Source organism: Quercus robur, chromosome 9 (genome assembly GCF_932294415.1).
Source record: "Quercus robur chromosome 9, dhQueRobu3.1, whole genome shotgun sequence".
Lineage (NCBI taxonomy): Eukaryota > Viridiplantae > Streptophyta > Magnoliopsida > Fagales > Fagaceae > Quercus > Quercus robur.
The window spans coordinates 2,135,750-2,376,079 of NC_065542.1; the positions used below are offsets into that span (position 1 = coordinate 2,135,750).

Here is a 240,330-nt window from a genome sequence, read left to right on the forward strand (position 1 = left end):
CCGACCTGAGAAAACGATACTTAGGGTCGAAACCCTTACTAAGAAAAAAGATGTTATTATGAACTTATTGAAGCTATCTTGCACAATAAGACCGACCTGAAAGAGGGTTGTATACCCCAAGTTGAACGAGATGATGGCTGAATGCTCGATGCTATGTAGGAAGTAATCATCCGAGGATATGTAACCCAAAATGAACAGCCCCTGCAGGTCGCTGAGTAATAAGGCGTTTCGCCATCTTCCTAATGACTTTCATAGCCTTAGTCTTTTCTGGTATTTGGTCCGAGGACTGAGCGACTTAGAATTCTCCTTAAGTAGCTAATTTTTCCATAGGTTTGAGTCGGAGGACCATGCAATACATTGGTTCTGTCCAAAACTTAGCTTTTAAGTAGTTGGTTTCCCCATAGGTTTGAGTCGGAGGACCATGCAATACCTTGGTTCTGTCTAAAACTTAGCTTTTTAAGTAGTTGGTTTCCCCATAGTTTTGAGTCCGAGGACCATGCAATACCTTGGTTCTGTCAAAAACTTAGCTTTTTAAGTAGTTGGTTTCCCCATAGTTTTGAGTCCAAGGACCATGCAATACCTTGGTTCTGTCCAAAACTTAGCTTTTAAGTAGTTGGTTTCCCCATAGGTTTGAGTCCGAGGACCATGCAATACCTTGGTTCTGTCCAAAACTTAGCTTTTTAAGTAGTTGGTTTCCCCATAGGTTTGAGTCCAAGGACCATGCAATACCTTGATTCTGTCAAAAATTTAGCTTTTTAAGTAGTTGATTTCCCTATAGGTTTGAGTCTGAGGACCATGCAATACCTTGGTTCTGTCCAAAACTTAGCTTTTTAAGTAGTTGGTTTCCCCATAGGTTTGAGTCCGAGGACCATGCAATACCTTGGTTCTGTCCAAAACTTGATTTTTAAGTAGTTGGGGGAATTAACCCCTCGGCTATGGCGTGGGACATTGGTTTAGGGGGACTAGCTCCTCGGCCAAGCCTTTAGAACCATCCGCACTACTGACGCTTCGAAGCGTAACCCCTAGTGAAGAAACGTAGCCCCTAGTGGAGAAACGTAGCCCTTAGTGGAATTTTATGCTAGAACACTACAACCAGCTGTTGGAAATGACGGGGGGACTGTCTCAACCCACCGCCTGTGCCAACACACAAGCCTTTCCCACAGACGGCGCCAATTGTAAGGACTCAATTTGTAACGACCCAAAATGATATTGGGTTCGCATGTAAAAAGACCCAAACAATATCACTGGTAGAGCGTGGGTTTGAAATGCTAGGCCTTGGTCACCGGACGGTGGTTAGTCGTGGTGTTCATATAGAATTAAACTGTGTTCGCTTGAGGAGTCTTTCTCCTTAAAGCGGTCTGGGAGGCTCTGGTTCTTGGCCTTTTTTCCCAGCCCCTTCTCCGGATTGCTTGCTTCTCCTTTAATATTAGCCTATATCCCTTATCCTACGTCCACGTGTAGGATTGACTTTTCAGGACTGATACTTGTCCTATCAGCCCATACCCAAAGTGGTTGGGGGTGGTTGTAAAAATTGAAGAGCATGGATCTGTCAGGTGCAGAGTATTCAATGGCAGTAATGACAGCTTTTCCTTTGTCCTTGGTCGTTATACTATCCAGTGTCCCCTTCTCTATTGACATAGATATTTTAGATTTTTTCCAAAACTGTTCCTATACCGTTTTTGCCCTTTCTTTCAGGGGGACCTCAGATATGCCGATGACAGAATTATCCTCAACTATGTTTCAAGACTACTTGGACTTTTATTACACGTCCTCGGCTATACCTCTCCTCGGCTCGGGCCTTGGACCCCAATGTAAAAATGAGCCAGGACCACAAATTCTTGGGCCCCACATTTATAAATTTAAAAAAAATTAAAAAAAAAAACTGAGTAGGATTATTAGTATTTTTTTTTTTTTTTTGAGAAGAAGGATTATAGTGCTATGGGCCGAGCATGAAAGACAAGGCCTCTATTTTGGGCTTACGGCCCATTAATCAATGACAAAAACAAAGATGGGCCGTTTCTATTGAATATTTAAATTATTTTATATCAGAAATTAGATATATATGTTATAAAAAAAAAAAAAAAAAAAAAATTTAAAGAACCAAATGAATTAAATAAAGAGAACTGATAGCTGAAAAGCACTTTGATCGATCGCTAGGAAAAGCAAATTCCTTCGGATTTCGAAATTCCAATTCCAATTCCAATTCCTTAGTTCTCAGGAAAATGGATTCCTCAAACCTCACCACGCTTTCCGAAGAAGAAACCTCAGGCTCAGAAGATCAACATCAACAACAACAACCTATCTCTGCCTTTGCCTCCGCCTCCGTTCCAATTCGCCCCCCAACTCAGTGAGTTCCCCTAACTCGCTCTCTCCCCATTCACTGCTTTCGTTTCTTTTTTCTCTAAATTTCAATGGTTTTTTTTGTTGTTGTAGGAGTTCGTTGCAGAAATACGCACCGTTGGATTGGTCCGCTTATTTTGATCGTGAGGATGACATTCGTATCAAAGATACAGAAAACGTTAGTCTCAGTCTCAGCAATTGGTGCACTGTTTATTCTAATACAAAAAGCTTATTTTTTTTGTGTGTGTTTGTAATTTTAGGTATTTCATGTATATATGGCGGGAACAGAAGGCCCTGTGGTTTTTTGTTTACATGGAGGTGGCTATTCTGGGTATGTCATTGCTTTCATTTTTAATGTTAAAATTGGAGCTTTGATTGATTTAATTCATTTCTGAGTTGTGTAATATGTGTGCTTTAGAATGATTGTTTGTTTTGCCATTCATAGGGAAAAAAAAGTTTGAATATGTGTTTTTGTGTAATAAAAAAATTTGGGTTTTGATTTTTTATGAAAAAAAATTTGATCTTGAGGATTTTATGAATTTGTGTTTTTTTTTTCTGGGTGCTTAAAATGCATTTGTTTAATACACACACGCGCGCATGTGTGCTTGTGTAAATACAGTGGGTTTTGAATCCATGATCTTGTCGTCTACCTTACTGTTATAAGGGAAGGAGGTGTCATTTGTGTTGGAGCTCATTGGCTATACGTAGTGTTGGCTAAACTATGGCAATGTGATTTGATTATATTTCATGTTGTACCTTCGCCAGGCTTTCATTTGCGTTGGCAGCAAGTATAATCAAGGAGAAAGCTCGGGTAGTGGCAATGGATATGAGAGGACATGGGAAGTCATCAGCAGAAAATGAACTCGACCTTTCTATTGAGGTGTAAATATAAACAGCATAAAATTTATTCCGCTGGTCATGTAATTTAGGCCTTTTTTGCCCCCTTTTAATTTTTAATTTTTTTTTTTTGTCATAGTCTCATGAAAATTGGTACTTTCATATTTGCAGACTATGTGCGATGATGTTGTCGCTGTGGTGAAAGAAATGTATGGAGATTCACCCCCTGCAATTGTACTTGTTGGCCACAGGTTGAGCTCCTTCCATCTAATGTTCTTGTATTTTATAGTTCTCTTGGTTAGTGGAAATCCTTTAAGAACGGAGGTTGGGGTGGGGGGGTGGGGGGCAATGTTTACATACATGGTTACATTGATGAAGTGACAATTTAGTTACAAGTCAAAAGTGTTTAATGCCTTAGGTCTGATTGCTGTTTCTTCAGTAAGATGTTTTAGTATTTTCTTACAAAGTTAAAATTGTAGTTTTGTATAAGCAATTAATCCATATAAAGTATATGGACACATACAAGAAGAGATAGGGAGATGGTGTTATGTACAATTTCATGTTTTAGTGATATTTTGCTGACGTCATTTCATGTCCTTAAGAATAAAGTGGAGTCATGTTTTAGTGATAGTTTTGTGTAGAGGGTTAGTTCAGGGAAGGGGGTAATTAGTCCTTTTAGAGAGGGGGAAAAGAGGGAAATTTTAAAATTTTCAGGGGTTGTGTAAGGAGGTGTTAAATAAATGTTTATCAAATACTAAAATTTGGTGGAATGAAGAGTAATTGAACTATGTAAACTGGTAAAGAGATATTATTACAGGATGGATGTTTTGGTGTTGATAGAAGGTTTTCCAACAAGTTTTATTGAATAAAGCATCAGGGAGGGTTTGTGAGGTTTTGTTGGAGATAGGAGATTTATGGAACAATTCAATTGATGGGTTACAATTTTTATTTTTGGATCAGTAGGATTACAATTTTTATTGGTTGCTTGCAGAATATGAATTTGCACAATTTGCTTAGCTTTTATGTGCTGTCATTTTAATATTGAATGTAGACTTTTACATTTCTCTTAAGATTTCCCTTCGCAGAGTGGAGAGTATTTGTGACGCATTTGTACTCTTATTTTGCTTTGTTCTCATTAACGAAACTTAAAATCTTACTTAATTCTTCTGTTTTTGATTAGACTTTACTTCCTTTACTACATTAACTAATTATTATCATTGATCTGACTAACTTAACCATCATACAGCATGGGAGGCTCAGTTGCCGTGCATGTTGCTGCAAAGAAATCATTGCCTAGCTTGGCTGGACTTATTGTTGTGGATGTTGTGGAGGTTGCTTTCTACAATATGACCTTGTCGCCGCTGCCTGTGATTATTTTCTTATCAGTGGCACATTGAAGCTATGTTGACAATCACAAAATTTTCAGGGAACAGCTATGGCTTCATTGATTCATATGCAGAAAATCTTATCAACCCGGATGCAGCATTTTTCAAGCATTGAAAAAGCGGTACTTCTTGTCTAGTTTTTTATTTTATTTTTCTTTTCTTTTTCTTTTTGGGTAAGTGAGTTTTGATCCCAAGGGGAGGGGAAAGGGAAATTCAAACTAGCGATCTCCGCTTCATGATGCCTGGTCCCTGGTCAATTGTGGTACCCCTTGGGGTTAGTATTTTATGTTACTTGGTTTATGATGGAGACTGTGTGTAGCTGTAGAAGTTTTATCCACAAGCCATAATTTTTTCTTTATGGGTTTATCCCTTGAAAGTCAAACAATAATTTTTGACATCTTTTTAAGCTGCGGTCTAAACATTAGAAAATTTTGCACCAAAATTCATAGTCTGTTATGCACTTATATCTCAGACTGTACGAGCATGGTGCAACAGAAATCATATCTTTGCTTGTTCATTGTTGCTTTGCTTGTCTTTGACAAATGACATGTGGAGCAAAACAGGGGAGAGGACATCTTAGCTTTGTAAATTTTACTTATTAATTTTTTAAAAAAAAACTAATAAAAAAATTTTATCTGGAGGATGAAAAAATTAAGTCTTGAGCTACTTTTTTCTATAAATTGTACGTAGAAATCTCAGATTGGTGATGCACTAATCTGCTGCCTCATGGGCCAACATAATTTTTCACACGATGTTGGAGTAGCAGTTCTAAGTTTAAGTGATATTTTTTTTGTGTAAGCCTATTTTCACTGCTGAAGTTTGTCAGTCATAATGGATTGAAATATTTGTTTGTAGATTGAATGGAGCATAAAAGGAGGCTCTTTAAGAAATGTGGATTCAGCCCGTGTGTCCATCCCTGCTACATTGAAGTATGATGATTCAAAGAAATGGTAAATGCTTCTGTAATGTAACTATACATTTTATGTTGTGAATATTTCCAAGTGTCCTGGATTCCCCAATTTTATCCATTTACATGACCAGTTGGGGCCTATTATGGTTTAGTCAGTGTAGACCGTGGTGCAGCACCTAACAGGCATTGTTCTAATTCTTTGCTGCAGTTATACTCACCGAGCTCGTCTTGTAGAGACAGAACAATATTGGAGGGGCTGGTATGATTATTATTAGTATTTACATTTATAACATACCTAGCGATGATGCTTAATTTGGTGCTTGTGGGTATTAGATTTGATACCTAACTCTTCAGTGTATATATGAGATGGATTGTCTCATTTTGTATTCTTGGATACTGTGGTTTAACTGTCCTAATGCTACATCCATGCATGTAACAATGGTAGCTTTTGTTATGTAAGGAATTTTCACATCAATTCAACTACTGAAATTATTTACGCACAGGTATGAAGGCCTTTCAGAAAAATATCTGTCATGTACTGCCCCAAAGTTATTGCTGTTAGCCGGAACAGACAGACTGGACAGGTTCTTTCCACTAAACTTGCCTTATATAATCCATTGAAGTTTAACAAGATCACCAGTATTTTATCCCAGTTATTGGACCTTTTTAACAACTGGCTGGCTGGTCTTATAAAATTGAAATTGGTCTGGTTGATTTTCTAAGGAATTCTTTGTATTGTTTTGTGACAGAGCTCTCACAATTGGTCAAATGCAAGGCAAGTTTCAAATGGTGGTTGTTAGACATACTGGGCACGCAATACAGGTCCATATTAGTTATTTTTTCATGGTGAATTTCTTTTTGTTTTTCTGTCTTTTTTCTTAAAAGTTGTTTAACTTTTATTTTGCACATTGTTGCAGGAAGATGTACCTGAAGAATTTGCTACTCTGGTACTGAATTTTATCTCTCGCAACCGTATAGGACCTCATGGAGTTGAGGTTGGTATCCATATTCTCGTCCTTAACATGATATCTAGGAAAGGGATTCTGGACCTCTGGTATTCTGTAGGAATTAGTTTTTTGTTTAATTTCTTCAAAACCTGAGTTGTGCATTCCACCTTAGAGATCATTGACTTCAAGGTTTCATGTGTAGAAGCGCCAATGAGCCTACCTCCTCCACCTAAAAGTTCTAGGTGGAGGGTGAGGTTGTGGATTCAAGACGCATTGGGTGTGTGTGCAACTTACCAATAAAAAAAAGTTTCACATGTAGAAGCAATGCTTGGTGAAATGCCACGGGACTTGGCATATCTATTTAAGGCTTCCAACTCCAAAGTTTTTGGTTCTTGTGAGCCCCCACCTGGAATGCCTCAGCGGAGAGTGCCTAGACTAATTTTAATCCCAAAAGTCTCTAGTTTGACTCTTGGCCAAGGCATTTCGCGATTTACCCGATGCCTGCTCAGTAGAGGTGTGTAGGCATTCGGGGTTTTACTCTTAGGGGTGTCCCAATGGCCCATACCTTGAGGGGTTTCCTCATCATTGTGAGACACTTGCCTTATTTGTTGAGGGGCTTAATTTAGGCCTATTGTTACACTCCTGATTGTCATCTATAATCTATTCCGTGCCTTGCTAGGAAATGTTTTCAACTTCTCATCATGTGCTTTGTATTTTTTCCATGCAAGTCCCTTTTTTTGCACAAACTTGGCAAGAAATTACATAGTGTGCTGGTGCAGCATTGTGCATGATTTGAAGATAGTATTCTACAATTCTATTTTGTCATCTAGGTTGTCTTTCGAATTAGATGTCTAACCTGGCACGGGAAATTAGGACAATGAACAATGATCTGTCAGTTTTAACTTTTAAGTTATAAGTTATTCTTCAGTTTAGCACTCAAATCTTCTTTTTAAATGTTCTGCAGATACCAGGACTCCGCCGGCCATTCCAGCCTCAACCTTGAATCTGATGTTGGAAAATCAAATGATGACAACCTCCTCCACGATGAGCAACCTTTTCCATGACTTCGGCCTTTTCTCGGTTATTGCTTCTTTTTCTTTGTCGGTGTTTGAGGGGGAGGGGGTGTTTTCTTGGGGTGGAGGTAGTTAATGGAGAGTCAGAAATAATGATAAGCAGACAATGTTTGGTTGTTTATTTTCTGAGATTTGCCAAAGCTTTAGTAAATATTTCCAGCTGCTTTCTTTACTAGAGGTTCTAGCTTAATTTGCAATCATAGCCTACAGCAAATCATTTCACAAAGGTCTGCTAACATCATAATCTCCTTAAAAACTGAGAGGATCAAAGTTACAAATAGAATGATATTGCCCTAATCAAAGCATTAGATCCTACTCAACTCTCAAGTAACGACCCAGTATTACCTCGTTTGTGTAAATTTGTAATTTGCAATAACCTTTTAGCAAGATTATACTCTCTTTTAAAAGGGTCTTTATAACTAGTGAATTAAGGATACATAAAAAAAATATTATACATGTTGATTATTCGATTACCATGTGTGTGTTTTGCGTGGTTGTGTATACTCTTTTTATTTAAAAAACGATAAATTATATATAAAAATCCAGATTAGTTTGCAATTTTTTAATTAGATCATCTAAAGTTCTAAACTTATGTAATCATTTCAATTTCAAGTTTTTGTTTCCTCCTACCATCTTTGTTATCATGGACAGTAAGAAAGCATAGAAAAACTGTTGATAAAATTTGTCTAAGGTTATCCATAAATTAATTTGACAACCATTGAACAGAGAGCACAAAGAGAGAATTTTGTCTAAACCTATCCAAATAGAGATAAAAAAAAAAAATTCCTCAAGAACGAGTTTTGCTCGCTCCAACCATATCACCCACTTTGCCGAATATATGTGCAAGGCAAAGTTTCATCATCTAGATCGTAGGGCCTCTTGGAAAAAGGGCATGATACCAAGAAGCACCCAACCACATGTTCATTCTTTTCATCACTTTCAGTTCCAACATTTTCAGTTCAAGGGAAATGACATCAGAAACTAATCCTCAAACACAGACGAACATTATCAAGAATCAAAATAAAATTATCATTAGCCCAGTATATTCGGGAAATATTCGTAAAAAACTAACTGAAATGAATGTTCCGCTTGCCAATTACAGCAATCTCTTCCTTGGGACGCAATGACCAAGCAAAGCTCAACAAACAAAAGAGCATTGCAGACCTAAATGGTCTAATTTATTGGTAAAAAATAGTGCTTTTATCCGCACTGTGTGAATCTCCAACAACTGCAAAATGGAATTGGGGAACTAAAATAAAAGTCTGGGAGTAATTAAGATGCAGTAGATTGCTTCAAATATGAAATGAGGTCAGCCCGATCCTGTGGCTTCTTCAGCCCGGGGAATACCATCTTAGTCCCAGGAATGTACTGCACAAACAAAAACAAAAATCAGAAGATTTAGTAATGAAAGCTACAACAAAACACTCACACCAAAAGAATTTATTGCACACACAAATGCATACTCGCACCAATGAAAAACCGCTCTCTAAAACATTGCAAGGCGATATTCCCAAAGTAAGATAAACTATCTTCAGTTTACTCTCTCTATTGCATACACACATGTGCAAGGTGATCATTGCATTTTCTAACATTATGGCAAGTGTCTTTTATATTGAGTTGATTCATACCTTTTTGGGGTTCAGCAAGTAATCATACAATGTCTTTTCCTCCCAATTCACAGCCATGTTCTTGTTAGCAGTTGAATAGGAGTACCCAGGAGTTGTACCAGACTGCCTTCCGAACAAGCCATTCAGATTGGGACCTGAAAATTTAGAACAGTTTTATACACAACTCCAAAACTTTCAAGAGAGTAGCGATCACAACAGCTTTCAAAAAGAAGTAAGCACAAAAAATTCTAAAGCATATTTACAAAACTTATTAATAATAAACTAACGAGTGCATCTGCATGAAGTTATATCCATAAGACACGTTACTTTTCTCAGAGCATTCATCTAAAGAAAGAAAAAGCCAAAGGTAGTTTGTTTTTTGTACAATTTAAATCATTGCCCAACCTAGTAATGAAATCCTTGAAATAGCAAAATATTGTGAATTTTAGCAACCTTGAAACATGTTCTCCGCAACACCCATCACAACGTCCAATAATGCAGTGTCCAACAATCTTAGCTCGGACAAGAAATTTCTCATTAAACAACAAATCAGAGAACAATTTAAAAATCCAAATAACATACAAAATAGTGTCATAATTCATTTCTACTTATAAATAAAAACAAATATGGAAAACAGTCCATATCTTTTAAAATCAGCATCTAAAGCCTTACACACCCGCCAAGGAGTAAGTTTTGCGGGTAAGAATCACTCCAAATCTAAAGTCTTACACACCCATAAAGTGACATATCCTTAAGTTATAACATAAAATATGTATAACAACAAAACATAATGAGTTTAATCATTAATCTCGTGTCCAAAGATCGATAAACATTCTTCATCAACAAGCGAAAGTCGCCACCCTTAAGCTACCTATTTTTGTTGGGTCTTCATAATTTACACAATAAACCTTTCTCATGTTACAAAAAAGCAATCTTACTTTTTTTTTTTCAAAATTATATTTTTATTTCTCCAACTCTTTCAAAATTATATTTTTAAGACTACTTGACAATTCTCATATCACTAAACAGCTTCAAAAATGAATTCCAGCTCAAAAAACTGTTTCTATTCAGAGAATAACATTACAGAAATAAAAAAAAAATTTCTTCTTTTTTATTTTTGTCTTCAACTTTCTAAGTAGCCAAACAGATCACTCGAATCAAAACCAGTCAGATCTATTCAAATTTCATTTCAACTACATCCTCATAATTAACCAAAAAAAAACAGTTCATTCAACCCAAACAGATCTCAACAGATCAAAACCACACAACAAAAATCCAATATACATGAGCTAAAGTCACAAACTTTGAATTTCAATTTATCACTCAGATCCAAACACGCCGCAACCAAACCAAATATATATAAAAATAAAAAAATAAAAAATCAGAAGAAAAAAAAAAGTGAATACCTTGCTTGTGACCAGCGCCTTTGTCAACGGTGTGGCACTGAGCGCACTTGGTTTTGAAGATCTTCTCTCCGACCTTTGGATCGCCAGGTGGAGCTTCAGAAAACGACGCCATTTCTCTCTCTCTTTTTTCGGTTCTTCTACTAGAGGCTGAGAAAGTTGGAAGTGAAAAGGAGAGGTTTTTAAGAGCAAAGCTTAAAAAAAGAGAGAGAGAGAGAGAAAAAGAGAGTTTGCTGAAATTTCTAGGAAGAGAAGAATATTCGAGAAGAGGTGGCTGAGAAAAGGAGCGTGGTGTGCCACAGACCACGCGGTTATTGCCTCTTTTATACGCATTAAATTTGACAACAAGTATTACAAAGCCCTAGCTTTTTTGTCACACACGTGGCGGGTTTATATTACTCCGACTCGAGCCACTTTGTCGTAATTGTTCTACGTGATCGACTGTGATTAATAATCTAATACAATTGTATAGACTAGTTTTTTTTTTTTAAAAAAATTGTTTATTGTAGATTTTGTAGGATAATTATGACAAAATGTGCACTTACTAATATTATTAGTCAAAATATCTATGCGTTTAGTGGTATTATTGGTCAAAATTTCCTTTCAATTTTGTTATGCATGACTTTTCTGAACGTGCCATTCCTGTTTTTTTGTTATTTTTTATAGTCTCGAGTCAATGAATGGTTTCTTTGTTTGGGTTCTAGCTTTTTTTAGTGATTGATATACCAAAAAATGGCTTCACCTGTTCGGAGCTTTGCTAAACTCATGGCACTCATGGCAATTAAATGTTCATTGAAAAAAAAAGAATAATAAATTGTTTTATATGATTGAATGAAAAATTTGGTGTGTTTTGAGCATTATAACAAAAGGGTGTTTTAAGAATTTTAAGTTCTTTTAACATAATTTTTCAACAGATTCGTAATTTTTCTAAATTCCTTGAGGAGGTTTTTAAAAAGGGAAAAATAACTTCAAAGTTATAGTTAAAGTTTGGAATTTTTAGGAGTTTAAAAAATAAAAATAAATAAACGTATTTTAATGTCCATATATTTTAAAACTACCATAAAAAACGTTAAGAGTTTTTTTCAATTAAAATTTTGCCTTTTACATTCAAGCCTTTTTTTGTTGTTTTTTTTTTTATACAATAATGCTGAACAAGCACATGGTCATTTCTATTATAAAACAAACACAATCAATAAAATGCAAATATTTATGTTATCATATTAAGAAAGAAAATATTTTATTAAAAATTTTATAATATAAACCGTTAAATTATTGGTTGTCCCAAAAATTTAAATTATTAAAGTATGATAAATTTAATTATTTAATCACACAATTCTAACACAAATGACAAATAAAGACGAGTTCAAATCTCTCCTCCTATAGTATAACTATCAAAAAAAAAAAAAAATTCAGAGTATAACTATCAAAATTATTTATAAAAACTTGCGTTGAACCTCCACCAAACCATAATCCATAATTAGAAATTTTCCAAATGGCACCATGGCTTCACTTTGCCCACACCATTTGATTGTGAAGAAGCCCATGATATGTACTACAATTCCTACCCCATTTGTCCATACAGCCCATATAGAAAGCTCCACCAGCCCAACCCAAAAAAAAAAAAAAATGTCAAAAAACTTTTCTCTCTCAGCAAAATCAGCTTGAACTCTCGCCGCTCAGCTAGCCTTTGTTCTGTGTGTGAGCTCAGTCAGTAATGTGTGCTCTGACTCTGAAACCATAGAATCCACCATGGAAATCCCAAGCCTTTACAAGAAGCTCAGGTACTTCTCAAACTCTTGCTCTGTTTACTCTCTCTTCTCTCACTCCCCACACCCATTTCTCTCTCCCAAAACCCTCGTCTCACCCAGTTCCTCTCCAGAAATTTTCTTCCTTTCCAATCATTTTCATTTTCACACAAAACCCACTTTCAGTTCTCTGTATACACTCATTTCCTCATCTGGGTCATCCTTATTTTCCGCCATAACCTGCCCAATTCCTCAATCTTCACAAAATTTACATTTCTATAGCTGTAACAATAATGAGTATAGACATCAATTTTGGAATCTAGGTTTGGTTAAACCTTGTGTTAATAGATGCATTCGTTGGTTTTCAGTGTCTTCTAAGGATGTGTCATCGGGTTCAGCTGGGTTGAGTGAGATGAATTCTATTAAAAATGTTAAATTTCGAAAAATGGGTGTTGATGGGATTAGGCCAAAACCTACTCGAAAGCAAGTTTCGGAAATTATTGGCTTGGTTATGAGGGATGAAAATGATTTGGAGTCTAAGTTGGATTCTATGAATGTAATCTTATCTATTGATTCAATTACTGAGGTTTTTCGGGTTTTAAATTTTGAAAGAGTGTCCGCATTGCGTTTCTTTAATTGGATTAGAGGTTCGCGGCCGGATCTTTACTGCAATTCTGATATTTGTAGTTTGGTTATTGATAATTGTGGTTGGTTAGATGACCACAAGGCCATGCTTTGTATTCTGAATGAGTTAAGGAAAAGAAAAATTTGTCTGAACAAGAAGGCATTTGGGTTCTTACCTGTTTTGGTTTCAAACAAGGAATCCATTATGCACTCTGTAAGAAGAGTGGTAGAGGTGTTGAAGGAAGTTGGGGGGTCATGCCGGAACTCTGGGATTTACTCATTGATTGAGATGTTTGTCTCTTTGGGTTCCTTTGAAATGGCAGAATTTGTGATGGAAATAACAGAGAGGAAGGCAGTTTATTACAATGTTTTGGTTAGGGAGAAGTGTCGAAGATGCGATTTTGAAGGAGCTAGAGAAGTGCTTGATGAGATGAGGCTAAGGGGTTGTTGTGATCGAATTGTCATTGGTTATAATTATTTACTTAGTAGTTTATGCAAGAATGATAAAACTGTTGAAGCTAGTCAGGTACTGGAAGAAATACATGGAAGGGATTGGCTTCCTGATGCATTAACCTTTGAGATATTTATTTGTTACTCGTTTAGACTTGGAAAGCCCGATCTTGCTTCCCAGTTTCTTGACAGGATGGTGTCAAATGGCGTTGAACCTCGTCATAGCACACATGCTGCTTTTATCAAGGGTTATTTCAGTTTACTGAAATATGAGGAAGCATATAAGTACGTGGTTGATTCAAGTGTTAAGCTTAGGTTCTCAAGCAATCTAAATTACAGCTTGCTTGCAAGCCTTCATCAGAAGAAAGGAAATGTGGTCATTGCACGAAATATTCTTTTGGAAATGATTAAAAAGGGTCTCAGACCAAACTTTGCAGTGTATATGAGGGTTTTGCGTCATCTAAATAATGCAGGCAGGGAAGACTTGGCCAGAGACTTAAAGAGCAGCTTCTCTAGTTTGAGTTTACAGCCAAGTTTAGAAACTGGATGAGTTCTGTAGGCTAACACATTAGAGCATTTCCAGTGGATTTTATTTCTCACTTTAATTGAACAAGTAATGAAGTTCTTCTCCTCTAAGTTTGTTTCATGTAAGCTTCAATTTTTTTAATTGAGTTATATTGAGCTTGAGGTTTCATTTTTGGTGATAACTATATACCGTTCTTTTGAGTTAAATGATTTTATTTTCAGGACACCTACACAAACTGAAAAAAAAGACAAATTATCAATTTGTTTCCGCATATATATTGTAGTGGCAAGTTCTACCTTCAGAACATTATGTTGTTCAACCATACTGTTAATTGACTTCTCAATTACTATTACAAGTGATTGATATTATGAGACCTGGAGCTTGCTTATTTATTGTTGCTATTTATTTCAAATTTGATGCCTTTTGTTAAATTTTAAATATCATTGATTCTACTACCAATCTTTAGAAATACCACAACTGAGTGGGATATTCTTAGTGAAATTATTATGTCACACCTTCACAATCAACTAGAAAAAACAAGGGGCAGAACTTCATGATTAAATTTATGCAATTTGCTCACTGAATTTGTCATTTTAAGAAGATATTTACTTCTTATGTCATAAGATTATGAATTATGCTGCATTTCTTTCAGAATTAGAGACATAAACAAGCTGCTTATAGTGTTCATGTCCTTGCACTTATGTATGTGTTTGTCTAATGGATTTCTCTTAGTTACTTGGACTCTGGGCTCCTGCTCATGGTGTATCCCTGAAATCCTGGGTAGAGCATTATAAAACTAGTTCAATTGATGAAACTATCATCTGACTGTAAAAAGAAAAATATTCACAGGTATTTGTTTCTGATTCTTGTCAAGGTTTCTGCATGACAAGGCAGCAACTAATGAAGAGAGCAAGGTAGGCTTCTGAGAGTAGGCTGAAGCATGAAACTCAGAATTTCTTTTCTTTGTTTTTTTGGGGATACACAAAGTTTTTTTTTTTTAATACCACTATAGGAAAAGAATTCAAACACTGGGCTCTTAAGTGATTTACAAAAAAAGCTGAGGCTTGGGCAGCCCAGCTGGAAACCACTGCCAGTATGCCATCATTTATAATCCTACAGCCAAAAGCAAAACCCTAATTCCTCTATGTGTCCATGTCTTCCAGTAGAACTGAGCAGAAGCAAGGTGCTGTTCTCATCTCTTCTGGTGCAGCCAATGTGTGGCTGCATTGAGTCAGCACTGTCTTATTTGGATTCCTCTGGTCCATGCTTAGTGAATGGCTTCTCTTGCAGCGATCTATCTTATATGCTGGTGGATTTGCACCCATTTAGTGTGGCATCCTTCGAACATTAGGCTTCCATCTCTATCTTTTTCCATATATGCTATTCCACCTCTATTGTTTTTGTGATTTTTGCTCCCAGCAATCGGTAGAAGGGTTTGCCAGTCTGCTGGGACGTCTCCTGCAGCGACATTTTTTGGTACTGGCCCTACTGGGACCTTCTGTTCTTGTACATTGGTTTCCAGGCTGCATGGAATTCAGCTTGACTTGTTTGTATAAGCCTGAATGTTTGTCCAAGCCTTTTGCATGGTGGAGTAGACACTAGACAGCATCATCCACTTAAATATACTAGACACCTTTTGTAACCAATGTAGTATGGAAAAGGGTATTGTTTCTCAGAACTAGTATTACATCTGTGAGAATCTAAATTTGAGTATAACAGGGGTAACAGTTTAAGAGTGGGAGAGGACAGACATTGTATTATCATTATCTTATCATTGTCAAATAATTTTTTCCATCTTTGACTCATGAGTGTAGCCCAAAAGTTGAACCACATGGTTCATGTGTTTCTTATGCAATGCTCTTTTTTCCCTTAAGATCATTATATTGCTTCAAAAGTAGCATTACAAGCAATTTGGAGATCCTATGGCTAATGGAAACCCGGGAATTAACCCTCTTTCAAATTAAAAGTCACTTCCAGGTTTTAATATTCATTTTACAGCTATGGGTGTTTCTTGAGTATTAGTTCTCATTTTCCAAGGTTTTTGAATCAAAGTTCTTCCTTATACCAGAAATATCCTACTTCCATGTGTATTCTAGAAGCTGCAGAAGGTAAGTTCTTTCCACAAATCTGCTATATGGTTTATAACTAAGTATTTTGTTATTAAACAAAACTGTAAAAGCCCTGCTACTAAAGAGTACTTGGTTGTTGTTTTGTGCTCAGTTCATGTCCTTAGCCTAATCAATTAGGCAAAGGGGAGAATGGTGATGGAGGCTAAGGGAATTGTTGAAGCATAAGCAATGGTAAAGTTGCATTAAACCTTGCCAATAAAGGTAATAATAGAAGTGGACTTAGGTTTTCGTATGTTTTGGATAGATAATGTGTAAAATTCCGTTGGTGCTTAGGCCTAGCAAGTTAATCTATTTTCAATAACTAAATTCTGATGCTTTACACCAAGCTGCAACTTTGTACAAGTAAATTCTCTTTGTCAATCAATTTTTTACAATCGTTATTAAAGCAATGATTGACTCATTGCATTGTGAATTTGTAGATACAATCAAGTCCATCCCTCTTATTGAATACTTAGTGTTGCTTGCTAGTCTCAGCTCTATGTTAATTTGTTTATGCGTCTGTATGTTGCATAAGTTTAAATTGTTGTTGTTGAAGGACTTTTTAACATATATAGAATATAGTCACTTTTTAAATTTCCTGATACACAATTCTTGCGGTGTGGGCGGGGTGGTGTATCTGGGGTTTACTCAACAGGATTGGGTACACGAAGTGGGCCGGCCTTGAAGAGGCTCCTTGTCATAAAAAAAAGTCACTTTTTTAATTAGTTGAGCTATTTTGGATTCTGATTCATATGTTGTTTCTTTCTTTTTTTCCCCATCTTCTCTTCTAATACTCTGTTTCATATATATCTGACAGGCACAAAAAGGCAGGCATTTATTTAATTTTATTTTTATTTTTAAATTCTGGCTATCCTGCTCCCTGTAATGCTTAATTGCAATTTCCTGTGATATCTCCCATACTAAGTTGTGCTCTTTATCATTTCTCTTTAAGATAAATTTGTTAAAACCAGATTGTTTGAAATGCCTCAATCAGGATTTTTTCTTACAGGAAGAATGGGATCCTGATCATGAAACTCTGTTGGCATTGTCTACTGATGATGGAAGGTTGATAGTTTGGGATCTCAATGGGAATTTTACATTAGATATAGGTGCTACGAATGTGCTCACTTTTCTTTTGTTTTGTTTCGTAAAACTTAATATTAGCACCCTAATTTCTCTTCACATTAATTTGTATATATCTTTATGCAAAATTTGGCTACCAAGAAGATTAAGGAAAATAGGAAAAGCATTGAAAATATTGTTGATTTTTACCAATTGTAAGAATCTGCTCCTAATTTTTGGTAGAACTTTCTATTGAACATGTGATTGATGTGTGTATTAATCTCAGTTGTTCTTTATCATGGGAATTTAATTGAATCTTGTGTTCGGCTTATTGATGATTTAGACTTGCTTTTCTATGTTTGAATCATGATTAGTGAACATGGAACCATGCATTGGGAAGATTCACAAACAAGTTTTGCATTTCAATATGAGATTTTTCTTGCTATTTTTAATCTGTTCTTTCAACAATGAGATGGTTCATATTATACCAAGACATTGAAGTTATGGTCTTCTTGTCTTATATATCAAATTACAATACTATACTTAAGACTCTCTGATATATTTGTGAGAGTTCTGCGCACAAGGAATGCTTTACCTTCTTTAATTGATAACTAATGCCATTAGAATTAGAAATGAGTTGTCAGAGAGACCTGTGGAAGATGGTCCTCTGGAGCTTCTATTTTCTCACAGGTCAAAAGGCAAAGATATCAGATTTTTGTTTGAACAAGTATCAGCAATGGGTCATTAGCATCCTTAGCCTCAAGAGAGTGTTTTTTAGTTGTAATTTCAGTGGGGTTAGGAGAGATTGTAATTCAGCAGCGTGAGCTGCTGCAAGGCTCTCCCTTTTATCTTCTAAGTCATTTTCTTTTAAATAAACTCAGTCTTCTAGATGTCTTAAGAACAATTTATGAGGTTGACTGTAGTGCCCCTATTTCCGTTTGATTTATATATATTGAAGTTTATAAAAAAAGAAGAAGTAAATGGCTAAAAGTATATATTGTGGGAGCATATTAGACATCTTGGAATGCTTTACAGGGTTGGAATGCTTGAACTGCCCAAACATGTTCTCAATTAAATATAGCATATCTTATAGTCGAATTTTATACAATTTTTGACAACTCTTATTGTGTATATCATATGAGATACCTAATTTATTAAATTTAATCAAAATAAAGAGTAAATTTCAATTAGCTGAACTGGTAATATCTTTTACCAATACCAAAACTATTGATATTTTGGCTTGATGATAATGAACAATTATCATAAAGTGGACGTCATAGGTTTAAAATACTATAGTATTTACTAAAAATAAATAAATCATAGCAAATAAAATTCTTATAGAATGAACCAAAAGTTACAAAGTGTCATGAGTTTATATATTTATTTTTCATTAAAAGAAAAGGCTGCAGATGTACTCATATGGTAACTATATTTTACTAAACTACTACCATTAATTTCAAATCATTGTCTTCCACTTATAAACAATATATACTATCAACAATGAGCCATGAAGATAATGTAAAGTGTAGGCAAAACTGCATAGCAAATCTTAGGTTACTGCCAATCTATGGGTGTTTTAAACAAACACCAAACAACTTCACTTGTTTTGGCTCGTCACGAAGATCTAGCTTGGCTAAATTGGCCTCTGTTGATATCATCCTGTCAACGACAATCTGTTTGTCACAGCACTCAATGCTACAAAATGTTTGATTATCAAAACTGCATTTACATAATCAAGTTTCAGTGTCAAGTACACATATATGATATATTTTTGCTAATCTAAAAGTTTCAGAAAGAATTATATGATTATCATTGACTTTCACTCAAGGAGGAATAAGATGATGTATATATACACATACACCTGACTTCATTTATCAACTAATGCATGAAAAATTATTGATAGAATTGTATATAATAAATCTTAATTGGACATAAAATTATGACCTGTACAATTCTCAAGCAAAAAAACAAGAAAATTATAGATAAAATCGAAGTTAGACGAAGCTACCCTGAATAAAGTTAACCTAAGTTCACCTTAAAGACGTGGTAAATAAGTTTATCTTGTGTTGTAGATTAATTAATCAATCCAAGTGTCAAAGTCAATATTATCAGCTCTAGCTAATGGAAGTTCCAAGGTATTTTTTAGAACATAATTACCAGTATATTTCCAATTTTCTTTTTCTTAGGGATCGAGTCTTTTTTGATGTCTTCTATATTTTTTTGACAAGAATTATTGTGTAGACTGTGAATAGTTATGGTCAAATATTAATGAAACAACATCAAATCCCATCACACAGATATAGATATATAGTTATTAATATAATGGAAAAAAAAAAAAAAAAAACAAAATGAGGAATAACATCTTTAACATAGCAAATTACTGGCGTTCAAGAGAGAAAGAATGAGGAAAAATTAAATGCTGGAAATATTTATGAAAACATAACAATAAAGTTATTCTACTTGATCAGTCATAATAACTACTTGAATACATATAATGCCTAATAGAAATTTAAGAATGGATAGACTGACTAAAATATTAGACGAATTGAACAAGAGAAGATCAAATAATCAAACAATTAATTATAGCATTATATTAAAATATCTCTGAATCCATCAGTCTTGACAAGAAGTTCCTTTTTTTTTTTTTTTTTTTTTTTTTTTTTTCAACTCAACCTCGATAATCAATAATATGTTTCATTTACAGGGGAAAATCGCACGAATCTTCTTTATGTTTTCGAGATGTCGACACAAAGTGAAGGGTAAAATAAAAAATTCAAAATTTTTAAAGCTATTTTAGTCCTCCAAAAGAGGAAAGTCAATATAAATAGTTTGAATTTTGACTAATGTGAGTGTCTCATTCTAAATTAGAGAGAAAACAGCAATTTTCTCTTTGATTGAGTCCTTACCCATAATTACAGTATCCTTTCTCAGGCAGCCTATTCAAGCACATGTCACAAACACCACTCATGTTGGGATTTTGAGGCACTATGATATCATCGTTTTTGGGGGCATAATAACATTCCAAGTCAGACATTGAATCCCCATAAAAGTACTTGCCAGACTCTGAATCCATGGCAGCCAACAACTCAAACTCTGGTTCCACAGGTACCTCCAAAGCTTCCGTGGCTTCCAAGATTTCTGTATCTTCAGGGAGGGTTAAAGGGTCTGGGTTTTTTGCGGCTTTGTTTTTCGGCACATGAAGCGTAGGCACATTTAACTGATTTAAGTGGCAATAAGGCTTGTTTTCATCAAAGGGATTCATGGTTATGGTTAGGGCCGGAGAGAATATTAGCGTTCAGGACAAATTAGGGTTTTCATGGAAAGTTGGATTATATACACAAGAATTTTTGGATAAACATATACACAAGCTTATATAACCAAAATCTACAAGACCAAAGATCAGTGGCGTGACTCACGATGAACTCTTTTTAATTTTTAATTGTTTTTGCAAAAAGGTCTTCCTAATAAATCCATCTTACGAGTAAAATTAGCATAAATCTATAATCTATAATCTATAATATTACTTTTTTATAAAAAAATCTAAAAAATATTATTATAAAATTAAAGGCGTTTGACAATTTATATTTTTTAGTCAATTTAAAACTTCGATTAATTAGAATTTTTAGTACATGTACTTTCTTTATATGGTTGAATGTATATTGTTTGATTGTGTTTGCTTGATACACATCATTCCATATATAAATAAAATCATAATAAATTTCTATTAATAATTATTAAATTTTATATTTAGATTTTAAAAAGTAAAAGTGAGAAATCGTTTTATGGTGCATTCCACGAGTTACCTTATAGTTATATTTTAAATCTGAGTAGTGTTAGGAATTTAGGGGTGTTTGCGGTGCAGTGTGGTTTTGGGTCATTTTTAACACCGTACTTTGCGGTGGAGTTTAGTTAAAATCATAATTGCACCGTACCTTATTTTTACGGTCACATGTGCGGTGCAGTACGATATGGTGCGGTTTAGAGTTTAGCCAAATCATAACCGCCCCACAGCTCATTTTTGCAGTCATATGTGCAATACTACGTATAAGATGCGGTTTGAAATCGATATATTTTTCAAATTTTGGGCTTTTCTTACTTAGCCCAAAACTTGTTTTTCCCTTTTTTTGGGCCCAGTTTTAAATTATTGAGTTAGTTTTTCTTTATTTTGGGTTGGCTTTTCTAGTCAACACTTGCTATGGTTATTAAACTTTTTTTTTTTTTTTGAAAACTAGGATTATTAAACTATTAATAATATATTTAATATTAAAAATAAATAAATATATTAATATATAGAGAGGGTGCGGTGAGGTTTGTACAGTTTTCTTATTATAAAACCGCAAACCGCACTGCACCATGCAGTGCGGTGCGGTACACTATTACTTACGGTGCGATGCAGTTATGCCACTTTGCGGGCGGTTTTAGTGCAGTTTGGTGAACACCCCTAGTTAGGATATTACCATTTGAATTATTATTATATTATTGACATGACACTAATCATATTTATTGTCACCTTAATTGATAAGGTTTTTTAAACAAAAAATTATTAGTAACTTTATCATATATATTTTTTTAGTAAAGTTTTCAATTAAACTCAATAGATTTTAAAAAGTTTCATATTAGATTTTAAATTTCAAGAATGTCACGAATTAAATCCTAAAAACTCCCAAATCAAACCCGAAAAATCTAGGGTTTAATTTATATGGTTTTAAAATAACTGAGACTAATCTAGGGTTAATAATTGAAAGTTACCCTTATAGTTTTAAGGTGGGCAGCTACAATTAATCTTGATATTAAATTCATAAAGACCTATGATAATTTGTTTTGGAAGATAAAAAAAAAATTGAGGTTATCAATGATTTTGCATTGTTGTACAATAACAAACAACAAACGTCAAAACCTTAGTCCCAAATTTTTGAGGTTGATTATGAATTCTTGACAAATAAGTTAAAATTAGTTACAAGATTTTGCATTATTATATTTAAAAATATAAGATAATTGAGAACTAAATTGAGCATGCGTCCTCTCAACAATTTGAATGTTAGCTTCAAATGTGTGGATAAAAACTATACAAAATTGCAAATTATTCTATTAGCTAAGAATTTTATCTAGTTGTTGGTCTTAATGGATTTATACGATAAATGATAGGAACACTCCTTGAACTTTCATCGAGACCAATTTTACACTTATATTGCAGGTTGTTCAATGCTGTAAACCATGTTCTTTTGGTGTGGAAAAATAGTCTCTTTTCATCAAAAAGAGACAAAAAATACCGCCTCTCATTCACCGATCTTGGGGTATACATAGGATTCAATTATCTAATCCACGATGTTACCTAAGCAAAAAATGCAATAAAAGTATAAAACTAAAATTTATAGATGCCTTATTGGTCAAATTCTATCCAATTCTTTTGGGTCACAAGAGTGATCAAATATGAAATGGACACACTACATTTCTAGTAATTGGAAGGACAACTCAACAATCCAAGTTATACATCTAAAGAAAATCAATTGCTCCTATCCATTTATATTTATTGGAACCAAGAAAATCATTAGTACAGTAATGAGATTAATAATAAATAAATAAATAAATAAAAGGAGAGAGAAGAAAAATCAAACTTTATTGAGCATTACTACGTAAGAGTTAAGAGCAGAAATTCTCAAAAAGGAGTGACAAAAATACAATTGACCACTAAAAATACAATCAACTAAATGAAAACAAATATTTCTTTGCACTTCTCACATTAGTAACATTATCCAAAATAAACACCTTTAGCTTATTGTCATTATCCATAATATTGGCAAATTCAATTAGTTGGCATATTCTGATGTGTCTATCACATCCCCGATTCAAATCCCTCTCCTATATTGTCACTATTGAATTATCAAGATAGATATGTTACTACTAGGTAATGCGGCGCTCTTCTATATTCTTTTAACATGTTCTCAATTAAATATTGCATGTCTATTGCTCATTCAGATTTTGATACAATTTTTCACAAAATTTTCATTGTGCATGTCATATGACACACCTAATCTACTTTATTTAAATCATAACAAGGAGTGGGTGTTAGTTATCTCAATTGATAAAGTTTTTGTTATCTAATAAGAAATTTGGGTTCAATTCTAATCAACACTAAAAATTAATTAGTGTCTTAGTCTGATGATAAAAACAATCAACGTGAAGCAAATAACATATATTTGATAAATTTTGAAGTACTATGCTATCTATAACCAAAAAAAATCATAACAAAGGAAATTCTTATAAGCCGAAGCAAAAAATACAAAGTCTCATAACTTTATATATTTATTTTCATTAAAATAAACAAGCATATGTACCACATATGGTAACAATATTCTAAAAAAACAGTTACCATTGTTTCAAACTTCAAATTATCGACTCCCACTTATCGATATAATATATAACATATACCATCAACGATGAGCCTTGAAGATAATGCGGCCTAATGTAGGCAAAACTGCATTGCAAATCCTAGGTTTTTTTGAAGTTTGAAAACAAGATATATCATTTGAAGTTTGAAATATGGAGAATATATGAAGATAATGTAATTCAATGGTGGATTTGTCAAAATTGTCATCCTATTAAAAAATATTGAGTAATGTTATATTACTTAGAGTTATATCAGGTGTAACTTGAACCCAATTCATATATATATATATATATATATATATATATATATGTTCAAGCTGATAATTATCCTACATACCTAGTGGAAGTCTTCGTTCAAACTCATTCAAGCAAATATTGATAATTTGTTAAAACTGTCTTGTATGGCTGGATGTAATTTTTTTTTTAGAGAAGACAATATGTGTAGTATATTAGTGGATTAACTATTTTATGTCCTTTATATTTCAGCCCTGTTTGTAAAACTTGGAAATTATTTTCTTATTGATGCCCTTTTGTCATTTAGTTTCCTAATTTGAACTCATTGGCGGTCCAAAAGGCTCTCCAAGACATAGAGAAATAGTTAGAAGATCCGGTGGCAAAGAGCAATAAGTAATTCTCTACCGGATTTCATAATTCAACTTGTTTTATAACAATCAGTTATGCGTATTAGGTCATCATGTCATTTTTGGACATTTAAGGATAAGGTTTCTTCCTTCTTTCGCTTCTTCACATTCACAGAATTTTGCCTATTTACAGAGCTTCTTATTATCCATGCAGGTTTCCTTTCCTCATTGATCCAAATACTGGTATTTCATTGAATGAAAGTGGTAAGCATGAAGCTTAGTCTTATTTTCAGGTCTCGTATAAGCAAATTTGTTGATAATGGATGCCTCAACTATGTATTCTCATTCATTGAGTGTGATTATTGTTGTAAATGTGATTCTTTCTTTAAAATTATTTATGTTATCCCTTAATGAGTCAGTCCCAATTAGTACGTATGGTTAATATGGTCACAACAATTAGCCATAAGCAATAAGATTCGTAAAGTGCCAGTAGATTTGGGGAAATTATTGTATACTCCCGGAATACCATAAATACGTACTCCCTCCTCTCACATAAATGGTGGGTCCCACGTGAGACCCACCATTTATGTGAGAGGAGGGAGTACGCATTTATGGTACTCCGGGAGTATCTAATAATTTTACATAGATTTGTATAGTAGCATTCTTGTTTGGAACTCATTATAAAATGCCTGCAGGAGCAGGGCTGAGAGCGAGAAAATATTTATTTATGTTTTGTTCTGTTTGGCAACTGGCTTGCCATTTAGGGAAAAAAAAAAATATATATATATATATATATATATATATATGGTGGTGCCTAAATTTAAGGATATGGATGAGAAGTTATAGTAGTGATTTTATAGTTTTTTTTTTTTTTTTCAAAATAAGGAAGAGATTTGGAAAAAAGAAAAATAACTGTAAGATTAGAGTAAGAAAACTGAAAATTTTATTGAAAATAAAAAGGGACAAAAGAAACAGATAAATCTCTCTTTTTTAAGGTAGAAACAAATAAGTCTTGATAAAGGAAAAATAAATAAATAAATAAAAACGTGGGGTGAGTGGAATATGGGAGAGATAAGAGAGTTGAGGATATAGAATAGTAGCTGTTTTTTTATAGTAGGAGTTTTTAGGAGTTGTTTGGTAGAGTAGTTTGAGTAATATTGTTTGTAGTTTTTTGAAATACATGTGGGTGAAAATGTGTGTAATGTTGTTTAAAATGTGAAAATGTGAGTTTGAGATGGCTTGCCAAACAGGATTTTTCAAAATAAAAAAGAGGAGATTTGGGGGGGGGGGGGGGGGGGGGGAACCATGAGACTAAGGTAAGGATAAAGGGGAAAAAAAATTTTAAAAAACTTGGGGTGAATGAAATATAGGAGAAATGTGAGAGTTGAGTTTGAAAAATTAACTGGAAGAGTGATCTTATTTTTTAAGAAATTTGAGATGATTTTTTTACTGAAAGAGTGATCTTATTTTGTAAGGAATTAGCGATGATTTCCTAAATTACTCTTCTCATCTTAATTCCTAACACTAACCCTAAAGTAAACCTGCCCCCTTATTCCCAATTTCGCAATGTCGATGTCATCAGTTGGGTCAAGTTCAGGTTCAGGGTCTGGGTCAAGGCAATGGAGTTTTGAGATCGTTTTCTGTGGGTATCATTTGACGCACCAAGAATGCATAGATTGGCATAGCTTTAAGATCCCTGACCTAAAGGCAGAGTTAAATGGGTATGATCAGCAGCGGAAGAAGAAGCAGCCGCTGTGGGCGCGGAAGTAGCAGTGGAAGCAGATGTTAGATGAAAGGAACGGGTTCCAATCGTTTTCGAGGATCAGGCTCCACTCTGTATAATATTGGATTTATATGATGTAGGTGTAGGTTTTAATGTATTTATATGATGTATGATAGAAAGTACTCTTTGAACTTGCGTCAAGACTAATTTTTCACTTATATTGCAAGTTGCTCAATGCTGTAAACCATGCTCTTTTGGTGTGGAAAAATGCAGTCTCATTCATCAAAAAATAGTCTCTCATTCACCAATCCTGTGGTATTTATAGCATTCAATTATCCAATCCTTGATGTTACCCAAGTAAAAATGCAATAAAAATAAAATTATAGATGCCTTATTGGTCAATTCGATCCAATGCTTTTGGGTCACAAGAGTGATTAAATATGAAATCGACACAACATTTCTAGTAAATGGTAGGACAACTCAACAATCCAAGTTAAACATCCATAGAAAATCAATTGTTCCTATCCATTTATATTTATTGAACCAAGAAAATCATTAGCACAGTAATGATTTTAAAAATAAATAATTAAAAAAAAAGGAGGGGGAAGAAAATCAAACTTTATTGAGCAATACTACGTAAGAGTTAAGAGCACAAATTTTCAAAAAGGAGTGACATCCACCATAACCTACTAAGAAAAAGTGTTAAAACCGATCCTACAAATTATCAAATATCAGATGACATTCACATAAAATTTATTGGTACTTTCATAATATTCAACAATTCAAGAAACTATCAATCTGTGACCCGGTTGAATGAATAGAAATAACTAGTCGTATCCGAGGCGACAACCCTCCAAGAAAAAAGAGAAAATGAAAGGAATTCTGTAAATATTATCAGCTTGCCTCTTATTCCATAACTCTTAGTTGAAATACATCAACCACGACCAACTCAAATAAAGGGATAACCACAATTAAAAAGATAACAACCAACCTAATAGCTAAGTCTATCCAAGATAATAAGATGAGTCCTATCTCCAGGAAGTTTATTGATAACAACAACTAATGACAACATCCTAATTCAAATACGAAACTATCAATTAATTCAAATACGACACTTGAGGCATTTGTCTTCAGCTGCTCTGCTTTATCTTCGACCACTTCTAGAGTCCAACTTTAGTTGCATCTCTTGTTCCCTCTTCCACGTGTGCTGCAGACATAGCACATCGCCTATGCTCTTCCTTTATAGCCCTCATTTTGGCCACCACATCTTCGTAGTTGGGAAGCTTTGGATGGACATGACTCAAGCGAGCTGGGCTGTCCTTTAGCTCTTCATGATTAGAAGTATGAAATGAATGGTGATGATTTTTGACCACGCTAGGAGTCTTCTTTCTCTCACTATCCCAAGAGAAAGGGCATGATTGAATGTCACTTTTGTTAGCTAAAGGAGTAGTAGTGCTTGGATGAAATGTGTGTTCTTCAGCTATTTCACTCATCAATGTGACAATTTGATCAATAGGTACCACATATTTGCATAGATTCTGCCTCATTTGGAATGACACAAAATGTCCATGTCCTAATTGGACATTGGCAGTCTCAAATTTACGACCATAGCGCCCTGTGAAATAATGACTGAACAAACGCAGCTCTGGCAATTCACCAAGCCTGGACGCAGCAAATATCAAATTTGCCAAAGCTTGGCGAACATCAATGGGCAAGGATCGTATGTCACTGCAAATATCAACTAGGACTTAGAGTAACATTTTACTATTGTTTATGAAACTATGAATACTCAACTAACTAATCAATGTCGTTCACATGTAATCAAACCTTTTGAAATTTAATAAAGTTTGAGTCCAAGATATGTACCTCTGTTGGCAAATATGGGAGAAATTGGTGAGGACGCATTCACAGCAATTATTTATTTCATCATATGCTGCCAATATTTTTTGATCCTTGAAGACTTTCTTGACCTAAATATAATTTTAAAAGGTCAAAAAAGGCATTCATGAGCCCGACCCTCCTAAGAAAATAGTCTTGACCTACGTACAAATATTTTAGAGTATACTTAAATGGTAATTTTGTCCCTGATTAGCTTTTGAAATTCATAATTATTAATAAACTATAAATTGAAGAAATTTTAGAGGTGTGCATGGGTCGAGTTGAAGGATTTTTTCAACCCAATCTAATTAACCTTGTAGGGTTGAAAATTTTCCAACTCATTATATGAGTAGAAACCAAACCATCCCAACCCACATTGGTCAGGTTGAGTAGGGGGATTATATTTATATGTTTAATGACTTATAAAAATTTGGATTTTCATAAAATAGTTAAGCTTTAAAAAAAAAAATTAACATGTCTAAATTATATTCTAAAATTTTAAATAAACAATTCTCAAAATATCAAAATAAGTCATACTAAAAATTATAATAAGAACAATAATATAAACAAATATACATATTGTGGAACGAATGGGTTAGAAAAACTAATAGCCTAAACCCTGACCCAACCTGATGTTCAAAATAAAATCACAACCCAACCCAACCCATGAAAACCAACAAAGGTGTCAAGTTACTTTGGATTGGATTAGATCAGTCTCATAATTTTGGTAGGTTGAATGAACATCTCTTATAGATCTTGAGTTTGTGCAAGGACCATAATTTTAATAAAGAAATTAATTTTGAAAAGAATTTCAACCATATAATTCCAATAACAAAAACTTGGTGATTAATGTCACTGTACGTAAATGAGAAGAAATCATACCCTAGATAAGGCATTTTCTTGCTGGCCAAGCTGTAGGAGCTGAGCAATATCAGCACGAGACTGTCGTATAATTGAATTCATCCTTTTCTTCAAAATAGCAAGACGAAGTTGAGCCTCCTCTATCGCACGCTTGCTACAACAAAAGCATAATTAGTGTGTTATTTTTAAGACAAGTAAGAGAAGGAAATGAATGGACAAAAAGATTATAAAAAAAATAAAAATGTAATGCTATATAAAAAAAAGGCACAAATAGTAGGCCAAAAAATATTGATGGGGCTTATAAAATTAAAATTTGGGAAACCTTTGTGAACTCATTAAGGCTCTACTTTCTATATTGGATCCTCAATACAATGGGTACGAGGGTTACTACAACTAGTCTCTTCCCTACCCTTTTCATAGAAGTAGAAAGAATATATAAGAGTAGCATATTCCATTCATGTTTAAGATTGAATTTTTTTTTTTTTTAATGGATAAAAGGTTATAAAATATTAAAATGCATGTTTAAGATTTTGAATCATAGTAGTGAAGTTTTATGAATGAAAAAACAAGTAGGAAGATTAAGTAGAATTATTTACCACTTAGAGGCTTTTCTCCACCTTGACACTTCTGTCAATAGGAATAGAAGGGCTGCATAATACACTCGGAGAAGCATTGATTTCCCCATTTCTCCTCACTCACTCAAACAAAGGAATGAAGAAGATTTTTGGTCTCTCTTGGTTGAAGAAGAAGAATAAGAAGGAAAGACCAACAATGAAATGGATTTTGGCTTTGGAATTGTACGTGATTAGGAATGGATTCATGAGAATTATATTTATAATCTTATTCTCACATTTGTAATGCGGTAATGTGATAATGTCCATGGTAAAATATCTTCACCGTATCATTATTCCTACGTTTTGACAAATAATATGATCATGCAAATATTTTGAAAAAATATTTGTAATATTTGACCTAGTAAGGTCGATTCTTATATTGTGTGAAAAATTGGCATAAATCACCATGTGATCTTACAAGTTTATTGTAATTTGGATTCTAACATATCAAGCAAAATGTTTGCTTAATTAAGTTTTATTTTGAATTATAAAGCACAATCTTCAAGAAAATATTAGTTTATTATTTTCTGGGATTGTTTCCTCTCATGAAGAAAAGATTTTGATTTTAATCCCCTTTCCAAAAAAAAATTTGAAAAAATGTTTAGGAAAATCGTGAGTATACTGTACAGTGTATACAATACAGTAACAAATACATACAAGTCAATAAAATATTCGGAATATATATATATATATATATATATATATATAAAGTCAACTTCTCTTTGTTGAAGAAGAAGAAACTGAAGAAGACCACTGACTTTGGAATTTTGATTTAGAATTGATTCAATAGAATTATACTTATAATCTTTTTGATACATGAATTATACTTATAATCTAATTCTAACATTGAAATGCGGTACAATGTGCACGGTAAAGTATCTTCGTTGTGTCATTCACCATACTGCCCAAAAAAAGACACACCATTTGTTTTCATGTAGATCGAGATTCCTAAGTTTTAACAAGGTGAAAAAAAAAAATATATATATATATATATATATATATATTTATATATTTATATATATTTGCAATATTTGATCTACGTAAGGTCAAGTCCTATATATTGCGTGGAAAAGTGGCATAAAAATTACCTATTATAAAGATCATTGTGATTTGGATGCTAACGTAATAAGATCATATATATATATATATATATATATATATATATATATATATATATATATATCTAGATATAGATATATTCTTTTGTCTGAGAAAAATTAAATAGGTATATAATTAAGGATTATGTAGGGTTTTGGGTCCTTATATTCTTTGGCAAGACAAAACAAAATCAAGGTCTATGAGCACTCTACCAACTCTTAGCTCATGTAATTTTCATTCTCATACAGGTTGAGTAATTACTAGATAAAATCTAGAGAAGAGTTCATTAGCAGTGGGACTCGATGATTAAGTTTTAAATTCTACTGCTAAAAAACATTCAAACTTCTCTTAAACATGCTAATTAAAAGACTTTAACTGTTCATTTCGTCTTGCTGATTGTACAATTGGATTTTTCATTCTATTAAATGTTTTTGCTAAGAGATGGAAGTTTTATTTTGTATTATAAAGCAAATTGTTCAAGTAAACATACTTTTATTCCTCTAAATATATATGTATATATATATATATATATATACTTTTATATATTTTTTAGGATTGTTTCCTCTCGCAATGGAAAAAAAAGATTTGATTTTGATACCTTTTTCCCAAAAGTGAAATATCATAAAAGAGTTTATATGACAATCATGAGTATACTATTATATATATATATATATATCGCATAATTATATCATATCAAACTATCAAATCAAAACCAATTATTCACATGTTTTTTAACATCACCATTACATGAAAAGATAATTTAAAATATTTCGTTACATAACAAGATAACAAGGAGTCCATTAATTTAGGATGAATCAATAGTTGAGTCTAATAGGACTAAATTTCAAAGATCAAATCAAGAAAAATTAAGAAGAATCAAATTAATTTCTCAAAATTTTCATGACAATATACAATATCAAATCAAATTTCAAATTTCAAATTTAATAAAAAGTACCCATAAAATGTCAATATTTTGTTCACATATTGGCCCATATCAACATTTATCGAAAATTGAGTGAAATGGACCTAAACGGGTGGAATAGACTAAAATGGGGTAGGAATTTAGGTTGAGATGGAATTTGGTTGATTCTTACCGATTGATTAATTAGCACATAATTTTTTCACCGGAATGGAATGGAATTGATAACTTTAATTTTATTCCATGTTCTCCACATGAAAATGACTAAACAATGCCATTAAATTACATGACTCTTGGTTAAGTTATATCTTTTACTATATTCCAATTTAGTAGCATGCATGCATACTTACGTTACCTTAATATTATTTTGTAAGATATTATACAAAATCAACTAATAAGCATTAATATATTTTGTGTATATATATTTCTCAAATATATTTTGAGTATATATACAAAATCAACTAATAAGCATCATAAGATCTCATGTTTTTATTCAATTTGAAATGTTAGAAGATTTGAAATACTTTCGGTCTATCTTCTGAAGTTGATGACAGCCTTATGATCCATACAAGCATGAACTTTATATACAATCATTAATTTCTGTCACATATTTTAAGCCCTAAATGTTACATTTTTTTGTAGCTGCTTCTACAAAATATGTATCTCATATGCTTGAATTACCCCTTCTAAGGTTCTCCTTTTGGTTTCTTGCAATTTCTTGAGACCATAATTCGTGCCAGCTTGAAACCTTTCCCTGAATTCATAAAATCCGGTGCAGATACCTTCGATTGCAAATGTGATGAGTATGACAAGTGACAGCCTCAGATTCCTGGGCTATGATAATTCACGAATCCCCTTGAGTTTCAATTTCACCGCCAACTTGGCATCTTCGGTCTGCATTGCAATCAAGTCACAATCACAATAAGGTAACATAAAAGCCTAGATGAATTTGGGCATGTTAATCCAAGGTAAATCTTACTCATGATCAATTGTTCATAAAATGCTCAAATTTAAACAAGTGTATACTTCATGTTTAAGAATTAGTAGGGGGATAGTAATTGAAGAGTAACATGGAGCATATGGTACCTTGGTTCTCTTCTTGCATGGGTCATATCTGCAGATTCTGGTAATGCAATCTGGAAATGTTGATCAAATTGTTATATGATGGCACAATTTCATGATTTTTTTATTCCAATTAATAAAAGAGAATAACATAAGATAGAATGGATAAGGAATAAAATCATGTCCTAATTTTCTGCAGTAATTTCCAAACCCTTAGAAGAAAGAATAGAAATATGACCTTAGGAACTGGTTTTGGATTTGGAGCCTTGTGAATGGTGAACAAGGTAGATGATGCATATTTTGAATCTTTTCCAAGCCCAGCATTACTTTTCTCGTCTCCCTGCACACAAACAAAATGCAAGCATGATCTGTGCATCCAACACTGAAAATTCCTCTATATATAACAAACAGAAGAATGTTCATTACCAGAATGCATGCCTTTTCAAACTAAACATAACAAAAACATAGTTTCATAAATCAGTCATGTCTTAGGCATTAAGATTATAGAATTACAATTAAACTCAAGTATTATTGAACAATATGATTGAACCTTGTCAATCATAAAACTACATTTCATCGTCCGCGCCATAAATCTCTTCAAGTAACAAGCCTAAAATTCTAGCAAGAACCAGCACAACTTTTCATTGTCATTGTATTGATGTCTTGGTAGGCCACATTTGTGATCCAGGTGATGGAGGTGTAACATACCGTCAGTAATACCAAATCTCTAACAAAATCAGTAAAGATGGATAAGAAAATCACTTGCCCATCTTCTCCAAATTGGAGATCCTATAATAGGTAGTAGCCTAGAAACCATTAGAGATGTCATGAACCTATAATAAATACTTTAAAATGATGCTTCACGAATTAATTTTGTAAATGCAATCCTTACAACCAAAGTTCTCTACGATCCTGAGATTCCTAGTGTATGCAAGATCTTTTGACCATTTCAATGTGTTCAAGCTAATGGAAGCTGAGATTAGGATAATTCTAAGTCCAATGGTCCAAGCTCCCTAGAGGAACCTAGTTAAAACGATCACATCTTTAAAATGCAGAAACCGACATACGCAAATGTATGCATGCTTAACTAAATCATATCCAGTAGGAATTACCTTTTTCTGCAGTCCTTTGACATTACTCTTTCGCTCAGCTTCAACTCCATAATTTTGATTAACATTATTCTGAGCACGAAGGTTCATAGACCTTTTGTATTTCCAAACCATTAGAATATCACACAAGCAAAGAAAAATCAGAAAAAAAAAAAAAATGGTAGTGACAGTATCTGAGGACAACAAATGTAAATGGATATAGCACATTACATTATTTTCGGTCTTTGGTTCTCGGATACTCCGCCATTGGCTCTAATTTGGCAGCCACTAGGCTCTAAAGGCTTTCTACCAACTCCATCACAGCTCCTAAAAATGAACAAACAATTCAGATTAGTGAGGGAGTGAGGGGAGGGAGAGGGGTTTGGGGGGAAAGGGGGTTGTTAAGAGAGAGAGAGAGAGAGAAGCATTCTAATTGGTGAAACCAGACCTCCTGTTATCCAGAGCTTTCTTTCTCAAACCACCAGTAACAGAAGCCTCCTTTGTAGTGCTCTGCATATATAGTTGCACGCAACCAGCAAGAAAAGCCATCAGCAGAGGAACTAAAATTCAATATGAATACAACCATGATAGTCTACCTGGGTGGATCGTTCATGGAGTGGCAACTTTGTTGGGAACTTGTCTACTGACCCTTTGGAAGTTGAAATTGCCTTCACCTGACTAACTATACCAATGGGTGAAGATGTCACTGAGCTAGCCCTCACTAATGAAGTGCACAGAACAGCGGCATTGGGGCGTATTTCCGTATTTTGTCTATTTGAGTAAACATTGTTGGAACTAATGTCTTTTGAAATCTTAGGTTTACTTCTTTTGCTTGAAACAAGACCGTTATCTTTCTTGCCAGCAATTTTATCATTGATAGACACTTTCGGCTTCTCAGATAGCTTAACGGCACCTTTGGTAATTCTGTAGTCCAAATGTGTTCTGTTTTCAGCAGACACAACTGTCACCTGGTAGAACAACTTAAAACTGAGTAACAGAAAATCACCTATCTATTGCACATTAGCAAACTTTAGCAACTAACCACAAGTTCAATCAAAATATAAACGGGACCACAACTTGATACAGCAAGAGAGTTCCAATTAACAAGACAATGCATACAGCAGTATAACAGCTATTTAGTAATCAGGTCTAAACACATTAAGAATTTTGTTTTTGGCAGAGTTTCACCATGACTATGAGGCTGTCAAAATCTTCTTCTTACAGTATTTTAATATTTTTTCTTACTTTTCAATCTCCTATATAATTAATGGAACCGAAAAAAAGGAGACCCTCATTTTATGGATCAGCAAACATGAGAACCACCTTGCAATACATAAAAAAAAATTTGTTGGCCTCTAAAGTCAGTGTTAATAAGTAAATAGTCCTCAAGCAAAGTGAGAATCTTTTCACAGATTTTGATATCATCGGTTAAGGGGAAATGAGACACAAATTAGAAATCCAACATTTTACCTTAGCATTTAGACTCGATGATTGTTTCTTTTGCTTGTTGGCATCATGCTTGGCTCTGTCAGAGACAGAGCAGTCATGCTGGGCAGTTTCTGAGCTCTTACTGACTGATGAAGTGGAGGAAGCCTCTTTTACAAAATGTTGGAGTTCAATGGCAGATAAGGACACACTGGTTTCATTTGTCAGGCTAGCTTTGTCATTGTCATTACCACAGCAACCTAATTCCTCTTTGGTAGCATCTTTTGAACTATCCAGAATGCCTCTAGTTGCATCATTCTCTAAGACCTGTCTCTCACTGACATTGATAGGCTTCTTTTCCTCTTTCATGAAGTCAGCATTGACAGCATTTTCCACTTGTGTGATGGTGCTCATTGCCACCAGGCAAGAATCAGGCTGTGTTGTCTGTTGCTGTTCTGCTTGTAATGCCTTCATAGCTCTAACTTTTTTGTAATATTCTTCAAAGTATGCCTTCTTTTGAGCAACAAATCCAGGGGCCTTAAACTTCTCCAGCTCCTCCTGACGTCTGTTGTGGGAGAACACTGACCGCTTTTCCCATGCAAGTGATTCGACAGCAAATCTTCCAAAAGATATTGAACCATGATCCAGAATGTCAGAGATGGAAACAACCTGCACGCCAAAGTAAAATTTAGATAAAATAACAAAACCATACAGCAGAAATGTTAACATAGAACCCAGTAAAGCATAAGAAAAACATCTTATCACATTTAATTTCAAGATTTAGGGCCATCCAAATTTCCCAACTTGAGCCTTTGGACTCAAAAAGGCTAGAGAACAAGAAAAGTGGGAAAAAGAAGAAGAATCAGTGTATGTTTAAATGTCAAATACAAAAGTCAATTGAACTATATCTAGATTACAACAAATATAATGCTCCAATTTTTTTTTTTTTTCTCATATAATTTGGAAACCAAGTAGACTCTTGAAGAGAAGAAATTTGCTATAGTTCTTACAAATTTTCCTTACCAATAAGTCTAAGCCCACAACCAATTTCTCAACTGCTAAGGTGGCAGTTCATGATTGGTATGCAGTAAAAGTGATGTTAGCGGGGTCCCGTGTGAAAATGATATATTAGAAATCATAATCTGCCACCTCAACAAGAAAGTGAAATTTGTTATGCTTGTAGCATCTTTATATACTTACAGATTATTAAGTTACTAACAGACATGGCTGCTACATTGACTTGCCACGTGCATCACACGATCCTACATTCCACAAATTAATTTGTACCACCACATAAAAGCCACTGCAGTTTGCAACAAAATTGTAATAAACTTTGTTTCAACCTTACCATTACTCTAAAGAATATTTAGATGTCCATGTAAAATACAATCAATCTATTTTCACAAAACATTTATTAAAACTCATTTCTCAAGCTTTAAAATTTCTCCAAAAACAGAATAGCCTCGCATCAGAACAATATACTTGCTAATAACATTCCGAAATATTAGATAACTTAACCAAGCCAACCAATGCTTCAAAAAAAAATTGTGAAAGTTTTAGTTTTTGTTCTTCAAATATTAAAAAGGTAATAATTTCATCCTTCTATTTTTTGTTAAAGCTACTCCAAGTCACATCTGCCTTTTAGGAAAAGGATCCTTTCCATTTGAAAAAAATCTAGTTCATGTTTCAATTATACATCACAAATCTAAAGGTGTACAACTTCATTTAAAATCAGAACCTTGAAATGGTCTCCATTTCTAGAAACAGAGAAGAGATCATGTTATAGCCTTTTAATGTACAATGTCAACACTTTGTCTATCACATAAAGAATTTCTTTATAGGTAGTCATATGGGTATATTACATGAACCTTTCTCAAGGTTTCACAAAATGACACTCCCCAAAATAATGGACGAAATCACACTCATGAGAAATTATTTGGTACACCGTGTGTATTACACCTCCTTCTCACATGTGGGATCCGCCATTTTGTGAGAGGAAGGTGCAGGACACTAATGTTCATTGCTTCTCAGTCAAATTAAATTGCAGCTGTTTAACTTTATAGTATGAAATCCAAATTTGACCAAATTTTAAGCCTTTCCAAAACTACTTCAAATAGTACAGACAGCTTAATTGAATACTTCAACAATCATTCATATATTTATATCACCATCACAAAAAGCAACTCTATCTTTGACCTTAATCACTTTACCTTTTATTCAATCAATAATTCACCCAAAAAAAAAAAAAAAAAAAAAAAGAAAAAGAAAAAAAAAGACAGCTATTGAAAGAGTAATTTTAGAGTGTACCTGAGATTGTTGGCCCTCTAATGGTACCTCAGTTTGTGACCATTCATTGCCACAATAGCTATGATGATAATGATGATCCATATCAGTTGCCATTTCCCAATTACTCTCTACACTCAAACTACTCTAACAAAACCCCCTGTCCAATAATAACCACCAAAAGAAAATTTAGGCCCAAAAAAAAAAAAAAAAAAAAACATGGGACCAAAATATTTTCTAGATTGTACCTTACTACAATAAACTTCAACTGTTTCATGAATTTTACAGAGGAAAAAAAAAATGCAGAGTACTCACAGTAACAGATAGAGATTCCAAGGTCTTTTAACAGTTGAAAAGTTAGTTACTTCAAACTTATTGTGTATTAAGGATGTGTTTGGCTGTTTATTTTGGGGGCTTTTGTTTTGAAGGTTACAGTTACCAGATTGTGGTGTTTTGGTTTGTGAGAACTGAAAAGTGAGCAAAATGGAGAGACAAAGAAAGAGTGAGCAACCAAACTTGTTCTTAAGGGAGTGAAGTGACGTGGCTATGGTGCGGTTACTCACAACCGCTTTTTTTTGCATCTGGGTCCTACTGCCGCCACGTTGCACAGTTGATTTTCTGTGAAAGATTTGGGTCCACGATGAAGGGTCGGGTCCAGTGGTTGTTTGTAATATCTGGGGTTTTAATGAATGTGGTGACACGTGTGTGGATACTATCGGTTGGTGGGTCCCGGCTGCAATATGAGTATATGGGTGTGGTTCTGCCGAATAAGAAAGTTTTGTTTATTTGGTTGCTTTTTTTTCTCTTTAGATGAGAATCTTTATTTGTTTATTTATTTATGGTTTTTGTGTCCAGTGGTGGGTGCGTACCCACGTGGATGGACTATGTTAACAAGATGGGTCTTGCATAAGGCTACATGTGATGGAATCATTATGGTAGCCACTTAACAACAATATCACGAGCACATTCATTTTTTCTAATTAATTCTATAATCTTGATTTGTGTGATTGCAAGTGATTAATTAAAAAAATGTAGATCCATGTAAATAAGAATTGGGAAAAAGTGTCACTACTCATAATTGTATACATCAACAAATTATAACATTGGACGTGATAGTGTGTGTTTTTTTAAAATTAAAAGATTGTAAATGAACCAATTTGTTTATGAATAATTTGAGCTTAGTTTGGAAAAAAAAATATTTGTTTTTGTTTGTTTGTTTTGCAAACAAGCTATACTCAAGCCTAAGTTTATACTTGACTATTAAATGACACAAGCTCAAACATAGTAATGTGTTTGTGAATAAACTTGCGAATATAAGTATAAGGTTCAATTTAACCATATGCAATTATATTTTTTATATGTACAATTTTCTAAATTTTCTAAAAAAATAGTTATATATATATTTGAAATTGTCTTGTATATGTTTTGTAAATAGAATTATACAAGATATCAAATTATTATTGATAATATAAACAATCTATTCATAATAAAAATTCATAGATTTATGAAGGGGTAAAAAATTTAGTCATAGTTTTACAATATATGAAAAAGAAATAAGTTAATCAAATAATCGGTGGACAAGTTTAAGCTTGTTCAACAAGAAAATGATTGGGGGATAACAAAGACTCGAAGATCCCAAGCTCAATTCATCATACTATTAGTTCATGGAGTAGTTTTTGAAGTATCTCCTAGTGAAAGAGTAGAATAACTTAATCAAAGGTTGGTACATTATTAGGTCCTAAGCACATGCAAAGATTTGTCTCTTTGACAAGCTTTTCTGATAGATCATGGCTACACAAACTTCCAACCATCTCTTCTTTTTCTTTTCTTTTAATTTTCTTCCATTTAAAATGTGATTAATTCTTTTTGGAGTTATGGGTTTCGATATATTTTTTCTTTGTATTTTACAAAAAAAACACGATGCATTTTTTTATTTAATGTACAAGTGTTATACATTAAAAAAAAAAAATGAACTTGATTAATACACAATTTGTTTAACTGTGTTTAGTGACTGAGATTTATATTTGACATGACGATTCCACCATGCGTTTTGTTAATAGCACAAGCCTTAAATTCTTTATTTTTATTTTTATATATTTCCATTCATTTTAACATAGTAAAAGCAAAAAGAAGAATTTCTAAAATAGTTAAAATATTACATATATTTAGTGATCAAACGGGTATGCGGAAAATAAAATATGACTTGGTCTATTAATTGTATTGTTTATTTAGATTTAACTGCAGTCACATGACACCCATGGAGTATATATTGTTCGTGGATAGTAAAATTGAGCTACACATTTCAATCACATGACACCCATGAAGTATTGTTCGTGGATAGATTATTAAAAGAGGGATTAAGCTCTCGCAGAGTTCCAATTGAATTTAGACATACTTTTTAGACATTAAAGTAGCAAACACTTTCTTCAATTTCTACTTTCTACTGTTTGAAAAGTAAAAAGTAAAAGTAGCCTCAGAGGCCATACGTTTTCGATCCCTGAATTACTATTGTAATTATTATATGAAAGTATTAATATTTGGTACATGAGTTGACCAAGAAGTTCTATAACTTGTAATAATTTGCTTCCATTTATGTGGACTCTAAACTAACCACAAAATTAGAGTAGTAATTTTCATCAAGATTAGAACCTGGTCTCCCTCATTAGAGGTTTGTTAGGGTTTTTGGATGACAGCTCTTGCTACACCAGTCAAAATGTTCATAGTCTTATAAATAAAATATTTCAATTCACATTGGTGAATATCGGTGGAGGAAAGGTCCATGTTTACCCTTTTTGAGAACCTTTGTTTAATTAATACTCTTTTTGCGTAAGGGAGGTGGTGACAAGACCAATGACTTTACATTTTCATCTCAAACCCATGTTCGGTAGGCCCAAGTAAAATTTGGGCGGCGAGTCTAAGTCCAAATGAAGTTGGAGTAACGAATTTTTTACTCTTAAAAAAAAAAAGAAAAAGAGTAAATTTCATAAAGGTCAACCCTACTTTTATTATTTTCAAAATTTAAATAATTTTATCGAAACTTTCTACTGAAGAATTTGCTTCAATCTAGAAAAATTACCATTGAAAATCTCTTAACTCAAAGGTTTAAAGTCTTAAGTATTGACCCAATTATGTTATACTAATTCCTCAAGTTCCTTGTTTTTTCACTATGTGAGATTTTTAACTACTTACATGCGCAAAAGCATGCCCAACAAATGAATAATATCATTTATTTTTTTTTATCATTTTGAACTTTTTAATATGCAAAGTTGCGAACAATGCCAGGTTCAATCACGACTAAGAGTCTGTTTGGATACCGTTTATTGCTGAAAACTGAAAATTGAAAACATTGTAGCAAAATAATTTTTAAATGTGTGAATAGTACTGTGGGACCCAGTTTTAAAATTGATTTTGCTGAAATCTGTACTTGCGGGTCTCGTGAACAGTGCATGAAATCCACACAAAAAACGCAGACGTGCCGTGGGATGCTATCCAAACCCAGCCTAAAATGACTTTTACAATGAAATCTTCACGGGATTCACACAAAAAAACGCAGACGTGCCGTAGGACGCTCTCTAAACCCAGTCTAAAATGACTTTTACAATGAAATCTCATTAATCGGTTGTTCATAATACATAGTGGATGTGATTAATTTTTGGAATATGATGTCAAGAGCTTTGTAGCTTTGCTCAACTGATTGATATTTTTTTATATTTTCAAAATATTTAAGATCTAAATACTTATTGTAACTATCAAATTAAAAATCAAATTAAAAAAGATCGTGATTCGTGATTAGTTGGTGGGGAAATGAAAGTTAAATAATAATAAAAATCCCTTCAAATATCTTTTTTTTTTTGGCAGAGATTTTCTTGTTGGAAAAAGGTTGGACTTGTTCCACTCCCTAATTTAAGTTGGAAACAATTAACTATTCACCTTTTTAGCTGCTTGGCAATTCTATACATTCTAGGAAGCTGCTTGCTTTGAGAACCACACCAATTCTCCTTCAGTTCGAAAACATGCAGCCTTAAATTAATACTTTATATACGTTGTAATTAGACAACCAAATGGTTGACAGGCAGGAAAGCCAGACAATATGAAACCTGACTTTTTCTATTTTTTTGAGAAGAATATGAAACCTGACTTGATCATTCATTAGTGTTGAGTATTGGTTTTGGCATTTGGAATTTTCACATTCAATGTAGAAATAATTCCACTCTTCCTCTTTTTTCATTGGAGTTCCACTTTACAAGTTACAACCATAGTAATCTAATAAAGCACGCATAAATGAAATTCGAAAAAACACACGTGCTAAATAAACCCCATTTCAAAATTTAGTAGTGTTTTTCATTGTCTTTGACCACAATCGTTCAACCACTGTGGTTAAATAAATTGACTTCAAGATCATTATATAACTTGTTAATTCTAACTTTTTGGTACACCCAGAAATTGTTTTAGGTTTATTTAATTGTTTATTTTAAAATTAAGGTAGTTGTGTAGATTGTTGTTACTGTTTGAACTTGGATACGCAGATGAGAGCCAATTATGCAAATAAAGTACTAGAACTCTTCCGTTAGAGCTGATTAATATTAAAACTTGCTACAAGAAGCTAAAAATTGAAGTGAACAATATGTAATAGGCTTTATTAATTGGTATGAATAAACCACTTATTTTACATAAGTAAAACAAAATACATAACTGTTTTTAACAGTTGCTACATACAAGTAGCATAGGGCTGAAATGAAGAGAGAAAAAAAGCCCCCAGAAAAGATATATAGTAATAATGTAATAGTACAATAAAACCCAACAAAAATAGACTACTATGTGAGAGGGCCAGAGCTAGTAAAAAAACAAAACCCCAATTTGATGCTTCAATAAAGCTAGCCTCCATCCAAATTCTTAAAAGCTGCTCATTTAATGCAAAACTCGACCCACGTGTCTCTTCATGACTCAACCACAATGATACTTTGTACCAGAAAAAACTTGCTCATACTTGAACTTGAACCATTCTCCACTGAATGCCTCAAATGACCAGACTAAACTACAGAGGAGTGACCTCAAATGTATTGAAGTAAAACCTTTCTAAAAGGGGGGGAAAAAAGTTAAAAGAGTTACTATAGTTAAAGGCTTCTTTTTGTCTTAGGTAATTACTGATAAATTATGTGACATATATTGTTCAGTTCTCTGATAAAAAAGAACTTGTGTTTAATCTCCCTCTCTCATTTGTTGTAAGAGAGAAATGGAGATGAATATGATGCTTACGAGTCCCAAATGGACTCATATTGCAATTCTTCCCAGTCACTGAACTCAACATTGTTGTCATACAATACCATATTCTCCTCAAACAAAAGAGCTCCTGTCAACTCCATCCACATCTTTGGTGAGTCCAAAGGTGACTCATTAATGGCTTGAATTTGGCTAGGTGAAAGTCCCACCCTGACCGGCATCACATTAGCTCCAGAGCTTCCCATCTCAGGCCTTCTAAACCGCAATGCCGCCTCTTGAGCCGCCATTTGCACGTCCTCAGCTCTCGAGCTCTTTGGCCTCGGCAAGCTATCAACCAATTCAGGAAAATTCAGGCGTGCCCCACGTCCTCTAAGGTGCAATGCCGCCACATCATAGGCCGCGGCGGCCATTTCTGGCGCCTCATAGCTCCCCAACCATATCCTTGTTTTCTTCCCTGGCTCACGAATTTCAGACACCCATTTTCCCCATTTGCGCCTTCTCACACCCCTATATGTTGGTGCAACAACGTTAGGATTGGTTGGTTCTTCCATGTGTATGTGTTTGAGCTTTTGTGAGAGAACACTATTGTTGAGTGTTTTTCAATGAGCTAGCTAGAGAGATACTGATTTTGGTAGAGAAGAGTGTGAAGCAATCATGATATAAATATAGGAGATGGATGTGAAGTATTATTAGTGTGAATGAAATTTAAGAAACTCTTTTTTTTTTTTTTTTGGAGATTGAAAGGGAGTTTCCGAGTAGCTACGTAAGTGGGAAGATGCTGTCAATGGGCGCATGCGCACGTTTCCTTTGGTTTTGCATTATCGAGTCATACCATGCCACATGTCTATTCTTATTTTGTATTTATTTGGTTTTGTTTAATTTTTTTAAGCACATATAGGAAGTTTAGAAGGAAAAAAGGAAAAACTAAGTTTTCTCACAATTGATAACTTTATTTAGAGAAATATATTATTATATCTACACTTTGAATATATTCTTTCTTTCACCTTCCTTATTATATATATGGGTCTTACATCCATTCTCTCACATGATGAATCTCACATATAATATAAAAAGAATGTGAAATAAACTAATATTGGTGTGAAAAATTCATAGTTTTTAGAGTATTCAATTCATGCTAAAGTGTTTTTTTTTTAATAAAAAGCATATTAAAGTGTATTATATACAAACTATTTTAATTAATAAATGGTAATGCTTTCTTAATGCTAGAACCTCATATTGTCTACGAGAATTGATCCCAAATTACCTTAAAACAAACCAAAGAGTAATCAACAAACTAAAAATATATAAACTTATACAAATTATACATATTGATTCCATCTAACCAGGGCCAGCTCAAGGCCTAGGCAAGTTAGGCCTAGGCCTAAGGCCCCACCAAAAAAAAAAAATTCCTTAGAAAAAAAAGGCCCAATTTTTCATAGTTAAAGACCCAAATTTTTATACAATCATATATATTTTCTAAATGTTGTACATTTTTTTTATTAGTGATATACAAATTTTACTATTGGCTTACAAATTGTCATGTTATTAATCACAAAAAACATGATATAAACATTCATTAGTTAAATTGATGAAGTTTATCAATGAGAGACAATATCACATTATATTTTGAAAATTTTATAGTGCTTTTAATTAGCGCATTTTTCTTTTTCATTTCTATTAAGACTCTCAAAGTACGAGACTAATAGAACCTTAACTCAATTGAAACCCTAAAATATTTCAAAAAGATGTTGCAAATGTGTTAAATCATCAATTATAGATTAATCTCCCCTAAGAGTTTGAGACTTTGATTTTTGTAAATTAATATCCTACAAAACCATACACCAAATAATATCTATCTCTCTCTCTCTTAAAATCAAAAAATAAAATTAAAAATTAGATTACAACTTTATTTAACTATGCGTCGTCTTATATCAAAAAAAAATATATTTTTCAATCATAATATATTTTTATTTCTTTTTATAAATATTTATAATTCAACTATGATATTCAATTCTCTATATGAAATTAACATTAGTCTAGTTGGTATTATTTATGTATTTAATGTATCAAATTAACCTTGATTTGATTAGTGTTAAATAATTTTGTTTAATTAATATTTACATATTAAAGGCCCCGTATAAATTTTTCGCCTTAGGCCCCAAATTATATTGGGCCGCCCTGCATCTAACCACTTTATTTATTTATTTTTATGATGACTTTTAGGGAAAACTTTCACAAAACAATATAACCAAGTCCTTTGATTAGATGGTTTTCTATTACAAGACGCGTTACAGGTGTCTTTAAACTTTAAAGTGGTCCTAAATAACGTACGACGCGATCTAGTCCATTGATTAGATGGTTTCTTCTTCAAATTGTTTTTTTTTTTTTGGCCCATTCTCTCATTCTATGCATGTTTTCTACATGGCTTTGACAGCATAATATATATCGATGTATTGAAAACTTTAAGATACAGATTTATAAAATCATCGTACTTAATTGCTTTTAACAAAGTTTAATTCATACCAAAAAAAAAAAAACAAAGTTTAATTAATTTAAGTATAAAACGTGCACCATGCAACAGTTGAACATAGAGAAAGTTTCTAAACCAAGGTTTTCTGTCTCAAAAAATGTACTTCTTTTATAAAATATTTGGACATATGTTTATGTAGAATTTATAATTGATCCATATAAAAGTTTTTTAATTGTAAAATAAAAAGGTATAGACTATTTAATAGCTATGGTACTTGCTTTTAGAAAAGTTTAATCAGCTAACTTCATGGTCATAAAAACGTGTTATACCATGCACAAATTGAAAAATGTAAAGCTTGTACTCTTTTTTTTTATGTCCAACATCATAGTTTGGCCTTATTTTTTTTTTCTATGAAGAATGTAGAGTCCTCACGTCTGATCTCAGGAGAATAGACAAGAAATAGTTTAAAGGTTGATGCTTGTGACCCATATTGATCAAATTCATTCAAATATTTCAGGAAAATCACCGCCCAAATTGCTTAAAGAGGGGACATATGGTCAAAAGGAAAATGACCCCAAAAAATGTCACTTTCGCAAACCGAATGGGGGGAGATGGGATGTGGGGTATTATAAGCCACTAAAATTTTATCTCTTAATTTGTATATGTAGCTTTCTAATTTATATGTTCCCGAAGGGGGGGGGGGGGGGGGGAGAGAGAGATTTTATAAGAAGTTTCAAATTTTATATCATATTTTTCTAATTAGAATTTAGGTTTTTTATTTTGTTGATTAAAATCTTAAATTTGTGAAATCCTTTCAATTTAAGGTATTTGTCCATCACCATTATTTATTTCCGTTATTCTAAACAGTATTACAAAATCTTATTAACAATTTCTCAATTTTTTCTTTAGCCCATTACAATTCAAAATAATATAGTGTAATAATTTTTTTATTTTAATTATTGAATAAGGGATCTAACTCATCTAAGTTCAAATTTTAGTTACACAAAAGAAAAAATAATTAACATTTTAATTTGATGATAAATAATAATCTTAGTAGAAAGGCTGCTATAAGATTAATTAGATCTTAATACATATTTTTTAAATTTGTGTCCTCCATTTCTAATTTATCAATCTTATAGTAATTAATTGGTTTATCATAAAAATAGTATTAAAAATGGACTAATAGTCTAATTACAAAAAACTATATCAATTTATTCAACAATTATAAAAACATATAGTGATGCAAGCATTTCTATTTCTAATTTCTATTTGCCATATTCTAGCGCAGTTTATAGCCTTTGACACTCTTTGACACATTCTTATTTTCCTAAGGTTGATCTATCTCCACGAAGTACACATTCTCAATCTCCAAGGACATCCTCTCACATCCAAAAAACACGTGCATACACCTATATATAAGGTTGTTTAGGACGGCAACCAATTTGACGCTTATTTTTACCGATATTTATCTAGCTGTCTTTCACTTTCGTGTCACTTTTATATGAACTCGGAATTTCTTTTTTCCACAACTTAAATCATAACATATAGTTATGAAAGTGAGTGAAATTGGTTAGAGTATTTGTTTTAATGCTTGTATAATAGAAAACGTAACACATTTTAGCAAAGTAAGTTTAAAATTCACCTACATCAAGTTATGTGCAAAATTGGGTGAAAACATATGATTACTATACATAGACACTATTTATCTTACCTTTATTTATTTATTTATGTATTTTGAGAATAAAACAAAAGAGTGAAAGAAAGTTATTGTATGTAAAATAATAATAATAATAATAAAATATAATGTAAAATAAATAGTTTGATAAGAAATTTCTAATAATGTTATTAACAAACTGACCCAAAATTTGTATAAAAAAAAAAAAAAGGAAAAAAAAAAGGGTTTGTTATTATAAATTTTTAAACGTGCTGATAGGAACACTCTTGTCATCTTATTATTATTATAATATTTTTGTACATGCACTGTGAAGAAATCTTAGACTGTGTCGACAGTCGACACACACTTTGCTCAAAACTGCACATTGCAGATAGGTCAAGCCCCCGTGGAAGCGAAACAGCTGGATCAAGCTAAGACTAATAATTGAGCTTCGGTGTTCCATCAAGGTCAAGTCATTGATTTATCACCAACAACCTTGATAGAAGCAACTTTCAGGGTTCGACTGCAGCACTAGCTGGCACCGCCTCCCCCTCTCACCGTACACCAGTACGCTTTGCGCGTTTCTGGAGACCGTAGCAAAATAAAAATATCGTACCATGTACGGTCTTCCATATCTTTTTCTTTGTCAACATTTTGCTTTTTTCCCAGCTATATTATTTTTTTTCGATCCATGTACTTTCACAGTTCGCTAGTCAATGGTCAAAAACATGCTGAGCTTTAGCAGTTTAGCCCATCTTCTGTGTGGAGTTTCCTACTTTCCTGGGTATATATATAACTTAGTTTCGATCAATTTAATCAAAGTATACTTTTTTTTTTTTTCTTTTTGGGTAGATTAAAGTATACTTTAAGTAAAAGTATGCTTTAAGAGGGCGTTTGGATTCAGATGAATCCTGCGTCCACATTTCCAGAGTTGCATTTTGTTTTTTTTTTTTTTTTTGCCCGCATTTGTTGACTTGGAGGACAAATTTTACTGTTATGAACAGTAAATACACTGTTTATGTACTGTACTGACACTGTTCACGCATTAAAAAACATTAAAAATGGGTCTCATGGTACTATTTACACATTTAAAAATTATTTTGCTACAGTGTTTTCAGTTTTCAGTTTTCAGTTTCAGCAACAATAAGCTCAATCCAAACGGACCTTAAGTATGTTCTTTGACGCAGCTGATGGAGAGCTTTATGTTCATTATTATTCATCAAGTTTCATGTAAAGTGTGTCTTGATTGGATTAAAAAAACAATAATCATGAAACATATGCCATAAATTTTCTCTAAATAGACAAAATGTCGTAAATTTAACTTTTATGATATCTATAAAGATTAATAAAAAGAATTTCTCGCATGGACTATGATCTATGAAGGAGGAAAAAAAAAATAGATCGAAGAACACGCAAAAAACATTTATGCAACATGAAAAATATTTACATGGTTCACCATTTGGACTATGTTTGTAAAGTTGTATCAATTTTCACTATATCAGAGATAATAGTACAAAAACTGCTTGTAGTCATAAAACTCTAATTCTGTATTGACAAAAAACGAGTTAAAACCCTATTTAAAACGGTAACGCATACAATTCCAAGTCAGATCTGGTCTAAACCCTATCAAACATAAAATTAGGCTCTATACAATCTAGTCAATTTGAGACATATCAAATCCCATGATAAATGAAATTTTTATGAAAAATAAAACAGTCTTTGCAAATATTTTTCAATGAATATTTGCGCTTTAAAGTAGGCAAGATTTGAATCTGTTACAATGTTACTTGATTTTCGATAATTTTATGAAAGATATTGTATTTTTTTTAATAGTATAGAACGGAAGGAATATTGGAATAATATTATAAAGCTAAAAATATAAAGTTTCAAGATTATTATACTAAAATAATATCAAGCGTGTTTGGGACCTTGGGTTGGTATATCCCACCAAACCGACAGCCCCATTTCCGGTGTCTTTAGGCCTATTGCAAACTTTAATATGTATTTCCTGAACAGGGCTACAACCCATAACTTTTCCCAATGGGCCTTTATTTTTTATGTTCCCTACTTTGGATCTAATATGGGCCTTCCCCATGATTTTTTACTTTTTCGAAATGGTTAAAAATAATTATGCAGTTGAACTTACAGCTTGAACCCATGCACCTGATAAGTGGAGAGGTATCATTTCACCTAATACTGTTATAATGTTTTTAAAATTCTATCCATCTATCTTAAAATGAATTAGATGAATTTTCAATATATATATATATATATATATATATATCATCGTCATTGGCTAGATTATTTCATTTTCTATCCATGAGATATCTTGAAAACCTCGTGGATTGATAGTGTGGTAGATTGAACCTTAAACCTTCAAGTTACGTTATATTCTAGACCAATGAGCCCACTACCTGTGTATCTCCATGGAAGTCAATCAACTAAAATCTATAATATAGAAATCAAACAAAAGTCATATTAATTATCTACATATATTTCTAATATGAGAAAATCTATAAAGACAACAAAAATATCATAACACATATAATAAGTGTCATAATATTAGTTCACTTATGCTTCACAAGTGTTAAATTAATAACATTATGTATTTTTATTATTTTTTTTAGAATCACAATCATATGATTTTTAAACAGGTGGGTTTCCGAGTGGAAAATAAATGTATGAATTTGTTGCTTATATGAATTGACTCAACCCTCCTCAAATCTATGGCTTTTGGAACTAATGTAAAAAGTACAATAATTATGTTGACGACTTATCAAAGGAAACTCATAAACAAAAGGAATTACATATAAGAAAAAATAATTTGACCAGAGCCCTCTCAGAGATTGCCTCGTTAATGCATGCCACATATATTAAGCCACAAACTTAATTGAAGTTCAAAACAACTTATACAAAACCTCAACTTTAGGCCAATCTTGGACTTAGCATGGGGCTCAAGAACTTTCAACAAATAGAGCAAGGCAGTGCAAATAGAATGCAAGCAGTGGCAAGGGACAACACATATTTAAAGATAGCTAATTTCTAAGGACCATGTTGTCATAGCAGCTATACGATGCTAGTACAAAGTTATTATTATAATGCAGCTCAAATTAGTCAAAAACTCATCAAAGAAAACTCATAAACAAAAGGAATTACATATAAGCAAAAACACTTTGACTAAAACCTTCATATATTTTATTAAATTGCCCTGGATGTTATATTTTTATGTATTTGTTTTCAGATTATCCATATACATTAAATGGTTCCTGGTCATTCTGCGCAAATGAAGTTGCTCTAATGGTTTTATTAAATGGTGTGAAGCCTAGCATAGGCATTAGATAGCAACAACCATAATTCAATCTACAAACACAATGCTTATCATTGAAATTTTTAGCTGTCTATTGCAGCTAATTCTTTTGATCGAATTTTAATTGCTCACTAAGTAAATAAGGTGTCTGGTGGAGCAGGAATTAATTCTTAGAACTCAGAAAGGCTAAATATACCTGTTCCTATCTCAATAATTCTCACAATTTACCTTATAAATGCCACATTATAATAATCTTTTATAGGCATCTTATCAAAAAACATATCATGCATTATTGTTGCAACTTGCAACCACTCTCCCCCTACATATAATGTGATTAAAGAATTACCAACAAATACATCCAACTCAAAACCCCCATCAACAAAATCCTTAGGATCTATTTGAATACCGTTTATTACTAAAAACTGAAAACTGAAAACATTATAGTAAAATAATTTTTAAATGTGTGAATAGTGCCGTGAGACCCAATTTTAATAAAAATTTTGCTTAAAAAAATACTTGTGAGTCCTCTAAACAGTGCACGGGACCCACTTATTTTGACACAAATGCAGCTGAAAGTGAGTTTCAGCTCTATCTAAACTTACGCCAAGTTACTCAAACTCTTTATCAATACCCAACTTTGAAATTGAAGCCCAATCTACCTTTAAATTAGTTTTGTTAGCTACCACAAACCAGCAAGCATATATGGTAAGATTAACAACTTTGGTTCTTAAGAACCCTTACAATAACACAACCAAGAAAAAAAAGAAAAAAAGACTACACCACAACAAAATTACAAATAATCAACTCATTTAAATTGTGAATCGTTTATTCAATGACATCCAAATTGTGAGTAGCACAAAAACAATGAAAATTAACAGCAAATTGTGGTTAGTTTTCACACTAGCCATGAGTTATGACACAACAAAAATACTTTAAAAAAAAAAAAAAATTTACTATTTATAATACAAGGTTCCTAAGCCTATGCAAGTTTGGAGTCAGAATAAAACATACCAACGTCGGTGACCATGAAATACTATAAAAAACCATAATGTCGCAGTATTTGGGCCTACAACTAGAGCTTGGTTGGGTTGGGCTGAAATTGATAGCCTAATTTTTGGACATACTACCACCTATATGCAAATCAGTGAATTTTTAGGGCCTCTTAGACTGGGCTGGGATGTTAATGGTATATAATACCTCTCTAATTTTGTTGAGTGCTTCGGATACCCACAGAAAACGATCTCAAAACTCCTTTGCCCTAACCCTCCTGACATTGACAAACGTTGCTCCTCTATACAAAGCTTCTAGCCATGCTTAAGGTTTTGAATTGGGATGATGAGAGTGAGAGGTTTCCTTTGTCTGTTTAACAAACAATAACAGCCCATGTATACGTATGCTATTTGGGCCAACCCATATATGTGGTAAGAAAGTCACTATAGTTTCTTTTGGGTCAGTTGAGATATGGGCTTTTGGGTTTAGTAGAGATAGTATCTCCTTTGGGTTGTTGGTGGGATCAAGGTATTTGAGTGAGCTTTGTTGAAGATGGGCTTTGTGCACAAAAAAGAAAAGAAAAGAAAAGTATCTTATAAGTCAGTTTTACTAGAGTTCTCTCGTGTAACATGTTCTACGCAGGGGAGGTCTCATACTCTCATGGAACTTGTGCAATTAATAAGAAATTTTCACAAAATATTTTTTTATCAAAGCAAAAAATTTAATAATTATGGTAATTATTAATAAACATTTATTATGATTTTGTTCATATATGGAAGTATGAAACTATATATTATACTATATAAAGAAAATAATATTTTCTATCAAAAAAGAAAAGAAAAAGAAAATATGATTTGGTAAGATTTTAATGTAAGATTTAAATATAGAATAAAATTTATAATTATTTGAAAATATGTAATAGAATAATGACATGTAAAATTATTCTTACTAGCTTTTTAAGGCAAAATATTATGATTTTTTTTTAGAGAGTTTCAATTTATGGTGTCCGCTTAATCAAAAGTTAAATGTTATTATTATTATTATTATTATTATTATTATAAATCTCTAATAATATATATGCTCACAATACATTTTTTTTATTTATTTGAGAAACACACACACACATATATGGGCTCACAATACATGAAATGAGATTCTAAAAAAAAAAAAAAAAAACAGTAATTATATAAGCCTTTAAAAGTTAACATAATTTTTTAGTAATGTTTGTGGTGTGCTTTTGTGTTAGAACCTCATCCTATCTCCCTTCTATGTATATTTGTTTTTACAAAAAGAAAAAAAAAAAAACTTTATCTTACATTGCTTAAGAAAGTGTGTTATGTGTAGAACAATTTGGCCATCTCTTTTAAAGCTTACCATTTCTTTAAAGTGAAGTTAATCGTATTTCTATGTTTGTGTGCGTTTTCAAAAATAATTATTGGTGCATTATTACGTTTTATTCTCAATTAATTAATTGGTAAACCATTCAAAATTTTCTTTTTCTTAAAAAAGAAAAAAGAAAAGTATAATGACTTATACTTGAAAGGCAATTTTAAGTTAATATGCATTTCCGGGTAGAACTCTTATGAAGATGAAGGTTGGTTGTGTGGGACTTCGCTGTACAGAAGCAGCAACCTTTGGCGTGCTGCCAACAACAGCAAAATCATTATACAATGCAACTGCATCATCCTAGAATGCTAGAAATTCATACAAAACTTGTAGCAACCAAGAGCACTTGAGGTCAAGTGCTTCTTAAGAGGGAGAGTCCTGATGTAGGGCATTTCAAGTGCTTGCATCCTAATCATCTTGTAACTAGTTAGTTAATTAGTTAGATGATTGCTTAAGCATTAGCCAATAGGATTTAGACACTTGTCAAGTATCTAGAAGGCTGCCAATGCCAAATATGTACCAGATTGTAGTTACTTTGTGATTAGTTTTGAATGCAATTACATAGATTGGCCTAGTACTATTTTCAAGAGATGGATTTCTCTTAAGAATGTTTTGTCACACCTTGTTCCTTGTTCTAAGCAACTCGAATTTCTCCCTTAATCAATTCTATGCCTAAACAGCAGTCCCCTTAGAATCCCTGCCACTACTGCTTGGTCACTTTGGAACCAAAAAAACAAATGCCGTTTCAATGAACCAACTATTCCTCTGAATTTTGTGGCCGAAAATGCAGGGAATTATCTCTCAGACTTCAAACGTTTTAATGGGACACCAGCCAAATTACCTCCGCTTGTAATCAGAAACTCCGTTGGCGAAGTAATGGCTTCTCTCTCTGAAAAAATCCCTAAGCCCTCATCAATGATTACCCTGAAGCCTTGGCAGCTAGGCGTGCAGTTCTGTTTACAAAAGAGCTTGGTTTCACAGAGTCCACATTAGAAGACGACTCAGACATTGTCATCAATGCTATCTGTAAAGGTAATATGTATCACTCGGCTTTTGGTAATTTCATCAAAGACATTCTGTCTTCAATAAGCTCGCTTTAGAGTTTTTCATTTTCTCGTACTTATAGACAAGGTAGTGTTGTAACTCATGCTTTGGCAATGAGAGCTTTAGTTTCTTTTTATTTATTAGTCTGGATGGAGTCTATTCCACCAGACATTGAAAACATTGTATTGGCTGATTTTCCAGCGGGTTGATTTGAATTCAATATGTTTCTATTTCTCTAAAACAAAATTTAATATTCGGGAGGGGCAAGTATGGTTGTTCTTGACTTCTTGTAGTTCCCATATTTGTTCTGTGAATCATGACATCTGGGGGGTGCGTTTCAGGTGCAAACATGACAGTTACATGCGTAAGATGACAAGAACTTATGGAGCATGTGAGTGGGAATATGCTGCTGAGGCCAAATTTATGGTCACAGTTGGACCAAACTACGAGATAGCCTAAAATTTGGGCATATAAATCTAAGCCATATCATGTTGAACACAACAGGTCAAAAAGAGTTTAAGAGCTAATAGCAATAGTAGTGGTTGAAACTGTTTGAATCAGACTAGGAAATCTGAATAGGCACTGTTTGTTTCGGAAGGAATTAAGGTAGGAAATGGAAGGGAAGTGGGAGGTGTTTGTGAAAGAGATAAAGATGGTGAGCTTTTTATCAGAACCAATGGTAGCTGTCTCGGTCTTGCAGTATAGCCTGCCGTTTGTTACCCTGATGATGGTGGGACACCTTGATGAACTCTCTCTTTCCGGGGTCTCTGTCGCCTTTTCTTTCACCATTGTAACTGGCTACAGTCTCATTGTAAAGTTCTTTTGTCCCCTTTGTCCTCCTCTAGATAAATTTCATGCATGCATTATAGCTGAAAAAATTGAAAACCCTGCTTTTTAATCAGTGTAGAATAGAAGACACACCTATAGATTTACCAATCACTAATGAAATATATATCCATAGTAAAGCTGCAAAAAAAAAAAATCAGCTTAATTGATAATGTGGCTATCTGAATAACTTTGGCCTGGTTTAAACTCGACCACCTTTGTGCTTGAAGTCGTTTGGCAAGCCCAAAAAAATCCAGTTTTTTGGGATTATTTTGAGAGGTTATACACACACCAAAAAAATATAATAAAATAATCCCCAATTTTTATTCTTGTATTACTTTCAACAAATAAGCAATCAGATCCTAATGCACTAGTCTTTTTCTTTTTTTTTCTTTTTTTTCTTTTGTGTGTGTGTGTGTGTGTGTTGGTAGTGTTGAAATGGGCTGTATGTGTGACTTGAATTGTCAAGCCCAAGTCCACATAAGTTGATAGAATCCTAGTTGAAAAGGGAATCCCACTCCAGCCGACTTTTGACATATATATATATATATATATATATATATATATATATATTAGGTTTTGTGTAGTATAGTGTAGCCGTGAGAACATAGAGATTAAAAAAAGAGTAATTCCAATTAACCTAGTGAGCAAGCCACATGAGAGAAAATAGAGAAAAGAGAGGCAGTCAGCTTCTATTCTTATTTTTTCTGTGAGAGAGTACTAGGGTGTAATTGGGATTTGGGTTTCTTGAGAGTGTTCTTGTGCACTATTGTATTTTCCCTGATAATAGTGAAATCCCTGCAACTCCGTGGACGTAGGCAAATTGCCGAACCACGTAAAATATTGTCTTGTGCGTGTGATTATTTTTCTTTGACGTGTGTTTTCTCTATTTGTTTTGTTTCTCACAGGTTGGAATTTTTGGTTAAATTCCCTACAACTGGTATCAGAGCCTAGGGTTAGGTTTGAGTGGGAGCAATGACAGAGGAAGCAGGAAAGGCGTCTGGAATAGAAAAGTTTGATGGCACAGACTTCGCGTATTGGAGGATGCAGATTGAGGATTACCTTTATGGGAGGAAATTGCATCAACCGCTTCTAGGGGAAAAACCTGAGGCTATGAAGGCTGAGGAATGGGCTCTTCTTGACAGACAGGTACTAGGAGTTATCAGGTTAACTCTGTCTAGGTCTGTTGCACACAATGTTGTAAAGGAGAAGACCACAGCAGATCTGATGAAGGCTTTGTCTGGTATGTATGAAAAGCCGTCAGCAAACAATAAGGTGCACTTGATGAAGAAACTGTTTAATCTGAAGATGGCAGAGAATGCATCAGTAGCACAACATCTGAATGAATTTAATACTATCACAAATCAATTGTCGTCTGTAGAAATTGATTTTGATGATGAGATTCGTGCTCTGATCGTCTTGGCTTCTTTGCCAAACAGTTGGGAGGCAATGAGGATGGCAGTAAGCAATTCTACAGGAAAGGAAAAACTCAAGTACAATGATATACGAGATTTAATTCTGGTTGAGGAGATTCGCAGAAGAGATGCAGGTGAATCCTCAGGATCTGGTTCTGCCCTAAACCTTGAGACAAGAGGCAGAGGTAATAACAGAAATTCAAATCGGGGCAGATCAAAATCCAGAAATTCTAATAGGAACAGAAGTAAATCTAGATCAGGCCAACAAGTACAATGCTGGAATTGTGGGAAAACAGGTCACTTTAGGAATCAATGCAAAAGTCCTAAGAAGAAGAATGAAGATGATTCTGCTAATGCTGTAACAGAAGAGGTACAGGATGCATTACTTCTTGCAGTAGACAGTCCACTTGATGATTGGGTTTTGGATTCAGGAGCTTCGTTTCATACCACTCCACACCGAGAAATCATACAGAATTATGTTGCAGGTGATTTTGGTAAGGTGTATTTGGCTGATGGTTCAGCCTTGGATGTTGTGGGTATGGGAGATGTTCGAATATTGTTGCCCAATGGGTCTGTTTGGTTACTGGAGAAGATTCGACATATTCCTGACCTGAGGAGGAATCTGATTTCTGTTGGACAACTTGATGATGAAGGACATGCAATACTATTTGTTGGTGGTACTTGGAAGGTTACAAAGGGAGCTAGGGTATTGGCTCGTGGAAAGAAAACTGGTACTCTGTACATGACCTCAAGTCCAAGAGACACAATTGCAGTTGCTGATGCAAGTACTGATACAAGCCTATGGCACCGAAGACTTGGTCACATGAGTGAGAAAGGGATGAAGATGCTGCTGTCAAAAGGAAAATTACCAGAATTGAAGTCCATTGATTTTGACATGTGTGAAAGTTGCATCTTAGGAAAGCAGAAAAAGGTGAGCTTCTTGAAAACTGGCAGAACACCGAAGGCTGAAAAATTGGAGTTAGTACACACTGATTTGTGGGGGCCTTCTCCGGTTGCATCCCTTGGAGGTTCAAGGTACTATATCACTTTTATTGATGACTCAAGCAGAAAGGTATGGGTTTATTTTCTGAAAAATAAATCTGATGTATTTGAAACCTTTAAGAAGTGGAAGGCCATGGTTGAGACAGAAACAGGTTTGAAAGTAAAATGTTTGAGGTCAGATAATGGAGGAGAGTACATAGATGGAGGGTTCAGTGAGTATTGTGCTACACAGGGAATTAGGATGGAGAAGACCATTCCTGGGACACCACAGCAGAATGGTGTGGCTGAGCGCATGAATAGAACTCTCAATGAGCGTGCTAGGAGTATGAGGTTGCATGCTGGACTACCAAAAACTTTTTGGGCTGATGCTGTTAGCACTGCAGCTTACCTGATAAACCGAGGACCTTCAGTTCCCATGGAGTTCAGACTTCCTGAGGAGGTTTGGAGCAGTAAAGAGGTAAAGTTTTCACACTTAAAAGTTTTTGGTTGTGTTTCCTATATTCATATTGATTCTGATGCTCGTAGTAAACTTGATGCAAAGTCTAAAATATGTTTTTTCATTGGCTATGGTGATGAGAAATTTGGCTATAGGTTTTGGGATGAACAAAACAGGAAAATCATCAGAAGTAGAAATGTGATATTTAATGAACAGGTTATGTACAAGGACAGGTCAACTGTAGTGTCAGATGTTACAGAGATAGATCAAAAGAAATCTGAGTTTGTCAACTTAGATGAATTGACTGAAGGTACTGTCCAGAAAAGGGGTGAAGAAGATAAAGAGAATGTAAATTCACAAGTAGATCTGAGTACACCTGTAGCTGAAGTCCGTAGATCTTCCAGAAACATTAGACCTCCACAGCGTTATTCACCCACTCTAAATTATCTCCTGTTGACTGATGGTGGTGAGCCAGAGTGTTATAATGAAGCCTTGCAAGATGAGAATTCAAGCAAGTGGGAGTTAGCCATGAAGGATGAGATGGATTCCTTGTTGGGGAATCAAACATGGGAACTGACTGAATTGCCAGTAGGAAAGAAGGCTTTGCACAACAAGTGGGTATACAGAATAAAGAATGAGCATGATGGTAGCAAACGTTACAAGGCCAGATTAGTTGTTAAAGGGTTCCAGCAGAAGGAAGGCATTGACTACACAGAGATATTTTCTCCAGTTGTGAAGATGTCAACAATCAGACTAGTACTAGGAATGGTGGCTGCAGAAAACTTACATCTTGAGCAATTAGATGTGAAGACAGCATTCCTTCATGGTGACTTGGAGGAAGACCTTTACATGATTCAGCCAGAAGGGTTCATTGCTCAAGGACAAGAGAATTTAGTTTGCAAACTGAGAAAGAGCTTGTATGGCCTAAAACAAGCTCCTAGACAGTGGTACAAGAAATTTGACAGTTTTATGCATAGAATTGGGTTCAAGAGATGTGAAGCTGATCACTGTTGCTATGTTAAGTCTTTTGACAATTCTTACATCATATTACTGTTGTATGTGGATGATATGCTTATTGCAGGGTCTAGCATTGAGGAGATTAATAATCTGAAGAAGCAATTGTCCAAACAGTTTGCAATGAAGGATTTGGGAGGTGCAAAACAAATCCTTGGTATGAGAATCATTAGAGACAAGACTAATGGTACATTGAAGCTTTCACAATCAGAGTATGTGAAGAAAGTTCTCAGCAGGTTCAACATGAATGAAGCTAAACCAGTGAGCACACCCTTGGGTAGTCATTTCAAACTAAGCAAAGAACAATCACCGAAGACAGAAGAAGAAAGGGACCACATGAGCAAGGTGCCCTATGCCTCAGCTATTGGCAGCTTGATGTATGCTATGGTGTGTACAAGGCCAGACATTGCACATGCAGTGGGAGTTGTGAGCAGATTCATGAGTAGGCCTGGAAAGTAGCATTGGGTGGCAGTCAAGTGGATTCTGAGATATCTGAAGGGTTCATCAGATACATGTCTTTGCTTCACAAATGCAAGTTTGAAACTGCAGGGTTATGTAGATGCTGATTTTGTTGGTGATATTGATAGTAGAAAAAGTACTACTGGGTTTGTTTTTACTCTGGGTGGTACAGCTATATCATGGGCTTCAAATTTACAGAAGATTGTTACTTTGTCTAGTACAGAAGCTGAGTATGTTGCAGCAACTGAAGCTGGAAAGGAGATGATTTGGCTACATGGTTTCTTAGATGAATTGGGTAAGAAGCAAGAGATGGGCATTCTACACAGTGACAGTCAGAGTGCAATCTTTCTTGCCAAGAATTCAGCTTTTCATTCAAAGTCGAAGCACATACAGACAAAATACCACTTTATCCGTTACCTTGTTGAAGATAAGCTGGTAATGCTTGAGAAGATTTGTGGATCTAAGAACCCGGCAGACATGTTGACTAAGGGTGTCACTATTGAGAAGTTGAAGCTGTGCGCAGCTTCAATTGGTCTTCTAGCTTGAGGACAGGAGGATGAGTTGCAGGGATGAGGGACTGTGTTATGGAGGATTGTGGCTAATGCTTGCAGCTTGTGAGCCCTTAAGGGCTAAGGTGGAGCTGATGGAGGAGTTTGCTCGTGTAGCTTGATCAATTCAAGCCAAGGTGGAGATTTGTTGAAATGGGCTGTATGTGTGACTTGAATTGTCAAGCCCAAGTCCACATAAGTTGATAGAATCCTAGTTGAAAAGGGAATCCCACTCCAGCCGACTTTTGACATATATATATATATATATATATATATATATTAGGTTTTGTGTAGTATAGTGTAGCCGTGAGAACATAGAGATTAAAAAAAGAGTAATTCCAATTAACCTAGTGAGCAAGCCACATGAGAGAAAATAGAGAAAAGAGAGGTAGTCAGCTTCTATTCTTATTTTTTCTGTGAGAGAGTACTAGGGTGTAATTGGGATTTGGGTTTCTTGAGAGTGTTCTTGTGCACTATTGTATTTTCCCTGATAATAGTGAAATCCCTGCAACTCCGTGGACGTAGGCAAATTGCCAAACCACGTAAAATATTGTCTTGTGCGTGTGATTATTTTTCTTTGACGTGTGTTTTCTCTATTTGTTTTGTTTCTCACAGGTTGGAATTTTTGGTTAAATTCCCTACAGGTAGAGCTCAAGATTCTTCACAATCCTAAATGAACTTGATTGACTTGCCTAAAACTAACAGCCTAGTAGCTGTTTATTTAAATATGTAAATTAGTAAATCAAAAGCATAATTCTTTGTCAAATGTATATCCAAACCATATTTATTGTTGTTCTTTTTGTCTGCTAGTTTGAGAATCTGATATGTCTGATTAAGGAATATAATTCAATCGTCATGATAAGTGAATTTTTGACTGCTAAGCAGTGTGGGATGGCTGGTGCATTAGAGACTTTATGCGGACAAGCCTATGGGGCAGAGCAATATAAAAAACTTGGAATTTATACTTATGTCGCCATCATGTCTCTTATTCTGGCTTGTATTCCAATATCTATCCTATGGATGTTCACAGACAAATTACTAATACTCATAGGCCAAGATCCAACAATCTCACATATAGCTCACAAATACTGCGTATGCCTCATCCCTAACCTGTTTGCATACGCTATACTTCAACCACTAGTTCGCTATTACCAGACTCAGCAGTGGCGACTCCAGGAATATTTTTCAGGGTGTTCCTAGGTGGACTTACTCTGTTACAATTTTTTTTTTCTTTAGATTCTCTATTACAATTTTTTCTTTTTTAGATTTTAGTTCAATTTTTTTTTTAGCTTTTTCTTTTTGCTTGAAAGCAATGTTATGAATACTGTTTTGGACATTGTTTCGATTTGTTTAGTGGAACGGAATATTTCGGTACTGATCTATTTCGACGTACCATTTCAGGGTATTTCGGGGTTTCTAAAAAAAATTAAAAATAATATATGTTTATATTTATATTTTCTTATACAACATAAAATTATTGATCCAAATAAGTAAACCTCAAGTAAAACAAATCGTTTAGTTTTTCTTTTTTGACACTCAGATCATTTAGTTATTACATAACAATTACTGTTTTATAATATTAAAACATAAATATGTAATTAAATAATAAAAAACAACAACCAAAAATAGTACAATAAGAAGAAGAAGAAGTAGGGGTGACCTTTACGATGGCTGGATTTGTTTTTTAGGCATTCGACGCAGGTAATGACATGCTGTGCTGACCAGTTTGTCCGTTTAGGGATTTTTCTTTTTTTCTTCTAAAAACTGGTACTGGCCGAAATGTAACAAATAATCCACCAAAATTTAATTTTGAGAAATGTAACAAATAATCCATCAAAATTTAATTTTGAGAAATGATATGTCCATAACATTTTCACAACATTTTTATAACAAATCCTAAGTGGTAGGTTGTTATTGGTTATTATTGTTGTCATAAAAAAATAATCTTAGTGCTAGGTTCAAATTTGAACTAATAACAACTAACCATCTGTGATTTGTTATGAAAATATTATAAAAATGTTGTGGACATAGCATCTCTCTTTAATTTTATTGACATAAAAAAATTTTGAGGGTGTTCCTAATTTTTTTGAGGGTGTTCCTATTTTTTTTTTTTTTTAAGGGTAGATAAATAAAAAATGTTTAATTATTATATATAATTTTTTTTTTTTCAAGTCAGGGTGGTCCCAGGACCACCCTGACCTCTATGTGGCGCCGCCACTGAGACTCAGAGCCTGATCCTTCCATTGCTCTTTAGTTCATTTGCAGCTCTATGTTTCCATATACCTTTTTGTTGGACTCTAGTTTTTAAATTAAAGTTAGGAAGTAGTGCGGCTGCATTAGCCTCTGCTTCATCATATTTGTTGGATGTGCTCATGCTTGATGCTTTGGGTATACATGAAGTACTCTTCTGCTTGTGAGAAAACTCGTGCCGTATTCTCAAAGGATGTCTTCTTCAGCATGAGGGAGTTCTTTCGTTTTGCTGTTCCTTCAGCTGGAATGGTTTGGTAATTTTCTGCTCTGTTCTTTCTTTCAAGAAATTTGTAGTCTTCACTTTTGGCTACAAGTCTCTTAGCATTTTATTGCTTGTCAATCATAGTAGTCTTGAATGGTGGTCGTTTGAGGAACATATTTTGCTTTCTGGGCTTTTACCAAATCCAGAATTGGAGACTTCAGTGCTTTCGCTATGGTATGCTTCTTTTCCATATTTACTGTATGAGATTTACAATAGAATGCTTCTAATTTTCCACTGCATGCAGCCTTAAAATTACTAATTTGCAGTACTGCATACCATATGGATTTGCGTCAACAGCAAGGTTTGCTCTTAAATTTGTTTCCTTACGCCTAAACTTGTCTAAGCATGTTATACAATTGTTTTGAAAAAGAATGCATAAAACACTTTGTAGCACTCGGGTTTCAAATGAGTTGGGAGCTGGGGATGCACAAGCAGCTAAAATGACTGTAAAGGCCATAATGGTTCTTGTAGTGGCAGAGATGGTTATTGTAGCTGTGATTCTCTTCTTCTGCCATTGTGTTTTGGGCTATGCCTTTAGCAGTAAGAAGGAAATTGTAGATCGTATTGCAGATATGGGTCCTTTGCTTTGTCTCTCAATAATCATGGATGGCTTACAAGCAGTACTTCCAGGTAACTTTCTCACATTTCTCTCATGTAATGGGCTTTGATTTGGAGCTAAATTTTTGAAAGTTATAACTTCTTAATTCTTATCAATTCAAGTGAATACTATAGCTATACTATCAAATACACGTTAGTTCATTATTCATTTAGAATATTTTCTTTGCAATTAAAAGTTAACTAATGGGGTGGAAATATTTAAACAAGTTCACTCTTGGAAGTAAATTTCTTTCTGGATTAAAAAATAGCATTACATCCTTAACAAAAAATATCTAGTTAGTAGTTATGCTATAGTCATAACCATCATAATCATATTGTGTATATTTCATCAAAATAGATCAGCATAAGATGCCAATGTAGAACTGATTCTTTCTTGTTATATTGCTTGCCATTAAATCACAAAGTTATTTTGTGCTATATATGCATCAGGGGTTGCTAGAGGAAGTGGCTGGCAGGATATAGATATAGGAGCCAATGTAAATCTTGGAGCATATTATCTGGTTGGGGTTCCAGTAGGTGTTGTTTTGGCCTTTGTTGTACACTTGAAAGGAAAGGGTCTTTGGATCGGAATGGTGACAGGGTCTACTGTACAAGCATTTCTACTAGCTCTTAAAACAAGTTTCACAAATTGGGAAAAACAGGTTATTCGTACAAAAAAAATATATATATATTCCTTTCTATATATTTGTTTTTATTATTACACCTTTCTACAACTAAAGTAGTTCATGTTCAAATTGATCATATAGTATGAAAATTGAGAACCTTATAATAATTTGTGACTGAAATAATTGGTGTCCAATTGAGTTGGATGGACAAAATATTAGACTAAACCATTTTCAATGCTTAGTCATATTTATGTTGATGTTTCAGGCATCAAAAACAAGAGAGAGGATATTTGATGGAGATATTTAGTCCAGACTTCAGAGTTTATTGAGTTGAATGCACAAGATTTTTTATTTGTAAGATGTCCCCAAGGAGTCTAGTTTGGCTACTACTAATTTTTATCCAAAGTATGAAAGGAAAACACAATAATACATCATTCCATTTCTCACAACTTGAAAGAAGAAAAACGGGAACTCTTTCCAATGATTTGGTTGTGGAAGATTTTACAGTTTTAAGATTTAAACCTCTTTTTGTAAGAGTGAAGATTGAATTACTACAACTTTTTGTTACATATATGTATCCATAATTGTGTGTGCGTACAGTGCGTGTGTATATCTATAAAATCAAATGGATACAAAAATGCAAGTCATAAGTAATGACAATATATTCAACCGAAGGAATTGTTCACTCTTATGTGTCCTCCCATAAGAATAACTAATATCTTATACTCAACTTGAAACATTAGAGGAGCGCTGTGTTTGGCTAAACAAGCCTATTGCATTAAGTCCTCAACTATGGCAAGGGGAAGCACCATACTGTGATTTGATGTAATTTTTCTTTATTCTATTCAATAAAATTTCTACCTCTATTTGGGGGGAAAAAAAATCATGCTTGTTAGAATTATGGTGAGATCCCTTATGAATGCGAGAAAATTGAGCACTATGTTAGAGGTACCTAATAATTTTCTCAATAAGGAAGGTAAAAATAAAATAAACCATATAGGGTACATCTTTCTAGAAGAAGGGAAAAAAAAAAAAAAAAATTCCCAAGTTCAAACAAGGAGACTAAGAATGAAACTTCTAAGTAAAGGAATTTGCTTTAGATCCAATGCTGGATTTTTTGGGATTTGGATACTAGTCAAATAATTGTCACGTATTCACATCTAAATGAAATTTCAATTATAAGTTCCATTGTTGGTCACCACAAAAATTAGCCAATCTCTTTTAGTTATTTATTTATTTATAATTTTAGAGAAAGTAAAAAAGATAAAGGAAAGAATTAAGAAAGTGAGGGAATCATTATCAATGAATTAACTTTCATGTAGCAGTAGCCACCAATTTCGACCCTTCTGCCACACTAAACAAAAAACAAAGGAAAATAGGCATTCAAGAGTTAAGACTAAGCAAAATAGTTGTTGATTTGACTTGAAGCAGAAGATATTGAGAAGTTGTGAAAACAAGCACACGGAGAAAGAAAACACAGAGTCCATTCCTTTATTAAACAGGCAATTAACAATTATCTGATAATATTACATGCACGAAATATTTTTTGAATATCAAATGACAAATAAATATCAACAAGAGATGAAGAAGGAAGCAGAAGCAGAGACATTTTTGAACGGTTTTTTTATGTGACTTTTAAAAGTTTTGAAAGTATCAAGTATTGGACAAAATTTAAAGATAATTTTTATATTTTACCCTAAATTTTAGCCTAATAAAAATGTTTTTTTTTCTTCTTCTTCAATTCTCTGAACTAAGAAACTAGGGAGAAAACTTCATTATTAATGGAAATATCTCATACGTTAAACTCCACTGCATCTGAAAATGTCTGTTTTACTTTTACACACTTATTCACACACTCACCATTTTTGCATAGAAAGTCACAATTTTCAACTATTTCAAGTTACAATTTTGGTTCAAAAAATTAAATGTGTATAATTTGTATAGCGGAGCTTCGTAGTCATAGGCTCATAGCCGATAGCCGGTTACCACAAAACTACCCTGTCCACCATCATCGATTTAAAAAAGAAAAAGCAATAAAGGAAAGAGGAAAAGTGGGGGATTGGTAATCAATAACTGGTGCCACGCAAAAGCTGTGAAAAAAGTAATGGGGAAAGGAATAAATTTCCTTGAGGGTGGCCCAGGAAAAGTTGTTGACTTGACCGAGAAAGTGGGGAATCATTAGAGCATTTGTATCAAAGAGGGTATAAATGCTATAATCCTATTTTAGCATCTAAAGCACTAAAATGCAAGCAACAGCAAACATGTCATTTAAAAAAAAAAATAGCGACTGAGCTTCGGTTAGCTTTCATCTTTAAAAAAATATATTATTATTTTAATACCTGTGGTGGAAGAGGTAGTTTTTGTGGTTGTTTTTTATTATTTTAATGAGTAGTTTATATTATTTTAAATAAAATGGTAAAAAAAAAGTTTTAATGTTTGATGTATTTTAAAATGAGATGATATAATAGATAAAACAAATTTTTAAGATATTAAATGTTAAAATTTTTAAAATATTGATGTAAATGCTCTCAACGAATTGACTTTCTTGTAGCAATAGCCAGCAAGTTCGAACAGCTTTTCTACTAACTATATTAAAAGAGGCAATGCCCCTACAGTGCCCCTTTTGGTTTATTGAGTCTTTTTTTTTTTTTTTTTTTTTTTTTTTTTTCAAGTTTTGAACAATTGCAATAGTGCTACTTTAGTTTGTTCAAGTGGCACAGTAGCTACAGTGTTTTTTTTTTTTTTTTTTTAATTTTTTTTAGTCTTTTGTTTATACTTTTTTCTTTTAAATATTTATAAGAACCCGTATATATATTGTTATACTGACATAGTAAATTTCATAATATTTTCACAATCATCAAGGTGTCAATTTCTTATAAGTCAAAATAAAATAATAAAATATGAAATTGTAATCAATCACAACTGAAAATAAATGTTTTGTGAAAATATTGTGACACTTGTAGGGTGAATGGGTATAAGCTACGGTGCTTTTGGTTTGTTCAATATGTACTGTTCATTTTTTTTTCCAGTCATCGATTTGTGCTCTTTTTTCTATATATAAAAAGAGTGAATAGGCTCATAAATAGTATTTTTGGTTTAGTGACTTGCCTTTTTTTAAGGATCTTTATATGTTTGCTTTGTACTTATAATGGAAGCTTACATTATATATACACAAAAAGTAGCAAATATTATATACATTTAATAAGCTCATAAACAGTGTTATGAATAGTATTTTTGGTTTAGTGAGTTGCCTCTTTCCTTTTCTTTTTAAAATTTTTTTTTTTTTCCTTCAAGTTCACCAACTTGGTTTAAGCTTGTTTTTTTTCTTTTAAAGGATCATTATATGTTTACTTTCTACTTGTAATGTAAGCTTACATTGCATACACATAAAAAGTAGTCAATATTATATACATTTGCAAAAAAAAAAAAAAAAAAAAAAAAATTGTACAAATTTTTCAAATGTGTACAACATTTGCCAATTTTTATGTGTTTTTACAATATAAATTTACATTGTAAGTGCAATGTATATTTCTATATATATATATATATATATATATATAAAGTGAATGAGAAAAGTTACAGTAATTTAGCTACAATAGTTTTTGGTTTGTTCAACTTTCACTGTTTTGATGGCTACTTTTTTTTTTTCTTTTTTCTTTTTTTGTGAATGCATAAAGTTGTAATATATTTGCTATATTATTTTTAGTTTTTCCAATTTACGGTATTTCACATTATAATAAAATATTAACATCACAAATTGGCACAATATTTTCACAATTGTTAAGGTGTTAATTCAATATAGGTTAAAATAAAATAATAAAATATCATATTAGAACCAGTTACAACTAAAAATAAAAGTATTGTGAAAAAAAAGTGCTATATCCACAATTTTATTGTGTAATGTATAAATTACTCCTGCTAAATTTTAACATCCTAAAAATTTTCTTTACGTATTTTGAGTTTTAAATGATAAAAATTCTTAGAAAGTTAGAATGATGATATTAGGTGTTTTATTTGTTATCTAAAGAATGTTGATTTTTTAGGATTAAATTTTCAAAACTTATAATTTATGTAATGAAAAATTCAATCACACATGCCTTTTGTTATCTTTTTTTTATTTTAAATTTTATAGCAAAACTCAATTGTTTATTGTTGGAAGATGATGATATTCATTATTGTGGGGCCAAATAGTTTATGGGCCCGGCCCGCTCGCTTATGAGGAGCCCACAGGCCCAAACTGAAGGAGACTAGGGCCCAAGCTCGAATTATGGAGCCCAAAGAGGCCCACAAATACAGCCGAGGACTGCATAGTCCTCGGCAGGTCCAAGATCCCGTAGATAAGGATGGAATACCAGCACAATAAAAGGGTCAGAAAATATCTCAAGGAAATTGTCCTCAGTACCCTTCATTAATATGACACCGCACCTGACAAAACCGGATTCTTAGGCTTTACTGACAATCTCCAGCAATTTCGGGATTAGATTGATGGGACCAGTATCAGTCTTGGAAAGGTCGACTCTACACGTGGACGAAGGAAATTGAACGCATGCCGATATAAAAGGAAAATATGTAACCTGATGGGGGAGGTCCCTCCGGAGAAAAAGGAAAAAAGGGTGAATACCTCTGGGTCATGCATGAAGAACTTAACAAAACAACCGCCGAGTATTCTCGACCTAGCCTTTCAAACCCACTCTCTACAAATGATATTGTGAGGGCCCATTCACATGCGGACCCAACTACTGTTGCAGTTCGCATCGGAACGTGACCCTACAATTGGCGCCGTCTGTGGGGAGGCTTACGCGTGAGCTCGAGCAGTGGTGGAGTTAAGTTTCTGGTGAACCAGGGTCTACGAGGACGCCTGCATGACCGGCAACACCTTGTCGTTGTTCCGGTACAGGTTCCCACCAGGGGCTACGCCTCATGATGCCAGTGGCGTGGCAGTTCTAGGGGCTCCAAGCATCAAGATCGCTTCCCCCGCTTTATTCGATGAACTAATACCTCTAAGAAACGAATAAACGAACAACGAGACACAAGTTTTGGACAGAACCAAGGCCTTGCATGGTCCTCGGACCCAAGCCTCTGGGGAAACCAACTACTTACAAAGAATACAAGTTTTGGACAGAACCAAGGCCTTGCATGGTCCTTCGACCCAAGCCTCTGGGGAAACCAACAACTTACACAGAAAATACAAGTTTTGGACAGAACCAAGGCCTTGCATGGTCCTCGGACCCAAGCCTCTGGGGAAACCAACTACTTACAGAAAAACATATAAGTTTTGGACAGAACCAAGGCCTTGCATGGTCCTCGGACCCAAGCCTCTGGGGAAACCAACTACTTACAAAGAATACAAGTTTTGGACAGAACCAAGGCCTTGCATGGTCCTTCGACCCAAGCCTCTGGGGAAACCAACAACTTACACAGAAAATACAAGTTTTGGACAGAACCAAGGCCTTGCATGGTCCTTCGACCCAAGCCTCTGGGGAAACCAACAACTTACACAGAAAATACCAGTTTTGGACAGAACCAAGGCCTTGCATGATCCTCGGACCCAAGCCTCTGGGGAAACCAACTACTTACAGAAAAACATACAAGTTTTGGACAGAACCAAGGCCTTGCATGGTCCTTCGACCCAAGCCTCTGGGGAAACCAACTACTTATAAAAGAATACAAGTTTTGGACAGAACCAAGGCCTTGCATGATCCTCGGACCCAAGCCTCTGGGGAAACCAACTACTTACAAAGAATACAAGTTTTGGACAGAACCAAGGCCTTGCATGATCCTCGGACCCAAGCCTCTGGGGAAACCAACTGCTTAAAAGGAAAAACTGGGTTACATGGATTCTCTAGTTTGCCCTCGGATCATCAACACTAAAGGGACCAGTATGGAATGGAGTGACATGTTTCCAAAAACATATTCGAAGTCGCTCGATGCTCAGTCACCCCCTTCAGTGAATTATTTGGAGTTCATCGTTTCTCGGACAGCATTCTCGCACATATCACAGGACGTTCAACCGTTACCTAGGTTAGTTTCCTAAATTTAACTTACTATCAATTATTATTATGCCTGGTAGTATAGGTAAATTAGAACGAGTTGAATCGTGTTTCAAGGGGCTCCTGCCCTAAGTATCGCTGAGAGAAAGCACATACAGGGAGTACACTCATTCACAAGGTGGTGTGCCAAAAGAACAATACCCAAAACAAGTATATAAACTTCTATTTTTATTACAACGAAAAAATAGTACAGTGTACAATGAAAAGCTGGAATCAGCCTGCGTCAAAGCTTAATACATGAGTACTACATAAGCAAGAAAAAGACAAATACAAGAAAGCTGGAGAAAGCCGAGGAGGTATGTCAGAGGATAGGTTGGCTACAGCTCTGAGACCTTATCCTTCCCCCGCGCTCCTTCATGCCCATAACTCAGGCAGCCAAAGAAACCCAACTTGAGCCTGACACCATTGAAGGAAAGATGCAGGGAGTGGGAGACTGAGGGGCTTTCTCTAAATATTCGCCTGCTACATAGTAGAGGCGATGATGGCGGAGAACCTTCCTTCTGACACACCAAAATTCTGGCGTGAGCAGAACCTGCTTCGGATTTTAGCTAAAAGGAGGGGAGACACTCTTTCCCCTTGGTTGAAATAGGGTGTTCGCCTGAATCTATGCTTCCTGTGCCCATGCCTTACTATTATAAACCTCATGAGGACATGGCGCTCCTGCGGCGGAGAGATTTCTTTCTTCCCAACTCTCGCCTTCAACATGTTATGCCAGGAAAGGGGAGCTCTGGATATGGGAGTATGGTGTGAGTGAAAACCAAAAGGATGGGTGTATATATATAAAGCAACCCTTTCCCCCTCCTATTTATTTGAAAAGATAGGATAGTGGCAGTCAACTCACGCGGCGTCCCAAGGAGCACTACAGACAAAGCGGTCTTGGCTCAACTTCCAACGTCAACTGCAGCCACGAGACTCAAGGAGCCTTGTAAAGGCGCGCCTCGATCCTTGGGGCGTCAGAGAAGTACTGCATGCCCAGAGGTTGCAAAAATATCTCCTAATCCACGGATTAAGTGAATTCGCGGCCCAGGCCCGCTTCGCGTGAAGGCCCAGGGACATCTTGTTTAGCGCCGCGGGAAATTCTTGATGAAAGTTAAAATCTGAACTCAAAGTCTTGGACAGAACCTAAGGCTTGCATGGTCCTCGGACTCAAGCTAAAAGGGAAAGCCAAGCACTGATGCAGACACAAGTCTTGGACAGAACCTAAGGCTTGCATGGTCCTCGGACTCAAGCTAAAAGGGAAAACCAAGTACTGATAAAGACAAGTCTTGGACAGAACCTAAGGCTTGCATGGTCCTCGGACTCAAGCTAAAGGGGAAACCAAGAACTCTTGCACTAAGCCTAAGGCTTGCAGGGTCCTCGGATTCGAGTTAAGGAAAAAACCAAGTACATAGGATAAAAAGCATAAGCCCTAAAACAAAACCCAGGTTTTGCAAAGTCTTTGGACTCAGGCTCCTCGGGAAATCAGCCGCTCGAATGAAGAACTTTCTCGGCTTGAGTACTGGAAAAAGGTCAAGGTTCGCATATCGTGGAAGAGGACATAATGACCTGATGATCGTCAACCTAAGGAGGCCGTTCATCCGATGGGTAATATGTCCTCGGATAACTGCTTCTTACATCTTGTCGAGCATTTGGCACCCATCACGGCTAATTTTAAGATAAGTCTTATCCCTTACTGGTCGGATTGTTATGTTAAATAATAATTCTGTTAAAGTTATCGCGGCATCTTTTTATCAACGATTACTTTGGCCTTAGTTATTATTGATTCAAATGCTATACTATTATGCCGAGCAGCGCTTTCACATTTATTAGAATATGTAAATAAGACATACGAAATAGAGAAACAATAATTTTTATTAGTATGAAAAGTGGTTACAACGTACAAGGAAGGGCTTAAACAAGCCTATACAAAAAATGAATTGCTAAAGCAATAACAGTGTCCGTAATACAAATAAGTAAATCATCAGGTGTCTTCTGAACTCGCCTTCAAAGTCTCTCTGAAATCTCTACCTCAGTGCTGTTCGTATCAAGAGAAGATCCTTATACAAAAATAATGAAGGAGAAGGAAGAAGAATTGGAACACATGGAAGCACTGCAGCAAACTCTTGTCGCTGAAAAGTGCAAGGGAAAAAGAAGATGGAGGACATGAGCGGGAAGGAGGAGAAGAAGAGAGAAGCAATGAAAAGAAAGTAAAAGGAGCAAAAGAGAGAAAAGGGGAGCCATATTAGGTATGCTCATGAGAGAGCGGATGGAGATGACAAGGGAGGTTTGCGACTCAGTCACACCAGGAACGGGGTGTGATGAGCTCCTGCTTCGGATTTTGGCTAAAAGAATGGGGAGGCAAATCTTGAGCCTCCACCATCCTTGCCCCGACCGGGCCATCTCAAGCTTTGTTAGGACATGTCGTTTCTGGGAAAGGAAGGATTTGTTCATAACGGATTACTATGAGAGAGATATTATTGAATAGGGAATAACTGGATGGAGGAAACGAACTCTGAGAAGAGCCTTAGGGTTTCAGATACAAGAGAATCACTTTTTGTCCTCTCTCTTTATATAGGGGAAAGGGACAGGGGTACGTAACATATTCTGATATCCTAGGAAATCATCGAGTAAATGTGCGTCCGTTTCGTCTTCCCACGTTATCAGTAACCGCTTGACTTGGGAGGCCTCGTAAAAGGAAAATATTAAAGGCTCACTACGAATAACCAAACGGTATAAACGCATCCCGCTTAAATCGAGGGAAGCATCTCGTAGACCGGCGCATTCCTTGGGGAGGTGAAAAGTCGCCGACGTAGATCAAGGGCCGAATTAAATGAGCCGCCATAGAGGTTCGGTATCATCAAAACCCACCTTTCCAACCGAGGAGTTGGACAGCAGGGTTTTGAGGGGCTATTGTGGGGCCAAATAGTTTATGGGCCCGGCCCGCTCGCTTATGAGGAGCCCACAGGCCCAAACTGAAGGAGACTAGGGCCCAAGCTCGAATTATGGAGCCCAAAGAGGCCCACAAATACAGCCGAGGACTGCATAGTCCTCGGCAGGTCCAAGATCCCGTAGATAAGGATGGAATACCAGCACAATAAAAGGGTCAGAAAATATCTCAGGGAAATTGTCCTCAGTACCCTTCATTAATATGACACCGCACCTGACAAAACCGGATTCTTAGGCTTTACTGACAATCTCCAGCAATTTCGGGATTAGATTGATGGGACCAGTATCAGTCTTGGAAAGGTTGACCCTACACGTGGACGAAGGAAATTGAACGCGTGCCGATATAAAAGGAAAATATGTAACCTGATGGGGGAGGTCCCTCCGGAGAAAAAGGAAAAAACGGTGAATACCTCTGGGTCATGCATGAAGAACTTAACAAAACAACCGCCGAGTATTCTCGATCTAGCCTTTCAAACCCACTCTCTACAAATGATATTGTGAGGGCCCATTCACATGCGGACCCAACTACTGTTGCAGTTCGCATCGGAACGTGACCTTACAATTATCATTCTTAGAAGTTTTTAGAGAGTAGATATATTATCTTTAGCAAGTAGGTACTAAAAAACTATTATAATTAAATAAATATTTATATGTTAAATAGTTACTCTAACTTTGTGGTTGATCAGAATTCTTAAGTGAATGAGATTAACTTTTTACGACATAATTATCAAAATTCTTAAAATTAATGTCTCTTTTGATTAATGTAAATTTCTATATATTTTAAAAATTAAATGATTCATATTTTTATTGTGTGATGTGAATAAAATCTAAATTGACCTTAATTATCAATTATTTTTTTTCACGCAAGCACGTGCTTTTTACGCTGTTTAAAGAAATTTATTAAGCAGAGCTTCGTTAGACTTAGCTGAAAGCTGGTTACCACTAAAGTACCATGTCCTCCACCATCGATTTAAAAAAGAAAAAGAAAATGCAACAAAAGGAAAAGAGTAAAAGTAGGGGAAATCAATAACTCGTGACACGCAAAAGCTCTGAAAAAAGTAATGGAAAAGGAATAAATTTCCTTGAGGGTGGCCCAGGAAAAGTTGTTGAGTGTTGACTTGACTGAGAACAGTTGCAGGGGATTTGAAATGGTGAACACACACATAAAAAGAAAGAACAAACTACAATCAATTATTTAACAGGCGAGTTTTAGAAAAAGTACATTAGTATATAATTAAAATTTTTAAGGATAAATGATAATTTTTTATTTAGTAAAAAAAATTAAAATGAAAATTAATCCAGTCTACTTCTAATATTGGAGTTAATGTCTCTTTTAATTAATATAAATCTCTATATATTTTAAAAATTAAATGACTCATATCTTTATTTTATGATACGAATAAAATCTAAAATTGACCGTAATTATTATTATTTTTTTTTATATTACGCAAGCACGTGTTTTTTACGTTGTTTAAAGAAATTTATTAAGCAGAGCCTCGTTTGTCATAGCTGAAAGCTGGTTACAGCTAAAGTACCATGTCCTCCACCATCGATTTAAAAAAGAAAAAGAAAATGCAACAAAAGGAAAGGAGTAAAAGTAGGGGTAATCAATAACTCGTGACACGCAAAAGCTCTGAAAAAAGTAATGGGAAAATGAATGAATTTCCTTGGGGGTGGCCCAGGAAAAATTGTTGAGTGTTGACTTGACTGAGAACAGTTGCAGGGGATATGAAATTGTGAACACAAACAGAAAAAGAAAGAACAAACTACAATCAATTATTTAACAGGCGAGTTTTAGAAAAGTATTTTAGTATATAATTAAAATTTTTAAGGCTAAATGATAATTTTTTATTTAGTAAAAAAATTAAAATGAAAATTAATCCAATCTGCTTCGGATATTGGGGTTATCTAAGCTATTAAATTTTTTTTTTTAAAAAATGTTCAATTTGCTCCCGATGCTCATAGGACAATTTACACCGCTAAAAAAAAAAAAAAAATGCTCTTCTAAGTCCTTGCTTCTTATCAATATCTTGCTTTAACCTCATATATTTCACATTGTGGCAATTATGTACGCAAAAGAGTTTCTAGTAGCCAATATAGATAAATAATTGTTAGAAATGGAGAAGGAAACAAATTAGGTTATTTCAATTATATGCACGAAAGAGTAAATAAAAGTTTAACATGGAGAAGGAAGAGCTATAGAATTTTCAAATTGTATTAAATGATGTTTGTTAATGCTTATAGAGTAAATTGAATATTTAAAAAAAAAAATTGATAATGTTTGACAATTAACCCAAATCTCAAGACGGTTCAAGCAGTGACACTTCAATGAATGTGTTGTGCTCTCTATGATAACTCCATCAAGACTCCAATGGTTCTTGTGGTGTTGTTCTTATCATCACATGTTGTGAGGTCGATGACGATGAGTCAACAGTCCACACTAGAAACCTCCTTTTCTTACTAAAAAAGAAAAATGAGGTATACTTTGTCACCTCTAATAATAATAATAAAGCATCAGTACCCGGGTGTGTAATATAAACCCCCAAAAATTGTATTTTACAATCTGAACACTAAAATGCAAGTTTAATCCAGGCGGGTTCCTAATTTTTTTTACAATCCTGCTGCAATACTCCTTTAAATTTAGAAACTACCGTAGCAAGGTTCTATACACCAAAAATATTTATTCACTCCCTCTTCTGAATCTCTTTTTCAATGTATTATATATTATATATTATTTTAAGGTGTAAATATATTATTTTATTAAATTAAGATATTAAGTGTGTTACAAAATAGTATGATATGATAAATAAAATAATGAGATATTTTATAGAAACCGGATCTAATACTCAAAAAGAAGCAAAGGGTATAAGCGTGGTAGATTGACTGAAAGACAGATGGCCAAAACTTCGTGGTTCCTCCGTTTTTTCTTTAATCGAATACTATCTTCATCTCCTTAATCGTTTTATACAATTTATTCTTCGTTTTCCCTGGAATATGCTTGTATATATTGTTTCATTTTGTTTGTTTTCTATTTTATTTTGAGATATCTCAAAATATTGTCCTGTTTTTAAAAATAAAAGTCATTAATTTACTAATATTTCTATTATATCCTTATTTTATTAATAATTTAATTTTTTAATAAATTTATTCAAAGATAATTTTAAAATATTTATATATTTTTAAAAGATAGACAAGACAATAAATAATATTCCTTCAAAAAACTTTACTTTTCAAATCGAACGAACACAAAGAGGACGTTTGGATAGCAATTAACCCGGCGTCTGCGTTTTCAAAACGCGTTTTCTCCTTTTTTTTTTTTTTTTTTTTTGCCCGCATTTGTTGACTTTGGGAGATAACATGAACAGTGTATGTATTGTTTATGCACTGTATATATACTGTTTATGTATTAAAAAAATACTAAAAATGAGTTCCACGGTACTATTTACACATTTAAAAATTATTTTGCTATAGTATTTTTAATTTTCAGTTTTTAATTTTAGCAACATTAAATTCAATCCAAACGGACCCAAAAGTGAATCGGATGTAACAATAAAATGAATTTGTCTGACTTGACTTAAAGCAGAGGATGTGAATGCTGATTAATTTCTTTGACCAAGAAATCATACATGGTAGGAACTGTCGAACTGACTTTTCATGCACACATAAATACTCCTATCATTTATTTCTTCTCCTTGTCACTCCCTTCTTGAAATAAAATATCTCCAACAAATCAATTTCTTCTGCCCTCATTAGTTTTCCTTTTATTTTGTTAGGGAGATAATGCTTTGGATAGCCTCTCATTAGTGGTAGCTTTAAGAATAATTTTTAGGGGATCATTCAAGTTCAAATTGAAGAAATTGACAAGAACCTCTTTATAAATAATCTTAATAGTTTTATTTATTATTTTTTATTTCATCTTGATCACTAAAATGATAAGATGAAATCTGTTCTCGTAACCTATAATTTAAAGAAAGATTTTTCAAGTTAACACGAGTTCTTTTAGAAGATAAATCTTAACTAGGAGATGAATCTTGCGGTACTCGTGATTTACTTTTTAGAACAAATTTATGCATAATACCAGTCAGAAAATAAATGATAAACTATATGTTCATTATTCATATTATTTCTTGATGTAATGAATATATTAATTATTGTTGCTAAGATTAAATTTTAGAAATCATCTATTGTCTCTTACTATAATAAAATTATAAATTATTACTGTAAAGTGAATTTTAATTATTACTACTTAGAATACTTTAATTTATTATTTATTAATTTTTGTCTTTACTCTTTTTAATTCTTATATTTAACAATTTAACTCAACTTTGATAACTTATTGGTTTTTATAATTTATTAAAAATAATTTTTGTTGTGTCTTTTGCATTACTCTATTAAGAATTCAATAAGAAAATACAATCATTAAAAAAAAAAAATTGTCTTCATTTAGAATATTTTCTTTGCAATTAAAAAATTAACTATTGCTTCGGAAAGATTAAAACAAGTTTACTCTTGGAAGTAAATTTCTTTCTGGATTAAAAAATAGCCTTACATCCTTAACACGAAATGTCTAGTTAGTAGTTATGCCATAGTCATAACCATCATAATCATATTGTGCATATTAATTTCATCAAAATAGATCAGCAAAAGATGCCAATGTAGAAGTTGTGATTCTTTCTTGATATTGCTTGCCATTAACTCACAAAGTTATTTCGTGCTATGTATGCATCAGGGGTTGCTAGAGGAAGTGGGTGGCAGGATATAGGAGCCTATGTAAATCTTGGGGCATATTATCTGTTTGTGGTTCCAGTCGTTGTTGTTTTGGCCTTCGTTGTACACTTGAAAGGAAGGGGTCTTTGGACTACTGCTCAAGCATTTCTACTTGCTCTTAAAACAAGTTTCACAAATTGGGAAAAACAGGTTATTAGTACAAAAAAAATTATTCCTTTCTATATATTTGTTTTTATTATTACACCTTTCTACAACTAAAGTTCATGTTCAACTTGATCATATAAGGTCTGTTTGGATTGAGTTTATTTTTGTTGAAATTGAAAACTGAAACTAAAAACACTGTAGCAAAATAATTTTTTAATGTGTGAATAGTACCGTGGGACCTATTTTTAATGAAAAAATTGCTAAAAAGTAGAATTTATAGGTCTGTAAATAGTACATGGTGCACTATTTACCGTAAAAAAGTCAACTATTGTGAGCTAAAAAAAAAAAAAAAGAAGAAAAAGAAGAGAAAAACGCAGAACAAAAACGCAAACGCAAACGCCAAAATCATTTGAATCCAAATGGGTACATTTTATGAAAATTGAGAACCTTAAAACTGTTTGTGACTGAAATAATTGGAGTCCAATTGAGTTGAATGGACAAAATATTGGACTAAACCATTTTGAATGCTTAGTTGTATTTATCTCAATGTTTCAGGCACAAAAGCAAGTGAGAGGATATTTGATGGAGATATTTAGGGTCTGTTTAGATTGAGTTTATTTTTGCTGAAAATGAAAATTGAAACTGAAAACACTGTAGTAAAATAATTTTTAAATGTGTGAATAGTATCATGAGACTCATTTTTAATGAAAAAATTGTTAAAAAATAAAATTTATGGATATGTGAACAGACAAATAGACAAGATTTTTTATTCGTAGGATGCTCCAAAGAAATCTAGTTTGACTAATACTAATTTTGATCCAACGCATGAAAGGAAAATACAATGACATCACAATTTCATTTCTCACACCCTAAAAGTGGAAAATAATAAAGTGCAATAAAGGAAAGGAGTAAAAGTGGGGGAGTGGTAGTCAATTACTCGTGCCCCGCAAAAGCTGTCAAAAAAGTAATGGGAAAAGGAATATATTTCCTTGAGGGTGGCCCAGGAAAAGTTGTTGACTTGACTGATAACAGGGGATTTGAAATTGTGAACACACAGAAAAAGAAAGAACAGAGTACAATCAATGATTAAACGGGCAGAGTTTAGAAAAAGTATATTAGTATATAATTAAAATTTTTAAGGCTAAATGATATTTTTTTTAGTAAAAAAATTAAAAATGAAAATTAATCCAATCTGCCTAGTTATCATAAGCTATCAGGATTTTTTTAAAAAAATATTCAATTTGCTCCCTATCCTCATAGGACAATTTACACCGTTAAAAAGAAAATTGTAACCAATGTAGATAAATAATTGTTAGAGACAGAAAAGGAAACAAATTAGGTTATGCCAATTATACGTGCGAAAGAGTAACTAGTGGCTAGTGATAGATAAATAAAAGTTTTAAGACGAAGAAGGAAGAGCAATAGAATTTTCAAAAATTGTATTAAATGATGTTTGTTTATGCTTATGGAGTAAATTGAATATTCTAATTTTTTTTTGACAACATCTCATAATTAACTTAAAGCTCAAGACTGTTCAAGCAATGACACTTTAATAAATGTGTTGTGTTCTCTTCTATAGCTCCATCAAGGCTCCAATGATACTTGTGGTGTTACTCTTAGAGTATTAGCATTGAAAAATACTACTCTATCCTATTTTACCATCCCCAAAAACTATTTTATCAATTATGCCATACCATTTTACAATACACCATACATCCAAAAACTCTATTATTTTACTTTTTCATTAAAATATTATTTTTTAATATTTCTTTATTATTTCTTTCACATCATCACTTTTTTTCAACTAAGGGGTGGAATAAAAAATATATATATATATATATATATATATTTTTTTTAGCATAGTGCTACAGTACAATTCTAACAAATTTTTTGCAATAGTGAGGTATAGCATTTTTTGATGCAAATGTTTTTTAGCTATGAAATGCCAAAAAGACCTTAGATATGGCATTAGCATTCTTCAATGCTAAATGCTAATGCTCTTACCATCACATGTTACTCTTACCACAACTTAAGATTAAGGATCATATAGCACAAGAGACAGCATAAGAAATAGATGTGCTTCATCTCACTCCAGTTTGGAGGTAATGGGTTTGAAAAAAAAAAAAAAAAGACCAACTTTTCCAAGTTTGAGGAGACTTAGAATGAAACTTCAAAGTAAATGAATCAACTTAAATCTAGTGTGTTGGATCCATTGGGATTTGGACACATATCAAATAATTGTCATGTATTCTTTATAATGAAATTTCAAGTATAAGCTCCATCGTTGATTACCATGAAATTACTTTGCCCCTTTTAGTTATTTATTTATTTATAATTCTAAAGAAAGAAAAAAAAATATAAAGTGGGGGAATCATTATCAATGAATTGACTTTCATGTAGCAGTAGCCGGTAATCTCGATCCTTCAGCCACGCCAAAAAAGAAATGAAGGAAAATAGGCATTTAAGAGTTAAGATTAAGCAGAAGAGTTGTTGATTTGAGTTGAAACAGATGATATTGAAGTTGTGAACTAAGCAGAAGAGTTGTTGATTTGAGTTGAAACAGATGATATTGAAGTTGTGAAAACAAACACACGGAGAAAGAAAGAACATGGTCCATTCCTTTATTAAACAGGCAATTATCTAATAATATTACTGCGTGGTGGCTGTGAATCTGTGATATTAGATTGAGGGAATTAGTGTTATCTTTTAGTTAAGCATTAGTATATATATATATTTTTTTTTCATAAAAACACTCTCATTTTATTTTAATTTTAAATTCTGGAAAAAAAAAAAAAAAACTCTGTAAAGGCATTGGATGGAATGATGTCATGCACAACTATTGCAAATGTAAAGGACTAATTGGACAAAATTAAAATTTTTAAACCTAAATGATAATTTTTTAAATTAAAAACTTAATGAAAATGAATCCAATCTGCCTCTGAGATTGGAGTTAATATCATAAGCTATCAAGATTTTTTTAAAATATTCAATTTGCTCAAGCACATGAGACAATTTACACTTTGTTTTTAAAAGGGTAAAAGTGTGGTTGACTCGACTGAAAGGATGGTATGAAATTGTGAACACACACGAATAGGAGAAATAACAAATTTCAATTTGAGTATAACATATAATATAAAGTACACGGTTTTGTAGGGTCACGTTCCGAAAACAGACTGCAACCGTAGTTGGGTCCGCACGTGAATGGGCTCTCACAATATCATTTGTAGAGAGTGGGTTCGCAAGGCTAGGTCGAGAGTACTCGGCGGTTGCTTTTGTTAAGTTGTTCATGCATGGCTTAGAGGTCTTTCACCCTTTGGGCCATTTTTTCCCCGGAGAGAGGCCCCTTGATCAGGTTACATATTTTCCTTTTATATCGGCATGCGTTCAATTTCCTTCGTCCACGTGTAGGGTCGACCTTTCCAAGACTAATACTGGTCCCATCAATCTAATCCCGAAATTGCTGGAGATTGTCAGTAAAGCCTAAGAATCCGGTTTTGCCAGGTGCGGTGTCATATTAATGAAGGGTACTGAGGACAATTTCCCTGAGATATTTTCTGACCCTTTTATTGTGTTGGTATTCCATCCTTATCTACGGGATCTTGGACCTGCCGAGGACTATGCAGTCCTCGGCTGTATTTGTGGGCCTCTTTGGGCTCCATAATTCGAGCTTGGGCCCTAGTCTCCTTCAGTTTGGGCCTGTGGGCTCCTCATAAGCGAGCGGACCGGGCCCATAAACTATTTGGCCCCACAATAGCCCCTCAAAACCCTGCTGTCCAACTCCTCGGTTGGAAAGGTGGGTTTTGATGATACCGAGCCTCTATGGCGGCTCATTTAATTCGGCCCTTGATCTACGTCGGCGACTTTTCACCTCCCCAAGGAATGCGCCGGTCTACGAGATGCTTCCCTCGATTTACGCGGGATGCGTTTATACCGTTTGGTTATTCGTAGTGAGCCTTTAATATTTTCCCTTTACGAGGCCTCCCAAGTCAAGCGGTTACTGATAACGTGGGAAGACGAAACGGACGCACATTTACTCGATGATTTCCTAGGATATCAGAATATGTTACGTACCCCTGTCCCTTTCCCCTATATAAAGAGAGAGGACAAAAAGTGATTCTCTTGTATCTGAAACCCTAAGGCTCTTCTCAGAGTTCGTTTCCTCCATCCAGTTATTCCCTATTCAATAATATCTCTCTCATAGTAATCCGTTATGAACAAATCCTTCCTTTCCCAGAAACGACATGTCCTAACAAAGCTTGAGATGGCCCGGTCGGGGCAAGGATGGTGGAGGCTCAAGATTTGCCTCCCCATTCTTTTAGCCAAAATCCGAAGCAGGGGCTCATCACACCCCGTTCCTGGTGTGACTGAGTCGCAAACCTCCCTTGTCATCTCCATCCGCTCTCTCATGAGCATACCTAATATGGCTCCCCTTTTCTCTCTTTTGCTCCTTTTACTTTCTTTTCATTGCTTCTCTCTTCTTCTCCTCCTTCCCGCTCATGTCCTCCATCTTCTTTTTCCCTTGCACTTTTCAGCGACAAGAGTTTGCTGCAGTGCTTCCATGTGTTCCAATTCTTCTTCCTTCTCCTTCATTATTTTTGTATAAGGATCTTCTCTTGATACGAACAGCACTGAGGTAGAGATTTCAGAGAGACTTTGAAGGCGAGTTCAGAAGACACCTGATGATTTACTTATTTGTATTACGGACACTGTTATTGCTTTAGCAATTCATTTTTTGTATAGGCTTGTTTAAGCCCTTCCTTGTACGTTGTAACCACTTTTCATACTAATAAAAATTATTGTTTCTCTATTTCGTATGTCTTATTTACATATTCTAATAAATGTGAAAGCGCTGCTCGGCATAATAGTATAGCATTTGAATCAATAATAACTAAGACCAAAGTAATCGTTGATAAAAAGATGCCGCGATAACTTTAACAGAATTATTATTTAACATAACAATCCGACCAGTAAGGGATAAGACTTATCTTAAAATTAGCCGTGATGGGTGCCAAATGCTCGACAAGATGTAAGAAGCAGTTATCCGAGGACATATTACCCATCGGATGAACGGCCTCCTTAGGTTGACGATCATCAGGTCATTATGTCCTCTTCCACGATATGCGAACCTTGACCTTTTTCCAGTACTCAAGCCGAGAAAGTTCTTCATTCGAGCGGCTGATTTCCCGAGGAGCCTGAGTCCAAAGACTTTGCAAAACCTGGGTTTTGTTTTAGGGCTTATGCTTTTTATCCTATGTACTTGGTTTTCCCTTAACTTGAATCCGAGGACCCTGCAAGCCTTAGGCTTCTGTAGAAGAATACTGGGTTTTTCCTTCTTAGCTTGAGTCCGAGGACCATGCAAGCCTTAGGTTCTGTAGAAGAATATGGAGTTTCTCCTTTTTAGCTTGAGTCCAAGGACCATGCAAGCCTCAGGTTCTGTCCAAGACCAATGTCTGCATTAGCACTTGGTTTTCCCTATTAGCTCGAATCCGAGGACCATGCAAGCCTTAGGCTTCTGTAGAAGAATACGGGTTTTTCCTTTTTAGCTTAAGTCCGAGGACCTTTCAAGCCTTAGGTTTCTGAACAAGACTTGAGTTCATCTTTTCCCTTTCACCAAGCATTTCCCGAAGCGCTTAAACAGGGTGTCCCTGGGCCTTCACTCAAAGCGGGCCTGGGCCACGAATTCAATTAATCCGCGGATTAGGAGATATTTCTGCAACCTTTGGTCAGGCAGTACCTCTCTGACGGCCCCAAGAATCGAGGCGCGCCTTTACGAGGCTCCTTGAGTCTCGTGATTGCAGTTGACATTGGAAGTTGAGCCAAGACCACTTTGTCTGTAGTGCTCCTTGGGATGCCGCATGAGTTGACTGCCATTATCTTATCTTTTCAAATAAATAGGAGGGGGAAAGGGTTGCTTTATATATATACACCCATCCTTTTGGTTTTCACTCACACCATACTTCCCATATCCAGAGCTCCCCTTTCCTGGCATAACATGTTGAAGGCGAGAGTTGGGAAGAAAGAAATCTCTCCGCCGCAGAAGCGCCATGTCCTCATGAGGCTTATAATAGTAAGGCATGGGCACAGGAAGCATAGATTCAGGCGAACACCCTATTTCAACCAAGGGGAAAGAGTGTCTCCCCTCCTTTTAGCCAAAATCCGAAGCAGGTTCTGCTCACGCCAGAATTTTGGTGTGTCAGAAGGAAGGTTCTCCGCCATCATCGCCTCTACTATGTAGCAGGCGAATATTTAGAGAAAGCCCCTCAGTTTCCCACTCCCTGCACCTTTCCTTCAACGGTGTCAGGTCCAAGTTGGGTTTCTTTGGCTGCCTGAGTTATGGGCATGTAAGAGCGCGGGGGAAGGGTAAGGTCTCAGAGCTGTAGCCAACCTATCCTCTGACATACCTCCTCGGCTTTCTACAGCTTTCTTGTATTTTTCTTTTTCTTGCTTATGTAGTACTCATGTAGTAAGCTTTGACGCAGGCTGATCCCAGCTTTTCATTGTACACTGTACTATTTCTTCGTTGTAATAAAAATAGAAGTTTATATTCTTGTTTTGGGTATTGTTCTTTTGGCAAAACCACTTGGTGGATTGGTGTGCTCTATGTGTGAGTTTTTCCTCGGCAGTACTTAAAGCAAGAACTCTTGAAGCACAATCCAACTAATTCTAATCTATCAATACCATCAGGCAGAATAATAATAACTCATAGTAAGTTAAAGTTAAAGTTAGGAGACTAACCGAAATAACGGTTGAACGCTCCGTAGTAAGCACTAGAATATTGTATGAGGAAGACAAATTCTAAATAATTCATCCGAGGGAGTGATCGAGCGTTGCATGACTTCAGTTATGCTTTTGGAAACACGCCATTCCATTCCATACTAGTCCCTTTAGTGTTGAAGATCCGAGGGCAAACTAGAGAATACATGTAGCCCAGTTTTTCCTTTTAAGCAGTTGGTTTCCCCAAAGGCTTGGGTCCGAGGACCATGCAAGGCCTTGGTTCTGTCCAACACTTGTATTCTGTTTGTAAGTAGTTGGTTTCCCCAGAGGCTTGGGTCAAAGGACCATACAAGGCCTTGGTTCTGTCCAAAACCTGTATTCTTTCTGTATAAGTTGTTGGTTTCCCCAGAGGCTTGGGTCCGAGGACCATGCAAGGCCTTGGTTCTGTCCAAAGCTTGTACTTTCTGTGTAAGTTGTTGGTTTCCCCAGAGGTTTGGGTCCGAGGACCATGCAAGGCCTTGGTTCTGTCCAAAACCTGTATTCTTTTGTATAAGTTGTTGGTTTCCCCAGAGGCTTGGGTCGAAGGACCATGCAAGGCCTTGGTTCTGTCCAAAACTTGTATTCTTTGTAAGTAGTTGGTTTCCCCAGAGGCTTGGGTCCGAGGACCATGCAGGGCCTTGGTTCTGTCCAAAACTTGTATGTTTTTCTGTAAGTAGTTGGTTTCCCCAGAGGCTTGGGTCCGAGGACCATGCAAGGCCTTGGTTCTGTCCAAAACTGGTATTTTCTGTGTAAGTTGTTGGTTTCCCCAGAGGCTTGGGTCGAAGGACCATGCAAGGCCTTGGTTCTGTCCAAAACTGGTATTTTCTGTGTAAGTTGTTGGTTTCTCCAGAGGCTTGGGTCGAAGGACCATACAAGGCCTTGGTTCTGTCCAAAACTTGTATTCTTTTATAAGTAGTTGGTTTCCCCAGAGGCTTGGGTCCGAGGACCATGCAAGGCCTTGGTTCTGTCCAAAACTTGTATTTTCTGTGTAAGTTGTTGGTTTCCCCAGAGGCTTGGGTCGAAGGACCATGCAAGGTCTTGGTTCTGTCCAAAACTTGTATTCTTTGTAAGTAGTTGGTTTCCCCAGAGGCTTGGGTCCGAGGACCATGCAAGGCCTTGGTTCTGTCCAAAACTTGTGTCTTCTGTGTAAGTTGTTGGTTTCCCCAGAGGCTTGGGTCGAAGGACCATGCAAGGCCTTGGTTCTGTCCAAAACTTGTATTCTTTGTAAGTCGTTGGTTTCCCCAGAGGCTTGGGTCCGAGGACCATGCAAGGCCTTGGTTCTGTCCAAAACTTGTATGTTTTTTTGTAAGTAGTTGGTTTCCCCAGAGGCTTGGGTCCGAGAACCATGCAAGGCCTTGGTTCTGTCCAAAACTTGTATTTTCTGTGTAAGTTGTTGGTTTCCCCAGAGGCTTGGGTCCGAGGACCATGCAAGGCCTTGGTTCTGTCCAAAACTTGTATGTTTTTCTGTAAGTAGTTGGTTTCCCCAGAGGCTTGGGTCCGAGGACCATGCAAGGCCTTGGTTCTGTCCAAAACTTGTATTTTCTGTGTAAGTTGTTGGTTTCCCCAGAGGCTTGGGTCGAAGGACCATGCAAGGCCTTGGTTCTGTCCAAAACTTGTATTCTTTGTAAGTAGTTGGTTTCCCCAGAGGCTTGGGTCCGAGGACCATGCAAGGCCTTGGTTCTGTCCAAAACTTGTGTCTCGTTGTTCGTTTATTCGTTTCTTAGAGGTATTAGTTCATCGAATAAAGCGGGGGAAGCGATCTTGATGCTTGGAGCCCCTAGAACTGCCACGCCACTGGCATCATGAGGCGTAGCTCCTGGTGGGAACCTGTACCGGAACAACGACGAGGTGTCGCCGGTCATGCAGGCGTCCTCATAGACCCTGGTTCACCAGAAACTTAACTCCACCACTGCTCGAGCTCACGCGTAAGCCTCCCCACAGACGGCGCCAATTGTAGGGTCACGTTCCGAAAACAGACCGCAACCGTAGTTGGGTCCGCACGTGAATGGGCCCTCACAATATCATTTGTAGAGAGTGGGTTCGCAAGGCTAGGTCGAGAGTACTCGGCGGTTGCTTTTGTTAAGTTGTTCATGCATGGCTTAGAGGTCTTTCACCCTTTGGGCCATTTTTTCCCCGGAGAGAGGCCCCTTGATCAGGTTACATATTTTCCTTTTATATCGGCATGCGTTCAATTTCCTTCGTCCACGTGTAGGGTCGACCTTTCCAAGACTGATACTGGTCCCATCAATCTAATCCCGAAATTGCTGGAGATTGTCAGTAAAGCCTAAGAATCCGGTTTTGTCAGGTGCGGTGTCATATTAATGAAGGGTACTGAGGACAATTTCCCTGAGATATTTTCTGATCCTTTTATTGTGTTGGTATTCCATCCTTATCTACGGGATCTTGGACCTGCCGAGGACTATGCAGTCCTCGGCTGTATTTGTGGGCCTCTTTGGGCTCCATAATTCGAGCTTGGGCCCTAGTCTCCTTCAGTTTGGGCCTGTGGGCTCCTCATAAGCGAGCGGGCCGGGCCCATAAACTATTTGGCCCCACTGGTTTAATTTAAAAAAATTAATTTTATAAATTTGGATCAAATTATATTATAATAATAATTCACTATTTTCATTGTCATTTAATGAGAAATTTTATTTATTCATATCTACTTCTATTCAACATATTATATACATAAAAAAGTGTCTGAATAATCTATAATAGAAAAATAACAATTAATTTTCTAAAAATAAATAATAATTAAAAATGAAGAAGGAAGTTTATTGAAAATTTAAAAAAGAGATGGAGATGAGGATGAAAGCAAGAGCAATAAATTTTTATAATGATAATTTTTATATTTTACCATAAATTTTGGCTAAATAAAAAAGTACTACTTTTTTCTTCTTTAAGGCTATGTTTGTTTGGAGTGATTTTAGGGAGGATGGAAAATGAAGGAGAGAAAAGTGGAGAGAAAATGATGTTTTTGGTTGTTTGGTTGAGGGTGGAAAAGAGGAGAGATTTTGGTGGTACCCACCAGTTTTCTCTCCTCCCCTCCAAAACACAATCTCTCCAAATTGGAGAGAAAATGAGAGTGAAAGTTGGACAAAAATATTTGGACAAAATTGCCCACATTTTCTTTTTATTATTACTATTTTTTTTTTTTTTTGGGCAACCTCAACCTGGCGTAATAAATGTGGCTTGCCTACTATTTTTTTTTCCTTTTTTTCTTTTGGGTTTCACTAGACATGGCAAAACGGGTCAGAATTTTCTGACCCGACCCGAAAAATACCTGACCCGAACCCGATTTTTTTGACCCGAAGCAAAAACGGGTTGACCCGTGACCCGACCCGTGTTTTGTGCGGGTCAACCTGACCCGACCCGCGACCCGACCCGAACCCGAACCATTTTTTTAAAACTTTTTTTTTTTGGTAAAAAAAATAGTGAAATTAAGACAATATTGGTTTAATTGTTTATTGTGAGCTTTAAGGAAACAATTGATACATTTACATAACTGCATGCAAATTAATTGAAAAATAAATGGTTGAGCATTCTGTAATGAGTAAAGATTTTTAGATATCAAATAGCAAAGTACATGCCAAGATAATCTAGTTACAGTAAAGTTAAAAACAGATTTAAAATTGTAGATATGTGTGAGACACATTCATGAGTGTGAAAGTAGTAAAGTCAAAGTATCAAATTAGCATAAATTATGAATGTTTAGATCTATTTTTTAACAATTTATGTTCAAAATAAACGGCTTTTCAAAATAAATTATGATATTTCCTAGAGTGTGTGCTGCTTAACAATGATATGATCTTCATAAAAGAGACTAGGTATAAATAAGTAAGCAATCAAACTTTAATGTATATCTCAAATTGAAATAGAGTGTCAACCACAATTGATAATAGATTATAAAATTAATTTTTAAAATTGTAACTTTCTTATATGTTTTTATTCTTTATCAAATGAGTTATCCAATAAGTCATTTGTAATTTTTTTTTTTGGAATGTTGATATTGTGTAAAAATAAAACTTGTATATTTGTTTTACTTATCTTTGTGTTGTTTTGTTTTAGATAGTAATATTAGGATTTGTATAATTTTAAAATTATTGAATAAATATTAATAAGTTTAACTGAGTTTATTCTTGATATAAGTAGTGAATGCAAAATAATGCATTTTACATCAAGTAATATGTTGCATAACTATCCAAATGGCAAATACATATTGTTTTCTTTATAAAAAAAATAAAAAATATAAAAAAGAAAAAATAAAAAATTTCATGTGAAAAATACGGGTCAACCCGACCCAACCCGACCCGACCCGCAACCCGATTGACCCGAACCCGATTTCAACCCGCTTAAAATGACCCGTTTTTGACCCGTGACCCGTTTGACCCGTGACCCGATTAACCCGACCCGAACCCGACCCGACCCGCCCGTTTTGCCATGTCTAGGTTTCACAGTTTCACTGGACGTTGATTTTTTTTTTTTTTTTTTTTAAAAATATGATGATGTGCATCAATGCATGAACCCGTGATTCATTTTTTTTTTTTTTTTTTTTTTTTTTTTATAAATATGATGATGTGCATCAGTGCATGAACCCGTGATTCACCATAGTACCAGTGCCTTTTTTTTTTTTGAACGTTTTTTCTTTTTAATTTTGTAAATTTATTTCTTATATTTTATTGGACATGAATTTTCATTTTTAATAAACTTTGGATGATTGCATTTTTTTTGTGGTTGTTTGCCTTATTTTTCTTAATTGAACATTATTTTTAATAAGGACATATGAGTAAATTTATACAAACTCCATTTTCTATCCTCCCATTTCTCTTTCCAACCAAATAAAAAAGTTTTTCATCCCTTCACTTTTCCACCCTTCCAACCAAACACAAATGAGAACCAAACACAAATGAGGAAAACTAAAATCTTTTCTATCCTCCCACTTTTCCATCCTCTCTCCATTTTCTATCCTCCCACTTTTAATAAAGGTATGAACGAGGAGACTAGTAGGAGGAAATTTCCTTGTAGATGGAAATCTCTCATACGTGGTAGGTACGCCATACGCCCACCACGAAGCTACTCTGTCTCCTTCCTCTATAGATTTAAAAAAAAAAAAGAAAAAAAGAAAAAGAAAAAGCAATATAAAAAGGAGGAGTAGTGGAGACAAACTCACGAAGAAATAAAGAACCGAGTCCATACCTTTATTAAACAGCCAATAGATATCTAATACCAATTGGATCCGCCTTTGTTTCAACTGGGTTTCGATCATTACAATCAATCACTACTAGTCTACTGTTATTTCAATTTCCAATTCTGTAAGTAGTCATTTTTCACACTTATTCATCCCTTATATTTCTTTCCTTTCATTTTTTTTTTTCTTGAAAAATGAAAAAATCCATATCAAATTGTTTTCTTCTTTCTAATTGCCGTGAAGCAAGAGTTTCAACTTTCAGGGTTTAAACCTCGAGTTGGTTTTCTCATTACCAAGAGTGCTTAAATTCCGTAGTATTGTTTTCAAAAATCTATTAAATTATCTTTGTCTCATTTCCTATAGTTAAATAATTTTCAGTAGTCCTTTATTTGCACAAAAAAAAAAAAAAAAGAAAAAAAAAAGCAAAAACAGGAGTGTTTTCAGGAGGTTTTGGAGGCCATCGCTGCTGTAATTCCTTCTCACAAATGGGTAAGTTCTCACTTTTAAGTTTTAACGCACAATCCTCTCTTTTTATTATTATTCTTTCACTCCCTGCCTGAAATTAAAATCCCACTTAACATTGTTTTCTTCTTCCCTAATTTAATTATATATTTTTCTTTATTTTTAATTGGTTGTACTTCTTTTATCTAAATTTCCAACAGCTTTAGTGGAGCTTAAAAGGGAGTCATCACCGTCACCATCTTCTTCTTCAACACGTCAGCCAAAATACGATGTATTTCTTAGTTTTAGGGGTGAGGACACCCGTACTAATTTTACTGACCATCTGTATGTTGCTTTGAAAGGAAAGGGGATTATTACTTTTAGGGATGAAGAAGAACTCAAGAAAGGAGAACGTATTTCTGAGCTCTTCAAAGCAATTGAAGAATCACAGTTTGCTATTATCATTCTCTCAAGAAACTATGCATCTTCTACGTGGTGCTTGGATGAGCTTGCCAAGATTATCAAATGCGAGGATGAAATAGGACTGGAAGTTTTGCCAGTTTTTTACAATGTGAGCCCATCTATTGTACGAAAACAAACAGAAACTTTTGAACAAGCCTTTATTGATTACCAGAAACGCTTTGAGGATAACATAGAAAAGGTGGAAACATGGAGAGATACTTTAAAAAAAGTGGCTGATATCAAAGGTTGGGATCTGCATCTACAAAATAGGTATTTCCATGAATTTCAAATGATAAGCTTCTCTTTTTTTTGGTAGAAATGATAAGCTTCTTTTATTAACCATGAAGCGTATAATTAACCAAGGGAATATTTCATAATATACATGGATTGAACTACATCATGGTATGCTAGTTAAAATTCTGTTTAATTTTTAGGAACAGTAGAAGTGGTTGTTAATTTGGGCTTAGGGAAGCTCTATGAAAAGATCAAAATGGAATTACTTGATTCATATATATATATATATATCTCACTTTTGCTGACATATTTTTTTTTTGAGAATCAAATCTGCTGACATTAATTTTTATTTTTAATTTTTATATTATATTCTTTTTTGAATATAATATAATCCTTGATATGGAGATGGGCTATGGCTAGATCTTTTGTTTCCTCTTATTTAAGTGGATAAAGTTTTCTTATTGTTTGAAAAGTCGTCCAACAGAACATAAAAGGGTTTCCAAAAACATTTTAGTTAACAAATCATTACAAATAAACTTTGCAACGTTAAAAACTCTCCAAACTCCAAAGACAATCCTCTCACATCACGGTTCGACTATTGACCGTCATTAATTGGCAGTTGACTAGGATTGACTATCTGTGGATTTTTTCCCAAATGTCTTTTTTTTTTTTTTAATTATTATTATAAATTTTTCGAATAAATTCAGACTTTAGGGTAAATATTAACATTTGAGGCTCCCAAATGACCCAAAACATACAAAATGTTTAATTAGCTCATTTTCAATATTGCAACCAAATACATGACAAATTGACAATGAGTCAATTTTTTGACAAATATTTTCAGTCAAAACAAATGGACCATTCATTTCATAGGAAAACTTTTATAAATTCTTCTTTGTCCCCTTAAGAATTAAAGTCATTCAAAGTGAAATTTTGGAGAATTATGACACTTTTATAACTCAATATGATGCAACCATCCAAAATTAACTTTTGGCAAGTTATATTTTGGATTCAAGGTAGGCATGCCAATTTCATAAAGATTTAATTTTGGCTCATTCATTATTTCGGTTGAAAAAATTATCAAACCAATTTATCCATTTTATTCCCATTCCCAAACCAGTTGTTTACATAATTTAATTTGAAGAAGTATAGCTTTGAGGAGTTTATCATTGATATTAGGGTGCTTTTGAATGATTTTATTCAAAGAGAAACATAACATACCTTTGGGCCTCAACTAAAGAAGTAAAAGCTTGGGTTTGTGTTGTCACAAAGGTATAAATCATTAAATTTTATTTTTAATTAATAGAAACCAATACCTCCTCTTCACTCATTTACCTGGTATACAAAGCTTTTTCAATTGTCTACTTTGAAAATTTTGAGTATTGCCATTGTTATTATTATTTTGTACTCAAGCAACCTCAAAGGGTCTGAAAATTTTATATTTAGCATGTTCAACTTAAAATATTCCAATGAAGTTTCTCTTAGCAATCAAGTGTGAAATGAGATGCTTAATTTTTTGCTCAATCAATGTATCTCTTAACGAAATAGATTTTGGATTTAGTGGATCCAATATCATTGCTAACCTAAGAAAATTAATGGACTAATTCATGAAAATATATCTCCCAAGGAGTATCTTTGCCTAATATTTTTATTTCTCCCTTGAAGTTTAACCATTGGTTTGGACCATCATGTAATTATTTTCTATGTTCTTTGCAGGCTTGAGTCCGAAATTATCCAAGACATTGTGAAACTAATTATGGAGAAATTGAGTTCTAAATCCTCAAGCATTGATAAAAATTTGATAGGAATAAAATCTATGGTGGCAGAATTGGTCCCACCGTATTTAGGTTTTGGGAATGATATTTACATGATGGGGATTTGTGGTATGGGGGGTCTAGGAAAAACAACTCTTGCTAATGCTATATATTACAAGTATTCTGATCACTTTGAAGGTTCTAGTTTTATTGCCAATGTTAGGGAAAGATCAGAAAAAGGTGAACTGCATGAATTACAACAACAATTGCTTGATGAAATTTTGGAGGGAAGTAATACAAAGATCTACAATGTTCAAGTAGGAGTTGAAAAAATCAAGAAGAGCAGGTTACGTCATAAAAAAGTTCTACTTGTCCTAGATGATGTTAATCACAAGGACCAATTAGAAAAATTGGCTGGAGAGCATGATTGGTTTGGATTGGGTAGTTGGATCATCATTACAACTAGAGATAAACATGTGTTGATTGATCATGGAGTGCTTAAAATATATAAGCCTAATGGATTAGATAATGATGATGCTTCAAAACTTTTTTGTTTGAAAGCCTTCAAAAAGGAGCAACCCAAAGAAGGTTATATGCAGCTCTCCCAGAAAGTTGTAGAATATGCTAGTGGCCTTCCATTAGCTCTTGTTACTTTGGGTTCCTTTTTGGTTGGAAGAACAGTAAAAGAGTGGCAATGTGCATTGGGCAGTTTTAAAAATATTAAAGGAGATATACATGATATACTTAAAATAAGTTACAATGGACTAGAGGAAATGTGGAAGGAGATCTTCTTAGATATTGCATGTTTCTTTAGAGAAAGGTATAAAGATGAAGTAATACAGATATTAGAGAATTGTGGTTTTGATGCAAGAATTGGTATAAGTGTTCTTGTGGAAAAATCTCTCCTAACTGTGGATGGCAATGAATATTTGGGGATGCATGATCTACTAGCAGAAATGGGTCAAAAAATTATTCGTTTTGAATCAGGTGGAAAGCTTGGAAAGCAAAGTCGGTTGTGGCTTGTTGAGGACTTGCTTCATATATTGGAGAACGATATGGTAAGAAAAATGTCAATGTTATAATTTTATTTCAATGAATAATATTGAGTTGGTATGGTAAAATAATTTTGTTCAATATGTATTTATGTAACAAAATCAAGAATAAAACATTCATTTACCAATTACCATGCTAATATATTGTCAATGATGATCTCTTATATTTTGAAAACATATATTATCTCTTTGTAATTGTTTATGAAATTGAATTTATTTTTCTTGATGTAATGAACTAATTATTCATCTTACTACCTAGAACAAAAGGCTATCTTAACGTTTTTTTTAATATATAAAAAAAATCATTCTATAGGCTTTATTTTCTTTTTCCATCACTTTAAAAGTAATCTTGAATTTCTAAAAGGTAGAAGTGCACCTTTCAAGTTTTAATGTATGAATTTTAAACAGATTAATAAGAAAAAAGACTTAAAAATAAGATGTGATACAATCTATTAATAGGCCTTTATATGTAGTACATTTTATTATCAGCATATGATGTTGTACTATGATCTATTAGTTACTAATGGGACTCTTTAGAATCCGTTTGGGTTAGTTTTATGAAAATTCATGTTTTGAAAACTTTAGAAGTTGTGTTTAGAAAATGTCTTTTTTCAAAATGAAATCAAGTGTTTGGTAAATTATGTAGAAATTATTATTGATATGAAAAATTGTAGCGTGAAAATGCAATTTTATAGTGATTTTCATGAGTTGCTACTTGAAAATGCAACTTTTTTTCTATAATAAAAATGTAATTTCCTTAAAAACGCAAAGCCAAACACCAATCTTATTGCATTTTCATTTAAATTTCTCCTTTTCTCCACTAAATTGCATTGGCAAATGGTATATAATTTGAAGTACATTTTACTATTTTTAAGTATTACATTTGGGGTTGGATCCACCATATAAGAGGAGGAATAAAAGAAATATATATTTTAGAGAGTTTTATATATGAAAACTTAGGGAGTAGATTTTTTTTTTTTATAATCTCCTTTACAGCTTTAAAAACGGTATAAAACTTAAATAATTCTATTATTCTTATCATTTGATTAGGCAAATCACCAAGCCTTTGCTTTTGAAATCTTAGGCAACAGATTCAATTCAAGCCATAGTTGTCAAAGGCCGGAAAGAGGATTTCAACCTTGAAGAATTTTCTGAAGGGTTTTCAAAGATGTCTAATCTTAGATTGCTGATAAGTGATAGAATGAATGCTCTTAATGACCGAAGACATCTTGCTCTTCCTAATAACCTAAGATATCTTCGGTGGAAGTACTGTCCTTTTAAATGTTTGGCATCCAGTCACAAACGAATGGCGTTTGTTCAACTTGACTTGCAGTACGGCAAATTTGATTATCTTTGGGAAGGAGTAATGGTAATTTTGTTCTTTTTAATTGCCTTTCTATTATTTTTTTATTGTCTCTCTCTATTTTTTTAAAGTGTAGCTACAAACACACGGAAAATTATTGTGTACTCATGCAGTATTTCAGCTTCCTCCTTTCATTTATAAAGCTGCTTTAATTTAAATGAATTCTTTATTTATTAAATTAATTTCCACTTTTAATGAAAACTCTTTTTTTGGTAACAGCTTTCAGCCAAGTTAAAGTTCATTGATCTTAGTCATTCCGAAAACCTTATTAAGACACCTGACTTTTCAGGTGTTCCGATACTAGAGGAACTAAACCTTTCTTACTGCTCTCGGTTGGTTGAGATCCACCCATCAATTTTACACCTCAGCAGGCTTAGGTATTTAAATCTGCAACACTGCAAATCTCTTAGGGATCTTCCCAGCATGTCTGTTGAAATGCAGTCCCTTAAGCTTCTTAATCTTTCTTATTGCTCAAAAATCGGTTCGTTTCCGAAATTTACTGGAATTATGAAAAGCCTATCGGAACTCATTTTGCGTGGGACTGATATTAAGAAAGTAGCACCCTCATCAATCGAGTGTTTGACTGCCCTTACTTTATTAGATCTAAGTTTCTGCTTCAATCTCGAATGCCTTCCAAGCAACATGGATAATTTGAGGTCTCTGGAAACACTCAATCTTTCTTGGTGCGGTCAATTGGTTGAGATCCACCCATCTATTGGACAACTCAGCAAGCTTAGGTGTTTAGATCTGCGATACTGCGAGTCTCTTACCGATCTTCCCAGCATGTTTGCCGAAATGCAGTCCCTTATGGTTCTTGATCTTGATGGTTGCTCAAAATTAAATTCGTTTCCAAAATTTACTGAAGTTATGAAAAGCCTATCGGAACTCTATTTGGGTGGGACTGCCATTAAGAAAGTAGCACCCTCATCATTCGACTGTTTGACTGCCCTTACTTTATTAGATCTAAGTGAGTGTGGAAATCTCGAATGTCTTCCAAGAATGGATAATCTAAAGTCTCTTGAAGCACTAGATCTTTCTGGAAGCTCAAAACTAAAATCTTTGCAAAGGCTTCCATCAACTGTAAGATATAAAAATATTGAAGGTTGTTCTTCCCTAAAACCATCACCAGCACTGGTCAAATTGAGTATCTGGCCACAACCACTCTCCCAGTGGCTTCCGTATGATCATGAGAGCGGGAGTCAAATGGCATCTACAATATTGTTATATTTCCTACAGGTAATCTATTCTCTCTCTCTCTCTTGAATTGTTAAACAATAACAGTTAACAATAGTTGTGTTTTGGGTACAGGTACAGGGACTCCTTTGTTGTAAAACCGTTTATGGAACTTCTTCCAAAGGGGAAGAGGATGGATCTATAACTGAGTTTCTAATAATTATGCCGTCATGTTCAACTAAAATAGTGGGGAATTCAATAAGCATAGAGCTGCCTTCAAATTGGTATAATAGTAAATGGATAGGATTAGCTCTCTATGCATCACTATCAGTACCAGATGTAGGGTGGAAAGATGGTATTAGAGCTCATGTGATAGCTCATAGTGATATGCCTCAAAATCAATGTGCCTCTGAACTTGTTACTACCACGATGTGTTGTGGGGACAGTATTTGCCTATTGTATTTGTCTCGTGATGATTGGTGTGCTAAAGTTGGGAATGGTGAATGCAGTCAGATTAAGGTTATAATTGAGACCGATAAAGGAACCATTGATGTGTGGGAATGTGGGTTCAGTTTGATATACAAGCAAGATGTGGACGAGTTCAACCAAAAAAATGCACAATGTTTGATTGAGAGCTTTGGGAAAGGATTCATCTATAAATTAACTGGTAATGACCATCTCAAACATCCCTCCCATTAATGTCCAATCCTATTTTATCTTATTTTCTACCAAGATACATGGTTTTGTCGTTGGTAAGTAACTCATGTCATTTTTTTTCTTATTTTGGCTCACCATGCATAAGTAATCCCAATCACCCTATACTTTCTGAGTTCCTGAAAATTAAACTTCAATTTTGCCACATGAGTTTATTTCCAGTTGTCTAAGCCTCTACATCATCATCACTTACAAGAAGCTTAATAATTAGTAAAACATTAGGCAAGTAGTTGAGAATATGATCTAGATAGGAAATACATTCTCAAGCTTCACCTGTTGCATTTCTCTGAGAATTTTGCTAATGTAGATCTTTAAATCCTAATTTGGCATCCAATTTGTAACTATCAGTTGGAGTATTATTCTATTTTGCATATTCATTTTATGCTGGCAAATGCAATATGACTTTTCCTGACAAATTTTTGAAATATATAAGTTAGAGATTGTATAGTATTTCCTTCCTTACCATGTATATTCTTCGTAATCATTGGTATCATGCTTTCAAAACGGGTAGGAAGTAAACTCCAATTAAAGTCATTAGTAATGAGTGAATGGTTATTATTATACTAACTCAGGTTTTCACATATATGTAGTCAGTGATGATGATGATGTAAATATTGGTGGTATATACAACAGCATAGAGACGGTGGAAACATGGAGACCTACTTTAAGAGAGGTGGTTAGTACCTCCGGTTGGCATCTGCATCAACGAAATAGGTGATTTCCATGAATTTCAAATGATAAGCTTCTTTCATATACCGTGAAGCATATAAATAGCTATTAGAATATATCATAATATGCATGAACTGAACTACATCATGGTATACTAGTTAAAATTCTGTTAAATTTTTGGGAACAATAGAAGTGGTTGTATTTATATATATATATATATATATATAAGAGAATTCCTCTCTTTGATTTGTATTTTTATATAGTTCAAAAATACCTTCACTTCTCTTAGAAATAGAGTCATAAATGTCAAATAACAAATTTCATTTTGAATTCAAAAGGAGAACTCCTAAAATATAAGGTTTTTTTCTTCATGTTCTTATTTTTATTCCCTAAAATTTAGCATTTTTTGTTCATTTTTCATAAAAATAAAAGTAAAACACCCCAATTTAAAAAATAAAAAATAAAAACTAAGGGAACTCCCAAAATTTATTCTTCTTTCCCTTCATGTTCATCTTATTTTTCCTGCCTAAACTTTTCTTTATATCATTACACCACTTTCAAGCACACGTTAAAAAAAGAAATTATAGTTATTACTTATCTCTAAAATTTATCATTTTTATATATAGTGTTTTAGAAATATATATTTTTATTTTTCAAAAAAATAAAAATAATAAACTTTAGAGATAAGCAATAACTGTAATTTTTTTTTTTTTTTAACGTGTGTTTGAAAGTGGTGTAATGATATAAAGAAAGTTTAGGTAGGAAAAATAAGATGAATGTGAGGGAAAAGAATGCTAAATTTTGGGAGTTCCTTTAGTTTTTTATTTTTTATTTTTTAAATTGGGGTGTTTTACTTTTATTTTGATGAAAAATGAATAAAAAATGCTAAATTTTAGGGAATAAAAATAAGAATGTGAAGAAAATAATGCTAAATTTTAGGAGTACTATTTTTTAATTCAAAATAAAATTTGTTATTTAACATTTATGACCTTATTTCTAAGAGAAGTTACCCTTCATTAATTAAGATATTTTTGAACCACATAAAAATATAGTTCAAAGAGGGGAATTCTCTTGACAAAGGCCTTGTAGCTGAATTGGCATCTCCCCATGTACAAAGTGCTTAGGGGTTTAGGGAGAAGAGGGTTCGAGTTGTGGGGTTAGCAACATATTGTAAATTTGTAATTATCTCTCTCAAAAAAAAAAAAAAAAAAGAGGAAAAAAAAAAAAAAGAGGGGAATTCTTTTATAATGAGTAATGTTACATTCACCACAATTTCTTAACAAAACTTAGGCTGCAAGCTATTATTGGTTCTAATTTGGACTCACCACTGACATCATTTTTTTACCCACCAATTAACAATTTGCCACCTAGAATTTGCTGTTAAATTGTTGTGAATATGTTATGGGCGAACTATCATTACTCTTTTATAATTGGTTTGGACCATTACTTAATTATTTTCTATTTTGTTCACAGACATAAGTCAGAATTTACCCAACAAATTGTGGAAAATATTATGGAGAAATTGAGTCCAGAATTCTCGGGCATTACCAAAAACATTTTAGGAATAGAATCTATCATGGCAGAATTGATCCCTTCGTATTTAGATGTAGGGAATAATGTTTACATGATAGGGATTTTTGGTATGGGGGGGCTGGGAAAGACAACTCTTGCTAGAGCTATTTATCATAGGTATTCTAAATTCTTTGAAGGTTCTAGTTTTATTCACAGCGTTAGGGAAAGATCAGAACCCTCTTTGCTTGAATTACAACAACAACTACTTGAAAACATTTTGGGGGAAAGTCATAAAAAGATATGGGATGTTAATGAAGGAGCTGACATAATCAAGAGAAGATTAAGTCAGAAAAAAGTTCTAATTGTCCTAGATGATGTTAGTCACATGGACCAATTAGAAAAATTGGCTGGAGAGCATGACTGGTTTGGATTGGGTAGTTGGATCATCATAACAACTAGAGATGAACATTTGTTGGTCTATCATGGAGTGCTTAAAATATATAAGCCTAATGGATTAAATAATGATGATGCCTTAAAACTTTTTTGTTTGAAAGCTTTCAAAAAGGAGCAACCCAAAGAAAGTTATATGGAGCTCGCCAAGAAATTTGTAAAATATGCTTGTGGCCTTCCATTAATTCTTGTTACTTTGGGTTCATTTTTCAATAGAAGAACAATAGTTGAGTGGATAAGTGTACTGAACAGTCTTCAAAAAGTTAGAGGAAAATATTTTGATATACTTAAAATAAGTTATGATGGACTGGAGGAAATGTGGAAGGAGATATTCTTAGATATTGCATGTTTCTTTAGACAATGGAAGAAAAATCAAGTAATACATATATTAGAGAATTGTGGTTTTAATGCAAGAATTGGTATAAGTGTTCTCGTGAAAAAATCTCTCCTTACCGTGGATGACAATGGATATTTGGGGATGCATGATCTACTAGCAGAAATGGGTCAAGAAATTGTTCGTTTTGAATCAGGTGGAGAGCTTGGAAAGCAAAGTCGGTTGTGGCATTTTGAGGACTTGCTTTATGTATTGGAGAACGATATGGTAAGAAAAATGAAAAAGCTGTAATTTTATTTCAGTGAATAAGATTGAGTAGGTATGGTAAAATAATTTTGTTCAAAAAAATTATTTCTTTAAAAAAATATCCAATAGGTAATTGGTTACCTAAGTATTTATGTAACGAAATGAAGAATTACCATGCTAATATATTGTCAATGAAAATTTCTTATATTTTGCCAAAAAAAAAAAAAAACTCTTTGTAATTGTTTTTAAAATTGCTTTCATTTTTGTTGATGTAATGAACTAATCATTCATCCCTTGGTTACTGCCTAGAACAAAAGGCTATCTTAACATTTTTTTAATATAAAAAATCATTTTTTAGGCTTTATTTTCTTTTTCCATCACTTTTAAAGTAATGTTGTGATTTCCTTCTGCAGTACATTTGACTATTTTTAACTATTAAATTTGCGGTTGGGCCCACCATATGGGAGGGTTTTTTAGGGGGAGGAGGAACAAGAAAACTTTTTTACAGAGTTCTATATATGGAAAACTTATGGAGTAGATATATATATATTTATCTCCTTTATGGCTTTAATGCTGTATAAAACTTGAATAATTCTAGTACTCTTATCATTTGATTGTGCAAATCACCAATCCTTTGCTTTCAAAATCTTAGGCAACAGAAGCAATTCAAGCCATAGTCGTTCATTACAGGAAAGAGGATTCCAACTTTGAAGAATTTCCTGAAGTGTTATCAAAGATGTCTAATCTTAGATTGATGATAATTGATAAGACAGACTACTTGTATGACCAAGGACATCTTGTTGTTCCTAATGACCAAAGACAACTTTTTGTTCCCAATCAACTAAGGCATCTTTCATGGAATTGCTGTCCTTTAAAATGTTTGTCATCCAGTTCCCAACCAAAGAAGCTTGTTCAACTTGACTTGCAATGTAGCAGAATTGAATATCTTTGGGAAGGAGTAATGGTAATTTTGTTCTTTTTAACTACCTTTCAATTATTTTTTATTATTTCTCTTTTTTTAAGGGTAACTACAAATACAAATACACTCTTTTAGTGATTCCTCCTTTCATATATAAAGCTCTTTTAATTTAAAATAATTCTTTACTTATTATTAAATTAATTTCTACGTTTAATGAAAACTCTTTGTTTTTTTGGTAACAGCTTTCAGCCAAGTTAAAGTTTATTGATCTTAGTGATTCCCGAAACCTTATTAGGACACCTGACTTTTCTGGTGTTCCGATACTTGAGGAAATAAATCTTTCTGGATGTGTTAGTTTGGTTAAGATCCACCCATCTATTGGACAACTCAACAGGCTTAGGTATTTAGATCTGCGGTACTGTGAATCTCTTACCGATCTTCCCAGCATGTCTGCTGAAATGCAGTCCCTTGCGGTTCTTAATCTTGATGGTTGCTCAAAATTAAATTCGTTTCCGAAATTTACTGGAACTATGAAAAGCCTATCGGAACTCTATTTGGATGAGACTGCTATTAAGAAAGTAGCACCCTCATTAATTTGACTGTCTGACTGCCCTTACTGTATTAGATCTAAGTTTTTGCACAAATCTCGAATGTCTTCCAAGCAACATGGATAATTTGAGGTCTCTTCAAAAACTCACTCTTTGCGGATGCTCAAAACTAAAATCGTTGCCAAGGTTTCCACCAACTGTAAGATTTATAAATGCTGAATATTGTAATTCCCTAAAATGGACACTAGCACGGGTCAAATTGAGTAGCTGGTCACAACCTCTCTCCCAATGGTGTTCGTTTGATGAGGTCGGCAGTCGATTGGAATTTACAATATTGTTCCATTTCCTACAGGTAATCTCTCTCTCTCTCTCTCTCTCTCTCTCTCTCTCTTGAATTGTTTAATAATAACAGTTAACAATAGTTGTGTTCTGGGTACAGGAACTCCTTTGTCGTAAAACTGTTTATAAAATTCCATCATGTTTAATTCATCAAAGTGAAGGAAATTCAATAAGCATAGACTTGCCTTCAAATTGGTATAATAGTAAATGGATAGGATTCGCTCTCTGGGTATCAGTATCAGATATTATAGCGAGGGAATACGGTATTAGAGCTCGTGTGATAGCCCTTGGTGATATGCCTCTGAATCGCTGTGCTTCTGAACTTTTTACTACCTGGATACATTGTGAGGTCAGAATTTGCCTATTGTATTTGTCCCGTGATGAGTGGTTTGCTGCTGTTGGGAATGGTGAATGCAGTCAGATTAAGGTTATATTTGAAAACGATAAAAGAACTATTGATGTGTGGGAATGTGGGGTCAGTATGATATACGAGCAAGATGTGGACGAGTTCAACCAAACAAATGCACAATGTTTGATTGAGAGCTTTGGGGAAGACGTATCCATCTATAAATTAACTGGTAATGACCATTTCAACCATCCTTCCCATAATGTCCAATCCTATTCTATCTTAGTTTCTTTCTAACTATACATTTGGTTTTGTCACTGGCAAGTATGTCAAGTCATTTTTATTTGTCTTCTTTTGGCTCACCATGCGCAAGCAATCCCAATCACCCTATACTTTTTGAGTTCCTTAAAATTAAACTTAAATTTTGCCATGAGTTTATTGCCAGTTGTCTAAGCCTCTATATCATCATCACTTACAAGAAGCTTAATAATTAGTAAAACATAAGTCAAGTAGTTGAAAATACGTTCGTAAGAGGAAATACATTCTCAAGCTTTACCCATTACATTTCTATAAGGATTTTGCTAATGTAGATCTTTCCATCCTAATTTTGCATCCTATTTGTAACTATCAGATACCATGCTATTTTGCATATTCATTTTGTGATGGCAAATGCAATGCAACTTTTCCTGATAAATTTTTGAAATGTAAAAGCTAGAGACTGTATAGTATTTCCTTCCTTACCATGTATATTCTTCATAATCATTGGTGTCATGCTTTCCAAAATAGGTAGGAAGCAAACTCAAATTACACTCATTAGTAATGAGTGAATTATAAATTTTATTATTATTATTATCATCATACTAACTCAGATTTTCACATATATGCAGTTGGTGATGATGATGATGTATATACAGTTGGTGATGATGATGATGTATATACTGGTGATGATGATGATGATTATTATTATTATTATGATGCATACACAGTTAGTGATGGTGATGATGATGATGATTATTATGATGCATATGCAGTTAGTGATGATAATGATTGACATGATGGCGAAAGATGACACCTAGGTGCTGTTTATACTTTGACTATATTTTCTTCATTGGATGAATTTCAATTAAGGCTTAGGCAATTAGATGTGCACATGCATTTCAATCAGCCTGACCATGTTTTAATGAATTTGTATTTGCTTTAGTTACAATGATTTGGAAACTTGTTCAAGTGACATATCTGTGCATCTTGTTTCAAAATGAAAATGGAGTTGAAGATCTACTTTTACAAGGGATCTAGGTATATACAGATAATGAGTTATATGGCTTTACTAATAATATTTCTTGTTGGATGAATTTCAAGTGAGTTTAGTGCTATTGGAATTACTTCAGGTAACTTTGTCACATTTCTCTCTTCTATGTGGATTTGAATTAATGTCTATGAGACAGTGATTTGTGAATTTTGAAGCAGAACTTTAAAAATTATATGTTTTTATCAATCTAGCTATGGTATGAAATAAGCATTAATTTTAGTATTCAGTCTTGAATAGTTTCCTTGCAGTTCAAAAGTCGCAAGTTTCAAACAAGTTCGCTTGTAAAGTAATATTCTTTTTAGATTATAATGGAGCCCTATATATTCAAGAGGAAATGTCCTGTTAGTAGTTTATACTTGCCTTTAAACTGTGTTATTTTCTACCATGCATCAAGGTTTGTTAGAGGGCGTGTTTGGCAATATTTAGGAGCCTAGTTTGCAGTCTGGTATGTACCTTTTTGGCATTCTTTGTACACTTGGGTGGGAAAGGCCTTTGGATCAGATTCTTGACAGGGTCTATTGAACAAGCATTTCTGTTTGCTCTTGGAACCAATTTAATTAATAGGCAAAAACAGATTAATGGGCAATCTCTGAAGTTGTTCCTTTCTTTACAGTTGCTTCCCTAACCCATCATTTCCCTCTTATTGTGCAATTTATGTTCAATTTACTTAATGGGCACTCAAAATCCAAGTGTGCTCTACATTCCATTCTTTTCTTGTAGAATACATAATTTAGATCATTACTAGCCAACAATAGAATGCAAGTTTTGTAATAGCTTGAGAGAATCAGATGATATTCCCCAGTTGATTTTTATTTTTGCTTTCTTGTTTCTAGTTTTGCTGCTTCTACTTTCTTAAGTTTATTGTTAATGAAATTTCTTATCCATAAAAGGGACTCTCACCAGAGTTACTCCTCCTATAGGTTCTTTACAATTAGAACAACCACTTCTTGATTGTGGCTTGCCACTTATTGGAATTGATTGTTCAGACCAACCATATGTGCTGTCAAATTGGTGTCTTCAGCTTTCTTTACATTCCAATCACTTCTGCATTTGTGCCAATGCCCTGCTTTATCAGTGTAGATTAGAAGGCACACCTTTAGATTTACCAATTGCTAATGAAATATATGTATCCATAGTAAAGCTGCAAAATTTCTCAGCCCAATCCAGTATTGGGCTATCCAAACTTTGGTCATGTTGAAACTAGACTACCTTTGTCCTTGACTGAACCTCAGCTAGCCTGCTTAGTCTATGTTTGATGTTTGATGTTGATTTGAGCTCACAAGCCTAAGTAAACTTTATTAACTTGCTAAAATCAACAACATAAAATCTGTTAATTTATTAATACAAATTGGCAATCCGAAAGCATAATTCTTTGACACTGATGTTTGTTTAATCCGTTGTTGCTGTTATTATCATCATCACATCATAATTATAATTTTACCATAGATGTCTTCTGGTTTGAGAATCTGAAATGTCAGACTAAGATATATAATTCAGTCATCATGATAAGTGAATTTTTGTGGCTGCTAAGCAGTGTGTGGGATGATTGGTGCATGAAGGGCTTTATACGGACAAGCCAATGGGGCAGAGCTATTCCTTCTGCATATGGGAGCTATTCTTTCGCTTCATCGTTCCTTCTGCTGGAATGCTTTGGTAAACGTTTTTTGTTCTCTGTCAAGAAAATGGCAGACTTCATTTTTTGGCTAGACATATTAAGTCTCCTAACATTTTGTTGCATGCCAATCATTATACTAGGCTTCTAATTTCTCACTGCATGCAGCTTGGAAATTACTTATTTGTGCTACTAGCCTACTACATGCCACATGCATTTGGAGCCACAGAAAAGTTTTCACTAAACGTGTTTCCTTACGCCTGAACTTATCTAAACACTTGGGCTTCAAATGAGTTGGGAGGTGGGAATCCACAAGCAGCTAAAATGACTTTCAAGATTGTAATGGTTCTTGTAGATGGTTATCATAGGTATGATTCTCTTCTTTTGCCGCAATGTTTTGGGCTATATGACTTCAGCAGAGAGAAGGAAGTTTTGGATCATGATTTGTCTCTCTATAATCATGGATGGCTTACTAGCAGTACTTTCAGGGTAACTTTCTCACATTTCTCTCATGTAATGGGCTTTAACCTGGAGCAAAACTTTTGAATTTCTGACTTATTTATTCAAGGTATACCATCAACTGAGCATTCATTCATTATTCAGTTTAGAATATCTGCTTTAGAATTTAGAAGTTAACTAATATTAAATAAAATATAAATAAATATAAATAAAGGTATCAAACAAGTTTGCTCTTGAATAATTCTGTTTTTGGGTTATAAATTGTAATAGTAGTGGCCTAATCATTCAGTATCTTTCTTCAAAACAGACCAGCATATCAAGACAAAGTAGAAGTTGTAATCTTCCTTGATACAATGCCATTAACCCTACAAATCTATTTTCTGCTTTGCTTCAGGGGTTGCTAGAGGAAGTGGCAGGTAGCATATAGGAGCCTATGTCAATTTTGGGGCATGTTATCTGGTTGGGGTTCGATTAGTCATTGTTTTGGCCTTTATTGTACACTGAAGAGAGAAAGGCCTGTAGAGGGGACTATTGACATTGTGCACTGTACAAGTATTTCTATTTCTACTTGCTCTTACAACAAGTTTCACAAATTGGCAAAAAAAATTTATTATTGCCAAGAAAAAAAAATCTCCCTTTCTTTATAATTGCTTTTTCTCACACCAAAAACTACAATTCATGTTCAACTTGATCATATAATACGAAAATTTAATATCTTATATATATTTATATATATATATATATATATATATATATTTTTTTTTTTGTGTGGAATAACTCATGTCTAATCTATATGTTTTAAATTTGGTGGTTAGTGAAACATTTTAGGCTAATCAGAATAAACCAATTTTGAAATCTTAGTTGGATTTATGTTGATGTTTCAAGCATCAAAAGCAAGAGAGAAGATATTTGATGGTAATTTTTAGTCTGGACTCAAGAGTGGTTCAAGTTTAATGGCCAAAATATGTTATTTGTGATTCCAAAGACTATTATTTGGCTTATCCAGTTTTCAAAAAAAAAAAAAAAATGCTAATCCTTATTTTCATCCAATCGTATAGAAATGCACATTTTTGCATTATGAAGAAATCATGTATATAACATAATATCATTATTCTACCATCTGACACAGTTTGAAGGCCGAAATCATTTTTATTTTTATTTTAATTTTTTGACTTTCCAAAGTTCTTTTTGTGGAGATTTTGGGCTTTTTGGGGAATTAGGTCAGGAGCTTCTTTGGTAAGATGATAATACAATTTGTTGGTGGGTTTTAATTAACTCAGTTGATTAAGTCTCTTATCGTCAAATAAGAGTTATCTAGGCTTTGATACCTGCCTATAACAAAACAAAAAAAAAAAAAAAAAACAAAAAATGCAATTTGTCAAGCTTTCCTTTGCAAATTATTTGTAAATTACTTTCCCTTTCTTTTGCTTAAATTTCAGTTGATTCTAAGCAGATCTACAATGAATATGATTAACACTAAAAAAACATTGGAAACATTTTAGTCCAAAATAATTTATCTTGGGCATTATCGAATAGTTGCGAATCTTTCATACTTTTCTTGTCCATTTGGTAGGTGGATGTTTGACTTTTAATGTTGCGTAACTAAAGTATTGAGTAAATATTATTTTTTAAACCAAATATTTTTGTGGAGTTTCAAATCAAACCCTACAATTTTGTTAGTTTCAAATCAAATTCTAGATCGTTACAATGTCTAGAAGTTAGAAATGCATCAATGCTTTAAAAAGAGTTGAGTCCTCTTTTGATTTGTAATAATGCTTCATTCAAGATAGATGAAAGAACACAATGAAGTAGTGTGCTAAGTTGAGTCCTCTATTGATGGCAAGAAATGCCATATGGAGAAAGCAAATAAGGAAAACCAACTCCAGAATTTTGTAGGGAAAGTTCCACTAATGTGGTGCTAAGAGGCTAAGATGAAAGAGTTTTAAAAGTTTGGGTATCATTGATTCCTGAAGTCAATCAAACAGTGATAGAGGCTTTAGCATATTTAGACAAGCTATCCTTCTTGACCTTGTCAAAAATGAAAATTTCAATAATGTTATTGTAGAGAGAGAAATGCTTTACAGGTAGTTCAAGCTATTCAAAGAAAATCCTAGTTGGTCAAAGTTGTTGTAAATGGACTTTTAGAGCATGATTTTGAAGGTCCCTTGCTCCCTAGCAGCTTTCATTGTGATACGATTTAAGCCCTGTTGTATGATTCCTCTGGGTATAGTTAGCTTTTTATAAAGCTCCATTTTGTGATGGAAAAAAAAAAAAAAGAATTTAAAATTCAGAATCCAACTAAAAAAAAAGAGTTTAGGGTTTATATTGACACAATTTTAAAAGTTTAGGGCTTAATTTTAAATTAGCGGAATTATCAAGTTTAATTTGTAATATAGTCTTATTATATACCTATCTCCTATGGTTTAATTTAAAAATTATAAGATTTAATTTGAAATTACACTTAAAATATAATTTTTTTCTTTCTACAGAAAAATATAACGTTCTAATTCTAAATGTACTATACTCTAAAAAATTTTGACGGGTGAAAAAAAAAAAAAAAAAAAAAAAACCTTCAATTGTCCAAACAAGGTGATCAGATGAAACTCTTCAAAAAAGAAAAAAGAAAAAAAAAGGTGAGATGAAACTCTTCTTAAAAAATTGAGATTAAATGCTTTTTTTTTTTTTAAAGAAAAAGGTGAGAGATTTTTTTTAGAGAAATAATTTTACTAACGGTTGCCCTGCCCTTAAGACATCTATTAATAAATTATCTTAAGAAACTATTTTAACTTAAGGAGAAGTTAATAAATGCCCTAAATATATTGGTTTATGAATTATTTTTAAATTTTTTTCTTTTTGAAAATGAACTATTTTTAAAAGTTTATTATGGGAAGAGAAAAAAGTAACTAACATTTACATTTTTTTACAATTTTTTTTTATATTTTTCATAAATGTGGCATTAAAATTTTTAAAACGATTCATTAAAGTAATGTCCTATAGGCACCCATTAAAGCTAAATTGAATGATTAATACAATAATAGATAGCTAATGGGCCCTTCTATAAATTCTCTCTCACTGTCACGCTGTTAACAGTCAACCTCATAGGAACTGAATCCAGCCCAGCGTTGATTTCCACTCCCTTTTGCTCTTTCACAATTCACTGCTCCTATTTTTTATTTCCCAAATCTGTAACTTTCACTTTTCACACACAATATACACATCAAATTGTTTTCTATACATATTGTGCTTCTAATTTTATTCCCTTTGGCTTCCATGAGCACTCAAGGAGTGTCTACTACGTCATCTTCTTCAACACCTCAAGGAGTGTTTCTGAGTTTTTTAGAAAAAAGTTTTTGTTGAACCCAAAAAAATAAAATGCTTTAAAGAGAACACAAAGAAGGTGGAAATGGAGAGCTGCTTTGAGAGAAGTGGCCAATCTCTCTGGTTGGTATTTACTAGTTACAAAGATAGCTGATTTCCATTACTATTTTGTTTTTGCTGATATTTAAATGACAAGTCTTTTTTTCATAAACGATGGAAGTATATAAATTGCTATTAGAATGTAGCATAACATGCATGGATTGAAACATTACAACATATATAATAGTTAAATTTCTGTTGCAATCAGGGCTTATACTATTACAAATAGTTTGTGAACCCTGCCCTTTTGTTATTAAAGTGTTGGTGGTGCATTTAACAAAAAGAACATAACTTTCTTTGAATTTTAAGTATATTGTTATTTTTTATTATCTTCATTATATATATATATATATATATATATATATATTTCTTTGATAAATTACTATTTGACTTTTTCAATTTGGCCATTTTACAATTTAATCCATAAAAATTGAATTTAAATCCCTAAAATGAGACTGTTATGATTTTGTCCAATTTAGGGGGTGGGTCCAGAAGATCCCAACTTAATAGATATTATACAGCTTTCAAGTAGTTGAATAAATGATTTAGACTAGATAGGAAATATATTCTCAAGCTTTACTCTTATACTGCTCTATGGATTTTGCTAAGGTAGATTGTTCAATCCTATTTCGGAATCCTATTTGTAATTGTCCAAGCATTATGCTAATTTTCATTTTCACCTTGTGCTGCAAATTCTAGAGAATTCTGCCAAATAAATTTTTGACATGTGAAAACTATAGACTGCATACTTCTTTTGGCGCGTCTAACGTGATTATACTTTAGAATCATTGGAGCCATGCCTTCAAAAACGGTCAAGAAGCAACTTTAATTACACTCACTAGGAATGAGTCAATAATTATGGTACCATACTGACTCAAGGTTTTTACATATATACAGATTATAATTGACATGTTTGCAGATGATGATGCCAATGTTCTTTTCATACCTTGATTGACTGTAAAATAGGGAGGAGGATATTCATAGGATGAATTTCAATTGAGGCTACTGTTATTGAATGTGCACAAGCATTTCTGTCAATCTAACTGTGTTTTTTCTATTTCTTTTTTTTGGATAAAGATCCTAATATGTTGTAATGAATTTATATATTATGATGATTTGGAAATGTATTCGTGTGACATATCCTTCTTTCATAGTGAGAATATAGTTAGGATCTTTTCTTTTCCTTTCCTTTTTTCCCCCTTTTTTGATAGGTTCTAGTCAATATCAGATATGATATATATGGTTTCAATTATTAGGTTTTCATAGGATGAAGTATGGTTAAATTGAGCCTACTGCTATCAGATTGCCTACAAGTTATACTTTTAGGTACCTTTCTCACATTTATCTCATGTAGTGTATTTGAGTTAATCTATATGAGAGCATGAGTTGTTATTCTATACGTGCTGTCATATTGGTGGCTTCAGCTTTCTTTACTTTCCAATCGCTTCTGCATTTGTGCTAATGCCATGCTTTTATCAGTGTAGATTAGAAGGCACACCTTTAGATTACGAATTGCTAATGAAATATATGTATCCATAGTAAAGCTGCAAAATTGCTTAGGTAAGGTAGGTGGCTCAATCCTATTATTGCATCCGATTTGTAAGTGTCCAAGTATTATTCTAATTTTCATATTCACTTTGTGTAGTGCTGGCAAAAGCAAGAGAAATTATCCTCATAAATTTTTTAAACGTGAAAACTAGAGACTGTGTAGTCTCTACCATGTCTATACTTCGTAATCATTGGTGACATGCCTTCTAGAAAATGCAAGAAGGGACTCTAATTATACTGGTTATTAATGAGTAAATTGCTATTATTTTTTGTTTTGATTATAGTACCATAATAACTCAAGTTTTCACATATATGCAGATGATAACGATTAACATGTTAGCAGAAGATGACACTCGTGTTCTGTTTATACTTTGTCTAGCTGTGAAATGGGGAGGAATTTCACTGGAGGATTTCAATTGAGGTTATGGCTACTGGATGTGCATAAGCATTTCTGTCAGTCTGATTGGTATGTTGTATCGAATTTATATATGGTTTTGGTTATAGTGATTTGGAAATGTATTCAAGTGACATATCCTTGTATCTTGTTTCATAAAGACAGTAGAGCCAGGATCTTTTCTTTCATCTTCTTCTTTTTATTTTTTATTTTTATATGGTTTCAGTTATAATGATTTTCATAGGATGAACCGATGATGTTCATAACTGTTATTGGATAGCCTACAAGGCACAAGCTATACTTTCAAGTGACTTTCCCACAAGCCATACCTTTTTTTTCCCCATACACTGTAGCGTATTTAAGTTTTTTTTTTGTTTTGTTTTGTTTTTTTATTTTTTTGTGATAAGTAAGAAAGGTGTATATTCAAAAAACTGTTTTATGTAAAAAAGCACAAAACAAATCAAAGATTACAAAAAAGGAAAGAAAAGCAGAAACATAAAGGAAAAACTAATTACAAAGAAAAAGAGAGCTAAGGAACGAAGAGAGTGTAGCGTATTTAAGTTGATGTCTATGAGAGCATTAGTTGTGAATTTTGGACAAGTTTAGAAGCTATTTTGTTTTATCAATCATGCCATATAATCAGCTAATTAAGCATTAATTCAGTCTCCATTCTAGAATATTTCCTTGCAATTAAAAGTCAACAAACACTGTTGAAAGCGTCAAACAAGTTCCGCTAGCTTGCTTAGTATATGAGCTTTATCAGCTTCCCTAAAATCAACTATCTAATATTTGTTAATTTACTTATACATATTCGCAATCCGAAACCATAATTTGTTGTCATAGATGTTTTTCATATCCATTGTTGTTGTTGTTATCATTATCACATCATTATTATTATTATTTTACCTTATGATGTCTGCTAGTTTGAGAAACTGATATGCTAGAGTAAGGAATATAATTCAAGCATAGCGATAATTGAATTTTTGTGATTGAAAATCAGGGTGGGAAAGGCTGAGGCTTTAGAGACTTTATGCAGAAAAGCCTATGGGGCAGAGCAATATCAAAAGCAAGGAATTTATACTTACACTGACATCTTCTCTTATTCTAGTTTGTATCCCGATATCTATCCTATGAATTTTCATAAATAAGCTACTAATACTCATAGGCCAAAATCCTTCAATCACACTATATATAGCACACATGTACTCCATATGCCACATCCCTAACCTGTTTTCATGGCTATACTTCAATCACTAACTCACTACTTCTAGACTCAAGAGTCTGGTCCTTCCAATGCTCTTTAGTTCATGTGCAACTCTTTGTTTCCATATTCCCCTCTGTTGGGCTCTAGTTTCTCAATTATAGTTAGGAAGTATTGGAGCTACAGTATTCACTGGTTCATCATATTGGTTGAATGTGTTCTTGCTTGGGATACACAGTCCAAACAAGAGACAATATCTTATAACACGGATTTATGCAACCCTCCTCTCACAACAGGTGAGCCCTACACACTTGTGGTATCCACACATTACGAGGAGGCATTTTGTAGATTCACAAATAAGATATAGACACCTCTCATAAAGAAAGAGAGAGAACATTTTTATATGTAACATGTGTGTAATTGCATGAATAATAGAAAAAATATTAATTTTTTTAATTTACCCTAAAGCACAATGGATAAACTATAATATTGAAAAAAGCATTAAAGGTAAAACGGTTTAACCTAAAGGCAAGGAATAAAGTGTATTTTATAAAATAATAAAAGTAGGACTAAAACTCATTTTCATTCTTAAACTTTTAGCAAGAAAGCAATCAGCAAAGCGCATCCTAATGCACTATCAATTTTTTGTGTTGGTAGAGCTCAAGCTTCTTGACAAGCATTATGGAACTTGATTAACTTGACTAAAACTAACAGCCTAAAATCTGTTTATTTACTTATACAAATTAGTTAATCAAAAGAATAATTCTTTGTCAAATGCCTATCAAATCTATAGTTATTGTTGTTGTTTTCATCATTATATCATTGTTATTATGTCACCATAGATGTCGGCAGGTATGAGAATCCGATATGTCTGATTAAGGAATATAATTCAATCATGATGATAATTGAATTTTTGTAACTGCTAAGCAGTGCGGGAGGGCTGGTGCATTAGACTTTATGCGGAGAAGCCTATGGAGCAGAGCAATATCAAAAATAGGAATTTATACTTACACCACCATCATCTCTCTTATTCTGGTTTGTATCCCTATATATATCCTATGGATATTCACAAACAAATTACTAATACTCATAGGACAAGATCCAACAATCTCACATATAGCAGACATACTGTGTATGCCTCATCCCTAACCTGTTTGCATAAGGTATACTTCAACCACTAATTTGCTATTTCCAGATTTAGAGCTTGATCCTTCAAATGCTCTTTAGTTCATTTGCAGCTCTATGTTTCCATATACCTTTTTGTTGGATTCTCGTTTTTAAATTAAAATTAGCTAGCAGTGTAGCTGCATTAGCCTCTGCTTCATCATAGTTATTGGATGTGCTCATCAGGGCTGGCTCAAGGCCTAGGCAAGTTAGGCCTAGGCCTAAGGCCCCACCAAAAAATAAAATTTTCTTTGGGAAAAAAGGCTCCACTTTTCATAGTTAAAAGTCCAAATTTTTATAAAATTATATATATTTTCTAAAAGTTGTACATTTTTATTTATTAGTGATGTACAAATTTTACTATTGGCTTACTAATTTTCATGATATTAATCACAAAAAAACGTGATATAAACATTCATTAGTTAAATTGATGAAGTTTATCAATGAAAGACAATATCACATTATATTTTGAACATTTTGTAGTACTTTTAATTAGCGTATTTTTCTTTTTCATTTCTATTAAGACTCTCAAAGTACAAGACCAATAGAACCTTAACTCAATTGAAACCCTAAAATATTTCAAAAAGATGTTGCAAATGTGTTAAATCATCAATTATAGATTAATCTCCCCTTATAGTTTGAGACTTTGATTTTGGTAAACTAATATCCTACAAAACCATACACCAAATAATATCAATCTCTCTCTCTCTCTCTTAAAATCAAAATATAAAATTAAAAATTAGATTACAACTTTATTTAATTATGCATTGTCTTATATCCAAAATAAAGTATTTTTTTCAATCGCAATATATTTTTATTTCTTTTTATTAATATTTATAATTCAACTATGATATTCAATTCTCTATATGAAATTAGCATTAGTCTAGTTGGTATTATTTATGTATCAAATTAACCTTAATTTGATTAGTATTAAATAATTTTGTTTAATTAATATTTACATATTAAAGGCTCCGCATAAATTTTTCGCCTTAGACCCCAAATTATGTTGGGCTGCCTCTGGTGCTCATGCTTGGGGTGTACATGGAGTACACTTCTGCTTGTGAGAAAACTCGTGCCGTATTCTCAAAGGATGTTTTCTTTAGCATGAGGGAGTTCTTTCGCTTTGCTGTTGCTTCGGCTGCAATGGTTTGGTAATTTTTTGTTTTGTTCTGTCTTTCATGATTTTTGTAGTATTCATTTTTTGGCTACATGTATCAAGTCTCTTAGCATTTTTTTGGATGCCAATCATAATCCTCTTGATGGTGGTCGTTTGAGGGTCTTATCTTGCTTTCTAGGCTTTTACCTAATCCAGAATTGGAGACTTCAGTGCTTTCGCTATGGTATGCTTCTTTTCCATATTTACTATGTGAGATTACTATAGAATGCTTCTAATTTTTCACTGCATGCAGTCTCACAATTACCAATTTGTACTACTACATACCATATGGATTTGCGGCAACAGCAAGGTTTGCGGGTTTTGAATGAGTTGGGAGCTGGGAATGCACAAGCAGCTAAATGATTGTTATAATGGTTCTTGTAGTTGCAGAGATTTATTGTAGCCGTGATTCTCTTCTTCTGCCATCGTGTTTTGGTCTATGCCTTTCGCAGTAAGAAGGAAATTGCAGATATGGGTCCTTTGCTTTGTCTCTCAATAGTCATCTTTCAGGTAACTTTCTCACATTTGAGTTGGTGCTAAACTTTTGAAACGTATAACTTCTTAATTCTTATCAATTCATGCGATACTATTAGCTATACTATCAAATACACATTAGTTCATTATTCATTTAGAATATTTCTTTGCAATTAAAAAGTTAACTAATGGTGTATAAAGATTTAAAAAAGCTTACTCTTGGAAGTAATCTTCTTTCTGGGTTATAAAATAGCCTTATATCTTTATTAGGAACTGTTTATGTAGTAGTTATGCCATAGTCATAACCATCATAATCATATTGTGTATATTTCTTCAAAATAGATCAGCATATGACACCAACGTACAAGTGGTGATTCTTCCTTGATATTGCTTGCCATTAACTCACAAAGTTATTTTGTGCTATATATGCATCAGGGTCCCTAGAGGAAGTGGCTGGCAGGATATTGGCGCCTATGTAAATCTTGAGGCATATTATCTGGTTGGGGTTCCAGTAGGTGTTGTTTTGGCCTTCGGTGTACACTTGAAAGGAAAGGGTCTTTGTATCGAAAAACTGACAGGGTCTACTGTAGAAGCATTTCTGCTTGATCTTAAAACTATTTTCACAAATTGGGAAAAACATGTTACTAGTACACACACACACACAATTCTACCTTTCTATATATTTGGTTTTATTTTTACACCTTTCTACAACTAAATTTCATGTTCAACTTGATCATATTGTATGAAAATTGAGAACCTTATAACTAATTGTGACTGAAATAATTGGTGTCAAATTGAGTTGAATGGACAAAATATTAGACTAAACCATTTTGAATGCTTAGTTGTATTTATGTTGATGTTTCCAGCATCAAAAGCAAGAGAGAGGATATTTGATGGAGATATTTAGTCCAGAGTTCAAAGTTTATTGAGTTGAATAGAGAAGATTTTTTATTGGTAAGATGTTCCCAAGGAGTCTAGTTTGGCTAATACTAATTTTTATCCAATGTATGGAAGGAAAATACAATAATATCACCATTCCATTTCTCACAACCTAAAAGAGGAAAAAAATTTCAGTATTTTCTTTTTGGGAACTCTTTCCAATGTTTTGGTTGTGGAAGATTTTAGAGTTTTAAGATTTAAACCTCTTTATAAAGACATTAATGCCATTTTTGCTATTTTTGTAAGAGTGAAGATAGAATTGCCACAAATTTTTGTTATATGTATCTTTAAGTGTGTGCGTGTGTATATCTATAAAATCAAATACACACGAAATGGTCAGTCATAAATTATGATAACATATTCAACGAATTGTTCACTCCCATGTGTCATCCCATAGGAATGAATAATATATATCTTAAATTCAACCTAACTAAAAACATTAGAGGACCACTGTGTTTGGCTAAACATGCCTAGTACTATATTAAGTCCCTCAACTATGGCAAGGGGAAGCACCGTACTGTACTACTGTGATTTGATGTAATCTTTCATTATTCTATTCAATAAAATTTCTACCTCTATTTGGGAAAGAAAAACTCATGCTTGTAGGAATTATGCAGGATCCATCATAAATATGAGAAAATTGAGCACTATGTTATGGGGAGTACTTAAAAATTTTCTCAATAAGGAAGGTAAAAATAAAATAAACTATACAAGGTATATCTTTCTTAAAAAAACAAAAAAAAAAAAAACAGCGAACAATTTTCCCTAGTCCAAATGAGGAGACTAATAAGAATGACATATATCAGATTGCCACGTGTTCATATCTTAATAAAATTTCAATTATAAGCTCCATCATTGGTCACCATGAAATTAATCTGTCCATTTTAGTTATTTATTTATTTATAATTCTAAGAAAAGGTAAAAAAAAAAAAAAAAAAAAAAGAGGAAATGTTGAAGCTGAAGTTGTGACTAAACGACAAGCAAAAGACAAAAGAAAGAAGAAAATGACATCAACTAATTCAGCACAGTTAGCACGTATGAAGGAAAGAAAGAAGTCAGTTAGGAAGTCCAGCTGTCAAGCACTGATTAGTTGAATTGGACTGTTAGTTAAGTTGTTAGGAATTAGTTATTTTTGCTGTTTTGGCGCCTTTTTCTTGTTGCTCTGTTATTCTATATATTGATATAGTTAGCTAATTATCTTGTACTCTGATGTTGAAGTAATACAAGAACTTTCATTCCATCTGTGTGAGTCTCCTTCTTTACAGGAAATGATTAAGATAGTGGGGGGAATCATTATCTTAATCATTATCAATGATTAAGAGAGAACTTTCATTTGTTTGTATTGTTAAAAGTTTTAATGATAATTTTTGTATTTTACCATAAATTTTAGCTAAATAAAAATGAATTTCTTTTCTTCAATTCTCTAACGAGAAGACTAGGAAGGAAACTTTCTCTTTAATGGAAATATCTCATACGTGATCCGCCCCACCACATCTGAAAATGTCTATTTCACACACTTACACACATGGTTCACACAATTGCCACTTTTGCACAGAAAGTTACAATTTTCAATTATTTCAAGTCATAATTTTAGTTCAAAAAATTGAACGTCTGTACTTTGTATTTAAATGGGTGAATGTAATAGATATTTCTTAAAGTAATTTAAGCAGAGGTTCGTAGTCATAGGCTAGCTGATAGCTGGTTACCACGAAACTACCTTGTCCTCCTCCATCGACTCAAAAAAGAAAAAGAAAAAAGTAATAAAGGAAAGGAGTTAGTACCAAGCTAAAGCTCTAAAAAAAGCAGTGGGAAAAGGAATAAATTCCCTTGAGGGTGGCCCAGGAAAAGTTGTTGACTTGACTGAGAACAGGGGCTGTGAAACTAAAATGATAATTTTTGTTAATAAAAAAAAAAACTAAAATGAAAATTAATCCAATCTGCCTCTGAGATTGGGGTTATCATAAGCTTTTTTTTTTTTTTTTTAAATTCAATTTGCTCCCTAAGCTCATAGGACAATTTACTCTGTTTTGAAAAAATATCCATGCTCTTCTAAGTCCTTGCTTCTTTTCAATAGCTTGTCTTAACTGCATATGTCTTACATTGTGGCAATTATATACGCGGAAGAATTTCTGGTAGCCAATGTAAATAAATAACTGTTAGAGATGGAGAAGGGACCAAATTAGGTTATGCCAAATATATGCGCGAAAGAGTATCTAGTGGCTAGTGATAGATAAATAAAAGTTTAAGATGGAGAAGGAAGAGCAATAGAATATTCAAATTGTTTAAATGATGTTTGTTTAAGCTTATAGAGTAAACTGAATATCTAAAAAAAAAAAAAAAATTGATAGCATCTGACAATTAACCCAAATCTCAAGACGGTTCATGCAGTGATATTTCAACGAATGTATTATGCCCACAATAGTAGCCCCATCAAGGCTCCGATAGTACTCGTGGTATTATTCTTACCATCACATAGCATGAGATCGATGACAATGAGTTCACCCCAGAAGTCCCCTTTTCCATTAAATATATATATATATATATATATATATATATATATATATATATATATATATATATATATATATATATATATCAAGATGAATACTTAGAGCATTACCATCAGCTCTTCTATAAAAAAATGTCATTTTGACACACTAAAAGCTTGCTTTATTATTTTACCATATCATTTTACAATATCTCATTCATCACATGTTTTATTCTTCAATTCTATACATTAAAATAATATTTACAACACATTAAAATAAGAACAAAGTTTCTCTTCAAACTACTTTGGAGAGAAACCCTACAAACTCATCATATATATTTATATTGAGTGTGAATTTTGAAAATCTAACCGTTAGATTGCATATTCTTATTACATCCTTAATGCTTACAAAATTTCAAAAAAATCAAAAATCAATTGCTATGTCATCAAATAAATGTTATAATTTCAAGTTTTTGTAATCTAAAGTTGTAAATAAAAAATAAGTTAATTGATCAAATAGTAAATATATTCGTTTTGAGCGAAATTTGATATGCATGTTAAGAACATAAGAAACATGAAATTCAACGGTTAGATTTTCAAAATTCACACCCAAAAAAGAAATATATGAGAAGTTTGAAGAGTTTTTCTCCAAACTAGTTTGGAGAGAAACTTTGTTCTTAAAATAATATATTAACTCCTCCCCATCATCATCAACAACAACAACAACGACACAACCACCATTGCCGCAACAATGGCCACCAACAACCATTGCCGCAACAACACCGATAGCCACCACCGGCACAAACCCACATCCACCAACGCCACCTTAAAAAAAAAAAAAAAAAAAAATCCACAACAACCCACCACATTCACAAACCTCAAAACCCATCCCAAATCAAACAAACCCATAGCCACCACTGTTGCAACAACGACCACCAACAATCACTACCGCAACAACACTGATAGCCACCACCGATACAAACCCACATCCACCAACACCACCTTTAAAAAAAAAAGGGCCAAACTTACATGCGCTCCACCAGTCGACCTCATCAGTGAGGCCAAACTCTATGGCAACGGCCTATCTCAATGGCAACGGTTTAGGCGGAGAAAAAAGAAGAAATAGAGAGAGAATGACAAAAAAAACAAAGAGATAGAGAGGCGCAGAGAAAGTGATAGAAAAAAGAAAAAAGGAAAAAAAGAGAGAAAAAAAAAAGAAAAAGAAAGAAAGAGAGAGGTGAAGCTTCTAGAGAAAGAAGAAGAAAAGAGGAAAAGAGAGTGACAGAGATGAAGGAGTGCCGGAGAAAGAAAGAAGAAAAAGAAAAAGAAAGAGAGAGAAGAAGAAAGCCATAAAGGATGAGAAAGAAATGAATAAAAAACTTTTTTTCTTTTTTTTTAGTATTCTCAATCTGTACCATTCCAAAGATAGAATGATACTATTCACATGCGGTAAAAATTATGAGATTTGGAACATCTAATGAGAGGGGTTTTTTGGTCTTTGGTGTGTCAAATGTCAAATATTTGGAATTTGACACACCTGATGAGAATGCTCTTAGTCCACCTCTATTGATTTAAATAATAATAATTAAAAAAAAAAAACAATAAAGCAAAGGAGTAAGAAACGGGGGGATTGGGAAAACTGCACTCGACTAACCATCAAAGAAGTAAAGGAAAAAGTGTAAACTTGATTGAAAGACAGATGTAAAGTTGTGAACACACACATGAAAAAGAGATATAAGAGCATCCACAGCAGTGGATGCTAAAAATTTAGCTATTTGGCACCTCAAAAGTTACTCTATCTGTTTTACCTACTTACTTTACAAAACATGTTGTAGTAGTGGATTTATTTTAACTTTCAACACAATAAAATAATATATCTACTACAATAAAATAATATATTCACTACAATAAAATAATATATCAAACCCAATAAAAATTAATTTCCCAATAACCCACAACACAACGATGATCATCCACAATCCATAGCAACCATCAAAACCATCATGATCACCCACTAGTTCACATCACCCACAGCACCATCAAAACCCAGAACCATCATGATCCACCACCGACAACCAATCAAAAAAAAAAAAAAAACCCACTATGATCAACCCAACCAAAAGCCCACTAGATCATCCACAATTGACAAAGGCCACAGTGATTAACCCAACCAAAAACCCAGATCAAACTCAGATGGATCGGCAGCATGCCATGATCACCCACTAGTTCACATCACACACAGCACCATTAAAACCCAAAACCACCATGATCCACCACCAACAACCAATCAAAAAAAAAAAAACCATTATGATCAACCCAACCAAAAGCCCACTGATCGGCGGCTTGGGAGTTCAACAAAGTGGGTCAGTTGGTGGCTTGGTGACGTCGAGCTTCGATGGGCGGTGATGGTGAGTCAGGTCGGTGGACAGAGAGGTGAGAGTTTGAGAGAGTGAGCTTGAGAGAAGGTGAGACAGAGAGAGGTGAGAGCTTGAGAGTGAGTCTAAGAGGGAGAATAAAAGAATATAAAAAATAAAAAATAAGCAAATATTATTTTAATCCGGCTGAGAGTAATTTTTTATTTTTATTTTATTTTTATAGCTCTTAGCTACAGTGCACAGCCATATATAGATGTGCATTGTAGCAATGAAGGTAAAAAATTTACCTTTAACTCCACTACTGTAATATGGATTTTTGTGTTTTCGTGAAACTAAAATAGCTATATAGCTATTTAGCTTCACTGCTGTGAGTGCCCTAACAGATTTTGATTTAGCATTGAAATATAATATAAAGTTAAAGTACACCATTTTATTTAAAAACTTAAAGTTTACAAGTTTGCATCAAATTATATTACAATAATCACACACTATTTTCATTATCATTTAATGTAAATTTTTACTAACACATATTTACTCAACACATTATATACATAAAAAAGTTTCAGAATAACCCTAATAGAAAAATAACAATTAAAATTAAAAAAAATTAAATAAATAAATAACAATTAAAAATGAAGAAGGAAGTTTATATAAATAAAAAGATAAATTGCAAATTGCACCTCTAAAGTTTGGGAGTGTTTGGATTTTACACCTTGAAGTTTTAGAATTTGAATTTTACCCCCTGAAGTTTAGGGTGTTTGGATTTTATACCCTAACGTTTCAAAATTTGGATTTTACCCTCTAAAGTTTACTAGTGCTTGGATTTTACACTCCTAAATTATGAAACTTTAGGGTGTAAAATACAAACACCCCAAAACTTTAAGGAATAAAATCCAAACACCCCTAAAATATAAGGAGGTAAAATCCAAATTCTGAAATATCAGGGTATAAAATCTAAACACTCCCAAACGTTAGGGAGTAAAATCCAAATTCTGAAACTTCAAGGTGTAAAATCCAATCAACTCCAAACTTTAAGAGTGTAATTTGCAATTTAACCTAAAAAAAAAAAAATTGGAGATGAAAGCAAGAGCAAACAAATTTTCTAATGGCTTTATGTGAGCTTTGTACTCTTTAAAGAGTTTTGATAGTATCGCAAAATCTAATGATAATTTTTATTTTTTACCATAAATTTTAGCTAAATAAAAAAGTTTTTTTTTTTTTTTTCTTCTTCTTTCTTCAATTCTCATACGCAGTACGCCCACCACATCTGAAAGAAAAAGGAAATTTAAACAGCTTCATATTCATAGCTGGCTACCACGAAACTACTCTGTTTCTAAAAAAAGGAAGTAACGGGAAAAGGCAACTGAGACTGGGAAAAGGCATTTGACTGAAAACAGGGGATGTGAAATTGTGAACACAAACACAAGGAGAAAGAAAGAACAGAGTACAATCCTTTATTAAACAGCCTATAAATATCAATTGGATCCGGCTTTGTTTCAAGTGGGTTTCGAGCATTACAATCACAGTTAGTCTTCTCTAATTTCAATTTCCAAATATGTAAGTGTCATTTTTCACACTTATTCATCCCTTTTATTTCTTCCCTTTCATTTTTTTTTCTTGAAATGAAAAACCCATATCAACTTGTTTTCTTCTTCCTAATTGCCGTGAAGCAAGAGTTTCAACTTTTGTTTGTTTCAAGGTTTGAACCTCGAGTTAGTTTTCTCATTACCAATGAAATGAATGAATAAAGCTCCAAACAAAAGTTTGCTCTCTAAGATTTGAGTTTTTATAGGAGTGCTTAAATTCCGTAGTCCTTTTAAAAAAAAAGAAAATCTATTAAATTATCTTTGTCTTATTTCCTATAGTTAAATAAGTCGTCCCTTCTTTGGAAAAACAGAAACAAAAGAAAAAAAGAAAAAGAAAAACAGGAGTCGTTGGATTGTCTAAAACCGGAGTGTTTTCAGGAGGTTTTGGAGACCATCGCTGCTGTAATTCCTTCTCACAAATGGGTAAGTTCTCACTTTTAAGTTTTAACACACAAACACAATCATCTCTATTTATTATTACCGTTTCACTCCCTGTCTGAAACTAAAATCCCACTTCACATCGTTTTCTTCTTCCCTTATTTAATTATTTAATTTTCTTTATTTTTAATTGGTTGTACTTTTTTTAATCTAAATTTCCAACAGTGACAATGTAGTGTAAAAGAGAGTCTTCGTCGTCACCATCTTCTTCTTCAACACATCAATGGAAATATGATGTATTTCTTAGTTTTAGGGGTGAGGATACCCGTAATAATTTTACTGACCATCTATATGTTGCTTTGCAACGAAAGGACATTTTAACATTTAGGGATGAAAAACTTGAGAAAGGAAAATCTATTTCTGAGCTCTTCAAAACAATAGAAAAATCACATATTGCTATAATCATTCTCTCAAAAAACTATGCATCTTCTACGTGGTGCTTGGATGAGCTTTCCAAGATTGTCAAATGCAGGGAAGAAATGGGACTGATAGTTTTGCCAATTTTTTATGATGTTGACCCGATTGATGTACGGAAACAAACAGGAACCTTTAAACAAGCCTTTATTGATCACCAGGAACGCTTTAAAGATAACATAGAGAAGGTGGAAACATGGAGAGCTACTTTAAGAAAAGTGGCTGATATCTCTGGTTGGCATTTACAAAACAAGTAATTTCCATGAATTTCAAATGATAAGCTTCTTTCATATACCATGAATCATATAATTAGCTATTAGAATATAACATAACATGCATGTATTGAACTACATCATGGTATGCTAGTTAAAATGCCTAATTCATCTTCTCCATTTTTTATTTTTTATTTTCTTAACTTTACTTTTGTTATTGTTTTCTCTCTCTCTCTCTCTCTCTCTCTCTCTCTCTCTCTCTCTCTCTCTCTCTCTTTTCAAGAAAAAATTGGAGAATTGAATATAGTTGGAATTGTATGGGGTTATTTCGTCAAGCTAGTCCTTAAATTGCTCCCAAGTCCCACACGAGTGAAAAATCTCTAAGTTTATATGGAACACTTGGTGCTTTATGGATTTAAATGTAGTAATTGAGCCTCCATTTGAGAAGATCGTTTTGCGTTTCCCAGCAGTGTGTTTTTTTTAGTGGGTCCCGTGCACTATTTACGAGACCCGCAAACTACTTTTTTCAACAAAAACAACTTTAAAATTAGGTCCCACCGCACTATTCACATATTTAAAAATTATTTTGTTACATTATTTTCAATTTTAAGTAAATTGTACTTTTCCAGTTCCTTTGGTAGGATAAGTTTACCCATAGGCTTCTTTAGTCAAAGTCTACCTATAAAAATGGTTGAAAGACTATACATTATGATGACTAAAAAAAATTTAATTCTACTATGAAGAGGTAATCAATTATTAAGTCACTCTTTTCAAAAAAAGAAACAAAAAATTTATTAAGTCACATGATGCTTTAATAATATGGACAAACATTCACCAATTACTCTAGCCGTGCCCCTTAAGAATTTAAGTCAACTGAAGACTCTTTTTTTGAGAAAGAACACTATGAGTTTATTCAATTAACCAAACTTTTGTCAAACAATACAAGGTTGTGGGCCTTTCGATGAATGTCTTCCATCCATATCTGAGTGCCATAACAGTACTTTGCCAATTTGGCCAGTTTATCAGCTAAACAATTACCACTTCGCTTCACATGACTAAAGGAATGGCATCTAAGAGAGGAAGCTATGGAGCGTGAGTCTTCAATGATGTGTCCAAAGGGAGCCATGCATGGTGATTCCGAGTTGAGACTGTTAAATTACCGATTGTCCCAAAAGCTTAAGCTATTAGGAAATGGTGAATTTAATCTCTTAACCATAAATCTAACACTCCCCCTCACTTGTGGGCCTAAACTTCCCCTTAATAAGTAGGAGCCCAACAAGTGGGAATTTAACATTTTAAATAGGAGGTAGAGTAAGGCTAGGAATTGAACTCGGGATCTCCTGCTCTGATACCATCTGTAACGACCCCGCCCCAACTGTGTAGATATTGTCCGCTTTAGGGCCCATACCCCTCACGGTTTTGTTTTCCCCCAGGTTGCACTGGGGAAAAGGCCTCTGCACATTGAAGGGAGGTCATTCTTTATAAACACATTCTCATGTGCTTCCCTAGGCGATGTGGGATTCCATGGAATGCAAGACCCCCTTTTTGGGTCACTACAATCCACCCCCCTTACGAGCACACGCATCCTCGCATGTGGGACCCACACTTCCGGCTAGAGCATGACTTTGATACCATGTTAAATTACCGATTGTCCCAAAAGCTTAAGCTATTAGGAAATGGTGAATTTAATTACTTAACCATAAGTCTAACAGAGACTTCGTATGATGACAATGTCTGAATCTCCTTTAAACATTACTTCCTGGAGACCAATCTCAAGTGTGAAGGATATCGCTCTTCTACACGCTAGAGCTTCCACATCTTCAACCGTTGGTGGCAGCACCAGTCTTTCCATTAAAGAACTGATAATCTCGCCTGAGCAATCTCTGATTACAACCCCAATACCTGCTGAGTATATGTCTCGGAAAATAGCTCCGTCGAAATTGGCTTTGTAAAGAGATCATGGAGGCGGTGACCAGTGAACCGTTGGTGGTGATATTGATTCCACACCTTGAAATGACCCCTGTACTGACTGAAATTCTTGTAGACGCTCCATCGCATCAGAATAAATCTTAGAATATGGCTGGTAGTTTAGATCTAGTCGAGAAGCGTTCCTTTTGGCCCATATGCTCCAGGCAATATACGTAAATCTCTTAGCCAAGTTCCCATTCTTGACGTTGAGAATTCCCATAAAGAGGTCTTGGAAGTTTGCAAAGTGGACCGATAGTTGTTGTCGGCAATAATCATCCTCCCACCATGTTTCTTTGACTGCTTGGCACTCCCAAAGAGCATGAATGGTGTCTTCTACCCCGTCGTGGCTGTTAGGTTCTAAAGTTTAGGATTTTATGTATTTAGAACTTTAATTTATATTGTTGGCAAACCATGATCAAAACAATGTGTTTAGAAGTGTTTAAAACTAGCTCAAAGTTGTATGTCAATGTAAAGTTGGAATCGAGTGTAAAGCAGAAAGCAGTATGGCTTTCAGCCTAGCTCGATCGATCGAAGCTTAGGCTCAACCGATCGAACGTCGGGAAAATTGCTTTTCTGCAGATTCGTCCAACTCAGCCCTATGTGTTTTAAAACGTTTTTAGGGTTTCTTATTTGTCCTAAGTATAAAAGGAAAACCCTAGCCACGTTTTAGTGTTGCTCATATTGCGGTTTGTGTAAATCTCTTGTGAGATCTAGAGGAGTTTTCCTTTACACAAACTTAGGGTTTTCAAGGAGGAGATATTCTCTACACCTTGATGATCAAAATAGTTGCTGTCATTAAAGCTTAAAGAATACACAAGCGGGGGTGCTTGTAACTGGTGGGAATCCAAAGAAAGAAGGAGTCCGTGGATTCGGAGCTTGCACGTGGTCGTGTCAGTAAGTTCTACTGGTTGGTAGCATTAGGAAGTCGAGCGGGGGTGCTTGTAAGTCCTTTTGTATGAACTTCGATTCTTTCTGATAGTGGATTCAAGTTTACCTTGAGGATAGCTGGTCAAATCCTCCCCAGGTTTTTACCGGTTTGGTTTCCTGAGTGATCATATCATTGTCTTATTTATTTTCCGCTGCTATGCATGATATGATATATTTGTGTTAACCTAGACTTGTTAATTTGTCTAAGTAACAACTTGGCTAATTACCTAGGGTTAATTCAATTGTTTAAGGGGTCTAAAAACTGTCAAGTGGTATCAGAGCCGGTAGCTCTTTTGTTTTTGATCCTTTGATCTTTGAGCTGATCCTTGACCCCTGTTGTCATGGAACACGGACACTCTCTAGTTATTCCTCCTCACTTCGATGGGAATAATTATGCTTACTGGAAAGTAAGGATGAAAGCCTTCCTGAAATCCATTGATGAGAGGGTGTGGAGCTCCGTTGAATACGGATGGGAGAAGCCCACTACTCCTGTTAGTGAGTGGCAATCTTCTCAGAAAGAAGCAGCTTCGTTTAATAGCAAGGCTATGAATGCGATTTTTAATGCTGTTTCTATGGAGGAATTTAAGAGAATCTCGAATGTTGAGATCGCTCATACTGCTTGGAATATCCTCCAGACTGTGCATGAAGGCACAAAGGCTGTCAAAATAAATAAATTGCAGCAATTGACTTCTAAATTTGAAAGCATTAGGATGTCTGATGATGAATCTTTTGATGAATTCTATGTTAAACTGAATGATATTGTTAATTCTGCTTTTAACTTGGGTGAAATCTATGATCAACCTAAAATTGTTAGGAAGATTCTTAGATCTTTGACTGAAGATTTTAGACCCAAGGTGACTGCCATTACTGAAAGCAAGGATGTGGACTCCATCCCTGTTGATGAGCTTGTAGGATCTCTTCAATCTTATGAGTTAGATCTACCCAAAACTTCCAAATCCAAATCAATGGCTCTTAAGTCAGTTGATGAGGTTGAAAGTGGTGGATTTGATGATGAGCTCTCTGCTATAGAGATTGCCTATCTTGCCAAGAATTTTAGAAATTTTCTCAGAAATAACAATAGAAAGGCAAGAGGCACAAACACTGCTGAACCTAGAAATTTTAGGAAGTATGATCCCACTAAGGTTAATAACAATGATAAACCTAGAGAGAGAGTAGGACAATCTTCCAATAATTCTTTGGGCTTTCAATGTTTTGGATGTCAAGGGTATGGACACTTGAAATCTGAATGTCCAACCTATTTGAAGTCTATGGGTAAGGCTATGGCTGTAACCCTTAGTGATGGTGAAGTTTCTGATCATGATTCTGATTGTGATGAGGATGGAAACTTCATTGCTTTCACTGCTACTGCTGTAGTTGATGAGAGCATATCTGTTGAAGAGAACCCTTCTGATGGGGAGCTCTCTGAAGATGCAGATCTTCAAGAGGCCTATAACAAACTTTGCAAAGTTGCTGCAAAGGATGCTATGAATGTCGAACTTGGCCTAAAGAAAATTGAATCTCTTGAACTTGAAAAGAAAAATTTGTTTGTTAAATTATTTGATGCTAATGATCTTTTGAACAATGTGAAAACTAAAAACATGCTTTTGCTTGATAAAGTTAAATCTTTGGAACTTGATTTATCTGTTGCTAGATCTGCTGGTTCTAAACTTGATCAAATGCTGAGTGTTCAAAAGTCATCTTCTGACAAAACTGGTTTAGGTTATGTTGATAGCATCTGTGTGTTCGCTCCCCATTCCACTAAGTTTGTTCCTTCATCTTCTTCCTCTGAACCTTCTGCGAGTGAGATAGTGAGTGATACTGTCAAACCCCCTGTGAGTGAGGTTGCTAAACCCTTAGAAGGTTCATCATCTAGAAAGATTAAGGTTGATCTGAAAGAATCTAAGTCTAAGAAGCCTACCCTATCTAAGGACAAGACACATGATAAACCTGCATGGGTTTGTCATTTTTGTGGAAAGACTGGACACATATGTCCAAATTGCTACAAGTTGCAAGTTGCAAAGAGAGCAAACAAACCAAAAGTACCTGTGCCTCAAGCACTTGATCCTATGGTACTTATTGGTGATTTGGTAAAGGCGTTAAACATTTATTCTAATCCTGGAGTTGGAAATCACTCTCAAGTGAATAAGAACTCCAATGCTCGTGGTGCATCTAAAAAGTTTTGGATGCAAAAGACTCGACCTAACTGAGTCTTTCTGACATGGTCCTTGTGCTTCATTGCTATACCCTTTGTGACCATTGTTTTTTGGTTTTGTTTTTTTTTTTTTGTTGTTGTTGTCTCTAGGATTTGCATTGCATAACATTCATGCATTTCATTCTAGGTGTTTTTATTTTTATTAAAATAAAAATAAATAAAAAAAAATAAAAAAAAGGGAAAAGGAAGCACATTTTGTTTTTGCACTATTCTTCTTGGTTTTTGAGAACAAGGTTGGTCAATTTATTTTCACATAACATGTTATTTGTACCTTGTTTAGCTTTGATGAGCTTATTTATTGCACTCTACTAATTGAAGATTTGTAGTGCATGTTGTGTGGGAAAGATATGTATGGTTTTTGATTATTATGTCTTAATCTTGAAGTCACTTGTTTTTAAATGTCGGACTTGAACTTTTAGAGAAAGGCATAAATAACCATCTCACCACTGTTCACTAGCCAATCATGAACACCTTAGTGCATATCATAAGATTTTGTGCTCGAGAAAGTGTAGCACATGCACAAAAAGAACATAAGGTGAAGCCTCGGTAAAAGTGCTTAATTCTTAAAATCTAATTGGTGTGTACTATTAGGCTTGATGCCAAACTCACATAAACTTAAAATTGGAATATATATTATGAGGCATAAATACAAGAAACTTACATGATTGCAAACTTATGATCTAGGAGATGTGGGAGTTATATGATGTAACTCTTTAGGTGATAGTCTCTTTTAAATTCTTTGTGATGAATTTTGTAGACTTTGTGATTGATTGCTATTCACATATCACCTCACATGTATCTCATGTCTTTGCTAGTCGCATACACTACACGAGTTACTTGTTGCTAAACATTGTACATGTTATTGTGTGTGTTTATGGTCTGACCAACCAAGTTTTTGCAATCACTTTGAATTATGTGCAAACTAAATTTGTTGCTTGAAAATTTGTAGAGAATGCAAAATTTTGTTTTTGGGAATATTGGGCTTAAAATTCTTGTTTGGAAAATCATATCATCTCATACTCATGCATTTTTTGTCTTAAATTTTAATGCCTTGAGTCAAATCAATTTGTTTTTCAAAAATTGTGTTTTTCCAGAAAAATTTGGTGAGCCTCTGCCAGATTCGATTGGTCCATTCTGTTTTTCGACAGATCAAAATTTTTAAAATTTTAAATTTTTTTTTAGAGAGGGAGCTTCTGTCTGTTTCGACCGGTCGAGGCTGATTTTCGACCGATCGAAACTCGTGTTTCTGGTTTTTTAAAAAGGCAGAATAGGACTTTTTCAAAGTCACTATTCAAACTTTTTCAAGTTCCTCTCTCTCTCCGCGTTGGCTCTTGGCTCCACCATCTATTTTTGTCGTTTTCCTTCAAGATTCTTGCAAGGTTTTTGTCCCTAGAAGCCGGTAAGACCCTTTTGCCCTTCTTTTTCAAGTTTATTTCTTGTTTTCATGCATTTTTCATGCATTCTCATGGGTATTTTCGCCATCTTCAAAATTATTGGGGTTTTTGTTGATTCAAGCCAATTCTTGTGTAATTGATCAATGGGTTTTTGTGCCATGATGTTATATTGATGTTCCCTATGATTTAATTTGATCAATTTGGTGGTTTTTGAAAATTTGAAAATTCTAGGGTTTTGAATTTGATCCGAATTGGGGATTTTGTCAAATTGGTTTAAATTGATGAAATTGGCTTCTCCAATTGATGTAATTGGTCATTATTATTGTTATTCTATCATGTGCAATGATCAATTCGTCATTTTTTTAAAAACTTGATCAAGTGGTTTCTTTAATTTGGGGTTTTTGTGTAAAAAACCTTTATATGCAAGCCAATTTTGTAATTTGAATCTTTTTGACTCAATTCACTGCACTAGCACATGCATCATGACATTTAAATTTGGTCATGCATCATATAGATTTTGTGGTTTTGAGAGATAGAGACAAAGCCAAAGGTGGTGGGGTTAAGTTTAGAGTTAGGAATTAGGATTAGATTTTTTTTTTTTTTCAATAGGTTTCGAATCTTCCAATCTATGTATACTATCGTGGGTCGGATTCGGATATACAATTCTTTCTTTTTTCCATCTCTCTCGGGTCAGTTTCTTTGGATTTGGGCTATATTTCAATAATGGGCTCTGTTCCTTTATTTAGTTACAACTCTCTTTTTCTCTTTTTAAATTTGGGATTTAGGAGGTACAAAATTTTGGTATGGTGCAACAAAATATTAGCTTACTTCTTGGCCTGTCACATAGTGATTCTTCAATAATGGGCCTTAAGAAGTGTTTAGTTTATAGAATTTTTAGGGGGAGTTCAAAATTCTTTTTTTTTTTTTTTTTAAATTTCAAAGATTCTTGATCGAGAAATCGAGGTAACAATTTTGATTGCATCAAGGACAAAAATTGGGTAAAGAAAAGTGCAATCTTTTCATTAATAAATGTAATAAAAATTTAAGGAGACGTTTTCTTATTTATTAATTAATTAAAATTACTGTCATTTACAAATAATAAGTATATTTATTAGAGAAATGCCACGATTACAAGTCAGTATGGGAAATAGAGTGACAAGCTTGGTGTAGGAGTAGTGTATAGAGCAAGGTGGTCGATACCGTACCGACCGGTATGTATCGTACCGGTACATATACTGGTATCGAAATGCCAATGTTTCGTACTAGTTTAAATACCAGCCATGTATCGGCTGATTTCGGACAATATCAGCTAGTACTAAGTGTACCGGCCGATACAGAAAAAAAGCTTTTTTTATTTATTTATTTTAGTTTTGTAATTTTTTAATTTTTGTAAGAACAGAGTGGTAGCTTACTTACATAACTTATTAATATTATTTGTTTTTTTAGTATGCAATGAACAATTAAGCTTTCTATTTTTTATATTGTGTTTTTTTTTTTTCCTTTTAATTGATGCTAAAGTCTAAATTATGAATAATTTGTTCTGAATTGAGGTAATGTTTTTTGGTAAACTTTTATATTTATTATAATACATACACACACACACACACACACACACACACACATATATATATATATATATATATATATATATATATATATATTTTTAAATATAAAAAATAACGGTAAACCTGAAACGATACACCAGTATTGACCGATACTAAAATATATCGTTCCACTAGTCAAACCGGTACAATCTCTGGTACGAAATTAACTCCCTTGGTATAGAGTGTTTTTTTTTTTTTTTTTTTTTTCCTTTGATGGGTTCTAGTCCTTATCAGATATGATTTATATGGTTTCAATTATTATGATTTTCATAAAATATATTAAAGCTCAATTGAGCTTACTATTTTCACAAAATATAATAAAGTTCAATTGAGCTTACTGCTGTCATATCACCTACAAGCTGTACTATTAGGTACCTTTCTCACATTTCTCTCATGTAGTGTATTTGAGTTAATCTCAATGAGAGCATGAGTTGTGAATTTCGGAGAAGTTTATATGGTTTCCTTGCTCTTTAGAAGATTATTCTATTGTCGTAATTAGTAGGGTTTGAAGGAATTATGAATGGAAAGAAATTGTCAAGTGTAGAATTGGAAAATTGAGTTATTGGTAACCAATTTCCAAATTCTTGATATAGCAGATAATTACATGAGAAACAGAGTTTTCAACAGAAAAGGGGCCCTCATATTAATTTGTAGAATAGTTTTAGCTCCAATAGAACAAAATCATAGAAACTCAGACACAATGTGGAACTAGTTAGGTGGTTAAGGTGCTTCAATGCTTGTGAGATATAGATGGTCTTTTTTTTCTTTTTCTTTTTCTTTTTTTTTTTTTAAATTATTATTAGCGGGTGTTTTTAGAATAATTGTTAATAAAATATTTAAGTAAAGTTTTGACACCACTTTCGTGAGAAATATAAAAAACCATAAAAAAAAAACATTAATTTCTTTTTTCTCTTTCCAAAAAAGTTTTTAAAAATATTTCATAAACTAATGCCCTTAGGGCATACATTAACTTTTTCCCTTTTTTTTAATTACCACTATTATAATTAAATTGAAGTAAAAAGTTGTACAGGACCTATAGCAATTTTGTCTATCAGATAACATATTCTATTATTATTAATTTATTTGTAGCTATTAAAAAGGTTATGGTGACTATCACAAGATCAAACCAATTTGCAAAGTTTGGAGAGATGCAAAATTTATTTGGCCACATGAATGGAGGTACTTCTTGACCAAATTCATATCCCAGGATTTTTGGCCACATCAATGGATTTGAAATTGAGGCATTTCAAATCTATTGATTCAAAATCAAAATCAAAATCCATATCCAAATTCAAGTTTTCAAACACAACTTGCAATTAGATGACCTTTCTAAATTCTTGTTAGATAATGTAATTACAAGAGAAAAATATTCAAACAAGGATGGTTCGTCATTCTATAAGAGGACCTAGTTGTGAATCAATGAATGCCTTTCTAAATTCTTGTTAGATAATGTAATTACAAGAGATAAATATTCAAACAAAGATGGTTCCTCATTCTATAAGAGGACCTAGTTGTGAATCAATCAATGTTGTTGTATTTGCAATTAGACATTCGAGACAATGCAAAATTCGTTACCACATTGAAGGCCATTTTCTTTTGATAAATCAAAGTAATGACTGTTGACTCTCTCTCTCTCTTTGCAAAAGCGTATCTAAGCAAAAAGAGAAAGAAGAATGATGCCCAGGACTATCCAAGAGGCAAAAGCAAAGCATAAATGGAAAGAAAACAAAAAGAAAAAAGAAAAAAGCAGTGTAGGGCAGTTGAAATCAAACTTCTCGAATTTTTTTATAAAAATATGCTCTTGCAACTAAATTGAAGATTATAAAAATTCTCAAAAGCACTACAAGCTAAAACTATCTCTCTCTCTCTATCTCGACCTTCCTCTGTCTTTCTCAATGGGAAACTGCTTTAGGATATCCCGTGACATCCCAATCTCCTCAGGCTCCTCCCATGACACATCACCTCCACAACAATTTCCAAAGAGTACCCAAGGACGATTTAGCCCGAATCCATTAAAAAAAAAAAAAAAAAGGCCATTCTTTCTATCTCTTTTACTCTAGTTCTACACATGGTGTTGTACATATTTGAAAATCTAACCACCGAATTGCATATTCTTAATGTTTTTAATATACATGTTAAATTTCTTTCAAATCGGATGTTAATTACTATTCGATCCATAAATTTTTTTTTATGCATAATTTAAGACTACAAAAACTTAAAATTAACAAATTTATTGATGACATAGCTATTGATCTTTGAACTTATTGAAATTTTATATGTATGAAAGATATGATAAGAAAATGCAATCTAACTGTGGTTTTGTCAAAATTTACATTCAATAAAAAAATATAAGGAGAGTTTGAAGAATTTCTTTCCAAACTCGTTTGGAGATAAACTTTCTCCATAGTCATTTAACAAAGAGGAGAGATGAACACATGCACTGAAGGTTGTGAAGTTAGAAAAATAAATTAAGACAAAAGCAAGTAAAGATGCGGCATGAAGAAAATGTTGATGGTAGTCTTTGTCCGACGATGGTGGTACTAGTACGGCAACTGGCCAAAGAAGAAGATGATGGTGGTGGTGGTGTTGCACTAAAGGATTGTTTTGCTAAGGATTTGTCATTTGTAATTGTCCTTTTGGTATTTTTTTTAGACTGGATTTGTCATTTGTCTAAGGGATTTTCTTATTATCTAGGTTTATGAATTGTTTTATTGGTTAGTCTAAAAGATTTTCTTGATATTCTTGGGGCAATTGAGCAAAGGGATTGTTTGATAAAAAAAAAAAAAAAAAAAATTGAAGAATTTCTTGTGTCAATTTGTAAAAAAATATGGAGAGAGAGGGACAAAGTCAAAAATTTTGTGTAGCTATATACTAGTCGTTCTGGGGCAATGGCCCCCTAAGCCCACACGTTCCGTCCCTGCTGACCCAGCCACACGTGCAAAGTCTCACCACCTTACAATAAAGCCTCACCTACTCGATGTTAGGTGCACCACCATCGGTGCTTCTGAAGGATTGGGGCTTGAGTTGGGCCTAACTCATCTCATTGTCATTGAGTTTCTCTCAAAGTGAGACCAGCCCACTAACATGACTAGCCCATACTAATTTACACCCAGGTCCAAAAATACTTAGGCATAACCAACTCAAGCCCAACATAATTTTAGGTCCAAACCCTTTTAACTTGCAAACATTCAGCCAGATCTCTCTTAAAACATTAACACTCACACTTCAAAATTAAAACCCAATCAGCCCACACTCATATAAAGCCCAAATTATAAATCAAATGATGACATGACATTTTCATTAGTGAAATTACATCACATTTTTAATTCAAATGATGACATGACATTTTTATTAGTGAACTAATAAGTAAAAATCAAATTGATTGCTACCAAATTAATTGTGACTTTATGATATTTTTTATTACTAAAATTTTCTTATAGCATCAAACAACTCTTTAAATCTTTTTGGTTAGTGTATAATTTATTTTGGATTAATAATTATTAATTATCATGTTACGCAACATAAAAGAAGACTTTTGTTTTTTTGTTAAATTAAAGAAGACTTTTGTTTTTTTGTTAAACTAAAGAAGACTTTGTATGTGCCAACTAAATCACCAATTCATCAATGTCATACTCATACCATTTTTTTTTTCTTTTCCTTTTTGCCTTGAAGATGACGTAAATACGCTGAGTTTCTTCCCTTCTAGAGTGTTTCGCGTCGAGCGGTAGTGTGAAAAGCGGACTTTGTTTTGTGCGTGTGGGCTGTTGCTGACATGTTGTGGACAAAACTTGGCTTGGAGTTTCGGAGAATGACTAGAGTGTTCACCTGGTATTATTTTGATTAAACTTTTTCTTTCTTTGTGTTTAAGTTTTCTAGAGGATGATTGACACTTGACAGCTTCGTTGACTGGCTGGTAAAAGAAACATAATTTGCTAATAAATTTTTTTTGAAAAATGCAATCTGGTTAATAGTCTTTTGGAAAGATAAGGTTGTCTATGGTATCTTCGTAGCCATAATTCATTGAGTAGTGTAGCATTTATTACAATTTTTATTACTTTAAGCTTATTAAATGATGTATCACCAACCACAAAAAGACCTTCAAATATATCGAAATCTATCAATTATATTTATTGTCACATTAATTTGTAAACTTTATGTAATTAAACTTGTAAGACCTTTAGCATTTTCCTAATTTATTATGACTAATAACAGAATTGTGCCTAAAAAAGAAATTGATGAACACCTGAATTTGTACCATAACTTAAGATTGGGGATCATATAGCACAAGAGACAGCATAAGAAATAGATGTGCTTCATCTCACTTCAGTTTGGAGGAAATGGGATTGAAAAAAGAAAAGAAAAAAAGAAGACCAACTTTTCCAAGTTTGAGGAGACTAAGAATGAAACTTCAAAGTAAAGGAATCAGCTTAAATTTAGTGTGTTGGATCCATTGGGATTTGGACACATGTCAAATAATTGTCATGTGTTCATGTCTTAATGAAATTTCAATTATAAGCTCCATTGCTGGTTACCATGAAATTACTTTGCCCCTTTTAGTTATTTATAATTCTAAAGAAAGAAAAAATGATAAAGTGGGGAGTTAGAGTTGCATTTTTAGCGGATTATCTTTTAGTTTTGTCTCTACTTAAATATAGGGTGTAGGGGTATTTTTGAACTAAAAAAAATGAGGAATCCAAACAGGGAAAGCCCCTTAAATAGTAGTATAGATGATGACATGCACAACTATTGCAAATGTAAAGGAGTAATTGGACAAAATTAAAATTTTTAAACCTAAATGATATTTTTTTTAATTAAAAACTAAAATGAAAATGAATCCAATCTGCCTCTAAGATTGGAGTTAATATCATAAGCTATCATGATTTTTTTAAAATATTCAATTTGCTCAAGCACATAAGACAATTTACACTTGTTTTTAAAGGGTAAAAGTGTGGTTGATTGGATTGAAAGAATGGCATGAAATTGTGAACACACACGAATAGGAGAAATAACAAATTCCAATTGAGCATAAAATATAATATAAAGTACACAGTTTAATTTAAAAAAAAAAAGAGTCTATGAATTTGGATCAAATTATATTATAATAATAATTCACTATTTTCATTATCATTTAATGTGAAATTTTATTCATTCGTATCTACTCAACATATTATATACATAAAAAAGTGTGAATAATCCATAATAGAAAAATAACAATTAATTTTTTAAAAATAAATAATAATTAGAAATGAAGAAGGAAGTTTATTGAAAATATAAAAAAGAGATTGTCTAAAATCTCTTTTTTAGAAATTTTCTAATGGCAAATAAATTTTCTAATGGCTTTATGTAAGCTTTGTACTCTTTAAAGAGTTTTGATAGTATCGCAAAATCTAATGATAATTTTTATTTTTTACCATAAATTTTAGCTAAATAAAAAAGTTTTTTTTTTCCTTCTTCAATTCTTATATGCAGTACGCCCACCACATTTGAGTAATTTTTTGAAATATATGTGGGTGAAAAAGTGTGTAAAAATATGTGTAATGTTATTAAAAACTGAAAATGGATGTTTGAAATGTCCTACCAAACAGCCCTTAAACTGGTTACCATGAAACTACTCTGTCTCTAAAGAAAAAAAGTAATGGAAAAGGCAACTGAGACTGGGAAAAGGCATTTGACTGAAAACAGGGATGTGAAATTGTGAACACAAACACACGGAGAAAGAAAGAACAGAGTACAATCCTTTATTAATCAGCCTATAAATATCAATTGGATCCGGCCTTGTTTCAAGTGGGTTTCGAGCATTACGAACAATCACTACTACTCTACTCTAATTTCAATTTCCAAATCTGTAAGTTGTCGTTTTTCACACTTGTTCATCCCTTTTATTTCTTCCCTTTCATTTTTTTTTTTTCTTGAAATGAAAAATCCATATCAAATTGTTTTCTTCTTCCTAATTGCCGTGAACCAAGAGTTTCAACTTTTGTTTGTTTCAAGGTTTGAACCTCGAGTTGGTTTTCTCATTACCAATGAAATGAATGAATAAAGCTCCAAACAAAAGTTTGCTTTCTAAGATTAGAGTTTTTATAAGAGTGCTTAAATTCCGTAGTCTTTTTAAAAAAAAAAAAGAAAATCTATTAAATTATCTTTGTCTTATTTCCTATAGTTAAATAATTTTCAGTCGTCCCTTCTTTGGAAAAACAGAAACAAAACCAAAAAAAAAAAAAAAAAAAAAAGAAAAAGAAAAAAGAAGCGCGAAACAGGAGTCGTTGGAGATCATCACTGCTGTAATTCCTTCTCACAAATGGGTAAGTTCTCACTTTTAAGTTTTAACACACGAACACAATCATCTCTATTTATTATTACCGTTTCACTCCCTGCCTGAAACTAAAATCCCACTTCACATCGTTTTCTTCTTCCCTAATTTAATTATTTTATTTTCTTTATTTTTTATTGGTTGTACTTTTTTTATATCTAAATTTCCAACAGCTTCAATGAAGTGTAAAAGAGAGTCTTCGCCGTCACCATCTTCTTCTTCAACACGTCAATGGAAATATGATGTATTTCTTAGTTTCAGGGGTGAGGATACCCGTAATAATTTTACTGACCATCTATATGTTACTCTGCAATGAAAGGACATTTTTATATTTAGGGATGAAGAAGAACTTGAAAAAGGAAAATCTATTTCTGAGCTCTTCAAAACAATAGAAGAATCACAGTTTGTTATAATCATTCTCTCAAAAAATTATGCATCTTCTACATGGTGCTTGGATGAGCTTGCCAAGATTGTCAAATGCAGGGAAGAAATGGGACTGATAGTTTTGCCAATTTTTTATGATGTTGACCCGACTGATGTACGGAAACAAACAGGATCTTTTAAACAAGCCTTTACTGATCACCAGAAACGCTTTAAAGATAACATAGAGAAGGTGGAAACATGGAGAGCTACTTTAAGAGAAGTGGTTGATATCTCTGGTTGGCATCTACAAAATAGGTAATTTCCATGAATTCCGAATGATAAGCTTCTTTCATATACCATGAATCATATAATTATCTATGAGAATATAACATAAAATGCATGTATTGAACTACATCATGGTATGCTAGTTAAAATGCCTAATTCATCTTTTCCATTTTTTATTTTTTATTTTTTTAACTTTACTTTTGTTATTGTTTTCTCTCTCTCTTTTTTCAAGAAAAAATCAAGAATGTCAATACCGTACCGGACGCCGTACCGGTTTGGCCACTGGTACGATATATTTCGGATACCGGTCAATACCGGTATACCGTTTTGGGTTTACCGCTATTTTATATATTTAATATATATATACACACACACACACACACATACATACACAAAATCTCTATTTACCATAAAACAATACCTCAAAAATTCATGTTTACCATAAAACATTAATTCAATTAAGAACAAATAATTCATAGTTTTAAACGTTAACATCAACTAAAAAAAAAATACAATATAAAATTGTTCATTACACACAAAGAAAACAAATAATTAACACAAATTACATAGGATCTACTCCCATCCTTCAAAAGGATTTACATCAGGACCATAATATACATGAGTATTAGCATCTATCAACACAACATCATTTTCACCATCTTCCTCATCAAGAACAACAACATCATCATCATTATCATCTTCCAAAGTCATTGTTGCTAATGGTTCTTCAATGCTATCCCAATTCACATCTTCCTCAGTTAGTAACAGAAATTCAGATTCCTCAGCTATCCAATCCTCCATTAAATCAATATTATCAAGGCTTATAGGATCCAAGTAATCCTTTGTCCTTCTAATGTTCCTACCAAAATCAATATCATACATTGGTGACATTTTCTAATCATTCAAAATAAAAATTGAATATATTTAAAAACATACCTTTCTCGTAACAATAGATTATACCGAACATATACCAAGTCATTCAAACGTTTATGCTCAATCCTATTTCTCCTCTTGGAATGGACAAACTCAAATGTGCTCCAAGCTCTTTCACAACCAATTGCACTACAACACTGACTTAGCACTCGAATTGCAAACTTTTGTAATTCTGGAGTGTCATTTCCAAATTGCTCCCACCAAGCAACTTCCAAAAATAAAAGAAATTATTAATTTAGTACAAAGCAAATAACAAACTTTCAAATGAAATATATATATATATATATATATGTATGTATAGATACATATAGCATACCTGGACTTAGTTTTTCACGTTGGCGGATTGCCATAGCCATTCCAAAGTCACCTAAAGACTTTTTGTATGATTCAATTTGAGAACTAAGAATGTCTTGCTCATCAAGATCAGAAACCAGCCTTGTAATGGTACTAAGTAGGCCTTTTGTAACATCTTTTTGCTTCTTAAATGAAGGCCTAAAGAATATTCCAGGGTTGAGATAACAACCTGCTGCATGCAATGGACTATGGAGTTGTTTATCCCATCTAGCATCAATGACACTAGTAAATGGTATATATACAGAAATTTTATTCTTCAACCTCGCTTTTATATTCTCCTTTGCTTTATCCATTGCCTCATACAAGTATCCCATTGATGGTTTTTCATCCCCATCTACAAGACGTAGTACTCTAACCAAAGGCTCACTAATCTTCACTATTTGTTGACATTGTAACCAAAACTCTTTATCTTCCAAAACAATTGCAGCCACCTCCTTTCGTATGACATCTCTAGCATGTCGAGATTCGACCCATTGATCACAAGTAAACATTTGCCTAAGTTCTTTCTTGAACTTAGTCAAGCATTAAAGACTTAAAAACTCAGTTGCAAACCTTGTGATGACTGGATGAATCAAATCCCTACCATTAGTGAAGTCGCTTCTCATCAAAAATAAAATCTTGCCATGGTTGTATATGAATTTGGTAATCTTTTTAGCCTTTTGAATGGTTTCATCAATGATAGGAAAATATCTTTTATCAGAAAAATTTTCCAACATTAAATCAATGCAATGGGCTGCACAAGGAGACCAATAGAATGTCCCATATTTCTGCATTAGCTTCTTTCCTGCAGACTTGTAAGAAGAATCATTATCTGTAATGAACTGCACAACGTGCTCAGGCCCAACTTCTTGAACAACTTTATCAAACAACTTAAACAATGTATCTGCATCCTTTGTTAGGCCTGACACATCAAGGGATTTAAGAAACATGGTACCTCTAGGACAATACACTAAAAAATTAATGATTGGAGCTCTCTTTTGATTTGTCCACCCATCTGACATTATTGAACACCCATAAACTTTCCAATCATTTTTCACGTCTAAGAGATAATCATTCATTTCACCCACATGTTTTTGTAATAAAGGCCCCCTCAAGTCATGATAAGAAGGTCCCTTAAAACTAGGCCCAATAGCTGCTACACTATCTAAAGCTTCTTGATAATACACAGAGTGAGCGGCATGGAAAGGTATATTAGCATGGTACCACCATCTTGCAAAATTCATTCTTGCCTTCTCAACCATTTGCTTTGAGGCCAAAGAAGACCTTATGGATGGTTGAGAACCAGGTTTTGTTCTTGGAGCAAAAAGGATTTAATGTTTGACTTTTCTCCAACTTTTTCTTTCCCCTTGGTGTTATAATTACTAACTGATGAATGACTCTTTGAACCCCCTCTCTCATTATCATTATTACCTTCATCATGATGATGATCATCCTCCTCCTCCTCCTCTACATCATAGGGATTTGCAATTTCTTTATTCATTCTTCTTTTTTTTCTTTTTACTTTTCTTTAAATCTTCAATCAAATATTTCATTTGCCATTTTATATCTTCAGATACTTTTTTACATGCTTCAACATCACCCGAAATCCCAGCTAAATGATACTTGAGCCTAGTAATTCCTCCCCCCCCCCCTATCATTTTACAACAAAAAAATACACTGGGTGTTATTTCTTGCATCCGGCACAGCACGGCCATAAGCCCATGCTGGATCCTCGGATCTTATAGCCGGGCTAAATGCCACACTTGACTGATTTTCAGTCATAATTCACACTGCATATATACCATCAATTATTTGTTAATAACTCTAGTTACCTTTTTATTAATAGTCATACTAAGTTGTAAATTACTAACCCAATATTTAAAGCTAACCAAAATCAAGAATGAAACAACAATATATATCAATTCATGAACACAGTACCAACACAATAATCAATTTTGCTATCAATTGATTCAATTCATGAACACAGTAATCAAGTTGTTATTTATCATATTCCATATGAAATATAATTCCACACAGAAAAAATTAAGACAAAATTTTACCTGAGAGTGGCCGAGAGAGTGAGAGACAGAGCAGCGGAGAGTGAGAGACAGAGCAGCAAAGCAGCCTAGAGACAGAGTGGCCGAGAGAGTGAGAGACAGAGCAGTGGAGCTGCCGAGAGAGTGAGAGACAGATTGGCAGAGAGAGTGAGAGACACAGAGCAGCTGAGAGAGACGTGAGAGAGAAAGAAAGAAAGAGGGTTGTGCGGGTACTGGGTAGTGCTAGGGTTTTAGAATTAGGATTTAGCAAAATTACCATGTTTCCCTTGAAAAATGTCAAAATTAACAAAATAGGGCTTTTTCATGTTCCGGTCCGGTATTCAATTATCGGCCGGTATTCGCCGGTACGAGGCCGGTATGGCCGGTATTTTTCCCGGTACGAAATAGGGGGGTCGACCGTATCGGATTGTTGGCCGGTACGGTATATTCTGGCTGGTACAGTACGGAATTAACAACCTTGGAAAAAATTGGAGAATTGAATATAGTTGGAATTGTGTGGGGTTGTTTCGTCAAGCTAGTCCTTAAATTGCTCACAAGTCCCACGTGAGTGAAAAATCTCTAATATTTATATGGACCACTTGGTGTTTTACGGATTTAAATGTAGTAATTGAAACTTCGTATACTAAATTGTGAAAGGGCCAAACCCAAAGGTAAATTGTAATTTTTCAGTTCCTTTGGTAGGAGAAGTTTACTCACAGGCTTCTTTAGTCAAAGTCTACCTATAAAAATGGTTGAAAGACTACACATTATGATGACTAAAAAAATTAAATTCTACTATGAAGAGGTAATCAACTATTAAGTCACTCCTTTCAAAAAAAAAATTATTATTAAGTCACATGATGCTTTAATATTATGGACAAACATTCACCAATTACCATGGTTTTAAAAACTAGACCGGACTGGCCAGTCTGACCGATTCAATCGAGAACCGGCCACTAATTTGGTCCAGTTATAATTAAAAACTAAAAAATAGCTAAAAATCGAGAATACTAAAAAAGTGGCTGATTTAACCCTTTTTTACCTTTTTCCCAACCTAAAAACTCATATCCTCTCTTTTTCTTTCCCTCACAACCCATTCTCAACCTCCATTGAATTTTTTTTTCTCTCACTGTTTCTCGTCTTCTCTATTCGGCTTTGGAATTTGGTGGTCGGTGCCTCTGCCTTAGCCTCCTTTTTCTCTTGACCTTGTGGTATTTTGAGCAGATGAACGAGCTTTAAAGGACAAGAACTGAAGAACACTTAATCTTTTCTCATCTTCAGTTCTTGTAAAAGAAATGAAATTTGGGGAAGAAGCAACGCTGATCTGTTGTAAAAGAAATGATATTTTGGGAATATGCTAGTTGTGGAGTGAGGTTGAACTTTGCTTGGCAGAGAGAGAGGTAGAGGAAGATGTGTAAAATGAGGAGAAGAAATGAAGAGTGAAGAATTAGATTCGGATTTTGTGTAGAAACAAATTTTGAATTGAGGTGGTATTCCATATTCCAAAGAGCAAAAGGAGAAGAAAGTGGGGTTTGGTGGAGAAAATTTAATGAGCAAAAAGAGAAGAAAGTGGGGTAAGGTGGAGAAAATTTAATGTCAATGGTGGTAGGTGGGATAGTAGGGAAGTTATTTAGTTATTTATATTTTTCATTATAAGTTTGTTTTTAATGATTGTGATTAAACTTTTATGATATAAATTTTTTAAAGTAAATATTATCAGTTACTATAAGAATTATTATATAATTTATTTATTAATTTTCTAATTATAAATTATTAATTATTAATTATGACATCATTGGTTCGACCATCGATCTGACTTCGGTCGAACCAAAAAACCAGTAATCAATCCCTTTTACGATTCTTTGTCCACACCGGTTTTTAAAACCTTGCCAATTACTCTAGCCATGCCCCTTAAGAATTTAAGTCAATTGAAGACTTGAAAGTCCAATTTTAGAGACAATTATAACACTTTTAATAATTCAATGTGACTCTTTAACAACCCAAAATTACCTTTTGCCAAATTATAGATTGGATTAAGTTTACCGCATGCAAGTCCTTTTTAAAAGGAATTTGTTTGGTCCAATCATTGTTTTTGGTTAAATTGGTTAAATAAAATCCTTAATGCGCATTTTAACCCTTTTATTCATAAATCAACTGTTTTAAAAAATAAAAAAAATATGTAATTTTGAAGAAGTTGAGCATTAGTATTTTATAATGATATTAGTGCCTAAATACAAATTCAAAGAACACCTCTTCTTAAGCGAAGCGAAAAGAAAAAGAAAAAGAAAAAAAATACACCATTATTTGAGTCTCCGTTCAAGAGGTAAAAACTTATGCTTGTGCTGGCACTAAGGCTTAACCTTTTATTATTTGTAGTCTAGCAATCTTAAAATTTAATGCGTCCGTTTCAACAAAATATAACGATAACTAGAGCTCTTAATATATTATACAATTCTATATGAGTAATTCCATCCACGAGCTAATGAATTCATAAGTACATGCTTGTGCAAGGTGTATTCTTGCCTAGTATTTCTCTTCATCCTCTGCGGTTTTATAATTGGTTTGGACCATCATATGATTATTTTCTATCTTGTTAATAGGCATGAGTCAAAATTGATCCCATGGTTTTGAAATACGGACCGGACCGTACAGTCTGACCCGGTTAACCGGGAACTGTCCTTGAAACGGCTCTTTTAACCCAAAAACTTGCTATACACAAAAAGCACAGTGAACCGTTCGAACTGCGGTTAAACAACTCGGGTTGGAGAACTGTGGCCGGGTCTCACGGGTTAGGCCGAAACTGGAGAAAAGAAGAAAAAGAAGAAGCGTTGTGCCATTTTCTTTGTTGAACTTTGTCTTTTTATCTCTCATCCTCACCACAAATCCGAAAATGCATTCCCAAAACACACTAAGTCCACAAAATAAAAAAGAAATGAAAAGCACAAACCTTATTTTTACCCCTTCTGCGTTTTCCAATTTTTCCTTTCTTCTCCATTCTTCTGCGTTTATTCTTCTTTTGCTTCTTTGGCATTTCCTTTCTTCTTCTGTCGCTGGTGCCCAAAACCAAAAGAAATCAAAAGTCTTAAGATTTTTTCTTTTCCAATAAAGCTATCTACCAATATGGCAGACACTACCCCTTCCCCATGAAAAAGCTGGACATGTGGCCATGCTTCAACCATTCATTTGCTTTTAATTTTTTTAAAACTTTTATAGGACATTTAATCAAAACTTTAAATGCATTTTTTATAGGACATTTAAATATTTAATTGCATTATTTATTAGTACTACAAACCCACATATTCGTATTAAATTCATGTACTGCTCTTCTCAACATCCATTCATGTACTCTTATTGTAAATTAGGATTTATATTATAGATTAAATCTGTATAATATTACATAAATTTATAAAAAAATTGTACAATATTATACATATTTGCATAAAAATATATAAAGTTGTAGACATTCATTTTGTTTATAATATAAATTTATTCTATACTGATAGTATAATGTAAATTAATAAAGTTTTTTATCATTTTTAACAATTAATAATAATATTCCATTGATTCTTGAAACATCATAATGAAAGTTATGATATAAAAAATACATTTGAATGATGGTCTTTATATTTATTTGAATTATTTTAGTTAGTTTTTCTATTTATACTAATTTATTATATTTATCTATATTTTAAATAACTATTAAATTAATTATGACATCATCATGGTTTGACATCGAAAACCTTAAACCTCTTCCTTCTCCGATTCTTTGACTAGTCCAGGTTTCAAAATCATTGATCCAAGACATTGTGAAAAAGATGATTTTATAATTTGTTTGGACCATCATGTAAATGTCTTCTATCATCTTTGCAGGCATGAGGCAGAATTTATCCAAGAAATTGTGAAAGAGATGATGGAGATATTGAGTTCCAAATCCTCAAGCATTACCAAAAATTTCACAGGAATGGAATCTACTATTGCAAAAATGATCCCTTTGTATTTAGGTTTTGAGAATAATGTTTACATGATAGGGATTCATGGTATGGGGGGTTTGGGAAAGACAACTCTTGCTAGAATTGTTTATGATGAGTTTCATATTCATTTTGAAGGTTCTAGCTTTATTGCTAATATTAGGGAAGATTCACAAAAACACGGTTTGCCACGATTACAAAAGCAGCTTCTTGTCGACATTTTGAAGGACAAAGAAATAAATATACAGAATGTTTTTGAAGGAGTTGAAATGATTAAGAAAAGGCTATGCCATAAAAAAGTTCTACTTGTTATAGATGATGTCAACTATTTGGACCAATTAGAAAAATTGGTTGGAGAGAAAAACTGGTTTGGATTGGGGAGTTGGATCATCATAACAACTAGAGATGAACGTGTGTTGATCCAACATGGAGTGCTTAGAAGATATAAGCCTGAGGTATTAAATAATGATGATGCTTTAAAACTTTTTTGTTTGAAAGCCTTCAAAATGGAGCAACCCAAAGAAGGTTATATGCAGCTCTCCCAAAAAGTTGTAGAATATGCTAATGGCCTTCCACTAGCTCTTGTTACTTTGGGTTCCTTTTTGGTTGAAAGAACAATTGATGAATGGCAAAGTACATTGAATAATTTTAAGGAAACTAAAGGAGAGATCTATGATATACTTAAAATAAGTTACGATGGACTAGAGGAAATGTGGAAGGAGATAGTTTTAGATATTACATGTTTCTTTAGAGGGTATACGAAAGATGAAGTACTAGAGACATTAAAAAATCGAGGTTTTGATGCAAAAATTGGTTTAAGTGTTCTTGTGGAAAAATCTCTCATAACCATGGATGACAATGAACATTTAGGGATGCATGATCTACTACAAGAAATGGGTCAAAAAATTGTTCGTCTAAATTCAAGTGGAAATCTTGGAAAGCAGAGCAGGTTGTGGCTTAGTGAGGACTTGCTTTGTGTATTGAAGAACAATATGGTAAGAACAACGACAAAACTATAGTTTTATCTTAGCAAATTAGTGACATAATTTTGTTCAATAAATTAGTTTTTTTTTTGTAAATCCAATTGGTAAGCAATTACCTAAGTTTTAAGTAACAAAATAAAAAGTGAAACATTCATTTACCATGCTAATATTTTGTCAATGACGATTTTTTGAGATTTTGAAAAAATAAAAAATTTTCTTTGTAAATTTTTATAAATTTGAATTCATCTTTCTTGTTGTAATCAATTAATCATCCACCTCTTGGTTACTACCTAGAACATAAGGCTATCTTAACATTTTTTTTATATAAAAAATTCATTTTGTAGATTTTCTTTTCTTTTTTCTTTTTCCCTCACTTTAAAAGTAATGTTGTAATTTCCTATTTTTCACCCTCTTGGTTTTGAATATCTAAACGGTAGAAGTGCACCTTTCTAGTTTTAAACTTTTAATGAATGAGTTTTAAACAGATTAAAAAGAAAAAAAATACTTTAAAATATGATGTTGTACTTTGATCTATTAGTTATAAATAGGATTTAATATGTATTACAATTTACTATTAACATATGATTTTTAACTATGATCTATTAGTTACTAATTAGTTACTATTAGTATCTGTTTTGGTTAGGTTTTTGAAAATTTTAGAAGTTGTGTTTTGAAAATTGTGCTTTTTAGAATAAAATTAAGTGTTCGGTAAAATATGTGGAAAGTATTGTTGATATGAAATATTTGCAGTGTGAAAACGCAATCTTCTGGCAGATTTTATATCTGCAATTTGAAAACACACCTTTTCCCCTGTTATAAAAATGTAATTTTATTAAAAATGCAAAGCCGAACGGCAATCTTTTTGCATTTTCATTTAAATTGCTCTTGCCATTCCAAATGGTAATATGTAGTCAGTTTTACTATTTTCTATTATGTTGGGCCACCATTTGGGGAGGTGAGGGGAGGGGAATGCAAAAATTAAATTATTTTTTGTTCAGGTTAACCGAGGAAATTTCCCCATCCGTATCCTTCTTGAGTCTACTAATTGGTATTTTAAGACTTAAAAGGCGGTTATATATATGGAAAACTCAGGGAATCAATTTTTTTTTTTTTTAATCTCCTTTAAGGCTTTAACACTGTTAAACTTTATTCTATTATTCTTATCATTTGCCTGTGCAACTCACCAAGTCTTTGTTTTCAAAATATAAGGCAACAAACGCAATTCAAGCCATAGTCGTCAACTGCAAAGAAGAGGATTGCAGTTATGGAGAATTTTCTGAAGTTTTTTCAAAGATGTCTAATCTTAGATTGTTAAGTATTTGTCACTTGCACTCCAAGAATACTCTCAATCGTGATCCCAATGAGCTAAGATATCTTGAACGGGAGTGTTATTCTTTAAAATGTTTGCCATCCGGTTTCCCACCAAAGGAGCTTGTTCAACTTGACTTGAAGTATAGCAGAATCAAATATCTTTGGGAAGGAGTAAAGGTAATTTTGTTCTTTTAACTGCCTTACTATTTAGAGTATTTGTTATTTCTCTTTTCTTTAAGTGTAGCTACAATACACTCCTGGTTTATTTCAGTTTCCTCCTTCCATCAATAAACTTGTTTTATTTATTTATTTATTGAAGCAGAAAGTTGTTTATATTTAATATAATTTTTACTTATTAAACTAAATTATATGTTTAACGGGGGCTTTTTTTTTTTCCTATTTGTTTGTAACAGATTTTAGGCAAGTTAAAGTACATCAATATTTCCTCTTCCAACCTTATTAGGACACCTGACTTTTCAGGTATTCCGAGTCTTGAGAAAGTAAATCTTTCTGGGTGCCATAGTTTGGTTGAGATCCACCCATCAATTGGACAACTCAGCAGGCTTAGGCATTTAGAACTGTCGTTCTGCAGTTCTCTTGCCAATCTTCCCAGCATATCTGCTAAAATAGAGTCCCTTACAGTTCTTAATCTTGGTAGTTGCTCGAATTTGAGGATGATTCCCAAATTTAAGGGAATTATGAAAAGCCTATCAGAACTTCGTTTAAGTTGGACTGCTATTAAGGAACTACCACCCACATCAATGAAGTGTTTGTCCTCCTTAAAATATTTAACACTAAGTGGAATCAATTTTGTCACCCTGCCTGTAAGCATCAGTCAACTTTCCAACCTTGAAGCTCTTGATTTTTCTCACTGTGTGAAGCTTCGATCAGTACCAGAGCTTCCAGCAAGTGTGACATATATAAAAGCTGAAGGATGTACTTCTCTAGAACCATTACCAGCACTGCTTAGACAGAGCAGTTTGTCACGACCTCCTTCTCAGTCTTATGATGAGAGCAGCGGTGGAGTGGTATTTACAATACTGAACCGTTACCTACAGGTACTCTCTCTCACTCTCTCTCTCTCTTTGCTAAATGGAGTATCACAAATATAAATTTATTATTATTTTTAATACAGAGACTCCTTTGTCGTAAAACTGGATATGAAACTTCCCCCAAAAGGAAAGATGATCGATCTAAAACTGAATTTCAGATAAGTATTCCTGGATTTCGAACTCCGCGGTGGTTAAGTCATCAAAGGTTGGGGAACTCCATGAGCATAAAGCTGTCTCCAAATTGGCGTAATAGTAGGTGGATGGGATTCGCACTCTGTGCACTTATCGAAGCACGTAAGGATTGTTGTTTTGGTGAGCTTGATATTAAAGTTCGTGTCAGAGCCCTTGGTGATATGCATCACAGTCAATACGCCTCTAAAACTTTCTTTGCAAAATTACATCTTACGGACCACATTTGGATATTGTATTTGTCTCGTGATGATTGGTTTGCCATTGTTGGGACAAAATGGGCTTCTGCCCTTTTCGGACAAATTAATTAGCCTTTTGCCCTTCTTCCCAAATTAATCAGGAAAATGCCCATCTTTTGAAACTTGACTTTCTCAAAATCGAGTTAAGTCCTATAGTGACGTTTCAAGGACCTATAGTGACGTTTTTAATGACCTATAGTGGCATTTTCAAGTTTTATGCAATTTGATTTGATGATATTAAGTTATAAAACGTCACTATAGGTTCTTAAAATGTTACTATAGGTCCTTAAAAACGTCACTATAGGGCTCTAGGATTTTTTTATTTTTTATTTATTTTTTATAACTTGATTTTGAGAAAGTCGAGTTTCAAAAGAGGAACATTTCCCTAATTAGTTTGAGAAAAAGGGCAAAAGGCTAATTAATTTGTCCGAAAAGGGCTGAAGCCCATTTTGTCCGCCATTGTTGGGAATGATGAATGCAGTCAGATTATGGTTGTGTTTTTTGAGTACCATAGCTCATTTGAGAAAGTGCAGAAATGTGGGTTCAGTTTGGCATATGAGTAGGACAAGGAAGAGTCAAACCAAGCAATTGCACAATGCAGCAGTAGCCGTGTCATTACTTATGAAGGTTGGGATGGTGTCCATCATGGATTTGACAATTCAACAAGTAGTTGCGATGACTATAGCGATATTGAACCTGAGGAAAGTGATCTCGTTTCATACAATGGTAATGACTAGCTCCAATATCTTTCCTATTATAAGTCTAATCCTATTTTATTTTACTTCTTGTACAGCTCATTAGTATAGTCCAGCCCCCCCTTTTTTTTTATTTTCTTCTTTCAGCTGACCGCAAGCAATCCCAATCACCCTATATTTTCTAAGCCTCTACATCATCATCACTTTCAGGAAGCTTAATAACTAGCATAGAACCTTAGGCAAGTTAAGAATATGATCTAATAGGAAATACATTCTAAAGCTTTACTCGTTACACTGCTCCAAGACCAAGAATTTTGGTAATGTAAATGGTTCAATCCTAATTTGGCATGTAACTATCAGAGTATCATGCCATTTTGCATATTCATTTTCTGCTGGCAAATGCAAGACAATTTTTCCTGATAACTTCTTGAAACTTGAAAACTAAGGACTAAATAGTATTTCCTTCCCTACCATGTGTATACTTGATAATCAATGGTGTCATGCCCAATAAAATAGATAACAAGAAACTCCAATGACACTAGTTTGTAATGAGTGAATTATTATTATTATTATTATTATAGTACCCTACCAACTCAGATGTTGACAAATATGGAATTGGTGGTGATGATGTATATGTAGTTGGCGGTGATGATGATGATGATGGTGATGTATATGTAGATGATGATGATGATGATGATGGTGATGTATATGTAGATGATGGTGATGATGATGCTTCATATGCAGATGATGATGTATATGTAGATGATGATGATGATGATGGTGCATATGCAGATGATAATGATGGTGATGTATATGAAGATGGTGATGTATATGTAGATGATGATGATGATGCTTCATATGCAGATGATGATGTTTTTGTAGATGATGATGACGATGATCAAATGATGCACATGTTAATGGTGATGTATATGTAGATGATGATGCATATGCAGATGATGATGATGTTTGACATGACTACGGAAGATGACCCTCATGTCTTGTTTATACTTTGACTAGCTATTTTTCATAGGATGAATATCAATTGAGGCTTTGATAACTAGATGTGCACATGCAATTCAATGAGCCTGACCATGTTTTAAATTACAATGATTTGGGAAGTTGTTCAATTGGCATATCTAAATCATCTTGTTTCAAAATGAAAATGGAGTTTAAGATTTATTTATTTATTTATTTTTAAAGGGAATCTAGCTCTTGATAGATAAGGAGTTACATGGTTTTTGTAATACAATTTTTTTGTTGGATGAATTTCAAGTGGGCTAGTGCTATTGGATGGCCTACGAGCAATACTTCAGGTAACTTTATCACATTTCTGCCTTCTATGTGTTTTTAAGATAATGTTTATGAAACAATATATTCCTTGCAGTTCAAAAGGAGAAAGTTTCAAATAAGTTCAGTTGTAAAATAATATTCTTTTTAGATTGTAAAAGAGCCCTATATATTCAAGAGGAAATGTCCTGTTAGAGGGTGGAAGGGACACTCACCAAAGTTATTCCACAGAAAACGATCTCAAAACTCGGGTAATTCTTACATGCTCCGGGAGCAATGCTCTCTCCTCTCACATGAGGGGTGGGCCCCATGGTGGGACCCACATGTGGGGCCCACCCCTCATGTGAGAGGAGGGAGCATTGCTCCCGGAGCACCTAAGTTTTTTCGCTCAAAACTCTCCTTTGCCCCTGACTCTGACCCTGAACTTGACCCACCTGACATTTGACGAATCTTCTAGATTTGGAATGGGGATGAGAGCTAGAGACAAAGCCAAAGGTGGCGGGGTTAATTTTATAGTTAGGAATTAGGATTAGATTTTATTTTATTTTTATTTAAATAGGTTTCGGATCTCCCAATCTATGTATACTATCGTAGGTCGGATTCAGATCTGCAATTCTTTTTTTTTTTTTTTTTCCATCTCTCTCAAATCAGTTGCTGTGGATTTGGGCTAATTTCAATAATGGGCTCTGATCCTTTATTTAGTTACGACTCTCTTTCTCTTTTTCTTTTTCTTTTTTTAAATTTGGGATTTAGGAGTACAAAATTTTGGTAGGGTGCAACAAAATAATAGCTCACTTCTTGGCCTGTCACATAGTGATTCCTCATTAATGGGCCTTAAGAAGTGTTTGGTTTATAGAATTTTTAAAGGGGGTTCAAATTTTTTTTTTTTTTCCTTTTCTAGAATCAAATTTCAAAGATTCTTGATTGAGAAATCAAGGTAACAATTTTGATTGCATCATGGACAAAAATTGGGTAAAGAAAAGTGCAACCTTTTCATTAATCAATGTAATAAAAATTAAAGGAGACCGTTTTCTTATTTAGTTAATTAAAATCACTGTCATTTACAAATAATAAGTATATTTATTAGAGAAATGCCACGATTACAAGTCAGTATAGGAAATAGAGTGACAAGCTTGGTGTAGTAGTGTATACAGTGTTTTTTTTTTTTTTTTCTTTGATGGGTTCTAGTCCTTATCAGATATGATTTATATGATTTCTCAAAAAAAAAAAAAAAAAGATATGATTTATATGGTTTCAATTATTATGATTTTCATAAAATATTGTAAAGCTCAATTGAGCTTACTATTTTCATAAAATATAATAAAGTTCAATTGAACTTACTGCCGTCGTATCGCCTACAACCTGTACTATTATAGGTACCTTTCTCACATTTCTTTCATGTAGTGTATTTGAGTTAATCTCAATGAGAGCATGAGTTGTGAATTTCGGAGAAGTTTATATGGTTTCCTTGCTCTTTAGAAGATTCTTCCGTTGTTGTGATCAGTAGGGTTTGAAGGAATTATGAAAGGATAGAAATTAGTTAGGTGTAGAGTTGGAAAATTGAGCCATTGGTACCTAACATTGGTACCTAACAATTGGTACTCAATTTCCAAATTTTTGATATAGCAAATAATTACATGTGAAGCAGAGTTTTCAACAGAAAAGTGGTCGTCATATTAATTTGTAGTATAGTTTTAGTTTTGATGGTACAAAATCATAGAAACTCAGACACAATGTGGAACTTGATAGGAGGTTAAGGTGCTTCAATGCTTGTGAGATATAGAAGATCTTTTTTTAAGATATTGTTAACGGGTGTCTTTAAAGAATTGTTAATAAACCATTTAATGAAAGTTTTGACACCACTTTTGAGAGAAATATAAAAAATCATAAAAAAAAAACATTAATTTCTTTTTTCTTTTTCTATAAAAGTTTCTAAAATTATTTCCTAAACCAATACCTTTAGAACATCCATTAACATTTTCTCTCTTTTATTACCACTATTTAATTAAATTGTGGTACAAAGTTGTATAGGACCTATTGCAATTCTGTCTATCAGATAACGTATTCTATTATTATTCATTTATTTGTAGCTATTAAAAAAAGTTGTGGTGACTATCACAAGATCAAACCAATTTGCAAAGTTTGGAGAGATGCAAAATTTATTTGGCCACATGGATGGAGGCACTTCTTGACCAAATTCATATCCCAGGATTTTTGGCCACATCAATGGATTTGAAATTGAGGCATGTCAAATCTATTGATTCAAAATCAAAACCTATATCCAAATTCAAGTTTTCAAACACAACTTGCAATTAAATGACCTTTCTAAATTCTTGTTATTAGATAATAATTACAAGAGAAAAATATTCAAACGAAGATGGTTCCTCATTTTATAAGAGGACCTACACGTTTGAGTGGAAAAAAAATCTTAAAAAAAAAAAAAGAGAGAGAAAAGTTGAAAAAAAATCTTAATTAAAAAAAAAAACCAACAACATATGATTTTTGACTAGTTAGAATTTTCGGGTAGATATATACTAGTTATTTTTTCAAAATCTAGGGTCATGGCCCCCCAAGCCCACACGTTAGTTGCGTCCGTGCTGACCCAGCCACACACGCAAAGTCTCACCACCTTACAATACAGCCTTACCTAATATTTCCCTTTTTACCAAAAAAGAAGACTTTTGTCTTTTTGTTAAATTAAAGAAGACTTTGTATGTGCCAAGTAAATCACCAATTCCATCGATGTCATACTCATACCATTTTTTTTTTCTTTGCCCTTTTGCTTTGAAGATGACATGAATACGCTGAGTTTCTTCCCTTCTAGAGTGTTTCCCGTCGAGCGGTAGCGTGAAAGGCGGACTTTTGTTTCGTGCGTGTGGGCTGTTGTTGACATGTTGTGGACAAAACTTGGCTTGGAGTTTCGGAGAATGACTCTAGAGAGTGTTGACCTGGTATTATTTTGATCAAAATTTTTCTTTCTTTGTGTTTAAGTTTTCTAGAGGATGATTGACAGCTTTGTTGACAGGCTGGGTAAAAGAAACATAATTTGCTAAAAAATAAAAAAAAAAGCAATCTGGTTTATGGTCTTTTGGAAAGAAAAGGTTGTCTACGGTATCTACATAGCCATAATTCATTGAGTAGTGGTCCATGCATTACCAACTTTTATTACATTAAGCTTATCAAATGATGTGTCACCAACTACAAAGAGACCTTCAAATATTCATTTATACGGTGATCAAAACCTACTAATTACATTTATTGTCACATCAATTTGTAAACTTTATGTAATAAAACTTGTAATGTTTTTAGCATTTTCCTAATTCATTATGACTAATAACAGGATTGTGTCATAAAAAAAAAAAAAAAAATTGATGGATTCCTGAATTTGTACCATAACTTAAGATTGGGGATCATATAGCACAAGAGACAGCATAAGAAATAGATGTGCTTCATCTCACTTCAGTTTGGAGGTAATGGGTTTGAAAAAAATAAATAAATAAATAAAAGACCAACTTTTCCAAGTCTGAGGAGACTTAGAATGAAACTTCAAAGTAAAGGAATTAACTTAAATCTAGTGCGTTGAATCCATTGGGATTTGAACACATGTCAAATAATTTTCATGTATTCATGTCTTTATAATGAAATTTCAATTATAAGCTCTATCACTGGTTACCATGGAATTACTTTGCCCCATTTAGTTATTTATTTATTTATAATTCTAAAGAAAGAAAAAAAAATATAAAGTGGGGGAATCATTATCAATGAATTGACTTTCATGTAGTAGTAGCTGGTAATCTCGACCCTTCTGCCTCGCCAAAAAAGAAACGAAGGAAAATAGGCATTTAAGAGTTAAGACTAAGTCCCATCAAAAAAAAAAAAAAAAAAAGAGTTAAGACTAAGTAGAAGAGTTGTTGATTTGAGTTGAAACAGATGATATTGAAGTTGGGAGATGCTGGCATTTTATCCTTAATTTTTTAAAAAATTGGCAATATGCCCTTGTTTGCAAACTATATAGGGGCATGCCCCTGTTTTGATACTTGATTACCCTAAAATCGAGTTCAATTAAATACTCGATTCGTAGAAAATTGAGTTATGCCCGATCAAACTTAAAAAAAAAAAAAAAAAATTGCATGGAACTTGAATTTCAGGAAATCGAGTTCCATGCAAAAAATATTTTATGAGTGTGATCGCCCCATATTCAGGGAGCCTTATAGTGGTATTTTTAAGCCCTATAGTGACGTTTTAAATCCCTATAGCGGCGATTTCCTGCAAATTTTTTTATAAGTGTGATTGCCCATATTCAGGGAGCCCTATAGTGGCGGTTTGAAGCCCTATAGTGACATTTTAAAGCCATATACGGTTTGAAGCCCTATAGTGACATTTTAAAGCCATATAGCGGCGTTTTCCTACAAATTTTTTTATAAGTGTGATTGCTCATATTCAAGGTGTCCTATAGTGGCATTTTTAAGCCCTATAGTGACGTTTTAAAGTCCTATAGCGGAGTTTTCTTGTAAATTTTTTTAGAAGTGTGGTCGCCCCATTCAGGGAGCCCTATATTGACGTTTTAAAGCCTTATAGCGGCGTTTTTCTGTAAAAAAAAAAAAAATTTATAAGCTCCCATACCAGGTTCAAGGAGCCCTATAGTAGCGTTTTTAAGCCCTATAGTGACTTTTTAAAGCCCTATAGCGGCATTTTGGAACTTGACTTCCCTAAAATCGAGTTCCAAGCATTTTTTTTAATAGTTTTATTGGGCATAACTTGATTTTCTACTTATCGAGTATTTCATTAAAACTCGATTTTAAAGTAATTGAGTATCGAAACAGGGGCATATCCCTATATAGTTTCGAAATAGGAGCATATTGCTAAATTTTTTAAAAATTAAGGCAAAAGGCTAGAATCTCCATTGAAGTTGTGAAAACAAGCACATAGAGAAAGAAAGAATAGAGTCCATTCCTTTATTAAACAGGCAATTATCTAATAATATTACTGTGTGGTGACGATGTGCTGATACTATGTGGTGGCTGTGAATCTGTGATATTAGATTGAGGGAATTAGTGTTATCTTTTAGTTAAGCATTAGTATTTTTTTTTTAAACTTTCATTTTATCTTAATTTTAAATTCTAGAAAAAAATTAAATAAAAAAACTCTGTAAGGCCATTGGATGGAATGATGGCATGCACAACTATTGCAAATGTAAAGGAATAATTGGACAAAATTAAAATTTTTAAACCTAAATGATAATTTTTTAATTAAAACTAAAATGAAAATGAATCCAATCTGCCTCTGAGATTGGAGTTAATATCATAAGCTATCAAGATTTTCTTAAAATATTCAATTTGCTCAAGCACATAAAACATTTTACACTTTTTTTAAAAGGGTACAAGTGTAATTGGCTCTACTGAAAGAATGGCATGAAATTGTGAACACACACGAATAGGAGAAATAACAAATTCCAATTGAGCATAAAATATAATATAAAATACACGGTTTAATTTAAAAAAATTAAGTTTATGAATTTGGATAAAATTATATTATAATAATAATTCACTATTTTCATGATCATTTAATGTGAAATTTTATTCATTCCTATCTACTCAACATATTATGGGTCCGTTTGGATTGAGCTTATTGTTGCTGAAACTGAAAACTGAAAACTGAAAACACTGTAGCAGAATAATTTTTAAATGTGTGAAAAGTACCGTGGGACCCATTTTTAATATTTTTTAATACTTAAACAGTGACAAACAGTGTTGCTACAGTATTGCTATAGTGCGCTACAGTATTTATTGTCCCTGGAACACGTGAAGTGAGGAAAAAAAAAAAAAAAAAGGAAAAACACAGCTTGGATTCAGCGGAAAACGCTGAATCCAAACGGCCTCTATATACATAAAGAAGTATCTGAATAATCCATAATAGAAAAATAACAATTAATTTTTTAAAAATAAATAATAATTAGAAATGAAGAAGGAAGTTTATCGAAAATATAAAAAAGAGATGGAGACATGGAGATGGAGATGAAAGCCAGAGCAATGAATTTTTATAATGATAGTTTTTATATTTTACCATAAATTTTGGCTAAATAAAAAAGTATTACTTTTTTCTTCTTCAAGGATATGAACGAGGAAACTAGGGAGGAAATTTCCTTGTAGATGGAAATCTCTCATACTTGGTAGGTAAGCCATACGCCCACCACCACCACCACCACCACCACATCTCTCTAGCTGGTTAACACGAAACTACTCTGTCTCCTTCCTCCTTTATAGATTTAAAAAATAATAAATAAATTAAAAAAGTAATATAAAAAGGAAGAGTAGTGGACACAAGCACACGAAGAAATAAAGAAGAGAGTCCATACCTTTATTAAACAGCCAATAGATATCTAATACCAATTGGATCCGCCTTTGTTTCAACTGGGTTTCGATCATTACAATCAATCACTACTAGTCTACTGTTATTTCAATTTCCAATTCTGTAAGTTGTCATTTTGAACACTTATTTATCCCTTTTATTTCTTTCCTTTCATTTTTTTTTTCTTTCTTGAAATGAAAAATCTATATCAAATTGTTTTCTTCTTCCTAATTCACTAATTGCCGTGAAGCAAGAGTTTCAACTTTTGTTTGTTTAAAGGTTTAAACCTCGAGTTGGTTTTGGTTTTCTCATTACCGACGAAATGAATGAATTCCGTAGAATTTTTTTTTTTTCAAAAAATCTATTAAATTATATTTGTCTCATTTCCTATAGTTAAATAATTTTCAGTCGTCCTTTCTTTGCAAAAAAAAAAAAAAAAGCAAAAACAGGAGTGTTTTCAGGAGGTTTTGGAGGCGATCGCTGCTGTAATTCCTTCTCACAAATGGGTAAGTTCTCACTTTTAAGTTTTAACACACAATCCTCTCTTTTTATTACTATTCTTTCACTCCCTGCCTGAAATTAAAATCCTACTTCACATCGTTTTCTTCTTCCCTAATTTAATTATATATTTTTCTTTATTTTTAATTGGTTGTACTTCTTTTATCTAAATTTCCAACAGATTCAAGGAAGCGTAAAAGAGAGTCATTGCCGTCACCATCTTCTTCTTCAACACGTCAGCCAAAAATAAAATACGACGTATTTCTTAGTTTTAGGGGTGAGGACACCCGTACTAAATTTACTGACCATCTATATGTTGCTTTGAAAGGAAAGGGGATTATTACTTTTAGGGATGAAGAAGAACTCAAGAAAGGAGAACGTATTTCTGAGCTCTTCAAAGCAATTGAAGAATCACAGTTTGCTATCATCATTCTCTCAAGAAACTATGCATCTTCTACGTGGTGTTTGGATGAGCTTACCAAGATTATCCAATGCGAGGATGAAATGGGACTAAAAGTTTTGCCAGTTTTTTATGATGTGAGCCCATCTGTTGTACGGAAACAAATAGGAACTTTTAAAAAAGCCTTCATTGATCACCGGAAACGCTTTAAGGATAACATAGAGAAGGTGGAAACATGGAGAGATACTTTAAAAAAAGTGGCTGATATCAAAGGTTGTGATCTGCATCTTCAAAATAGGTAATTTCCATGAATTTCAAATGATAAGCTTCTTTTATTTACCATGAAGCATATAATTAGCTAAGAGAATATATAATAATATACATGGATTGAACTATATCATGGTATGCTAGTTAAAATTCTGTTAAATTTTTAGGAACAGTAGAAGTGGTTGTGAATTTGGGCTTAGGGAAGCTCTATGAAAAGATCAAAATGGAATTACTTGATTCATGAATTTATATATCTCACTTTTGCGGACCTTTTTTTTTTTTTTTTTTGAGAATCAAATCTGCTGACATTAATTTTTTATATTATATTCTTTTTTAATATAATATAATCCTTGATATGGAGATGGCCTATAGCTAGATCTTTTGCTTCCTCTTATATAAGTGGATAAAGTTTTCTTATTGTTTGAAAAGTCGTCCAACAAAAGATAAAAAGGATTCCAAAACATTTTACTTAACAAATCATTACAAATAAACTTTGCAACGTCAAAAACTCTCCAAACTCCAAAGACAATTCCTCTCTCATCACGGTTCGACTATTGACCGCTATTAATGCGCAGTTGACCGGTATTGACTATCTGTGAATTTTTTCCCCCAATGCTTTTTTTAAAAAATAAAATTTTCGAATAAATTCAGACTTTAGGGTCAATATTAACATTTGAGGCTCCCAAATGACCCAAAAAAATACAAAATGTTTTATTAGCTCATTTTCAATATTGCTACCAAATACATGACAATGAGTCAATTTTCTTACAAATATTTTTAGTCAAAACAAATGGAGCATTTATTTCATAGGAAAACTTTTATAAATTCTTCTTTGGCCCCTTAAGAATTAAAGTCATTCAAAGTGAAATTTTGGAGAATTATAACACTTTTATAACTCAACATGATGCGACCATCCCAAATTAACTTTTGCCAAGTTATGTTTTGGATTCAAGTTTGGCATGCCAATTTCATAAAGATTTAATTTTGGCTCATTCATTATTTCGGTTTAAAAAAAATATCAAACCAATCTATCTATTTTATTCCCATTCCCAAACCAATTGTTTACATAATTTAATTTGAAGAAGTATAACTTTGAGGAGTTTATCATTGATATTAGGGTGCTTTTGAATGATTTTATTCAAAGAGAAACATAGCATACCTTTGGGCCTCGACTATAGAAGTAAAAGCTTGGGATTGTGTTGGCACAAAGGTATAAATCATTAAATTTTATTTTTGATTAATAGAAACCAATACCTCATCTTCACTCTTTTACCTGGTATACAAAGCTTTTTCAATTGTCTAATTTGATAATTTTGAGTATTGCCATTGTTATTAAAATTTTGTACTCAAGCAACCTCAAAGGGTCTTAAACATTTATATTTAGCATGTTTAACTTAAAATATTCCAATGAGGTTTCTCTCAGCAATCAAGCATGAAATGAGATGCTTAATTTTTTGCTCGATCAATGTATCTCTTGACGAAATAGATTTTGGATTTAGTGGATCCAATACCATTGCTAACCTAAGAAAATTAGTGGACTAATTCATGAAAATATATCTCCCAAGGACTATCTTTGCGTAATATTTTTCTTTCTCCCCTGAAGTTTTATAATTGGTTTGGACCATCATTTTATTATTTTCTATCTTCTTTGCAGCTGAGTCTGAAATTATCCAAGACATTGTGAAAAGAATTATGAAGAAATTGAGTACTAAATCCTCAAGCATTAACAAAAATTGGATAGGAATAGATTCTATGGTGGCAGAATTGATCCCTTCGTATATAGATTTTGGGAATGATATTTACATGATGGGGATTTGTGGTATGGGGGGTCTGGGAAAAACAACTCTTGCTAGTGCCATATATCACAAGTTTTCTGATCATTTTGAAGGTTCTTGTTTTATTGCTAATGTTAGGGAAATATCAAAAAAAGGTAAACTGCATAAATTACAACGACAATTGCTTGATAAAATTTTGGGGGGAAGTAAGGTAAAGATCAACAATGTTCAAGAAGGAGTTGAAGAAATCAATAGGAGTGGGTTACGTCATAAAAAAGTTCTATTTGTCCTAGATGATGTTAATCACAAGGACCAATTAGAAAAATTGGCCGGAAAGGATTACTGGTTTGGGTCTGGGAGTTGGATCATCATAACCACTAGAGATAAACATGTGTTGGTCCAACATAGAGTGCATAAAATATATAAGCCTAATCATTTAGATGCTGATGATGCCTTAACACTTTTTTGTTGGAAAGCCTTCAAAAAGGTGCAACCCGAAGAAGGTTATATGCAGCTCTCCCAGAAAGTTGTAGAATATGCTAGTGGCCTTCCATTAGCTCTTGTTACTTTGGGTTCCTTTTTGGTTGGAAGAAAAATTGATGAATGGAAAAGTGCATTGAATAGTTTTAAAAAAAACTAAAGGAGATATATTTGATATACTTAAAATAAGTTATGATGGACTAGAGGAAATGTGGAAGGAGATATTTTTAGATATTGCATGTTTCTTTAGAGGGAGGAAGAAAGATCAAGTAATATGGATATTAGAGAATTGTGGTTTTGATGCAAGAATTGGTATAAGTGTTCTCATGGAAAAATCTCTCTTAACCATTGATGACAACCAACGTTTGAGGATGCATGATCTACTACAAGAAATGGGTGAAAAAATTGTTCGTACAAAATCAGGTGGAAATATTAGAAAGCAGAGTAGGTTATGGCTCGATAAGGACTTGCTTTCTGTATTGGAGAACAATAAGGTAAGAACAATGAAAAAACTATAATTTTATCTTAACAAATAAGATTGAGCAGGTATAGTGACATAATTTTGTTCAATAAATTAGTTCTTTTAAACAAAAATATTTCCAATAGGTAAGCAGATACCGAAGTTTTTAAGTAATGAAATAAAGAATAAAACATTCATTTACCATGCTAATATATTGTCAATGATGATATCTTACATTTTAAAAAATGTAATATCTCTTTGTAATTGTTTGCAAAATTGAATTTAATTTTCTTGATGCAATGATCTAATCATTCATCTCTTGGATACTAACTTTAACAAAAGGCTATCTTCACATTTTTTTAATATAAAAAAAATCATTTTGTAGGCTTTATTTTCTTTATTTTCCCTTTCCATCACTTAAAAAATAATGTTGTGATTTCCTATTTTTTTCCCTAGTTGGTCTTGAATTTCTAAAAGGTGGAAGTGCACCTTTCTCGTTTTAATGTATGAATTTTAAACAGATTAATAAGAAAAAAAGACTTTAAAAAAAGATGTAACACAATCTATTAATAGGCCTTAATATGTAGTACATTTTACTATCAACATATGATGTTGTGCTATGATCTATTGGTACTAATGGGACACTTCAGAATCCGTTTGGGTTAGTTTTATGAAAATTCATGTTTTGAAAAATTTAGAAGTTGTGTTTAGAAAATGTGTTTTTCAAATTGAAATTAAGTGTTTGGTAAAATATGTAGAAATTATTGTTGATATGAAAAATTACAACGTGAAAATGCAGTTTTATAGTGATTTCCATGAGTTGCTATTTGAAAACGCAACTTTTTTTCTATTATAAAAATGTAATTTTCTTAAAAACGCAAAGCCAAACACCAATCTTATTGCATTTTCATTTAAATTTCTCTTTTTCTCCACTAAATCGCATTGCCAAATGGTATAATTTGAAGTATATTTTACTATTTTTAAGTATTACATTTGGGGTTGGACCCACCATATGAGAGGAGGAATAAAAGAAATATATATTTTAGAGAGTTTTATATATGAAAACTGAGGGAGTAGATTTTTTTTTTTTTTTTTTTTTAGCTTTAAAAACGGTATAAAACTTAAATAATTCTATTATTATTATCATTTGATTAGGCAAATCACCAAGCCTTTGCTTTTGAAATCTTAGGCAACAAAAGCAATTCAAGCCATTGTTGTCTCAAGATGGGAAAAGGATTTCAACCATGAAGAATATTCTGAAGGGTTTTCAAAGATGTCTAATCTTAGATTGCTGATAATTGATGGAATGGATTATCTTAATGACCAAAGACATCTTGCTCTTCCTAATAACCTAAGATATCTTCGGTGGAGGGACTGTCCTTTCAAATGTTTGGCATCCAGTCACAAACAACGAGTGGAGTTTGTTCACCTTGACTTGCAGCACGGCGATTTTGAATATCTTTGGGAAGGAGTAATGGTAATTTTGTTTTTTTTAATTGCGTTTCTATTATTTTGTTATTTTATTTTTATTTTTTAATTTGTAGCTACAAATACAAATACACTCCCGATGTATTTGAGCTTCTTCCTTTCATTTATAAAGCTGTTTTATTAAATTAATTTCTACGTTTTAAGAATAATCTTTGATTTTTTTTTTTTTTTTTGGTAACAGCGTTCAGTCAACTTAAAGTTCATTGATCTTAGTTGTTCCCAAAACCTCATTAGAACACCTGACTTTTCAGGTGTTCCGATACTTGAGGAACTAAGACTTTCTTGCTGCTATAGTTTGGTTGAGATCCACCCATCTATTGGACATCTCAGCAGGCTTCAAATTGGTATAATAGTAAATGGATAGGATTTGCTCTCTGGGCATCACTACCTATAGTTGGGTATCATGTGATGGCCCTTGGTGATATGCCTCAGAATCACTGTGCCTCTGAAAATATCCGGATATATGTTGATGTCAATAATGAACTTGACGTCAATATTTGCCTATTGTATTTGTCTCGTGATGATTGGTTTGCTAAAGTTGGGAATGGTGAATGCAGTAAGATTAAGGTTATATTTAAGACCGATAAATCAACCATAGGTATAAAGGGGAAATGTGGGGTCAGTTTGATATACAAGCAAGATGTGGATGAGTTCAACGAAACAAATGCACAATGTTTGATCAAGAGCTTTGGGGAAGTATCCATCTATAAATTAATTGGTAAAAGTCCATCCTATTCTATAAACATTCTTCCCATTAATGGCCAATCCTATTCTATCTTATTTTCTTTCTGACTATACATCTGGTTTTGTCATTGGAAAGTAAGTCAAGTCATTTTTCTTTTTCTTCTATTGGCTCACCATGCGCAAGCATGTATATTCTTCCAAAATAGATAGTAATGAGTGAATTATTATAATAATTATCATCATACTAACTTAGGTTTTCACATATATGCAGCCAGTGATGATGATGTACATATAGTCGATGATGATGATGATGATGTACATATAGTCCGTGATGATGTGCTTATAGTTGGTGATGATGATTTTGATGATGATGATATATAGAGTTGGTGATGATAATGATTGACAAAGATGACACCTAAGTGCTGTTTGTACTTTGACTATCTTTTTTTCATTGGATGAATTTCAATCAAGGCTTAGGCAATTAGATGTGTACATGCATTTCAATCAGCCTAACCATGTTTTAATCAATTTATATTTGGTTCATTTACAATGATTTGGAAACTTGTTCAAGTGGCATATCTGTGCATCTTGTTTCAAAATGAAAATGGAGTGGAAGATCTACTTTTACAGGGGATCTAGGTATAGACAGATACTGAGGTATAAGGTTTTACTAACAATATTTCTTGTTGGATGAATTTCAAGTGAGTTTGGTGCTATTGGATTGCATACAAGGATTACTTCAGGTAACCTTGTCACATTTCTCTCTTCTATGTGGATTTGAGTTAATGTCTATGAGACAGTGATTTGTGAATTTTGAAGCAAAACTTCAAGGTTATAAGTTTTTATCAATCTAGCTATGGTATGAAATAAGCATTAATTTTAGTATTTGGTGTTGAATATTTTCCTTGTAGTTCAAAAGTTGCAAGTTTCAAACAAGTTGACTTGTAAAGTAATATTGTTTTCAGATTATAATGGAACCCTATATATTCAAGAGGAAATGTCTGTTAGTAGTTATGCTTGCCTTTAAACTGTGTTATTTTCTACTATGCATCAAGGGTTGTTAGAGGGCGTGTTTGGCAACATTTAGGAGCCTAGTTTGCAGTCTAGTATGTACCTTTTTGGCATTCGCTGTACATTTGAGAGGGAAAGGCCTTTGGATCAGATTCTTGACAGGGTCTATTGAACAAGCATTTCTGTTTGCTCATGGAACAAATTTAATTAATAGGCAAAAACAGATTAATTGGCAATCTTTGAAGTCGTTCCTTTCTTTAAATTTGCTTCCCTAACCCATCATTTCCCTCTTATTGTGCAATTTATGTTCAATTTACTTAATGGGCACTCAAAATACAAGTGTGCTCTACATTCCAATACTTTTCTTGTAGAATACATAATTTAGATCACCTGTGTAACCCCAATGCAGCATTCTAATCTACTCCTCATTACTAGCCAACAATAGAATGCAAGTCTTGTAATAGCTTGAGAGAATCAGATGATTTTCCCCAGTTGATTTTTATTTTTATTTTCTTGTTTTTAGTTTTGCTGCTTCTACTTTCTTAAGTTTATTGTGAATGAAATTTCTTATCCATAAAAGAATTAAAACAGGAAAAAAAAAACCCTGCAAAACAAAAGTGGAAGGGACTCTTACCACCTTTAGGTTCTTTACAATTAGACCAACCACTTCTTGATTGTGGCTTGCCCTTATTGGAATTGATTATTCAGAACAACCATATGTGCTGTCAAATTGGTGTCTTCAGCTTTCTTTACATTCCAATCGCTTTTGCATTTGTGCCAATGCCTTGCTTTTATCAGTGTAGATTGGAAGGCATACCTTTAGATTTACCAGTTGATAATGAAATATATGTATCCATAGTAAAGCTGCAAAATTTCTCAGCCCAATCCAGTATTGGGCTATCCAAACTTTGGTCATGTTGAAACTAGACTACCTTTGTCCTTGACTGAACCTCAGCTAGCCTGCTTAGTCTATGTTTTATGTTGGTTTGAGCTCATGCTTGTTCACAAGCCTAAGTAAACTTTATTAACATGCTAAAATCAACAACATAAAATCTGTTGATTTACTAATACAAATTGGCCATCTGAAAGCATAATTCTTTGACACTGATGTTTGTTTAATCCATTGTTGCTGTTATTATCATCATCACATCATAATTATAATTTTACCATAGATGTCTTCTGGTTTGAGAATCTGAAATGTCAGACTAAGATATATAATTCAGTCATCATGATAAGTGAATTTTTGTGGCTGCTAGGCAGTGTGTGGGATGACTGGTGCATGAAGGGCTTTATACGGACAAGCTAATGGGGCAGAGCTATTCCTTCTGCATATGGGAGCTATTCTTTCGCTTCATCATCCCTTCTGCCGGAATGGTTTGGTAAACTCTTTTTTTGTTCTCGGTCAAGAAAATGGTAGACTTCATTTTTTGGCTAGACATATTAAGTCTCTTAACATTTTGTTGCATGCCTATCATTATACTAGGCTTCTAAATTCTCACTGTATGCGGCTCAGAAATTACTTATTTGTGCTACTAGCCTGCTACATGCCACATGCATTTGGAGCCACAGAAAAGTTTTCTCTAAACGTGTTTCCTTACACCTGAACTTATCTATGCACTTGGGCTTCAAATGATTTGAAAGGTGGAAACCCACAAGCAGCTAAAATGACTCTCAAGATTGTAATGGTTCTTGTAGTTGCAGAGATGGTTATCATAGGCATGATTCTCTTCTTTTGCCGCAATGTTTTGGGCTATGCCTTCAGCAGAGAGAAGGAAGTTTTGGATCATGATTTGTCTCTCTATAATCATGGATGGCTTACTAGCAGTACTTTCAGGGTAACTTTCTCACATTTCTCTCATGTAATGGGCTTTTACTTGGAGCAAAACTTTTGAATTTTTAACTTATTTATTCAAGGTATACCATCAACTGAGCATTCATTCATTATTCAGTTTAGAATATTTTCTTTAGAATTTAGAAGTTAACTAATAGTAAATAAAATATAAAAAGAAATAAATAAAGGTATCAAACAAGTTTGCTCTTGAATAATTCTGTTTTTGGGTTATAAATTATAGTAGTTGTTGCCTAATCATTCAGTATCTTTCTTCAAAACAGACCAGCATATCAAGACAATGTAGAAGTTGTAATCTTTCTTGATGCAATGCCATTGACCCTACAAATCTATTTTCTGCTTTGCATCAGGGATTGCTAGAGGAAGTGGCAGGTAGCATATAGGAGCCTATGTCAATTTTGGGGCATGTTATCTGGTTGGGGTTCGATTAATCATCGTTTTGGCCTTTATTGTACACTGAAGAGGGAAAGGCCTGTAGAGTGGACTATTGACATTGTGCATTGTACAAGCATTTCTATTTCTACTTGCTCTTAAAACAAGTTTCACAAATTGGAAAAAAAAATTCGTTATTGCCAAGAAAAAAAATCTCCCTCTCTTTATAACTGGTTTTTCTCACACCAAAAACTACAATTCATGTTCAACTTGATCATATAATACGAAAATTTGGAATCTTATAATTTTTTTTTGGGAACAACTCGTGTCTAATCTATATGTTTTAAATTTGGTGATTAGTGAAACATTTTAGGCTAATCAGAATAAACCAATTTTGAAATCTTAGTTGGATTTATGTTGATGTTTCAAGCATCAAAAGCAAGAGAGAGGATATTTGATGGTAATTTTTAGTTGTGGGTTTGATGGTTGGATGGTTGGTAGGTCATGGCATGAGTTGTGGGTTTGATGTTTTGCTCTTTTGTGGGTTTGCTTGCTCTGTATCAGAGAAGAGAGTCGAAGAGGAAGAGAGAGAGAGATGAGGAAGAATGAAAAAATAATATTTAAATGAAGTAGCTAAAAAAATAAAATCATTGATGCTAGTGTTGGGTGTGTTATAAAATGAGATGTTAAAATAAATAAAGAAGCTTTTAAGTTGCTAAATAGCTACAATTTTTGCCTCCCCCGTTGTAAATACTCTTAAACAAGCAACTATCCAATAATATTACTGTATGGTGGTGATGTGTGGATACTGTGTGTGGTGGCTGTGATATGAGATCGAGGGAATTAGTATTATCTTTTAGTTAAGTACTAGTCGCTAACCCGTGCGATGCACGGGATAGTTAAATAAAAGGATAATTAACAAACCTTATGTTAAAAGAAAAAACTAAAGAAATCAATGAGAGACTAATTTGCCCACCAAGAAAAAGAAAAAGGAAGAGAAGAGATTGAGAAAGAAAGAAAAAATTGTAATGTTACGTTAAAAGTTAAAAGAAAAGGCTAAAATAATAAATGAGAGACTGATTTGCCCACCAAAAAATAGAAAAAAGAAAAACAAAAGTGTAATGTTTGAAACTAAAGCAACATTAAAAACAATGGAGAAACTATTTGCAAAGAGGATTGCAACCTTTGTATGTGATATGATTTTGGCATCATTACTATGTTTACTTGGCTCAAAGCCAAAATTCAAATTCAATTTTGCAACAACAACCAAAAAAAAAAACATACAACAGCCTCTCTACACAAATCCACTTTTTGCTCTAATTTATTTTGCAAATCAGACACTATCAAGAATTTCAATAAACACTATTGCCACATCTATCTCTATTTTAGGCATTTAATTTACACATAAGCCAATAGCAGTAACTATCACAGTTGCTCAATGCTATGACTATCTTGATCCAAGCATTCTCCTTCTAGAATCTTATATCTTTTCTTTAAACCTGCATGTCAACAATTTTAAGTAAGAAAGTTGTCAAAAGTGATTTCAAGTAAAAATCACATTTACACATAATCTAAGCAACCTAACTCACTTTAGATCTTATAATTAAGCTGATAACATCTTATAATTTCATCTTAAGCTATAGCATCTTGCTCATTAAAAGGTCATATTCAACGCACAAAGCTCCTGCTCATTAAAATGCATAATATGTGTAGGTTTTGTCTTTCATATTTATGTGCTCTTACTATGTAGAAACCCAAAATAAAAAAGATCTTAGACTTTCTTGGATTTTGATATCTTATAATACTGCACATCATCAAACAACATCAACATAAGATGATGTTAATTCAATAAAGTGAACAAATCTGAAACAAAATCAATGTGTAAAACTCTAAGCATGCAAAAGAAATAAAAGCTTCAAAAGTGAAACTGAAAGCTTTTTGTCATATAAGGAAAATCGAAAATTCTCTTTTTAAATAGCCTACATTCCATACATTTTATAATAACTGAAAGAATAAAAAGAAAAAGGCTATATTAGGCTGATTCAGTTGCATGTTAGGAGGATATTCTTTGTAGTAATATAAGGCTTTACAATTCTGTCAATAGAATTCACACACACACACACTTATATATATATATATATATATATCACTTACCAACCAAAATCTTTTAAGAGTGACTTTCTTCGAGAAAAGGATGTGATATATAGGGAAAAAACTTTAGAACCCAAATGGCATTGGTTTGAAATAGAAAAAAAAAAAAAATGTTCCCAAAGTCAAAGCTAATCTACAAAATCTGTAAAACCCAATCAAACACATTTGATTCAAGCATCTCTTGAAGAAACAAAGGGGAAAAAACCAAAGTTCATAGTATTGATAAACTAAAGAAAATAATAATTTGCCATAAAAAAAAGGGGGTTGGGGGAAACAAAGTTCAGAGTTAAAGAAAATAATAATCTGCCATTGAAAAAAAAATTCATAAGAAAACTTAAATAGCCACAATTTTCATGAATCAAATATTGTCGAAATCATAAGTGGATAACAAACCAAATCCAGTTTAACAAATTGTTTGAAACTATAGGCGATAAGATTGCAGCCCTGTAACCGATAAATTTTAGTGAGAATCAATTCATGGATAGCAAATGTTTTGTCATTTGATGGTAGACTTCAACAAATCCAAACATCCAAAAAGTGCTGTATTGTTGTTTGGTATTCACGTCTATTGGACCAACATGTTTGTTCTAGAACAAAGATAATCAAGCAGATTGAGAGCAAGTTCAATAGATTTCTGTGAGAAGGCATTGATTTCTCGGCTTCTGGTGCTAAGTTCTTTGGGAAGTGTCTAATTAGTTTAATCAATAATTTGACCAAGGTACATAAAAATAGATGATGTACTGACAACATATATTGAAAGAGACAAATATATTGAGGAATGGAACATCGATCTAAATGTAGAAAGAGGCATTATCAATAGTAGTACCTTCATCCACCAATTCCTCCCACTTGAATCACCTTTGACTAACTTGAAAGACCATCCTTCAAGACTTGAAGTTTCCCATCTTCTAAATCTTGGTTGCTTCAAGAGGATTTTTTTTGAAACAGAGCAGTGTGAACGTTATTGACAACTATAATCAAACACATTGTAGGCAGACCATTAATGAACAATCAAAATTGACAACTACAATCAAATACATTGTAGGCAATCCATTAATAAACAATTGAAACAACGATGTTAGAAGACTACCAGAGTCTTTCTGTGGGTATTTATACTGGGATTTTGGGGCTGTCGAATGCTGTTGGATGACTACCAGAGGTAGTCTGTGGTATTTACATTGGGATTTTGGGTTGTCAAATCTCTGATATTTCCTGCATATTTTTTTCCTGGAGCCTAAGCCATTGCGTTGGAATATTCACAATAGACAGATAACACTATTGAAATAATTTCACCAAAAAAAATAAAAAAATCTTCTCAAATCAATTTTCAATAACTACGGAGACCCATCAACACATCCTCAACTGAAAATTATTTTACAATATCCATTTCATTTTATTTACAATTGAGATTTGGAGATACCTAAAGAAGAGATGAAGGAGGGAAGAGAGAGAGAGGTTGGCGTTAGAAAGCTGAAAGTCTGAATTTTTGAAAGTGTATTTGAAAGAGAAAAAAGTTGGCGATAGAAAGCTGAAAGTCAGAAGTTTTGAAACTGTCTTTGGAAGAGATAGAGGTTGGCGTTAGAAAGCTAAAGGTCTGAAGTTTTGAAACTGTGAAGACAGGTAGAGCAAAAGGAGGGGAGACCAAAAGACGTTGGTGTTAAAGAGTAAAAACTATTCGACTTGGGTTGAATGTAAGATACATGTAGGTTTGGGCTTTATGGTGGACAACACTATCATAAGTTACATATAATTAAAGCTATAAAGATTGGGCTTTATGGTTGAGATAGTGCTAGAAATTATTTTCTTTTTTATAGTATTTTAAAATTAAGGGAAAAGTTTAGAAAAAAAATATTTTGAAATTATAGGAGAAATTTAGGAAATAGAAGGGTAATGACATGGCGGTTGATGTGGCTCAACAGGAGTGAAGCAACATTAAATACTACGCTTCAGCGTTTAGTATTATATAGATTAGCTTAAAAATTGTAATTAAAAAAAAGTGGTGGAGAGAGAGAGAGAGAGAGAGAGAGAGAGAGAGAGAGATATGAAGGTTTTTTTTTGCTGAAATAAAATTCATTAAAACCAACAAAACAGAATTACACAGTACAACAAGAAGAGACCCTCTCAAGAGCAACAACATCAGAAACAGAAATTGGGAGAGTCTCAGCAACTAAACTACCAGAAAAAAATGAACGTGAGGCCCATTTAACCAATGCATCAGCACTTTTGTTCAAAATCCTAGGAACCCAGTTAAAACAAAATTTAGGAGTCTCACTCTCCTTAACTACACTTCTAATCATTTCAACATACTGATGAAGCTCCCAGCATATCGATTGACCAATGTTGCAGATGGTATCTAAAACAATCTTTGCATCCCCTTCTATCTTTACTTGCTCATAGCCTTCTTCAATTGCAGCTTGAATTGCTAGTCCAATAGCCAAGCATTCAGCTATTGCCACAGAATCAGCATCCACCTGTTCAGCCCATGCCTTCAAAACTTCACCTCTACAGTTTCTTGCCAAACCAGCAACACTTGCTTTCCCTTCACTCCAAGAAGAATCAACACCACCCTTCTTCCTTCTCTCTTTCTTTACATTGCCCATCATTTTCCTTTCTTGGAGAAAAGCTTTCCATAGCAGACTTAATTCTCCAAGGGAATTCCATTGGGTCAAACTCTACATGTTTAGAAAGCATCAGCTTTCGCATCCTCCATGTTTCGTAGCAAATCACAGCTGCCATTAAAGTGAACTTATTTTGATTTAAACCTTCAGTTATTAACTCCTCAGGAGGGTTTAAAATCATGTGTACCAACTCCACAGCAGAATTAGCCTCAAAATGATCCCATCTCAAACCAATCTCAGAGGCAAACCACAACATTCTAATTGCTATACAATCACGGAACACATGTAGCTCTGATTCCTCTGCTTCCCCACACAGCACGCAAGACAGATCCTCACACCCTATGCTATTTGCCAATCGGGTTTTGAGGGGTAGTTCTCCATTTGCAAGCCTCCACAGAAACATTTTTAGTCTTTCATGCAATTTACTTTCCCATAACTTCTTCCGAACTTGGTTATACTTCTGATCAAATCTATCACCGTGCTCTGTTAAGTAGGAAGATTTCACTGAAAAATTTCCTGACGTTTCTCCCAACCACACCAACGTATCTGGAGTTGCTCTTCTAGGGATGGGAATTTGCTTTATAGCCCGGATTGAGTTTTCTTCAAAAAATTGTTGTAGCATGATTTCATTCCATTTTCCCTGCTCAATTAGATTGATTACTATTAAAGGGTGATCGGCTGCTTCATTTGATATAGGTGAAGGTTTGAACTCTTGGATTCATTCCAAGAGAGACAGAAGTTTAAAAACTGTAATTCAAAAAAAAAAAAAAAAAAGTGTCTGGACAGAGATAAATTTTAAAATTGCAAATGAAAAAAACAAAATAAAGTGGTTGAAGTCATAGAGTCATAGCCCTCATGATACCTACAATTGACTATTAAGTAAAACCAATAATATATTTCAATTTTATAAAAAAATAAAATAAAATAACAATGATATTAGTTACAATTAACTCATCTCATAGCCAAGCGTTGTGTGGGTGTAGGTATAAATTTGTACGTTAAATGAAATTGGAAATGGGTTGTTTGAAGATGAAGTAGATCATCAATAACACCTGTGGCTGTAAATTTGAATAACTAATAAATAATATTGGACAACTAATTTACAAATTTTAGCGGAATTTTTTTTTTTTTTTTTTGAGAAACTATTAATTGGACAATCATGATCATCTAACAAAATTAAAAAAAAGAAATCATCTATGCTTGTGTATGCAAAATAAATTAAAACAAAGAAAGAAATCATAATGGCTAGTAATTATTTTACGAGATAATTGTCATGTGCAATTTTACTTAAGCAAATTCAAATATGAAATATAGCAATACCTCAACTTGGATTCCACTAGTTAAAGGCGCACCTCTGCAAATCCTGGAACTAAGATAAGCATTTTTTATCAAATGTAATTTCCTGGTAACTTCCTCCATATTCATTCTTTCTTTTGGCGACTGCATTGAACAAACTAGTCCAATTTGAAGTATTGGGACTAAGCACTTATGCACAATAGCATCCATTTGGCACAGGTTGACAATACCATGAATTTCTTCATTTGCTTCAATTTCATTTTCATTATTATCTTCTCTATTTACTGTTGTTGTTGGCATTTCTTCAACTTCTCTTCTAAGGATTGGATCTACAATTTGAACAAGTCTTTCTGGCTGTGCCATTGCCATCTTAGCATAATTGTGGAGATTGAGACCATCTTTAAACATTTTGTCAGTGGGTCGCTTCCCTAAGAACATCTCCAATATAATTATTCCATAGCTATACACGTCTCCCTTTGTTGAAGTGTCACAGCCCATGCCATACTCTACACGTTATGTAATGTAAGGAGATATTGAAATTCTTGTTTGTAATGAAATTTGGGATTTGAGGAGAAGGAGAGTGTCCATCAAAAAGTAAAAAGAAATTGAACATAAGGAAAAACGTGATGATAGATGCCACAAGTTCAATATTTCAATTTTAAAAAAGTGATAATTTTACTTTAGAATAATACTTTTGAGCCCACTAGAAGGGGGCAATATTTACGGTTTAGATGTAGTAATGGAAATATGGTTAATGGTTAGAATTAGGATAATTTAATCAAACTAATTTATAATTGTTACGGTCATACTGGACTCATTAGATACTGGCTCCACAATTCACAAATGTTCAATACAGAATCATAAGTCCTATTATTACCCACTACATAATTCACGTGTAGTTTTTGTTGACAGCTTGTTCAGAGTAGGATACGTACATCAATAAAATACACAATATTGTAGAATCGGTCTGTCTTAAGAGATGCTATACCACAATTTGATATAGCCAATTGGCAAGCTATCATCTCAAACACAGTGTTCAGGAATTAAATGGATTGAAAAAACAAGCTAAGTGAATAGATAATCAGTAAAACCTGTCAACTAATCAAAATTATGACTTATCATGGCATAAATCATGTTTTCTTAGATTTTTTTATTTAAAAAATAAATCGAGTGTGTGTATGCGTGTTTTTGTGTTGCATGTTATGAGAGAGAATCTCTTGCTGATATTTGTTAGGATATTATAGGATTTAGAAATGATTGAAAGGAAATTACCAGGAGCAACATAGCCAATAGATCCCTCTAGCCCAGTTGTAATAGTTTCCTTTAAACAAGAATCTTCAATAGTTGAGCGGAACCTTGCTAAGCCAAAATCACTTATATGAGCAACCATGTCATTGTCAAGAAGAATATTACTTGGCTTTAAATCACAGTGAATAATTGCTGGCACAGAATGGTTGTGAAGATAATTTATTGCAGTAGCCACATCAATTGCAACATTTAGTCTTTGAAGAAGGCTCAAATTCCTTGATTGATTTTCATTGTCTAGCCCTGGATGCAACCAAACATCTAAGCTCCCATTTGTCATGAATTCAAAGACTAGAGCTTTGAATTCATTTCCACGATGATCCATGTGAGAGCAACATGTTATTATTTTAACAAGATTCCGATGCCGAATATTTCGTAATGCGTTGCATTCGGCCATGAAACTTTTGGAAGCTCCCCTCTGTTGAAGGTTAAGGACCTTTATAGCAACTAGAGTTTCATTCCCATCAAGAGCTCCTTTATATACAGAGCCAAAACTACCAGATCCTATTAAATTATTTGAAGAAAATCCACTAGTTGCCTGATAGAGTTCTTTGTATGTAACATTATAATAGAATTCTGTGTATAAAAAATTACTGCGGGCCATTCTTGAAGCCATATATAGTGACCTTTTTGATTTTTTTATCCAGTAGAGATCAAGAAAGGATGAAAACAAGCAAATAAATAGAACAATGGGAATAATAATAATTGCTACTCTGAAGCCAATGGGCTTCCATGGTTTCATTACTTTTACGGGACATTTTGGCAACTTCAAGTTGGGTATACCACCACAAAGTTTAGCATTTCCAATCAATGATATTGCATTTGTGTTTTTAAAAACTCCTTCAGTTGGTACCTCACCCTCAAAATTATTAAACGAAAGATTCAAACTTTCTAAAAGAGGAAGCTTCTCAAAACCGTGTGGAATGGATCCTGATAGGTTATTTTGTGAAACATCTAGATGTCGAAGACCTTTCAAAGAAGCCATAGCTGATGGAATGGTTCCTATAAAGGAATTCCCTTGCAGGTTAAGGTGTTCCAACATCAAACAATTTCCGATAGATGTCGGAATTTCACCCGACAAATTATTGTTAGAAACATCCAGTTTGTTGATATTTTTCTGGTTACCTACTTTAGATGGCAGTTTGCCAGTTAATGAGTTGTAAGATAAATTGAGGAGAATTAGCGGAAGGGAAGAAGGACCAATAAGCTCTAGGGGTATGGATCCATTAAGGTTATTTTGTGAAACGTCCAAGATCTGCAAATTTGGGCAGTGTACAATACTTGGAGGTATGGTTCCTTCGAATTTGTTTTCTTGTAACTCGAGTCGAAATAACCGAGTAAGGTTGCCTATGAAGGTTGGTATTTCTCCAGACAATTTGTTTCCACCTAAAACCAACAGTTGCATCTTTTGAAACCTCCCGAAACTAGGGGGAATGGTGCCACTGAAGTGATTATAATCCATGCCTAAGCCAATTAAGTTGACAAGATTCTCTAATGATGCAGGAATAGTTCTAGATATTTCATTGCGTCCAAAATATAATTTAGTGAGTTGGGTTGACAAGTTGGCTATAGAATTGGGTAAAACACCTCGAAATTGGTTTTTACTTAAATCCACGGAGATCAATTTGCTACAATTTGTTAGCGATGTTAAGAAATGGAGGCTCTTTCCTAGGTAATTGCCATTCAAACCTAGCCAGAAAAGATCCAACAAATTTCCAAGATTAGTTGGAACTGATCCCAGAAAATTGTTCATACCTAAATCAATTTTTTGAAGGTGAGTTGCATTGCATAATGAAGTAGGGATTGGCCCAGAGAACTCATTCCCACCAAATTGAAGAACTTGGAGATTAGGAAGATTAAGGCCTATGTTTGTTGGAAGTGTGCCATTAAGTTGGTTGTCTGCAACCGAAAATATTTGGAGAGATGACACGTTGTAAAGAGAGGAAGGGATCATACCTGACAATTTATTCATGAGAATTGAGAAAACTACTAAGCCTTTTAATCGGCCTATGGTATCTGGAATACTTCCCACCAAGTTATTGTACTCTGCAGCGAAAGATTTGAGCGAAGAAAGATTTCCTAGAGAAGGTGGGATCCCTCCTGCCAAATTGTTTTTGAGGATTTGAAGTTCTTCAAGTTTCATTAGAGAGCCTAGCTCCATTGGAATTTTCCCTGTAAAGTTATTCACATGAAGATGTATGAATCTGAGATTGGAGCACTTGGACAAGTTGGATGGTATTTTCCCCTCCAATGTGTTATTGTTAAGTCTGAGTTCCTGCAATCGAAACAAATTACCAACTTCCCATGGAATTTCACCATAGAAGCTGTTGTTTTGGAGTTTGATGGATCTAAGAAAGCTGAGGTTGCCTATGTAAGGTGATAGAGATCCACGTAAGTTGTAGCACTGCAGGTCCAAGGCCGTGACTCTTTGGTGTCGACCATCGCATGTTATTCCAAGCCAATTGCAGAAGTTCGTAGAATCATTCCACGAACTCAAAATTTTATATGGATCATGAGGTACAGATTCTTTAAATTTAAGCAAAGCTAAACGATCGGTCTCATTTGTTGGAGCAGGGGCTGTAGTGGTCAGTTGCAAGCAGAGTAGGATTATGAAAAGGAAAAGAATCACATGAAGGTATATGGAACAAGATGTGCACGAATTGGTTTGGTGAAGCGTCATTTGGTTTGGTGAAAGTGAAACAGGAATTTGGTGAAAATGAAATATTTGATGTCAGTCAAATGACTCAAATAGAAATAGGCAACGGAGGCTGATAATTATTATAGCCCTTGGTTGAGACAGAGCTCTGGAAAATGTGTAAAAGATAGACCGACCACGATACCTTTTTTTAAAGAACTGGCCCGCCCGACGGAAATTGATTAACCACCACACGGCCCCACCTGTGTCCTTGTTCGATTGAATTTCGTTTTATTACTTTCACATTTTCAATTTCCATTTTCCAATATTCTACTTTCCAGCCACTTTCCAAAAGACCTTATCACTCAGTGTTCTCATAATAATTTCACACTAGCTCCCTATAATCTCTTTATTGTTTTATCTAGTGCGCTCAATCTCTCACGTAGTCACATTCTCATTAATCTCCTCTCCCTTTCTTAACAAAGAGTTTTCCTATTTGAAGTTAAAGAAGAATGGTTTTAAAATCTTAAGTAGTACAAAATTTTTCCTCACCTTTTTTATTTATATTTTACTTAAATTTTTTTTTTATCTAATGGTTTTTCCCCCTTTTAGCTATTAAACCAATTGATATTCATTATTTTATTTAGTATTTTACACTAACAGACTCAAACAACAAGATACAAATAGGATTTTGAATATTTAGCCCAATTTTTTTTTTTTTTTTTTTTTGATATGACAAACAAATCTAGCGCTAGATTATAAGATAGATCTTGATAGTCCAATATATAGCACCACTAATATTATTTGAAAAATCTCATAAACATGCTAAAACTAACAAATTAGTTTTTGTGTTTGACATTTGGAGAAGCAAATCTTGAAATTGAAATATAAAAATTCATTATTGCAATGATGAGTGGATCAAGACATACATATATAGAAACAATATGATCCTTTAATCTTGGCCCCTCCAAACAAAAATTCCTGGTTTTGCCCTATAAATAGAGGCTAATAAATTTTTCATTCTTCCAATGGTTTAAATATATCATAATAAATTACCAATTCTCCCAAAATGTTAAGCAATTAAGAAAATTATTTAATTACTATACTCATCACACGTGCTTCGCGCGTGCGATGAGGCTTTTTTTTAGCAAAAAAAAAAAAAGTGTTTTTATTTTTTATATATATATAATTTTTATTTTGAAATTTTAATTTATAAGTGGATAAATGAATTTGAAAATCAACAGGAGAATGACCCTATTTTTTAGGCAATGTTTTAGTAGAAGTTAGAGTTGTATTTTTACCGGATTATCCTTTAGTTTTGTCTCTACTTAAACATAGGGATGTAAGGACATTTTAGAACTATGAAAATGAGAAATCCAAACAGGGGAAGCCCCTTAAATAATGGTATAGATAATTCTAACCGGGGCTACAATGTCTTTTCTCGAAATTGATCTTGCTTAATCCAACCTCCACTCCATTCGCCTCCCTCCTGGTATTTATGGCATCTTATATGATCCCCAATCTTAAGTTATGGCACAAATTCTGTTACTAGTCATAATGAATTAGGATAATGCTAAAGGTATTACAAATTCTACTATATAAATCCTACAAATAGATGTGACCATAAATGTAATTGATAGGCTTCAATTACCTTATAAATAAAGGGAAATATTAAAGACTGCCCTAAGGATATTTGTTTAGGAACTATTTAAAAAAAAAAAAGAAAATTATGGAAAAATGATAAAACAATTAATTTTTCTAACAGTTTTTTATATTTATAATGAAAGTGATATTAAAAACTTTCATAATTTGGTTTATTAACAATTGCCCTAAGGACACCCGTGAACGGATTAGGATCTCGGTGCAATGGGTATTGCACTGAGTGCCATTCACCCTACCATCTCTCACAAAAAAAATTTTATTTTTTACTTTGTTAACTTTTACTTTTTACTTTTTTTCATTTTTTTCTAAACTTTTTTAATCAATAGTTTAGACTAGAAGTTGCTTTTTGCAACAATCAATCTCAACCATTAATAGGAATTGCATGAGGTAATCCCCCATTGACATGACCCATAAATTTCTGACCAATTATCAAAAAAAATGACCCATAAATAAATATTTAAATTATCTCTTTGTGGTTGTTGATACATCAATTAATAAACACAATGGAATAAAAGTTGTAATGCATGCAACACTAGTCAATGAATTATAGCTATGAAGATACCGTATCTTACTGGATAGCCTTTTCTTTCCAAGAGGTCATTTCCTTTTGAAACCAGATTGCTTTTTTCTTTTCTTTTCTTTTCTTTTTCTTTTCTTTTTCTTTATTTGCAACTAATCTTTCTTTCACCAGCCAGTCAGCTGTCACCCTCTAGAAAACTTAAACATAAAGAAAGAATTTTTTTTTAATAAAAATAAAACCAGGTGAACATTCAAGGGTCATTCTCCGAAACTCCAAGCCAAGTTTTGTCCAGAACAACAGCCCACACGCACAAAACAATGTCCACTTTTCACACTACCCGCTCAACACGAAACACTCTAAAGGAATGAAACTCAGCATATTCATGGCATCTTCAAAGCAAAAGGGAAAAGAAAGAAAAAAAAAGTATGAGTAGGACATTGATGAATCGGTGATTTCCTTGGCACATACAAAGTCTTCTTTTATGTGGCGAGAATTCATAATAGGTCAGTTAATGTATGCTTTTAAGACATTCATTAATAATTAATTTCCGGAATTTTTTTTATATGAAATTGATAAAGTTGTCAAAAAAATTAATCACTTTATTTTTTAATTTTTTCATAAAAAATTTCTTAAAATAGTTTACTAACATATGCCATAAGGGTAGGGATGGCAATGGGGCGGGGCGGGGCCGAAGGATGGGATCTTCGCCCCCGCCCCGCCCCGTATGACGGGAAAAATTTCTTGCCCCATCCCCGCCCCTTAAGGCCCCGCGAAGACCCGCGAAGCCCCGCCCTACACCGTAAAACTTTATTTCTTGTTAATTTTCCCTACAACTATTACCATTTTTTCAAATAAAATGACATGTTTCAATAATAAAAATATACTTGAAATTATAAATAAATTTATTCTATCGAATCAAACTAATTTTTAGCAAATACTAAATAATATTATCTAAATATTTAACAAGATAATATCACAACAAAAATCTCATAGTATGACACAATAAAATAATCCAAACTCCTAATACATAACAAAATAAAAATTGCCTAGTTCTTCAAAAAGAATCTCCACTTAAATAAAATAAGATGATGATATTTTTTTTAAATAGTAGGGTTTCAGGGTATGAAAAAATTATCTTTTAACCCTTATTAATGCGGGGATGGGGCGGGGTGGGTCTAAAAAGTGTAAACCCATCCTCGTCCCGCCCCGTGGTACGGGTCTAAAATCTCGCCCCATCCCCGCCCCACCATCTTTGCGGGGTGGGGAAAACCCGCACGGGACGAAACGGGGAGGGGCGGGTCAAGCGGGGCGGGGCAAAATTGCCATCCCTACATAAGGGCATACGGTAGTAAAACCCTTCATAATTATGTATCCAAAAATAAATTATTTACTTTAACACAAAAAGATTAAAAGAATTGGTTGATATATATATATATATATATATATATATATATATATATATATATATATATATATATATATATATATATATATATTTTGAGAATCAAATTGGTTGATGTTATAACAATTTTTTAATAGGTGAAAATACTATTTTAGAGTTATAGCAAATTTAGTCCCTAGATTTTGGTAGGAAAAATGTTATGTCCATAATATTTTCACAACAAATCTTAGGTGATATTAGTAAACAAAAAAGTAATTTCAGTGATAAGTTCAAATTAGAATTAATAACAATTTACCACTTATGATTTTTTGTGAAAGAATTGTGAAAATATTGTAGACATAGCATTTCTCTTTTAATAACAAATCATTTGGTCACAATTGAAATACTTGAAATTTATGTGACTAATAATAAAATATTTCAATTGCTATTTTAAAATGTCACGTCATCATTTGAATTAAAAATGCTTATCCCGGAGTTTTAGTTCTAGGTTGATTTGTAATTTCAGGAAAAGTTCTTGGCTGGTAGGCTTTGTGGGTGTCAGTTGTAAGTGAGTTTCGGGTTTGGGCTTTATATGAGTGTGGGCTGATCGGGTTTTAATTTTAAAGTGTGAGTTTATGTTTTAAGAGAGATTCGGCTGAATGTTAGCCAGACTAAAAGGGTTTGAACCTAAAAATTCTGTTGGGCTTGAGTGGGTTTATGCGTATGTATTTTCGGACGTGGGTTTACTCATATGGGCTAGTCTAAAGCTCTGTGAGATCGGGTTGAGTTAGGCCCAACCCAAGCCCCATTGCCCTCTCTCACGATCCATGGAGTGGAGGCCAAGATGTTCACGAATAGACCGTGAACGGTGGCTGCAGCGGGGAGTGAGCTCACACGCGGAGGCGCGTGTGAATGACAGTGTAAGTTATGGGCTCTTTGTATTTGTGTGTGTTTAGGTGAGCATGCATGTATTCTCTATGTGCAAAACATCCATAGACATGAGGTTGAAGCTCGTATATATTAGACTCAAGAGAAGAGTGTTGGGAAAATTTCTATATTACTGTGAATAAATTTTAGCAAGTACAGCGGAAGCACAATTACACAAAAATACAAAGATTTACATAGAAACCCTTTCTCTTTGAAGAGAAAAATCACAGGACAAACTCCGAATAATTTTACTATATTAAATAGAGATTACAACACGTAGAGATACAACTTAAGTAAAAAAAAAACTCTTTTTTTCTTTTCACTTACTGCCCTCTTCCTCACTGTGTATTTTCTCTTACTCTCTCTATTTTTCTCCTCTTTTGCTTGCTCTCACGCAGCTCTTCAAGACTGCACCTACTCCTCACACTCTAGGGCTTCACTTTTTTCCCCTTTGGGACTTCACTTCTTCAGCCCATCTTCACTGGCCGAATGGCCTCTCTATTTATTTCTTCATCTTTTCCTTCTTTTCTTCCTTTCACACTCTTCACATCAAGTCACAATAAATGGAAGCCAACTTATCTTGACTTTGCTTCAACCAATTTCTTTTCTTCAGCTCTTCCTTAGCCGAATGACCCTTGCCTTTTGCTTCTTTCTTTTCTTTCTTCCTTCCAACGTGTCTCACAAGTTTAACATCACATAATCATTTATGTGGCTTGACTTTTGTACATCCCTTCATAAATGTTGTTGGACTTTTGTACATAATTGAGGAAAAGATGAACCTAACTCTTCTCTTTCGGACAAGCTTCTCCAGCAAACCCATTTCACTTTGCTGACTTCTCAGCACTTGTCCAACAAGCTCATTTAATGAGCTAAGACAAAGTGTGGGCTGGAACATGGTGCAGCGCACCCAACAAAGAGAGTGTGCACGTGACTCTGTAATTGTGTGTACCGTGTACAGAGGTGAGTAATACAATGAAGTGTCAATGTAATTTCAGATAGTTGAACAAAATGGAGAGTGGTTTCGGGTTTACATTTGTTTTTTGAATTTGACTTTGCTTCTGGTGAAGTTGTAGTGATTGCTGCTGGAGCCTGGTTGTTGTTGTTATTGTTGATTTCCTTTTGCTTGTTGGTAGCCTTTTGGTGGTTGTTGGTGTTTGGCTGCAAAGAAAGACATAAAAATGAGTGAGGATCCAAACTAAAACAAAGGATAGGAATTAGGAAATGAGTAAAAGAAAAAGGAAGAGGAGGCACATCATGGATCATAATATTTGTTGTCTCTGCATCTGCAATTTATTTGGTTGCGATATCTGTTATGATCTTAGTATCTCATATTGATTAAGTATAAGCTTAATCATGTGTTTGTAAATGTGTTTGTAAGCTCTTGGGCACCCTTCTCTTACAAACTAGTTTTCAAGGGTGTGTGGCTGGGTGTTCTTCTTATGAGAAAAGACCTGTTATTTTACTCAATACATTGTATTTGCAGGCTGTACTTTTCTGTTAATCACAGATTTTGCTCATAATGTTTTGGATTCCGGGTCAAGTCAATTTGAAGGGTTTCTTGGCAACAATTAGTTATACCCTCCTGAAATTTGATTGAATTCTTTAACTTTTACAATTGGGTTGACCTTTGTATTTTATCAAATGTGATATCTTTATTAGTAATTTGCATAGTTTTCCTTCTTTTCTGCAGTTTGCAAATTATTTCAATAATTTATATACGATTTACATCTCTTTTTATCGCAAAAAACATTAATATTTAGATAGATTCTAAATCTTGTTATTAATTGCTATACTTAAGAGGCATTCCCACTTTTAGCTTCAAATTTGCCTTGATTATAGAGTTACAATATTCCATTGCTCAATATTAAATAAATTGTCTGAGTTAGAGCTTCTTTTGATAATGGTAATTGTAACTATTTTTGTAGTAAAATTAAGGTGCACGTGTAACACGGACCTCCATCATGTGGAACCTTGAAGGTGCGCATGGCAAGTAATCATGACCTCCATCATGTTGAATGTGAATTGCTCTGGAATAAAAACATCCTCAGGTGCATGCATTTCAATCATTTCAAGGATATAATATCCTTTTTTTTTTAATTTAATAAAAAAATATTGTTCAAAAGCATACAATTCTTTTCATTTAAGAATGCAATTAACTATGAAAAGTTTTCCTTCAAAAAAAAAAAAAAAAAGACTATGAAAAGTTTATCCAATTAACAGTCCTGGTTGCCTTGGTGGCTTGTGGTGTTAACAGTACAATTAACAGTCCTATATGAAAGGTTTATCCAATTTTAGGACTTTACTACCATCTAAAGTAGGTAATCCAATACTATCTAAAAAAAAAAAAAAAAGTAGGTAATCCAATTAACAGTCCTATATGAAAAGTACATGAAGATTTTCAATTGAAAAAGAAATATTAATACAATAACTTAATTAACAATTTTGAATCTCAAATAAGAAAAAATAATTTTAAATAAAAATTATTATATGAAAAATTAATGGTATTACACACAATTAAATAATAGAAAAGGCATCTTTTAAAATTGAGCCTCAAAAGTCCTTGAGCCTGCCCTGCATGTGATGTGATATTTTCTCTCCTGTTTTTTACTCAGATTTTAATTTATGCTAATCAACATTCACAAAAGGTAGATGTTTTTCAAATCATGGCCAAAATTGAAGTTTTAATCGGTTTTAAGTTTACTTGGGTGTTATAACATCTATCTGTTGTACACATTTTTAATATTTTTATTCCTATTGCTTTTTATAGGTAAATATGGGGAGAAGGGTTGGGGGTAGGAACTGATTGAACAGAGATCTGCATAATTTTGATACGCCATCGTTTTGGTCATTGCTGCTTTTGCCATCCCATCTCTTGCTCAAGCTCACGGTCATAGAATCGAGTCTTGTTCAAGGCTTTGAAGTAGATCGGTGCTGCCCCCGACGCCAGTAAGGCAAAGGAGAGCCATTCGATCCATCCTGGGAAAGGTAAGGTGAGAAATTGCAGCTACACTTAGTGGAAGGGTCCTCTTCTTGTGTATGGTTTCGAAGCGTTCAAAGGCAAGAAACAAGTTCACGTCATCGATTTTTCTATGAATCAGGGGATGCAGTGGCCAAGCTTAAATGATTTGGTTTGAAAAGTGTGTAGGAAATTTACAAGCTTTTTCAGTGAGTGATTTGGGTGTGGAATGATTCCTCGGTTTTTTTTTTTTTTTTTTTTAATCTTTAAATTTCGAAATTTATTATAAAAAAAAAAAGAGCTAAAACGACGTCGTTTTAGCTCAATTAACTGCAGGACATAACTGGAGTTTAACGGAGTACCAAACTAATAAAAACTGAAAGTTAGAGGACTGAAATGACAAAACTGAAAGTTAGAGACCTGAAATAAAAAAATATTTTGAAATTATAGGAGAAATTTAGGAAATAGAAGGGTAATGACATGGCGGTTGATGTGGCTCAACAGGAGTGAAGCAACATTAAATACTACGCTTCAGCTTTTAGTATTATATAGATTAGTATTATTTTTTTTCATAAAAAAACTATCATTTTATTTTAAATTCTGGAAAAAAATTAAATAAAATTTTTTTTGTAAGGGCATTAAATGGAATGATGACATTCACAATTATTGCATAAGGAGGAAATGTCCTTGTAGATGAAAATCTCTCGTACGATAGGTACGCCCACCACCACCACATCTCTGATAGCTGGTTAGAGTAGTTTACTTGACTTGAAACAAGGGACAATTAAGGTGTGGACACAAACACACGGAGAAATAAAGAACAGAGTCCATTCCTCTATTAAACTGGGTTTCGATTATTACAATCAATCACTACTAGTCTACTGTTTTTTCAATTTCCAATTCTGTAAGTTGTCATTTTGAACACTTATTTATGCCTTTTATTTCTTTCATTTCATTTTTTTTTCTTTCTTGAAATGAAAAATCTATATCAAATTGTTTTCTTCTTCCTAATTCACTAATTGCCGTGAAGCAAGAGTTTCAACTTTTGTTTGTTTCAAGGTTTAAACCTCGAGTTGGTTTTGATTTTCTCATTACCAACGAAATGATTGAATTCCGTAGTATTTTTTTTTTTAATCTATTAAATTATCTTTGTCTCATTTCCTATATTTAAATAATTTTCAGTCGTCCTATCTTTGCCAAAAAAAAAAAAGGCAAAAACAGGAGTGTTTTGAGGAGGTTTTGGAGGCCATCGCTGCTGTAATTCCTTCTCACAAATGGGTAAGTTCTCACTTTTAAATTTTAACACACAATCCTCTCTTTTTATTATTATTCTTTCACTCCCTGCCTGAAATTAAAATCCCACTTCACATCGTTTTCTTCTTCCCTAATTTAATTATATATTTTTCTTTATTTTTAATTGGTTGTACTTCTTTTATCTAAATTTCCAACAGATTCAATGAAGCGTAAAAGAGAGTCATCACCATCACCATCTTCTTCTTCAACGCGTCAGCCAAAATATGATGTATTTCTTAGTTTTAGGGGTGAGGACACCCGAAATAATTTTACTGACCACTTGTATGTTGCTTTGAAAGGAAAGGGGGTTATTACTTTCAGAGATGAAGAAGAACTCAAGAAAGGAAAATGTATTTCTGAGCTCTTCAAAGCAATTGAAGAATCACAGTTTGCTATCATCATTCTCTCAAAAAATTATGCATCTTCAACGTGGTGCTTGAATGAGCTTGTCAAGATTATCAAATGCATGAAAGAAACGAAACTAATAGTTTTGCCAGTTTTTTATGATGTGGAACCGTTTGATGTACGGAAACAAACGGGAACTTTTGAACAAGCCTTTATTAATCACCAGAAACGCTCTGAGGATAACATAAAGAATGTGGAAACATGGAGAACTGCTCTAAGAGAAGTGGCTGATATCTCCGGTTGGCATCTACAAAATAGGTAATTTCCATGAATTTCAAATGATAAGCTTCTTTTAATTACCGTGAACCATCTAATTGGCTAAGAGAACGTATCATAATATACATGGATTGAACTACAACTTGGTATACTAGTTAAAATTCTGTTAAATTTTTAGGAACAGTAAAAGTGGTTGTGAATCTAGGCTTAGGAAAGCTATGTGAAAAGATCAAAATGGAATTACTTGATTCAAGAATATATATATATATATATATATATATATATATATATATCACTTTTGGTGACACTTTTTTTTTGAGAATAAAATCTGCTGACATTAATTTTTTATATTATATTCTTTTTGAATATAATATAATCCTTGATAAGGAGATGGCCTATAGCTAGATCTTTTGCTTCCTCTTATTTAAGTGGATAAAGTTTTCTTATTGTTTGAAAAGTCGTCCAACAAAACATAAAAAGGTTTCCAAAACATTTTACTTAACAAATCATTACAAATAAACTTTGCAACATCAAAAACTCTCCAAACTCCAAAGACAATTCCTCTCTCATCACGGTTCGACTATTGACCGCCATTAATGGACAGTTGACCGGTATTGACTATCTGTGGATTTTTTCCCCAATGCTTTTTTTTTTTTTTTTAAATAAAATTTTCGAATAAATTCAGACTTTAGGTCAATATTAACATTTGAGGATCCCAGATGACCCAAAAAATACAAAATGTTTTATTAGCTCATTTTCAATATTGCAACCAAATACATGACAATGAGTCAATTTTCTGACAAATATTTTTAGTCAAAACAAATGGAGCATTTATTTCATAGGAAAACTTTTATAAATTCTTCTTTGGTCCCTTAAGAATTAAAGTCATTCAAAGTGAAATTTTGGAGAATTATAACACTTTTAGAACTCAACATGATGCAATCATCCAAAATTAACTTTTGGCAAGTTATAATTTTGATTCAAGGTGGGCATGCCAATTTCATAAAGATTTAATTTTGGCTCATTCATTATTGAGGTTAAAAAAAATTATCAAACCAATTTGTCCATTTTATTCCCATTCCCAAACCAATTGTTTACATAATTTAATTTGAAGAAGTATAGCTTTGAGGAGTTTATCATTGATATTAGGGTGCTTTTGAATGATTTTACTCAAAGAGAAACATAACATACCTTTGGGCCTCGACTAAAGAAGTAAAAGCTTGGGTTTGTGTTGGCACAAATGTATAAATCATTAAATTTTATTTTTAATTAATAGAAACCAATACCTCCTCTTCACTCATTTACCTGGTATACAAAGTTTTTTCAATTGTCTACTTTGAAAATTTTGAGTATTGCCATTGTTATTAATATTTTGTACTCAACAACCTCAGAGGGTCTTAAACATTTATATTTAGCATGTTCAACTTAAAATATTCCAATGAGGTTTCTCTCAGCAATCAAGCATGAAATGAGATGCTTAATTTTTTTGCCCAATCATTGTATCTCTTGACGAAATAGATTTTGGATTTAGTGGATCCAATATCATTGCTAACCTAAGAAAATTAGTGGACTAATTCAAGAAAAGATATTTCCCAAGGAGTATCTTTGCCTAATATTTTTCTTTCTCCCCTGAAGTTTTATATTGGTTTGGACCATCATGTAATTATTTTCTATCTTCTTTGCAGGCATGAGTCTGAAATTATCCAACACATTGTGAAAGGAATTACGGAGAAATTAAGTTCTAAATCCTCAAGCATTAACAAAAATTTGGTAGGAATAAAATCTATGGTGGCAGAATTGATCCCATTGTATTTAGGTTTCGGGAACGATATTTACATGATGGGGATTTGTGGTATGGGGGGTCTGGGAAAAACAACTCTTGCTAGTGCTATATATTACGAGTATTTTGATCATTTTGAAGGTTCTAGTTTTATTGCCAATGTTAGGGAAAGATCAGAAAAAGGTGAACTGCATGAATTACAACAACAATTGCTTGATGAAATTTTGGAGGGAAGTAATATAAAGATCTACAATGTTCAAGTAGGAGTTAAAAAAATCAAGAGTAGTGGGTTACGTCATAAAAAAGTTCTACTTGTCCTAGATGATGTTAATCACAAGGACCAATTAGAAAAATTGGCTGGAGTGCACGATTGGTTTGGATTAGGTAGTTGGATCATCATAACTACTAGAGATGAACATGTGTTAGTCAATCTTGGAGTGCTTAAAATATATAAGCCTAATGGATTAGATGATGATGATGCTTCAAAACTTTTTTGTTTGAAAGCCTTCAAAAAGGAGCAACCCGAAGAAGGTTATATGCAGCTCTCCCAGAAAGTTGTAGAATATGCTAGTGGCCTTCCATTAGCTCTTGTTACTTTGGGTTCCTTTTTGGTTGGAAGAACAGTTGAAGAGTGGCAAAGTGCATTGGACAGTTTTAAAAATATTAAAGGGGATATACATGATATACTTAAAATAAGTTATGATGGACTAGAGGAAATGTGGAAGGAGATTTTCTTAGATATTGCATGTTTCTTTAGAGGGCAAAAGAAAGATAAAGTAATACAAATATTAGAGAATTGTGGTTTTGATGCAAGAATTGGTGTAAGTGTTCTTGTGGAAAGATCTCTCCTAACGGTGGATTACCAAGGACGTTTTGGGATGCATGATCTACTATCAGAAATGGGTCAAAAAATTATTCGTTTTGAATCAGGTGGAAAGCTTGGAAGGCAAAGCCGGTTGTGGCTTGTTGAGGACTTGCTTCATGTATTGGAGAACGATATGGTAAGAAAAATGACAAAGCTATAATTTTATTTCAATGAATAATATTGAGTTGGTATAGTAAAATAATTTACCAATTACCATGCTAATATATTGTCAATGATGATCTCTTATATTTTGAAAACATATATTATCTCTTTGTAATTGTTTATGAAATTGAGTTTATTTTTCTTGATGTAATGAACTAATTATTCATCTCTTGGTTACTACCTATAACAAAAGGCTATCTTAACATTTTTTTTAATATAAAAAAAAAAAAAATCATTCTATAGGCTTTATTTTCATTTTCCATCACTTTAAAGGTAATGTTTTGATTTCCTTCCCCCCCCCCCCCCTCCCTCCTTTGGTCTTGAATTTCTAAAAGGTAGAAGTGCACCTTTCAAGTTTTAATATATGAATTTTAAGTAGATTAATAAGAAAAAAAAGACTTAAAAATAAGATGTAATACAATCTATTAATAGGCCTTTATATGCAGTACATTTTACTATCAACATATGATGTTGTACTACGATCTATTGGTTACTAATGGGACTCTTCAGAATCCGTTTGGGTTAGTTTTATGAAAATTCATGTTTTGAAAACTTTAGAAGTTGTGTTTAGAAAATATGTTTTCCAAAATGAAATTAGGTGTTTGGTAAAATATGTAGAAATTATAATTGATGTAAAAAATTGCAGCGTGAAAATGCAATTTTCTCTTTTTCTCCAAAAAATCTCAATGCCAAATGGTATATAATTTGAAGTACATTTTACTATTTTTAAGTATTACATTTGGGGTTGGACCCACCATATGGGAGGGGCTTTAAGGGGAGGAGGAATAAAAGAAATATATATTTTAGAGAGTTTTATTTATGAAAACAGCATTCTCATCAAGAGTTCTAAAAATTTTAGCATTTAGCATCTAAAAACCAAGCCTTTTGGGTAGTTTTTGTGGTTATAAATGCTAAAAATAGTATTTTGGCATTTATAACACTCTTGATGAGAATGCTTTTAGGAAGTAGATATTTTTTATCTCCTTTACAGCTTTAAAAACAATATAAAACTTAAATAATACTATTATTCTTATCATTTGATTAGACAAATCACCAAGCCTTTGCTTTTGAAATCTTAGGCAACAGAAGCAATTCAAGCCATAGTTGTCGAAGTTGGGGATGAGTATTTTGAAGAATTTTCTGTAGGGTTTTCAAAGATGTCTAATCTTAGATTGCTGATAATTGATAAAGAGAGCATTCCTAATGTCCAAGGACATCTTGCTCTTCCTAATAACTTAAGATATCTTTCGTGGAGGGACTGTCGTTTTAAAAGTTTGGCCTCCAGTCACAAACGAATGGCGTTTGTTCAACTTGACTTGCAATTTAGCAAATTTGAATATCTTTGGAAAGGAGTAATGGTAATTTTGTTCTTTTTAATTGCCTTTCTAGTTTCTATTATTTATTACTTTTTTTTTTTCCTTTTTTGTAAGTGTAGCTACAAATACAAAGAAACTTATAAAGTTGATTAACGAAATCTCTTTTTTTTTTTTTTTGGTGACAGCATTCAGTCAACTTAAAGTTCATTGATCTTCGTTATTCCTACAACCTTATTAGGACACCTGACTTTTCAGGTGTTCCGATACTTGAGGAATTAAACCTTTGTTGGTGCCATCGATTGGTTGAGATCCACCCATCTATTGGACAACTCAGCAAGCTTAGGTATTTACATCTGAAAGGCTGCTTTTCTCTTACCGATCTTCCCAGTATGTCTGCTGAAATGCAGTCCCTTACAGTTCTTAATCTCTATTGTTGCTACAAAATCAGCTCGTTTCCAAAATTTACTGGAATTATGAAAAGCCTATCGGAACTCAATTTGGGTGGAACTGCTATTAAGGAAGTACCATCCTCATCAATCGAGTGTTTGACTACCCTTACTTTATTAAATCTAAGTTTCTGCCTCAATCTCAAATGTCTTCCAAGCAACATGGATAATTTGAGGTCTCTTGAAACACTCTCTCTTTCCCGTTGCAAAAAACTAAAATCTTTGCCAAGGCTTCCATCAACTGTAAGAAAAATAAATGCTAAAGCTTGTTCTTCCCTAAAATCTTTGCCAAGGCTTCCATCAACTTTACGATATATAAGTGTTCAAAATTGTTCTTCCCTAAAATGGATACCGGCACGGGTCAAACTGAGTATCTGGTCACAACCTCTCTCCCGATGGCTTTCGTATGATGGGAGCGGCAGTCGAGTGGGATCTACAATATTGTTCTATTTCCTACAGGTAATCTCTTCTCTCTCTCTCTCTCTCTCATAGTTAAATAAAACAGTTAACAATAGTTGTGTTTTGGTTTGGGTACAGGGACTCCTTTGTCGTAAAGCCGTTTTGGATGGATTTATTATTCCGTCATGTTTTGCTGAAATAGAGAGGAATTCAATAAGCATAGAGCTGCCTTCAAATTGGTATAATAGTAAATGGATAGGATTCGCTCTCTGGGCATCACTATCAGATTTTATATCGAGGGCATCAGATTATACAGACTTTGAAGATGGTATTAGAGCTCGTGTGATAGCCCTTGTTGATATGCCTCAGAATCACTGTGCCTTTGAACTCTTTACTACATGGATACATTGTGGGGTCAGTATTTGCCTATTGTATTTGTCTAGTGATGATTGGTTTGCTACTGTTGGGAATATTGAATGCAGTCAGATTAAGGTTATATTTGAGACCAATAAAAGAACCCTATATATGAGGGAATGTGGGGTCAGTTTGATATACAAGCAAGATGTGGAAGATTTCAACCAAACAAATGCACAATGTTTGATAGAGAGATTTGGGAAAGTATCCATTTATAAATTAACTGGTAATGACCATCTCAACCATCCTTCCCATTAATGGCAAATCCTATTCTATCTTATTTTCTTTCTAACTATATATCTTGTTTTGTCATTGGCAAGTAAGTCAAGTCAATTTTCTTTCTTCTTTTGGCTCACCATGCGCAAGCATATATATTCTTCATAATCATTGTTGTCATGCTTTCCGAAATAGGTAGGAAGCAAACTCAAATTACACTCATTGTAATGAGTGAATTATTATAATAATCATCATACTAACTCAGGTTTTCACATATATGCAGCTGGTGATGATGATGATGATGATGTACATGTGGTTGATCGATGATGATGATGATGATGTACATATAGTCCGTGATGATGTACTTATATTTGGTGATGATGATTTTGATAATGATGATATATAGAGTTGGTGATGATAATGATTGACATGATTGCAAAAGATGACACCTAAGTGCGGTTTGTACTTTGAATATCTTTTTTTCATTGGATGAATTTCAATCAAGGCTTATGCAATTAGATGTGCACATGCATTTCAATCAGCCTGACCATGTTTTAATCAATTTGTATTTGGTTCATTTACAATGATTTGGAAACTTGTTCAAGTGGCATATTTGTGCATCTTGTTTCAAAATGAAAATGGAGTTGCAGATCTACTTTTATAGGGGATCTAGCCACTAGGTATAGACAGATAATGAGTTATAAGGTTTTACTAATAGTATTTCTTGTTGGATGAATTTCAAGTGAGTTTAGTGCCATTGGATTGCATGCAAGCATTACTTCAGGTAACTTTGTCACATTTCTCTCTTCTATGTGGATTTGAGTTAATTTATGTTCAATTTACTTAATGGGCACTCAAAATACAAGTGTGCTCTACATTCTGTACTTTTCTTGTAGAATACATAATTTAGATCACCTGTGTAGCCCCAATGCAGCATTCTGTCCGGAGTGCCTAATCTATTCCTCATTACTAGCCAACAATAGAATGCAAGTCTTGTAATTGCTTGAGAGAATCAGATGATTTTCTCCCCAGTTGATTTTTATTTTTATTTTCCTATTTCTAATTTTGTTGCTTCTACTTTCTTAAGTTTATTGTTAATAAAATTTCTTATCCATAAAAGAATTAAAACAAGAAAAAAGAAATGCAAAACAAGAATGGAAGGGACTCTCACCAGAGTTACTCCACTTTTAGGTTCTTTACAATTAGACCAACCACTTCTTGATTGTGGCTTGCCCCTTAATGGAATTGATTGTTCAGACCAACCATATGTGCTGTCAAATTGGTGTCTTCAGCTTTCTTTACATTCCAATTGCTTCTGCATTTGTGCCAATGCCCTGCTTTTATCAGTGTAGATTAGAAGGCACACCTTTAGATTTACCAATTGCTAATGAAATATATGTATCGATATTAAAGCTGCAAAATTTCTCAGTTCAATCCAGTATTGGGCTATACAAACTTTGGTCATGTTGAAACTAGACTATCTTTGTCCTTGACTGAACCTCAGCTAGCCTGCTTAGTCTATGTTTTATGTTGTTTTGAGCTCATGCTAGTTCACAAGCCTAAGTGAACTTTATTAACTTGCTAAAATCAACAACATAAAATCTGTTAATTTACTAAAACAAATTGGCAATCCAAAAGCATAATTCTTTGACACTGATGTTTGTTTAATCCATTGTTGCTGTTATTACCATCATCACATCATAATTATAATTTTACCATAGATATCTTCTGGTTTGAGAATCTGAAATGTCAGACTAAGAGATATAATTCAGTCATCATGATAAGTGAATTTTTGTGGCTGCTAAGCAGTGTGTGGGATGGCTGGTGCATGAAGGGCTTTATATAGACAAGCCAATGGGGCAGAGCTATTCCTTCTGCGTATGGGAGTTCTTTCGCTTCGCTGTTCCTACTGCTGGAATGGTTTGGTAATTTCCTTTTGTTCTTTCTTTCAAGAAAATGGTAGTCTTCATTTTTTGGCTACATATATTAAGTCTCTTAACATTTTGTTGCATGCCAATCATTATACTATTCTTCTAATTTCTCACTGTATGCAGCTTGAAAATTACTTATTTGTGCTACTAGCCTACTACATACCACATGCATTTGGAGCCACAGCAGAGTTTGCTCTAAACGTGTTTCCTTACACCTGAACTTATCTAAGCATGGTATACAATTGTTTTGAAAAAGAATGCATCAAACACTTTGTAGCACTCAGGCTTCAAATGAGTTGGGAGGTGGGAATCCACAAGCAGCTAAAATGACTTTCAAGATTGTAATAGTTCTTGTTGCAGAGATGGTTATCATAGGCATGATTCTCTTCTTTTGCCACTATGTTTTGGGCTATGCCTTCAGCAGTGAGAAGGAAGTTTTGGATCATGATTTGTCTCTCAATAATCATGGATGGCTTACTAGCAGTACTTTCAGGTAACTTTCTCACATTTCTCTCACGTAATGGGCATTTACTTGGAGCAAAACTTTTGAAGTTCTAACTTACTTATTCAAGGTATATCATCAACTGAACATTCATTCATTATTCAGTTTAGAATATTTTCTTTAGAATTTAGAAGTTAACTAATAGTAAATAAAATATAAAAATAAATAAATAAAGGTATCAAACAAGTTTTCTCTTGAATAATTTTTGGGCTATAATAGCTGTGGCCTAATCATTCAGTATCTTTCTTCCAAACAGACCAGAATATCAAGACAAAGTAGAAGTTGTAATCTTCCTTGATGCAATGCCATTAACCCTACAAAGTTATTTTCTGCTGTGCATCAGGGGTTGCTACTTGCTAGAGGAAGTGGCTGGTACCATATAGGAGCCTATGTCAATCTTGGGGCATGTAATCTGGTTGGGGTTCCATTAGTCGTCGTTTTGGCCTTTACTGTACACTAAAGAGGGAAAGGCCTGTAGATTGGACTATTGACATTGTGTACTGTACAAGCATTTCTATTTCTACTTGCTCTTAAAACAAGTTTCACAAATTGGCAAAAACAATTTACTATTGCTAAGAAAAAAATCTCTCTTTCTTTATAATTGGTTTTTCTCACACCAAAACCTACAATTCATGTTCAACTTGATCATATAATATGAAAATTTGGAATCTTATAATTTTTTTGGAATAACTCGTGTCTAATCTATATGTTTTAAATTTGGTGGTAAGTGAACCAATTTAGGCTTGTTAGAATAAACCAATTTTGAATTCTTAGTTGGATTTATGTTGATGTTTCAAGCATGAAAAGCAAGAGAGATAATATTTGATGGTGATTTTTAGTCTGAACTCTAGAGTGGTCAAGTTTAATGGACAAAATATATTATTTGTGATTCCAGAGACTATATAATTTGGCTAATCCAACTTTCAAAAAAAAATTTACTAATCCTTATTTTCATCCAATTGTATAGAAATGCACATTTTTTGCTTCATGAAGGAATTAAAATAATAATAATAATAATATCATTATTCTACCATTTGGCACAGTTTGAAGGCAAAAATCATTTTTATTTTTATTTTATTTTTTTGTCTTTCCAAAGTTCTTTTTGTGAAGATTTTGGGCTTTTGGGGAATTAGGACAGGAGTCTCTAGTAAGATGATAATACAATTTGTTGGTGGGTTCCAGTTAGCTCAGTTGGTTAAGTTTCTTATCATCAAATAAGAGTTATCTAGGCTTTGATACCCACCTACACCAAAAAAAAAAAAAAAAAACAAAAACAATTTGTCAAGCTTTCCTTTGCAAATTATTTGCAAATTACTTTCCCTCTCTTTTGCTTAAATTTCAATTGATTCTAGGCAAATCTACAATGAATATGATTGACACTAAAAAAACATTGGAAACATTTTAGTCCAGAATAATTTATCTTGGGAATTATTGAATAGTTTCAAATCTTTCTTGCTTTTCTTGTCCACCTACAACCTTACTCAATATCCTTTTATTGGAGATGAATTTTGACAAATCTACTATTGTATTACATTTTTTTTTTTTTTCATATCTTACATGCTTGCAAATTTTTAAAAAATTAAAGATCAATAACTATGTCATCAATAAATTAATTAAATTGCAAGTTTTTATAGTTTAAAATTATACATAAAATATAAACTTATAAATCATATAATAAATAATATTTGAATGACTCAAAATTTAACATGTGTATTAAAATCATAAAAAATATGCAATCCAACAATTGTAGTTTCAAAATAGGTAGTAATGTTAATTTTTTTAAAATATAAATTGTAATTTTAGATTACAACCAATTTTATAACTAGATTTTATCTTTTATATAATTTAAAATTTAAAATTAATGATTAATAGAATAATAGATAGCTTAAAGGCACGTTAACCGGGCCTTCTATAAATATTAAATACTCCCACACAGCAGCAGTTAGCGGAAGTCAGCTTATTCTTAACTTTATTGACCGGTTGCCGGTTTCAGCCCAGCCTTGATTTCCTCTGCCTTTTGCTCTCTCCCAATCACTGCTCCCATTTTTCATTTCTTCAGTTCTATACATATTGTGCTTCAAATTTTATCTCTATATTTCCTATGGCTTCCATGAGAACTCAAAGGAGGGTCTACGTCATCACCATCATCTTCTTCTTCTTCAACACCTCAGTCTCAGTGGAAATACAAGGTGTTTCTCAGTTTTTGAAAAAAACTTTTGTTGAACCCAAAAAATGTGGAGAGCTGCTTTGAGAGAGGTGGCCAATCACTCTGGTTAGTATTTACAAAGATAGCTAATTTTCATTACTAATTTATTTCTGTTGATATTTAAATGACAAGTCTTTTTTTCATATACGATGGAAGTATATAAATTGCTATTAGAATGTAGCATAATGTGCATGGATTGAAACATTACAACATGTACTAGTTAAATTTCTGTTGCAATCAGTGCTTATACTATTACAAATAGTTTGTGACCCCTGCCCTTTGGTTATTAAAAGTGTCGGTGGTGCATTTAACAAAAAGAACATAACATTTATCTTCGTTATATATATTTTTAGGTAAATTAGCATTTGAGTTTTGCAATTTGACCATTCTACAATTTAATCCATAAAATTTCAATTATTAAATTTAAATCCCTAAAATGAGACTGTTATGATTCTGTCCAAATTAATAGATATTGTATCTTACAAGTAGTTTTTTTTTTAGGAAATATATTCTCAGGCTTTACTCTTATACTGCTTTATGGTTGTTCAATTCTATCTCGGAATCCTATTTGTCATTGTCCAAGCGTTATGCTAATTTTCATTTTCACCTTGTGCTGCAAATTCTAGAGAATTTTGCCAAATAAGTTTTTGACATGTGAAAACTATAGACTGCATTATACTTTAGAATCATTGGAGCCATGCCTTCAAAAACAGTCAAGAAGCAACTTTAATTACACTCATTAGGAATGAGTCAATAATTATGGTACCATACTGACTCAAGGTTTTTACATATATACAGATTATAATTGACATGTCTGCAGATGATGATGCCAATGTTCTTTTCATACCTTGATTGACTGTAAAATAGGGAGGAGGATTTTCATGGGATGAATTTCAATTGAGGCTACTGATATTGAATGTGCACAAGCATTTCTGTCAATCTAACTGTGTTTTTTCTATTTCTTTTTTTTGGATAAAAATCTTGATATGTTGTAATGAATTTTTATATTTTGATGATTTGGAAATGTATTCTTGTGACATATCCTTCTTTCATAATGAGTATATAGTCAGGATCTTTTCTTTTCCTTTCCTTTTCCCCCCCTTTTTTGACAGGTCTAGTCAATATTAGATATGATATATATGGTTTCAATTATTAGGTTTTCATAGGATGAAGTAAAGTTAAATTGAGCCTACTGCTATCAGATTGCCTACAAGCAATACTTTTAGGTACCTTTCTCACATTTATCTCTCATGTAGTGTATTTGAGTTAATCTATATGAGAGCATGAGTTGTGAATTTTGGCGAAGTTTTAAAAGCTATTACCTTTTTTTCCGCAATCACACAATATGATCAGATAAGCATTAACTCAGTCTTTATTCTAGAATATGTACTTACAATTAAAAAGTCTACAAATACTTTTGAAAGCTTCAAAAAATTTCACCCTTGATGTAATCTTCTTCCTGGGACTTGCCTACTTGATAGTTACGGGTCTTACGGCCTAACCATTATATTGTTAATATCTTTCTTCAAAATAAATTAGCATATCAAGCTAATGTAGAAGTTGTGATTTTTCCTTTATATCACTGGAGGATATTTTTCCTATGTCTATCTTGGAGCATATTATCTGGTTGGGACACCAGTATGTGCTGTTGTGGCCTTTGTTAAATCCTTAAAAGTCCTTCGGGTTGGATTTAGAGACAGGGTCTATTGTACAAGCTTATTTATTTATTTTGGTAAAATGTACAAGCATTTCTGTTTGATCGTGGAACAAGTTTCACAAATTGGCAAAAGTAGGTTACTGGTATAAAAATTCTTCCTTTCTACAAAATTGTCCCTCTATCACCGCTGCCTTCTTCTAATTCGTCTTCTTCTTTATATTGCAATTTATGTCAACTTTATCAAATAGCATGAATTTTCGAAGCCCTCAAACTATTGCAGACTAGAGTAATTGGTGTCAAATCTATATTTTATTAAAATTGATGGTAATTGAAACGTGCTAGGCCTTTAGACTAAACTAGTTTGAATGCTTAGTTGGATTTTTATTGATGTTTCAGGTTTTCAAAGCTAGAGTGGGGATATATCAGTGAGACTATTTTAGTAGATAAGATAATAATAGAGAGCAATTTATGTTTCTACTTTCTTAAGTTTATTATTAATGAAATTTCTTATTCTTAAAAGAAGAAAAATTAAAAATATAAATAAATAAATAAATAAAAACTGCAAGACAAGAGACTGGAAGGGACTCTCGCCAAAGTTACTCCACCTTTAGGTTCTTTACAATTAGACCAACCACTTCTTCATTGTGGCTTGCCACTTATTTTATTTGTTCAGGCCAACCATACGTGCTGTCATATTGGTGGTTTCAGCTTTCTTTACATTCCAATCGCTTCTGCATTTGTGTTAATGCCCTGCTTTTATCAGTGTAGATTAGTAGGCACACCTTTAGATATTCCAATTGCTAATGAAATATATGTATCCATAGTGAAGCTGCAAAATTGCTAAGGTAAGGTAGGTGGCTCAATCCTATTATGGCATCCCATTTGTAAGTGTCCAACTATTATCCTAATTTTCATATTCACCTTGTGTGGTGCTGGCAGAAGCAAGAGAAATTTTCCTCATAAATTTTTTAAACATGAAAACTAGAGACCATGTAGTCTCTACCATATCTATACTTCATAATCATTGGTGACATGCCTTCTAGAAAATGCAAGGAGGGACTCGAATTATACTAATTATTAATGAGTAAATCTTTTTCTTTTCTTTTCTTTTTTCTTTTTTCTTTTTTTATTTATTTTTTTGTATTTTTTTATATTGTAGTACCATACTCATGGTTTTAAAAACCGAACTGGTCAAAGAACCGTTTTTTTAAAAAAATTTCCGGTTCAATCCCGGTTTTTGACCGGTTTTTGGCCGGTTTTTCGGTTGTTGACCGGTTATTGACCGGTTTTGGAGCTTTTAACCGGACCGGATTGGCTTCCGGTTCCCAGTTGAACCGGCCGGTCCGGTCTGGTTTTTAAAACAGTGACCATACTAACTCAAGTTTTCACATATACACAAATGATAACGATTAACATATCAGCAGAAGATGACACTCGTGTTCTGTTTATACTTTGTCTAGCTGCTAAATGGGGAGGATTTTCACAGGAGGATTTCAGTTGTGGCTACAGCTACTGGATGTGCATAAGCATTTCTGTTAGTCTGATCGGTATGTTGTATCAAATTTATATATGATTTCAAATATAATATTTGGAAATGTATTCAAGTGACATATCCTTGTATCTTGTTTCATAAAGGCAATAGAGCCAGGATCTTTTCTTTCATCTTCTTCTTTTTATTTTTTATTTGGCAAAAATGCAAAACTGACCCAAATTTTCAGTCTTTTTCATTTCAGTCCTCTAACTTTCAGTTTTGTCATTTCAGTCCTCTAACTTTCAGTTTTTGTTAGTTTGGTACTCCGTTAAACTCCAGTTATGTCCTGCAGTTAATTGAGCTAAAACGACGTCGTTTTAGCTCCTTTTTTTTTATAATAAATTTCGAAATTTAAAGATTTAAAAAAAAAAAAAAAAAAAAAAAAAAACCGAGGAATCATTCCACACCCAAATCACTCACTGAAAAAGCTTGTAAATTTCCTACACACTTTTCAAACCAAATCATTTAAGCTTGGCCACTGCATCCCCTGATTCATAGAAAAATCGATGACGTGAACTTGTTTCTTGCCTTTGAATGCTTCGAAACCATACACAAGAAGAGGACCCTTCCACTTAATGTAGCTGCAATTTCTCATCTTACCTTTCCCAGGATGGATCGAATGGCTCTCCTTTGCCTTATTGGCGTCGGGGGCAGCACCGATCTACTTCAAAGCCTTGAACAAGACTCGATTCTATGACCGTGAGCTTGAACAAGAGATGGGATGGCAAAAGCAGCAATGACCAAAACGATGGCGTATCAAAATTATGCAGATCTCTGTTCAATCAGTTCCTACCCCCAACCCTTCTCCCCATATTTACCTATAAAAAGCAATAGGAATAAAAATATTTAAAATGTGTACAACAGATAGATGTTATAACACCCAAGTAAACTTAAAACCGATTAAAACTTCAATTTTGGCCATGATTTGAAAAACATCTACCTTTTGTGAATGTTGATTAGCATAAATTAAAATCTGAGTAAAAAACAGGAGAGAAAATATCACATCACATGCAGGGCAGGCTCAAGGACTTTTGAGGCTCAATTTTAAAAGATGCCTTTTCTATTATTTAATTATGTGTAATACCATTAATTTTTCATATAATAATTTTTATTTAAAATTATTTTTTCTTATTTGAGATTCAAAATTGTTAATTAAGTTATTGTATTAATATTTCTTTTTCAATTGAAAATCTTCATGTACTTTTCATATAGGACTGTTAATTGGATTACCTACTTTTTTTTTTAGATAGTATTGGATTACTTTAGATGGTAGTAAAGTCCTAAAATTGGATAAACCTTTCATATAGGACTGTTAATTGTACTGTTAACACCACAAGCCACCAAGGCAACCAGGACTGTTAATTGGATAAACTTTTCATAGTCTTTTTTTTTTTTTTTTTTTTTGAAGGAAAACTTTTCATAGTTAATTGCATTCTTAAATGAAAAGAATTGTATGCTTTTGAACAATATTTTTTTATTAAATTAAAAAAAAGGGATATTATATCCTTGAAATGATTGAAATGCATGCACCTGAGGATGTTTATATTCCAGAGCAATTCACATTCAACATGATGGAGGTCATGATTACTTGCCATGCGCACCTTCAAGGTTCCACATGATGGAGGTCCGTGTTACACGTGCACCTTAATTTTACTACAAAAATAGTTACAATTACCATAATCAAAAGAAGCTCTAACTCAGACAATTTATTTAATATTGAGCAATGGAATATTGTAACTCTATAATCAAGGAAAATTTGAAGCTAAAAGTGGGAATGCCTCTTAAGTATAGCAATTAATAACAAGATTTAGAATCTATCTAAATATTAATGTTTTTTGCGATAAAAAGAGATGTAAATCGTATATAAATTATTGAAATAATTTGCAAACTGCAGAAAAGAAGGAAAACTATACAAATTACTAATAAAGATATCACATTTGATAAAATACAAAGGTCAACCCAATTGTAAAAGTTAAAGAATTCAATCAAATTTCAGGAGGGTATAACTAATTGTTGCCAAGAAACCCTTCAAATTGACTTGACCCGGAATCCAAAACATTATGAGCAAAATCTGTGATTAACAGAAAAGTACAGCCTGCAAATACAATGTATTGAGTAAAATAACAGGTCTTTTCTCATAAGAACACCCAGCCACACACCCTTGAAAACTAGTTTGTAAGAGAAGGGTGCCCAAGAGCTTACAAACACATTTACAAACACATGATTAAGCTTATACTTAATCAATGTGAGATACTAAGATCATAACAGATATCGCAACCAAATAAATTGCAGATGCAGAGACAACAAATATTATGATCCATGATGTGCCTCCTCTTCCTTTTTCTTTTACTCATTTCCTAATTCCTATCCTTTGTTTTAGTTTGGATCCTCACTCATTTTTATGTCTTTCTTTGCAGCCAAACACCAACAACCACCAAAAGGCTACCAACAAGCAAAAGGAAATCAACAATAACAACAACAACCAGGCTCCAGCAGCAATCACTACAACTTCACCAGAAGCAAAGTCAAATTCAAAAAACAAATGTAAACCCGAAACCACTCTCCATTTTGTTCAACTATCTGAAATTACATTGACACTTCATTGTATTACTCACCTCTGTACACGGTACACACAATTACAGAGTCACGTGCACACTCTCTTTGTTGGGTGCGCTGCACCATGTTCCAGCCCACACCTTGTCTTAGCTCATTAAATGAGCTTGTTGGACAAGTGCTGAGAAGTCAGCAAAGTGAAATGGGTTTGCTGGAGAAGCTTGTCCGAAAGAGAAGAGTTAGGTTCATCTTTTCCTCAATTATGTACAAAAGTCCAACAACATTTATGAAGGGATGTACAAAAGTCAAGCCACATAAATGATTATGTGATGTTAAACTTGTGAGACACGTTGGAAGGAAGAAAGAAAAGAAAGAAGCAAAAGGCAAGGGTCATTCGGCTAAGGAAGAGCTGAAGAAAAGAAATTGGTTGAAGCAAAGTCAAGATAAGTTGGCTTCCATTTATTGTGACTTGATGTGAAGAGTGTGAAAGGAAGAAAAGAAGGAAAAGATGAAGAAATAAATAGAGAGGCCATTCGGCCAGTGAAGATGGGCTGAAGAAGTGAAGTCCCAAAGGGGAAAAAAGTGAAGCCCTAGAGTGTGAGGAGTAGGTGCAGTCTTGAAGAGCTGCGTGAGAGCAAGCAAAAGAGGAGAAAAATAGAGAGAGTAAGAGAAAATACACAGTGAGGAAGAGGGCAGTGAGTGAAAAGAAAAAGAGAGTTTTTTTTTTACTTAAGTTGTATCTCTACGTGTTGTAATCTCTATTTAATATAGTGAAATTATTCGGAGTTTGTCCCGTGATTTTTCCCTTCAAAGAGAAAGGGTTTCTAAAATTTATTAAATAATTGTGCTTCCCTTCAAAGATTTGTCCCGTAAATCTTTGTATTTTTGTGTAATTGTGCTTCCGCTGTGCTTGCTAAAATTTATTCACAATAATATAGAAATTTTCCCAACACTCTTCTCTTGAGTCTAATATATACGAGCTTCAACCTCATGTCTATGGATGTTTTGCACATAGAGAATACATGCATGCTCACCTAAACACACACAAATACAAAGAGCCCATAACTTACACTGTCATTCACACGCGCCTCCGCGTGTGAGCTCACTCCCCGCTGCGGCCACCGTTCACGGTCTATTCGTGAACATCTTGGCCTCCACTCCATGGATCGTGAGAGAGGGCAATGGGGCTTGGGTTGGGCCTAACTCAACCCGATCTCACAGAGCTTTAGACTAGCCCATATGAGTAAACCCACGTCCGAAAATACATACGCATAAACCCACTCAAGCCCAACAGAATTTTTAGGTTCAAACCCTTTTAGTCTGGCTAACATTCAGCCGAATCTCTCTTAAAACATAAACTCACACTTTAAAATTTAAAACCCGATCAGCCCACACTCATATAAAGCCCAAACCCGAAACTCACTTACAACTTACACCCACAAAGCCTACCAGCCAAGAACTTTTCCTGAAATTACAAATCAACCTAGAACTAAAACTCCGGGATAAGCATTTTTAATTCAAATGATGACGTGACATTTTAAAATAGCAATTGAAATATTTTATTATTAGTCACATAAATTTCAAGTATTTCAATTGTGACCAAATGATTTGTTATTAAAAGAGAAATGCTATGTCTACAATATTTTCACAATTCTTTCATAAAAAATCATAAGTGGTAAATTGTTATTAATTCTAATTTGAACTTATCACTGAAATTACTTTTTTGTTTACTAGTATCACTTAAGATTTGTTGTGAAAATATTATGGACATAACATTTTTCCTACCAAAATCTAGGGACTAAATTTGCTATAACTCTAAAATAGTATTTTCACCTATTAAAAAATTGTTATAACATCAACCAATTCTTTAAATTGTTATAACATCAACCAATTTGATTCTCAAAAAAAAAAAAAAAAAAAATATATATATATATATATATATATCAACCAATTCTTTTAATCTTTTTGTGTGTTAAAGTAAATAATTTATTTTTGGATACATAATTATGAAGGGTTTTACTACCGTATGCCCTTATGTAGGGATGGCAATTTTGCCCCGTCCCGCTTGACCCGCCCCTCCCCGCTTCGTCCCGTGCGGGTTTTCCCCACCCCGCAAAGGTGGTGGGACGGGGATGGGGCGAGATTTTAGACCCGTACCACGGGGCGGGACGGGGATGGGTTTACACTTTTTAGACCCACCCCGCCCCATCCCCGCCCCACCCCGCATTAATAAGGGTTAAAAGATAATTTTTTCATACCCTAAAACCCTACTATTTAAAAAAAATATCATCATCTTATTTTATTTAAGTGGAGATTCTTTTTGAAGAATTAGGCAATTTTTATTTTGTTATGTATTATGAGTTTGAATTATTTTATTGTGTCATACTATGAGATTTTTGTTGTGATATTATCTTGTTAAATATTTAGATAATATTATTTAGTATTTGCTAAAAATTAGTTTGATTCGATAGAATAAATTTATTTATAATTTCAAGTATATTTTTATTATTGAAACATGTCATTTTATTTAAAAAAATGGTAATAGTTGTAGGGAAAATTAACAAGAAATAAAGTTTTACGGTGTAGGGCAGGGCTTCGCGGGGCCTTAAGGGGCGGGGATGGGGCAAGAAATTTTTCCCGTCATACAGGGCGGGGCGGGGATGGGGCAAGAAAAATCCATGCAGGGCGGGGGCGAAGATCCCATCCTTCGGCCCCGCCCCGCCCCATTGCCATCCCTACCCTTATGGCATATGTTAGTAAACTATTTTAAGAAATTTTTTATGAAAAAATTAAAAAATAAAGTGATTAATTTTTTTGACAACTTTATCAATTTCATATAAAAAAAATTCCTGAAATTAATTATTAATGAATGTCTTAAAAGCATACATTAACTGACCTATTATGAATTCTCGCCACATAAAAGAAGACTTTGTATGTGCCAAGGAAATCACCGATTCATCAATGTCCTACTCATACTTTTTTTTTCTTTCTTTTCCCTTTTGCTTTGAAGATGCCATGAATATGCTGAGTTTCATTCCTTTAGAGTGTTTCGTGTTGAGCGGGTAGTGTGAAAAGTGGACATTGTTTTGTGCGTGTGGGCTGTTGTTCTGGACAAAACTTGGCTTGGAGTTTCGGAGAATGACCCTTGAATGTTCACCTGGTTTTATTTTTATTAAAAAAAATTTCTTTCTTTATGTTTAAGTTTTCTAGAGGGTGACAGCTGACTGGCTGGTGAAAGAAAGATTAGTTGCAAATAAAGAAAAAGAAAAGAAAAAGAAAAGAAAAGAAAAAAGCAATCTGGTTTCAAAAGGAAATGACCTCTTGGAAAGAAAAGGCTATCCAGTAAGATCAGTGGCGGAGTTAGGATTTTAGTTTAGGGGGGGAAGGTTTAAAGACAATACTAAACTAAAATAATCTTAAAAAAAAAAATCAATATTAATAACCTAATAAATAAACAATTGTAAATAACTATAATTGTTATACAAAATTTAATGCAAGTATAAACTACAGTTTATTTTTTCATAACAAATTTAATTTGCTCAACAGTATTTGATGATTTATATTTTGAAACTGTTTCATAGTCACTAATAATCAAAGTAAAAAAAAGTATAGCAATAACCTATAAAACTGGAAACTAAAAAGTCAAGAAGGAGAAAAAATGGATGGTGGAGGTTTGAGAATTTCAATACCGTACTAGGACATTAGGTAGTTTATCTTTTCTATATAAAAATAATAATAAAAAAGAGTGTAAAATTTAAGACCACCATCATTGCGGTGAAAAAAAAAAAAAAAAACCCAAAAATAATAATAAAAAAGAAGAAGAAGGACAACAGAAGAAAATTGAGTTAAACAGTAAAGTGTCATATATGGTGATAAGCTATAAATTTGGACAATATAAAAGCTTAAAAGAGAAAATAAGTAGTACTATTGTAAGTGGATGATCTGTGCAGCTTTTTCCCTTTTTATTTTTACATGTCAGGATTGTTTTTCTATAACAAGACATTTTGTCTTTTTGAATTTTTTTCCTATGTTGGGCAAAGCATTTAAAAAAGAATCCTAAATGCTATAATCTAGGGGACTTTTCAGGAGGAGTCAGGGGGGGCAGTTGCCCCCTCTCGCCCCCCCTTGGCTCCGCCCCTGAGTAAGATACGGTATCTTCATAGCTATAATTCATTGACTAGTGTTGCATGCGTTACAACTTTTATTCCATTGTGTTTATTAATTGATGTATCAACAACCACAAAGAGATAATTTAAATATTTATTTATGGGTCATTTTTTTTGATAATTGGTCAGAAATTTATGGGTCATGTCAATGGGGGATTACCTGATGCAATTCCTATTAATGGTTGAGATTGATTGTTGCAAAAAGCAACTTCTAGTCTAAACTATTGATTAAAAAAGTTTAGAAAAAAATGAAAAAAAGTAAAAAGTAAAAGTTAACAAAGTAAAAAATAAATTTTTTTTTGTGAGAGATGGTAGGGTGAATGGCACTCAGTGCAATACCCATTGCACCGAGATCCTAATCCGTTCACGGGTGTCCTTAGGGCAATTGTTAATAAACCAAATTAGGAAAGTTTTTAATATCACTTTCATTATAAATATAAAAAACTGTTAGAAAAATTAATTGTTTTATCATTTCTCCATAAATTTTTTTTTTTTTTTAAATAGTTCCTAAACAAATATCCTTAGGGCAGTCTTTAATATTTCCCTTTATTTATAAGGTAATTGAAGCCTATCAATTACATTTATGGTCACATCTATTTGTAGGATTTATATAGTAGAATTTGTAATACCTTTAGCATTATCCTAATTCATTATGACTAGTAACAGAATTTGTGCCATAACTTAAGATTGGGGATCATATAAGATGCCATAAATACCAGGAGGGAGGCGAATGGAGTGGAGGTTGGGTTAAGCAAGATCAATTTCGAGAAAAGACATTGTAGCCCCGGTTAGAATTATCTATACCATTATTTAAGGGGCTTCCCCTGTTTGGATTTCTCATTTTCATAGTTCTAAAATGTCCTTACATCCCTATGTTTAAGTAGAGACAAAACTAAAGGATAATCCGGTAAAAATACAACTCTAACTTCTACTAAAACATTGCCTAAAAAATAGGGTCATTTTCCTGTTGATTTTCAAATTCATTTATCCACTTATAAATTAAAATTTCAAAATAAAAATTATATATATATAAAAAATAAAAACACTTTTTTTTTTTTTGCTAAAAAAAAGTCTCATCGCACGCACGAAGCACGTGTGATGAGTATAGTAATTAAATAATTTTCTTAATTGCTTAACATTTTGGGAGAATTGGTAATTTATTATGATATATTTAAACCATTGGAAGAATGAAAAATTTATTAGCCTCTATTTATAGGGCAAAACCAGGAATTTTTGTTTGGAGGGGCCAAGATTAAAGGATCATATTGTTTCTATATATGTATGTCTTGATCCACTCATCATTGCAATAATGAAATTTTAAATTTCAATTTCAAGATTTGCTTCTCCAAATGTCAAACACAAAAACTAATTTGTTAGTTTTAGCATGTTTATGAGATTTTTCAAATAATATTAGTGGTGCTATATATTGGACTATCAAGATCTATGTTATAATCTAGCGCTAGATTTGTTTGTCATATCAAAAAAAAAAAAAAAAAAAAAAATTTGGGCTAAATATTCAAAATCCTATTTGTATCTTGTTGTTTGAGTCTGTTAGTGTAAAATACTAAATAAAATAATGAATATCAATTGGTTTAATAGCTAAAAGGGGGAAAAACCATTAGATAAAAAAAAAAATTAAGTAAAATATAAATAAAAAAGGTGAGGAAAAATTTTGTACTACTTAAGATTTTAAAACCATTCTTCTTTAACTTCAAATAGGAAAACTCTTTGTTAAGAAAGGGAGAGGAGATTAATGAGAATGTGACTACGTGAGAGATTGAGAGCACTAGATAAAACAATAAAGAGATTATAGGGAGCTAGTGTGAAATTATTATGAGAACACTGAGTGATAAGGTCTTTTGGAAAGTGGCTGGAAAGTAGAATATTGGAAAATGGAAATTGAAAATGTGAAAGTAATAAAACGAAATTCAATCGAACAAGGACACAGGTGGGGCCGTGTGGTGGTTAATCAATTTCCTTCGGGCGGGCCAGTTCTTTAAAAAAAGGTATCGTGGTCGGTCTATCTTTTACACATTTTCCAGAGCTCTGTCTCAACCAAGGGCTATAATAATTATCAGCCTCCGTTGCCTATTTCTATTTGAGTCATTTGACTGACATCAAATATTTCATTTTCACCAAATTCCTGTTTCACTTTCACCAAACCAAATGACGCTTCACCAAACCAATTCGTGCACATCTTGTTCCATATACCTTCATGTGATTCTTTTCCTTTTCATAATCCTACTCTGCTTGCAACTGACCACTACAGCCCCTGCTCCAACAAATGAGACCGATCGTTTAGCTTTGCTTAAATTTAAAGAATCTGTACCTCATGATCCATATAAAATTTTGAGTTCGTGGAATGATTCTACGAACTTCTGCAATTGGCTTGGAATAACATGCGATGGTCGACACCAAAGAGTCACGGCCTTGGACCTGCAGTGCTACAACTTACGTGGATCTCTATCACCTTACATAGGCAACCTCAGCTTTCTTAGATCCATCAAACTCCAAAACAACAGCTTCTATGGTGAAATTCCATGGGAAGTTGGTAATTTGTTTCGATTGCAGGAACTCAGACTTAACAATAACACATTGGAGGGGAAAATACCATCCAACTTGTCCAAGTGCTCCAATCTCAGATTCATACATCTTCATGTGAATAACTTTACAGGGAAAATTCCAATGGAGCTAGGCTCTCTAATGAAACTTGAAGAACTTCAAATCCTCAAAAACAATTTGGCAGGAGGGATCCCACCTTCTCTAGGAAATCTTTCTTCGCTCAAATCTTTCGCTGCAGAGTACAATAACTTGGTGGGAAGTATTCCAGATACCATAGGCCGATTAAAAGGCTTAGTAGTTTTCTCAATTCTCATGAATAAATTGTCAGGTATGATCCCTTCCTCTCTTTACAACGTGTCATCTCTCCAAATATTTTCGGTTGCAGACAACCAACTTAATGGCACACTTCCAACAAACATAGGCCTTAATCTTCCTAATCTCCAAGTTCTTCAATTTGGTGGGAATGAGTTCTCTGGGCCAATCCCTACTTCATTATGCAATGCAACTCACCTTCAAAAAATTGATTTAGGTATGAACAATTTTCTGGGATCAGTTCCAACTAATCTTGGAAATTTGTTGGATCTTTTCTGGCTAGGTTTGAATGGCAATTACCTAGGAAAGAGCCTCCATTTCTTAACATCGCTAACAAATTGTAGCAAATTGATCTCCGTGGATTTAAGTAAAAACCAATTTCGAGGTGTTTTACCCAATTCTATAGCCAACTTGTCAACCCAACTCACTAAATTATATTTTGGACGCAATGAAATATCTGGAACTATTCTTGCATCATTAGAGAATCTTGTCAACTTAATTGGCTTAGGCATGGATTATAATCACTTCAGTGGCACCATTCCCCCTAGTTTCGGGAGGTTTCAAAAGATGCAACTGTTGGTTTTAGGTGGAAACAAATTGTCTGGAGAAATACCAACCTTCATAGGCAACCTTACTCGGTTATTTCGACTCGAGTTACAAGAAAACAAATTCGAAGGAACCATACCTCCAAGTATTGTACACTGCCCAAATTTGCAGATCTTGGACGTTTCACAAAATAACCTTAATGGATCCATACCCCTAGAGCTTATTGGTCCTTCTCCCCTTCCGCTAATTCTCCTCAATTTATCTTACAACTTATTAACTGGCAAACTGCCATCTAAAGTAGGTAACCAGAAAAATATCAACAAACTGGATGTTTCTAACAATAATTTGTCGGGTAAAATTCCGACATCTATCGGAAATTGTTTGATGTTGGAACACCTTAACCTGCAAGGGAATTCCTTTATAGGAACCATTCCATCATCTATGGCTTCTTTGAAAGGTCTTCGACATCTAGATGTTTCACAAAATAACCTATCAGGATCCATTCCACACGGTTTTGAGAAGCTTCCTCTTTTAGAAAATTTGAATCTTTCGTTTAATAATTTTGAGGGTGAGGTACCAACTGAAGGAGTTTTTAAAAACACAAATGCAATATCATTGATTGGAAATGCTAAACTTTGTGGTGGTATACCCAACTTGAAGTTGCCAAAATGTCCCGTAAAAGTCATGAAACCATGGAAGTCCATTGGCTTCAGAGTAGCAATTATTATTATTCCCATTGTTCTATTTATTTGCTTGTTTTCATCCTTTCTTGATCTCTACTGGATAAAAAAATCAAAAAGGTCACTATATATGGCTTCAAGAATGGCCCGCAGTAATTTTTTATACACAGAATTCTATTATAATGTTACATACAAAGAACTCTATCAGGCAACTAGTGGATTTTCTTCAAATAATTTAATTGGATCTGGTAGTTTTGGCTCTGTATATAAAGGAGCTCTTGATGGGAATGAAACTCTAGTTGCTATAAAGGTCCTTAACCTTCAACAGAGGGGAGCTTCCAAAAGTTTCATGGCCGAATGCAACGCATTACGAAATATTCGGCATCGGAATCTTGTTAAAATAATAACATGTTGCTCTCACATGGATCATCGTGGAAATGAATTCAAAGCTCTAGTCTTTGAATTCATGACAAATGGGAGCTTAGATGTTTGGTTGCATCCAGGGCTAGACAATGAAAATCAATCAAGGAATTTGAGCCTTCTTCAAAGACTAAATATTGCAATTGATGTGGCTACTGCAATAAATTATCTTCACAACCATTCTGTGCCAGCAATTATTCACTGTGATTTAAAGCCAAGTAATATTCTTCTTGACAATGACATGGTTGCTCATATAAGTGATTTTGGCTTAGCAAGGTTCCGCTCAACTATTGAAGATTCTTGTTTAAAGGAAACTATTACAACTGGGCTAGAGGGATCTATTGGCTATGTTGCTCCTGGTAATTTCCTTTCAATCATTTCTAAATCCTATAATATCCTAACAAATATCATTAAATTAATTGTTCAAAACATATTGGTTTTCTTGTTTTAGCAATTGCCATATCAGCAAGAGATTCTCTCTCATAACATGCAACACAAAAACACGCATACACACACTCGATTTATTTTTTAAATAAAAAAATCTAAGAAAACATGATTTATGCCATGATAAGTCATAATTTTGATTAGTTGACAGGTTTTACTGATTATCTATTCACTTAGCTTGTTTTTTCAATCCATTTAATTCCTGAACACTGTGTTTGAGATGATAGCTTGCCAATTGGCTATATCAAATTGTGGTATAGCATCTCTTAAGACAGACCGATTCTACAATATTGTGTATTTTATTGATGTACGTATCCTACTCTGAACAAGCTGTCAACAAAAACTACACGTGAATTATGTAGTGGGTAATAATAGGACTTATGATTCTGTATTGAACATTTGTGAATTGTGGAGCCAGTATCTAATGAGTCCAGTATGACCGTAACAATTATAAATTAGTTTGATTAAATTATCCTAATTCTAACCATTAACCATATTTCCATTACTACATCTAAACCATAAATATTGCCCCCTTCTAGTGGGCTCAAAAGTATTATTCTAATGTAAAATTATCACTTTTTTAAAATTGAAATATTGAACTTGTGGCATCTATCATCACGTTTTTCCTTATGTTCAATTTCTATTTACTTTTTGATGGACACTCTCCTTCTCCTCAAATCCCAAATTTCATTACAAACAAGAATTTCAATATCTCCTTACATTACATAACGTGTAGAGTATGGCATGGGCTGTGACACTTCAACAAAGGGAGACGTGTATAGCTATGGAATAATTATATTGGAGATGTTCTTAGGGAAGCGACCCACTGACAAAATGTTTAAAGATGGTCTCAATCTCCACAATTATGCTAAGATGGCAATGGCACAGCCAGAAAGACTTGTTCAAATTGTAGATCCAATCCTTAGAAGAGAAGTTGAAGAAATGCCAACAACAACAGTAAATAGAGAAGATAATAATGAAAATGAAATTGAAGCAAATGAAGAAATTCACGGTATTGTCAACCTGTGCCAAATGGATGCTATTGTGCATAAGTGCTTAGTCCCAATACTTCAAATTGGACTAGTTTGTTCAATGCAGCCGCCAAAAGAAAGAATGAATATGGAGGAAGTTACCAGGAAATTACATTTGATAAAAAATGCTTATCTTAGTTCCAGGATTTGCAGAGGTGCACCTTTAACTAGTGGAATCCAAGTTGAGGTATTGCTATATTTCATATTTGAATTTGCTTAAGTAAAATTGCACATGACAATTATCTCGTAAAATAATTACTAGCCATTATGATTTCTTTCTTTGTTTTAATTTATTTTGCATACACAAGCATAGATGATTTTTTTTTTTTAAATTTTGTTAGATGATCATGATTGTCCAATTAATAGTTTCTCAAAAAAAAAAAAAAAAAAATTCCGCTAAAATTTGTAAATTAGTTGTCCAATATTATTTATTAGTTATTCAAATTTACAGCCACAGGTGTTATTGATGATCTACTTCATCTTCAAACAACCCATTTCCAATTTCATTTAACGTACAAATTTATACCTACACCCACACAACGCTTGGCTATGAGATGAGTTAATTGTAACTAATATCATTGTTATTTTATTTTATTTTTTTATAAAATTGAAATATATTATTGGTTTTACTTAATAGTCAATTGTAGGTATCATGAGGGCTATGACTCTATGACTTCAACCACTTTATTTTGTTTTTTTCATTTGCAATTTTAAAATTTATCTCTGTCCAGACACTTTTTTTTTTTTTTGAATTACAGTTTTTAAACTTCTGTCTCTCTTGGAATGAATCCAAGAGTTCAAACCTTCACCTATATCAAATGAAGCAGCCAATCACCCTTTAATAGTAATCAATCTAATTGAGCAGGGAAAATGGAATGAAATCATGCTACTACAATTTTTTGAAGAAAACTCAATCCGGGCTATAAAGCAAATTCCCATCCCTAGAAGAGCAACTCCAGATACGTTGGTGTGGTTGGGGGAAACGTCAGGAAATTTTTCAGTGAAATCTTCCTACTTAACAGAGCACGGTGATAGATTTGATCAGAAGTATAACCAAGTTCGGAAGAAGTTATGGGAAAGTAAATTGCATGAAAGACTAAAAATGTTTCTGTGGAGGCTTGCAAATGGAGAACTACCCCTCAAAACCCGATTGGCAAATGGCATAGGGTGTGAGGATCTGTCTTGCGTGCTGTGTGGGGAAGCAGAGGAATCAGAGCTACATGTGTTCCGTGATTGTATAGCAATTAGAATGTTGTGGTTTGCCTCTGAGATTGGTTTGAGATGGGATCATTTTGAGGCTAATTCTGCTGTGGAGTTGGTACAGATGATTTTAAACCCTCCTGAGGAGTTAATAACTGAAGGTTTAAATCAAAATAAGTTCACTTTAATGGCAGCTGTGATTTGCTATGAAACATGGAGGATGCGAAAGCTGATGCTTTCTAAACATGTAGAGTTTGACCCAATGGAATTCCCTTGGAGAATTAAGTCTGCTATGGAAAGCTTTTCTCCAAGAAAGGAAAATGATGGGCAATGTAAAGAAAGAGAGAAGGAAGAAGGGTGGTGTTGATTCTTCTTGGAGTGAAGGGAAAGCAAGTGTTGCTGGTTTGGCAAGAAACTGTAGAGGTGAAGTTTTGAAGGCATGGGCTGAACAGGTGGATGCTGATTCTGTGGCAATAGCTGAATGCTTGGCTATTGGACTAGCAATTCAAGCTGCAATTGAAGAAGGCTATGAGCAAGTAAAGATAGAAGGGGATGCAAAGATTGTTTTTGATACCATCTGCAACATTGGTCAATCGATATGCTGGGAGCTTCATCAGTATGTTGAAATGATTAGAAGTGTAGTTAAGGAGAGTGAGACTCCTAAATTTTGTTTTAACTGGGTTCCTAGGATTTTGAACAAAAGTGCTGATGCATTGGTTAAATGGGCCTCACGTTCATTTTTTTCTGGTAGTTTAGTTGCTGAGACTCTCCCAATTTCTGTTTCTGATGTTGTTGCTCTTGAGAGGGTCTCTTCTTGTTGTACTGTGTAATTCTGTTTTGTTGGTTTTAATGAATTTTATTTCAGCAAAAAAAAACCTTCATATCTCTCTCTCTCTCTCTCTCTCCACCACTTTTTTTTAATTACAATTTTTAAGCTAATAAATAATAATATCAATATCAAGTGAGTGATAGAAAGAGCTACACACCTACACCCACAGAGCTCTTGGCTTCGTTTCAATAGTTTCAAATATTGCCTCTTAACTTCCTTTCTTCTGTATGTCATGAGATAGAGATATTTTTTGGAAAATTAGGAATTTCCATTGTCCAGAGGTAGTTTTTCTTTGACTCATATTTTTTCCCCCTAATGCTACCCAACACAGGAAGCTATTGACAAGGTCTGTTATACAAGCATTTCTACTTGCAGTTAAAACAAATTTCCAAATTGGCAAAAACAGGTTATTAGTACAACAAAAATTGTTCCTTTCTATATAATTGATTTTATTTTCACACCTTTCTACAATTATTTTTGACTGAAATAATTGGTGTCTAATTGAGTTGAATGGATAAAATATTACACTAAACTAATTTTGATTGCTTAGTTGGATATATGTTGTAATGTTGATGTTTCAGGCATCAAAAGCAAAAGAGAGGACATCTGATGGAGATATTTAGTCCCGACTTTAGAGTTGATTGAGGAATGGACAAGATATTTTATTTGTAAGATGTTTCAAGGAGTCTTGTTTGGCTAGTACTAATTTTTATCCAACGTATGAAAGGAAAACACAATAATATCACTATTCCATTTCTCATAACTTGAAAGAGGAATTTTTTTTGGGATCGGAACTCTTTGTTTGGTTGTGTAAGATGATTGAATTTTAAGATTTTAACTATTTTATAAAGACAATAATGCCATTTATGCTATTTTTGTAAGAGCGATGATAGAGTTAGTACAATTTTTTGTTATATTGTGTCCGCATGTGCGTGTATATATATATATATATATATATATATATATATATATAAAATAAAATGCATATAAAAAGACAAGTCATAAATAATGATAATATATTCAACCTAGGAATTGTTCACTCTTATAGGAAGAGTCCTCCCTACCACCCCTTGTAAGAGGAGGAAACTCCTCCCACATGAATGAATAATTTCTTATATTCAACTGAACTCATAACATTAGAAAAACATTGTGTAATTGGTTGAGTATAAAGTGGAACACAAAAAATGGAATGAGAATTTACATTCTAGATATACACATGCCTTAAAAATCAACCACATACAAAAAAGCAAGTAAAAATTAATGATATCGTATTCAACCTAACTAATAATCATGATTGTGGGAATTATTTGAGAAAAAAGTCAAGATTGTTGAAATTTTTTTGCAGAAAAGTCAGGATCGTTGATATTGTTGGCAATTGCAAAAGTGTATATTGGATAAGCTTAAAATCAACCTGTTTTTTTACCGCTAGTTTATGTACAATTTTTTAATATGTTACCTCTTTTTGGTTTTGTTTACATTTACTCAATTTATTTTTTAAGCTACATAAATCTATTAAAGTATACTTATATCAAAGCAGCAAAATTCCTGGTTCTTCATTCCACTCTCTTCTTATCCATTTTGTAGGTTTGCGCTCCCTACATACTATATAATCGTATCAAATAGTAATTCGAAGGTTAACCTTTTTATTTTAACCCAATAATCGGGTAAAGTGTAACATTAGAAAAGCCAAAGAGTTTCTCTCAAAAAAAAAAAAATAAAAGTGAAAGGGAGGTCAAATGAATAGTAATAAAAAGGTTGGGGTGGTAATTACACTCTCCTCCTTTGAAGTTTGAGCGAATGATCCTCCACTTCAAACCTGCAGGGAAAATATACTCCCTTCCATTGAGATTTGAAGAAATTAACACTCCTTCCTTCCGGCCTCCTCTTTATTTATATTAGTAATAAAATATTGTAAATTTTTATAAGATCTTTTTACACAAGTTCAACCATGGTTAGTAAATAAATAACTGATAAATTTAGAATAAAAATACAAAATTGATCAAGTACCAAAATACTTGCAACGGAGAATCTCTCAATAACCTATTGGAAAAAGAAAAATATGATAAGCAAAATCCACACTTAATATTTTAAAATACACTTTAATTAAAATTTTGAAATAATAAATTTTAATTATGAAATAAGATAATTTTTAAAACCTGCTCTTAAGTAAAGATTAGGTTAGTACACAAAATATTAATGTTAATTTAACAAAGTTTGTTCAATCGGATGTCAAGGGAAAAAATATTTTTTTCCTTCAAATTTGGGGTGGAGTGTCATTTCTCCAAACCTCAAAGGAGGGGATTGTAATTACCCAAAAGGTTAATATATTCATTTTTGACTCCCAAAAAAAAAAAAAAAAAAACACTATAACATTGTAGTAAATACTAAAAAAAAAAAAAAAAAATTGAAAGGGTCAATAAGGAAGGTAAAATGAACTAAAATACAAGAAGCAAGTTATATTTTCCCAATTAAAATAAAAGACCAATAGGAACTTCTGAATAAAATGGAAATTTCAACTGAACTTCATCGTTGGTCACCATGAAGTTACATTGTCCTCTTCTATTGTTTTGTATTAAAAATAAATAAATAAATAAAAAGAAGAAGAAGATAAATGAAAGGATTAAGAAGAAAGTGGATGAATGAGCAATCAATGAATTAACTTGCAGTATGTTCCAGTTAGCTTAACTCTGTAAAATTATGAGGATTGAATAAAAGATTTAGAATTCAATCTCCACTTATATAAAAAACCGATTGGTGTCATGTTCTGATAATAAAGAGCATAATCATTAGAAGGGGCATTATAGGTTAAAACTCTATCAAAATAAATAAATTGATTTGCATGAAGCGCTAAGTTTGACCCTTTTTCCATGCTAAAAGACAAAAGAGAAAGGGCATTTAAGACCAACTGGAAGACTATGGAACAAGAAATTATCTAATAAGAATTGAGTCCGGCTTTGTTTCAAGAGGGTTTCGACTTTCGAGCATTACAAATTTACAATCACTCCTATTGTGATCACAATTTCCAAATCTATAAGTCACATATTCTTCACTTTTATTATTTTCCTTTCGCTTTGTCCTTAAAATGAAAATGAATTCTACACACACAATATTTTTACAACAAATCTTAAATGGCAGACTGTTTCTTGTAAATTTTAATAATCTATCATCTAGAATTTACTGTGAAAATGTTATAAAAGTATTGTGGACCTAGCATTTCTCAAAATAAATGAAGAATTTAGTCCAAAACACTTTCACATCAAATTATATTCTTCTTCCTTAAATTACTCTCCTTATAATTTCTTCCTCTTCAGTTTTAATTGAATGCACTTGTTTTATTTATTTATCTATATATAGTTTGAGATTTACAAGTATATTTACATTAAATTATATTCCTCTTCCTTAATTTACTTTTCTTATAATTTCTTTCTATTCAATTTTAATTGAATGCACTTTTTTCTTTATCCATATATAGTTTGAGACTTACAAGTATATTTACATTGATTTGCATGAGCACCCAAGGATCATCAGCATCATCACCATCTTCTTCTTAGGGAGGAGCCCCTGGACTTTTCAAAAATCCCTCCTCCCTCTTATATATTTTCCGTTTGGTAAAAAAAAATATAAATTTAGATGTAAACTAAAATATATATATATATATATATATATATATGTTATAGGCACAAACTATTTTATAATATTTTTTACAAAACTGTTGATATAGTAAATTTTTATTGGTTCACATCCAAGCTCACCACCAACATCATATTTTATTTACCAATAATCATTCACCATATCATCAATTTTTAACATAGTTTGCAGTTTTAGCATTTTCTTTTAAATAATGACCCCCTAGATTTTTACTAAAAACATGTAACATTTATTTAGATGACTATTACATTATTTTTGTTTCCTCTAATTACTCTTACTAGTGTGTAGCTCCATGCATATGCATGGATACAATTAAAAATAATCACAATTATACGGTTCAACTTAAACATAGTATTAGCTTACACTTTTTTTAAACCATACATTATTAAAATATGTAATGGTTTCTCATTATATATATATATATATATGATTTAATATTTAATTGGTTTTAGACTCTTCGGTTTATGCATCCAATAATTTACTTGCCACAAAAATTAAAAACTTAGATGGACACATGGTGCAAAATTAAAAATCCAATTAAAATCTAATTTTATTTTCTCTATGCTTGGGCTATTAATACAAACACACACACACACACACACACACATTTGAACTCTTTAATTTTTACTCTCAATAATTCACTTGACATAAAATTAAAAATTAAATAGGATACGTGGCGCAGAATTGAAAATCCAATTAAAATCTAATTGGATTTTCTCTAAACTTTGGCTATTAATATATACTAGTATGTAACCCCATACATATGCACGGGTACAATTAAAAAAATTGCAATTATACAATTCAAATTAAACTTTTTTTTAGAAGAGGTTCAAATTATACATGGTATTAGCTTACACTTTTTTTAAACCATACATTTCTAAAATATGTTATGGTTTTTCATATATATATATATATATAAATGATTTAGAATTTAATTGGTTTTAATCTCTTCTTCTTTTGCACCCAATAATTCACTTACTACAAAAATTAAAAACTTAGATAGATACATGGCAAAAAATTAGACTTCAATCGAAATCTAATTTGGAATCTAACTAGTTGTTAACCCGTGCTTTGTATGGTTTTTATTTTATTTATAAAATTTTAATTATTAGTCCTTAAATAACTACTACTATAATACCTGAAAAAAAATAAAAAATAAAAAAAAAATTTAAAAAGGAGGGGTATTTAAGTAAATTTGTTTATAGGATAAATTTTTATATTAATTTTACTAAGGGGGTTTTTAGAAAATAAGGTTGAAACCCTATCTATATATAGTATAATTTAAGTCAACGTATAATTACAGATATTTGGAGAGGAGAGAGACTACCCAAATACTCAAGTAGAGATGGTTTGACTACACAGTTAAGGTAAGAGCCTAAAAATCTTTTTCTTGTTAAATCTAAGCTTTATTTGGAATTAGAGTTTCTTTTTTATGTGAGTATTTAAATATTCAAAATTTTTAATGATATAAATGAAGAAAAGCTTAGTTTTATTTTCTTGTAAACTGGACGATGTACCTATAGATTTTTCCAGATTCAGTGATTTAGGGTCGTTTGGTAATGTTGTTTTAATAACGTTGTTTGTATTTTTTGAAAATACGTGTGGAAAAAAAATGTAAAAATATGTGTAATATTATTTAAAAACTAAAAATATGTGTTTAAACTCCTATACCAAATGACCCTTAATCTTTTTACATACGCTTGTTGCGACAAGCGCAAATTGAAACTGTAGATTTAGGCGGGTAAAGGGTCAGGTTTCTGCACAGTTTTTGTGTTGGGGTACTGAATTGATGGATTTGGGGAAAAACAAAAAGTCTAGTGAGTATAGGTTTTTTATTTTTATTTTTTATTTTAGCAAAAGTGAGTAGGTTTGAGCTCTAACAAGTTTAAAAAAAAAAAAAAAAGTGTACGTAACAGTGTATTTGTTGAAGATGGGTCGGCTACCAAAAAAAAAAAAAAAAAAAAAAAGAAGAAGAAGAAGAAGAAGAAGAAAGTTGTAATGTAAGTGCAGTACTTGAAGGATGGCCCACGTCCTTGTCTTTCCTAGTGTGACATAGTACTAGGAGCTATAGCCTGATCTTTTAAGGCATTAATGGTGGCGGAAAAAAAAAATTATATATATATATATATACAAAGAAAAATATTATGATTAAGTGGAATTTTGGTCTAAGATAAGTGGACGGTTATGAGATATTTTTAATAGTCTTTTTTTTTGGCTGGGTACCGTTGTAAGTCTTTTTTAAATTATTTGATTATTGAATAAATGGTGCTTGTAAATTGTTAGGTGATATCTAAGGATTTTAAAGAGAGTGTTAGAGAGAAGTTCTTTGTGGTGAGCTAGCTGAGGTAAGTAACCTTATCCTAATTGGTTTTATTTTGTGTATTTTAACTACTGAAAATTGTTTACAGTTGTTACAATTTTATTTTAATTGTTTTAGCTACATTGATTTAAAGTAAAGAATAAAGAATTATGACAAATATATTTGATTTACTGAATATATGATTTTATATATGTATTTGAATGAAATATATTTTTGACTGAACTATGATTTCATATATATGATTTTAGACAATTTGACTATGTTTGACTCTGATACCCAGCTAATGGGGGTTATTCATTGATACTGAAACTAGTTTTATCTGGGGCATCACGAATCTATCATGTTTCTGGACTTAACTAATGGGGGATATACATTAGCACGAAACTAGTTTCATCTGAATCTGATGCCCAGTCACAAGGATATAGTGTGACCATAGTCGTAAAAATTGTTAAGAATATGAATTATGTTGAAAATTTGAATTGTTTAAAGTCCTTCAAATTGCTTATGTCTTTTTGGAACCTGTTGTAAATTATAGCTTTGATATATATGGAAAATTGATTATTTTCTAATCCATCTATGGTATATTTGTAAGATTTAAAATATTTGATCTATATACAAATTATTATTTTACAGATCTATTTGCTTGATAGAACTTTTTAGGACTTTGGTTATGTCAACTCACCCCCCTCTTTCCCCTTTCAGATTCTGATCAGGAAGAGTAGCATATGTTTGGGCTTCTACTAGGATGTGCGCATGAGTGAAGTTTAGGAAATCTATGGAATAAGATTTGAACTTTTATGTTTAAAATTACCATTTGTGTAGACCTTTAGATTTAAAGGATTTAGTTTATTTTTATTTTGATGTTGGAAGATTATTAGTTGGAGATCTTTTGAGAATTGCATTATTGAGGATATTTTTAAATTTATTGATGAAGTTTTCTTTGAGGAAAATTCTTTAGTTGTTAAGAAGACCTTTCACACTAGTTGGATGTAAAATTTATAAGTGTGTGGCTGTTGTCACGTGCCTAGCTCTTACTTAGGTTCGGGGTGTGACAACTACATTTTTTAATGTGAATTTCTTAAAATTATAATGAGTGTTATCATTTTTTATTGATAATAATTATAAAATCTTATGATGTCTATTTCAAGAAGTTCATTGCTTAATAGAAGTTTATATTAAAGTTTTACGTATGAATCAAGTTAAATAAAAACTAAAAAGAAGATTTCAGCTATTAATCAACATGAAGGCTGAAAGCTCGATAGTGTAAAACACTATAACTTGTTTAGTCCCCCAATTTTAAACGAACGGCTAAATTGCTTTTACTCTACTGATTTAAGTGTAGAATAAGAGTAAATGAAACGCAATAAAACTAGATCTACTCTCTAATGTATAATCATATACAATAGACAATAAGTATAAAATATAACACCGAGACATGTTATAGAAAAGGAAACCAAAGTACTCGGCAAAAAACTTCTCCGTGGCCCTCCAAGCCGAAATGATCTACTAGTGAATAAAGTTGGAGTACAAGAATATCAAAAAGACCATCCAAGCCTAATTTACCCAATGTACTTAAACCCTTCAAGTTCCAACTACCAACGGACTTCACTGAGTTATGTCTCCACTAGTTATCCGGATCTAGCAGTTGGCTCCAAATTTCATCTACCAATCAATGGCTTCTTCTAATACTTCCCACAAGCACCAAATCCACTCTCAACACTCAAATTAGGTGAAGTAAGCGTTTGGGCTAAGAAACTCTAAAGAATTTATAATTGGAGAGGTAGGAGTAGTGGAAAACTAGGAGAAATTGTGTAAATGATTGTGGGTTTACAATCTCCAACTCTTAAGTGTATTTCTAGGGTTTTCTCTCTAAAAGTCTCCTTACAATTTCGTGGGTAATATGGGCTTATATAGTGTGGGTAAAGAAATTAGGAAAGCACACTTTAAAATCATCCAGGCAATAGGTCACTTGCGAGTTGGCCAAGTAGCAAGATGACTCGCGAAATCCATCCTGGCACTTGACTCTTCATCTTCCTGCATGTGTTTGTCACACATGGCCTTTCGCGGGTTGTCCACTCACAAGCCAGTCACAAGCAAGTCGTGAACTTCACTATTCTTCACCAATCTCTCACACTCAACTCTAACATTAAATCCCACATACATACAGGGAAATGATTGACTAAAATACAATTAAATTTGACACGGAATTAAAGCTAACAAAACATAGTTGAAAATCACAACTTTACAAAAGCAATATTCTATAATTATATATCCACCATCTCCCATTTAGCAAATTAAGGGGGATTTAAGAAGATTTGTTTATATTTAAATGGGATATATAGTTATACTTTATGCTACATTTCTTTTTTTTTTTCATGTTAATTATGAGAAAATTTTTCTCTAACTTGGACTTCTCAAAATGTATAAGAAGAAAATTTTGACATAAGAACATATTTCTACATAATTAAACTATCAAAAAAAAATTATAAGGTTTTGGATTCTCAACTTTATAGGAGTTATCATTTGAAAAGTTTACCATCTTCAATAATTTTAATGGGAAACAATAATGATAATAACCCGTCAAACAATTGTAAAATGAAAAAATTGGGAAAAAATAATGGTCAAGAACTGTTTAAGGGAAATATTAATAATTCAACCATGGAAAAGACTTTTCTTTTTCTCTCATTTTCTAGTACCTCTATGATAATAGTAACATTTTAATTAAAAACAAATTGTTGTATATTGGAATAATGGAATAAAGGAAAGAGCTAGGCCAAAGACATATTATACTTCAAATCAATTATTGTACCTACAAGTACCAAAGCCTCCCACATCATCAACACACACACACAATATATAAATCCAAATGCAAATTGAATCTAAAATCAAATAAATTTATAGAGAAAAAAAAATAAAAGTTTCTCAGTATCAAAATATTTTCTTATTTCTCCCATGTGAACTTTAAGTCATTATGCTTAGCGGTGAGTCAATCATAAAGTATGAAGATCAAGAACATTACAGCTCTTGCTCCCTGTAGAATGTAGATCGAGGTGATTACACACTTGCATCACGCCTAAAAAGATTATTCTAAAGTAAAACAATCAAAACACCAAAGTTTAAAAACATTATAAAATGATAATCAATCTTTAATAGCAAAAAGATCGTTCAACCTTAGTTATCATATACAAAGAGAGTAATCTACGAAACACATGCATTAAAACAAATCAAATATTAAAATGATAGAGAAATCTAAATGAGAGAGAGAGATAAAGAGAGAGAGAGAGAGAGAGAGAGGGGTACCTTTGATTGTTGATATTAAAAACAAATATGTAGTGATAAAAAAAACTCTCCCATCACAAATACTAAGCTTGTTAGTTTTAAGAGAGATAGAAAGAGAACATATATAAATATGAAAATATGTAAGGATAGACAAAGGTAGGGGAAAGGTTGGGAAAGAGAAAGATATCTTGAATGTTTTGGTGATTGAAAAATGTATATGTAATAGGCAAGTTATATATATAAACTTATCCAATTCAATGTGGTAGCATAATAGCAAGACTAAATAGAGAACTTTTGGATTTCCATATAGGTTTATAGAAAATTTGAGACTTTCCATATTTATTATTTATTTTTTTACCAAAAATGTTTACGGAGAGAAAAATTATTGCCTTTTAAATGATAATTATATTTTCTATTCCATATTTCATATTTATTGTGTGTGTGTGTGTAAACATTTATGGCTTTTTTTTTTATCAATTGGATGGAAGAAATATATAGGTACCGGATATGTTTTCAATTACACATATTCAGCCCATTTTAAAACATGCCCTTTAGGATACTCTAAAAAAAGTCTTTTAGGTTACTAACAAAAAAAAAAATTAGGGAAAAAGAAAAGGGAAAAAAATTAATGGATTATTTAAAGAGCTTGTAGTGGATATTTATTATAATGGTGGAATTTATTGTTGATACATGGCTAAAAAATTGACATGTATCAATAATTATCTGCCATGTAGCACTATCTTCACAATTTTATATGTGTCATTGTTTTATGCATTGTTAAGAGTATAGGTGTCACTATTGTGTGCGTCCTCTAGTTTTGAGGATCCAACTTCTATAATATATTATAGATTGAATTTGAACTCTTCAATTTTTACACTCAATAAATCACTAGGCATTAAATTAAAAATTAAATGTGACATGTGGCGCAAAATTGAGAATCTAATTAAAATTTAATTGGATTTTTTCTAAGCTTTGGCTATATGTGTGTGTGTGTGTGTGTGCGCGCGCATATGTACTAGTATAATTGAAAATAATTACAATTATACGGTTCAAATTATATATAAAATTAAATTACACTTTTTTTTAGCTAGTGTGTAGCTTTGTGCATATGCACGGATATAATTAAAAACAATTACAATTATACGATTCAAATTATATATAAAATTAGCTTACACTTTTTTTTAAACTATTCATTTCTAAAACATGTAATAATTTCTCATTATATATATAACCTAACCCCATATGGGGTTGGGTTCAAGTTACACTAGGTGTAACTTTAAGCAATGTTACATCACTCAATATTTTTTAATTTGATGCGAATTTTGAAAAATACCCTGTTGGATTACATTATCTTTGTATATTCTCCATGTTTGCAAAATTTCAAGGTAACCAAAGATCAACAGTCATGTCATCAATCAATTGTTTAAATTCAAGTTTTTCAAATTTAGAATATTGCATAAAATATAAGTTTATAGATCAAATAGTAAATAACATCTAATTGATATAAAAATTGGCATGCATGTTAAAAACATATAGAATATATAATCCAACGGTGAGATTTTTAAAATATGAATTTAATAACAAATTATTTAATGGTGTAACATTGCTTAGATTTAATGGTGTAATCCAACGGTGATATTTATTGTTTAACCTAATAAATTAACCAAGTGAATACTTAGGTTTATTATTCAGATCTAGGTTAAAAAAAATAACAATCAAATCATGTAAAGCAGCGAAAAATAAAGAACATAAAGATCTGATGACCCAGGAAAACCAAACCTATAAAAAACCTGGAGAGGATTTAACTTAGCTATCCTCAAGGTAAAAAGCAAATCCACTATGAAAGAATTGAAGTTTGTACAATAGAATTTAGACCGCTAACATTCTATTGCTACCTCGAGTAGAAAACTTACTATCACAACCCCATGATAGTTCCAAGTCCACGGACTACTTCTTTCCTTAGCCTTTGCAACAACACAAGCTCACCTGCCAGTGAGTTTGTGACTACACTCAAAGGTTTTGGATCTCCTTAAACATTGATCTTGTATGCAGCAACTTCTACAACATCGAATCTTGAGATTCTTCAAGGAATAACACCAGTAGAAGACATTAGAGAGCTTTTGGGTACAAAACCCTAGATCTACAAAAGAGGCACAAGATGCACTCTAATCTCTCTTAAAAACTCTGAAAACCCTCTCTAGGGTTAGCTTATAATGTCATTTAAATACTGGAAAAAAGGCTCACGATTTAGGCTTCAAACAGTCAAGTTATGGGCTTTTTACTTTTGCTGATTTTTTGTTGATATGCGACTTTTGATCGATCGAGTACCAATCGAATGACTTTCGATTGATCGAGTACCAATCAAATGAAAAAACTTGTAACTCATTTTTTTCATCTCAAACTTGAGTTTTTTTTCTTGGACTTCAATGTAGACCATTCTAAACCAATGAGACTTAGTTTTTGTCATGGTTTGCCAACATTACAAATTCAAAACCTAACAATCTCCCTCTTTGGCAATTTGTGACAAAACACACATACAACAAAATGCCCAAATACATCACAAATCCCAGCCTAAGACTCTTAACCTAGAAGTTGCAAGAAGAGGTAGAAGTTCTTGATCAGAATGTACATGTCTTTTCTATAAACACTCAAAAGAACACATCAACGCATGTGTGGAAAGAAAGACATATAAATAATAATATGAAACACAATATAAAAACGAAAGTAAATTCTAACTCTCCCCCTAAGTTAGATACATCAAAAAGTTTTTATATTCTCCCCCTCTCAAAACATTTTAAAAACCTTTTTAAACAGGATTCCCACATTTTATCTATTTCTCCCCCTCTTTGTCACGTATTGACAAATACAACTCAAACAAAGAGTAAACAGAAAACATACGCAACAAAAGTCAAGAGAAAATAGAGAATCAAGGAAACAAAAGAATTCAACTCTATAGAGAATAGAGGCAACTCCCCCTATGAAGAGCAACAACTCCCCCTATGAACAACAAAGGTTAAAAAAAACTTTTCTCCCCCTATAAAAATAGGAAAAACAAAACATGTTTTGGGAAAAACAATTTTGGGAAAATTTAGGAGGTGGGGAAAAAGACACACAAATCACACATAAAAACTAAGGTAAGGATACACATGAAGAAAAATATTCTCTATTTCAATAAATGCAAACTTGACACTATGTGACCTATAAACAATTGCATGAGTTGAGAAAATATTTGTACATTGATTATCCATCATATCTCTTCAAAAATATTTTCTGTAGTTCACACATAAAAAATAGCATATACTAAAATGTACAAATGACTCAAAAATTAATCAATCTGATAGTTTTTAGACCCCTTAAACAATTGATTAAACCTAGGTAATTAGCCAAGTTGTTACTTAGTCCAATTAAACAAGTCTAGGTTATCACAATATAAAAGATCAAATCATGCAAAGCAGCGGAAAAATAAATAACACAAGATATGATCACCCAGGAAACCAAACCGGTAAAAACCTGGGGAGGATTTGACCTAGCTATCCTCAAGGTAAACTTGAATCCACTATTTTGAAAGAATCGAAGTTCATACAATAAGACTTACAAGCCCCCACGCTCGATTTCTTATTGCTACCAACCAGTAGAACTTACTGACACGACCACGTGCAAGCTCCGAATCCACGGACTCCTTCTTTCTTGGATTCACCACCAGCTACAAGCACACCCGATTGTGTTTTCTTTAAGCTTTAATGGCAGCAACTGAATTGATCATCAAGGCGTAGATAAATCTTCTCCTTGAAAACCCTAAGTTTGTGTAAAGGAAATCTCCTCTAGATCTCACAAGAGATTTACACAAACCGCAAATATGAGCAACACTAAAACGTGGCTAGGGTTTGCCTTTTATACTTAGGACAAATAAGAAACCCTAAAAACGTTTTAAAACACTTAGTGCTGAGTTGGACGAATTTGCAGAAAAACATTCTGCCCGAGCTTTGATCGATCGAGCCTGTCTTTCGATCGATCGAGCCAGGCCGAAAGGCACAATACTTTCCTGCTTTAACTCGATTCTAACTTTACATAGACGCACAACTTTGAGCTAGATTTAAACACTTCTAAACACATTGTTTTGATCATGGTTTGCCAACAATACAAATTAGAGTTCTAAATACATAAAATCCTAAACTTTAGAACCTAACACAATCAATTTTTAAATCAAGTTGAGTACCCAATTTAGCAAAGTGTATCCATGTTATGTGTCAAAACAATGAGAGATATGACTACAAAACTGTAAGATGGATACATAAAGCAATGCTATGCATGCGAATCCTAAACATAAATGATGCATGAAAAAATTTGGTCAAAAACTTAGAAATTGAAAATTTTCCAGTTTTGATCGGTCGAACATTGATCGAATACCAATCGAGTTCGGCAAAGAGCAATGATTATAAATCAAGGGATTTTCAATCGGTCGAAAAACACATTTGATCAATCAAAATTCTAGAAAACTGGATTTTTTGAAAAATTGCAGAAGTTTATGCAGAAAACACTCAACCCAAATAATTTCATGAATGAAATGCATGAGAATGAGATAAAAATTTTTTCAAAAAAAAATATGAGTTTTCAACCCAGAACTTCAAAACAAAGATTTATAATCATCAAAAACACAATTTTTGCCAACCCTTAACCATATTTTGCATCAAACACCATAGAAAACATAATCTTGGATGGCCATAACAAGATCACACACAATACAATGTACCAAGTTTAGCAAATAGTAACTTGTGTAGTGTGTGCAACAAGCTAGAACTTGAGATAAATGTGAGGTGATAAGTAAATAGTGACCAATCACAATTTTTACAAAATTCATCACATAAGTTTAAAAAAGACTATCACCTAAAGAGTTACATCATATAACTCTCACATCTCCTAGAATAAAAGCTTGCAATCATGTAAGTTTCTTGATTTGCCTCATAATGTACACACCAATTTTATTTGATTGAAACTTATTAAAATAACCAGAATAATGTACATACCAATTTTATTTGATTGTGAAGTTATTATAGCCCAATAATGTACACACCAATTTTAGCATTTAATTCGAGGCTACACCTTATGTTCTTTTTGTGCATGTGCTACACTTTCTCGAGTACAAAATCTTATGATATGCACTAAGGTGTTTATGATTGGCTAGTAAACAGTGGTAAGATGGTTATTTATGCCTTTCTCAATAAGTTCAAGTCCAACAGACAAAAACATGTGACTTCAAGATCAAAATCTTATGATATGCACTAAGGTGTTTATGATTGGCTAGTAAACAGTGGTAAGATGGTTATTTATGCCTTTCTCAATAAGTTCAAGTCCAACAGACAAAAACATGTGACTTCAAGATCAAGACAAAGTGATCAAAAACTATAAACATCTTCCCACACAACATGTACTACAAAGCTCAAACTAGTAAAGTGCAATAAATAAGCTCATCCAAGCTAAACAAGGTATGACATGTTATGGCCAATCCTTGATTTCAAATCCAAGAAAAATAATGCAAAACACATTTTGCTTCCCTTTTCTCTGTTTTTATTTTTTTATTTTTGTTATTCTTGAAAAGAAATAACAAAAACAAACAAGAATGAAATGCATGAATGTTATGCAATGCAAATCCTAGAAAAACAAAGAAAACAAAAACAACAAAGAAGAATGGTCACAAAGAGTAGAGCAATGAAGCACAAGGACCAAGTCAGAAAGACTCAATTAGATCGAGCCTTTTGCATCCAAAACTTTTTTGATGCAACTCTAGCATTAGAGTTATCATTCACATTAGAATGATGACCAACTTCAAGATTGGAATAAAGGTTTAAAGCCTTTACCAACTCACCAATAAGTACCATGAGATCTTGTGCTTGAGGCACAGGTACTTTTGGTTTATTTGCTCACTTAGCAGCTTGCGACTTGAAACCAATTTGGATGAATATGCCTAGACTTTCCACAAAAATGACAAACCCATGCAAGTCTATCATGCACCTTGTAAACTAGATTGTTTAACCTAATAAATTAACCAAGTGAATACTTAGGTTTATTATTCAGATCTAGGTTAAAACAATAACAATCAAATCATGTAAAGCAACAGAAAATAAAGAATACAAAGATCTGATAACCCAGGAAAACCAAACCGGTAAAAAACCTGGAGAGGATTTAATCTAGCTATTCTCAAGGTAAAAAGAAAATCCACTATGAAAGAATTGAAGTTTGTACAATGGAACTTAGACCACTAACATTCTATTGCTACCTTGAGTAGAAAACTTATTATCACAACCCTATGATAGCTCTGAGTCCATGGACTACTTCTTTCCTTGGCCTTTGCAACAACACAAGCTCACCTGCTTGTGACTTTGAGACTCCACTCAAAGGTTTTGGATCTCTTTAAACGTTGATCTTGTATGCAGCAACTTCTACAACACCGGATCTTGAGATTCTTCAAGGAATAACACTGGTAGAAGACATTAGAGAGCTTTTGGGTACAAAACCCTAGATCTAAAAAAGAGGCACAAGATGCACTCTAATCTCTCTAAAAAAAACTCTGAAAGCCCTCTCTGGGGTTAGCTTATAATGTCCTTTAAATACTGGAAAAAACGACTCATGATTTGGGCTTCAAACGGTCAAGTTATGGGCTTTTTAAGTTTGATGATTTTTTGCTGATATGCGACTTTCAATAGATCGAGTACCAATCGAGTACCAATCAAATGACTTTCAATTGATTGAGTACCAATCGAACGAAACAGCTTGTAACTCATTTTTTTAATCCTAAACTTGAGTTTTTTGTCTTAGACTTCAATGTAGACCATTCTAAACCAATGAGACTTAGATTTTGTCATGGTTTGCCAACATTACAAATTCAAAACCTAACAAAGGTAAAAGTAAAAAAAAAAAAAAAAAAAAAAAGTCTTACGTTCACAATATAATTTGTTATTGGTTACTAGTTTTAATTTAATTTCATCACTAAAATTTCTTTTTTGCCCACTAATAATAAACAGTAAAAGCCTATCACTTTTTCTTTTTTTTTTGAGGGGGTATCACTTATAATTTGTTACAAAAATATTGTTAAAAGTTTGTATACATAACATAGCATAGCATATCTCAAATAAAATTGAACCATATAGCATAGCATATCTCAAATAAAATTGAACCACACACCGTATATCTTTCTAAAGGAATAAAAAAAGAAAAAGACCAATTATCCGAAGTCCGAACAAGAAGAATAGGAAGGAAACTTCTGAGTAAAAAGGAAATTTCCACTAAGGTTCATGCTGGTCACCACGAAATTACTCTGTCCTTTTATTTATTTATATATTTTTCTAAGGAAACTTTAAGAAAGTAAAAAAGATAAATGAATGGATTGGGAAAGTAGCAGTAGCCAGTAACAGAGGAAAATTGGCATTTAAGACGCAGATGAGTTGTTGACTTGACTTAAAACAGAGGATAACGAAGTTATGAACACAAACACACGGAGAAAGAAAGCACAGATTCCATTCCTACATCTAAAAAGAATTGGATCCGGCTTTGTTTGAAGAGGATTCCGAGCTTTACAATCACTAATCGATTTCCAAATCTGTAAGTCACATATTCATCAATTTTATTATTTTCCTTTCAGTTTGTCCTCAAAATGAAAAATTCACATCAAATTGTATTTTTCTTCTTTAATTTACTTTCCTCCTCTTCAGTTTTAATTGAATGAACTTTTTTCTTTTTCTATCTATATTATAGTTTAAAATTTTCATGAGCACTCAAGGAGCAGTGGAGCACCATCTTCTTCTTCTTCAACACCTAAGAGGAAATACGAGGTGTTTCTTAGCTTTAGAGGTTTGGACACCCGTAGAAATTTTACGGATCATCTATATACTGCTTTGCAACGGAAGGGTATTTTGACCTTTAGGGACGATGAAGAACTTGATAGAGGACAACCTATTTCACTAGAGCTCTGGAAAGCAATAGAAGAATCGAGATTTGCTATCGTCATTTTCTCAAGAAACTATGCATCTTCGACATGGTGCTTAAAAGAACTTGTAGAGATCGTTAAATGCATGAAAAATAGAGGATTGACAATTTTGCCAATTTTCTATGATGTGGATCCATCTGATGTACGGAAACAAACAGGATCTTTTGGACAAGCTTTTAAAGAACATGAAGAATGTTTTAAAGAGAAGATGGAGGTGGTGGAAACATGGAGGGCTGCTTTGAGAGAAGTGGCCAATCTCTCTGGTTGGCATTTACAAGATAGGTAATTTCCATGAGAAATTTATTTTTTATGAATATATAAACGATATTTTCACATACCATGAAGTATATAAATAACTATTACAATATTAATATATGAACGATCTTTCACAAACCATGAAGTATATAAATAGCCATTGGAATGTATAATAATATGCATGGATTGAGATGTTACATATACTAGTAAAAATTATGTTGTTATATTCTAGGATTCCGTGTAGGAGGTGCTTATATTTTCCCAGTCTCTTTGTCTTTCATGCCCCCTAACATAGAAAGGCCCAAAATATAGGGCAGTAAGGTTTTATTTTGTTTGTTGTTGTTGTTGTTGTTTTTTTTTATTTTTTTTATTCAAGAAATATATGCAGAGCTATATGTACTTTTTTTTTTCCACTCTTAAGAAGGCTCAAAATTTTAGAATTATGCCAGTTTATTACAAGTTTTACTAGATAGGTCTTATAAATTGTATATTAATTATTCTTTTGTGAAAGTATCAACCTCATTGCCACATCAGTTTGTAAGTTTTTTTTAATAAAATCTGTAGTAAGTTTAATATTTTCTCCACCAAAAAAAAAAAAAAATTAATAGATATACAACCAAATCATCATTATGTGAATTAAAAATGCTAAAGCTACTTCAAATTGTATGACAAAAAACTTACAAATTGATATGACAAAAAACTTACAAATTGATATGGTAGAAATATGATTGGTGCCACTTAAATAATATAATAAATGAATGTTTGAATAACTTAAAAAAAAAAAATTTTGATGACACGTCATTAGTTTGTAAAATCTATATAGTAAAATTTATAATATCATTAGCTCATTATGGGGGAATTAGTCATATTAAAAAGTAAGAATTAGATTTGAAATAAAAAATAAAATAAATATTATTTAAGTGATGTATTGCTATAAAAAGGCCCCTTTAAATTTTTCACATTAAGCCTTAAGCCTTAAACTGTTTTGGGCTGGCCATACTCTCTCTGTCTCTCTTTAAAGTAAAAGTTAGAGTTTCTTCATATAATTTCATTTGAGACCCCTGCAATTAAAAGGAACTACACTATTCAAGAACATAACTTTATATAAATTATAAATCTGTTTGCATTGTTTATTATCTTTATTATATTTTTTGGATAAATTACAATTTACCCCTATGGTTTGGCTATTTCACATTATAATCCCTGAAAGTTTGATTGTTTGTTTTGCATTACTATTTTTTTAAGAAACAAAACACTTACACAAGGGAGAATGAATGGTTGTTAGTTTCAATTAGCTCAACTGGTAAAAACTCTGATAGTTGAATAAGAGATTTGTGGTTCAATCCCTGACTACATGAAAAACCGATTGATGTCTTGGACTGATAGTAAAGAGCACAATCATTAGAAACGGATGTCATAGGTTGAAATTTTACCCCTAAAATTTGGACTAAAATGAAACGGTTAAAGTTCTCTCCAAATTAATAAATTTTGTTGTTTACTGTCAAATTTATCCACCAATTTCCTTTCCCCTTTTCTTCTTCCTCCAACTCCAATATCCAATCCTATGAGAGAGAGAGAGAGAGAGAGAGAGAGAGAGAATTTAATCAACAACAAAATTTCAAATGAGTATGCTGTAAAATTAATTGGAGGAGTTTCTGAATTCTTTTTTTTTTTTTTTTTGGTTTTGGTAAAGGGCTAATATCATTGCTAACCTAACCAATGGTAAATACTTGCTTTTGCCCTGTTTTTGCAGTTACTGGTATCCCCTGTTTCTCTCCCTCTTTTATGCTTTTTCATTTTTCTTTTTGGTTCTATGAATAGGACAGCACACATGTCTTAAGAAGGAACAACCGTACAACAATTGTCTACAAGTTATTAACGAAATTCGATGAGTCTCTTTCAATTCAATATAACAAAAACTATTTATAGCTGATATCATCTTACAATTCTTATATGGGTAGTTCTATCCACATTGCTTGAGCTAATGACTTCATATTTGTTTGACCAAGGAGTATTATTGCCTAGTATTTTTGTTCCATCCCTAAGGGTTTAAGTTTGGTTTGGACAATTACATAATTATTATTCTATCTTTTCCACAGGCAGGAGTCAATATTTATCCAACATATTGTGGAAATGATATTACATAAATTGAGTTCAAGTTTCTCATGCATTACTAGTGGCTTGGTTGGAATAAATTCTTCAGTGGAGAAATTGTTCAAGTTGTATTTAGGTCTTGGGAACAATTTTTGCATGATTGGGATTTGTGGCCTGGGAGGTTTGGGAAAGACAACTCTTGCTAGAGTTATTTATGATATGTTCCATAATCATTTTGAAGGTTCTAGCTTTGTTGCTAATGTTAGAGAAGTATCAAAAAAAGGTGATTTGCATCTATTACAACAACAACTTCTTGAAGAAATTTTGGAGGAAAGAAATATAAAGATAAGGAATGTTTATCGAGGAGTTGACATGATCAAGAATAGGCTTTGTTATAAAAAAGTTCTAGTTGTTCTAGATGATGTTGACCAATTGGACCAGTTACAAAACTTGGCTGGAGAGCATAGTTGGTTTGGATTGGGAAGTTGGATCATAATAACAACTAGAGATGAACATTTGTTGGTTCAGCATGGAGTGCATGAAATATATAAGCCTAATGCACTAAACATTGATGATGCTTTAAAACTTTTTTGTTTGAAAGCCTTCAAAAATGAGCATCCCAAAGAAGGTTATATGAAGCTCTCCCAGGATGTTGTGTACTATACTAAAGGCCTTCCATTAGCCCTTGTTACTTTGGGTTCCTTTTTGGTTGGAAGAACAATGGATGAATGGCAAAGTGCGTTGGACAACTTTAAAAAAATTCCTAAAAGAGAAATATTTGATGTACTTAAAGTAAGTTATGATGGACTTGAGGAAATGTGGAAGGAGATATTCTTGGATATTGCATGTTTCTTTAGAGGTGAGATGAAAGATCGAGTAATAGAAATATTAGAGAACTGTGGTTTTGATGCAAGAATTGGTGTGAGTGTTCTAGTGAATAAATCTCTCTTGACCATAGAAGGAAAGAAGTTGTGGATGCATGATCTACTACAAGATATGGGTAGAGAAATTGTTCATCGAGAATCTCGTGAAGAGCCTGGAAAGTGCAGCAGGATGTGGCTTTATAAGGATTTGTTTCATGCATTGATGAGAGGAACGGTAAGAACAATGACAAAGCTAGAATTTTATTTCAGCAAACAATATTTAGTTGGTATATTAACACAATTTCAGTAAAAAATTTTGTTCTTAAAAAAAAAAATCATCCAACAGATATGTAATTGCCTAGGTACTTTGATAATAAAATATAACATACAAACTTTCATTTAACATGCTAATATATTGTCTTTAATTAGATCTTATATTTTGAAAACATAATGTGATTGTGTGATTATTTTATATATATAATTTGAATTCATCTTTTTGGATGTAATCAACCAATTTTTCATCTCTTGATTACTAACTAAAACAAAAGGCTATATTTTTTGTCATCACTTTAAAAATAATGTTGTAATTTCATCTTTTCGTTTTTTTTTTCTTTTCTTTTTTAGGTTGTTTTCCTTTTTCCCTTTGTCATGAATTTCTAAAAGGTAGAATTGCACCTTCCTTATTTTCAAAAAGAATTGTACCTTCCTAATTTTAATGTATGGTTTTTCTCAAAAAATAAATAAATTAATGTATGGTTAAAAATAAAAAATAACAATCTTAGTCTATGAATTTAAAGGCGAAATTAAGTAGACTACTTTAACACATGTTGACATGTTGTATAACGATTTTTTAGGTTTTTTTTTTTTTTTTTGAGAATCCAACTTATTATTAACTAATAGGACCCTTAATTGTTAGTCATTTACTAGAAGAGATGAAGAGTGTTAGTAGAGTAGTTATTTTTTGCTAACACATCTCACACTTATTGGATTTTAATATCACTGACATAATATCATTTGATACAAAATGCTTTCTCCTCCTTTTGTGCTCTACTTTATGCCATGCCAATTACAAGTTTCCATGTGTGATTTTTTTTTTTTTAAAACTTTGGTTATTTTATAAGAAAACAAAAAATAATATGTGACAAATTGTGATTGGTGGAATGTAAAATGAAATACAAAAAATGGAACAAAGGATTTTTATTCGTAATTCTAGCACAGGCAAAGTTTGGTTGGAGGATATTGCCGATCTTATTTGAGGGGTGATCCATTCTTAAATAAACTTTTGAATTTGTCTTACTCTTAATATATATTCTCCTCTTATTCCTCCAAAAAAAAAAAAAACTCCTAATTTTTTTTTATCCGATGACTCTTAACTGGTATTTTGCAAGTTAGTCTATTTTTTATTGTTAAACTAGTGGTATGCATGTGCAATGCACATATTAATTACAAATTTTATGTAAAAACAAAATCTACAAATATTATTAAAACTATCATAATAATTAGTGAACCACTTGAAACTCAAAGTAACTATTATAATATACACACATATGGCCACTTGACTTGAGGACAATATGTATTGTGGGAGTTTTATTACATTACAATAAAAAAACTATGATATATGATTTAAATTATTGAAATAAATATTAAAATTTATTATAAATTTCTTAAAATTTTTGGTAATATAATTTTAGTTGAAGCATATTTTAAGTTTCTTGAAACTTAGATAATAGATTGTTACCTAAATTATACCGCCCTAACAAAAATTAAGATATACAGATTTTTATTTGGCTGAATATTCGAGGCTTTTTTTTTTTTTTTTGGTTGAGGGAAGAAGATGCAAAAATTAAATTGTTTCTTCAAAGGGCTAATTGGAGAAATTTCCCACCTTACCCTACTTGATTCCACTAATTGTTAAGAGGAGGTTACATATCAGAAAAATTCAGGATCTCGCTATTTTTATTTCCTTTAATACAGTACACTTGCGTATTTATAGTCTTCTTATCTTCTGTAGTGTATTTTTACTAATCCTTTCTCTTTTGATGCTTAGGCAACAGAAGCAATCCAAGCCATAGTCCTAAAGTCTTCTCAACTAGAAAAAGAATACCGGAGCATTGAAGCCTTTTCTAAACCTTTTTCAAAGATGATCAATCTTAGATTGCTCATAATTGATAATGAGGATATCCCCAATGGCCTCAGTCATCTTTCTAATGACCTAAGATTTCTGGAATGGTTCAATTATGGTTCAAAATGTTTGCCATCCAGTTTCAGACCAAAAGAGCTTGTTGAACTTAATTTACCATTTAGCCACATCAAGTATCTTTGGCGCGGAGTAAAGGTAATTTTGTTCTTTTTATAATCCTTCTTTTCTTTAGGAGTAGCATCAACAAACTCCTTGGGTATTTGAGTTTACTCTAGTCATTATAAAATATAATTTCCTTAAAGGTTGTTCCTAATACACAAAGCTCCCACTTTTACAAGGTTTGGGAAAAGTTATGGTAGGCAGCCTTAACTCCATTTTTTTTTGGAGAGGTCTTATTAAAACAAATTATGTGTTTAATGCAAGTTTTCTTTTTAATCAGAATTTGGACAAGTTAAAATGCATCGATCTCAGACATTCTGAAAACCTTATCCAGACACCTAACTTCAAAGGGGTTCCGATTCTTGAGAAATTATATCTTGGTGTAGTAATTTGGTTGAAATCCACCCTTCTCTTGGGAAACTAAGAAGGCTTTTTATTTTAGAATTGGAACACTGTCACTCACTTATCAATCTTCCAAGAATGACTACTAAAATGGAGTCTCTTACAACTCTAAGGCTTTGTGGCTGCTCAAAATTCAGGAAGGTTCCAGAATTTGAGGGAATATTGAAAAGCCTGTCAGAACTTGATTTGAGTGGGACTGCTGTTGAGAAACTACCCTCATCAATTGAGTGTTTGACTGCCCTTACTGTATTAGATCTAAGAAACTGTGAAAATATTAAACGTCTTCCAAACAACATGGATGGTTTAAGGTCTCTTGAAAAACTTGTTCTTTCCGGATGCTCACAAATTGTCGAGTTGCCAGAGAACCTGTGGAAAATAAATTGTTTGAAAGAACTTGATTTGAGTCGAATTGGATTAAGATGGCCAATAGAGAAAATGTTTTCTAATGGTCGCTTGTCGTCGCTAAAATATTTAACACTAAGTTATACCGAATGTGTCACACTGCCTGCAAGCATCAGTCAACTTTTGAAATTGGAAACTCTTGATTTGTGCTACTGCAAGCAGCTTCAATCGTTGCCAGAGCTTCCACCAACTGTGAGATATATAAATGCTAAAGCTTGTTATTCCCTAGAATCATCAACAGCACTACTCAAGATGAGCACTTCATTACAGCCTCGCTCCCTCTTCGGTTGTCAGTATGATGTGAGCAAAGGTGAAGTGGCATTTACATTATTGAACCATTACCTACAGGTACTCTCTGTCTCTGTCTCTCTTTTAATTTTTCTGTTTTGATAATTTGATAGTTTGAGGAGGGGGATTTTAAGCCTAAAGATTTTCATTAGAAACACCAAGAAGCGCCAGTTGAGCTATAAGCCTCTTGACCTCTCTAGTGTATTGTTAAGTGTAGTATTATATCATGTGTTTTTCTTGGTACAGGGACTCCTTTGTCGGAAAACTGGATTTGAAACTACTATCAAAAGGAAAGAGGGTGGATCTAGAACTGAATTTCAGTTAATTATTCCTGGATCTAAAATTCCACAGTGGTTAAAACATCAAAGTGTGACGAATTCAGTAAGCATAGTGCCGCCTTTAAATTGGTGTAATAGTAGATGGATGGGATTTGCTCTCTGTGCTTGTTTGTATGCATCTTATTCGCCTATTATTGCTAATGCTGAGGAGCATGGCAAAACATCTGGTCTTAGAGCTCGTGTGATAGCCCTTGGTGATATGCCTCACAGTCATTGTGCCACTGAAATTTTCTTTGGGATGGAATTAGGTGCAGACCACATTTGTCTATTGTATCTATCTCGTGATGATTGGTTTGCTACTGGTTGGAATGGTGAATGCAGTCAAATTGAGATTGTATTTGAGACCACTAACCCATCCTGGGTTACGCAGAAATGTGGGGTCAGTTTGGTATACGAGGAAGATGTGGAAGAGTTCAACCAATCAATTGCACAATGTAGCAATAGCCGTGTCAACACTTACGAGGGTTCTGTTGGTAATAAATTAAAATTTTCCTAAGCTGCTAAGAATGCGACAAGTGGCACAACAAGGAGATTACACCAGTAAAAGCATGAGAGCATAGAGAAAGATATGGGAAGCAGATGCGGCAGTTTCTATGGAAGTCATTAATCCATTTAATAGTGTAGAAAGTAAAAACAAGCGGCAGTGATGTAGTTGCAGAAGTTACAAGCAGCACCTGACATCACGGCAAGTTTCATTCAAGCCTAAAGATAGACAGACACGTGGATGAACAACTGCTAATAACTGTCTGTAACCGTCGAGGGTATAAATAAATGACACATTGTCAAGAAAACTTTGGAAGTACGAGTTTTTATAAATCTAGCTATTGTATCAAATAAGCATTAATTTTAGTCTTTAGTCTTGAACATTTGACATGTTCATACTTTAGAATCATTTGAGCCATGCCTTCAAAAACACTCAAGAAGCAACTTTAATTACACTCATTAGGAATGAGTTAATAATTAATTCTTTTCTTTCTTTAATTATAGTACCATACTGACTAAGGTTTTTACATATACACAGATCATAATTGGCATGTCTGCAGCTGATGATGCCAATTTTCTTTTCAAACATTGATTGACTGCAAAATAGGAAGGAGGATTTTCATAGCATGAATTTTAATTGAGGCTACTGCTATCTGATGTGCACAAGCGTCTCTGTCAATCTGACTTTTTTTTGGGATAAAAAACCTGGTATGTTGTAATGAATTTATATATTATGATGATTTGTAAATGTGTTAGTGTGAGATATCCTTCCATCTTGTTTCATAATGACAATATAGCTTGGATCTTTTTGTTTTTTGGCGGGTTCTAGTCCTTATCAGATATGATTTCTATGGTTTCAGATATTAGGCTGAAGTGAAGTTCAATTGAGCCAACTGCTATCACCTACAAGCTATACTTTTAGTTCCCTTTCTCACATTTCTCTCATGTAGTTTATTTGAGTTACCCTATATTAGAGCTTGAGACGTGAATTTTGGACAAGCTTAAAAGCTATTACTTTTTTTTTATCAATCACGCAATATGATCAGATAAGCATTAATTCAGCCTTCATTCTAGAATATGTACTTACAATTAAACAGTCTACAAATACTTTTGAAAGCTTCATCAAGTTCAGTAATCTTCTTCCGGGGACTAGCCTACTTGATAGTTATGGCCTAACCATTATATTATTAATATCTTTCTTCTAAATATAAACCTGCATATCAGGCTAATGTAGAAGTTGCTTTATATCACTGGAGGAATCAGCTAGCAACATAGAGGAGCCTATGTCTATCTTGGAGCATATCATCTAGTTGGGAAGCCAGTATGTGCTGTTGTGGCCTTTGTTAAATCCTTAAAAGTCCTTCAGATTGGATTTAGAGACTATTGTTCAAGCTTATTTATTTATTTGGCTAAAATGTAAAAACATTTCTGTTTGCTCATGGAACAAGTTTCACAAATTGGCAAAAGCATGTTATTATAGTACCAAAAAAAATTTCTTTTACATTATTTTTTCCCCACCCCACTCCCTCCCTTTTCTTCTTCTTCTTACTGTAATTTACCTTATTTATGCTCAAATTGATTGTAAAGCTTGAATACTGCAAATCCTATAACTATTTTAGATCAGAACAACAGGTCTCAAATCTATATTTAGTTAAAATTGGTGGGAATTGAGACGTATTAGGCTTGTAGACTAAACTAGTTTGGAATGCATAGTTGGATTTTTACTGATGTTATAGATGTCAAAAGCAAGAGAGAGGACAATTGAGAGAGATTCTTGTAACAGATATGAGATAACAAAATAGAGAGAGAAATTTGTGTTTTTTTTTTTTTTTTTTTTTTTTAATAAAAATGATCTTATAATTCCTTGGCCTATCTTTATATCAAAATTATGCTCCAATGATGTAAACGATATTATTATAGTGGAATGTAAATAATGATTAAAATCTTGTTAGTAATGGTCCCTTTCTATTCTCAGTTGGGAAGCACGAAAACAAACATGATTACGAGTACAATATGGAGACATGAGCAATTTTTGAAAAATTATAACTTGAAAAAATTGTTACGACACCAATAAAATACTGGTACAACACTCTAAATGAGATGTATGTGCATGTGCTTCCTAAATTCTCAATGAAAACAAGAAAAAAGTTTACAGTTTAAATAGATATAATTTTAAAAGTTTAGGGTTTAATTTTAAACTAACGGAATTATCAAGTTTAATTTGTAATAGTCTTATTTCTCTTATGGTTTAATTTAAAATTTTTAAAAATTATAAAGTTTAATTTGAAACTTCACTTAAATTATATTTTTTAATAGAAATATATAACGGTTTTAAATGTACTAATAGTCTAATACTATACTCTAAAATATTTGGGCGAACAAAATAAAAATAAAAAATAAAAAAATAAACCTAAACAAGGGAAGATAATTTTTTTTTTAACTTTACTAAATTAGTA

The 240,330-nt window shown here is 33.2% G+C and overlaps 14 protein-coding genes, 3 long non-coding RNA genes and 2 pseudogenes across 28 annotated transcripts; 11 read left to right on the forward strand and 8 right to left on the reverse strand.

Annotated features, from left to right (window-relative positions):
• Positions 1–2,096: 2,096 nt before the first annotated feature.
• Positions 2,097–7,664, forward strand: LOC126699446 (uncharacterized). The gene is made up of 13 exons (XM_050397275.1): positions 2,097–2,347; positions 2,434–2,518; positions 2,601–2,671; positions 3,106–3,220; positions 3,349–3,428; positions 4,424–4,508; positions 4,604–4,684; positions 5,418–5,512; positions 5,681–5,731; positions 5,976–6,056; positions 6,222–6,294; positions 6,390–6,467; positions 7,384–7,664. Exons 1-13 carry the CDS (start codon positions 2,223–2,225, stop codon positions 7,420–7,422), a joined length of 1,059 nt encoding a protein of 352 aa, XP_050253232.1. The 5' UTR covers positions 2,097–2,222; the 3' UTR covers positions 7,423–7,664.
• An 833-nt stretch (positions 7,665–8,497) lies between these two features.
• LOC126698996 (cytochrome c) lies at positions 8,498–10,792 on the reverse strand. Its single transcript, XM_050396543.1, has 3 exons — positions 10,506–10,792; positions 9,121–9,254; positions 8,498–8,860 (listed from the first exon to the last, which is right to left on the reverse strand). Exons 1-3 carry the CDS (start codon positions 10,615–10,617, stop codon positions 8,765–8,767), a joined length of 342 nt encoding a protein of 113 aa, XP_050252500.1. The 5' UTR covers positions 10,618–10,792; the 3' UTR covers positions 8,498–8,764.
• A 1,330-nt stretch (positions 10,793–12,122) lies between these two features.
• On the forward strand, positions 12,123–17,348 carry LOC126699091 (pentatricopeptide repeat-containing protein At1g55630-like). 2 transcript variants are annotated; one of them, XM_050396668.1, is made up of 3 exons: positions 12,123–13,968; positions 15,722–16,177; positions 16,965–17,348. In XM_050396668.1, the coding sequence occupies exon 1, from the start codon at positions 12,252–12,254 to the stop codon at positions 13,869–13,871; it is 1,620 nt and encodes a 539-aa protein (XP_050252625.1). In that variant the 5' UTR covers positions 12,123–12,251; the 3' UTR covers positions 13,872–13,968; positions 15,722–16,177; positions 16,965–17,348. The 2 variants fall into 2 exon arrangements, with proteins under 2 accessions (XP_050252625.1, XP_050252626.1); XM_050396669.1 differs by having other exon boundaries at positions 12,123–13,934.
• A 1,018-nt stretch (positions 17,349–18,366) lies between these two features.
• LOC126699063 (uncharacterized) lies at positions 18,367–20,421 on the reverse strand. Of its 2 annotated transcripts, none has more exons than XM_050396620.1 (2): positions 19,924–20,421; positions 18,367–18,676 (listed from the first exon to the last, which is right to left on the reverse strand). In XM_050396620.1, the coding sequence occupies exons 1-2, from the start codon at positions 20,277–20,279 to the stop codon at positions 18,583–18,585; spliced, it is 450 nt and encodes a 149-aa protein (XP_050252577.1). In that variant the 5' UTR covers positions 20,280–20,421; the 3' UTR covers positions 18,367–18,582. The 2 variants fall into 2 exon arrangements, with proteins under 2 accessions (XP_050252577.1, XP_050252576.1); XM_050396619.1 differs by having other exon boundaries at positions 18,367–18,736; positions 19,924–20,418.
• An 11,122-nt stretch (positions 20,422–31,543) lies between these two features.
• On the reverse strand, positions 31,544–37,434 carry LOC126699326 (protein WVD2-like 7). 3 transcript variants are annotated; one of them, XM_050397073.1, is made up of 10 exons: positions 37,252–37,434; positions 36,961–37,096; positions 34,699–35,322; positions 33,825–34,196; positions 33,677–33,738; positions 33,460–33,555; positions 33,253–33,343; positions 32,379–32,480; positions 32,165–32,214; positions 31,544–31,972 (listed from the first exon to the last, which is right to left on the reverse strand). In XM_050397073.1, exons 2-10 carry the CDS (start codon positions 37,051–37,053, stop codon positions 31,948–31,950), a joined length of 1,515 nt encoding a protein of 504 aa, XP_050253030.1. In that variant the 5' UTR covers positions 37,054–37,096; positions 37,252–37,434; the 3' UTR covers positions 31,544–31,947. The 3 variants fall into 3 exon arrangements, with proteins under 3 accessions (XP_050253030.1, XP_050253031.1, XP_050253032.1); XM_050397074.1 differs by having other exon boundaries at positions 37,185–37,434; XM_050397075.1 differs by lacking the exons at positions 36,961–37,096; positions 37,252–37,434 and adding an exon at positions 35,419–35,571.
• Positions 37,435–41,546: 4,112 nt separating this feature from the next.
• Positions 41,547–42,810, reverse strand: LOC126699921 (ethylene-responsive transcription factor ERF022). The gene has a single exon (XM_050397896.1). The coding sequence runs from the start codon at positions 42,705–42,707 to the stop codon at positions 42,189–42,191; it is 519 nt and encodes a 172-aa protein (XP_050253853.1). The 5' UTR covers positions 42,708–42,810; the 3' UTR covers positions 41,547–42,188.
• Positions 42,811–53,597: 10,787 nt separating this feature from the next.
• On the forward strand, positions 53,598–63,015 carry LOC126699311 (protein DETOXIFICATION 14-like; annotated as a pseudogene).
• Positions 63,016–88,349: 25,334 nt separating this feature from the next.
• LOC126699312 (disease resistance protein RUN1-like) lies at positions 88,350–165,997 on the forward strand. The gene is made up of 17 exons (XM_050397057.1): positions 88,350–88,540; positions 88,650–88,715; positions 88,889–89,399; positions 91,080–92,175; positions 93,254–93,538; positions 93,752–94,768; positions 94,841–95,372; positions 96,010–96,133; positions 97,562–98,651; positions 99,283–99,594; positions 99,792–100,449; positions 100,537–101,014; positions 101,670–101,858; positions 103,626–103,744; positions 103,872–104,004; positions 165,110–165,303; positions 165,668–165,997. The coding sequence occupies exons 2-11, from the start codon at positions 88,712–88,714 to the stop codon at positions 100,146–100,148; spliced, it is 5,328 nt and encodes a 1,775-aa protein (XP_050253014.1). The 5' UTR covers positions 88,350–88,540; positions 88,650–88,711; the 3' UTR covers positions 100,149–100,449; positions 100,537–101,014; positions 101,670–101,858; positions 103,626–103,744; positions 103,872–104,004; positions 165,110–165,303; positions 165,668–165,997.
• LOC126699757 (disease resistance protein Roq1-like) lies at positions 132,563–137,065 on the forward strand. Its single transcript, XM_050397726.1, has 2 exons — positions 132,563–132,712; positions 136,703–137,065. Exons 1-2 carry the CDS (start codon positions 132,563–132,565, stop codon positions 137,063–137,065), a joined length of 513 nt encoding a protein of 170 aa, XP_050253683.1.
• LOC126699308 (TMV resistance protein N-like) lies at positions 135,865–193,763 on the forward strand. Of its 8 annotated transcripts, XM_050397047.1 has the most exons (13): positions 156,376–156,528; positions 156,814–156,869; positions 184,377–184,418; positions 184,592–185,096; positions 186,740–187,835; positions 188,941–189,219; positions 189,363–190,082; positions 190,161–190,662; positions 190,757–190,847; positions 190,936–191,436; positions 192,462–192,577; positions 192,707–193,076; positions 193,429–193,763. In XM_050397047.1, exons 3-10 carry the CDS (start codon positions 184,415–184,417, stop codon positions 190,940–190,942), a joined length of 3,204 nt encoding a protein of 1,067 aa, XP_050253004.1. In that variant the 5' UTR covers positions 156,376–156,528; positions 156,814–156,869; positions 184,377–184,414; the 3' UTR covers positions 190,943–191,436; positions 192,462–192,577; positions 192,707–193,076; positions 193,429–193,763. The 8 variants fall into 8 exon arrangements, with proteins under 8 accessions (XP_050253005.1, XP_050253004.1, XP_050253009.1 ...); XM_050397048.1 differs by lacking the exons at positions 156,376–156,528; positions 156,814–156,869 and adding an exon at positions 135,865–135,918 and having other exon boundaries at positions 184,171–184,418; XM_050397052.1 differs by lacking the exon at positions 184,377–184,418 and having other exon boundaries at positions 156,814–156,911.
• Positions 137,605–138,809, reverse strand: LOC126699758 (uncharacterized). Its single transcript, XM_050397727.1, has 3 exons — positions 138,281–138,809; positions 137,968–138,172; positions 137,605–137,890 (listed from the first exon to the last, which is right to left on the reverse strand). The coding sequence occupies exons 1-3, from the start codon at positions 138,807–138,809 to the stop codon at positions 137,605–137,607; spliced, it is 1,020 nt and encodes a 339-aa protein (XP_050253684.1).
• On the reverse strand, positions 138,843–139,559 carry LOC126699759 (uncharacterized). The gene has a single exon (XM_050397728.1). It carries the CDS (start codon positions 139,557–139,559, stop codon positions 138,843–138,845), a length of 717 nt encoding a protein of 238 aa, XP_050253685.1.
• LOC126699761 (disease resistance protein Roq1-like) lies at positions 144,210–149,705 on the forward strand. The gene is made up of 7 exons (XM_050397729.1): positions 144,210–145,296; positions 146,473–146,772; positions 147,009–147,653; positions 147,731–147,976; positions 148,639–148,788; positions 149,352–149,433; positions 149,485–149,705. The coding sequence occupies exons 1-7, from the start codon at positions 144,241–144,243 to the stop codon at positions 149,703–149,705; spliced, it is 2,700 nt and encodes an 899-aa protein (XP_050253686.1). The 5' UTR covers positions 144,210–144,240.
• On the reverse strand, positions 166,985–169,485 carry LOC126699315 (uncharacterized). The gene is made up of 2 exons (XR_007646770.1): positions 168,667–169,485; positions 166,985–167,188 (listed from the first exon to the last, which is right to left on the reverse strand). It is a non-coding gene; the product is annotated as an uncharacterized LOC126699315 (long non-coding RNA).
• LOC126699304 (putative receptor-like protein kinase At3g47110) lies at positions 169,843–175,781 on the reverse strand. The gene is made up of 3 exons (XM_050397036.1): positions 173,027–175,781; positions 171,779–172,260; positions 169,843–171,098 (listed from the first exon to the last, which is right to left on the reverse strand). Exons 1-3 carry the CDS (start codon positions 175,737–175,739, stop codon positions 170,397–170,399), a joined length of 3,897 nt encoding a protein of 1,298 aa, XP_050252993.1. The 5' UTR covers positions 175,740–175,781; the 3' UTR covers positions 169,843–170,396.
• LOC126699316 (uncharacterized) lies at positions 180,582–183,369 on the forward strand. Its single transcript, XR_007646771.1, has 3 exons — positions 180,582–181,144; positions 182,110–182,232; positions 182,952–183,369. It is a non-coding gene; the product is annotated as an uncharacterized LOC126699316 (long non-coding RNA).
• Positions 193,764–194,902: 1,139 nt separating the features above from the next.
• Positions 194,903–196,346, forward strand: LOC126699314 (uncharacterized). Its single transcript, XR_007646769.1, has 2 exons — positions 194,903–195,357; positions 196,090–196,346. It is a non-coding gene; the product is annotated as an uncharacterized LOC126699314 (long non-coding RNA).
• Positions 196,347–207,310: 10,964 nt separating this feature from the next.
• On the forward strand, positions 207,311–212,761 carry LOC126699305 (putative receptor-like protein kinase At3g47110). The gene is made up of 3 exons (XM_050397037.1): positions 207,311–210,077; positions 210,899–211,380; positions 212,059–212,761. The coding sequence occupies exons 1-3, from the start codon at positions 207,365–207,367 to the stop codon at positions 212,758–212,760; spliced, it is 3,897 nt and encodes a 1,298-aa protein (XP_050252994.1). The 5' UTR covers positions 207,311–207,364; the 3' UTR covers position 212,761.
• Positions 212,762–229,845: 17,084 nt separating this feature from the next.
• LOC126699764 (disease resistance protein RPV1-like) lies at positions 229,846–239,378 on the forward strand (annotated as a pseudogene).
• Positions 239,379–240,330: the final 952 nt, after the last annotated feature.

What these genes read in the sequence shown, in the direction of transcription:
- LOC126698996 (XM_050396543.1), bottom strand. Translation starts at nt 10,617, where the DNA reads ATGGCGTCGTTTTCTGAAGCTCCACCTGGCGATCCAAAGGTCGGAGAG. An exon ending in AGGCGCTGGTCACAAGCAAG is followed by an intron (nt 9,255 to 10,505) that starts GTATTCACTTTT and finishes CTAAATTTTCAG; the next exon opens with GTCCCAATCTGAATGGCTTG. An exon ending in ACTTGCTGAACCCCAAAAAG is followed by an intron (nt 8,861 to 9,120) that starts GTATGAATCAAC and finishes TTGTTTGTGCAG; the next exon opens with TACATTCCTGGGACTAAGAT.
- LOC126699304 (XM_050397036.1), bottom strand. Translation starts at nt 175,739, where the DNA reads ATGACGCTTCACCAAACCAATTCGTGCACATCTTGTTCCATATACCTT. An exon ending in TATTGGCTATGTTGCTCCTG is followed by an intron (nt 172,261 to 173,026) that starts GTAATTTCCTTT and finishes CATAACGTGTAG; the next exon opens with AGTATGGCATGGGCTGTGAC. An exon ending in CTAGTGGAATCCAAGTTGAG is followed by an intron (nt 171,099 to 171,778) that starts GTATTGCTATAT and finishes CTAATTGAGCAG; the next exon opens with GGAAAATGGAATGAAATCAT.
- LOC126699759 (XM_050397728.1), bottom strand. Translation starts at nt 139,559, where the DNA reads ATGGTTGAGAAGGCAAGAATGAATTTTGCAAGATGGTGGTACCATGCT.
- LOC126699305 (XM_050397037.1), top strand. Translation starts at nt 207,365, where the DNA reads ATGACGCTTCACCAAACCAATTCGTGCACATCTTGTTCCATATACCTT. An exon ending in TATTGGCTATGTTGCTCCTG is followed by an intron (nt 210,078 to 210,898) that starts GTAATTTCCTTT and finishes CATAACGTGTAG; the next exon opens with AGTATGGCATGGGCTGTGAC. An exon ending in CTAGTGGAATCCAAGTTGAG is followed by an intron (nt 211,381 to 212,058) that starts GTATTGCTATAT and finishes CTAATTGAGCAG; the next exon opens with GGAAAATGGAATGAAATCAT.
- LOC126699921 (XM_050397896.1), bottom strand. Translation starts at nt 42,707, where the DNA reads ATGGAAGAACCAACCAATCCTAACGTTGTTGCACCAACATATAGGGGT.
- LOC126699063 (XM_050396619.1), bottom strand. Translation starts at nt 20,279, where the DNA reads ATGAATCCCTTTGATGAAAACAAGCCTTATTGCCACTTAAATCAGTTA. An exon ending in AAAGGATACTGTAATTATGG is followed by an intron (nt 18,737 to 19,923) that starts GTAAGGACTCAA and finishes ATGTAAATGCAG; the next exon opens with TTTTGATAATCAAACATTTT.
- LOC126699761 (XM_050397729.1), top strand. Translation starts at nt 144,241, where the DNA reads ATGATGGAGATATTGAGTTCCAAATCCTCAAGCATTACCAAAAATTTC. An exon ending in ATCTTTGGGAAGGAGTAAAG is followed by an intron (nt 146,773 to 147,008) that starts GTAATTTTGTTC and finishes TGTTTGTAACAG; the next exon opens with ATTTTAGGCAAGTTAAAGTA. An exon ending in TTGGTGAGCTTGATATTAAA is followed by an intron (nt 147,977 to 148,638) that starts GTTCGTGTCAGA and finishes GCATATGAGTAG; the next exon opens with GACAAGGAAGAGTCAAACCA.
- LOC126699757 (XM_050397726.1), top strand. Translation starts at nt 132,563, where the DNA reads ATGCGGCATGAAGAAAATGTTGATGGTAGTCTTTGTCCGACGATGGTG. An exon ending in CATTTGTAATTGTCCTTTTG is followed by an intron (nt 132,713 to 136,702) that starts GTATTTTTTTTA and finishes CTGCAATGAAAG; the next exon opens with GACATTTTTATATTTAGGGA.
- LOC126699326 (XM_050397073.1), bottom strand. Translation starts at nt 37,053, where the DNA reads ATGGCAACTGATATGGATCATCATTATCATCATAGCTATTGTGGCAAT. An exon ending in AAAGCTCTGGATAACAGGAG is followed by an intron (nt 33,556 to 33,676) that starts GTCTGGTTTCAC and finishes GTTCATTTTTAG; the next exon opens with GAGCTGTGATGGAGTTGGTA. An exon ending in AACCAAAGACCGAAAATAAT is followed by an intron (nt 33,344 to 33,459) that starts GTAATGTGCTAT and finishes GAAATACAAAAG; the next exon opens with GTCTATGAACCTTCGTGCTC.
- LOC126699312 (XM_050397057.1), top strand. An exon ending in ATCTTTGGGAAGGAGTAATG is followed by an intron (nt 93,539 to 93,751) that starts GTAATTTTGTTC and finishes TTTTGGTAACAG; the next exon opens with CTTTCAGCCAAGTTAAAGTT. An exon ending in CATCTGCATCAACGAAATAG is followed by an intron (nt 96,134 to 97,561) that starts GTGATTTCCATG and finishes TTTTGTTCACAG; the next exon opens with ACATAAGTCAGAATTTACCC.
- LOC126699446 (XM_050397275.1), top strand. Translation starts at nt 2,223, where the DNA reads ATGGATTCCTCAAACCTCACCACGCTTTCCGAAGAAGAAACCTCAGGC. An exon ending in GAACAATATTGGAGGGGCTG is followed by an intron (nt 5,732 to 5,975) that starts GTATGATTATTA and finishes ATTTACGCACAG; the next exon opens with GTATGAAGGCCTTTCAGAAA. An exon ending in ATACTGGGCACGCAATACAG is followed by an intron (nt 6,295 to 6,389) that starts GTCCATATTAGT and finishes ACATTGTTGCAG; the next exon opens with GAAGATGTACCTGAAGAATT.
- LOC126699758 (XM_050397727.1), bottom strand. Translation starts at nt 138,809, where the DNA reads ATGTTTACTTGTGATCAATGGGTCGAATCTCGACATGCTAGAGATGTC. An exon ending in ACGTGAAAAACTAAGTCCAG is followed by an intron (nt 138,173 to 138,280) that starts GTATGCTATATG and finishes TATTTTTGGAAG; the next exon opens with TTGCTTGGTGGGAGCAATTT. An exon ending in AATCTATTGTTACGAGAAAG is followed by an intron (nt 137,891 to 137,967) that starts GTATGTTTTTAA and finishes TGATTTTGGTAG; the next exon opens with GAACATTAGAAGGACAAAGG.
- LOC126699308 (XM_050397048.1), top strand. An exon ending in ATGTATTGGAGAACGATATG is followed by an intron (nt 187,836 to 188,940) that starts GTAAGAAAAATG and finishes TTGAAATCTTAG; the next exon opens with GCAACAGAAGCAATTCAAGC. An exon ending in TATTGTTCTATTTCCTACAG is followed by an intron (nt 190,083 to 190,160) that starts GTAATCTCTTCT and finishes GTTTGGGTACAG; the next exon opens with GGACTCCTTTGTCGTAAAGC.
- LOC126699091 (XM_050396668.1), top strand. Translation starts at nt 12,252, where the DNA reads ATGGAAATCCCAAGCCTTTACAAGAAGCTCAGGTACTTCTCAAACTCT.